At 37.6% G+C, this 288358-nt stretch overlaps 5 protein-coding genes across 13 annotated transcripts; 2 read left to right on the top strand and 3 right to left on the bottom strand.

Moving 5' to 3' along the window:
• The first annotated feature begins 49106 nt into the window (after positions 1–49106).
• CNGB3 (cyclic nucleotide gated channel subunit beta 3) lies at positions 49107–111416 on the top strand. Its single transcript, XM_010405009.4, has 18 exons — positions 49107–49264; positions 52843–52918; positions 61328–61439; positions 77050–77204; positions 78642–78833; positions 79391–79599; positions 81398–81448; positions 83418–83504; positions 85178–85242; positions 87775–87897; positions 95032–95173; positions 95931–96090; positions 96451–96548; positions 97595–97678; positions 99222–99340; positions 103742–103888; positions 106413–106593; positions 108276–111416. The coding sequence occupies exons 1-18, from the start codon at positions 49157–49159 to the stop codon at positions 108507–108509; spliced, it is 2343 nt and encodes a 780-aa protein (XP_010403311.2). The 5' UTR covers positions 49107–49156; the 3' UTR covers positions 108510–111416.
• Positions 111417–111552: 136 nt separating this feature from the next.
• CPNE3 (copine 3) lies at positions 111553–143309 on the bottom strand. Of its 5 annotated transcripts, XM_019289146.3 has the most exons (18): positions 143205–143299; positions 142931–143023; positions 140426–140476; positions 132520–132659; positions 131748–131927; positions 130548–130622; positions 130007–130078; positions 129128–129211; positions 127409–127498; positions 123956–124054; positions 122751–122837; positions 122110–122169; positions 120971–121104; positions 120478–120532; positions 120325–120376; positions 119545–119678; positions 117213–117449; positions 111553–115269 (listed from the first exon to the last, which is right to left on the bottom strand). In XM_019289146.3, exons 4-18 carry the CDS (start codon positions 132649–132651, stop codon positions 115159–115161), a joined length of 1602 nt encoding a protein of 533 aa, XP_019144691.2. In that variant the 5' UTR covers positions 132652–132659; positions 140426–140476; positions 142931–143023; positions 143205–143299; the 3' UTR covers positions 111553–115158. The 5 variants fall into 5 exon arrangements, with proteins under 5 accessions (XP_019144691.2, XP_010403313.2, XP_019144693.2 ...); XM_010405011.4 differs by lacking the exon at positions 142931–143023 and having other exon boundaries at positions 143205–143309; XM_019289148.3 differs by lacking the exon at positions 140426–140476.
• A 60-nt stretch (positions 143310–143369) lies between these two features.
• RMDN1 (regulator of microtubule dynamics 1) lies at positions 143370–157353 on the top strand. 2 transcript variants are annotated; one of them, XM_010405015.3, is made up of 10 exons: positions 143370–143636; positions 144274–144385; positions 147069–147156; positions 148106–148265; positions 148914–149003; positions 149653–149708; positions 151769–151856; positions 153207–153237; positions 154554–154687; positions 156751–156944. In XM_010405015.3, the coding sequence occupies exons 1-10, from the start codon at positions 143517–143519 to the stop codon at positions 156787–156789; spliced, it is 918 nt and encodes a 305-aa protein (XP_010403317.1). In that variant the 5' UTR covers positions 143370–143516; the 3' UTR covers positions 156790–156944. The 2 variants fall into 2 exon arrangements, with proteins under 2 accessions (XP_010403317.1, XP_010403319.1); XM_010405017.4 differs by lacking the exon at positions 156751–156944 and adding an exon at positions 157186–157353 and having other exon boundaries at positions 143478–143636.
• A 3559-nt stretch (positions 157354–160912) lies between these two features.
• WWP1 (WW domain containing E3 ubiquitin protein ligase 1) lies at positions 160913–220296 on the bottom strand. 4 transcript variants are annotated; one of them, XM_039571508.1, is made up of 24 exons: positions 220111–220282; positions 198275–198365; positions 194475–194613; positions 192111–192235; positions 189215–189352; positions 189052–189118; positions 186828–187009; positions 183947–184298; positions 181774–181869; positions 180979–181153; positions 177633–177687; positions 177454–177538; positions 177226–177354; positions 176242–176314; positions 176078–176149; positions 174991–175079; positions 172184–172343; positions 169369–169502; positions 169135–169275; positions 168071–168191; positions 166272–166376; positions 164668–164764; positions 164289–164361; positions 160913–163071 (listed from the first exon to the last, which is right to left on the bottom strand). In XM_039571508.1, exons 2-24 carry the CDS (start codon positions 198342–198344, stop codon positions 162972–162974), a joined length of 2778 nt encoding a protein of 925 aa, XP_039427442.1. In that variant the 5' UTR covers positions 198345–198365; positions 220111–220282; the 3' UTR covers positions 160913–162971. The 4 variants fall into 4 exon arrangements, with proteins under 4 accessions (XP_039427442.1, XP_039427439.1, XP_039427428.1 ...); XM_039571505.1 differs by lacking the exon at positions 160913–163071 and adding an exon at positions 163083–163609 and having other exon boundaries at positions 189052–189115; positions 220111–220296; XM_039571494.1 differs by lacking the exon at positions 160913–163071 and adding an exon at positions 163083–163609 and having other exon boundaries at positions 220111–220294.
• Positions 220297–239784: 19488 nt separating this feature from the next.
• ATP6V0D2 (ATPase H+ transporting V0 subunit d2) lies at positions 239785–261144 on the bottom strand. The gene is made up of 8 exons (XM_010405020.4): positions 260723–261144; positions 253775–253946; positions 251804–251982; positions 249035–249114; positions 247106–247183; positions 243693–243869; positions 242235–242312; positions 239785–241712 (listed from the first exon to the last, which is right to left on the bottom strand). Exons 1-8 carry the CDS (start codon positions 260850–260852, stop codon positions 241551–241553), a joined length of 1056 nt encoding a protein of 351 aa, XP_010403322.2. The 5' UTR covers positions 260853–261144; the 3' UTR covers positions 239785–241550.
• Between the last annotated feature and the right edge of the window lie 27214 nt (positions 261145–288358).

The raw sequence follows: 288358 nt of genomic DNA, 5'->3' as shown, positions 1-288358 counted from the left end.
AAAATGGTGTATGTCAGCTACAGATAGATAAGAAATTCATCAGAAGCAAAATCACAGCAAAAGAAAAATCCTCAATACTGCAAAAAACCATCTAAGTTATGACTATATTTATTTATCATTAATTATTGTATTTCTTTCAAGTGTTTCAGGTTGTTTACAAGCATTTTATTACCTCCTGAGAAGAATATCTTTAAAATAGGAATACTGGGGGAGCTTAAAAAATATTCGTTTATCTGGCAAGACAAAAATTAAACCTTGTATGCAATTCTTTGTATGCCAGACGAAGACTTGTCCCATAATACAAAAGTTATTACAGATTTGATTGCTTTCTATGCTTTCAGGTCAGAGAATAAGAATGAACAAAATTACTCTTGCTGTGAGTAATAAAAGTTTTGTAAGAATTATAATTTTTATATCTATATATTTATTTTAAATTTATATTTATGTTTATATATATATATGTGAGATTTTTATATAAAACTTTGGACAGATGACATGAATTTGGTATAATTCTTTCATGAGAAGACACTGGCAGCCAAGCGAGCAGTCCAGTTCCACATTGGGGTTTAATATTATCAGCACGTGAAGTAAATGGTCTAAACAGCATTAACTTGTTCCTCTTTTACTGGACAGAGTTTTTGTGACAAACAGGTTCCAGAATGACTTTTTTTAAGGAGCTTCCAAGAGAAGCTGTTGCTTTTACAACAATGAACAACACTGAAAGTGTGCAAGCAAGAAGCTGAGTTAGGGAATATGTGATCCTATCCCTGTATATCCTACAGGGATGGCTGGAAGAGCCTGGTGGATAAGAAGATTCAGACTATTTTTTTTTAATGGCTTACAAAACACATTATGCTAAACAAGATGACATTTTCTGAGACACCTAAAAATGCTGGAAAGCTGTCCCACTTTTCCTGCACTTGGAACATGTTCTTTTTTCATATAGAACCTGTCAGAACCTAGAGCTGGAACTAACTGAGAGATGGTCGATACATTTGAAATTAAATTCATGTTCCCTAACTTTGGAATATATAGCATTTTTGTACAGGCTAATTATATTCAACTTTTACAACTAGTTGAGAGAAACAGGTACTTACAAGCATGATTCACTGGACTCATCTAAGACATTTGTATTAACGATGCTTGATCTATTCATTAGAGGCCAATCTAGCCAATTAGTTCCACTAGGAATATCTCAGGTTGGTTGAGATGAATCCTGCATCCCCATCAAAACCACTGTGTGCATCTCATATTGTCTATATCCAAGTAAAGATATTCAAGGAAGTAGCAAAAAATAGGTGATGAGCAATATCAACAACTTTCTGATGAGTAGATACTTCTGAGATTACTCTTTTTGTCAATTAATTGTTGTAGTAATTAGACTGCTGGCAGATTAAAGAAAGGCAGTAATCATATAGTTTGAAAAGTCCCAGGAGGAACAAGTGAACCAAGGAGAATAGCCAGCTTTTTTTTTTAGCCAGTCTGTCTTAACAAACCAAAGCAGATTAATTTTCCATGTCTACTCTACCCAGTAGGTTATGAGATGAGGAATATGTGTTTTCTATTTCTCATCTTTACTCAGCAACAAGAAATTGGGCAAGAAAGGCAAGAGATTTGCATGTCTGAGTCAAACATTCTGGTCAAAGTAAAGGGAAAGAAGTAATTGCACAGGAAGTGGAAACTAGGACAAGGTGAAACAGAAAATGAGCCAGGCAAGAGATGCAAAGAATAGTAGAAAGGGCTTCTGCAGGTATGTTAACCAGAAAAGGAAGGTGAAAGAAGGTGTACCTCCACCTGATAAACAATGCTGGAAAACTGGTAACGATGGATGAGGAGTGGGCTGAGGGACTCAAAAATTTTTGATTCAGTCTTTAACAGTAGCCTCTCCTCCCACAGCCCTCAAGTGAATGGACAGCAGGATGGGGGCTGGGGGAGCAGAGTGCTTCCTACCGTAAGTAAAGATCAGATTCATGACCGCCTGAGGAACCTGGATGTACCCAAGTCTATGGGACTTGATGAAATGCATCATGTAATCCTGAGGGAATTGGCTTGCATAGTTGCCAAGCCACTCTCCATGATACTTGAAAAGTCATGGCATTCCCAGTGAAGTCCCAGGTGACTGAAAAAGGGGAAACATTGTATCCATCTTTAAAAAGGGCAGAAAATAAGATCTCAGGAGCTATCAACCTGTTTGCCTTATCTCTGTGGCTGGGAAGATGATGGAACAAATCCTCCTAGAAGCTATGCTAAGGCACATGGAGGACAGGGAGGTGATTTGAGACAGCCAGCACAGCTTCCCTAAGAGTGAGTCCTTCTATGACGGAGTGACTACATCAGTGGACAAGGGAAGGGTTACAGATGTCATTTATCTGGACTTCTGTAAGGACTTTAACATGGTCCCCACAACATCCGTCTCTGTAAACTGGAGACAGATGGATTTGATGAGGGGACTGTTAGGTGGATAAGGAAATGGTTGGACAGTTGCATCCAGAGGGTAGTGGTCAACAGCTCAAAGTCCAATGGACATCCATGGTGTCCCTCAGGTGTTCATACTGGGACCAGTGCTATTTATTATCTTCAAGTGCACCCTCATCAAATTTGCTGATGACACCAAGCTGAGTGATGCAGTTGAGACACCTGAAAGATGGGATGCCATCCAGAGGGACCTGGACAAGCTCAAGAAGTGGGCTCATGGGAATCTCATGAGTTTAACAAGACCAAGTACAAGGTGTGGCATCTGGGTCAGGGTAACTCTCATGTCATGATTTAGTATAATTTGGGTTTTTTGTTAGAGGTCTCCATTAGCCACGGAAGTGATTCTCTTGCAAAGAGGTGCTTGCAGCTTCCTCTATGACCTGACAGAACCTATCAACTGGCTTGTTTTAATACTGGCAACTTTTTAAGCCACTTAAGAAGCTTGACACGCTTCTGTGATCCACATTTAAGAATGAACAGAGCTCAGGAAAGCTCTCTTGCCTCCGGCTTTTGGACAGGTAGCGGGGGGTGGCCTTCAGGTGGCCCAGCGGGGCCGGGCCGGGCCTTGTTCGGCCCGGCTGGGTCGGCCGTGGCATGGCCCTGTTCCATCCGCGGCCCCCCCAGCCCTGCTCCGTGCAGGCAGCCCCCTGTGAGGCTGAAGATTCATCTGAAGCTGCCCCACTGCCCAGCAAAGATCATGTGACCAACAGCGATAAGCGATCTCCAGCTGCAAGGCCCACGTGAGATTAACCCTTTTAGTGCTGTAAATTTCTTCCAGAACAGATGAAGCCTGGAGACATCAATTCTCTTCCAAGTCAACGCCATAAAGACACCAAAGTCAGTGAAGAAGGAAGAGCTGAAACCCTGAGGGAGGAGAAAGAGGAGATGCTTTGAGCTTAGAAGTTGAAATTCTGTTGTAAAGCTATGGTGATGGACTATGATATATCAGAGTACCCATTGTAATTTCATGAAAGTATGGGGGGGTGGAGTGTTCAAACTGTAACTGTGAGCAGAAGTATCTGTGCTGAAATAAACAAATGACAGTAGCTGTAATTTGATGAGGACTCTTGCTCTCGGGGGAGGAGGAGGGCCTCTATTCCTGGAGATGAAGATGCTCCCAGAGATAGGTGAAGAGAACCTTTGCTTCTGAACAGTTCAACCTTAAAATGGTACCCCATTGGCTAAAGATTGAACCTTCGAAAGCAGTTGTGGGGAAAGCTGTAAGATGAGGGAAGGGACTTTCACATGAAAGCAGAGAACCAACCTGGTTGGCTGTCTTGCTGTGATACTGAAGCCATGAGAGAACTTCTTGTGGAGATGTCTCCATAGCATGAGCAAGAGAGACTCCTCTCCCTAAGTGAACTGAAAAAGGTTATTATAGAAGTGGTAAACTGATTGAAAATCTCAAGGGTTGTCTTTTTACGTTGTCAGTGGGAGAAGGGAGAAAGGTGGGGAGAGGAAAGTGTTCTGAAGGTTTAGTCTGATATTTTTCCTTTCTTGTAAGTCTGTTAACAAACTTCTTTATATTCTTTTAAGTTTTGTGCCGGCTTTGCTTTCTCCTAATTCTTATCTCACGGAAGCAAAATAAGGGCTAATAGATATTTTGACCCAAACCACTACGCCTCAGTATGTTGATATGTTGGGGATGAACAGATCGAGAGCAGCCCTGTCAAGAAGGATTGGGGGTGTTGGTGGAGGAAAGGCTGGACATGACCCAGCCATGTGCACTCACAGCCCAGAAAGCCAAATGTATCCAGGGCTGCATCCAAAGCAGTGCGGGCAGCAGGGTGAGGGAGGGGATCCTGCCCCTCTTCTCTGCTTTGTTGGGACCCAACCTGCAGTGCTGCATCCAGCTCTGGGGTACCCAACACAGAAAGGACATCAACCTGTTAGCAAATCCAGAGGGAGCCACCAAGTTGAACAGAGGGATGGAGCACCTCTCCTATGAGGAAAGACTGAGGCTGTTGGGCCTGGAGAAAAGAAGGCTTCAGGGTGACCTCACTGAGGCCTTCCAGTACCTGAAGGAAAGCTACAGGAAAGATGTGGCAAGACTATTTCTACAAGAGTATGTAGTGACAGGACAAGGGAAACAGTTTTAAACTAAAAAAGAGTAGGTTTAGATTAGACATCAGGAAGCAATTCTTTACTGTGAAAGTGGCGAGGCACTGCGAGAGGTTGACCAGAGAAGTTGTGGATGCCCTATCCTTGGAGGTGTTCAAAGACAGGCTGGATGAGTGATTTGAGCAAGCTGGTTTAGTGGAACGTGTCCCTGCCTGCAGCAGGAGGTTGGAACTAGATGATCTTTAAGGTCACTTCTAACCCAAACCATTCTATGGTTGTATGATTTTTTTTTTCCCGGCCTATTGACACACACCCCACCAAATTCGACAGAGCCTGGCAGTTATCTAAAAGAGCTAAAACTCTTAGTTACACAGCTAAAGTTCTAGATTCTGATCTGGGCATGACAGAAAACATAAGTTTCATCAAGTCTGCAAGTGGAAGTTTCTCACCCAACAACCCCTTTCTAGACTTGACACCACCAAGGCAGTGATCCCCCGGGTCAGACCTTTACATAGTCGTTTCTCATGGGTGCACTTGCTTAGTACCTTATAGCTCAAAGCTACTTCTCACCAGTGTCTTTCAGAATACAAAAATGAGATCTTAGAGGCAACATTGGGATAGAAGCTGTTTTATACCCCCTTGCTGAAGATAGGGGACTAACCTAAAAGAGAAATTTGAGATTTATATGGTCAGATAGAAGTAGGTCAGATAGTAGGAGCCTGATAGACTCTATACCTCTATAAAACTATCTTGGACTCCAGTTCATATTTGCTTTCTGCTCGTTAACTGAAAAATATAAACTCATCACATAATGTCTTGTAATCTGTATATTTCAATCAAATTCTTCAAAGTATAATCTTATTTCTTTATGAGAAGAAAAAGTATTATGAAACTACAGATTTTTTTATGAAGGTCTTTTAGATTATCTGCAGAAATTAACAGAGAAGTTCACTGCAAAACATAAATATGCACATTTTGAACATCCTGATGATATAAAACTCTCAAACTCCTATGTAGTTATAAGGAAATCAACCAATTACTTATCCTCTCTCCTATCTATAAACACTGAATTTTCTTCATTAAAAGCAAGCAAACATAATTGGAATGAAGATGTGTCAGGAGTTTTAAGCTAGAAATTAAGAAAAAGTTCTTCATGCAGAGGGTTTTTGGGCACTGGAGCAGGCTCCCCAGAGAAGTGGTCACAGCACCAAGCGTGACAAGAGTTCAAGAAGCATTTGGACAATGCTCTCAGGCACATGGTGTGATTCTTGGGGATGGTGCTGTTCAGGGCCGGGAGTCGGACTTCCATGATCCCGTGGGTCCCTTCCAGCTCCAGATGTTCTATGATTCTATGATGTTTAATCTGTATCAACCTTCACTTTAATTGACTATGGACACAAAATGATTACTGCTTAAATACATTACAATTTTGCTCATACAATTTTTTTAAAAGGGGTAATTTCTTAGGATTTCAAGTTCCAAGTTTTTATTGGAATAATTAGATCCAATTTGAAAGAGTTCCCTTCTCATAATGATACTCTGAGACAGCGACAAAAAATGAAAAGCAAAATTAGATCTTGACAAGATAGAAAACTTGACAAACAACTTTTCCTACAAAATGGAATTCACTTTTTAAAATTGGTTGCCACTCTGCTGTGCATGACAGTAGAGACCAAGAGGGCATTTATAAATTACGGAAAGCAGAGTGCCAGTAGACAGTGAATTTTTATAGAAGTGCTCAATTTGAAAGACAGATGAATTCATAATTAAGGATTCTTTTCCTGGGTTTATTCTGCAAAGATAGCTGTGGGATATAACACACAGGACTAGTTTTCAGTGGAGGGGTGAAGGTGTCTAAGCATCCTTTTAAGAGCAAAATTGAAGTGTTTAATGGCAAAAGACTTTAAATGTTTTATGCTCCCTTAGAAGCTTTTCCAACATTATGCATTCAAACAAATGCATGGACATTTTTCTATCAGAAAAAGTACTGAGGCATAAAGTCTCATTCAAGAGATTTCTGAAGGTGCTTTATTTAAAGTTTAATAGTTTAGCCCAAATAGAGAAGTTATTTAAAACACTGGGAAAAAAAAAAAAGCTGAGTTACATTTCAGTCTTACTACTTTGTAACAGAATGAACAGTCAAATGCCTTCATGTAGATGAAAGATATGTTAAAAAATACATTTCTTCGTGAAAAAGTTCTTTAATGAATATCATGTTTTTATGCATATGGTAGTCCTGTAGTTTAAGCATAATGACAAATACTTGGGGCACAAAATTTTATTTCACATCTCACAATTTTAGTTATTTCAACTTATAAATTATTCATTGTGAATATTTTACTGTTTTGCTAAGATGCTGGAATTTGCAAAGAATTTTTTTTCTTTATGAAACTTCCTATCACATACTCAATACCACCTTAAATAACTATATGTTTGTTTCCATTATTTTTCAAGGTATGCACAGACCTTGCCTCAGTATCTCCAAACTGATAATGAAACTACTCTCCATCACTGTTATGTTATTGTGGTTTTTAAGTCAGAGTACACAGTGATAATGTGGAAAAAAGAATTGAAACATATAGGGGTAAAAAGCTAGAGAATTTAAATTATCTAGATATGTAGTGAATGGAAATAAGAAATAATATATTATTGCTTGCACTGCATTCTGTGAAATGTTATTATCCTCTCAGAAAATCCTAGAAATTTCCACTGGAGCTGAGACTATGTGAGTTACTCACATAAACCAGGGTCAGACTTCCATTAAAGGGTGACTTTATTCAGTATTACTGACCTGGTGAAGAGCTGTGGAGGTGACAATTTTAAACACACGCGCACGCGTGCACACACACACATACGCTCTCTCTCTTTTTATTTTTCTCAGCTTTATAATATCTCACTTATGAAATGCAATGAGTCTTGACAACAAAAAATATATGTGTAAGAGGCTCACATCAAGCAGGGAAGCAGCACTAGTTTTGCAATTTAAGGTTAAAGGACAAGGCTAGATTCTCTACAATTCAGATCCTATATCTAATGGGATTTCATTTCAATATTTCCAGGACAGAAGTTGAAAAATAGTTTTGAAGCATCTCATTTCCTACAGAAGCACAACAAAAATGAAACAAAAATACCCTGAGTACCAAAGATCATTATTTGGCTGTCTCTAACCTTGTGCCTAGACAAATTTCCTTGAAAATTGGACTGGCACAAAGAGAATTCAAACACCCAACAGAGGGTATTTGGGATAAATTTTCTGCTTTTACCAACTAATATACTCCACTACTTTATATGAGATTCTCCTATTAAATTTCAGCTGTGACCAGCCAAAAAAAGAAATATAATGTGGGGCTTGTGCAATTACCTTGATTCAACACGTTTCTAAGCTTGGACATTTTTGTGGTCTCAAAGAATTCCTGTTCACTTATTGGTTTCCATCAGCAAGAATGAAATAACAATGAGGGCATTGTTGTGGGGTTTTTTTTCTTTCAGGTACCAAAAATACATTACCACAAATAAATATCTTAAAAGCACCATTCACAATTGGCTTTCAGCATGAAAGAGCACAACACACAAAACATGTTGGAACATTAGTCTGGTTTCATACAGTGCTTTTCAAATGCTGTGATAAGAGGTCTTTTCAAAACCGAAGACTGAATGATCGAAGCATATTGACTTGAAGGCAAGATCTGCCTTTTTTGTTATTCCATGTGTCATTACAAGCTTTAAACATTAGAACAAGATTTATATAAATGATGCACTCTGCAAGAACTGCCTTTATTCTAAGAAAAATATCAGAAGCCAGACAATATATCTAGGCAAGAAGCAGTCTAATTTAAAACCTGTCAGAAATAAAGAGCCCTCCTGGTGAGATACTCTGTGACAAGGTCTTAGATATGAGATCACATCCAAATCACAACTTCTGTATAGAAGTAACAGCTTCAACTCAACTGCTTTTATAGCCCCTTATTTATACCAGAATTGAATTATATCTACTAAAGAGCAAACTTTATCACTGTCAGTGGCTGAAGAAGCAAGTGCTGCTGGGTTGTACAGAGACTTAACCAAGACAGTAACCAGGGCAATTCACTTATAAAGTATTCACCTGGCAAACGCAGCAGAATACTGTAATCAAATTCAACAGGATTACACCAACAATTAGGACTAGAGAGTTAGATTCTCTGCTATGCTATACGCTGCAGATTTGTACATCTATAGAATGTCTACGTGGGGAATTTTAAACAAGATCTGAATGGTGGCATTTTATTTTGTGGTGTAAGGCATAAGAAGCGTATCACTTGTAGAAACTGTATTCTCTTTTTTACAGCCTTCTTGGATGATAAATCTGGTCTCCTGGTTGAATGTTTTGCATCACTGAGTCCAGCTCCCTGTTAACACAGGCACCTATCACTCTCTCACTGGTGTATGTAACACCATCTGCAAAGCATCTCGTCTCTTTGCTCCAGTGCTGTGACCAGAGACAGTTTTGGAACCTCTCTGCCATTGCAAATCCAAACTTGTTCATGGCCAGTCTACATCTTACATGAAGTAAGATAATATAAAAAAGCAAAGACCTTAATGAATACTATTATATTTAACAAATATTTATTATAAATGAAATTATTTTTTGAAATGAGTACACAAATTTCCAGGTTTCGTTCATTACATAACCCCCAAAGCATTTGAGATTCATTAATGGCTTTTATGAGTCCTTCTACTCTTTCATGTTGGTATCTTATCAAGTGGGTACCAGAGCCCAGAAGCTTCCTCTCCTATTCTGTTGCAGAACAGAAATATTTTTCCTTTGTCATGGAGAAAGGCAATCATTTCAATGATACACTAGAGAACACACGCTGAATCAGCAGCAAAGATAAAGTGAGCTCTCCAGTATTCCCAGCCACTCCTATTTGACTGTAAACTCTGGAAATCACCACCAGAGTACAAATTCCTCATAAACACTAACCTATGGGGATTACTAGGGTGCTGGAAAAGGACATCTTGTTCTTTCAAGATCTCCAGAAGTCTCTCACAAAATGAATTGTACATTTAATCATAAAACCTGTCCTTCCTCAGATTTCTCATCCATCCTCAGATTTCTCATCTCATTTTCTGCTGAACTCAGAAATGTTATGCAAATTATTTTTATAGGTGGCCAGTTTGGAACAGTTGCCTGAGACCTCAGAGGGGTCCTTACACAAACAATCCCTCAAAGTATAACTTCCTGTCCTTTAAAATAGAACAAAATCTATAAGTACAGGAAATCCAAAACCTCTTCACTTGTAAAGACAAAACAGAAGCCTTAATGACTTTATGTGCTTATTTCTTTTTGAGGAAGATAAAAGTTCTATATATTAAATGAAAGTGATTGAGATTCATGTCAACTTAATTCATACGCTTGGGCTGGTATGCATTCAAAGCCACTGACCTGTTTTAGGAGTTGAATTGGCCTGTAAATACACTTTTTTCTTTATTTTTATTTCCATCCGAAGGAGCTGATATGGTAATCTAAGACTTAGACATTTAGCTTTTAAATGCCTCAGCTCTAAGATGTGGCTCATGTCAAGATGCTGTCACTCAGTGGAAGCGCCTACAATGAAAGAATTCACTTATCCATTTACCTTCTTACCAGGTGCCTCTCTAAGGCTAAAAGTAACATTGCCTCAATTGTTGCACATTTGAAGCCAGACTATCAAAAGGCTTGAATATCAGAGAATTGAAGGCTTGTGAAAACAAACACTAAATCCAGTATTAAACTAGATTGATTTCTTTCTTCAGTTGATGCTGTGCATACTCAGGTGGGTCTGCAGACTTCTCAGTTCTACTGCCCCAGGCAAGGTCTGAGGATTTTAGTTCAGATGTTTCTCCCAAGTTTCATCAATATTCAAGTGACAAAAATCCATCTTAATCTTGGGCCTGAAATTCAAGTATCTGGAGACCACAGAATTCTGTGCTAAATTTTGCAGCAATCCCACGTTGTCATCACTGTCAATGTCAGACAATGCGGAAAACAAGACCCTACTGTCTTCAATATTGTGATTCCGTCCTCAAACTTGATAGCATTGGTACTGTCATTTAGTAATTTTAAGACACAGAATAAGCCATAAACCAGGATCATGGCACTGAAAAGTGGAGTCAAGGGAGACCACAGATCTTAACTAAGATCTCCGTCTTTCCTGTTCTAGACAAGAATGTCCCTGTATTTTCCCCACATCAATTACTGAATTTATTCCAGCAGAGCAAAGGAAAACAGACTAGTTTAACCCCACTGTAATCAGAGACCTCCTTTTTACTTTCTTTTTACCAAATTTCTAAGTCAATCCAGATCTCAGCATCCAAATCCAAGAAATTCCATAGATGTTGAGAAGGATCAAGCAACATGCCTAGCCATGTAATAGTCCCAGTGCACTTTGAATTAATTATAAACCCAGCAGGAACTCGTAAAGGATTGCACAGAACAGCAACAACAATTATTCTTAACTGTAGGCCCAGCTGGCTCCCAATCTTAAACCAGCATGAGTTTTGCTAATAACCATGGCAATATCAGAAAAATAAACACCTTTGCTTAACACAATCATTATTTACTTGCATCCACCCCACTGATGTAATTTAACTTGGACTCTTTATTCTATCTGCTTCCCCTCATGTCTCCCAACCAGGGTATCCAGGACATATGACAATAAAGTATATGCTGAATAACTGCATTGTTCCCACACTGCAGAAGATCCACCAGCTAGAGCTGGGAGCACTGAATTGAAAAGAAACACAGGAAAGTCTGTACAGGTCTCTCTTATTTAATTAGTTTACCTCACAGACTTGTGTACAATGTGAGGAATATCATCAGTGATAGTCCCATCAGCACCGGGGACTATGATTTGTGTCAGGAAAGATGATCTCATACAAGGTATCTAGAATTTAATTTTTATTAAATTAATAAAAAACACAGTTTGCCACTCATAACAGTAAAGTTTTCAAGGAATGGGAGAAAAAAAGAATACCAAAATCTGAGTGCAACTGAGTCAGATATGAAATTTTCATTTCTCCAGACTGTTAATTCAAGAGAGGGTGTAGACTGGCAATTGCAAGAAATTAAATGGAAAGTAAGTTGTGACATTCTGTCAAATTTCACCTGCAAGTGCAGCACACTGATAAAAATAAACTCAGTTCAACCCTTCTGTTTCCACAAAGCAGAAAAATAGAAGATTGAGGTTATTTTCTCAGTGCAATAAAAATGAATCTGTTTAATAGATTCAAACTGAAAAACGTTTTGCAATTCTAACTAGTGTATTAATCTCACTTCCTATATTCAGGAATGTAGAGTAACATTTTCAAAAGTGTCCAAGACTTTTTATTGGCCAGGCTTTAAATCCTCTTTAAAAGTTTGGGTTTCGATCAAATGAAATGTGCAGAACAGCCGTTCCCAACCATCACTGGTCCTTAAGTAACAATTCTGTGAATGCAGCATTTTTGTAGCAGCCCTGCACTGTGTCCATACAACTGTGTTCAATTTTAAGCTCTCAGTTGCCTCTAAATGCAAGCAATATCCGAGGATCATACACAGCATTTCCCCTCAATGTACAAACTGGATCTGAAACAACTTCAAGAGAAATAAATGAAGTTAGATATGTCAGTTTTACTAAAGGTATCTTAGACTATTAGAGCTTTGCTTTGTAGTATGTGTATTCATTGTTCAAACCCAGTCTTCCAAGGTGATACATGAAGATGGATTCTAATTTTTCCATGAAACTGCACCAATTTCTGTGAAGCTTTTTTTTTTTTTGTTATATGAGTAACACAGACTTACAGCTCTTTGCACCTCATTCTTTCTGAAGCAAAAACAGATAGGAAAGTACAATTTGTCTCTATATTTGTCTTTTATTTGTTCTAATATAACAACATTACTCTTAAGATTCATTGTACTACCTTTGTTTACATGCAAAAAAATATGTAATATAATGGAATTCTTTAAGATAAACACCAACATGCTTCTCTTCATACACTTCTTTAACTCACTCTTGATACTCCTTTGTGTTTTTTTCTTTAAAGTTTTGCAATGACATATTTCAATTTTTTTGTATAATTATTTGGCAGAATGCCATTGTAGTGACTTCTGCAATCTGTTCAAGATCTTTGGAAAGTATTATTAGTTCTGAAAAACAGGACTTTTTGTGACCCAGAGGAATGATATCTCTTGCTTGCTTAAAAGTAAAAAGATTTTTTTTGAGGAAAAAATTCTTTTATGTTGTTTCCCACTCAAAGGGGAAGCAGGACAAAGAGAAATGAGGTTTTTGAAGTTTCTGGCAGAAGGTGTACAATTTGCAGCCATTCCTGGTGAGATGCTAGTACACAAATCAATTCTTCTCAGATAATTTTTTACTCTCCTTTCTCTACCTGAGATTTCCTGGTGCAATCTTTCTGCTTTAAGTATAATGCTTTACTGGACAGAATATGGGTAGATGTCATTGCATGTATCTCACATGTATGCTCATATGCTTAGTAGAGGAAGAGGAATTGAGATGAGGGAGTGGATTAGTGCCTACTGCACCAGCTTTAAACTTCCAGTGTAGGCAACACCTTACCTGGCTTCAGCAATCACACCGTAGTGTGTAGGAGCTTTTACACAGCAGTAAGAGCCAGGCTGCTCTAAACTCTTGCAAGCTCTGAGAAGGTTTTGGGAAAACTGGGACTGAGACTGAGAAAACAAAACAATGAGCAACGCCTGAGCTTTATGAGCAAGCAGCAAACCCCTGAATGCAGAAGACAAGTTATTGGAAGTAGACTATCCAGCTAAAATGCCTAGAAGGACTTTGGTTTTGTGTGTAAGAATAAAATCTATTTTCATGTACTTTTAAAAAAATAAATAAATAAATAAAAACCCCCAAACAATGGATTAAAGTGGCTTATATCCAAAACCAGAGAGATCTGTCTTTCCTTTACAACACAATATCAGTGCTGCAGCTGACCCATATTCTTAAAGGATTATTAGATCAAATTTCAGATTTAAGTGACCTAAATCTCCATGGATGATGCAGACAGTCAGAACTGCACCACTGAACAAGGAACATATCCTGATGATGCTAAATTGATGTGAAATTAGTCTGGCAAATATTCACTGCTATTCCATTTCTTTCAGATAGTCCATTAAATGGCTTGTAAATAGCAACCCACCTATCTTCAGGAGGAAAATTGAGAATTCAAAAGTACATTAAAATACTCTAAAACAGAATTAAGATTGCCCATAAAATCTTGACAGTCTTCCCTGTGTATGGTGATAAGACCTCTTGATCCTCAGGACATCTGTCTCATTCATTCCTAAAAGGAGACTACTAATTGAGAGAGCAGATATACCATGTCTTGTTTTGCCATAACTGCAATTTTTTTCTAATAATTTTTAATTCGATAACTGTAAGGACTTAAAAAACCACAGTTGCCTGTCTCAAACACCGTTAAAACCACAGAAGAACTTTTCAGAATTGAGCAGCCGGGTGGCACTGGCTCCAGACAAGGGTTCTTTCTGAGGCAAATTGGGTGGAACAGCAACTGCTCATACTCATATCACTGGTATCACCCCAAGATATGGAACTGATGGCATCTGTGACCACCAAACAAACTCACTCCTGCCCCAAATATGCTTCCATGGATTGCTGGAACCTGGACTATAAATTAAGCCACCAGATGGGAACAGGAGATAAAATAAAGGTGGTACTATTGTCCAAACATGTTGTGGTTTAACCCCAGCCAGCAGCCAAGCCCCATGCAGCAGTTTGTGGGGAACTGTTTCCTGTGGGATGGACTCACACTGGAGAAGTTCATGGAGAACTATCTCCCGTGGAAGGGACCCCCCACTATAGCAGGGCAAGGACTCTTCCCCCTGAGTGTGATGAACTGACCATAAGCCCCATTCTCTGTGTCCCTGCGCTGCTGCTGGGGAGCAGGTAAAGTTGAGAAGGAAGGAGGGGTGAGGGAAAGGAGGGGTTTTTAAGGTCTTAGTTTACGTATCATCCTGCTCTGATTCTGCAACTAATAAACTGAATAAATGTCTGTAATTCCAGCCTGTTTTACCTGTGCTGGTATTTGGTGAGTAATCTCTCCCAGTCCTTATCTCAACTCATGAACTCTGTTACATTTTCTCTCCCCTTTCAGCTGTGGAGGGCAGTGAGAGAGTGGCTTTGCTGGATGCCAGGCACTCAGCCAGGGCCAACCCACTGCATGACTTTGGCATATGGTCTTGTTTGCACCTAAATTCAGGTAGAGCCATCTCTCAATAATCAGATCATAACACTAACCTTAAAATTCTTCTCTGAAGAGGATGATTAAATTCTTCTAGTCATCCCATGGTACTCTTCCCTCTAACTGGTGTCTGACAACTGATACTTTATTTCCTTAAACTTTCCCTGTCTGACAATGACCGAGGAAAATCTGCATTTTACAAATAGAGAAGCCAATGAGATATCCCAACCAAATCTCACCAATTCTGTACACTTGGTTTGAGGTCTTAAATACTTGACTCCTCTCCTAGGGGTTTCACTGACCACTTCCCCACACAGTGTGCAGGTCTCAGAGGGTGACAAGCGTCTGCTAACTACAATTCAAGGCCTTCAGTCAGGCCCCAGGAAAAAAAGTGTGAGAAATTTGGAGATCAAAATAAGACTTGCCTACTGCAAAAGGAGCTCCGTGAACCAGGCAGAATCAGCAGTCACTTCTTCAAGGTGAATATATATCATTTGGAAGAAGGCTTGGCTTGCAATGCCATCCTATTCCATACTTTGCTTATAACTGAGCTGGGGAAGCCACAAACTGCAGTGTCCTTCACAGACACTACAAACCTGAATCACGATAAAATTGGTCACAACCCAACACTGCACACCGAGCAATCTTAATCCTAACCTATTCTGATTCATAACTGTCTAGAACTATAGTTTCCAAATTTAAGAGTTCAAGCGTGAATGAACAAAAAAAAAAGAAAATGAACAGACAAATCTCACTGTGTGATACCACAACGCAGCCTTTTGGCACTGTTTTGGAGAGGCATAGGGCTTTCACAAAGTCCTGCATTAAAACACTGCTTGTTTCCAATCAGCCTAGTATATCATTCAGTATCTCTCAATGTACAGCAACCGCTTTTCTAAAATATATGTAGAGATGCTGTATATAAGTTTTTAATTGATATAGAATTGCCCAGTTGAGGAAATGTGAGCATTTTTAGTTGCTCTGAGCAGGCTTGGATTTAAGACTTTAAGGATTCATAGTCTAAAGAAACATGTCTCCCAAACTTTTATGGTCATTTCTGAGATCTATTTTGAGACAAGTCACAGAGAGAATCACTTGAAACTGTCTCACCACAGCCTCAAGTTACTCTCCTGGAATATCCCTCAAGTATTTTCTCCAAAGCTGGCCTCTAAGCCTCTGACCATTAGAATGCCTTTGAAGCGCCATTGCAGGAACTGTGGAGTCTCTTGCTGGTGTTACGCAGAAATCCATTAATTTGAGGAGCAGACCTTGAAAGCAACTCTGTAAAACTCCAGACAGCTGCTTTATTTTCTCCCAGTGCAGCTTTATCAGGCTTGCTTGTTGCTTATAGATTTTGCATGTTCTGTCCTGGTTTTAGGACTAGATGAAAGACCTTGGGACGATTAATGATTTCAGATGGTCCACAGAGATGCAGGCGTACTTTCTTTCACACAGTAGAGCAGTTGTCATTATAAACACTTCCCAGATCCCCTGCACAACACTGGATGACAGCTAAGTTGCACCCACACAGCCTTCTGCCTAAAGATGACAACACACAGTAGAGATGGTTAAATTTCTTTTCAGAATGTTCTTCATCAAGCTTTTACGGTAAGATCTCCTGAAAGCAGTGGTAGAAAGCTACTATATAGGCATGCAAAAGAGCAGATATTTTGTCCAGAAGTCAAATTAATATGAGTCACTGAGCCAAGAGTAACTCTGTACCAATAAATGGAATTCATTTTCTTTATGTATTGGTACATGGTGCTGGTTCGGTACCATGCAGGATTATATATACCATATAGTTTATGGATGGCTACTGCAAAACAGTATTTCTGTCCTGTTCATCATGGCATCCATTGATAAAAAACATGTCCCACACCAGACTAACAATTATCTGAAGAAGTGGCAATAAAAAATGAATTGATAAAATGTTATTTCTAATTCTTTTTGGGGAATCAAATCTGTCTCAAATCATGTTAATGTAAATTACTGTGGCAAATGTGACATCTCTGTCTGAGAGCATGTTAATGTAATTTACTATATTAAATATCACATCTCCGTCTGCTAAAGCAATCTGTTAAAATTCACTAAGATTATTATCTTCAAGAGGAAGAGGTTTTTAATTTTTCAGGTTGCTGTTTTTAAGTTCCTTCTGATGGAAATATCATCTACCATGTGATGCTGACTGACAGCATTTGATTAAATTAAAAATGGAGTATGTAAATTCCTAGCTCTTACCAGCTCAGTGTAAAACAGCATCTGGTGGAAAACTAAGGCCAGAATTTCAATAGCCCAAAACATTTAATTTCAGACAAGATTTCTTCAGAAGTGGTAGATAGACAACAGTACTACGAGAGTAACATGATAAATTTTATATTTGCCTAATTGCATCAACTTTTGACAAGTCTTTGCTTGCTATCAGAGACCGGATAAACTCCAAAGCAAAATATTCTACCTCAATAAGCTATGCAAAAATAAAGTAAATTAATGAAACAATGTAATGGATACGACTATTTCATTATTAGGGTTATGCAGAGTTTAAAACATAAGAATAAATCTTGCAGGCACTACTGCTGTGGAAATCAGTAAAAAAAAGTCTGAAATATGTCGAGGAATCACATATCTTTCCTAAGAGCTACCCAGTCTGTGCTGATTATGCCTAATCTATAATAATATGGAAAGAATGACGTTTTTACTACTAACTGAAAAGATTTCAAAGCCAAATCTAGGAGGACATCATGTAACTACACAAAATATTATGAGAGTCTATTAGAGAATTGAATACTCTATTAGAGTATTTTAGAGACAAGAGAATACTTACTTAAACACTGAAATTTTGTTGAAAACAAATTTCACTTCAGGTTTCTTTATTTTAGCAACTAACAGGTATCGCAGAAAACATCCAACGGTATGAATTAGAATAGCCCTTTTTGGAGAAAAATAGATAGGATGCAATAGCATTTCAATAGCTTTGATTAAAGTCCATTGCACTGATCAAAATAGCCAAGTATCCCACTTTTAGATGCTTTTCCACTGTTTGGCTCTGGATTTGGCCAGAATGGATAGGGAGCACAGAGGGGCTTGAAGACTGAAGTCAGAGACCACAGAGCTTTGCAGCTCTGGGGGTGGACAATAAAAATTCCAGGATCAGCAGGAAAAGAAACTAAGAGGTACCTACTAGAGGAATGGAAGGGTTGCTCAGATTCCCACTCCTCTTTCCCCTCAGAAGATGGCTTCCTTCCTGGTGGTGACAAAGCACTTCACAAAGTCAGCTTTCGAAGTGAGGCATCCAAAATACTTATACTCCCTGTTCCAGCCTCTAACTGTATCCGGCTGCTGGGCAGCTTCTTCAGTTTGGGGTATTGACACCTGCTGGCCGACATAAAAATAGCGAACTGTTTTCTCAGGAACACAGTCCTAGTGCTGGGTGCATATGGTTTCATGTTCTCTCTCTGCCATATGTTAGAAACTTTCTGATTCAAACTGGGTGCAAGTAAAAATCATAATTTTAAAACTATCTTTAAAAAATATCTGGCTTGGATTTTGTTTTACTACAAATGCCAAGACACCCTGAACAATGGAAACATTACCAAGTCTCTCCAAATTCTCCAGTATGATATAAATAACAAAATTATTCCTTAGTTTCCAATTTTCACAGATTCCAATAAATACAGAGAACCATGTACTCCAGATTTTGCTGGAAGATAATCTAAAATGAAAGAAAAGAAAAAGGTCCATATATTGAGTTTTAAATTTCTGCTTTTCCTATGCTTATGAAAACCTTCACCTCTTCAATTGTTTTATATTTATTTAGCTTTAGAATCTAAATGAAAGACAGCATCCTTTTAAACATTTACACAAGTTAAATATTTCCAGTGAAAGACTGGAGAGATTCATGAGGAAAAAACTACCAAGGGTCAGTAATTGCACAGGAATTACATTTGGCTAGATCTAAAAAAGTTTAGAATCTGAAGTATCATCAGGGGAAATATTGATGTTATTTCTGCTTTCACTCTTCATACAAGTTTTCCTGGGAATCCTCTTCTGGTTAATCTCAGTGGTAGGATATTGCCATTTTGGCAATAAATTGCCTTTTGGCATGGTCCCATATGAACATTCTTAACTACTGAAAAATGTCTATTAAAGAATACATGATAAATGCTATGACCAGTGTTCTACATCTTGCAAGTTTGCGTTTAAGGACAGATTGATTTGTATTCCACTATAATCCCACTGAAATCTGAAGCTCATGAGAATTTTCTCCTTAACTCTACATCAAATAATCTACCAGTAAGTGTTATTCCTAATTTTAAAAATAAAGCTTTACACTAGATATCCTACTATTGGTTAGTCACTCACTTCTGTTTTACAGACTGAATGTTAAATACTCAGAACAGTAACGCAAACACATCAAGGAACATTCTGTTCTCATCTTTAATGTACGTTAAATCCCTGTACAAACATCTTCATTTAAGAGATAGAAGAGTAAAATGGTTTTAATTAACTGTACAATAATCCTTAGAGCATTGACACTGACTTCATGATTTTCCTCAATTTTCTTCAACATTTCTAAATGTTTCTTTTTAACAAAAATTAAAAAAAAAAAGGAAATCTAAGAAGTTTTACCTTTGTTTCTCGTGATTTTTATTTTGGATAAACTATTGCATTTAGAAAGTATAAAAATTAATTAGCCATGTTCCTGAGGAAGACTGTAAGATGGTTGTCATCATATTTTCACTGCAGGCAAGATGGAACTACTCATTTTCACCATTTCAGCTCACTTTATCTCATCCAAACATTCTGAGCTACTGCAAACTGAAATGTCACGATGCATGACTGAAGGGACATTGCAGTGCAGTACATTTTTAATGCCAGCTTTTTTACATTTCAATTTATACAGAATTTTCTCCACCTTCTCTAGCATTAGCAGACCAGTTTCATACTCCCTTTCATGAAAAGAAAGAGGAGGGATTATAGCCATTGCTAGACAATGAGAGGCAGGAATTGAAACATTAATCAGAATGAGGTAAAAGAGGAGATGAAAGACAAAGAAAATTCCTTTGTAACCTTCAGAAGTGATAATAAAATGTTTAAATAATCAAACAATGTAAATCCCGACTGTGAACAAATAGAAGTGTCATGTTTCTCATGGTTAAAAACTCATAGTCTGAAACAGGACAGGAAAAGTAAAAATCAATAGTACCTATGGAATATTAATAAGGTGAGGGAGAGAAGAATCCTAAGAAGGAAAGAGCAGAGTGGTCAGGAGTGGTGCACTGGCTATCAGTAACCTGAACAATCAAAAACACTGTATTTTGGCAGACTTTTGTAGATGGAAGAAACATCCTTTCAGTATTCCACAGGGATTGAATAAGTTTCTTCATCATCATCTAGAAGATCTGCCCATGAAATGCTCCTAAAAATAAAGGAATAATGAAATGCTCCTAAAAATAAAGGAATAAATAAAGCCCAGAAATGAACCGATTCCTTGCAATACAAAACATTGTTTAGTAGCTTAGCAAAAATACAAACATGAAGGTGTGGTTGACTTTGTAAAATAAGCACAAAAATGGTATGTGATAAAAATGACTGCAAACCACTCTGACTGGAAAGATAAGTTGTAACGTATGAATGATTCTGATGTTCATGATGCTCTTCTCACTTGTCTTACTTTAATTTGCAAATCTTTTATTTACAAGGTTCAGAATATAGCTCTGTTTCACCCTCATCAATGGTGTCAGCTTCCAGGTCTTGCTGAAAACAACCAGAATTGTCAGAATGGAGCTAAGGGGAAGTAAATGCATAATCATGACATCTGGGGAGTTAGCTGAATTTTCAGTCTGGTGTTAGAAACTCTCTGAACAGCCAAATGCTCTTGGTTATCTTTCTCTGCTTCTTAGCTGTACTGTTCTTGCAAAAAAATGGAAAGGAATGTCATTTGGTTGTGTGTCATAGCTGAAACAATCCCAGATGACACTTGAATATTCATTGTTTAGAAGAAAAGAGTTCTGGTAACACTGTTGCTTTGCTAATATTTTTATCATCCCTGTTACCCCTAGTGAGACAAAGAAACAAGGAGTGAGCAGAAATGAGTTTAATACACTTACCTAATTCAAACTCAACATACCACTTGAAACATGGTAGTTTTCCACCTCAGTTTGCAGCATGTATTTCCACAACACTCTTTCACAATTGGAAAATAGTATTCCTTACATTATTCTTCATATTCCTAAGGATGAAAGAAAGCAGTCACATTGTTTGTAACTAAAAAATCCTCAACAAATTAAGTACTGAGTGAAAGTTTGCTGGTATGGAAGCAACTACGTGAAAAATGAAAACTACTAACATCATACCTTAGGAAAATTCTGAATACTTCAAGTTTTGCTAATATTTATGGTCCACACCTTTGATTTCCTATCTGCTGACAGATGTGCTCCCTCTTTCTGATGCAGGCTTGTTTGGGGTTGTCTTGGTTTGAAAGACAGGTGTCAGCCAAGGAAGGCAGGAGTCTCCCTTGGAATGGAAGAAAAAAAAAATTGCAACCCCCTTTCCTCCGAATTATTATAATTTTGAAATTAAGGGGCTTTCAGGCAAAGACATCAGGAATAACAGTTCTTTACTATTATATATGTGTATAACCAGTCAAACAAACAATAACTACGGCAGTAACAGCAAACAATCACAAACCCAGTGCCGGCCTTCTCGGCTGTCGGGCCCTTTCCCCTCGGGTGCAGTTCCGCTCGCAGCCGGCAGGGGCGCTGGCGGCTCCCGGTGAGCAGGGCAGGTGCGATGGTTCCCCCGCGGCTGCAGGGGGCGCTCCGGAGCGAGCTCGGGAGCACGCGGCACCGGTGCCCTGGGATCCCGGGAAGGGATGGGACAAAGGCTTCACAAACTGCTGGGCAGCCGATCCCGGTGTCCGGCCGGACCCTGGGGAACAGCAGGCTGGACCGGCAGGCTGGAACGGCAGGGACAAGCGCAAATCCCGGGTGGCAGATGAGATGTATCAAAATTCTGGATCTGTGGTGGAAAACCCCGGGAGGTCTCCGTGGGCAGGGCGTGCAGGGCTACAGAGTAGCGAAGGCTCAAAGCAACAGTGGGGTCTCGCGGATAGAAGGAAGGCAGCTGAAGAAGCAGCCTCTCTCTCTGTCTGAACACTGGGAACTGACTGCCCACAAACCCAAGTGAAAAAGAGTAGTCAGATGCACCCAACCCCTGTGATCTTTTGTTTTTCTTAAGCACCCAGTAATTTGTCCCCCTGGCAACATGTATGGGGAAAATTTCTTCAAGAGAAAAAGAAAGCAGGAGGATAACTAAAACCCCAACAGGGGTTCACAAACTAGGTATCCCAACCCTATAGAAATGTTAAGTTTCAACTGTTCCCATTAATTACATGGATGTAAGAGAAAAAGGTGCTGCCAACATGATATCCTAGCCCAGAACTTTCTTCTAGAGAGCAGAACACCTGAGCTTTCCAGGTATCAGAGGCTTGTCACCAGACAAGTAAGGCTAGGGTACTCCCACTGCCCCCAAAAGAATGATGCAGTTACCTAACTCTGTTATCACAAGTATATGGGGACTTTGATCAGTAGCTGCTTGGTTTAAAATGCAAAAAATGTCCTTAGGAGCAAAGACTGTGGAACGGCTGCAGCCCTTTCCCCATTATGCACCCTAACATTAATGCAAAGTCATGCTCCCTCATGCATGTCTTCTTATACTGCCCCTTGCATCTTGTGTTCCCAACTGCATAATGGTTCAGACTTACCAAAAGACGGGGACACCACCACTCTGCCTACCCTGTCTGTACTGGTGCTCTGCTGTAACACAGTAGATGTGCCTAGAACACACAGTACCAAGGAGTGCACAGATGTTAAACTGACTGCTTCGCTGGGTTCCAGCCAATCTCTTACATGCCAAGAGTAATATCACTTTGGTTTGCACTAAGGAGCCAGGGGTGATCCAGACAGTCCTGCCCAAATACATTTCCTCAAACTCAGGTAAGGCAGAATTTCAGCAAGCTCCAACTGTGTGACACAAGCTGTTGGCCTATTTAGGCACCTGGCCTTGGCATGTGCTTGTGAGTCTCAGCGTGTGCATCACAGTACTTAAATCTCTTTTTGTATCCAGAAATTCTGAAACATTAACCAATATCTACTTAGCTGTATCAGCAAGCTGATTTAAAAATATTAACTGTTTTGTCCCATAATAGACTCTGAAATATCTTGTTTCAGTGGTTCAGAATTTTACAACTTGGTTTTCATTACCCTTGGATTATAATTTTCATATCTTCTCTAATGTTAATAATTTGAAGAGGTATAAGACTGCCAGAAAGGAGAAAAGAAATAATGTATTTACAAATGCAATCATAGGACAGGTTATAAAACAAGAAGGATCCTTTGTTTAATTTGTATTTTGTGTTTGATTGCTTATCTCTCTGCATGTGGGCTTTGCGTTTTACCTTCCTGAATTTCCAGGAGAATTTTGTTAATATACACACTGACCTTTTGCAAGCAATGTAGGGAGAAAGGGAGAAACATTTAATCAGTTCAATATAAATTTCAATCACTTCAAAGGTTTCATACGAGCCACAAAATATATATTAAAATGAAGGTTGCTAGTCTATATTGGTGATGTGAGGTGCGATACAACAGCTATGTATAAGCCCAATTTCTAGAATGTGGGGTTATAAGCACTATTTCTCTTTTCCCTGATAAAGAGTACCACTTTAATGAAAAAGAAGCTTTTTCTACTAATTTGGAGTTTTTGCTTTTTGAAACATTTTGCATGTAGTAAGGGAGTGAAGAGGAAGCTGAAGTTTACTTCTGAGGTTTCGGAGGGTTAAGACAACTAATCTATTTTTCAAAACTGTATTAAGAGATTCCTGATGGCCTTTGCCTTGTGGCTCTTGGCTTTGAGAGGTTCATAGGAGGCAAAGTTCAGTATTCACAACATGGCTGCATGTACCCCCAGCTATGAGCCACCTAAAAATTGCACAAAATATGTGCGTGAAGATTTGGGATCATTTCTTCTATTACAAGGAAGTTTTACTTAGAATGGAACCTTACCTTTTTTGTGTTCTGACCTCACACAAAACCTTATATTTCTGGTTATGACATTTTAGTGTTTTTGAACTCTGGTTAAATTAAGTAGTTTAACCAGTAAACTTGATCTTTCTTTGCAAATAAAATAGGGAAGAATTATGATTATGTAAGTGTCTTGGATAAGTATTTCATACTTTTACACAGCTGGATCTAAATTTATTCCTCCCTCTGAACTCCCTGGATAAACAACATTTGGCTTCCTAGCAACCGCATTTGTCCTCAGTCAGCCAGAAAAATTATTGCAACTCAGTTTTAAAATAGTTTGATTTGAAATTATGAAAAATACCTGTGTTGCAGATGTACAATTTCTTATGCTGCAAAATTCTTGCACTATGCAGTAGAAACAGGCAGGAAGAGATGCTTTAGGTACCCTACTCTGTTAATTTCTCTCCTGGTCCTTACCTTCAGTGAGGGGAAGTTGCAAGCATATCCAGAAAAAAAAAGAAAGTAACATCCCTTGCCCTTTTTGCATAACAGAAACTTTAGGAGGGATACAGAGATGTGACAGCGAAATGAGCTTCAGCAGAGGCCAGCCAGATGGACAGTGGGCTGAAGTTCATGGCATGCAGAGTGAAGCTGAGAGCCAGGTTTATTCAGTTTTCCAGAGAAGGCGAATGGTGACCTAGCTGGAGATGCTACCTAACAAGGCAGTGGGGGGATGGAGTCAGAAATTGGTGGCGCACAACAATAAGGTGATGGGTGATATTAGGAAAGAGATCACAATGTAGGCGATCAGCCACAAGAACAGCTTACCCAGCTGATTAATATTCCTCCTTGAAGGTACTAAAAACTTGACTGGACAAGGTCATGAGCAAATGCCTTAGGCCATCCCTGATTTGAGCAGGGATTGGATGAAATAACCTAAAGAAGCCCCTTCATTATTCTATAATTCCAGCTTTTGAACATGCTACTCCTTCTGAAGCAGCTATGTTTCAACTACATGGATGTGCTAGATGATGCCTACTGTACAGAGCAGGTCCTTCACCCTGAACATTAGAGTCAGTTTGGGGTTCTGCAAGTGACTTCAGCAGAAGCAGACTCTAGATTCTGTTCCAAATATTTGCATTTATTCATTGATGCAAGTTTACGACTTCTGATGCTCATAAAGAAATTCTTGAAGTTGTTTACTAATGGTTCTACTTGATTTAAGACATATGCAAGAGCAAAGTAATCCAAATTCAAGTGACTTCAAACTGCCATTAATCTCTCTCCATGATGAAATAGTTTGTTTCACCTCAAAACTCATTTAATAGCTTTGCTTTTCTGTCCTGCATTTGCCTCCATCCCTACACTTCATTTTTTCCATGGTTTTTCTCTGACACTTCAAAGAAGGGAAATAGAGCAGGCAGTATAAATCAGATTAAGTTTTGCCTTGGTGCGTGCATTTTTTTTAAAAAAGGACTAGTACAGAATTTCATAGTTTCCATGGCTGCTACTATCCTACTGAGTTCAATACCCCAAGTGAACTCTTACAGAAACTCCGAGAAATAGTCAAACACAGGAGCCTGTGTACTTCTAAGTCTGGGTTTATAACATTTGATATTGCAATACTTGGGTTATGTGTTGCCATAGTCTTAGGCAGATATGCCACAAACCTCAATCAGATTTAAATTACCATTGGAAAGATGCACAGAATTTAGAATCTCAAGTTTCTATATCATTCTTTTACATCTTTTGGAAGTCCTTCACTCCACTGAGCTATAAAAAAGAGCAGATAATAATTTAGATTGTAATGACCCAAAAAGAGCTGAATTTCTCCCTACAAATATACACCATGGCAGAGAAGGAGAAGAAAAATATGTGCATCATGACCAGCACAGAAGCATTCCCCAGGCACATTGTCTGATGATCAGAAACAGTATCAGTTTAGAGGGAGTCAGCTGTTGTTGCAGCACCTATAAGTCAATGAAAATATGACCAATTGCTTTAGGAAGAGGAAAAAGTACTGTAGTTACACTGGTGGCATTGCACTCCTGTGTAAGGAACGTCCAATTTGTTTCAATAAATTTCCAAAGCAGTGGGTACATAGAGGTCATCCCTCTCCAGGGCAGGCTGCCACTCTGAGAGACTGAAAAAAATCTGTATTCTCCCTGTTTCTCAGTGTAAAATATGAACATATTAAGTCTGCTAGAATTTATAAAATCAAGCAATATTTCCTGCACATATTTGGACAGTGTAATTCAAAGTTAGCTTTTGTTTAAGCCTAGTATTATTTTCTATCTGAAGATGTTAGTAAATAAGGCATTTCTGCATGTGTTAATGACATTTTTAAGTGGCAGCTAATTTGTCTCTGGTTCATTGAATCATATTTGTTTGAAATTTGCATTTCATAATTTCACATTAGTTCCCTAAAAATGATACTTTAAGAATATCTTTGTAAACATCTTCTCACTACTGCTAAACATCATAATTTCTAGGCATTTATATGCAAACATCACAGGTGTAACCATGAGTAGAGTTCTGACTAGGCAATTAGTGTACTGTGGTCAAGGACAAAGATGTAGTGGAAACAAGATGGGATGGAACTTTTTGACACCAGGTGAACCAGTGTGCCTTATGGGTGCACATCCAGAGGAACATCCAAGGTAGAAGACTGTGGTTGTCTATGCATCCATGTTTCCTGCAGCAAAACCTGCTAAATCCACTGCTTGCAGTAACTTACCTAGCCTAATTCCACCACAGACATTCTGGATATTTCTACACTGCTGTGGACAGATCCCAGCTTACTAGGTTTTCTGCAGCTGGACCACATGCTTCTGGGGTAGTGTCATGGTTTAGGATAGTTTGGGTTTTTAGTTAAAGAGGGCTCCATCAGTCACAGAAGTGATTCTTTGCAAAGAGGTGCTTACAGCTTCCTCTAGACACAATAGAACCAATCAACTGGCTAGTTTGAATTTGGCCACTTTTTTAAGCCACTTAAGAAGCTTGACACGCTTCTGTGATCCACATTTAAGAACGAACAAACCCTGGGAATGCTCTCTTGCTTCCAGCTTTCGGACAGGTAACTGGGGGGGCCTGCAGGCGGCCCAGTGGGGCTGGGCTGGGCCCTGCTCGGCGCGGCCCGGCTGGGTCGGCCCCAGCGCAGCGTGGCTTGGCTGAGATCTCAGCTGGTTCTGCTCGCTGGACACCCAGCACAGCCCCCTCAGTGCGGGCCGGGCCAGCCAGGAGACAGCCACCCTGGAGCCGAGTGGCCCTGTTCCACCCACAGCCCTGCTCTGTGCGGGCCGGCCCCCCACAGCCCTGCTCCATGCAGGAGGCCCCGCGGCGCGGATCGGCCAGGCCGGCTGTCGCCCAGTGTGGCCGAAATTCATCTGAGGCTGCTGCCCGGCAAAGATGGTGTGACCAACAGCAATAAGCAAATTCCAGCTGCAAGGCCCGGGGGCGATTAACCCTTTTAGTGTTGTAAGTTTCCTCCAGAACAGATGAAGCCTGTTCTGAGACATCAATCCTCTCCCAAGCTGGAGGAAAAGGAAAGGTGAAGGCACGTGAAGAAAACACCATAAAGACACCAAAGTCAGTGAAGAAGGAAGAGCTGAAACCCTGAGGGAGGAGAAAGAGGAGATGCTTCAAACCTAGAAGCTGAAATTCTATTGTAAAGCTATGGTGATGGACTATGATACATCAGAGTACCTGTTGTAATTTCATGAAAGCATGGGGGGGTGGAGTGTTCAAACTGTACTTGTGAGCAAAAGCACCTGTGCTGAAACAAGCAAATGTTGAAGTAGCAGTGATTTGATGAGAAGCTTGAACAGAGAGATTAAAGTGATGAAGACCCTTGCTCCCAGGGAAGAAGACCTCTGTTCCTAGAGATGAAGATGCTCCCAGAGATAGGTGAAGAGAACCTTTGCTTCTGAACAGTTCAACCTTAAAATGGTACCCCATTAGCTCAAGATTGAACCTTCAAAAGCAGTTGTGGGGAAAGCTGTAAGATGAGGGAAGGGACTTTCACATGCAAGCAGAGAACCAACCCGGGAGGCTGTCTCGCCGTGATACTGAAGCCATGAGAGAACTGTTTCTTGTGAAGATGTCTCCATAGCATGAGCAAGAGAGACTCCTCTCCCTAAGTGAACTGAAAAAGATTATTATAGAGGCAGTACTGAAAATTTCAAGGGTTGTCTTTTTATGTTGTCAGTGGGAGAAGGGAGAAAGGTGGGGGGAAGAGAAGTGTTCTGAAGGTTTAGTCTGACTTTTTTTCCTTCTTTTAGGTCTGTTAACAAACTTCTTTATATTCTTTTAAGTTTTGTGCCTGCTTTGCTTTCCCCTAATTCTTATCTCACAGAAGGAAAATAAGTAAGTAATGGATATTTTGAACCAAACAACTACAGGTGGGAACTAGATAATCATTTTAAGGATGAAAGTATTACTTGTGTTTCTACTCACCCAAATCTATTCCTGCACTGTGAAAGGCTTAGGTAGAAGAGAGAACCTGACAGAAAATAGAATATAAAATACTTTTCTAGTGATAACTGAATTTTTAATGGTGACAAATTGGAAATATACAGAATTTTTCAGATGAGGAAGCAGAGCAATTACGTTATTCATACAACTCAAGGAATATTGAGAAACCCATCTGAAACCCTTAATGCTGAGGTACATGATTTAAATACAAGACTACTACTCTTCCCACATTAAAAAATGGTAATAACCATCTTTCAAACAGAGTTACTGGAGAGACCAAGGGAAAGCTGTCTCCAATCTTAGCAGGACTGAGTTTTTCCTGATCTTGCATTCTCTTTCACTAAAATAAGTGAGATAACTTTTTATGTCTATCTGCCATCCTTTGGATCTCAGTATGCAGGGCTGCGCATCTCACCTTTAAATTCTCTGAACACTAGAAACTAGAAACTAATAACTGCCTTTTATAAGTGTAATTTTCAGAATGTGACCAAGGTATTTATTCTATTGACTGCACTCTTTGAAGTGCATATAGAGATATCCTGCAGAGACTAAAGCAACTCTATATACTTCCCATGGGTAAAACTGCTGTCATCTTTCTCATATCCACTCACTGGCCTGATTACCCTTACAATGGAGCCAATTTTGCACTGGAACTATTCCACTATCTTCAAAGAAGGTTGCTTTAATTTAAATTTAATCTGAGAAGGAGTGTCAGGCTCCAAATATGATTTAATCCACAGAAAGTCATAAGAAAGTTAAAATGATTCTGTTTAAATCTTAAGCTATTTGATTCCATCTCTTTTAAAAGAAAAAAATCTTCTAGCACTGAAGAATCAAAGTCAAGAGATTTACCCATCATAATCATTTGAGTTACATAGGCAGTTTTCTCCACCCTATACTCCAATGTTTCTAAGTTCTTCCAGTTTTCTGCTTTTTTATTCTGCTTCAAGGGAAATGCAATTAGCACCGAACAAAATTTGTATTTTTCAGGCTTGAGGTCTCAAGCACAAAGCATTTTGAACACTCAGCAGAAATTCTCTAGAATTATAACAGTATTACAGAAGTTCATCAAGGCAGAACTAAAAAACAACTGGTGAGGATCATTCAAAATAAATTAATGAAACATGAACTATAGTACTGGGATGTACCTTATATTAGATGTATTCATTAGTCTTTCAGGGCTTCCTTCTCTCTTTCCAAAATGATGTGAATTTGTAAGTGGAATCAGTATGAATCTGACCATTGACGACACAGCACTTGCTCCAAAGCCCAAATTATTACAAAAAGATATTAGACACATGATGAAAGTCCTAAAAATATTTCTAAATAGAAAAATATCTATATTTTGGAGTGGGGGAAGAAAGGTGTGGCCATCGCTTGCCTCCCAAGCTATTTTCTAAGGAGAAATGGCAAACCTCAGTTATCACTGAGTGTGTGTAACACAGCACCTCTCCCAAGGAACAAAAAGATATATTTTCCTTTCATCCTCTAGATCCCAGATTTGTCCTGCCTCCTGCCCCACCACTTTGATGAAGCACAATCCACCATGTAGTGGGTCGATTCAGAGCTATGGACGTAACAACAACTATTCATAGATTTCTTGGCTAGCTGATTTCCCTTTGATCAGCTCACAGCCAACATCTTCCTGCAGCATCAGCAGTAACACAAATTCAGACCTCTCTCTAATATCCTGAGAGGGTTAGACCTTTCAGTTTTTGCCAGATTTGTCTAAACAGGCCAACATAAAAAAATGACTGTGGTGAAGTAAAAACAGGCAACATGTCCATATAAGCCTGATATTATTAAAAAGTTAGGCTAAAAGCATCATCACTTTGTTATTGCAATCAATGCTGTTCTGTTACACTTTGTCTGGTTTGTATTGGGTAGCTGAAAAACTGCAAAATTACAGAAATTCTGAATGAGTATACCCTGTTAATCCCAACAAGACTGTTTATCATCCCCTTGAAGTACTTTTGTCTTCTGATTCTGGGAAAACTTTTCATGGTGTTCTAACAGCTTAATGCAATGGTCCATGTAACTTAAAATTTAAATTAAAGCAGAACAATGGAAATGCTATGTTTGCAGTATTATTTGTTTGACCTGAGATTGCCTTGGGGTTTATTGTAAGTTTGGTGGCTGCAGAGTTCTGAAAGAAGCTTTTAGCAATTAGCTAATTTACTGTCTTTGGACATATCCTGAAAGGTAGAGATACTCAATTCATTTTTATTTCTTAGCTCAGACTTGGACTCTTTTATGCTTACACTGGCAAATACAAAATCGTTTATAAGCAGAATAAATAACAACTTTCCAAGAAAGTAGTGAGGCTCAAAAATGAAGGGACTAGAGCAGTTAGAAATAAGAGATTGCATGTAGGACTATTATTAATTTCACAGTGAGCAATAACTTCAGAAAAACAACCATTATTGTTCAGTGTTACAAAATAGAACAGTACACATGAAGAATTTTTACACCTGTGGAGATAGGAGCACTGAAAAACAGCTACTCTTACATAAAGTATTATCCAGCTTATCCATGATCATGTCTGATGGTCAGCTGGCACATATTTCCCACAGAAATAGCTTCCATCATCTCTTAATCAATTCGGTTCTATGGTTGAAGCTAATTTTCTTAAAATTCCATATCATAACTCAAGGAGATTAACCCATCTGAAAGAAAATAATAAATTGATCCTGACACAGTCTCTTTGCCATTCAAGTCTCTCTCCTATTCTTTTTGTGATTAAAAAAATCTACCCTCGATTAAATAGTATTTCCTGTCGGATTCTGCATGTGCTTTTTCAGGAAAAGTTCTGTTTTGTTGAAGCAACACATTCTTGTGTAAAAAGCCTTTCCTGTGGAAAATTCCCCACTAACTCTAATCCAATTCTTTTCCTCGAGGTCCCAACAAAATCCCTTCCTGCTGTGCTTTCACCATAATTTCAAACTGGCCATGCTGCTGTCCTAGAAGTCCTTAAATGGCTGCCCCAGAGGTATTTTGCCCATCTAAAAGCCAGACAAAGCTGAAGCTTTCACCCTCCCTGTATTAAAATGCCTGTTCTTGAAGGTGATGAGAGCAGCAGCTGCATGGCAGAAGTTTTAAAGCACTCAGAATTCTCAGATGTCTTTCGTGCCACCTTCTGCCCCACAGCACATGTACAACTGTGCAGAGCAGCACAAGGTCTCCCAGCAGCCGTCCCCTGCTCTCCCCAGCCCTGAGACTACAGAGCGGCACCAGTGGGGCTGATCAGACAAGGCACAGCTTGTTGCCATCTGTTCTCAGCTGCACTGGCTCTTCCAATCTAACTCAGCCATTCTATGGCACTGGGAGAAGTCACAGAGGTGAAGAATTCCTCCTCACCCCTGCTAGCTAAGCAGGCATTCTTAGAGCAGAAGCTGCTGCAAGGCAATGCTCTTAAAAGGTTTTTTTTTTCAGAGCCTTTTTTCCCTCCTACAGTGTTTCATTGCTGCTTAATTCTGATTTTGTGCTATCGCAAGCTCCAACAAGTTTGTGCTGCCCATATAAACTAGGAAGTCTACAAGCCCCTAGAGGTGCGCCAAAGATGGAAGATGACTAGGCTTGTCTCTTCAAATTTGTGGCATAGTTATAAGGAAGAGTTCTACAAAATATTTGTTCAATTTAATATCTTTTCATTGTTTCTTATTGAAAAAAATAGCCAAAAAAGTCTACTGTGAAACTGAATTGAGACATACCACCGTCCAAGTTCAACCAAAAAGCAAAGAAATTCAGCATAACAATTTGCTTAGCTGGGAGATGTAAACCACTGTTAAATATACTATTCAATATATATGGTATATGCAATACAATGCCATGTGCAAGCTTATTTATCTGACAGTGGCCTTAATGATAAATAAATGGACTTGACAAGGACAGACTTAAAGATGTGGCGCTTCATTCAAGCCACTCTTCTGTCTCAGGACAATGGATAAGAATTCATCCATTCCTAAATGGGTTCTTCTAGCAAGAACTCCTATTAACCTCTTGTGAACTTTTTTTAAACTAAAGAGTATTGAAAAAGTTCTAAACCAGTAAATGGTGAAAATGTGAAATAAATGTTGCAGAAACACAAATCCACTGGGAGTTGTTCTTTGAAATTTTTCACTTTGCAAGGATTTGAAGGCAAGGACTTTGTTTCCTTCACGACAGGTATAATTTGAGTGATCGGTTGCATGGTTGAAAATCAAATTTAGTATTTTTGAAATATGTTTTAAGACCCTCATATATTTGAGCCGACTTCTGTTTATAGCTCAGTAACTGCTCCACTATCTTGCATTCAAAAATGCAGCAATTTTTTCCTTCTGCTTATTGTCATTTTCTCTAGAAAACTATGTATCTTGTTTAATGATTTTCTTCTCAAAATATCTTTCAAGTAATTTAAAACTTTTTCTTTTGAATAAACAAACCTATATGAAGAAATACTATGAAAATTCTTATCCCAAGGGACTGCAAGACTTATGTTCCTATCCAAATACAAATTCTCATCACGGACACAGAACAGTCCTTGATTCATAAATCCTGTGGGATTATTGCAAAGCATTAAAAATATATACACACAGTCATACTTCTAGTCAGTAAAAACACTGAGAGAAGAAATTATACAGAACAGAGAAAGGACATGACTCCTGAGTTTATGGCTTCACAGAATGAAACAGAATCCACAGAGAAATGAAGTGTTTTATTTGCTTAATTTGTTTTTATTCCCAGGAAGACATTTACTGAACAATTAAACAAACTCCAAAACAGCATGAGAGCCCATTCACCATGACTCTAAACCACAGCAGAAATGGAGGGATGGTCTTTAAATTTAAGATATATTCCAGGATTAAGATGCCACTGTAAGCAAGTGAGAAGATGAAGAAATTTATACCTCTTTTTCTCACCAGCAGATTTTGTGGCATCTGGATCCATGATGACTCTGAGATCAAGTCTTGTTTACCTGTTTGTCCTAAAGTGCAGCCATGTATAATCATCATATTGTCTATAGAACTTTCTTTATAGAAAATTCTCCCTTCCCAATGTATAAATATCTTAGTATTTTTATCTTCAAAATTCTGTGGAAATTGCTCTCTCATCTTGGATTTTTTATACTGAACATCCAAATAGCCTCTTGGCTCTTCCAGTCTTTGCAGTCTCATTTTCAATAGCTTATTTAATTGCTACTTCTGTTCACCTTTTAATCATTCATACCATGTTCAACTCATGCATGGAACATAACATATTCTCTTCAACTAAGTTTCTGTTAAATTCACGTGAGAACACTTCTTAATGTTTCCACATATGCACATATTTCTTGAATTTATAAAAATGCCCTGCCTCTTTGACTACCTTTTATACTATTAACTCTTTTTAGCAGAGACCATGTTTAATTTGTCTATTCAGAAGCTGAATAAATATTTGTCCATCCTGTAAAATCACAATGTCCTTTATATATGTTGGATCATAAACTGAGCTCTGCAGTTTCTGATCACAAAGATTGCAAGTATTTTTGCATTTTCTGGTATATATTCGGCACATTTTTGTTAGGAGGTGTGGGTCTGTTAAGAGATATGGTGACTTTTGAATAGCTGGTCAAATGAGAAGATAAGTGACTTAGCAAGCTTGAATATTATGGGGATGTTTTAACTCATGTCACAGACAATCATATTTTATGAACTTAAGGCAGTCAGCCAATTGAGAGCCACATAACCAAAAGAGGCAGTCAGCTAAGATGGCATGGCACTGTCAGTTACCCTTCCTCCACTAAGCTGTCCTGACTTCTGCACCTGAAGAGGTAATAAGGACGTATGTCAGTTCCTAATAGGAGTAAGGAGAGAGAATCTCCCGGCAATAACCTCAACCCTTCCATATGTCCACAATGCAAGACCAGCAAACTCAATCATCTAATGTGCTCTCACCCTAATTCACAGCCTTGCTGTGACAACATGGAATAGATCCACCTCCTTGAAGCACTAAAATCCAATTTTAACAACTTTTCTGATAGATCATAATCCAACATTTCCCCCTGCCATTTTTATTGCATATATCCGGTAACCATGCCTGGTATTCAGGGTGTAATAATTCTTTAGATTAATCTAACATCCAAAGTTAGAAGCCATTTTAGGATTTTTTTCTGTCTACGTTAGGAAAGGAAGACCCAGGGGACTACAGGCTGGTCAGTCTCACCTCCATACCCAGCAAGTTTTTGGAGCAGACTGTGCTTGAAACTATGCTAAGGCACATGGGAAATAAGGATGTGACTGGAAACAGCCACCATGACTCCTCTACTGACAAATTTAGTGGCCTTCTATGATGAGGCTGTAAATTTTGGTGAATAAGGGAAAAGCAATAGATGTCATCCACCTGGACTTATGTAAAGAATTTGACACCGTCTCACATGATATCCTTTTCTCTAAACTGGAGAAATGTGAATTTACATTTGATGGATTGACCAGTTGGTGGATAAGGAACTGACTGGACAGTCACTTCCAAAGAGTTGTGGTCAACAGCTCAATGTCCAAGTAGAGATCAGTGATGAGTGGCTGTGTGAGTTGACAGAGGCGGGAAGCCAGAACAACCACAAAACCACAGATGAAATGTAAAGAGTACATTTATTTCCTTACCTCAGTAACCAGAGGATCCCTGAGCAACACCCAGGCAGAGACACACAAGAGGGAATGCAGGCACCACCCGGGTCAGTCCTTCCTAGCAAAAGGCAGGCCTGCTCTTTGCACCAGTTTATCTAGGGCCCATGCACGTGTAACTTGCCAGCATGCTGTGACCTTCCCTGTGTTTTTTTATGATCTCTGAGCTTTGATCTTCTTTCTCCCAGAATAGGGAGCTCATGCATGTCCATGAGGGTGCCTCCAAGTGTCTCAAAATGCCAACATTATCTCTACACAGAAATTCTACTTCTCAAAAACCAAACAGAGGATAAACAGCAGTAGGCATAAAATATGGGATTTCCCACACCCTTATTCTCCATGCCTTGGCATTCCCAGCTGCAAGGCCATTTAAACAAATCTACCATCCTCCTCACCATTATTGCACTTTTAACCCTTTCCCAAGACTGGCATTCCTCAGGGGCTGGTGCTGGGACCTACAACATCTTTGTTGGGGACATAGTCAGTGGGATTGAATACACTGACGCGGTGCACAAGTGGGGGGGGAGTTTGAAAGAGCCTCGCGTCCATCCTGATCGTGTCCCTGTCAGAGCAGCTCCAGGGGGTGCCACGCAAACGCACTCGGACGCACTCTGACACACTGTAGTTGGTGGATTCTCACAGCCACTCACACACACACAGAGCCAGACAGTTTCTGCAGCGTCGCCGGGGACAAAGAGGGGGGAGGGAACTTTTGTATGGAGTTCTGAGGGGTTTATTAGGGTCCCCACTCGAAAGGATCCAGGGAGAAAGAACCCAGAATACTGAGGGATCCGGGGTTTTATCCAGATTGGCACTGGTGGTGGGCATAACATCGGGAACCTATCATTTGGGGGCCAGGGGGTGGAGAGGACGTGGGGTGACAGGGCAGTGACCAGTGGGGAAGGCGAGGGGTAGAACAAGGGAATTGAGAGCCAGTGGGGTATCAAGGAAAGGAGAACTATCTAGAACATGGACTTAAAAAGAGTAAAAGGGGGTGGTCTTAGACCTCTGAGCCTGCCCACCAGTGGACCTCAATGGTTTTGGGGTCCTGAGGCTCCCGGGCCAATCCCGTAGTGGACTCAACCACTGCAACAGTACACCCTCAGCAAGTTTGTCAAAAACACCAAGTTGAGTGGTGAGGTTAAGCCCCCAAAGGAAGGGATGCATCCAGAGGACCTTGACAGGCTTGAGACGTGGGTGTGTGAGAATCCAATGAAATTCAACAAGGCCAAATGCAAGGTCTTACACCTGGGTTGGGGCAATCCCAATCACAAACACAGACTGGCTGAGGAATGGATTGAGATCACACTTGGACAAAAGGACTGGGAGATGTTGGTTGAATACAAGCTTGACATGCCTTGGCATCACATGCTTGAGCCCAGAAAGCCAGCTTTACCCTGCACCAAAAGAAATGTTACCAGCAGGATGTGGACTTGCTGCAGGAAGTCCAGATGAGGCCACGAAGATGGTCAGAGGGATGGAATACTGGAACAAGTTGACCAGAGATGCTGTGGACACTGCATCCTTGGAAGTGCTTAAGACCAGGTTGGAGGGGACTTTGAGCAAGCTGCCCTAGTGGAAGATGTTCCTGTCCATGGCATGGGATTGGAACTATATGATCATTAAGTTTCCTTCCAACCCAGGCCATTCTGTGGTTCTATGATTAACAGTCTGTCTTTTCCCAAACGAAGGTACAGGAAAAACACAGACACCTCACCCCAACCACCCCCAAGTTATACTTTGAATTACCTTTGCAAAGATAGCAAAATATTGAAGAGCAACTGTGGTCTTCCATTTTACAGAAAGGAAAAAGCATAAATAGATGGTGCAGGAGAACTCTACACTGCAGATTATGCTAAGAGTAGGACTTGGTGACTCAGTCCAGAAGACAGAAAAGATGTGCATCTTCCAAGGTGAGAAGGAAATAGAGAAGGACACTTTCATCCCTGAGTGCTACTGCAGTATTATGCCTTCTGTGCTATGACTTATTATGATTTATATGCATCACTGAACAAAATTTGTCCGTTAGAGAAGAAATCTCTATATTTACATTCTTATGGCTTTGCTACAAGACCTCTAAGACATCATGTTAGACACTCATCTGCATTGTGCAACTCAAGAATTTATTTGTCTTGGTTCCCTTCATAATGCTGTGAGAAGAAAGGCATAAATGATCATCATCTCCCTTCAGGAGGCCTACTGCTCCCCCTTCAGATAGTCGGGATGAATCTCAGTCTCTGCACTGCTTTAAGACAAAGCAAAGACAAGAGAACAATAAACATGTTACATTTAGATGACCATATAAAGTTTTTTAATAGAGTGGTTATTGTCAAATAAAATTATTTTCCACTTTTTCTTTTTTAAATTCATTGGACAGATGTGTGACAGAGAGTACATCAGCATAAATAGAGCAAATAAAATATAAAACAGGATTAAGAAATAATTAATAAAACAAAAAGAGTTGGCAAGAAAGTGGCAGATTATTTGGAGCCTGATATTTATCAAAGGCTAAAGCATAGTAGGTGGCTGAAGTTATTGTATTTTTCTATTAAGGAAGAACAGTTTCTTGGCAGATTCTGTAGGCAGTAAGCACCTCAAAGCCATTTTTAGCTTTGCATGCAATTAGGCTGCTGAATCTAATGGGAATGCATAAACTCCCCTGTGTAGCTCATCCTCTAGGATGTATTTATCTCATGTTTTTGTGTTACATAGCAGTACAGAAAAACCTGCTTGCTCCTATTAAAAAAACTTAAGAAGCATCTATATTAAAAAGTTTGCATATTCTGTATGAGCTACTTATTTCACTTAGGAACAGCAAAAGGTAGTTTTCAGTCTATAAAGACATTACATTATCTTAAGAAACAGGCTGCTTCTCCCTTGAGTCCAGGATCATACTTCCACACAGAAAATATCTGGGTTTTTTTTTACCTTTTTGTCTATCAAAACACATACAGCTGAGAGTATATGAAAAAAAGTACATTCTTGTCCAGCTGACAGTGGTGCAATTATCTGACAATTTTCCCATCATTTGTGCTTGAGGGCACCACTAAAGCAGGAGCAGTGCTGAAAGTAGAGAGTGGTTATTTGTCAAAAATAGCAGGACAAATCAGCAATTTCACTACAGGCTACACAGCTTTTCAGAACAACCTTGAGATGGGAGAGTGGAAACCTAAAATTTTGCTAATGCCTAAGGTGAAGTTTGGTTAATTTTCAGAAGACTACAATACATACCTATAAAATTTAATAAGGAAGTGATACCTTGATGACACAAGAGGTGCCTTCTCATATATTATCTACTAGAATAAATTAATACATGAAGAGTTTTGAGTAGTATCCAGCAGGAGAGTAGAGACTGCAGCAGGAAGCTCTAAATCTATAGCATTTGGTTGTAAATTCACCAAACTTGGCCCTTAAGCATTACAACTACAAAAGGTATTTCTGTGTGCCTTATACTGTAATAACCATTCAGTAATTATTGACCTAAAAGAGGGGTAAGCAATGAAACCTCTTTTCAGATCTAATGCTTAGCTCTTGTCAGAGAGTAGAGCACTCTAAATTACTGACATGAAAAGAATGCACTCAATCTTTTGCCAGGGCTGTAGCATTACCTTCAAATCTGCTCAATGTGTGTATTGTTCAATAGCAGAACTTTTCAACTCGTGATCTACAAACAAATTCTGCTCAATTATCAGAAAAAACATATGTGTCCATAAGACCATTGTCATCCCTTGCTTGGTCTAAATAATGTTCTTGTCCAAAAACCTAGCTGAAGAGCTCTGACTGTGGTTTGCTTTGTGCGTTAGTGGTGCAAGAAGCTCCACTTACTGTTAGAATTTGCCACTGCTCATGCTAATAGAGCACAAACTGAGATCCCAAAAAAACACAACCATCAGCTTGTACAGGCTGCTTTCTCTCTGAAAGATTTGACAGACCAAAAGTAAAAAGATTATAGAAGATTAATAAAAAATAAATTAGAGTGAGGAAGCAGATGAAGGAGACCTGCTGTAACAGCTGTTGTGATCTCTAGGTAGGGCACAGCATTGGAGCTCTGACAGGAGGAGCAGGTCTAGTGGTCTCAGAACAAAGTGATCCTGGATCTCAGGGTTCTCTGGCAATGGCACAGTACGAACCAAGATGAAGTACCCAAGGAAGAGCATAATGTTTAATAAGAGCAAGCTGAAGAGGGAAATCAGAAGATTTAAGAGACATTTTGCAAAATGCAAGTGAGAAAGGAAGGAATTCCAGATCATTATGCAAGTAAAAATCAATAACTCTATGGTTGATAGCAAGACTCGTAGATTTTCTGGGTTGAAATTAGGTTGGGGGTGAAAAGGGGGTAAATTTTGCTAACCTAGTGAAGAAACATGTTTCTCACAATATGAAGGGGTTGAGGATGCAAAAGACATGGGTAACTGGAGGTATGAGTAGATGCCATCCTCCGTGCTCTTCTTACACATGCTCATAGAAGGAAGTAGAAGAATGGGATTATCCTGGAGTTCATAGTTTCCAGTCCCCCTCTGTCAGTCAGGTGACCTTAAAAATACGTGGTCTTTGCTAAAGACCAAACAGAGATGTATAAATAAACAGCAAAGATAGAACTTTTCCAGGATTTCATCTGAAGGAAAAGTGACTACTGCTCTGCTGCTTTATAAATCTGGAAAAACTATAATTTTTAAGAGAAATATAAATCTTCTCTCGCCCTGATAAAATTTACTGCTCTTCATAAACTGCTTAATCATGAACTTACAAGTGCTTTTGATTAATGGCTGGGGAGAGAAAAAAGGTCATATTTTATCTGAATAAGAAATGGCAGTTTTGTAGCAGCGAGAGCCATAACCAAGCTAGATCTATAACAGAAAGGAAATGGCTTCTTTCCAGCTTGTACAGCACTGATTGAGCTTTTAAATACTAAATAAATCTATTTTCCCAAACTGCAAGAACTTTCATTTTTCCAAGAACAAGCTTAAACCTGATATCAAATACATTATCCAAGTCTAATGCAGGAGGGGGAAAAGAAGTGCTCTATTTTAACCATTCCTTTAAGTTCTTCAGGTGTTCTTTAAGGGAGTTTTTCCCTCCTTAAATAGAAGTACTAGTGACTTAGGAAAGTGAAATTTTTAGTGCATTTTACCACCAAACATGCTATATCACCTTTAGAATCTCTTCATCTAGGTTTCTGGCCAGCACACACTACTGCAGTCTAAGAATGTTCAAGTATAACTCCTAACACTTAAGACATAGTTTTTCAAAGACTTATGGACACGGTGAGCTAAAATTACAACATTTTGGTCTTTTAATTTATAATTTCTGTGAAGGAATTCACCTTTTTAAAGTTATCCAAATTTGCATATCTCAGGAAACCAGAATCAAAAGCATGACAGATGATAGCAAGTAGAAAAGTCACTAGCTCAAATAACTGTCTTTCACAACTGTGGTATGCCTACAAGAACCATCCCAGTGGTATGTGGGGACATGGAAGACAGACTGATCTTTCAAATGGCTGAAAACTTGCTTCAGCACATTGAGTTAAAAAAAGTTAAACTACCCTTCTCCTTAAAGTATGTGACAGCTCCATAGAGGTAACCTTAAAAGTAATGAAAGGGTCTTTTGTGGAGAGGTGGGAATATTGAGGTTAAAGAGATAATCAACTAAAATGAAAAGAAATCAGGTAAGTTTAAAAATATTATTGTGGCTAGCAGGCTCCAATGGATGTTGTAGGATTTTCTTGTCTGTAGGACAGAAACGTCACAGTTTGATGAATTATTTTTCATGAGGAGAGAATGTCTGAGTAACTACTTATCAATTTAAAATTTGTAAATAAAGAACACATTTTCATTCACATTGCCCCCCAAAAATATTAGGAAAATGGGAATATGAATTCTTCATAGCATTACCTAAATGTAAGTGAACCCCTTCCTGAAAATATAAAGTGGAGAGTTCAACCAAGACAATAAAGGACTTTTTTTTGCCATGAAATACCCTTCTTTTTAAATCTATCTCACTGCTTAACAGGAGTGACTCTAGCAACCCTAGCCTCTACTGCTTCTCTTGGAGCTGATTACATTTTACCAGAAGTATAATCAATGCTCTACTTGAGAAAGAGAGGTCCAGGAGAAACTAGAAGTGGAGCCTGTCTTGCTTATAGAGTCATTACTCTTCTGCATTTTATTACTGAATCAAATGAGTTACTAAATCAAGTCCATCATTACCACCAGACCTTCATGAATTGCAGGCCAGTCAGGTCATGACGGCTGTACAGTCAAGGTCTATTCAAAGAATTTTCCATTTGATTTCCACTCCTAGAAGTTTTATATATTTTATCCAGTAAGTGGAATGAAATTATTTGTATAAAATTTCCCATCTTTACAAGAGAAGCTATCACTATGCTCTGCCCTTTCCAAATGATGGAGGTGCAGGGCTTAGCACTTGCTCTGGGTCTCCTTGTAATTTTGTGTTAATCTTTGAGTTATAATAGATACAGCTATACTGATTCAACAGGAAATGTTGAGGATAGATCTTTTCATGTTTACTAAAGGTCAGCCTAGTACTGCAGAAGAGTGGGAACTGTGAATATGAATCCTTTTTTGTCAGAGGTCAGAACCAAAGACAGGTCCTGGATTTAAGCTTATGATAGAATTCACTAGATTATTGCATTAAAATATTCTCACTGCTCCCTTTCAAAAGAAGATGAAAAGAGAAAGCAGAAGCCAGTACAGCACTTGGAAGAGTTTAATTATGCTAGATACTATTTTTCTGAGCCAAGCTACTTACACAAAGAGTTAACGTTTGCCTAATGTGAATGTTTTCATAACGCATTATCTCATCAGAGGGAACTGCAGTGTTAAGTACCATTAATAATGAATTAAAAATAGTAAGAATTCCTACTCCTTCCACCAGAGGTTTCTCCATCCAAACAACTTATTTGTCAATCACGACAATTCTGAAAGTTGCAAAAAAGAGCTAGAATTGAAAAAAATAGATTGGTTTCAATCTGTGCATGGCAGGCAAAAGTCTCCTCAGACACTAATTACTTTTACAGAGAGAAAAGTACATGAAGTAAAAATGTAAAGGTTTGATGGACTGGCTGAAACTGGGGCAAGTCCCAGTTCAGTGCTTTATCAATTATATCAAGCTATCTCTATGTTTAAAGTGCTGGGTTTTTTCTCTGCTAAGGCACTGTTTCTACAGTACTCAGTTCTCAATTTGTTGCCGTGTTGTTGACTAGATGAGGTAGTTTGTGTTGATGGCATGCTTTAAATATTTATGTTAGCAGAAACATAAGGCTTAGCACCACTGCGGTGGGAATAGGATGCTCTGAGGGTACATAGAAAATATGATGGGTTCAGAGGAATACATTACACACTTCTGAGAGCTTTTCTTCTTTTGATAGCACAATGGATTTCAGCTTTCCAGAAGAGATGCAATTTATAACCAAATTTCTATTTCCATTTCCCTCACACAGAAGTGTTAACATATACAAGCATTAACATTGCTGGTATGAAAGATCCTAAATGTATAAACCTCTCTTCCTCCCCTCCCCACAGTGATCATTTTCTTGCAGGAGAGTACAGTGGCCACAGATGCTTTTCCTCCACACTTATTTCTGTTCTTCCCCACAGGTACCTGTCTTGCACCTCTGGGTCCTTTTTCATCTAAATTAAGCCATATCATCATCTCCACAGTCCCTCTTCAAGAGAGTATGTCAAGCTCTTATAACTAAAGTAATTGAGAAGTAAAGTAGTCTTAAGAAAAAAATAGGGGGACTGCGTCACTTAAGTTATCACATCTGCTTCTGTTTCTTAAACTTCTCGTTTTTATTAGAAAGGGAATCTTCAAAAGCCCACAAATATCGAACATGAAAATGCAATTCTATCCTGATCACCTTCAGATATTTTTTGGAGTAAGAAACTATTTCCTTCTCTCTTCCTCCCCACCCCCACTTTACTCCTATAAGAGAATAGAATTGAGGAATGTTGAGATGACATTGGTCAGAAACCAGGCACCAAGAATGAGATTATATATTGCAAATATTCTGAACAAAAGACACTTATTTCATCTGTTTGATTTGTTTGGTTGGTTGGTCGGCTGTGGGTTTTTTGCTTTTGAGTTGCAATTTTTTTTAAGAAAAAAGTCCTTTTTTTTATGGGGGCTCCTTTTCACCTCACATTAGATGGTTTTGAATTCCAAAATGAAGCATGTAGACTTAAAACTTATCAAAATTTGATATTCAGTTGTGGTTCAAGAATATCTGTTCTTCTCAATTACAATGAAATTTCCTTTTCCTGGTGCACTCATGTGTGAAAGACAAACTCACCTGATGTTTTCTTACAATTTTATTTAAGGGACTGAAATTATTTTCTACCACTTTATCATCCTTGTTATCCATGGTATTCTGCATAAGAGAAGCAATGATTAGTGGCTAAATAAGTAAATGATAACCAGCTAGTCTGGTGTGAAATCACATAAATATAGTCGCTAGAAAATAACCCTTGCATTTTTCTTTTGAGTATAAAAATACATGTAAAGCAGCGATTCTGAAACCAACATCACAATATCAAATTTTTTAACAAGAAATCGAGATTAAAGTTCTTTTATAAGGCTAGAAAACAAAGCAGCAGAACTACATATATTTTGGGAGTCTTGACATTTTACTGAAATTTTTGACAGCTTACTATTTTAGTGTGTGCTTGCATGGTTCAGAGATCTTACTGCTCCTACTAGCATTTGAAGGAAAATAATTTTACCAAAGTGACTTAATTTTCAAACTCTTGATGTAAATACCCTTCAGGCAGAAAAAACTACTTGTCCAGTAGTTTTCAGTAAAATTTTTTAAATTTGGTTCAAAGGCAGTCCACGCAGCTTCACACTGAAATGCAGGCCCCAGTCCAGGAGTCAGGCCTTTCAAAGGAAAGGTATTTTCCTCCTGGGGCTTCCTACTGAAGAAATTCAGAAAAGGAGCCATTGTCAACTTCTACTGTAAACAGGTGGAGTATGTGTTCACCAAAAAAATTCAACAGTACAGAAGGATGTTTGAGCTCATCTCACATTGTCATTGTTAAATACACAAGGGCTTGTTGTTAATTCTAAACCAATAACATCATGGCAGGGGCATGGTTTCAGCAGGAGTCAGTCTTCATTTCTGCCTTTGTTTGGGAAAAACACACCAGGCACTGTCTTCAGGAAGTATTTTTGTTTGTTTGGTGGTAAATACCCTTTTGTGAGTAAAACACTGTCTCTTTTGTACACTCTTTCATTAATATCGCTGTGGTTATTGCAATTTTTAAGCAAATTGTGATTCCATCTTCTAATCTCTCATAGTGTTTCCTCCACTAGTAGAAGGGGGGGGAAGGGGGGCAGTTTGAGTGGGTCTAATGTTCCCAATGGGTTTTAAACCAGCACAAGCATATTTTGAGAAGCTCTAGCACTTGAACTTCGTATTTTGAACTAGTTCAGTCTCCCTTGAAGTGCCTTACATTCAGAGGGTTTCTCCTGGGAAACATGAAGCAGACCACATACAGGCAATTTCCCATCTAAATGTTATGGCAGAGAATTTATTCCCTTTCACAGCAATCTATTCTTCTTCATGGAGACAAAAAATGGGAAAAGAAAGGGGACTATGATGTCAGCAGTATAAGGTTACTAAATGGCTGAATGTGGCATGAAAGCACTGGTTTTTATATTGTTTGTTTCTGACACAACAGTGACCCCTTACACATTCCAAACCAGTACTTCTTGCCCATGAAGGTACTTGAAAAAATCATAGCTTGCTGGTTTGAGATTATATGTTGCTCCTGGAGGGGCTGCAGGACACCTAATTCTTTCAGTGATATAGCTGAGAATCCTCCAAGTAGTTCTTGCAGTTACCATTCTGGAGAGTGTGTTCCTTTTTGGTCCTAGGTCCAGAGATTAATTTTGGATACTCATTTAAGTAAAAGAGGTACTTTTGAGCAGTACCTTAGCAGATAAAGCTTTCTCATGTGATGAGTCACATTTTAGGCAGTGGCAATGATGTTACTAAAGAAATTCTGCCCATAAGGATATGTAAGAAATAAATACCTATTAGTGGTGCTTTTTTTCTGCTCTGAGGGGAAAAAAAGATGCCAAAAAGACAGGAAAAAAAAAAATGAAAAAAAGCCAGACATGCTAAGGGAAATGTACCTTCTACTAATAGACAAGAACCTTTCTTCAGCTTTTATTATGCCTGCAGATGAATGTCATAACTAAACATAAGGAGGTTTGCATTTTTCTTCTGTCTTAAATCCCACTCCTTTGATTCATATGTCACTTTCAGCAAAAGAGGTCACTAGCAAAAAGCGGTATCAGCCATTATAATTTTGGCAGGCTGACAGTCAATTTGTCACCTCCTACAGCCCACACGTCATATTATAGCATGATTCTATGATCATATTCAAAGCTAGCCAGGATCTGGTGCAGACTCTAGAAAATGAGTCTTAAGGATATGGCTCCCAACTTAACTAAGCAATTTTATATAGAGGAATGTGAAAAGGAATAGGAAATAACAACATTCTGTCTTTTTCCAGCATATTGCCAAAGAAGTGTTCCGGTCTCTTTTTTGTGGTAAGCTGAATAATTCCTATGATTGGATTTTACAAATAAAACTGAATTTGAAAGGTAAGTCTGCATTCCTTGAAGGCCAAAACAATCAGATTATTGTGTATTTTCAGATTCCTTCAGACTATAAGACCTATTACTGCCTCAAACTTAGGATGCAGAGGATTTGTGCCAGCATATAAACTGCAACGTATGAAAAGTCTTATGAATCAGTGCAAAATTAGATATAGTAAAATGGTGGAGGAATCATTCTTTAAGTAATCTTTGCAATTTCTAGAGATACCTCACTGAATGCTAAAGTTATAATGCATACATCTGGCCATGACTGTAATAATAAGCCTAAGGAGATATATTTCCATTGAAAGCATGAATTAATTTTCTTCATTAAGGTAGAGTTAATTAGAAGATAGTATCACCTTCATTTAAAAAAGAAGACAATAAATAGATATGAAAAATCTGAGCTCCAAAACCATTTTTTTCCCAAGGAAAAAAAAAAAAAAAGTCTTTCAACAAAAAACCTCAGCATTAAGGATGACAGATAAATTACTGTTATAATTTTCATTAATCCACAAAAATATTGAAAATTGTCAAATCTTACACTGTGAAAAGGCAAAAATTATGAAAAGTGCTAGATTCAGCTTTTGACTGACTGCTATTACAGAGCTCTAAAGAAAGATGTACTACTCTTAGCTGTCAAGATCCTTGAATCTCAAATATAAACTGAAGAAAGATACCTATGAAAAACATCTGCATGCTATATTTTGCATCATGGGAATATCTGAACGGAAGTGAAACCCAGGCATTGATATTTTTAAAGCATTACACATGACTTAATGCAAAATAAAAATTCCAAGTGACATCTATTGATCTGTACATTCAAACAACTGGAGCAACTGACACTGCCTTTGGAGGAATGAAAAACAGTCCTTGGAATTCACTCTATGCCTATTAACTACACCGGGAGTTAAATCTGCACTCATGGTGCTTTCAAACATTTTATTACAAGTTCCAGTCAAAAAAAGACTAACAAAAACCAAACCACCTCCAAGAACAGTCCTGAAAAAGGGAATCTCTTCCTATTAACAACTCTCCTAATTATTCAGAAAAAGAAGTCATGCTTCCTTTTTTATATTCTTAAGTACTGCACTCTTTGAGATTAAAAATATCATCTTTTGAAGAAAAATCTTATCTAAAGATTGAAAAGCCAAAGCATATGTCACATTTTTTACTGGAAGACAAATATTTCCTTGAAGAAAAAAAAAAGGATAGGAGGTAAATCAGTAATAAATATAGGATATACTCCACCTGTACCTAAAGAATGTATGAGGCAGGCTTGAAATCCCTGTACCCTCTGGGGTTTACCATAAATACAGCACCTAGTAAGCCTTGGCCAAAGCCATTGTAGCTAAGAAGCTAACTGGACACAGGCTATCTTCTTTTCTGCTGCTCTCTTAATCTTACTTAACAGTGCATCATGGTATTCAATTCCCTGAAGTGCTTTTAGTGTGGTAAAAATACATAAATAGACATTGCACATAGAAGAGAAATGAAATATTGAAGCAGATTAATCACTTTACCAGGGTCAGGATGTGAACTTGTACCTCTGTTGGTATCAAAATACAAGTTTTGTTGTGATCTGCTTATTATTTACAAAATCAGGTCATATGAAGTGGTTTCAAACATTTTTTTTAATTAGTCACAGACTAAATAAATATCACATTCATTAACTGTGGATGTCCATAGTTATTAACATATTCCCAATGGTACTTCCTTTTAATGTCTGGTACATTCCTTTTGCATGCCTATTAATCATAAATTATATACCAACATAAACATTATATCTAAAAAAACCATTAAAACAGGTTGCTTCACATTTTTGAAAAGATGAATGGGCATAATTTTGCAGAAATTCTTAAGAGAGATACATATTTTCCTTTAATAAATGTTATATATTTTCATTGCAAATGGGTTTTATGCAGAACTTTACAATTTTTAATAAACCAGGAATAAAACTACCTGTTCTAAAAAATTTTAGTAATTAAGAATTTCTTTTTAGGAGAAAACAGTTGCTCTCAAAAAGGTTCAGTCTTCAAGTATGGTTTGTATGTGGCTATTGTTTAAAGCTTCCTGAATTGGTCAATTTAATCCAATAAAATTTCACATAGTAAAAGCTAAGTTGTTTTCTAAGATTCTCCTGTTATGAGAAGATGTAAAAATTCACATCCAGAAGAAAAAAGCTACCTATTGTCCAGACTTGCATAAATATGTAAAAATACTTTAGATATTAATTCATAATTTACCCATTCAAACTCTAATTTTAAAAACAGTGAGAAAGATTAGCAAGAATTGTATTGCTTTTAAAGTAAATCAGGTCATAGAAGCTAATAAAAGGGGAGGTTCTAAGCTCTTGCTGTATCTACCAACTATGAAATAATCATGCATATGGGGAGGTTCCCAGTTACAAAACTGAAGGCTGGCCAACTATTACAAGGTTTGCTTCATAAGTGTCACTGGAGGAAAAAAACTTGCAAACGAATAAAAATTTTTGTTTCATTCTTACAGTTACTTCTATGGTAGAATATGGATTAGAAACCATCCTTCCCAGAAAATAAACCCCAAGGAGGGACATTTTTAAAACATCGATGTAATTGCTAAATATGTAATTTAAGGAATAGCTCAGAGGAGTAGGTTTCTGTATTTCTTGATGCCTTAATGATCAGCATAAATCAATTGTAAGCTGTTAGCTCAAATTCAAAGCTCAAACTGAAGGCATAGACTGGTAGTACATAAAGTGAAATTAAGGATAAAAAGAGACAATTAAGTTGTAAAGATCCTTGCTAACAGAGGCTTACTTAACATGGCCTTAGAGATACTTGAAACTGAATTGACCTATAAACTAAACCATGCTTGATTTTACAGAGATTTATATAGGATGACCCAAAGCCTATAGAATCTCAATATCATGTCCCAGTTATAAACGATAAAAGCTTATATTTTACTAATTTATAGGATATTCGTTCACCTAACACTTATTCTCATCGAGACTGTAGCTAAGACAGCATAAAGTTGCCTGCAAATGCATTAGAAAATGAAAGATTAACTTTTTTCCATATTTTAAAATAAGAAGAATGAAATAAAACAGGGTATAATGTTGCAAAAACAAACCCCAAGAGAAGAGTTTTATTGTCATTCACTCAAAAAATAAGTTCAGGACTACAAAAAATTAAATGTTTTGAGATCTCTTGTCTGTATTGTTGATTATTTATTAATTAAACATTTTCATTTCCTGGTTAAACTGCGAATATGCTAACAACTTAAAACCTTATCTCTAAATATAAATTAAATGTTTAATATCCAATACATAGAAGATTACACACTAGTTTATTCTAAACAGAAAAGAGTCACTCTCCTCTGACTTTTTGCATGGAAAGTGGAACTGTATATGGTGTAACAGTCATGACTAAAAAAATCTTAAAAATAATTTAGTCTACAACATAAAAAATAAAGGTACTAATGACGACAAAAAAATGCCACTGAAACAGACTCTGCAAGGAATTTTTTTCAGGCACTAATCAGACCTAAACCTGATTAAGGGTCTAATTGGCTTGATTACTGATGGCAAGAAAACGTGTGCTATAAGCCTGTTCATGGTAAGAGTTACAGAGGCTTCAGGGGAGTTGAAGAGGCAAGATGTTTAGAAAACTAAAATCAGTATTTTCTAGACCAAAATTAGCACCTGAGATAGCAGATTGCAAGAATGAAGGTGCCCCTCCACCACCAAAGACATCAACAGGCCAGGTACAGCTTTTCTTGTCTATTATAGACTCGTTAATACTCTTTTTTTAGAAGGTATTTATGTAAGTAAATGCCAAAGGTTAGAATTTCAAATATACTTACTGAACATGGTATCAATCTTTATTTAGAAAAACGAAATAAATGTCTTTATTCTCTTCCACCCTACCATTTTTTCTTTTTGAAGAAAATATAATTTTCTCCTTTTGAAAGCTGCTTTCCAAATAGGGCTCACCTGAAATAGTATAGGCTTATGAGAGGTCATGATCAACATTGCAAATGGAGAATTAGAGATACAGATATTGCTGCTTTTCATATGACGATATATTTTTCTGCATCTTGTTTCCTTCTGGCAGGAAATTTCAGTGTGTCCTTTCTGAATATTAGAATGTCATGCAGTTATATATCAGCCTGCTTCCTGATAACCATTGGAAAGATGAAGTAATTAAGTAGCTTTTGAAAGAAATATTTTTTTCAGCTTGGTTTTAATAATGTAAATCCTCTTTGAAAAAAAAAATAAGTTCTATTAGTCTATATTTTTATTTAGTATTTCTTTGCTGTAAAGGTTAATTCATTATTTTCAATTTAATTAATAATAATAGAAAATAATGTAGCAAAAAGATAAGTACTCCTTCTCTTCTTGCCTTTGAATTTTTATCTTTTCCCAATAATTTCCCCAGAAAACGTTTTTGTTTTTTCCAGCTTCACATAATCAAAACTTTACAAGGCAAAATGGCAAAAATTTATGGTTTCACTAAATAATTAGGGAAATGAAAAAGTTTCTTTAGTATCAGTATGAGCTATTAATCATTCATGCTTATTGAAACAATCAAAACTCCTCCATTATAAAGTTAGTTTTAAGAAAAGGATTTCTTTTAACACATTCACAACAGTTGAGCATATACAAAAATTCTGACATAACTTCTGGGAGCTTTGATTTACATGTACAAGAGTTCTATTAATTTTACAGCTTTAAGTAAAATTGATAGAAGCAAAATGTTTGTAAGACAGAATCACTTCCTAGAACTGATGTTTTCTAAAGCTCATAGGTTTGTACAGCCTCAGGAGGTGTGGTTTAATCCAGCCCAACTACAATTCAGATTTGATTTATCACTGTTATAAATAAGATGAACAGGTATATTCATACTCTCTTTTTGTCATCCACAAAAAATGGCAAAAATGTCTATGTTTAATAACCTTCATATACTGCAGATCTACAAGCATTGTTCACGCTTCTTTTACGGTTCAGTTTTCTTGTGTCAATAACTGCTTTAAAAGAAGAAAACTGCTGCATATCAGCAGTTCTCTGCAGGCTGACATCTCACTTGGCAAATATTAATTTTCTCCATTTCGTTTCTTTTCTTCTTTGCCTCTGTTTCATGAGTTCTTTTACTCAGAGTTCGAATTAAAATACAGGAGACAGGGATTTTATCTTCGGACTTAGATGTTTACTGTATCTTATCTATAGTACAGCTGCACAGAGTGTGCCTCTAAGTTAACAATGTGGAAAATGGCCCTGAGTTCTAGCTTCCAAGGCCTTTTAAGGTCCAAATTACCCAATTATGGAACGCCAACTAATTTGTTTTTACTTATAATCCAATAACTAACTATTCATGATCCACACTGCTGGTTTTTTAAACCAATACCAAACCACCCAGATTTGTAAAGAGGAAGGAGAAAAGAAGAAGAACAAATCCACACCCAAAATCCCCCATATTGTTACTAAATCCCATACACCTAATTTTTCTACATCTCTACATACTCCACCCAGTGATATAACTTTTAATTACACAGCAACAATATCAGTGTTATTACACAATTTAGGAACCCTTTCCCAAGGCCTCAGGTCAAATGCGGTGTGCTTCTGAGGATCACTGTCTGTCAGCACTGAAAGGCTGAAATTCTCAGAACTCAGGGTTCCAACAAGCAAAGGGCTCTAGCTAAACAGATGTATTTAGATTTCACTGAAGACATGGATTACTCTTTTGGCGAGAATAATTTCATACATCAGTGCAACGCTCAGATCGTATCAACATCAGCCTCCACTCTTTAAAACACTGCTAAGATGGAGGCTGAATAGATCAGGGATTAAGACATTTCCTGCCTGCAAGGAGCTACCATCTAAAGAGTAAAGAAGAAAGTACATAATATCTGGTAACTGATTAATATACTAATTAATGCACTAATTTATGTATTTATGCTATTAGGAGGGAGCCTGAAACAAAGAAAACAATCTTTACAAGAAAACACCATGCAAGAACCTTGAGTATGCACAGACATTGATTGGAATTTTAATATACACATATATATATATAAAAATTATAATTTAGTTCTCTCTACCTATGTATATTAGAGCTTCAGTGCCTGGTTCTCTGAATAAAAACAGACAGGAAAACACAAAAATTTTCATAGAAAAAAACAAACCCCAACTTATTCTCAGAAACACAAACAAGAGGGAAGTCACTGACTTAGGAAAGGAAAAAAAGTGCAGGAAGACCTAAAAGCTCCTAATATCAAATAATTTTTCCTTATGCTGATACAACCTAACGCCTTTTCCTAATAATAAGCATGCTACACACCAGGAAAATTCATTCTGAGACAGCAAATACTCATGGGCTTGATTAACATGATGCTGGTACACAGTACTGCGAACACCTAGGACTCCCCATGCACACCTCACTCCTTCCTCCAAAGGCCACTCTGTTAAAGCTGACATGAACCAAGGTACAGGTACACAGGGACCTAAGTCAGTAAGTGTGGGAGGAAGTTAATTTTTTGCAGTGAAAGTTGATACCATCTCAGTGTTTTGTAGAGATAGAGATCTGTCATTGTGGTAAGGTAGCTCAAAATATACTGTAGATACGAAAATGCTGCTAGCAAGGATTTTCTTGCTATTTTCCAAGTCCGTGAGAGACTTTTCTCTCTCACAGAAGAGGTAGAAGAGTTATGTAAACAACCAAACCACCTGCAACCTTGAAAAGTCTTGTTTATGGTACAGTAGAAAAATATATTGACAATGGATGTTTTAGGATTTTAGCCAATCACCCCAAGGGGTGGCTGATCCTTGTCCAATTAGACTATGAAGAAAAAAGTCTATAAAAGAGTTTGTAAAATAATTAAATAAATCAATCTTGCTGCACAATTCCTGCCTGCTGGATCTTCTCTCCTCCTCCTCCCTATGGCTGTGGGACACAGTGATATACCCTAGGACCTAGGCCTGCAGTAATAATATATCAGGTGTGTTAGCCCAACAGAAGGCTCAGGCAGAAGCATGACTAGCTCAGAGACGCACATTAGCTTGTGAGAGGCTGCACTGAACAAGTCAGCTCTGCAAACAGGCAGCAGCAGAACGCTAAGCTAAGCAACTGTGTTTGCACAGAGGATGTGAAGATATCAATTTTTGATTTCAGCATCCATCACAAGTCTTTTTGCAAATCCATCTGGAAACACACAGAACACCCAGGAACAATGGTCACTGTGTGGCAACTTAATCAAATTCCTACAAAAATGTGCAGACATCAAAGCACCCTTATGTTTTGCAACAATTACCATCTACAGTTTCTAATCTTTTTTATTTTTTTAAGGATGAAAACAAAACAACAAATGAACCACAGAAAGAAGAGGCCAATAATAAAGCAGAGCCTGTACCAAAGCAGCAAGGTCAGTAATAAGCTATTTATGAGTTTTCAAAGATTATCTGGACACAATATATGTATACTGTATAGGATTTTAAATAAAACTGTTGTTCTTCCTGGTGCTCTGGCAGGAGCTCTTATTTTTCATTTGTGGAAGAAATAAGGATCTCTGAATTGTCATTGACCAATGTCATTGTCATCCAGACCAATGATTTGTTACAAGTGTAGGAGGAGTATCCAACAATAACAAAAGGAAAAAGCTTTCAAGCACACAGTCCCTTCATGAGCGTGCCCACTCTAATCAGCTAGTCTAGGAAACTCTATTTCCTTTTACTGCAATTTGACTCCTTAGAAATCTTAAAATAAAGGTATTTAGTAGCTTAAGAAAAAAAATGCAAATTTTTAATGTTTCTTTTAGCGATATTTCTCACATGTACCAGAAAAGACAGACTTAAAACTATCTGACATTCAAATATTTCAGTGAACAGTCATTCGAAACTTTAAAAGAAACCCCAAACAAGCAAAAAATTGAAGAAAAAAAAAACCAAAAAACCAAACCAAATTCCATTAAAAATATTTGCCATCACCATTCAGACGTTACTGAGGACTGGTACATGGGAACATGGAACTCAGGACAGTAAAACAAGGTAATTATTTGCCTAAGCAGCTGGTTTCTGAAAACAGAGGCAGCTACGCATGGCTATCCTGCCCCCCTCTTCCCCCACCTCCAGTAGCCAAGCCTGTTTTGCCTATACCAGAGCCTAAATGACTGCTTACACCAGCTACCAAAATAAAGGCTCAGGATGGGTGAAGCAACAACTGCTCCTGGGCCATATCCCCTCCTCCCTCCCTCACAGTACGAGTGGTGCAGCCTTTTCCTTTTCCATCCTCCAGTATTGGAGAAAATCAGAGTCCAGTTTTCCTGCCACCTCATGCTTTTTTCTTTAGGAGAGCAGTTCATGTTCATTACACTGAAGCAGCAAAGACAGGAATCTCCAGCTTTCTGTGATAAAGAATAACTAAGAAGAGCAGAGTGACTGGAAAAAGATTAAAAGAAAACTTTCATAATCCTTAATTGTGTTTGCGTAATCATAGCAAGTGTCACAATTTCTTTCCTCATATAATGAAACTTTAAACAAAGTCCATTTAATGCAATTATCTTGTTATATAGTGGCTGTAGCATGAAATCAAGGGAAAACAAAGTCTGGCATGAATCAACTGTAGCAACAATATAAAAAACCAAATTTGATGCTTGGCTTTTTAGAAACACTAAGTCACAGATGCTATCCCATCACAGAATGGAGTATCATTATAGAAATTCTTTTTGTTTCCATTAAAAGCTTAATCTAATTTTACAGATTAATATAACTCATTAAGATATATTTTGTGATATTAAACTACTTTTTTTTCCTTCTAAAATATAAGTGGTGGTATAGCAGCAGCTACACCATTAATTACTTCAGGAAATTATAATAACACAGCTAGGCTCCATGTTTTTTGGTGGCATTTTAAATCCAGAGTTGTTTGGAAGGTACTTCAAGTCTCATTTTCGAACAGCTGCAAGACACTGAGGGTATTAATGAATTAGATAGACAATGGCTATACAAGCCAGAGAATTTACACAGGGATCACACGTCAGGAGAAGCTTATGAATTTCACCCCCCCTGACTGTAAGTCCCTATCACCTGAGCCAAACAAGAAACTTCTTTATCTCAGGACAGAAAAGGGAGGCTGGTCTAAAGCAGTTCACAAGAAGGTCTAGATAAATCTCCTGAAAAATTTTGTGCACTTTGTGTCAGACCTAAAATCACGCGGTTATCTTCTGGAAGAAGAAAATGAGAATTTGTGTGGGTAAGCAGAGGACGAGAGACTAGAGAAAGCATTTTATGCTGTATGTACAAATTTGGAGAGAACTATTAAAAGCACAGCCAGCACTCAAACAACATCAGTTAAGGCAGATCAGCTAAACGGAGAATTTAAAATGTGTTAAAGTCTTCCCTAGGTGTCTCGTTACCTTCTCTGGTATAATCAAAATGAAATAGACCAGGAAAACCCTTAATCATAATATCAGTTTTCAGCTCCATAGTGCTGAATACAAATCAACAGACAGAGTAGAGCTTATCTTCACTCCCCTTCTTTTCACATGGCCAAAACCAGCCATTACCTTCTCCCTTCCTCCATGTACTTCACAAAGCAGCACAACGTTTCCAGCACACATGACAATCCAGCAGGAGGTACCATTGGAGCCTGTTTAATTAAAACTAGGCCACTTAGGTCAGTCAGCAACTCCTGGTACTTTTGGCTTCTTTGTTGGCTACTCATTGCCCTATCTCCACTTCCACAGTTGCCCCCTCTCTCACTAGCTTGCTTTGTGATTAATTCTCCATATAATTAATTCACTCCGTAATTAATTCTCTGTGCAGTCAGTTTGTTCCATAATGGATTAATTTTTTTAATCTATTCCCTGCATTTTTTTGTGTATTTAACAAAGTGTGATTCACCTAATTACAGGTTCTCCATGATATTGAATCCAATTGCTATAATTTCTTTGCATATTTATCACCGCCCGTAACTGACTGGCTATACAACTACTTCCCTTGTTTTACCCACTGCTGTTCAATAGCTCTGTTGGTGGTTACACTCTTTAGGACACATCCAGCCTCCACTTGCTAGCTGGTGACTGCATTATCATTCTCTGTTTTACAATTTCTTTCATCCTCCTGACAGATAATTCCAGTCTGACTCTTTCCAACTACATTTTAGTACTTCTCCAAAGTCTGTCCTCATCTTTACATTTTTCCCTTACTAGAAACTAGTCTGTTTCCAATATTCTGGGGTTTGATCTTCCTACTTCTATTAAATTAACAAGTGTCTCAAAGATGTTTTCCAGAATCACAGTCACATTTATTCAGATTTTACTAAAGTGCATATTGACACTGCTTTGTTCTTGGCAGGACTTGAGTGAGAAAGCTGAAGTAAAACTACCATAGGTATTTCTACACATGCTACAACTGCACCTCTAGACCATAAGGTAGACAGAACCTCACTTCTGGGAGATTACCAAGTTAATGTTCAATGGTATTTAGTATCTTCAGAGCCTAGATGCTTTGGAAAGAATCTCAAGTAAGCAGTGCAGCACCGCAGAGGAAGGGCTGCTCAAAAGGAACTTCAATCCACTCCAGACTCCCTCTTCTGCTAAGTTACTTGAGGAACAGCCACTTTTCCACTAAGAAAAAAAGTAAAAGCAGAAGCTGTTGATAGCTCCCCCTAGGCAGTAGGCTTTCATGTATTAGCCTACCTGTCACACCTTCCCTCTTTCACAGTAAGAGAGTTGGAACCCATACCTCTCACTTTCCTGTAGAGTTCCCCAGCTACCTGTGTAAAACCTAGACTAGAGTGGTGTGGGAGGAAGTTCTGTGGCCTTCCTAGCCTCTGGGCCATCATGCAGAAAAGAATGCAAAACCCTGTGGAATCCGAGAAGTTAGAACGCAACATGGAGCATGTAACTAACCTAAACATGGAGCATGGAATGAACCTAGAAGTTAATCAAAACATTAACCATGTAGGAAGAATGAAGGACTTTGATTTCAGTATGTATTTGTATTACAACATTGTTGAATCTTTTAAAAAGGGGAAAAAAAATCCTCCCAACAGGTATCTGGCCCTATTACAAATAAATAAGGCCCAGAGCCAAGATCCTCTCTTCTCAGAGGAGAGTCTTGATCACTAGCTGTTTTACAGAATATGGATGCTCTCTCTTCCTGGAAATAGAAATAAAGCAGATGTATTTATTGAGGGTAACAAAATCCTATGCTGTAAAATCTTGGCTTATTCTGGTTAATTAGGTACCAGCTAACTCTGCATGGACTACAACTGAGTTAAACCTTTGAGAAGGGTGATTTGAATTGAATGTGAAATTTTACAGTCCAAACCTCCCTTTGGCCTCTTATGAATTTGACTCTTAAGTTGCACTTAAGCAGCTTTACAAAACCTGTCCCTTAGCACCAGAAAATCTAGAGTTAAATAAGTGGTTTTTATTTCAAAAAATACAAATGCAGAATGTGATTTTATAAGCTGCAGCCCAATGAACTAAACCTGCCAATCCAAAGATACTTTGAAATAATCTTATTCCTTGTTGCCTTATCCTTTATGCTAGTCACTGGCACTCAGAAACAGGCAGCTGTTATTCCCATAAAATGTTTTCTTTAAAGATTACCAAGGACTTGAATACGTTTAATCAGCTTGCTTCCACTCCTGCTGATGTGAAATCTTTTAGTTCCTCTCAGATCTTCATTTTCCACATGAGTGACAGGTCTAAATGCTAAGAAAACAAACTCAACTTTTTCATACAACCTTTCTTTCCTTATGGAAAATAAATAATGCTTTTGTTAGCCACTGAAGTTGACAGTTGAGTTAAGATGGACCTACTTACTGATTGGTTTATTTCACCCCTGCTGATTTCTGGACGTTTTTCCCCTGCACGTAGCATTTGTTAAAAAAATGTTGCTTGTAAAGTCATAAAGATGTGCATTCTGTAATGTCAGAGCTGATGTCTTTTCTCTCCTTCATCCATAGGTTTCCTGTGGTTTTTTTTTCCTCTTGAGATCTCCATGACCCTATAGCCATTTTTAGATATTTTGGATGGCTCAAGAACATCTCTGGGGGGCAAGGACAATCAGGCAAATGACTAACTCTGTCAGAAGTATCACAGAGAGTTTGTGGACTGGTTCTCTTATTCCCATTTCATTGCTCCAAATGCAAAGTCACTCTTTACTCCAGCTATTCAAGAGAACCTGCTCTCTGTCACTTTGCAGGCAATACCACTTAAAAGCCAGTTTGAGACTTCTAACATATTTCAAAATGTTTAATACTTTGCAAAAAGAGGAAATGGCCCCAAAAAATCACTGATTTTAAGTGCTTAAAAGTATGTTTCTAAGGTATATATGTCCCTGCTAAAAAGAACAGATTACTCAAATATTAGTCACTGCCTCCTACTAGCAGACTCTACCCATGTCTTTATACAATGTTTCCTGTTTCAAACAATGCTATCTGCCTCAAGTGATTCCATGCACCATTAAAATTGCCACTGTTGTTTGTATATTACCTAAAATAGTTTTACCATGCGAGCATGTTGTAGTTTAACTCCAGCCAGCAACCAAGCCCCACACAGCCTCTCACTAACTCCCCAACCAGCAGAATCAGGGAGAGAATCAGAAGGGTAAAAGCTAGAAAACTTGTGGGTTGAGATATTTAATCAGTTTTTTAGGGAACGCAAAAGCCATGTACACAAGCAAAGCAGAACAAGGAATTAATTCACTTCCCACTGACAGCTGGTATTCAGCCATCTCCAGGAAAGCAGGGCTCCAATCATGTGCAACAGTTACTTGGGAAGATAAACACCATCACTCCAAACTTCCTTCCTAGTTCTTTCCCCCACTTTATACACTGAGCATGGTCAGTATAGAAAGTGTCATATGGCCTGGAATATCCCTTTGGTCAGTTAGGGTCAGCTGTTCCAGCTATCTTTCCCAGCTTTCCATGCATCCCGAGTCTTCCCACCAGCATGGCAGTATGAACAGCAGAAAAGACCTTGGCTCTGTGCAAGCCCTGCTCAGCAATAACAAAAACATCTCTATATTAACAGCCCTGTGTTCAGCACAAATCCAAACACAGCCCTAACACCAGGCACTGTGAAGAAAATTAACTCTACCCCAGCTGAAACCATCACAGAGCACAAACATCAAGCTACACTAAGTTTTCAAGCAACAATCAAATATATATATTCGATAGAAGAAAAATAAATTATTCCTTTATCTTTGTCTTTTTGTTTACCATGACTAATTCTCTTCTGTGTTCCTGCCAAGTAACAGGAAAACAGATAAAGATAGTTCAGGCCAATCAGATTTGCAGGATTTTTTTTCATTACTGGAGGAAAAAAAAAAAAAGAACATTAAATTTTCTTTAAATAAACATTGCCTACATTAATCCTGGTAATAAACATCAGAACTGAGTTAACATTTACAACTGTATTACATACATAGCAACTCAATTAACTATATTTAGTACGACACTATCATTGTGAAATCATATAGTAGTTTTAAGCATCAATGTATTTTAAAATGACTACATTTTTATAAAAGTCACTTAAAAGTTATCAGTAGAAGAAAGAATTTGACCATATATTTAATTAATATGAAATAGACATTATGCTTGGGTGTTCTGATGGAAATACTGCTTCAACCAAAGAAAAAGAAGATAAAAGTGAGCCAATGTTTTGTGAATCATCCTATAAAACAATACATTGTGGATTCAAAATTAAACAAGATCATGTCAGTTGATGATAAAGTTGAACTAAAACACGCTTTTGAACAGACAGAAGAAGCAGCCCAGGAAACTTTGCTTTTATATAGGTAAATGCTAGCCATGACAAGTTCTACTTTCACATATACCCAACCAGTACAGACAGGAGAGGAAGCATAGATGTGATACTGGTCATACTGCTAGTACAAGGCAATGGAGCTGGCTGGGAATTCTGGGAAAGAGATTCTTTCCTTCCTGAAATATAACAAAGAAAAAGCACTTTTTCTCTTCTATACTCAGACTGTTACTATCCAGCTGCTGACATTTATTCATATCTTGATATCTAAAAACTGATATTTTATTGTCATTTTGCTTTCCTTTTTAGGGGTGTTGTCATTTTTTGGTGTGAGTTTTTTTATTTTTTGCAATAAGGCAAATATATTTGTGATGATAATAAAATTTTAAAACCAGTGACTAGTGACTGAGAGGTCTATGTTTTATTAGTCCCTAGCAAAAAGTCCCTTCAGATTGTCTGACTGCTGCAGAGGCACACCTCCTGATGCTGAAAAACCAGTAGGGCTGGTGGTTTTCACAGTACAAAGTGCTTTTCTTCTGTCCCTGACCTGCTGCAGCTGCTTTCTCAGGCAGTCTCTTCCCTTGCTCTGAACAGCAGGTTGGCATCTTAGCACCTCGGTCTCTGTACTGACCTTTGGACGGAATAAGAAGAAGGAGCTGTCCTAGCCAGGCTGGAGAGGTGATAATTACCTTTTGCAAGTCCAGGGCTTTGGAGTTAAATCAATAACAGCAGAAATAGGACTGGGAAGTAGAAAAAATGATGAATTAGTGTAAAATTACCAACGTAATCTGCCCTTCTTTATGCTAATTTCTTACTATTAGTAATTACATTAGTAATTATAGTAGAAAATAACATCTTAACACCCTTCTGCTGGAAGAATCATGTTAGTGGCCAAGGAATACGATTTATCTGAGTAGATCCATGAGGTTTTAGAGTCTTTTGCTGACATGGTCTTTTGCCAGAAGAGAAGTTTGCAACACCTCTTTAGGCTAGCTCTATGACAGAGATTTTTGGATCCACCAACACTTTCATACCCTGGACTGAGAGCTTTAGTAGAATCAAAATGACTATTGCAAGAATGACAGCTCTTGTGTTGTGTTGTTTGTGTTTTGCTGTCTCCCAGCAATGACAAATCTGCCTGTAACAACAGCTTCATCTCTGGGAAAAGGTCTTCTAGGACTAATGCCTTCAGTTTTACGATAGTGGAATTGGTCCTACATGAGCAGGCTGAAACTAAAAAGAAATTTGCCAGCTCTTCCAATGTTATCTTTAGGCCCACAACATTCTGCTTTTTGAAAACCCATTATGCAAAGTGTCAGACTGATGAGGGTTATCAAATTATTTTTCAACATGAAAGTTTAAAACAAAGACATGCTACTAATTATAAGAAATCATCACTTAAGGCCATTTAAATGGCAAGAGACTATACCATTTGTTTCAAACTCTACAGATTTCCTGCTTAGATTCCTTTGAAAAAGTTACTAGTAACAGAAATGAAGAAATAGACTAGACAAAGTACAACATACCCACATCGTTAATGATATATTTCAATCATCATTTACTCAGCAATGAACAGGACTGTCATGGCAGCTGAAGCAACAACATCTTCAATGCAGTACAAACACTGAAGTATAAATAATTTTATTAGCGTTTCTATTCATAAGCAAATAAGCTACTCCTCATTTTTCTTCCTGTATTTCGCAAGGCACTTCTGGACAGATCTATCTATCTTCTACCATGCTGCATGACTTCTTGTCCCTTATAAATTCAGAAAAGCTCTGAATTGACCATTGTTGAGCTAGCTACTGATGAATCTAGTTAAAAACCACAAGTAAATTACATATTCTAAAAGGTGTAGTTATCATAAACATGTTGTGTACAGTTGGCACTGAAATAGATTTATGCAGGAAATTGTTCAAAGGTCAGGTCCCAGAAGCAGTGTCTTTTAGTGCATGTCCACTGAAGAAATAATGTCAGACAGAAGTATTATAGTAATTCTAAAAGTATTATAATAATTCTTTAAAAATTCATTTTCAAAAACTAAAACCTTTTTTCTAGGTACAGGATCAGCAAAAGCACCTGAGCCTTCAAAACCTGAAAATTCAGCTGAACTAGCTAAGACCCCTCAACCGGAAGAGCATCAACTCAAAGATGGGAAAGAAGATGCTAAGTGAGTAAATTCAATTAAAAAATTTGAAATTTCTACCTGACATCCTGAATTAGCATTTCTGTGGGCCATATATCAGTTCTTTAAAAGTCCCTCCTGTAAGGATCTGAAGAGCTTTATTTCAATTTCAAGGTAGCATATATATGAGGCATTCATTTATTACATGCTTTTGTTGGTTTGTTGTGTACAGCATCCTAAATCGCAGGAACGAGGAAAAGGATTTGCTCAACTGCAGTTATATGCTAATTTTAACAGTGCTGCTGCTCAATTATTACTATTTCTTAGAGAAGAAGAAAGTCCCAGAATGCTGCCCTAGAATGTTTGTCACATCATTCTGGCTTGAAACTTTTTACCCTGCACTTTTTTTTTTAAGTTATAGCATTAAATCAGCATTAGTCTCTATTACCGCAGGCCTGGTTCCTACGATATATCACCGTGTCCCGCAGCCATAGGGAGGAGGAGGAGGAGAAGATCCAGCAGGCAGGAATTGTGCAGCAAGATTGATTTATTTAATTATTTTACAAACTCTTTTATAGATTTTTTTCTTCATAGTCTAATTGGACAAAGGACCAGCCACCCCTTGGGGGTGATTGGCCAAAATCCTAAAACATCCATTATCAAAATATTTTCTACTACACCATAAACAAGACTTTCCAAGGTTGCAGGTGGCTTGGTTGTTTACATTCCCTGCTACCTCTTCTGTGAGAGAGAAAAGTCTCTCACGGACTTAGAAAATAACAAGAAGATCCTCACTAACAGCATTTTTGTACCTACAAGTCTCCACAATCAGAAGATTAGTACTATCTCTTTCTCAAAAGAGACAAATAAATGAAACAGTAATATTCCTTCAGGGGAAAATCTAGGGTCATTCAACCTTTGTAAAAAGCTGAGGTGACTGCTTTGCTAAAATAGAAATATACATGAAGTCTAGAAAACAATAAACTTGGAATAGTCCACAGTCATTTGAGAAGCAGAGATTCATAGATTCATGGAATCACAGAATTCTTTGGGTTGAAAGGGACCTTTAAAGGTCATTGAGTCCAACCCCTCTGCAGTGAGCAGGGACAGCTATAAGTGGATCAGGGTGCTCAAAGCCCCATCCCAGCTGACCTTGAATGTTTCCGGGGGTGGGGTATCCACCACCTCTCTGCGTAACAGGTGCCAGTGTTCCACCACTCACATTGTAAAAAATTTCTTCCTTATATCTAATCTACATCTGCCCTCTCTAAGTTTAAAACAGTTAAACCTTGTCATGTCACAACCCCTGCTAAAATGTTTGCCCCATCTTTCTTATAGGCCCCCCTTAAATACTAAAAGGCCACCAATAAGATCTCCCTGGAGCCATCTCTTCTCCAGGCTGAAAAACCTCAACTGTCTCAGCCTTTCCTCATAGGAAAGGTGCCCCAGCCTTCTGATCATATTTTTGGCTCTCCTTTAGGCCTGCGACAACAGGTCTATGACAGGCTGAGGACTTCAGAGCTGAATACAGTGCTCCATGTAGAGCAGAGAGGGATAGAATCACCTCCCTCTCCCTGCTGGCATTTCTTTTGATGCAGTCCAGGATACAGTTGGATTTTTTGGCTGCAAGTGCACATTGCTGAGTCATACCCAGCTTTCCATCCACCAGCACATCCAAGTCCTTCTCCCTAAGTCTGTTCTCTATCTCTTCATGTCCAGCCTGTATTAATACTGGGGGTTGCCCAGACCCAGGTGCAGGACCTCGTAGTTGACTTTGTTGAACTTCATGAGATTCCTGTATACCCAATTCTCAAATTTGTCCAGGTCCTCCCTTTGGATGGCAGCCTATCCTTCAGGCGTGTCAATCACACCACTCAACTTGGTGTCATCTGCAAACTTGTGGAGTGTGCACTTGTCACTGTCTCTGTCACTGTAGAAAATAAAGTTCTTCATAGAACAGCTCAGGTTGTTCCTCAGAAGGAATGAGGTCCAAATTCCTGCTGAAAATATTTAGAGGTTAGACCCAACTCCCAGGTTAGATCAAGGCACCCCAAACTTTTTTCAATATAATTGAGTCTATATAATCAAGAATGGAGTTTTCATGGTTTTTCTGGGCAATCTGGTCCACCCTTTGACCACCCTTACTACAAAAATTAAATAGAATTAATTTTTCCTTTGCTCTGAGTTGCTTCTTTTGCCTCTCATTCTCTTCCTGTGTGCCTCTGGTGCTCTTTCTAAATCAGAATGTGTAGTTAGCTTTCATTGCTCCAAGAACACACTGTGGATTCATGTTCAATTTGTTGTCCACCAGGACCTCCAGATCCTTTTATAAAAAGCTGTTATCTAGTCAGTCAGCTCCAAGTCTTTGCTCTCACATGGCCTATTGCCATGCATAATGAAGTTTCTGCCTTTTGAGATCACTTTGAGTGGAGAAAAACAGATACACTCAATACAGAACAGCGTAGAAACTCCTCCTGCTTGTCTTTGCCTTCTATTATTTTGATTATCCTAATAACACAAAGAAAAAGTCTTTCCCTGACATGGAGTTAATTTATAGAGATGATTATCTATTTCGTCCCCTTTACTAAGACAGACTTTGTGTCTGGAAATAATCAAGCAAAATGCTACTGCACATGCCTCTATAAAATAATAGATGCAATTAAAAATAACTCTGACTAGAAAGAATGGAAAAGTTATAAATAACTTAGTCACTTCAATGTGAAACAGTAGGTTAAAAATGAAAACCTAGATAAGAATCTCCCTTTTTTGTCATCATACAATATGTTACTCAATGCTTACAGTTCCACTGGTAAATCTTGTAACCATGGTTAACATAATTACTGTTGGCTTATGAAACAAAAGGGTATGTTGCTTATTAGTAGAAACAAAATCTGTCTGTTAAAAGGAAATTTAAAATATTTATGTTAAACATTGCTTCCTCAGAGGTGTTCTGACTCAGTGTCATGTGTGTATCCAGATATACCTAGTCAGTCTAATTTGAGCAACAGCTTCTAAAAATACAGTAAATATTTGGTAAATTTACAATCAAAACAATTACCCACTAAATTATGCAGTAGAGGCTGGAAGGTACAGGGCTGGTGTACCTTTCATGCACTGGCATGAAACTAAACTAACCAGATCTGTTGTATGACTCTCAGAGCTGGAGGGAGAATGATTTTTAAAATGTGCCTTTGAGAGAATTTAATTCGTTGCTTCTTAAGGTTCATGGAAGTCTATTTAGACACCATTCCTGATCAAGGTTACTGCCTTATTGAGTCTATGTGCTCAAATTTGCTCACTAGAATATTTTTAGGGAAATCAACAGCCTTCATCATGCGAGAAAAGCTGAGAATTGGAGTCAAATAGATACATGTGATCTACAAAAGAAGCAGCAAATAAAACATGCTCAAATCACTGTCTAGCACTGAGGCCAACTAGAACAATACAAAAATGCCTCCTGAAGAGTTTGCTTGTTGCTAATTTCTAGGTATTTCCATACCTGGGAGTTATTTGGGAAAATGTTAGTTTTACTAGTCAAAGCCATATCAAGGACTGTTAGGACAGTCAGGATAGTCAACTAAGAGTCCCATTTTCCAGGAGTTTTCTCTGCCATTGTTTAATCCATATTTGTATACTGCTCAAACAGAGATTAGTAATGGGTAATGTTGTCTCTTGGGCAACACCAAACTGTGTGGTGCAGTTGACACACTGGAGGGAATGGATGCCATCCAGAGGGACCTTGACAGGCTTCAGAGGTGGGCCTGCACAAACCTCATTAAGTTCAAAAACACCAAGTGCAATGTTCTGCACATGGGTCACAGTAATCACCAGTATCCATAGAGCCTGCGTGATGAACAGACTGAGAGCAGACCTGCAGGAAAGGTCTTGGAGGAATATTGGTGAATGAAAAATTAGCTGTGGGATGGCAATGTGTGCTCAGAACTCAGAGACCCAACTGTTTCCTGGGCTGCATCAAAAACAGTGTGGCCAGCAGGTTGAGGGAGGTGATTTATCCTCCTCTACTCCACTCTGCTGAGACTCCACCAGAAGTGCTTCATCCAGCTCTGGAGTCCTCAGTACAAAAAAGACATTGACTTGGTCTAGAGAGAGCCATAAAAATAATCAGAAAGGTGGAGCACCTCTCCTATGAGGAAAGGCTAAGAGAATTGTGATTGTTCTTGCAATACTACAAGGGGTAATGATTTTAAAGGGAGCAGATTTAGACTAGATATGAGGATGAAATTTTTTGTGATGAGAGTGGTGAGACACTGGTTTGTCAGAGAAGTTGTGGATGTCCCATTTGTGGAAGTGTTCAAGGCCAGGTTGGACATGGCTCTGAGCGACTTGATCTAGTGGACAATGTCCCTGCCCAAAGCAGATGGGATGGACTAAAGGTCTTTAAAGGTCTCTTGGAAACTGAACAATTCTGTGATTCTATGATATTGTTATGGAAATCAAGATTGGCAAAATAAAGGTAGAATTTCCTTAACTGGAATTTTTGACTCTGCCCAAAAATATTTCAGGTTGCAGCAAGGGCCCACTGAGAGAAGAGGGGATGGGAGCCAAGGATAACCTTAGCACAAGCAGTGCCCTTAACCAGCAAGGTTCAGCCTCACAGGGTCTGAACATAGCAAGCAGAGCAAGATCCTAGCAAAAGGCAAAGTGATGGACCAGGTTTAGAGTCCATCCAGGGAGTCCAGTCAGGAGCAAAAAAGACAGGGTCAGAGACAAGGTGGGAGACAAGGCTACAAAACAGGTCCAAAGTCTATGTAGGAGGCAGGACCAGAGAGAACTGGAGGTAGACACACCTAGACATAACTCAGGCAGTGACCAAGGCCTGACCTGAAGTGAACAACAAAGACCCATGGGCAATAGAGTGTGGGTGGAAGTCCTGTTGGAAGTCCCAGGGCAATTAATTTATATAGACTATTTTCTTATTCTAATTGTCTGTCAAGAGTCAAACTTTAACCAAAATTTATTTGATGTGCAAAAAGTCATCAGCATGCCTATTGACTCTGAATAATATACATAATGAAATAAAGTTTGTGGGTATATATTTTTTCACAAATCATATACATCCAGAGCACATAAACTTTCATGGAAATGTTAATAGAAAAGTTTTCGCCTTATCTGCTGTTACTAGGACATTTAATTTTTTAAAATGCACCTGTGCAGGCTCAGACACATAGAATAAGGAAGAGGGGAAAAGGCAGTTTTCCTGTTTGGAACAGCACATTTTTTTAATTTCCTCTAAAAGAGCAAATATTTTTTTTGCTTGCTAAGTGAATGACAACACTGAAAAAGACTGCATTTGCTCCTAAAAATTCCCATAGACATTGTTTGCCTGCAAAAAAATTTAAAAACAAAAATAAATAAATAAATATAGAAATGGGGGGGAGGGGGGAAAAAAAGGTCTTTCCCTCCCTCATTTTCTAAAATACTGCAGTACACAGTGATGGATGTTAATAAAGAGTAGAGACACACAGCACTGGTCTCAGCCATCTGAACACTACATCTGAAAGAAGAAACCCAGAAGAATGGATGATGTGCCAAGTGCTGAATTACAGCCTAGTGACTGAAAAATTTAATGTCTGCTTCCTAATGGCTTGGATAGAATTGCACACAAACTGGCTCTGTCTTCCAATATTTTTTTTTCTCTCCTCTATGTTTATTGATAATGTAACAGAAAAACAGGTAATTTTCATTAATAGCTATTTGCTGAGCAATAATAATCTCTGGAAGGGTGGGCTGAGACTACACTGTCTCCTCACAGCAAGAAATGAGGGAGCAGAAGAATGCTCAGCACCTCATTTGCACTCTAATAGAAGACAGGGGAGTCTTATTAACAAGAAACTAGCACAAAGCTTCAAGGTACAAAACAAAAAAGTTGCAGCAAGTCCTGGAAAAAGTAGAGTATGGAAGAAGGTAAACAAAGCATCTGAGAGCAAAGATCACAGAAAATGGAGGGACACAAAGAGCTTCTATGACCTCTCCTCTGTGTCTTAAAAGCCTTTAAGCCCTGTCGAATTTGTAAAAGCACTTCATCTTCCCAGATTACCAAAGAGATTACAATGTACTATTTATACTAAGGCAGTACACTGAAACCCCAGACAAAGATCATGAACCCCACTGCGCAAAATACTGCATAAAATAATAATCCATATTTGGAGGCTAAATATTCAAGACCACGTAAAGGAAGAAGAAATGCAGTAGGTAACTGGGACTTCCTATGCTTTTAGATTTTATCTCAAAATCTTACATATGCTCAGTTATGTTTAGAGAGGAACAAAACATTGCATCTGATATGCCACCTTCAGAATCTAGCTATTACAAACAAAATATGTTAATATAAAATGCACTAAAGAAATTTTAATAAAATATTAAAATTATACAAAAAACCCCAGCATTCCCACCCAGAAAGTGTACTCATCTGATTCTGCTTTTTCAAATGCAGAAACACAACTTTCAACATTTTCCAAAAAAAGGGAGCTCCAGTACTGCAAACTTCCATATGAGCATGGGTGGTTCAGGTAAACTGAACTTCATGCTTGTGGTTTGCCTTTCTCATATCCACATCCTATTACTTAATAGACTCTACCAGTCCTTCTATAAAGAAGACTTTTTTTTCCTCTTTAATTTGGCTAATAGCAAGAAAAGAAAACAAAACAAAGATTAAGAGGCAATTTGCTATGTGGTGCATAGCTAGGTTAATAAAGAGAACTCCTGCTGGTAGCATCTTCTTAGTGAGTAATGCACTTCATTTACCTCAGTAACCTCGACCAAGAAAATTACTGTGCTTATTACTGCTTGCCATCCACTAGTTACAACACATCAATTCACCAAGTAGATGCACCTTAGAGGAACCATGTCCTATCACAATAACAAAATCTCAGCACATTAGTGAGACAGACCCAGTATCAACCCTCTGCAGAGTGTCTAGAAATCCTTGATTGCTGTAGGAACACTGGGGATGTAAGAAAATGACACTCATGGCAATAAACTCCAATCAAATTTAGATGAAGTAAAACAAGGCCAGTGCTGGGCCTTATGAAAAATCCCAGATTAAACACAATTACATTTTATGGAGAGGCTAATACATTTCCTTAGTTGTTTCTAGCTATCACTAGAGTACTTGAAATTGTAAACAGATAGAATGCACCCAGTATGTTTTTTAAGCCTGACTGAAAAGACATTAATGTGTTAAAAAATAAAAATACTTTTCTTAGCACTTATATTCCTTCTACTTAGCCTTTTTTTTCAGAACTTGTCACTTCTAGTTCTCAGACTTGAGTTTCTGAAATCACTACATTGAGAACCCGCAAATTAAATAGAAAGGTGGTGGTGTGCTGCCTGTACCAAAATGGATTAAACTTGCTGTAATCTTTGCTGAGATGTATTTTCCTAGAGCCTTTAAATTCTATCCGATCTGCAGGATGCAGTTACCCTTGCTATTTAATGTCACTCACTCTGCATGGCAATCAAGTCGGTAGCCTGAAATTAAAAAGTAGTGGATTCAGAAGTTTTTCATTGAAGATTAAATGAAGCAAGGAAAGGATAGGAATGTCATTATACAAACTGAAATGCTGCTTTTTTTCCCCTTGTGTTATTTCAAATCATGTGCTCATAATATTCACATATATTCATTGCTAACTGTATCAATGGAAGAAATTGGGTTTTTTGAATATGTAACAAAGTAAGAGTATAGTTTGTCATACTTTGCCACTGATTGATTTCTTTAATTAGAAGCAATTTCTGTGCATTTTGTGTAAATCCTCCATTTACCTAATATTTTCCAGACTAAGAAGAAATTTTTGTTAAGGAAGAAATTATAATTTATTCAAAATGTTATCTCTGCTATTATATGTTGAGTAATTTTTGGGGGAAAAAAGCAAAGCAATGAGCATTGTGACAGGTACACTACTATATGTAATATAAAACATTTCTATTTAAATTGCATTTGTATTTAAATCACATTTGTACCAAACACTTGCAAATATATCAAGGCCTTTCTTGATAAATCTAAAAGACATATAAATCTAAGACATAATGCTTATTATCATTTAGTAAAAGTAAACTTATTATTACTCCATGACAAGTGTAAATATTCATGCCTATGTTTAACCTTGTCCAACATATTTTATTAAAACACCCTGTCTCCAGTTATTTACTCATTTTCCAAATCTTAGCAATTTAGGATGAAAACATCCCATGTTGTACAGCCCCAGAGAGGAACAGAGGAAACAGTGACAGGTGGAGATATGAGGATAAGAAGTCAAACACATCTGGCAGCCCAGTTTTGTTCAGTGCCCTGGGTAAATGATATTCAGGAGAAGAAATGTGATGGCCAGTGTCTGCAGGGAACATGCCTACTTTGTTGCATTTGGAAAGGAATGTGTCAGGGTCTTGCAGAACGGGAAATGATGGTCTTAAATAGCTGTAAATGGAAGTCATCTCAGAGGAATACGTTCTTTGTCTCCATGTTTCTTTGTGATCCTGGGAAAGGTACGTGTAGTGAGTTCCTACACAGGTTGCTGTATAACAGTTTACCCTAATGAAGGTAGATTTGTAACACCAAGACAATTTTATATAATTAGCCTAGGCAACAATGGCCATGGCATGAAGCTCAGTGTACAGTATAAGTCTGTCAGGGTTCCCTGTACTGGAGCAACTTTAGTTGCCACACAAGCTGAAACTATGCCATTACTTTTTCTCTTTCATTTCTAATTTTGCTAGTTTAAATATAGCTTCCTGAAGCTAATATCAGCAAAACAATTCTTATTTGGGAACACACACTGAAAATTATAGAATTAACTATAATTATTGGTAATTATTTGGTACAATTATTACCCTTGTACCAAATCTTTTTTTGTTTGAAAAAAAACCTGAAAAAAAAAAAAGTGAGAAAATTAAAATGTTCAAATGGCCAACAACTGAGATGAAAGAGAAGGGACAATACATTTTACCCCATGTTCAAAGTGCATAGGACAGATTGTACCAAAATAGATTTACATTGAGAAAAAAAATTGTAAAATGAAGCACATAAATAAATTCTTTGGGAAGATTATGGAATAGCCATGGCTAGACATATTTAAGAAAAGGCTAGATAAGAATCTGTCAGGTGTACCTCATCCTGCTTTGAACTGTGGGGACAGGATGTCTCAAACTTCTCTACAGCCTTATGGTTGTATGATTATTTTAGGGAGTCTATGAAAACAGATGAGAAATGAAAGCATCTATTGGAAATTAATTTCTTAAAATTTGAAACTTTTTTCCAGCCTTTTAAAGCATTCATAATGGGAAATTTTATGGCATTTTCATTTTAACTTATAATTCCCTGCATATTAAGAAAAACTGAAAGATAGAAAATAGGAAGAAGGGTTTGTGCTGTGCTCATGAATTCTGTACAGCACCAGATCCTACTCGGATTAAATTATTTTTTACATGGCCATAAATTATAGACTCATAAGTTATGAGTTTGCATTTAAATGTGTTTGAATGTAACAGACATTATGTGTACATTATAAGAAATATCTTTTTAAATTCCTGGTAAGCGGCAGATGCCCCAGACAGATTTAATTACTTACAGATAAGAAAGCCCCAATGACACAACAGCACCAGATAAGGAAATAAATGAGGATTACTTCCTTAGACTATACCTTTGTTCTAAAGCAATTAGTATTAGAAATTATGCTGTCCTTATTTTACACATTATAGTAAATAGCTAGTGCAATTAAAAAATTTTATATCACCAGTTACCTTAAGGAAAGGTGATTTTTTTCATAGCTAATTGATACTTTCAACATTCATACTTCTTTCTTTCTACTACTTTTATAGTTCCTACTGCAGAATTTTTAATTAAAATAAAATCTTATTCACATTTTAATCTGGTACCTCAGTGAGAGTTCCATGTGTTCAGCATTGAGACAGACTTCCCCTTAGAGAGTACTGTAAAGAAGATTAGAGGATTCACAGATTGTTGTGATTGAATAACTAGGAGGATTGTCAAAGTAGTTGCTGTGAAAAAAAATTGAGCTAAAAAGCAGGAATCTCTGCAGCCTAGATTATTAGATTTCAGTCTGCATTGCATCAAGAAGTTTGTTCTGAGTTCAATATGAGTAGATAAGTCTGAGAGATAGTGCCTTCCTTGAAAACTGTTACTTCCATATCTGTTTTGCTTTATGAATACAACGTGAGATCTGGGAAATGGATGATCTCTGCATTTTATTTCAAGAACAGTTGCATAGGGCCCAAACAAGCCAGATTTCTGCACAAAGATTCTGAACTAAGGGAAAGTCATGAATTCCAATGGAAAGATTTATTTATATGTTGTCTGCATAAAGCTCATAAATGCTTATGGCCCATTCTTGCTTATATATACCTAAAACCAAAACCAACCCAAATATTATGATATCACTATGGTTAAATTAATGAAAAAGGTAATAAAATATATAGTAAGGGAAAGGAAAATCAGTTTAAAATAAAATTGTGTTATCAAGAACAATCCTAAAATAAAATAAAAATAAAAATGTGTTTTGTTCTGTTTTATTGCAAAGAAAAGTTAATATAATGCCAGTATTTCAAAAATGCAGCAAATAGACAATCTTCTGTATCAGTAAAGATGGGTTTTTATTAGACACTTTCCCTTGCCAAGGGTGGTTCAGACTAGATATCAGAAAAAAAATATCACTGAAAGAGTGGTCAGGCATTGGAATAAATTGCTCAGGCACGCATCTGAATGTGGCACTTGGTTTAGGAATAATTATGACGGTGCTGGGTTGACTGTTGGACTAGATGATCTTGAAGTTCTCTTCCAAATTTGATGATTCTGTGATTACAGGAAAAGATGATGGGTCAGAGGAAGACACTAGTTTGAAGACCGTTAAGGAAAATTAAAATTTAATTAAGAGCTTTTTGAAATTTCATGGAATCTAATGTGTGAACAGCTTGTTCCAAGACCTTAAGATAATATATTTAACTTAGAAATTTACTTTCTTAACTCTTGAGCTCTTAAGATTTTTGGAAGAAGTAGACTAAGTAGGTGGTAAATATACAGGTTAAGTCACTTACCCACTTCCCAAACCTTTATATATTTCAAGTTTGTTTGCTGAAAAGGACTTCCTGTCATGATATATATATTCTTTTGCTTTGTTGGGAATCCCAGCCTACAACAGTTTTCACAATCTTAGCTAATATAATCTTGAAGTCTGTCACACTTGTTTCAACCTCTCCTCCCTCATAGTAAAAGGCTGCCTAGAATTCTGGTCATTAAAGGCTTGAACACTTTCTTCAGACGTTTAACTCATGCGAATTCACTGCACTTCTACTCACATCTATTCTTCTCACAATAATTTTTCTCAGATCAAATGCCTCTTTTCCCATCGTTCTCCATCAAAATTTGAACTGATAGACAATGATCTTATTATGTCTCAATCTGCTTTGTTGTGCTTTTCAAAGTCATGTTCCCAGTAGCCTTGGCCATTCTAAGAGACTTTCTAGAATCTCCTATGGGAATTCACCTTTTGAGTATAGCTGGTCAGAATAACTCTCTCATGGGCTTATATCCCAATACTGATCCTTACTTCCCTGGCAGTATGTCATATGCACCTACAGTTACATTCGCACCGGTGTTTTTCATAGCCAGATTATGTATGGCTCATAGGCATCTTCCCCTTGACTAAACACTTGGATATTTATCCTTTTGTCACCTGCAACTGATGATCCCAGCATTTACAGCATAAATTCTTACAAACTGATTTTAAGTATATATCTGCAGTATGGGACATTAGATTTGCCCTCATTTCTATTACTTGGACTAAATAATTCAAATTTTCCTGCATAGGAATCATTCCTACTTTTTAATCTTCCAAATCCAATGTCTTATTAAACATCATTAGTACACTGCTACATTTTGTACCAAAATCATGAAAGAGAATATTAAAGCTCACTCCTAAAACACCATCAGCATCCTGTGCAGGTAAAGGAGAATAGTCTCTCTTCACAGGCAATTCAGAGCAGAAACCTACTTCAGTCATTCTGAACCTCTCCTCAGGGAAGCCTTCTTTGGACAATAAAGACAGCATAATAAAAATAGTGAAAGTTAGCTTTTTGGAATACCTCTATTGCTGTACCAAGTGACTAACATGTTGGGTTTCTTCTATTACTAGTTTTCCTAGTAATTTAGGATGAGTGATCTTAGGCTTGGATCTCAGGGCTTCTATGGCATTACTCACACTGGGAGTGTCAGCAAAAACTGAGGATGTGTTTTTGAATCAGTACATTTCATGATGCCTGGAATGACATTCTTCTGTCTCATCGAAATCTTTCTCATCTATACCATCATGTTTTGCGTATTATCATATCCTTCTGAAATTTGTTTATCTGAATTAGAGATTCCTCATAATTTATTCAGAAAAGACAAATTATTTTTTTCAGGACACAGATTGTAAATGCAATCCTAAATCACAGTGTCAGAGCTCAATAAAAGCATTCAAAGCTCTATTGCAAGATCAAGAACTCTATTTCCATGTAATTAGCAGAAAGTTATCTTAAGTGCTGCAAAAAAAGAGGGTTATAACTGAAATCAGCAAAAAGTGTTATGGATATTTTCCAGGCAGCATAGATTTATGAAATACATTTTCTCAGGGGTCACCTGGTAGATAAAAGATGGAATCAAACTCAGGTATTTGGTGTTTATGGCCAGAAACAGGAAGGAATTAAACCCTAAATTGCAACTTAGAAAAGGGCAAACCTTCTGAAACAACTATTGTATTTTTTATCACTGTTTGTTTGTACTCTTAACACAGAAAACTTTCAAGCCACAGTACTTGACAGCTGTTGCATACATTAGTACACTCAACACAGTATTTCCATAGCCTATTTCAAGGTGACATTCTTTAAATATTCTATAGGTGTCTAAATCTTCTCTTGTGGCTTGGGGAGAATAAAGGCATTGCAATTTTATCACTAAACAAACAAGTTTAAATCTACAAGTTACAAAAATAAAATCTACAAATCAAAAATATCAGAAAACTATATTACTATTACACTTCTCATGTTACATATATTGTTATCGTTAAACAAAATATGTTTGAGGTAGTAACGAGACTGTGTGCATAGCACATGAGTTGCAGTCCAGATTTTCATTTCCTAGGCCACATGAAATTACTACTTGTGCAGGGAATCAACATTTCCACTCTGTACAGGACTACATTGAGAGTAAGAAATATAGACCTAGGCCTGTTGTAACATACCACACAAAGGTCAAAAAATAAATGGTTTAAAGAAAAAAAGACTTGAATAATAACAGCTTAGAACCAAATCGTAGCATAGCACCACATCATGCAAGAGGAGTCAAGTTTAATTAAAAGCGATTTTGTGAAGTTTAAATGGGCTTCATTAGCCCAGGCAATTTAAAGTGCACCTCCACACAAAGTACATATAAAATAAACATCCTCAAATTAGCAGTGTTCAACATGCAGCCTCTTCCATCCGTATTAACCAAACAAAATTTAAAGTAAGCATTTCATTACAAGAAAATAATGGAGTAGGAGGTAATGCAAGCCAAATGAGCAGTAGGCCAAGGAAAATCAATTTCTCATCAACTGTGGGGCAAATAACTTTAAACTAAGTCACACAGATTCTAATCAGTGCCAAATGGAAACATGGTTCCTGTGTGCTACATTGCACCAAATTCATGGTAGAGGAGACTTTAACTTTTGTTGGAAAGTCTGTGAAATAAGAGGAAAATCCCAAGCAATTTGTAGCTTATTCCTAGAAAGAAGATAGAAGGGGCCTTTGGCATGACACTTATGGTAAGTGGTATCTAACTATAAGATAGCTAACCACCTGACCAAATACAGCAACAGCAAAGACTAAGAGTTACTTTAAATTCTTTGCAGAAACTAATTGTGAGATGTTAGCTCAAAACAAGAAAGGATGTCATTACATAGCAGATAGCCTGGGCAAAGGGGCAATGTGACACAAAAGGAACTGTGATGAGATTACAAAATGTATCAGGACTGTTTTGATTAATCTCCTGTCTGGGGAGTTTTAAGAATTAGACAGTATACAAGACTTAAATTAGAGGAATGACAAGTATGTAATTCCAAGCTTTTGCTTCTTCTACTGCTTCTAACAGCATATCTCCATTTTATCCAATGGTTTTATTGCTGAAGGATTTTCGCATGCTTAAGTTATACTTCCTTGGGCATTGTGATTTGTGTTGGGTCTCCAGAAAACTGCTTCTCAAAAAGCTACACACATCCCACACTGACACACTCTTTTTTTAGTTACAGCTCCTTCTGTTAGAAATTTCAAAGTAGGTTTAGGTCTTGAGGAGACATGGTGTTTATTCAAAGATCATTTTGCAGTGGTTTTCATTTCTTCCCTACTGTCATACCACTTTCCCCTCTACTCACATTTGGGAAGATTTTCTCAAGAATCCAGACATTTCAAGCATATGTCACTCTTGGTCTGCTGCTGCTCTTGCTGTAGCCACATCCTTGTGGTATTTGGGACAGAGCTGAAAAACTGATAAGGAAGAAAGAACAATTCCCTGCTGTAGCCCCTATATCAGGCATAACTTTCAGGATTTCAGTACAGGGGTGGCAATTTTGACCAGTCCAGGAGGAGCCCTTGAGCTACCCTGTGGCTGTCACAGCTATTTCCAGCCATCTCTGACATCGGTGTGTCACATCAGCTGAGAAGTGTTGAGTTAAGGATATAGAAAATAATCCCATGTCCTGGTCTCTACATAGAGGAAGTCCAAATGTGTGCCCCAGCTGACAGCTGAGTGGCACTCAAAAACAACCCCAGTCTGCATAATCAGACAGTAGCAAGTAATCGAGGATGAAATTTCAGGTAAGAATAAGCACAGAAGAGCTGATCAAGAATCGCTTTCACCAAGATTTTCTATTTGACTGTCCAGCATGCATAAAACCTAATGAAAGCATTAGTTTCAATGCAGAGTATGAGTTTTCAGGTGTTTGAAAGTCAATAGTCCTCAGATTTGAAGAGAGGCTGTGAGTGCTGGAATATCAGCTTAGTGTTACTATGACCCTGAGCAAACTCTTAGCAGAAAAAAAGGAAACCTCAGCAAGAAGACCAGTGGTTTTTTTCCACTGAAAACAGATGCATTTTTTTTACCTCATGTTAGCCATAACAAACCATAAAAAACATAGATGAAATCAATTTTCCCAACATTAGAAATTATAAAGTAAGCATAAGTCTCTCCTCCCTATCTGCATTTCCTGTCATCATTAGGACACTACCGTATAACAACGAGCACATTTTTATACACAGATGTGAAGAGAATGCCTTGTAACTTAGTCAATACATCAGGCAAGCTCTAGGCCTTACACAGCCACAGTAGAACTTGGTGGAAATCAGTGGTGGGCAGCCATTAGTGCAGTAGGCTAAACAGGGTACCCTGACCTTCTCTGCTCGAAATAACACACAGACTGCTGCTGGCATGAGCAGAAGGTAAGAGGAGGTAACTTAGGTTTCCAATTAGCATGAATTAAGTGATATGAATATGCACTGTGCTCAGTAAAGATCCAATCTTAATGTGTGACTTCAGCTCAGAAATAGAATTACCACTGTTTCCTTCCATTCTTTTCCAGTACGTTAACCTTTTCTTCTCTTTTGTTTTAATTAGCGTACAGAACCCAAAACATCCAGGTTTACAAAGAAATGAGTTGGCTGATGCCCAGCTTCAAGTGATTGTCAAAAGATTGCGTGAAAGGGCAGATGTCTATAAGGAAAAGCTGAATGACCCAGTGATATCTTCACCTGAAGGAAGTCCTACAGCTTGTAAGTGATTCTAGAAATAGTTGTGCATTTGTTCAGCTTAAAACTGAAAATAATTTTGTGGCAACAGAAAATACTGTGATAATTATTTTGTAAGTATAGAATGTTTATCCACGGGAAAGGATCACTTTGTGCCCACAGAAGTCAATTTATCCCTATTTCTCTACAGTAAGCCGGAGTCCTTAGGTACAATGTCCCTTTGAATGACATCACTGAAGAATTTGGGGAAAAACCAGAGGCAGTATCTAGAATCATCCGTGTCAAGAAGTTGTCTGTATTTTGAAATAACCTCCAGATATGTTTATTCATGGAGATGAATTGGAAACATATAAAGAAACATATATATCTTATGAGTGGATGTTAGTCACTTTGCTATGAGACCTGCTGCGTAAATAAAGTAAATAAAATTTTAGCTTTGACAGAAATCTGGACACACTGAGGACTTTAAGTCCATGCTTTAAATAGAGCAGACTCATCTGACATTAATTAATCATTGACTTTTGACAAAATATGAAACATAAAACAAAAACCAGTGCTTTTCCTCTCCAGGGGAAAGTTTGACTTTCCCTTTCCACAAAGAATTGAGTGTGGTGATTTTATGTTCTGGCACTTTCTAAAAGCCGTTCATCACTTATGTGTTTTTTAAAAAGCTGTAAAAAATGGTGCCTCAAGAATAATAAACTATTCCAACTGATAAGCAAATTTCTTTTAAAAAATTATTTCTTTGCTCATCTACCACTTTTGTTCTCTTTGTAGAACTTATGACCTTTATTTCCTAACTTATTATAGATTCAGTTTGCCAGTTTACTGCTAAGACTGTGTATCCTAATCAGAGATAAAGCCACCAGAATTAATAGGACACATGTGCAAACAACAGTATCCAGCTCAAAGGCAGAACGGGGTTTGAAGGAGTGCTACAAGACTTTTATAAGCCTAGAAATGTACAAAACCATAGGCTTCCCACTAGTTTCACCTGCTGCATCTCACATATCAGGTATCAGGGGAGGGGAGAGGTCAGCCCATGGCACAGGTGTCTTTTCTTATCTCCACCCTCACTGCATTCATTCTTTGCAACAGTCATGTAAGGAGAAATGCTCAGTTGCATTAATGAATGCTGAATTATAAATTAGCAGTTTTCTTGTCAATCTTATAAAAGGCATAACTTACAGGCACTGTCCAGGGAAATTCAGCAATATAGAGATTGTACTGTGTAACATAAGTGCCCTGTTCATGATAGCAGATGCACATATTTATACCAGTGGTGATTTTATTCTTCAAGTGTTTTTCTATGTATTTAATATAATGAATTATAACTTTAGTCACTGCCCAGGGTTTGTAGAAGATATTTCAACATAATGAAGCTTTTGCTCATGTTAAAACAGGGTGTATTAATTGAGCCATTATTAAAATGTCAGTGTTTTTGGTAATCTATGTGTCTAGCACCAAAGAAGCCTCCAGCCCCACCAAAAGAAGAAAAAAAAGATGAAAAAAAAGAAGAAAAGAAAGAGGAGGCAGAAACAAAGCCAGAGGAGGATCATTACTGTGATATGCTGTGCTGTAAATTCAAGAAACCTCCACTGAAAAAATACATGGAGTATATGAAGCTACCAGATACAATTGACTCATACACAGGTAAATTAAAAGCTGTTTAATAGGCTGGGGTTAAGTCATATTGAAGTGGCCTGGTTTTGCACGGCACCTGTGAGCCACCATAAGATACACATTCCAGTTTGCAGCTCCCAGGGACACAGAGGTCCTGTCCTAAACAATATTTATTACAAACAGGGAGAAGTGACACCAGTTGTAAAGATGGTATGCACAAAGATGTTATGCAAACTGACCAGAATCACAACCCAAGTGTTCTGTTTCTTGACCTGGAATTTGTACCATTCATTAGAGACAAATAATTCTTTTGTCACATATAATATACACGAGCAGCATGCAAAACGGTCGTATAAGTTTCTTCAGATGCACTGAATTCTATTTGCTCTCATTTTTGCACAGTCCTTGTGTGACTCCTGTTTCCAAGCTGTATCACCTTAGCAGCATGTCCAGTTGCAAAAGGGAGAATGGTAGGTTGCTCTGGGTAGAAGCACTCCTAGAGACTGCAGCAGAATGAATGTGTCTAGAAGAATGACAATCGACTCCAAGTTCATGCCTCCCTCTACATCCAGTGTTTTTCCTTTCAGATCGCCGTTATGTGGCATGGCTCATGCTTGTGACAATCGCCTATAACTGGAATTGCTGGTTTATTCCCCTGCGCTACGTGTTCCCATATCAAACTCCCAGTAACACAATATACTGGTTTGTCATTGATGTAATGTGTGACATTTGCTACCTGTGTGACTTAATAATTTTCCAGCCCCGAGTGCGGTTTATCAGAGGGGGAGATATAATAGTAAGTATTGGAAGTGGGACTTCCACGGGCAGCAGTTGTGTGTTAGAGTATAGAAATTCATCCAATCTGACACTTCTTTTTTATCACTACGTCAAATCGATGTAACTTTTTTGTTTATCAAAGGATACATATATTCTTCTTCACTGACCTTCCATTCTACGCTGATGTTCCATTATCCTGTGCAGGAAGAAACATATCCATTACCTAAATCCTTAAAAATTGAAAAAAACAGATTTGAAAGTAACAGATGAGAGCAGCTGAAACAGGCATATAGCTCTAAACAGACTCGTCCCTGGAATCCGTGATTATATCATATGTATTCATGCATATATGCATCTGTTGGTATGCTTGTATGAAATTTCACCTTTCTATTTGCCTTGTGCCAGAATCATAGTTGAAGACAGGGCATTGTGAGATGGTGGTTTTATTTTTTTCCAAAATCAGAGCAAATCCCTGTAATTTTAGGATATTTTGAAAATAATTCATTTGAGATCATTTGTTTTGGGAAAATATGTATGTTCAATTTTGATTCTTGCTACTATTTTTGTGTTATCTTTTTATAGAAAAAATGCAAAATAAAATTTTAATCAGCTACCTGAAAGCTTGCCCTTACCCTACCAAAGGGTATCTAGAGCATTAACATTTCTTCAAAGTCTTCTCTGCTTTTGATTCTTTGACTTCTTACAGAAAAAAGGAACTTAATTCAGAAAAAAAAAAAGGTTTGATAACTTCAGCATGACATTACTGTGCCTAACAGACAGAAAATTCACAATTATATATCCTCAAATCTAATTTGGAACTAGCTTTAGTTCAGTGCTTTTACAAAAAATTTTATACATTGTACATACACAATATTACTGACACCTTTACAGACAAAACTGTGAAAATATCATTTCAATAGGTATTAAATGCAGAGCAGTGGAATGAGTTTTTCCACACCAAGACATTCAGCAACTGGATCTTGCCTAAATCCCACAAAACTCAGTTTTTATGAACAAAGTTAAAACTCTAAGATACGAAGCTCAGCTTGTATTTCCCTTGAAACTGTCTCTACAATTCACAGATTTTAGTGCACAGAAATCATCTGCTGCCTGATCTCCTGCATTTAGTTCAGTGTTTAAACTGATAATAGTGAAAGTTGGCATGGAAATATTATTAAGATCTTAAATCTATTTTTGAAGTTTCCCTGATATAAATACAGAAAGTATAATAGATAAATTTCTTTATATACTTGTGATTACCCTTTCTTATTATATTAGCATCAGTTCCCGTGAAGAACAATTTAAAAATAAAAAGCTAATCATTGGTAATGAATGCAGTGTTGATTATTATAATGCTAGTAATGCTAGCATGTTAATGCTAGCATTCAAAGAGCTAATTTTGTACAGCATCATTAAAAACATTCTTTTCATTTTTCTTTGAATCACTGCAGATAAAAGCATTTTTTTGCTGTGAAATTGAAGGGGGTTGGCTTGAGCACGAAGTGGTACAGATGTCTCAGGAGGGAAGTTTTGAGGAAAAAATGTAATGTGTTTTTCTAGACCAACATCCAGATGGGAAAAAATCAGACAAACCCCAGCCCTCATTTTTTCAAGCAGTTATAATAAAATCTGATCTAATGTAAGCTAGACTAATAAAAGTACTACTTCTCAGAAATATCTACAGATGTTTCTCCATTCATACTTTTAGACCATCATTAACTTAACTGTCATCACCCCTACTATTGTTGAGTAGCAGAGGGTCATCCTTGACATTCTGTTCCTGACTATGACTTTTTCTCCTTTCATTGTCACTGTAGTCAGACAAAGTGGAAACGAAGAAATTCTACCACAGCACTGTGAAGTTTCGGGTAAGTAGACCCTGTGTTACTGATATCAATGTGAAGTTCTGGCTGTAGGATTTCACAGGATTTTTTTTTCATTCACTGAAAATCACTGTTGGTTTAAGAATATCACCAGAAAGCATGGGCTCGTTGGCATATCAGTGCTCACCAGCTGAAGACTGCCATCTTCATAAACAGTGTTTAACTGGAAGACAGAATGTTTATAAATGCAATTCTAAATATTATTTTGGAATTATAATAAATTAATAAAATAGAATTTGATTAGTTTTTGTGAGGTCATCCCAGCGCACACTAAAGACAATAGCACCATTTGCCAGAGATTCATTAAACAAAATTAAAACTCTTGAAGAGACATGATAACTCTATTCCGTAGATTCTTATGAAGTACCTCATTGTACTTGTGCCTACATTGTACCTCACTGAACAGCTCATCACTCACAGGAGCAGTCAAAAATTCAAACTAAGAATTTTGATGCTCATGGCACTTTATAAAAACAAAGATGCATTTGATCTAGGAAAATTTTTCATGCTGCTCCTAAATGTTGGGGGTTTTTTTGCCAACAGAAGGTAGGTAGTTTATTGAATTCCTGATGCACATACAGCTCTGTGACACTAAACACACATCTCAGTTATCGCCCCCTCCTCTTCTCTACTTTTGCACCTGCCTTGTTCACAGTTAAATTTTTCTCAGTGACTGTGGTATCATTACTTAACTACTTGAGATTAAGCTATCCAAAAGTGCAGGATATACAGTCAAATGAGTTTGACAGAGTCAAACTTAAAGCAAGACACCTAAGTGGATTTGTATGGTTTTATTTCAAGCTCACACTTGCTGTATGTTTAGGGCTCTTGATTTCTGGAGAAACTAATGAGATTTGAGTGTTCTCACCACACGCAAGATATGGATATAATGTCGGAATTTGTCATATGATTAAGTACTAATTAACAGTTACTGATATTAATGCACTTTCGACTAAATTTTGCCTCCTCTTAGACGTGTCTGAGAGAGGGAGAGAGAGAGACCGTAAGAGGCTGTTTCTCCTCAATCAATTTTTTGGTTTGCTTTCAACACTCTTCAGGTATTAACTGTTTCTTACTTGCATGGAATAAAAGGTCAGTGCTGCAGGCTGGTTGCTGCCAACATGATTTACACCCCTCAGAGCAAAGGCATTTCTGATTACAGTGAGATGAAGCCCAGAGTTTGACATCCCTCTCTTCCTCCCAAGCAATAACAGCAACAAAGCAAGGTATCCCAGGATCTTTAGAAAGAAAAAGATAAATTTGCCACAGCTTTCCTTCTCTGTCTTTGGAAAGAACAAAGCATGAAGATAAGAAGAGTAATCACATAGCTGATGGACTGCAGGGAGATATTGAAAACCTTAGAGGTATGGGAAGAAGCAGCATCCAAATATGATGGAAGACAAAATCTATTTAGAAAACTCTCAAACCAACCAACCAACCAAATAAAATGCCCAGCCTAATTTATCATCCTATGATGAATCTGTTGTTTGGAACACATGCCTTCTGCAGGTTGCAAGCAAGAAATCTAATTCATTGTGCTCTCTCAAATTGCTTTAGGCAGCCTTCTTTTAAAAGCTGAAGACTTTTAAGAAGTGCTTATGCAGTGGCCTCCCCACCTGCACTCACCAGCCACATGCCAAACATTTTAGTCTGGTCAGAGCTACAACTGATAAAATGGGATGTATTAATAATCAAGTATATGAGATACTGTCAATAATCCACATGAAACAGATTAAAATCTCAGGCACAGGGGACTCAAAAGCAGGGCAGAGCCAAGCTGTTGGTGTTTTCAAAGAGATAATCTTGCCTGCCAATACTTAGGAAGCTACATGCTTAGCATGCTGACTCTTCAAATATTATTGCAGTCATGATTCAGTCTAAGCAGATTTTTGACAGCAAATAAATACATTATGAATACTATGAAGTTTAAATTGACCTCTCTACTCTTCAACAGCTTGATGTGCTATCAGTGTTTCCATTTGACATTTTATACTTCTTCTTTGGATTTAACCCAGCACTTCGAGTAAACAGGATGCTAAAGGTAAGATCTGTGTCAGTGATGGATGGCTAACCATGCACTGACGTTTTTGCAACACAACAGAAAGTTTTTTATAGTATTGACGAATATGAAACTTAGAAATTGTAAAATATCTTCAGGCTAAGGCACAACATAACTAAAAAAAAAAATGCAACTCATAGTCTAGCCAAATTAAGCATTTATTCTCTCATTTTTCTTCTGACTTTATTATTTCCCAATTTCAAAAAGTATTTTTTGATTAAAGCTGTTTTTTTCACATTATTTAAATTAGATTAATCTCAAATTACCTGCTTAGTTTTCAAAGATTTTAAAAAAAATCACCAGTTAATGCCAATGTATTTTCCCCTTCTGCTGCTTATGTCAGGTGTTTAAAAGCAAAGGAGGTAATTTTAAGGACAACATAAACTATAGACAGAATATCTATCAAGCACAAACCTACTTTTGTTATCGAGTCCAAGGACACTTGGAGTTGTGTAATGAAAGGTCTGAGAAGGGATTAGAGCAGTACCTAGCAGGCCATGCTAAATGCATTTCTCTGCACGCACAAACAACATGTTGAGAAATAAATGGTTTTCATTTAAAGTTGGGGGGAGACACAAGAACTCTGACAATAAAATGAGGGTGCTCCTCACTTTGGTATTCAATAAAACTTCAAAATTCCTTAAATCAGAACGAAAATTATATAAAAGAATGAAAAGTTAAATAGCACCTTGTATTAGGCAATCAGCTGTGTATTGAATAAAAACAAAGAAAAAAGATTCATGCAATCACTAAAGATCAACTGCAAATACTGAACAGGAAGAATTCGATACAGCTGCAGTTGATACCACAGAATATCCTCTAGTAGGTGGTTGTTGATACACATGATTGCTTGCTGGAGAATTACTGGAATTTCAGGAAGAGAAAAAATGCATGTAATTCTCTGTGATCGTGTTGCCCAAGCAATTATATCTGTTTGAATTATATATGAATTATATATGTTTGAGGAAGTAGGAGTTGTTCATCTGCAGTACTCTGAATAAAACAGCAAGGTTATTTCTGTAATCAGATTAAGGGGACATTCGACACCCAAAAAGACATTTAACTCAAATTTATCTTTGCTTTTCAGTTCACATTTTTGTTAAATGTTTGTCATGGTTTAGGAATAGTATTCTCCAGTTGAATTCTCCCACTAAAACCGTAGGCTATTCACCCTCCTCCCTCCAATTGGAGGCACAAAAGGCATAGAGCACCAGTTGAGATAAGAACAATTTACTGGAAACAGCAATGAGACAAGAAAATGAACACTAACAAGAACATTGCTAATGACAGAGGATATAAGAAAAGAAATTATTCACATGGAAAAACTCCCCAATAATAAACAATATCAGACAGCTCCCTCTGCCAGGTTTTCTCAACAGGAAGGAACACCTTTCTTCCCTGGAAGAGAGAGTCCCTTTATCCCACCCGAAGCAATGATCTGAGATATAGAACAACATCGACTCCTAGCCACGCCCCTCCCAGCTACTGAAAAAATTAACCCTGTCCTGGCCAGAACTAGGACAATGTTTATAGAAAGTTTGATTACTGAAAAATCCATTTTCAAAATGTGTATGTGAATTAATGCCAGTAGTACTATAAAAGAGATGTTTACTGAAAAATATTGATTGGATTACTTTTGTTTGTTTTCCATGCAGCATAACACATTCTTTGAGTTTAATGATCGTTTGGAAGCTATTATGGAAAAAGCATACATCTACAGGTATGTGCTGATAAAACTCAAGTGGCACGCAAAGCTTGGCATAGAATGCATTTCATATGATTTCATGAGTTGTCAGTTAAGCACTGGGTGGAATATGATACATCTTTAACTGTTCAATTTAAAGGGTTTTTTAAAACATCTGTTTTATGGTAATCGTTAATATAATATATATAAGGCTTCACTTACATATGAAATCTACCTCAGTTCAGCTGGCCTGGTTCAGGCAAAATATTCACCAAACTGAGGCTGCTGCCAAAATTTAACTGATCAGAAGTATCAGAAAGTAGTTTCTTTAGAGAAAGAGCTTAAGAATACTTTCTTCAGGTTGCTAATAGCAGTTCCAAATCCTCAGTAGCTGTTTATTTGTACTTAATAGGAGTTATGAACCTGAGCCTGTGTCAACATTTTTCTTCAAACATGTTCTCCCCATAAACCTGGCATATACAGAAACTTGATCCTTCACTGCACTGACTACAGTTGGAATGAGGATCAATTCAGCACAGTTCTCAAGTAGTGATTATAACCATAGTCTGCCGAACTGTCACCTTCTGCATTAACAGAAGGAATTTTGGATCCAACTCAAGGAGTCCATGGACACAGCTATGGCAAGTTTCATAGGCCCCTCAGCTGTCAGTGATGCTGATAAAACCCAATGAACCCATCTACTTTGTCATCATTATTGTCAACGTCATCAGGCCTAGTTTACCTTGTGTAATACCAACACCAACAGATCCTTTTCCCTGTCCCAGTTTTGGAGTATGTACTGTTCCTGTCTGTTGGTGCTGCAGAAATAAGTCAGCTACCCTGCAAAGCACTTCTGCCTTGTCAGAGAGCTTTTTAGTGTGATATGTGTTGAGAACCACAGCTGTGTGTTGCTGCTTGTGTCTTTGCTTCCTGGTCAAAGACCCACTCAGATTTATAATATTAAATCACTTTCAGAATGTAAACTGCAGAATCTAAATGTTACAAAGCGAATCTATTTTCTAATTCATAGTTCAGAAAACACTGACTCCCAGTTTTGCTCATTGACAAATGGAGAACAGAGGTAGTGAAGAAGAGCACAATCAGGAGCCAAAAGATCTAAAAAGCCCCAGTCTTTTTTCGCTAATTACTGCATTATATTTTAATGTGTCAATCTTTCTTTGGTCTGAGATTGGTATAGTCACACTTTGAGCAATAAGGCACCAATTAACTAGATAATATCAAACTAAGCTTCTACACAGCAACTTGATATACCTGGGGGGATTCTCTTCTCAAACTAAGTAGTTTGAGTTTGTAGGACTAGGGCTAGCAAGAGTTACTTACATCTTATCTTCTCATTGTGATAGATTCAACATATGTCTGGAGAAATATAACATAGCAAAGGTTTCTGGAATCTTCACTCAGACCTCAGGAGTCTTTCATGGATTCAAACTTGAACAGAAGACCTAGCATGGGCAATAGTGCAACATTACTAGATCACAACAGCTATCTGCTGTTCTCTACAGCTTGCAATCCTAAACAGAACTGTCCTGGAAGCATGCCAACTTTTAAACAGAGAAATAGTATTCGTTTGTGAGCATAAAAAAAGAAGAAGTGTACACTTAGGTAGTGTACGGCATGGAGAGGCCAAGGACAGCATGCAAAGGCTGAAGAAGCAGCAAAGGAGTGCTTAATGAAGCAACCACAGAGATATTATCTCCCATTAACTTTGTTTATAGGCCTGACTTAGTTAGATCTTATTAAATTTTCATAAAACCACTTATTCAGTTATTCTGCACTGCATACTGCCTTGAGTTCTAGCTGTAGCAGATAAACGCATTACCTACCAGCCTGTGTTTAGACAAGTCCTGTACTTTTCCTACTTATTTATTCCCTGCTTGTATGAGTATTTCAATAGAGATCTAAATCCAGGAGATATTTCTTTTGATCCCCAGGCACTGAACAGAGGATATACAATGAGATCATTATTGTATTAAACAGAAAGCTGTTTGGTGCTTAAGTAGTTCATCATTGATATTGTTCAAAGAACTGGCCATAAGCAAAAGAGCTGGGATTAGGAATGATATAACTCCTGCTGTAGAGACTAAATCATACTATGTAGAGGATCTACTGCAGGCTTTCTACTACAGGTCTTGTAAAGCAGTTCATTTCTGACCTCAGACATTTCTTGGCTTTGGTTCACAAGTTTACAGCCTATCTTGGACAGAGTTTGGGAAACACATTATTTTTTACCCTGTACCCTCATTAATATAGTTTCAAATTTCTGGAAATATTCATAGCCATTAAAAGAAGTGGACTATAAACTCCTCAGGGAACCATAATTTAAAAATTTCCCCATGTCAAATATTCTAGGAAAGATATTTATTTGACCTTGGGCAGATGTGAGAGATGGGTAACTGCCAACCATTTTTTTCATTGAATCAATACAGGTGGGGAACTACTTAAGTGGATGCTTAACATTAACATTATTAATCCAAAGAAGTAATGGGGTCTATATTAAAAAAAAGGAAAAATATAAGTTGTTTTACAGGAATCTGTTGACTTTTATAGGGTCATTCGAACAACTGGATACTTGCTGTTTATCTTGCACATTAATGCATGCGTGTATTATTGGGCTTCAGACTATGAAGGAATTGGCAGCACTAGATGGGTATATGATGGCGAAGGAAACATGTAAGTCCTTTTCTCTTGCAAGAGATTTTTGTTGATTTTGCCCCTTCCTGCTTCCCCATCCTTCTCCCATGCCACTGCTTGCAGGGTATGCCCTTACTTTATAAGTGCTTGGATAGCAAACTTTTAGCACCATGACTGCTGATTAGGAGTTTTCAATACTAACACATATTTGGAGGGCAGGTGCAGTGAATAATCAGTTCACCACTTTCAGCTTTTATAGGTTTATGAGTCAGTGCTAAGTACTAACTTAATTAAACATTTAGAAAGCAACAAAGGTCATAAATTAAACTTACTGATTGCATATGCACCTGGGAACTGTTAGAAGGATTGTATAGCAATCCCTCAAAGGAAGCACAGGGATAATTTGGGAGTTCTTTTGCTGCCACACAGCATTGTGTCGTTAAAGTGCAACATTTTAGTCCCTCTACACCACAGTGATTGGTCTGACAAAATTCCACCAGCTCTCTCTGATCTTTTGAGAAGATCATGCTTAAACATGTGGCAGAGTGTCTTCAGGGGAAACACTGGATATTGGCACAATTTTCCACAAGCTCCTTATGACAGCACTAGTTGGGTGCCAAGGAATATTTATGAAGGTGATAGAGGAAGTAAGAGAAAACAGCGCAGTCATAATATATTCTGTGCATAGTCTTATAAAGATATATCTAGCAGGTTCAGTTGTATGAACATTCATTTCTTTCAAAGGCTATAATATAGTTAAAGCCACAGAAGCTCAATTTGTTCTTTGATTACATTCCTTGCAAAACCACATATGGTATCCTACTGCTGTCATAAATCACCTAAACAACTTTTCACCTTTCTCTTGGAGATGTGCTCCTCTTGTTTGTAGTTTTGTCAGACTTACAAGTTTAGTGTCAAGTCACTGTCTTGAAAGACTAGAAAATAGCCTTTGAGAGCAAAACACACTTTGTGTAAAGCAGCACTGATTTTTAATAAGTAGGGTTGGCTCTTGAAAAAAATTACTTCTGAAGTTTTCAAACACCACTAAAATACTCAGCTTGAGTACTGCAGTCAGACCTGCAGGCAGGGTCATGGAGCTTAGTGGGACCACTTATGTAAGTGAAGTTATAGATGGGTATTTATCTGCAGGATCGAGGTTTGCAGAAATCTGACAAAATTCAGAAGCAATTTCCATTATATTTTTTGCCAATGTGATTCTTGGGAATACTTGCCTCATAATTAAAAAATAAGGTACATGAGAGTAAGAAACCTGAAAACTCTGAAAACAGAGAGTTTACTCAGTCTTCAAGCTTCTTCAGAACAGTCTAAAGAACAGGCAAGAAAGAATTACCTGTTTTTCACAGAGAAAAATATTTCACATTTTGCTCAGAGAAACAATCAGTAGAAATTATTTACTGGCTTTGCCACAGACAATGCAGTTGTGCCCTCACAATGGCCAGGTTTTCTAATATTTTGTGATACCTTTCCCATTAGGAGACAAAAAAAAATTCTCAAATTAGTCACACTGCAGTCACATGGAATTTAGAGCAGATTTGTTCTAGAAACAATGATAATAAAATGAGAATTCAAGTTCTGCATTAAACTGAGATTCTGAAATAAAATGCATATTTGGGTATATAAATATCCAAATACAAGAAAAGCATTGACCTGTTGGAGCAAGTCCAGAGGAGGCCGCTAAGTTAATCACAAGTCTGGAGCACCTCTCCTTTGAAGACAGGTTGGGAAAGTTGGGACTGTTCAGCCTAGAGAAGAGAAGGCACTGGGGAGACCTTGTAGCACCACCCAGTACCTAAAGGGGACCCTACATGAAGGCTGCACAGGGAATTTTTACAAGGGCGTGCAGAGATAGAACAAGGGGGAATGGCTTGAAACTGAAAGAGGACACATTTGAATTAGATATTAGGAAGAAGTTCCTACTATAAGGGTGGTAAGGCACTGAAATGTTGCCCAGAGAGGTTGTGGTCTCCCAATCCATGAAGGTGTTCAAGGCCAGGCTGGATGGGGCTCTGAGAAACCTGGTCTAGTGGAAGGTATCCCTCCCCATGGTAGGGAGGTTGGAACTGAATAATCTTTAAGGCCCTTTCCAACCCAAACCATTCAATGATTCAATGATATATCCATGTAAACCTCATTAAGCCATTAATCTACTTCATCTTGACAACTGGTTGGTGAATGTCTGACTTTATTCTTTTGCCTGTATCTAACTCATGCGGAAATATATAGTACCATGAACATGGAACCCCAAAGAATATTCCACAATGAGCTGCATTTCGTAAAGTATAGCTTTGTATCCCACTAACATCAAATGCTGACTGTATGGGATAGTCATTGCCTTAGAGAATTAGGCATGACATAAAATGTAATCATCAAATGTTTGAGGATTTTTTCACACAGAGAGGCATTGTGTGAGCATTAGTTATAACTGGAGATGCAATGTGAATTTAAACTTATCAGACAAGATACTTCTAGGTATATTCATTTATGTGGAAAGCAGATATAAGAACAATATGTCAGGAAAAGTGACTAGTACTGAAGCATACATTATGGCACAGCAGTGAACATATAATTTGCTTTCACAGAGCGTTCAGGGTTGACAGTATTTGAAGCAAAATATGCCAGTAGTCTCACAAAGAATGGGAACATATTCAGAAAGGTTAGGCAAACATAGCTACTTAGCTAACTTTAACAAAATGACAGCAAGCAGTTTGACAAGTAAATCAAAATTCTAGCCATCTCAGATTACACTGACCCACAGCAAACGATCTGGCACTGATTTAGTGGCATTAATGCTTTATGTAGAATCCCTGCTGTGTCCATAAAATATTGATAGTTATGGCCAAAACCAGTTCTTAAAAATGTCAACACTCCTAGGATTTTTTTTCCTTTTCCAGGCTAAAAATAATTAACAGACAACAGTTTCCATTATCAGTTGGATTACATACATGTTCCTGAGCAGGCACACTAGCTGATGAGCTAAATCTGTAAGTAACAGCTATATGCAACACTCAAACCACAAGCAAAATTATCAAAGTAGTGCTTCTGCAAATTTCTGCAAGCTCTATTCTATTCCAGGTCTTGTCCAGGAAGTGTTAGTGTCAGTGCAAGATTTGAGTTCTTTTGCACAGCAGCCTTCAGTCAAATCCCTTGACTTGAGGCGTAAAAGGCAGTCAATTTTCCCTCCCTGCGACACACCCAAATTAGCCACACACAATGTTTCCAGCATTAAAAGTGCACTCGTGAGCTCGAGTGGGCAAGACTGCAGTCTCTCCTAATGCAGAAGCACAGCACCACTAAGGCAAAACCAGAGTGTAGAGTCTGTGCAAGGACAGTAGCATATTGAAAAGGTCTCTTTAAATGGACAATTTCAACTATATGTGTTTATTTACAATCTAATTTAACTACCTAAGTAAAAGATCAGTCTCCCCAGTTCCTGAGGAAAATGGACAAATCCTTTTCAAGGGATTCAATGTAATGTCATTGTTCTGAATTGTCCCAAGGAAGTATATCTCTTTCATCCCCGTTCACAGAGAAACTGAAACTAGGGAGCTGAAATTCTCATGCAAACCCTCCAGGTCAGCAGTAAATTTAGGCAAAACAAATTGTTTCACTTTGCTCATGGTATACTTCTGCTGTTTGCAAGTCATCCACAAGCAGTCTGCAAAATTCTTTGGCAAATTTAAGACACCTATTTGCATCCCAGTTATGTTTTTCTGTAGCTTGCTGCCTTCCTGTTCTGAGGACAGACTTAGTGGATGTCTGGAAGTCCCAGAAAATGGTCACTGTACGTGTCTAGAGCAATTCCTCTCCTTTTCTATGCATTGCCCAATGCACAGTGAGACTGACAAATCTTGAAATGTGTCTCCTGGGTATCAGCTGTGCATTGCTCTTGCAATAGGTCTGATGTGGCAGTGTTTGCTATGCAAAGACAGTTTTGTGCCTCCAGACAAGCTGTGAATGCACAGCCCAACTCACGTGTCGGACTTTCAGACCTGCTACCCACAGCAATACTTTTTTAGGTAAAAATGTTATAATTTCCTCAGTGTGTCTGAGATCATCAGACCCGAAGGCACCTGATGAACACATCACTCTAGAAGAGGTATCAAGAAGGAATTCATTAGTTTATAAAGGCTGCTTCTTTACTCTGCTTAAACCCATCCTGGCTGTAGTCTGAGAGAAGTAAAAAATGAGACCCCTGAAACAATGTCTACCTGGGCTGAAATGATTATGTGAGTACCACCTTAAAAGCTGAGAGACACATGCACAAAGACTTGATACCTGCACTAAACAAAACCATGAAAGAAGTTTAGTGTATTCTGAAATGGACTTTTCTGAAAAAGATATTTCTATTGGCATAATATTACAAGGTATCTTATTTGTGGTGTTTCTGAATGTTTTCATACCTAGGTTTTCTTTTTAAGGGAAAATCTAGTAGTTTGACTGCATAAAGGATAAACATTCTCTCTATGATGCACAGAGGGAAAATCCCTTTCTTGTCTCATGACTGTTGTTTACTTCAACAGTAATTTTATAGCAGGCTGGTAAGCTGTATAGTGAACAGTGATGGTTTCCAGACACATGCTGGTAGGAAGCAGAGCTGCTAATACTGTTAAAATAGGAGTTTGTTTTTTCTGGCTTTCCTTAAACAAAATTTACAATCTCATTTCTCCCGTTCTTAGGGAAGAAAAAAGCTGCTCTGTACTTCAGCTGCGCAACTTCCATTTCAGATCAAAATAAAAATGCATAAATGGAGAAAACCTGTGCCTAAGAGATAGAGAATATCATGTGCCTCTGCCAATAGAAAGTTTCTTTTGAAGTAAAATTACAGAAGAACACAGTGTATTAACTACATCTTAAGAAAGGGGTAGGCAGATATAAAAAAAAATCTCACATTTTGGACATACAAAACTGCAAAGAAGAGTGTGACCCCTAAATTCCTCTGAGGAGCTGCTTTCATTCTTTGTAGACATTCCCAGAATAAAGATTATATTGTCTATCATGGTGGGGTTTGCAAACTTGGCATGCAGAGCCATTGTGGGTGAGGGAATTGCTTAATTACTTTTGTTTCCTAAAGTAACTAGCACAGAACTAATGTTAATTTCTTTACTCTTATATTACCCAATTATACATGTTTCAAGCACCACAGCATTCTCAGTTATGGCAAATCAATATAATATTAATATGCTTTACATGATAATTCCCCTCAGTCAAGCTAGAAGCATGATTTTATGCCTAAATATGTAATTCTTCCAAAACGGACCTGAGTCTTTTTCTTATTATTTGTTTATACTACAGAAGTCTAAGAAAAAGCTGCTACTTATGCATACTTTGCTGGAAACATGCACACGTGATTTTTTTTAATCCCAAAATATTGAAAATATTGAAAATATTGTTGTGGCATAATCCAGCAGTTCATTTTGCATCCCTAACAAGGAAAATGATAAGATGAAAAATATGCAATGCATTTTTTATTTGAGGACTCTGAATGAAAATGGCCAGTTCTGACTGTGAACATCTAAAACTAGAAAACTATGGTAAAATGGTCATTGTTAATGCATTTTATTAATCTGCAACCAAGAAAAAAGTGACTTTGTAATGAAAAGCAGAATCAATTGCTAAGTAAAGCCTTACATTTTAGGTGAAAAACTTGAAAATTCTTTCAAGTGATTTAAGAAAAAACAAGCCTCATTGGAATTGGTTGTTATTGTGATTTTATTTTCTCGCACTTGCACAAAACCAACCCTGTATTATTACATGAATGTCCCATTATAGGAGTTCACATCTTAAAAAGAGAGAAGTCTGAAAGTGGAGGCCATTAAATAAAATATACACCTAAAGTCTGCAAGCAGACCAGGTGGCCTCAGGTTCAGAGCAGGCATGTGAGACTTTCTATTTCAAAACAAACTTATCTCCAAAAGTATTTCTTCTCTGTCTTAGTGTTTGGGGAGGGTTGTTTGGTTTTTTTTAAATTATTATTTAAAACTCAATAAAATTCAACAAACATAAGGTATCATCATTGCTTCAGAAGCAGTAGTCACAGCTGATATAATAGAAAATCCCACTTTACAATTAAGGAAAATTAAGTTCCACTCCTAATCATCAGCAAAGCTGAAGTTTGATTGTACAGAAACTTAGGAAGTCACATTCTAATTAATAGCAGGCTTTAAAAAATATATCTAAAACAATTACTTGTTTGCTCAGAAAATAAGGAAATTATAGCATTCTCACAACAATAATTTGAACTAGTTATTCCCCACTGCAACGCTGCATTGTTGTGGTTCAATGTTCTAGAATGAAATTTAAACCAGGGGTTTAGAGATGCCAAGGCACTTTTTTAAAGCATTCTCTCCAGGTCATTTGTTGCTTTCATAAATTTGTGTTATCATACTAGTAGAAATACACAACTCGAAGGCAAAAGACTCTGTAGTAAAGAAGGCAAGAAAGAGTTTGTTAAGGTGACAGAAGGAGTTGTGGAGACTAGCAGCTAGGAGATGTTAATTGAGGAGTCAACCTTTCAGTGCTGAATTAGTGAGGTGGTTTAGAGAAGCTGGATTAACACACAGCTCGTGGAAATACATAACTTGTTGGACATAACCCAGGAGGTAGAGCCATTGAAGGGTGCTCAGAAGCAGACTGGGAAGAAGACCAACATGGTTAAAGGACATGGAAGAAATGGACACAAGAAGAACAATATTGCATTTTTCATTCCCACCATAAGGCTTCGCACTGGTGTCATCAAGTGAAAGCCATGAAAGGGGCCTTCAGGTGTTTGAGCATCCAGTATGCTGCTACAGAGAGACTCTGGGCAGTCTCTAACACTTTTACACTGCTTCTGACCATCTTCAGCAGGAGCATTCTAGCACTGTAATGTCCATCTTGGCAATTTTGTACACAAGTCTTCTGTAATGCTACGTAGAGTTACTAGAGAACAGTAAATTAGAGCTGCATTTCCCATACATTCTTATTTTGCTCTGAGAACATTCAGCTCAACCTGACCTATGTAACTATCATTTATAAATTCATAACTCTTCATAAAATGGTGAAAGTCTTTTGGACTGAAAAGCATCACTGAAAGGCCCAACTCAGGTAGGCATATGCTTAACTTCAAACACATAAGTAGCTACAGTCTAAGAAAAATGCTGTTTGTATCCACAGGTACCTGAGGTGTTACTACTGGGCAGTTCGTAGTTTAATCACCATCGGTGGCCTTCCAGAACCACAAACACTGTTTGAAATAGTTTTTCAACTGCTGAATTATTTCATGGGCGTCTTTGTCTTCTCCAGTTTAATTGGTCAGGTACATAAAATAATCAGTAACATTATATTCAAATTACTGTAATGTAGTGATAATATATTCAATTTAATGGAGTTTATTTCTGGGATAAAGTTTAGTTTCCATCCTCTATTTTAATGTCAAACATACTTAGTCTTCTGATAAATACACATGTTTAATCAGTTCCCTGTTTTTAGCTCTTTTGTACACAATTTGATTTAAAGCCAATGAACATTAACTCACTTTCTAAAAACTGAATTACATTTGAGTTGAAATGTTAAATGAAGTTCCTGCACTAAAAACTTAAGGGTCACCTTTTAGCTCTCAGAGCTTAGGACTGATCTCTTAACTATTTAAACAGTGGCACAATTTTAGTCCTAGTGGTGTCAGATGATGTTATTACAGAAATTCAGCCCAGTTTGCTTCAATTCTGACTTGCATTGCATGCCAAATGCAGAATAGCTTTACTATGGATTTTTAAGAAAAGTATTATCTATAATTTTCATCCATGTCTAGAAATATAAGACATAAGAATAAGCTAAAACCCAGAAATTACTCCTCTAAAATCATAACATTACACTTTCCAAGACAATCAGATTAAATCTGTAATGTTTCTGAAAAACCAGATGAAGTACAAAACATTCAAAACATGCAGCCAAATGCATAATTAATCAATGATTTTGCAAAAAGTATTATATTATTTTTATATGTTGCTGACAAGATTTTAAAATCAAGACTATTTTTTACGGAAATGTGTAGTGACAACAGTTGATGCTTGCAGATGAGAGACGTCATTGGAGCAGCAACAGCAGGGCAGAACTACTTTCGTTCCTGTGTGGACAACACTGTCTCCTATATGAACACTTATTCTATTCCCAAAATGGTGCAAAATCGTGTTCGAACTTGGTATGAATACACATGGGACTCTCAAGGAATGCTGGGTGAGGATTTCCAATTCCAGTTACTTAGCATGTCTGAGTGAGGGAGATTGTATAGATACAGATATTGGGTGAAATTCACATTTCTCCTTTTCTGAGTTGCATGTGGGAAGTGAGAGGAGGGTGCTCAACTTACTTTGGAAAAGAACGGAACTACAAAGCAATACGATTCTTATTACTTCACAAATTCTATTCATTAATACAATGTTTTGGTAATAATTTTAGACAAGATATATTAAGCATCTTAGTAAAAGCATATTAGCTGCTTCCTCACTTGAACTCATAAATGTTAGAATAACTCCATTAAGTTATTTTTGCTCATTTTTGTGGACATTCCTTTGTCTTTTTTTTTCTTTTTTTCAGATGAATCAGAATTACTGGAGCAGATGCCAGTCAAAATGCACTTGGCCATCGCAATTGATGTGAACTTTGCCATTGTCAATAAAGTGGACCTATTCAAGGCAAGTAGTTTTAGAGGAGAATGCAGAAATATGTGGTATTCCGTACAGAAACCTTGTCTTGTGCATCTTGCAACACTTAAGTACATGTTTGTTAGCATACAAGGCAAAATAAGTCTAAGAAATGTCTCAGTGAATGGAGACATCAGAACAAACCCAAGCGCCTGCATTTGGATTTCTTTTGAGTTAAGACAGTGATCTTTAAAGAAAGAAAATGAGACTAAGGCAAATTCCTGTTACAACAACATACTGTAGTTGATGGTATGGTCAGACTGTGAGTGAGTTCAGAGTATAACTAATCTCAAGAGTCAGACAGAGAATAAGCTAATTTTTAATGCAGTCCACCTTGCTGTAGCCATCCAGGTGTGCCTGAGAGATCACCCATGCTGTGTTCTGGCAGTGTAACATTGCTGTACAGAAAGCTGCTTCAAAGTCAATTTTTGTGCAAAGGAGCTTTTTCTCTACTTATCATGGTAGTTTGGCAGAGCTACAATTTAAATGTGTACTTAAAATTGTATTTCTGGCACAAAAGCAAGGAGACCCTGAGTTTTTAGAAGTACACACAGCAAATTTTCTTGTTTCACATTTGCAAGAAATCACATGTTGTATCTGTATAAACATTACATGGCTGTACAGTTTTTCCATACTTGCTGAAGGAATGGAGTTCATAGATTCATATCAACATTTGACATGATCTGCTTTTTTCCCCCGGATCAGTTAAAAAAAAAAAAAAAAATCCCATAAAATTCCCATAAAAGACACATAAAGCTCTGAACATAACACTAACTGAGCTTCCTCTGAAAATCTGGACATACAGAAACTCACTTTGTAAAAAAATGAAAATATGTTCAACCCATAGAGAACCTTATAAGTACTTGAAATAACAACTCTTTCAGTCTTTTCTCAGCTCTAATAGCTGATCTTTATGATCTTTTGAGTTTGCATTCCACTTATGGAATCCCTGGGTCATTCCTATATTGTTGGCTTTTGAGGCACTAATAGTCACTTTTAATACTGAATTAGCAGAGTGATCAACTCTATTTTAACAGGGCTGTGATACGCAGATGATACATGACATGCTGATAAGGTTGAAATCCATTGTGTATTTACCTGGTGACTTTGTCTGCAAAAAGGTGAGCATTCTTGTCTTGTTCAAATAAGAATTATACTATGTATTTTAGAAAAAGAGTTCAAATACCGGTCAACAATGTCCTTTAAATAAAATTAATCCTGACTGAATTAGAAAGCGTAAAATTAATTAAGCTACTCTGTGTAGTAACAACAAATGTGCTCTCAAATTTCAACCTAGAGCAAGACAATATGGATTTTATTACTTACATTACTAAACATGAAATTATAGTAATATGGGAAAGCATTTAATGTAAATAGGGCTTATCTAATGATACCTCATGAAATTTTAATATTTAAAATGGATCAAACTTACTGTTTCTATACTTCTATGCATACAAACCCAGCCTACAGATCTCAGTCTATGAGGCTTTGCCAGTGCTTCATTTGTGTACTCAGACACTCTTAAGTAGAATTATCTAAGAATGTAGAAAATATACTGCATCCCATAAAGCTCCTTCCAGCAGGATCTGCTCTACTTTCACTCATAGCTCAGAGCCATCTCCAGGTTTCCAGCTGAATGATGTCACACTGTCTCTTAGCAAAGACGCCTACCTTGTCTCAGCATTTTGGCTTAAACCTGACCAGACAGGTAGTTCACAGGCAAATAGCTCAGCTTCTGACCAGTTGGCCCAAGTGCCTTTTCAGAAAGCATGTAAACATAGGGCAAAGTAAGATGCAATTAAGACTTGGGGGGATGAATAGTAATCCGTACTATCACTGTTCTGGCAAGTGACCCACAGGTCCCGCTACATCCAGAAGTGACCATCAGAACTCCTGAAGTTGTCTTTAGCAGTTCTGGTCCAACATGTTCACTAAGGTCCTGTTCCCTCCAAGAGTTAAGCATACAATCCTCCTCCAGAATGCTGGGTTAGTTCCACTGACTCCGCTGTGTAGAAGTCAAACATTTGTGAATACACTGAAGGATGAAGTGTGTCCCTTCAAAGACCAATCCTAGGATTACTGTTGGCTAAGAAGGGTGGAAGAGTAGTTTGGTGTGTTTGCTTATACAATGCACAGCATAAAAGGATCTTAGACTAGATGGGGCTCTGACACAGCAGAGAGAATAAAGGACAGCAACAGATTCAATGTCTTGGTACTGCAGTCTGATGCAAACGGTTCTTACCAAAGATGGATTATGAGAAATTGACGTATCAACTTATTACAGCTTGATTCAGAGCTAAAAGGCCTCTCACTTGTATAAATCTACTGTGTGAACAACAACCATAGCAATCTTATTAATGCTGCAACATGTAGTAGGGAATGTTGGAGCCACATTCCTCTTGGATGTATTTTGGTCTCACCCTACTTCACCAAGGAGATGCTGCATGCAAGCTTGGAGGACCAAGTGAAGAGATAGGAAGTGCAAGTCCCTACATTTTCAGTCCTGGCTTTGTTGCTGCTTCTTTTTCACTTTTAAAACTAAATTGCTGCTTTGCCTCATAATAGCAGTACACCCTCTGTTCACAAGAGAATAGAGAGATATTTAAAGAAGAACAACAAAAAACACTGCTAAAACATGGGTTCTTTATGTGTTTGTATGCCCAGGGAGAGATTGGCAGAGAGATGTACATCATCAAACAGGGTGAAGTTCAAGTCCTTGGAGGCCCTGATGGTACCAAAGTCCTGGTTACACTAAGAGCAGGAGCTGTATTTGGGGAGATCAGGTAGGTCCATCACCATTTTTAATACTTTTTTTAGAACTTGTCAAATAATCAGTGGTTGTTTAACTTCTCTGTGGTAAGCATGACAGCTATCAACAAAGAGGACACTGAGGAAGGAGATGCAGGTAAGTGAAGGAAAATATAAGTGAAGCATCAGTGATTAACAGGGTAAGATCTGAGCCCAGTGTTTTGATCGACGTACACAGGGATATACAGACAAATTTCTTCTTTGGCATTTTAAAGATTTAACACATCTCCCTGTTATGCTGTCTGCAATACAGGAGGACCAAATGCATTTTATTGTCTTGTAATAAGAAGAGGTGCCCTTAAACAGCAGCTGGCAAAGATGAAAATTAATTTCCAACAAAATAGATACAAAAATCTAAAATAGCAACAAAAAATCGTTCATTTAGGAGCTGAAGTAGGGATTAAATTACTGAAAATCAGACATCCCAATTTGAAAAATTATTCCTTTAAGAGCATACAAAAAAAGAAAAATCTGGATAGATCAGATTTTTTTGTCTGAATTTATCTGGATGAGAATTTTTTTCTGGTGGCTACAAATGGTTTTTATATTCTGCATGTACTTTCTATGCAAAATTCATTAACTCTTATGTGCTATGTTCCCCAATTAGCCAATTAAGTGCTAGTATTTAGGCACTGCACCCCCCTGCTGAGGTTGACCCAAGGAAAAGTAATAAAATAAATGTGCTGCTGGATCTAATAAACTGGATCCTTGGTTTATTCCAGTTAACTTCCTGTTATTGTTAATCCTCTTGCTGGTAGCTTTAATCTGGCTTTTGAAAAGCAGTAATCAGCTCTGTGCCAGGTTTACATTTGTCTTCTAGTTGTGTCTACCTTTGTAGTAGGGGGAACATTCCTGTTTATCCAATGATATGTGTACAGAACTTGTGGACCTCAAGTGGAAAACATCTGATAAATCTCACAGTTGCAGAACTTGTTCATTAAGTGGGAAAGAAATTATATCAGCTCTTTGAGAGAAGGTTATTTGGAAGGTATTTATCCGTGTGACAATATAATACATGAGTGAAGCATCCAAACAAAAGGCTGTACTGTAACTTATGCAGAAAGACTGAGAATGAACTCATCAATAAGGGCTGAATAATGAAAAGACAGAAGAAAAAGCTAAAGCAGCCCCCATATGTAACATATACATGTTTTTTCAATTATTTATTAGCCTGGTATTTGAAGTGAGAACTTTGTATTTTAAACTGAGAAATGTTAACTGCTGGTTTTAAAACAAGGAAGAGATTTTTACACTTTTGATCTAACACAGGTGAGCGCTTGTTTCCACGTGAGAACCATGCAATGACCTTTAAAGATTCATTTCCCAGTACGTCCTTCTTTACATATTTGCCAATATGGGCAGCAAAGCCCTCAGCAATGCTATAATGCTACACTTCTAGTCTTGTTTTATTCATGACTGACCTACTGCAGCAGCAAACCCATTCAGACACAAGAAATTTGCATATAAAATGTCAGGCAGTGGATAAACTCGAGGAGAAAAACCACAGCAACTGGCAGACATGATGCACTAAGTGTATCAGTAGAGGTATGCTCTTCCTTGTGGCAAGGTGCTAGAAAATAATGAGCTTGTATTGCACCTTTTTTTATAAATTTTGTCAAGGTCTTCTGAATACAGAATACCACAAGAAAATGGAAAAAATATTCTTTAATGGATTACATACGACTTCTTTTAGGACATCCAAGTTTTCCTCTCACTCCATAACAGTTATAACCTGATGTCAGGCTGATTGCCTTCTGATTTCCAATTCAAGATTTGTTTAGAGAAATACGTCAGCCTCCTTCTGAGTGGTTTAGGTACATGATTTATAAGATGCTGCTATTTAATCTCACTCTGTTCAAAATGCATGTAAATGATGCTTAGAAGTCTCCAGGGCAAAGGAATTAAAGAAAATAAAAACTGTTTATTTCCAAAAAATGCCCTGAATTATACTTTCAGCAAGAAAGCCAATGCAAGAGAAATGATCAAGCATGTCCCTTGCCAATTTCATCCTTGAAAATTATCACAGAAAGGGATTAAGTAATAGGAGTTCCAATTAACATTTTACCCCCACTGCAACTTTCCTGTATAGATAATATCAGTTTGGAGAAGTAAAATAATTTCAGAATCAGAAGCAAACAGATTGTTGCCTTAATGAGAGCCTGTCAGCACAGACAATTCTGAATAAGAGAAAATCAATTATAACAACATTTCACTAGCCCAGAGAAAGTTACACTTGAAGCCAGATGTCCTCATTCATCCATTTACTGGTATTTCACCAGAGCTATTTCCTATCAGAAAATGTTACTTCTGGAAAAACTAAAACATTTCTCCATTTTATGTAAAATTTTGACAGGAAGATCTCTAAATATTTGATCTCAGCTTCAGCTTTCAGCTCTTTTGTAATTTTAAATTTTATATAAAAATCCAAACTACAGGGACTATTTAGTTTTGTGAACGATGACATTTTCCATTACTTTGGCCCAGGATTTCCCTCAAAGTGGCAGCTGCTGCTTTTCAGTGGGCTCTGCCCTTTGGAGTTTGACATCCTTCTCAGAAGCAAGACCCAGACTTATTTCCCTTTCCTGACTTACCAGTTCTCCTCACATGCCCATGGGTGCCCAGCTGAGGCATCATAACCCTGCATGTTCAGCTGATTACAAAAGCCATTCCCCAATTTCAGTTAACAGCAGCTTCCTACAGAGATCTATAAAAACAATAGATAAGCTGAGCCATCACTCTGACAACTTTATAGCTTGAAATTTAATTTGCTAGCATAAGAATTCTAAGGTTATCAACTTGTACTAATATTGCATCATTTCAGGCTCACAACTGGAGTAAAAAATGTTAGGTAAAGAAAGCAAATTTTTTGATTAATATAGATGTTACACTAACACTGCAAAGCAAATGTATCTGTTTTAAAAAATTTGGTCATATAACTCTTCACACACTAACCAAACCAGATTGAATGCTGAAGTACGTAAGTCCTCCGTCAAAGATAATTCTGTTTGAGCAAAGACTGCTTTACTTGTAAAATTCACCTCACATTATCACCATAATGAAAAACCTGATCTCTTTAGTCCTCATCTACCTTGATAAAAAGAGCTTTCTGTTAGGAAAGACTAAAAATGATTGTTCAATGGCTTCTTGAGAAATGATTCAGCAGAGCTCAAAAGGTGTTTGCAATTTTCTTTAGCAGCTTTTCCTACTGTGCAAAGAGTTTTATTCTGTCTGAGGAATTGTACAGAATTGTAAAAAGAAGATGATAAACTGCATTTTCAGCTTCAGTTCATGTATTGATTGCTGTCTTGAGTTGCAGAAAAACACTCTGTGAGCATGTAAAAATAGCCTTGCACACACAGTTGCAGAGGTTTCCTACTATCCTTTATAAATTAAATAGAGTATCTATATGATTCAATAGTTGGAAATATGTTCTAAAAATATCTTTAATATTGAAACAAATATTTATATATCCTTGATTATTACTTCAGATAGGTATCAGTTCCTGTTTACTGGGGCCCAGAACATCTTTTATTAATAACTTTCAAATTCAGATAATACTAAATGTTCTCCAAAAATATTCATTCATTGGGAAATCTTTAAAGGACAAATTTTAGGGTAGATCTTGAATACAGTGATAGAGCAATTTTAGTACTAAGAGTAAAATGCAAATTCTCTTACTTATCAGCACAGCTGAGAAGTGAAGTCTCTTCAATTGCTTAGTGCAAGATGAACAATTTATTTTTATTTGTACATCTATTTTTTTTTTTTTAGATATCCTCCCTCTGGCCAACTGCTGCTGGCTAAACAGATCTAATGCCTTACGTTCAAAACAAAATAGCCTTCTTTTTCTGGCAGACACATTTGTAACTGTCAGTCTGGAAGACCTTCCTAAGATGTATCATTTAACTTGCCAACATTCAAATGTGAGATATGGTATGTGAGAAAACTGAAAACTAGAGCCCCACAGAAGTTTTTCACTCAGGAAAATGAAAATCCTTGGGGGAGAATCATTCATTCTCTGTAAATAATGCTGCTCTACTACTGATGCAAATAACTTTCAGCAGTAAAATTGAGGAAATGCCAAGTTCACATGAGGACTAAAACAAGTGCAGCCCGAGCTGTGGGTATCTCTTAGCAGAAATGTCCCTCCGTAGCAAAACTTTTCGCAGTCCTTAGCATCTGCCTGACCAACAGTGACAATTTGCCTTCCTGAGACGGGATTTCTAATCCCATCCGCACAGGGCCTTTACAGAACACTGGATAGAATAGCCAGCTCCATAAGTGAGCTTTACAGTGACTTTAATGGAGAACCACCAGCAAAGAGATTCCTCACTAGGGCAAGTAACACTGACTGATGAGGTTTATTTTCATTCCAGCCTATTAGCTGCAGGTGGAGGAAATCGAAGGACTGCCAACGTGGTGGCTCATGGTTTTGCCAACCTTTTCATTCTGGACAAGAAAACACTCAATGAAATCTTGGTGAACTATCCTGACTCAGAAAAACTTCTCATGAAGAAAGCAAAGTATGTCCTAATAACAGTTTTTAAATCATATCATTTAGCAGTAGGATGGACAGTTGTGACTTCTAGATGATTTGCATTCGTTTCTTGGAAAAGTAACAGTTGTAAACACATTTGGTGTTAGAGGTCAGATTTGCCTGGTAGTTTCTAGCAGAAAACATGGTCTCGGAAAGAATCCCAAAGGCTGTGGAAATGTGGTAAGTAGAATGAAATCCTGAAGGTAGTTGCCTTCTGCATTGTATTTAAGGTAACAAAAAAAATAGGAGATAAGTATACATATCAGGACTCCTTACATTGTCAAGAAAGAAACTGCAGGACAGATGTCAGTTAAGGAATAGGTTTTCAAAGATGCAACAAAACACTGGCAATTAATTCTACAGAGATATGCTTCAATGCATCACAGACTTGAATGCATTTCCAAAACCTTAAGCAGCAGTTAGGAATGTATTTAAAGTAAGGCCTGACAAGATGGAACTATACAGATTTGATACCTGTGCATTTTGTTCAAAAGCATTCCAAAATGGGATTTCAAACCAAGAGTGCTTCCCACCTTCCTATGGCTGTAGCTTTCTAGGATCACCATTTTCACAGCTTTGAACAGGCAAAGTATTGTCAGATTTTGTCATAAAAATTATGACACAATGAGTACCTTGCTACCTTGTAAAAGGTCCAAATACTTGAAACAGTTTTTCATTATTCGTATGCTTCAGCACTCCTGTTGTTCTCAGCTGTTGCCTGGAATGGCTATCAAAGGTTGGAAGGTTGGTCCCAGACTTGAAATTCCCCCCAGAGAAGACTAAACACAGCACGGGAGAGCCGTTTTGTTTTTCAGAAGTGCTAGCAAATGGCTGCATTCATCATGTTGTAACAGCCCTGGTAGTCAAACAACAGTATCTTGAGAATCATGATGCCCCTGAGGAACAAGGAACCCAGACACAGAATGGGCTGACTGCTCAATTTTCAAAACCAGCATTAATAGGTAGAAAAGGGGAACAAATCCACTGACCAGTGATCCCAGCATGTATCATTCCTGACTTTTCTCCAGCTTTTATCTAAACAGTAGTATGACCATCATTCTTTGTTATTTCTGTCTCTGTCCCACACTGCCTCTTCTGCTTTCTTGTCCCCCCTAGGCATATTCTGCCCGTTCATTAAATTCTGTTTCCTCCAGACAGCCTTTCTCAACCAAGGAGCTTAATCATCCACTTTTTGTATCTGCACTCTCATTTGAGCTCAAAGACCTCTCTAGGTATCAGCCTAAAACGAGGACATCCTGTTTAAAGATATGGAGTACCTGCCCTGTGCATGAGGACATGGATTTTGCTCACCTGTCTAGGCATCCACAAATTCTGCCAAAACTAGGCACCAAGAGGAAATTTGTGCACTGTTTTCATCAAGACTGTGGTTATGTTTGGTTTTGGAATGAAGTAACCAGTTGTTCTGCCCTGGAAGGTTTACAATAGAGTTCTCTACGGTCATCTGACACCCTTAAAGAGCTCCTTGAAATAAACTGAAAGCATTATTCAAGCAAGAAATTTGTTCTATCATTACCTGGCCAAATTATTGGCCCTGTATTATTATGTAAAAACCCTGTATGGTTTTTACATAATAATGCAAGATGCTGAAGTGCTCTTTTAAAATTTATGACAACAAAATTAAAAAAAAAAAAGTAAAGCCTTCACTTCTGAAATTCCCAAAGTACAAGATACTAGAGAAAATTACAGTACTGTGGGATTACTGTATTTCAGACTGCGAGTACAGTCCTTGCTCATAAAGACCCTTAAGTCAAGGCTTTTGCAAGGATAGAAAAGTGGCCTTGAAAACTGTGCAGTAACCTAATAGAAACTGAAAGCATGGGAACCCTCTGCTTTTCACTGGTCCATCTATCTCAGATCTTCCATCTAATCTTTACCCTTGCTATTCATTCTCACTTCTTGTCATTATGGCTGCAAATCAGTACAGCTACAGAACTGTGTGAAAATGTAGTCTGCCACAAGATTGGCAGTAGTCTTTATATCGTCAGGGTGTCTTCTTCTACTGAAGAGGTCCAAAAATAAGCACCACTGTCTAACCTGACCTATGAGAGATGAGCCATGCTAGAAGTTAGTTTGGTAAAGTATTTCCTACACAAGTGTCAACTGGACTCCCAGTAGAGCACTAAATGCTCTCTGAATTTGCATCCAGAAGGCCAGATAAGAGACTGCCACCTCAGGTATGGGGCACCCATCCCCCTCCACACCTCTTCTTTCCTTGCAAAACTCTTTCATCTGTTTTGTGACACCTTAATTTGAGCCAGACCTTGTATTCCAGGATACAGGTAAGCAACTCCAAATTTGAACAGTTGCCTCCAACTTTACCAGAGCCTAGGGCAAAACCTTTAGTGTTTCCAATTTTGCTCTTGTCACTGGACCTGGGAACCAAAAAAGCCCCACTGGATTATCATGCATAAATGTGACATTTCAGCTTTGAGGGAACTTTGCTCATTTTCACAGCACTGCTATGTGTTCTTATTCCCTTCTGCCTCCAGGGTGCTGCTGAAGCAGAAGGGGAAACCTCCTCCAGGACCACCAGTGCAACAACCACGGGGCTTGGCCAGTCTCTTTGGGCAGAAACAGGAAACTCCAAAATTGTTTAAAGCAATGCTTGGAGGAAGAGGAAAAGAGGGCTTTGCTAAGCTGCTGCAGCTGAAGAGACAACAAGAAACTCAGGTAAAGACACAGAAAACAGAGTAGAATCTACTGAGAGGGTTTGGGCAAACAGAGTAGATGAAGATTTAGCCTTGCTGCAATCAACAGCAAAACCTCCCAGTAGCTGAAATATAATCACTTTTCCTAATCTCTGTAAACACTAATTCTAAAATTTGGCTCAATCTTTCTGAACCTGGACTTTATGCAGACCAGAGAAAACAAAAGCAAGGGGAAAAAAGCAAGCAAACAAAAAAACCTCTAAGAAAGTAAGGATAAATGGATTTTACAAAGTCCTCAAGGGCATCTGATCTTCTAATTTTATGTAAACAACAGTAAATACAGAAATACCCAAACACAGTAATCTGATCCAGCTCACTCGGGCACATGGTGAACTTTCCAATTCAGTGTCAGATCTCTGGTTGTTAAAAATCCTGAAGACAAAATATAAAGTGTACCCCACACAGCTAAAACTGATTAATATCTCATACTTCTGAGAAAGCTGCTGTTTTAACTGATGAAAAATAATTCCCACATTATACTCTGCTCTGAGAAATGTTAATGTTCATAAGAATCTGCTCACTTCTAAATATTTACCTAAAGGTGGCAGAATTCTTTTCTTTATAGCTGAAATAGCTGTGGTTATATTTAAGTTTAATAAAGAGCTTTGCACTTTGCTTCCACAAATGACTACAACACTACGATTGGAGCAGAAATACTGCTCAATTCAGAGTGTATTTGTGAACTTAATAGCAAACAGGTTTGGCCAAGCAATTGGGGCAGTCAAGTATGTCAAGATTTACATGACACTCTTTCTTTCTCCACTAGTGTAAGCACATAAAGGAAGGCAAGACCTAAGGAAGGGTTCTGTGCCCCATCCCTCTATAGAGGGATGTGCTTCTTAGTAATATAGAGGTATGACAGCTGGTGAGGGGTCAGTAGCTCTGACCGAGGAAGAGGTGACCGGTCCGGAGAGATGGTCCCGTGGAGGATCGTCTTCCCTTCCCTCAGCTGCCAGCTAGGAGGGCCCGTGCAGAAGCTGTCAGCTCTTTAGTGATTGTCAGCTCGTGATTCCAGCTCAGCTCTGCAGGGCAGCCTCCAGGCCAGACCAGGCAGAGAGACGAGAGGCCCGTGTAGCTGTTCTGCACGGGGCAGCTTTATCGGTCCATACTCCGGCGAAGGGGAGCCAGGGATGAGCATCTCTCTGCCCTTGCAGGGGCAGGGGGTTAGCTTTATAGGGATACAGGGGGTGGGTGTCAGAGGGTAGAGGCCAATGGGTTACAGAGGATCTGCATAGGGTCTCCCAGAGGATTCTGGGTCTGTCTTCTCGCCATAACTGCAGAGTAGCTGCCTTCCCAGGGGGGTCCTGCTGGGAGGTTTAGGCACTCTCCTTATCTCAACAGATGTCCCTCCAGGGCGGGGCTGGGAATACCCCACATAGAGGGATGTGCTTCATCCCTCTATATTAGTAAGAAGCAGACACTATGAATATCCACAAGCATTTCCTAGGTTTTATACTGATATTCTGATTCTGAAATTGCATTTTTCATTTAGAAACCAATTTTCAGCATCTGAATAGAAATTTACATGTGTTGTATGCCATTAATACAGTTGCCATGCTGTGCCTTTCCATGGCATGTACAGAACAGAACTACTTCCTGAATTTCTTCTGCAGTATTGGAAAACATTAAACTTCTTGTTTCTAGGAAACTCAAACTGAAACAGAGACCAAGCCTAAAGAAGAGGAGAAGAAGCCTGTGGAGCCCCCAGTCTCCTCTGCACCCCCTGCTCAAAAGGAAAAGCCAAATGCAGATGCTAAACCTGCAGTTATACAGAGAGCAACCAGTAAGGAGTCTCTGATCATTAGTATGACACCATCCCCCAGAGCAGGAGAAGGAGAGATCCTTAAAGTTGAAATTAAAGAGAAAGAAAATAAATAGATGGTGCTTTGGGGCGTGGCCCCATCTATTGTCTTGCTACATTCAGAGGGCTGGCTGGACTTTGCTTTTGGGTACATAAGATAAAAGTAGAGGCTACTCATGAGAAAAATCTACTCCAGCTCCTCTTCTTGCCCTCCTCTCCTGGCACAACTGCACAAATTATTTATATTCTTAACCTTGACATCAAAGAGAGAACTTTTGGTGTATTAGAAATTAAAACTCAGATTGTATTCCACAACCACTTGTTTCTTGGTTTAACCATGCTCTCCCTTTTCTCTTACTCTGTCTTGTTCCTACTACTCCTCCTCCCTCTCCTCATTATCCTTGCTTTTTCTTACTGTTGTTCCTGTTGCTCAGTTTGCTCTTTTGTATGTATTCTTTTCTGTTTTCTCCTTTACCTTCCCATAGTTATCCTTTTCCTTGCTACTGCCCTACTGTTGCTAAGGTTCCCTATGCTCCTCTCTATCCTCCTCTCTCCTCCCCTTATACTTCTAATCAGTGACCTGGGTTTGTGGCTAGCGTGGCTCAGAGCGGACAGCAGGTGGTGTGTTTTGGGATGTTTAACCTTGGGACAGAGAGCAACATAACAAAACCATTGTCAAAAAATAAATCACAAAATCCGCAAGAGGGAAGCAGATTGCAGAATTATTACCAGCCCTCTGAATGCATAAACATCTGCTCCAGCTGTCTTTGACTCTGGCAAATTAACATGGGAAAGACTTAGGTAGCTGACCCTCCAGAGGTGACCTGTAACTTTGGGCTGCTGGTTTACTTGCTTGATCTCGTTAAGGGTTTGGGCATGCTCTCTGAAAAGTAAGCACTTGATATGGCTGTCCGAAAAATCTTGGTATCTAAACCAGTCACTTCAAAAATAAAAGCTATTTTATAAAAAGCAGGATTTACCCTTTCTGGCTCTGTGTTGCAAAGTTTCAACCAATGCTCACCTACATCATAGACTTTGACTAATGGTGCAAAGAGAAACCTGTGTCTTCTCTGTCTTAGCTACATCACACTTGTGAACTACAGTAAATCCTTTATGAGTGCCACAGCTGTGGGATACAGCCTCCCATCCAGGAGCTCCCACACTGCCAACCTTGTGCATCTACTCATCAGTCTCAGATGCAGTATTACACAAAAGCTTGAAGCTGTGTTTTAAGCTTAACTCCCAACTACTTTCTTTTCTTCCACGGGTTTGCATACCCTCTCTCTCCCAATCCCCTTTCTGACCCCACTGGATGAACAGTTTTGTTAATTAAAAACATTATGCAGAGGCCAAGCCAAGAAGTGGCAAGGGCAGGCTTCACAGCTCCTTGGCTGACCAGCCAACCAAAGAAGGCACCAGGCCAAAATTAAACACTCACTTTGCAAGCTATATATGACCTTGCAGGCTATGCATTCTGTAGCCCTGTGCTTTAAAGCCTTTCAACTTCTGCAATCACAGGCAAAGCTGGAAGTTTGCCCAAGGAAAAGCCGGATGACTGAATTCCATATGTTGCATATTCCACAATCCTCTGACCTGACCAAAACCCTAATCTCTATCAAAAGAAAGTTCTGCTGCATTAGCAGTGAGGTGAAGGTTCAACTGCTTTGTGGAGAGAACCATCTTTATTTGTATGCTACTTGTTATTTGATATGTAAGAAAAAAGGACATCACAATAGAGGGAGAAAATTTTAAATTGTTTCATAAAGAATTATTCATCTATTGCACATTCAGGACTTTCTCAATGAAATCTCAAGATCAGAAGTACTGCAGAACTGCTTCATGAATGAGGCCTCCTATGAATAATAATAATCGATTAATTAATTACAATATATAGTTTCACATCTTTTTTTTTTTTTTTTGAGAGGGGGTTGTCAAAGCATTATGGAAGAAGGAAAATATTCCCTATATTTTAACATTTTTATATGAACAAGTAAAGCTCATTCTCATTGAAAAGAACTGATTCCCTTCTGCCTACACAGATGCTACCAGGTAATTTCGAACATTTTCCCTGTGGGCATATTTAAGTTCGTCAATCACACACTGACATAAATTACAAAGTAAAGGCTGAGACTGCAGCAGCAAGTGCTTCACTGCAGTGACAGAGCTTCCCAGGAATTGCTGCTTTGCTACAGCTCACAGCATCCCAGGATTGCAGAGAAGTCTGACAGTTCTGTCTGCAAGATTACTAAGTTATGCACAGCTCTTGAGTTCCTTAGACCCAAAACAAAATAGGGGAAGCATCAGTGCAGAAGAAAGTGGGCACACATAAAGAACATCCATCTGGTTTTCTCTGACATCCAACTTTTCTATTGTTGGGGTATTTTCCTCTTCCCACAATTCCTCCATTCTTAGGGTTGGCAGGCACAAGAAGGCTCCACGAATCAAAGTTGCAACTATTTGTAAGGTTTTCACCAGAAGGAACGGTGCAATGAAGGTCAAGATGTAAGATGTAATAAATTCTTTCAGGAACTAATTCTACCCTATAGATTCCTGACTGGTGAAGAAGCAGAATGAATTACTATGGTGCACTTAGAAGATGCAGTTCCCAGTATCAAAGCTGTCTCAGGCTCTGTGTGGCATCACATTCCACTGCCACACTGTCTCCTGTCTCTCTTAATGTCGCAGTTGAGTCCCTCAGACTTGACTACACTTGAATGTAAAGAAACTGAAGGAGGGAGTAGGATAATGTATTTGAAAACTACAAATAACCACATCTCTATGCCTCTCTAACTAAAATGTAGACTTCGTCTGGGAAAAAAGTATTGGAAAACCTGATAATAATTGTATGAAATAGTATGCATGAGAGAACTCTAATGTGGTACAGAGCATGAAACAGTCAGAGTTAAAATTGTCCAGCTTCAGAATATCTTCCTGCTCCAAGCCAGTATAAGATGCTTTATGAAGAATAAACTGAAGAGTCATAACCACTAAGTGGAAAGGCATTTTTTTTCTCCCTTTTGTATTTGTTATAAATTCGTGGCATACTCACCATAGGAATCACAAAAGCAGCATTTAGCATGACACACAACATGCTGAATACAAAAGCACCACAGAACAGCATACTGAAATGATCATTTTAATGCACAGGCATTGTAAATCAGTTAACATCATCAGAACTGAAATACATATAAAAGTACAAAATTCTGGTTACAGGTGAGCTCTCTGCTGTACACGTATATATTATGACCAATACATGGCAAAAAGCATTTGATGACCAAGACTGCCATACATCACTTTAATCACAAGGTGGTGCCAGTGACCTACAAGCACATTCACTTTACAAAACCTGGACAGTATTTTGCTTTGTCACCCTCAAGCTCTTAATGCATTTTTTACACGTAAAAATAAACAAAAGAAAAATGGCAAAACAACATAGTAACCCCCCTTCCCCTTAAATCACAATCTGCTGCATTTCTTCACTCAGAATATCACTTCAGCCTACCCTGGAAGTTTTCAACAGGCATTAGCTGTACACCTCTAAGTCATACCAGTTCTTGCCACAGTCCTGTCTGAAACACTTAATTTACAAACAAAAGGGCACATTGAGAACTAGGTGTCTTTGCTATTATGCTATTTAACTCCTTAAGCTTAAGGAACATGGAAGCAATTCTCTAATAAGAGATGATGAAGTCTCTACTGTAGAAACTCAGAATTTATGTATAGAATACAGACAACAGGTTTTCTTTTATGTGCAGCAGATACTTAGTATAGTAATACATACTAACACATTTAAATGCACTTCCATGGCAACTTAAAACAGAATTGGTAACAACTCAGGTGCAGCATTATATTTTTGGCAGACAGCTCAGAGGAACTTCAGTAGAATCCTGTACTCCTATCAGTAGTACTCATCCACCTCAATTAATGTAGACAAAGCATTAAAACTGCATCCAGTCCTCTCTGTACATGGAGCAGGTAGCTGTGAAACAGCTTTCTCATACACTCTCAATTTGCAGCAGTGTGATTTAGGTTTGTTATAGTAACTTCCTTATCTCAATATTTTGGGTTACTTATCTGATATGACACTTCATTGCAATTTATACATAAAGTAGTAACAGATTTTCACTACTCCGATAAAAAGATGATTACAGATTTTTTTACATAAATACATGAATTACATTTAAAAAAAGAAAGAACTTGGCTTAATATGAATCAAACTCTCTTCCTTAGTATTCCACTACTTGATAGTATTTAGGATGTCCTTCCACCAAGGAAAATGGAGTACATGGATAATATATCCATTCATGATTGATTAATAAATGTCAATTGTCTACAAAGCATTTGATATGTCTTGTGTAAGATAATCTCAATACAAATATCTTTCATCCATCAACATTAATGTGAATTCAGACTTTTGACAGGATTATAAATGTTAAAAAGAAAAACCAAACCAAAACCACACTAAGCAGCTCCAGCAACTAAAAGTCAAATATACTATGACCTGGTGAAATCTTGCGTGTCCAAATGTGCTAAATTTAGCATTAGCCAATTCTGTTCTTACATACTACAGCCAGACCATCCACATGAGATGCTGGATGTCTAACTCTAAACCACTTCAAACGTGAAACTGTAAAATTAATGTTCAAGATTGGCATTTCAGAAATGATAAATGTGACCTTTCCATCCACTTATGTGACACACAGTGGCAGGATCAGAAGAGATCCTCAGCAAGCAGTATGCAACTGGGGGACATGAAACCTTTATCCGTCCACTAAGCAAAGACAACATGATTTATGCTTGGTATAAAAGGTGAAGGGAAAACTCAACCCAAGTAAATAAAACAGAAATTGTTTGCCCTAGAGAAATGCAGTATGATTACAGGATTAGGGCTTGAGAGACTTGACTTTCTTATGCCTTCCTAAAAGGAGAGAAAGAGGGTGTCAGAGACTGAAATATTATAGCTTATGACTTAAACATTTTCTTGAAGGACTTTTAAAACTGTATTAGAAAAGCTTCGAAGAAGACTACCACATCCTGAATGTGTGGGGGCTCTGAGAGGCCCTGGACCCCTTGCTGATGAAGATAAGAAAAAGTAACAACTCAGAGCTGGGGACATTCACAAAGCACAGGCTTAACACCTCAGGAGTGGGGATCATGGCCCCAGGGCTTTCAGCTGCCAGGCTCACACAAACTCTCCCACCAAAGGGTGGGAGAGAGGCTTTGGGTGTGTGGTGAAAATCCCTCTGGTCCAAGGCGGGTAACACCCACCCTCTGCTGTGCAGAGGAGCCCAGCTGAGGGGCCCCTTCACCCGGGAGAAGCTGCATCCACATGAAGGACAGAGGGGGTGTCATGGCCCATCAAAGACCCCCAAAGGGGTCCCCAGACCCTGCACCAGAGATGATGCAACATATCCTCAGTGTTGCAAGGGACGATGTCAAACTGGGCCCCTGCAAGGGAGGCACGTGGGCGTTCCCACCTGCCCGAAGTGTCTATTAATCCATAGGATTCTATACTGCTCAGCGTGTGATGGCGTGGCCATGGCGACAGGGGACCCTCACCACCAAGAAGACCAGAGGGAGGGGAGCAATGAGACATCGTTGGGACCCTCAGATGGGTGATATGATTCCATCTAACCCCTGTCGCCTCTCCCTGCCTCCCTCACCCCTCACACACACTTCTTTCTCTATTTCTTTCTTTTTCTTTCTCTCTGCCTCTTATACTATTAAATAGAATATATCCATTTTATGGCACCAACAAACCTCATTTGGCTTTAATCTCATTTTTGGGTATATTTTGAACCTTCAAAGTTCTTTCGAGTTTATACACAGAGACTTAATTTTCTTTAATCTTCTGGGTTTTAACTGGATCACAAAAGAGGGAATATTGGGTTTTTTGCAGGCACTTTTCACTAGTGGGCTCATGGAAAAGCAGCATGATTCAAAATATGACAAAAGTAAATACAGGTAGCACTTTGAAGATCTGCTTTTACCTCAAAATATGTAGTCGTAAATCAGACAAAACTTTTTAACTGAAAAGTGAATTCCTACTGCACAAAAAGCCCTTTAAAGATCAGTAGTCATGACTGTTTTGGCGGGAGGGGAGGAGAAACCCCAAAACAAAAACCCTACCAAAATAAAATCTGGAATTTCCATTTTCCAGTACACTGCACATTGGAACACATCTTACAGGCCTTACAGTAGTAGCCTCAAAGGCCAGTAGTATTCTTCTGAGATGACAGCAGTTTACCTTGATTCACCCTAGTTATTTCCATACTACCTTAAGAGAAGGCATACTATAAAAGAATATATATTTTAATGACTTCTTTGGTTTATGTTCACACAACCCTGAATCCCAGGCATTGCCCAAAGGCACTGAAGTGGCAAACAAGAAGCAGGTGTGCAAGAGGGCCTTCACACTCTGTGGCACTTGTCCGAATATGAAACACCTGTGTCAAAATTTTGTTATGGTGACTTAATAGAAATTTTTTTCCACTCTTCAAAATGAAATGCATCCATACAAGCACTGTCTCTCAAATCAACATCAAATCTAAACACCATTACAATTTTGGCCCTTAAAAGGCAAACTTGGCAAAGTGATTTGTAGGCAAAAGCTAAGACATTACAATAAAGAGGCATGTGTACATGTATACAGAAGTATATCGAGAACCAAAGTCTGTAAATACAGCAAGTAAAGCAAGCACAAAGTCTCTCCTCTGCTCAGCCCAATCATTTTGCAGCAGGATTCTTAGGAGGTTGAAGTTTGTAGGTGCTGAAGTAGTTCACCACTTGCTGAGGGACTTCTGCCAGGACACACTGAGCCAGAGCTTCTTTGGGAGACTTATAAAAAAAGAACACAAAGCTTTAGCTTTCACCACTGCTAACAAAGATTCTAAGGCAAGTAATAAGCACCTCCTCTGGAAGGCCAACTTAAAGTCTGACATTTTACAGAGGACTTTACACAGTGCCCTTGTGTGACATGACAGATGGAAGCTTCCCTGTCAGCTTTACCTTCTCCCCCTGTCACCACCAATCAGATGGCTGTCTTGTGCCACAGAAGTAACAGGAGCTGAGCGCTCAAAAGGCTGCCATGTCTGAAGACATCTTTTGTCATATGAAATGCACAGTGCAGGTATCAGACTTCAGCCATGTAAACATACTTCCACTGTCTGCTTAAGATGGCCCTTCAGGGACTTGTCTAAATCATCTGCAATCTTTTGCACCAAGTATCATCCACAATAACTGTATTTCTATGGAGCAGCTCCTCTGGAGATACTGTTTTTACTGGAAGACTAAGTATCCATAAGAAAAAAACATCTCTTTTTCTAGAAACTGAAAGCATTTGAATATGTAATATTATACTGAATATTGACCCTAGTTAATCTACATCCAAGTGCATTACTTGATAAGCATATTGTGTATTGGTTTTGCTCTCGCTTTCTCATTTCAGTTTGCCTGAGTTACTCTAAGATTAAACAAAGAATGTGTATCAAAAGTAAAAATATAAAAGCAAAATAAAGAAGTCATAAGGAGTATTATTAACTCCTTGTCCTGGGTTGCAGTGTATTCTATTACCAGCCTCAGGAGCTGTTGAAATCAGGTGGGGCAGTGTTTCCTTGCCTCCTCCCCCCAGACTATCTTCTGTTAATGGCCCATCATTGTTCTGCTGCATGACTCAGAGATAACTCCCTCTGGACTATCTTCTGTTAATGAGCCTAATCAACACTTGGCCTCATGACTCATTACCCCATTGTGAGATGCTCCACCCAGAGGGAGGAACCAAGCATCCCATCGTGGATATAATCTGAGATTCTGAGCACCAGAGAGAACCCTTTCCACTGGATTTCCAAGGGACAGGAGCTACACAGCCTGCACTGGACCTTCTGAGGAAGAGCAGACCCTTTTTCTACAGGATCACCGCTTCAGAGGACTGCAGCCACCATTCTACCAGACTGCTACCACCACCCTGCCTAACAGGGACTCAGGTTGTATCTTGACTCTGTCAGTTTGAACCAGCGTTTTCTTTTAGTTTTTTTTCCTTTTCTTTAATTTCCCCATTAAATTGTTATTCTGACTTGATGCCTCCCACTGGTTTGTTTTCAAACTAGTACGCAAGTTACTACTAAGACATGAAAATTAGAATATATTAGGATGGAAATAAAAATACTGATTTTATCTCACCCATCCTGAGGAAATTTTGGTGATTTTTATTTAAGTCAACTTTTTCCAACAATATGATGCTTAAAAGTTGACTTATATTAGCCTACACATACTTTATTGGGTTTTATAGAAATTAAAAAATATCAGTACTTCATTCTTTCACCACCTTTTTTTTTTTTATATTGACTTTTATGAAAATGAAAACTACCACCACTACTATGGGCACACAGAGCTTCTACTGATTATGACTTGGCCTTGAATTTTAATACTACACTAAATTGTGAGACTAAACCACACACACAAATGGGCACCCACAATAAAAAGAAAAATTACCATAAGAACAAAACCATAGTAAGTTCTTCCTCACAAATGCAAAACACATCCATTTGTCTAATCAAGTCTGAGAGAGTTCTACAAAGGTCATACAGCTGCAGCAACTAGTCAGAAAGGCAGTGCTGGAACCAGAAACTGAGGGGTTTTTGGGTTTATTTAGCATTTGATAAAGATTTGTCTCAGAGCTCATACTGGGCACACCACAAAAGCTTAGGACTAGATGTAGGACATCCTAGCAAGCCCAGCATACTTCTAAAATACTTATTAAGCGTATCAGTAAGATTACTTACATTTTGGAACTTCCTGAATGGCACAAACTGGACAATGTCTCTGACAGCTGGTTCTCCTGACGAGGACCTAAGAACTCCATCATCACCATCAAGAAACTCCATAGCACCAAAGTCTGCTCCTCCAACACCAACAATGATGATGGACATGGGCAGTTTTGAAGCATTAACTATGGCAGTTCGAGTTTGATCAAGGTCTGTTATCACACCATCCGTTATGATCAGAAGTATAAAGTATTGCTGTCAAATCAATAAACACAGTGTTATGACAAAGAAGTAACACATTTAGGCATGTACACTTAGAAAAACCCACATACAGACTACGTAGTGTTGTCACTTTAGCATGTTCAATGTGCTCACTGAATTTTACAATCAAACATCTGATTTCCAGTCAGGCTTCACCTGTACAGTCTGAAGAAGCTCATAAGGACAACATAATTTTTTAAAAGAAGTCATCGTTACATAGCCACCATCCAAAAACCCAACGGTATGACCCTTCTTTCTCTCCAAAATCCCCAGACAAACCAACAGTTAACCTATTTTCCCATTATTTGTTCTGGGATAGAAGGCAGTTTATTGAGGTTTTGGAAAGATAACACCTTTGAAACTTGTATATGTTTCCTTTCTGGTCTATCAATACCATTCTGAAACACTTCCCTTTACTTCATTCATTGTATCCCAAAAAATCCTAAATCACACCTTTTAGTGTTGAAAAACACAGCCATTTTCAAATTCCTTTAATCACATTTTCTAGCTACTTCATGAAATTAATTATCAATGTGTCTGAGATTACTTTGTAGTACATCAGTAATTTAATTAAGTACCACCTGAGTTGCTTCCACTATTCTGTTGGGGCTTCTAGAAGTTGGCATCTTAGCTTCTGTTCTGGATTGGAGCACCAAAAATGAACTAGAAGTACAAAATCTGAAGATTATCAAATGCTTTCTGAATTTCTAGTCTTCCCTCACTTGGTTCATTGCAGACAATTACTGAACAGCACAAATTCAAGTCCCAAAGATACTCTCAGTATTCTTAGAAGTTTCTCTTCAGTACTTTCCTTCCCAATGGCCTTTATCTGCCTCCAAATAATTGTTCTTCCCTTATCCTGTCTGTTTAGGTATCACTTTTTCTCCCTGCTTTCTGCTAGTCCATTCCCCAACTCCAGCAAGAACATCTATAAAGCAGTTATGACCACAGAAAGCTATAAGTAACAGCAGCAGGATGGCACATCACATTGGATTTATTTCTCTCTTCTCATACTTGCTCCATATTGGAAAAAAAACCACATCAGAATCAAAGGCGAATCCAAAATGACTATGATGTGTATTAAATGCCAAGGTAGCAAATTGTCTTCAATACATCCTTTCAGGCAGGAAAAATAAATCTCTTGCTAGGCATACTACATGCTCAGAAATAAAAGTTAAAAAAAACCCAAACAAACCAAACCAAAACTGACGAGAGGTTTGCTACTTTTATTAAGATATAAACACACATATATTATATATATATGCATATATATATATATGTGTATGACAGCTACTAGGCTAATGCAAGACTACCAAGGCAAAACCTTTCCAGCCTCGTGGCATATAAAAATCCATAGCTTTTTTTCAAATTGGTTTCCACAGACAATTTTCCATGTAAAAATAGCTGATTATTGTCTGATTTTACATGACATCAAATACACCGGTATTTGCTGTCATCAATGATTTAGGATTTTCTGAACTTCCATGCATTATTATCTACATGACTGAATACTCAAGACTTGGTTTTCAGACTTTCTATTTTTAATATGGTCAACAACTCACGTATACAATTTTAATATGGAGAAAGGCACAGCCCATACAGCACCTAAACCTTTATAGCACAGCTAAGTATCTGTTTTGGTACCTAGATGTCAGGAGCTATACCATCTACTTCTTCACTATCTTAGTTAATCCTCTCTTGCAGCTCTCTGATGTGAAACTAAGTCCAGTTGATTTTTTTTCCTCAGCTGAGGTTAAACCACTCTCTTAGATATAAAGGCTTAAATTAGACTTTAATATCTGTATAGTACTGCAAGAGCTTTGAACAGAAGATACCATAAAGGTATTCTGTATTTTTAAGATTCTATTTCAAATCTGAAGAGTTTATTTAGTTAATTGATGAGAGGACTGTTATGTACAATGGAAAAAAAAATTAGTTTTTATCGTAAGGGTAACAAACACCTTTTCACAAGGTAAAGGGCCAACTGTCAAATGAATACACTTATAAATTTAAAAGAGAAAAGAAGTATTTAGAAACTAGAAGGAAAATAAAAAGGTAAGAAAAACACACAATACCATAAAGAACTTACAGATGCTGTTTGCTGTTGAGTAGCTGCAGCAGCAAATCTTGCCACGTGATTTATAATTGGAGAAAAATTTGTTGGTCCATATAACCTCACTTGAGGAAGACAGGCTCGATATGCATCAACAATGCCTTGGATCCCTAGAGAAGAGAAACAAATCTTTCTTTTTTTTCATATTCGAATTAGGATATTTTGAAGTACTTGATTTTTCTAAAGCTGTATAAATCATTACTTGAAGTGATGATGCCAAAACTTAAAACTAACCATGGTGGAAAAAAAATATATTCACGAGCAATGGAGGCTTTCAGCTTGACCAATGCTTAAGGCACATGCATAACATGACTGGCTTTGTGTGAACAGAAAGGCCAAATACTGTATGCTCAAGGGTGTGAAATTGAATTACAGCACTTCTCTTCACCTGGCAGCTTGTGGTGGTTGGTAGTGTGATCAGAGAGGCCACACTGAACAGGCATTAGCAGCACAACACTCAAACCAGACAACTCCACACCAGCAGCAAAGTAGAATAAAGTGGCTTGACAGCACAAGAGAACTGTTCCCAGCCCTGTGCCCTGGTTGTTTAAACCACTTCTTTCACAAATCATTACAGAAGACAGATGCCATGCTATTTCTCATAAGTAAGAAATTGGTTATCAAATTGTTTCCTGCTACAGGACTGAAACTAATTATTTAATTAGAACAACATGCTTCGTTCACTTTTCAAGTGTCTTTATGCCTCCACCTTAGGCATTTTACTCTCTAAGTCTGATGTTACTTTCTCAGACTTACCATTACAGAATGGGTTTGATGGGTTAAAATTTATTGGGAACTCATGAGACACCTGTGAAGACACAGAAGACATAGTCAGGACTGTATATACAATCTCCTCCTGAAGTAAGTGCTTTCAGCTGTCCTAGGTAGTGCATTTACACGTTCCATTACCTGAAAGGAAGGAGGAATTTGTGCACCAAATCCAAAAGCTGGAAACATCTTATCTCTAAAAAAGCAATTTTAAAGAAAACAAAGTCAGTGGCTTCCATTAAAAGTTGCCCTAGTTCCATAAGTTTAGTTATCAGTGCTGCTTTTCATTATTAAAAATGCAATTTAAGAGGCACAATTAAATGGAACTTCCCCACTGCAAATGTTTCTAGGACCAAAACTAGTCTTTAACACCAAACTGGCAAGAATGCAAGCAGTTAGTTAATGAATGCTGCTCTTTTCATCACATATGAAAAGCCCTGCTTGTCTGAAGTAAACACAAGCTTATACTTGCAATTTTATGATGGTACAGTGATTATTATTTTTTAGTTCTATAGCTTAGCTCAGAAATTTCATTCCAGTACATCTGCAGGCATCTTCAACACTGGTTTAAAAAACTACCACAAATGTCTATACATACCTAAAAAAATGATCCAAATAAAAATCTAACACTTACGTATCGTAATCCTGAATGACCATCCCGACAGACCAAATGGCTGTTAAGTATTCATTAACTCCATTAGGGCTGAGGTAATGCAGAGAGTCTGGAGAGCGAGGGTCTCCATTGGAGCCTGTAAAATCTATCCCCACCTGTCAAATGCAGTATTTATATCTGATTGGTCTTAAAAGTTAAATTATGCTTCTTATCTCTGGCAAAGCCAAAGTGAAAATCATGAAAGAGTAGTAAAAAGGACATCTACAAATCTAACAGGCACAGTACTTGGATGCAGGTTTCTTGGAATATTAACATTCTTAAAACAATGCCACTACAAAACCCTCAAAAGCTCTGCATCTCTCCAGAAGGGTTGAAATTACTTTCATCTGAATCACAGAATGGTTTGGCTTGGAAGAGGCCTTAAGGATCACCTAGTTCCAAACCCCCTGCCATGGGCAGGGACAGTTTTTACAAGACCAGGTTGCCCAAAGCCCCATCCAACTTGGCCTTGAACACTTCCAGAGATGGGGCATCTATAGCTTCTCTGGGCATCCTGTCAGGTTTTCACTGTGTTTACTTTCAGTTACTATTCACAGCAGCTCTTCAAAAGCTGGTAAATGAATTTCATTCTCTATCTTGCCACACACACCTTTCTTCTCAGAAGTTCAACTAGTCAGGCTCCGCAGAAGCCTAGAGAGTTCTTTCTCTGACTTCAACAGGTCTTTGCTTTTGTGATGAAGCATATTACTAAGATGAAGATATCTTACTGTTATTTGTGTTGCACTTGGTTCACAAATTACATAACTTAAGAGTCCTCATCCATATGATGACCTCTGCATGTTGCTTTCAAAGAACTGTAAATTTCTCCTTGGTCTCCATCCACACAACTTAGCTAGTTCCTAATGAACATAACCAGAGGTTCAGAACTTTTTGCCTAGATGACTAGGCAAAAACTATTTTTTTTTTTAAACAGACTATTTTTTTTTAAACAGACTAGAAGCACTCTGGCAAAATACCTTCCTGCTCCATTCTGCAGAACAAAAATGAAGTCAACAACAACAAAAAAATACAATAATCAAATAAAGCAGACAGCCAATCAATTCTATACTTCAATTTGTTCCAAAACTCAAAAGGTACTTCATACAAATGATTTAACTTACTGTGAAATTCAGCTGACACCCACCCATGATGTAATCAAGGAATGTGCATTCTACAATGATCTAAAAATAGGAAGATAGAAATTTTGTTTTATTCGATGGGAAAAAAACCCAGCTAGTATTATTGTAGCAACTTCTGAGGTTCCAGATTTGTTATCTTTACCAATGAAAAGCACTAGTTTTGCCCTACAGCTATCCCACCCATCCACTGCAATGAGGATATTTGCAACATGTGCCACCATACACTCAGTGCATCAGAATTGGGCCTTTAACAAAACTCCAGACAGACACCAAAGCAGCTCCCACAGGACTTTCATTTTATAAAATAACACATTATGACAGATTTACACAATTTTACTTTGACATAAAACGGTGAGTTGGGAAATGCAGTGGTTCAGGAATGACTTTACAAACTGGTAAGCAACCTTTCTGTTCAAGAGAAAGTGAAGGCATGGGAGGACAGATATGTGATCCAGCTCTCAATTTGTCTCCTTACATGAATCAGAGTCCCTTAAATATTTACTGCGTCTGGAACTTACAGACATTTTAAAGTTTCTTACAGTTTGAAGATGGAAGATATACGAAATGAGAGTTGTTATGCCTTAACACTTAAAAACAGAATCATACCAGAATATATTACTGACCTCACAATGCTTAACGCTCACAATGCCAGAGTTTTTATAGCTCTTTTTCTTCTGTCTCTTCTTTTCATTGATGCACTCAAATTCAACCTGCATGAATGCAAACAAATCCAACAAAAATGCTATAATATCATTTATGCAACAAGTTTAATATTTCAAAACTGATACTTTGGGCTTATATTAAAAATGCAGTTCATTTCATAATCCTGCAAAATTAAACCCCGTCTGCCCAATATCAGCAAGAAAAAAACACATTCCCAAGACAGAAATCCTCTCTTGCCCAAAAGGTTACAAATACATTTGTTTTGGCAACTGTATTTGAAACAAACAAATAAATTCTCTACCATTCTCCCTCTGAGGATTTTGCTAACAACTTTCTTTTTGGTAAAGACATGGCAATTCAAAAAAAGCATCAGTGTTTCCAGCAGCTGTGGCTGGAATTATTATTATTTTTATTATTTAGTAAAAATACAACACACAAAGTATTAGAAAAGTACAAGCCTGCACTTGTATACAGACCTTGTATACAGTACTTTTAATGCAGAAATAGTTCTGCAGGTTTTACAGAAATAAAAGAAAATATGGCAAAACATTTTGATAGCACACATATCCATAAAAAAAATACTTTTGTTACATTTGCTATGCCAACTTTTGTCTCCTACAGGTAAACCATGCCTATTAAAAGGTTTGGAAATTGTTATAGTTCATAAGATCAGGAAGGGTAATATCACTTTAGAGAAAAGCCACCTTAAGTAACACACCTTAAGTAACATTTGTGCATTGGCAAAAATACCGAATTTTCTCATACTCACTAAAGTACATATAATAGTTAATAAGTGCCACATTTTAAAATAAAGGATTAAGTAATACTTGAAAAAAATATTACAAGTTTTGGTCTTTTAACTGTGGTTAAAGTCATGCTGAATTCTGTCTTTTGACAATCTAATTTTTTTTTATTTGCTTATTTTTATGATTAGTGAAATTTTTTTGCGCTGATGCTTGGGCATTTAGACACATAATAAAAATTGTAACCAAGACATTAATCCCAGGAAAACAGACGTACAATGTAAATGCTGATTCAGCCTCAACTACAGTAGCATTAAGGTGCAGCCTAATAGAACTTAGGTCAGGTGACCTAAGTTTTGATCCCATATGAGTAAAACAGCTTATTAAGAACACACAGGCAGCTTAGACTATGTAACACTTACAGGTGATGACCGAGATGCTTCCTTCAGTTTTGACATTGTGGTTTGAAAACTTCCTATGAGATCGTGAGACCCATCGCTATCGTAGTCATAGCACTCAACCTAAAATGCAGCATTACTTAGTGTTAGTAACAGAAACGGCCCCAAAAAACAATAAACACTGCAATGGCAAACCTGAACATCCCAAACATTCCTGTAGCTTTTATATTACAGAGTTTTTCTCACATTAAGTCTTAGAACTGCACAGGGTTGCACTTAAACAGATTAAGATTGGGTAGAAGCCAATACACTCAGTTTCGAATCTAATCTTCCACTCAAGTGAAGGAGAGATGAGAATACTAAGTAGTGCCAGGTCTTAAATGAGCAAGTAACATCAGTTATATTGAACTATGTTTTGAGAGTGATGGGGTGTTGGGAAGAGTAGGAAAACAATGTAGGGTTTTTTACATGAATCATGAATCTGAGCATCCAGCTAAAAATTTAGTAAATCAGTTATGTAAGCAATCACAAGAGTTTTAGCAACATTTTTATATTACTTCATTAATCCCCAAAATTACATAGAATTTATAAGCGTATGAAGGTTCAGCCCTAAAGCTAGAAAAAATATTTGAATTTCTGGTTTTTAAGATTAGCAAATTTAAACAGTGGATCTGTTAAATTATGATCCACACTTCATGGACCTGAATGTCAACTAAAATTTTTTTTCATATAGTGAGAGTTTAATGGCTAGCTTTATTATTGAATCAATGCACCCTTTTAACAGCCCAATCCACCAAAGAAGGCAGGAGTGAAAAACACTTATTTTTTTTCTGTTTGAAAATGTGACCCAGCTGCCTTTCTATATAAAAAGCTAGTTATTTATCTATAAAAGCTTATATTAATTCCATCCACTTCTGATATTTTATTTCAGTTCAGCAATACAGACATGCTAGCTAACTTAATCAAATCACAGAAAAATACACTAAAATAATTTATTAATTATGATGATAAATAGCAACAATAATAAATCAAGAGTCAAGTAGGTATCCCACATTACTTGGAATCAAAATGCAAACTTCCAAGAAAAATTTTCAGAATATGTATGGCTTAAACTGAACAGCTATTTGCATGTCCATCTTTCAAGTCTGAAAATATTGTACCTTATATTCAAGAACCAATTTAGCTGATTACTTGAGCATTTCAGTTAGAAATAAAAAAGTAAAACAAACAACTTCAACATACACTTGAACTTCTGAACGAAATTAGGTTTCTGAAAACAAACAGCAATGTTGAAGTACAAAACATGGTGTGTAGATTGGGAGTTCTACTGCACAAAACATGCCTTTATCTTGCAGTTTGCACTACTACACATTTTGAATTCACTAATAAAAAAATGCATGCACATGCACTGAACAGCACCTTACATCATGCAAGCAGCCGAAGAACCAACAAGCTAATTAATGTTCATGGCAGATGCTATGTAAATTCTTCTGAATGCCATAAATTATGCAAATCAAATACTCAGCCAAGTGCTTCAGTAGCTGAAATTTTAAAACTGAAGATATTTCCAGACCCAATAGTTCTGATACCTGTTAGCACAGTTAGTAGATTTTCAATATATATAAATATAATAATATTATATATATAATATATTATATAATAAAGATTTTCTTTATTTCAAAGACATCAAAATTTGTCTTGCTTGACATGTTTGACCCATTTAAGCCAATTTTTAATATTTATTCCAGATGAGAGAGAAGCATTTCCTTTTTTTCCTTATATGCCCTCCTGGACAGGCAATAGCAGTAGGGAACAATGTGATTTAACCTATTTTTCCCAGCAGAACTAGGCATGCCTGCTCCAGATGAAAGGCTCACATTTTCAACACAGAAAAACTTCACTGACTGCAAACACACTCACATGGAACATAACCATGAATCCAGAAGATAAAGGATCAACTTGGTTTGTGCACTGCTGCGCATACACAAACTAAGTCATTAAAGAGGTGAAAAGCCACTCATAGAAAAATCACTGGTTTTACTTACTATGAGAAACAGCCCATTACACATGCAACTGTGTGCATATAAAAGTGTTAAAGGCATTGTTTAATCCTTCAATAACATTACATAATACAATTCTGTCTACATCTTAATGTTTGAAGTGATAGGTCCTGCATTTCTAAGTTAAGGCATAATCTGCCTGTCTGCAAGTCCATAACTATTCCAAGTAAAGTCTATTTCCTCTGGATATAAACCTACACTTCTGAAGTAAGATTCCAAAGAACAGACTTTATTAAAATGATGATAGATCTGAGAATAACTCCTCATAGATACATTTAGACCAATGGTCTATAGCTTCAGTATGGCTGTTTACTGAAAATGATAAATTTATTTATAGTATATGGAGATATAAGAGCTGTCACAGCTGGTTTGGGCAAAAGGGAAGCAGAAAAGAACAAGATTGAAAAAACAGAAGCAGTAAGGGAAGGAGGTTCTGGGCTTGTAAAGTTGCTCATTAGTCTCCTCTATAAATATGTATTTAAATACATCCAGGTGTTTGTAATCCCCAGATCCCTGTGGCTGTTAAGCATTTTCCAGGACTGCCTCAAGTCATATGACTAATACCCATCACATGCAAATCATGCTCTAAGTTTTCCTTCCCAGAGGAAGAATATCAAATATAGTGGTTTCTTGCATTTGGGTTTTTGGGTTTCTTTTTCAAATGCTAAAGTATCAGGTTTCTAACATGATCATAATAGCTTATAAATGGCATTTTGATTGGCTGTTTAGCTTCAATTCCACCCCTAAAGGGAATTCCTGAAGAGAAACATTCAGAAGTTAAACACAATTTATTCAAGTAAAATTTGGAAAATAAAAAACATTAAAGCCCTGGTAGAACTACCACTTCACAGACTTGGTAAACTTTCTGACAGAAAATTCAGTTTTATACAAAGAGAACTGCTATTCACAAGTTGTATCTGACCCACATCTGTTAGCTAGTACATTAAGTGTAATTTATTTTATCAGGCAGTATATTAAAAATTTCATCAATGTTAGCTGTTGCACCAGTAACAAAGTAATACAAGATCCATTACATAGAACAAAGCATATTCTAGCCTTTAACATGCATCTTTCACTATACAGTATCTTTAACACCACCAGTATTGGCTGATGCCATGCTAGAACTGTACAATCAAAATAAGAAACTCCACTGGACATTTCAAAGATACTTGTGTTCACCTGGTTTCCCAGACTTTCAAAGACCAACTTCTACCACACAATGCAGCACAAATGTACAGTGTTTTCCCTTTTTCCCCTAAAACATGCATGGGTATCTGTGCCTTTCAATTAAGAAACCTACTACTTTCAATTAAATTTGAAACCAAAAAAATGCAGTACCTAGAATAACACTTCTTCCCCTTATTACATATTTTAATTTTTAATGCATTAATTTATACACACATTTAATATACATTACCTTGATTGACTTATCCATGTCACTGTAACACAGAGAATTGAGAGAGATTTTAAAAGGCCTCCAGGCAGGATTCAGGTTATTTTTAATAACCTGTTGAAAAAAACAAAAAAAAAAGGCAGAACACCATTGTTCACAAGGGTGGAAAGCAGTCATCATAATGGATCATACCTTCATGCCATGGTTTTTGTATGCAAAACAAAAGTTGACTAATGCTGCTGTCAATGCACTCCAAATCTTAATATATATGGGATAGAAACAAACTACTCTCAACATGCAATACCATTGCTCAAAAAGAGATGGTCTCTTTCAGCTCCATATTTTGCTAGACTTCACTGTCACGTACTATATCCTCCAGCTAGTGCACTGCAAAAAATTAAATTTATCATTACATAAATAAGATACTGGTTGCTTTCTTTTAATAACCACACATATATACATACACACACATATTAAGGCATGAGTTACCAAGAACGTATGGAAAAATAATACATTGGAATTTCTAAATACATCAGTGCTCTGGAGATTACAATTCACTCCCACTTATTATTTATTCTGAAATGTCATTTATGGAAATATGCCCTCAAGAAATTCACAGTGTAGTAAAGTAAAAACAGTGCATGAGGATAAAAGGCCTCTCAAGCTGAACACTAAGTTTTATTTACAAATAATACTGAAGGATCTTCAAAATTTGTCAACTGTTAAGTATCCATAAATATACCTGATAAACCAAATAATAATCTTACAAAAATACAAGAAACTACACATAACATGCACTACTTAATTAATAACACCTAACAATAGTAATACTTCCAGCACTGTAGGAGTGTTGAGAAAGAAATCTCTCTTGAAAATGAAATCAATAAAAACAGTAGTTAGTAACAAAAAGACTTTTTTTAAACCTGTAACATAAAGAACTAATCCATTAGACATTTCTAGGCTGAAACAACAAATTCTGGATTTATTACTGAAGTTAATGACTGAAATCATCATAGAAAAAATACACCTTAAGCAGAAGAACCACCTCATGAGGGAAGCTATTTTTGTAAGTCTGACAAAAACGATTTATAGTTCTTCAATATCCATACTTCAAAATTAATAGAGTCACCACTTTCAATGGGCACAGCACCTCAGCTGTGACTGGGCCCTGAGCTGCCACTACAGTGAGACATTTTGAAACTACTCTTAGCCTGGTACTTGCTGTCACAAGGCCCCTACACCTCCTCCTGGGCGAAAGGCTGCTGCTGCTCAAGCACGTATTCCCTCACTCTGCATTCTCCTTGGCTTGCCCTTGCTATGCAGGCATCCAGCACCATTACTTTCACTAGTAAAGGGTACAGCCAGGTGACACATTCCTGAGAACAGCAGAGTCAGGAATGCCCAAGTCCTACCCTAGCAGGGGGTAGAACTGAGACAAATGTCCCTGTGTGAGTACGCAATTCTTTTTCAAAACATTTGTTTTCTCCCAGATTGCTGGAAGTTAAAAAAAAAACAAAAAGTGTTTTCCTTCCAAACAGAATGCCATAAATCAAAATCAGTGTAAGGAGAATAAGGTAGATTTCCCAGAAAAATCAGTGGAAGAGATGATGCAACGTCTAACTAGTCTGCATGTCAGCTCCCAGGCCGGTCAATTCTTTTGGTAAGGCACTGTATCTCTCATGCTGTGACACACTGGAAATTAAATAACCTTAACCAATTTGTTGTTAACTGAAAATATCCTACCTCTGTTCTGTGAACCATCACCCAGTTTCCATCTCCAGTCTGTTTGTGGAACTCCAGATAAGGATCTGACTTTCCAAAAAAATCCTGTATTTAAATAACATGCAATTATCTCAGAACAGCCTGTAGCTTGCATACCATTAAATTCTAGTTAACACACACACTTAGAGTAACAAAAAGTAAATTCAGGGAATAAAAGCTTTAGATGATGAAATGCAAGTCTGATTATACCACCATCTGTAAAAGAGAAAAAGAATGTGGGGAATGTCCTTGAATTTAGGATAAAAACGTCCACATATCAAATACCTGACAGTTCAAGCAAGAAAGTACTTATACCAATAAGTACTATAATGGATAGACAGGAAACTAAGGATTTAATCCAGTTCAAAAAAAGGATCATTAAATCAAAGGGTAAAAATAAAAACATTTTTTTATTATTTTTCTAAATTTGTTTTTAAAAGTCTGTCTATAGCCAGCCCTATATTTAAAATAACAAATTTATAAACACCAAGTACAGTCTTTGCCATTTATTTCAAAGAGGTAATGGGCAGCCACTTATACAGCCATTCCAACCAATGGATATACCAAAACTCCCTTATATTTATGAATAAATGTAAGGATTTACAGTAAAATGGGAGCATGTTGCTCACAGACTACCCCTGAAATGCATTTATCTTACTTAGAAATACATTACAATTCATTTCAAAACAGTCCATGAAGTTACTCTGTAGCAATCTTAATTCAATTTCTTTTCTAGTGTAAGTAAAACCTAAATGGATTTTACTTTTTAAGCAAAAATGAGAATGAATACTCAAATGTTTCCTGCTTTGACAAGACTCTGATTTTACTACTTTATCAAAGAAACAGCAATCATTTAAATACCTTATTGTCCAGTTTCCTTGCTTCTAATTCCAATACAACAACCCTGTTATCTTTTACTTCTTCTGCTGTAATCTAAGTAGGCAAACAAAATACTTAGTTTTATTCAAGAACTACACAGTTATCTCATATTCACAGCATTCCTATGACAGGTCCACTAAAAAACCCCCATGTTTTCTTGTAAATGAAGCATTAAAAAATGGGGGGGGGGGGGGGGGGTGAGGGGTGAGGGGAGAGAGGGACAATTTGATTTGACATTGGGATTGCATTCCATCTATTTACCATAAATGATGGCACTGACAAAGATATGCCCCAGACAGTAGCCCACTGGATGCCCTAATGATGTATGCAATGGGACTTACAATACAGAAGGTGGGCTGCTAGTGGATGACAGAGATGTATTAGTGGAGAAAAAAAAAATGCTTTACAGTGCTTTTTACGGCACTATAGAATAGACTCACTGCATTCAAGCCACTAACTAAAATTAAAACCCAGAAACAATTAAGGATGAACTCTGAAGATATTTATTTCTTAACTGTCTTACCGTAATGCTTCCTCTCCCAGCAGGTTTGCCATTTTTAAGTACTAATGGTTTTGTTAGAGTCCTGCTAGAAACGATCTGCCAAGACAAAATTTGAGTATCAAGCATTACTAACACAAATTAATAGATTTTCAAAGGAATTAAACAAGTTAGTGAGGTATTTAATTTTAGGAATTTTTCCTTTATTGTAAAGATGACAGCATTACATTTCCTTCCCATAATCTTCTACAAATAAATAGGTAATACTTGATACACTTCAAAATTTTGAAAATACATATGCAGATGAACACATGCAGAGCTTCAGGAGTAATAAGAAATAAAATATCTTCTAGTAACATAATACACATACATGGGCAAAGGTAATACCTTGGGTTCCAACTACAAATTGTTAAGTTTCCCATACATACCTTTGAAATGCCTGCAAGGCATATTTCATAAATGCATTCAGCAAACAGATTTATAAACACAATGTCTGCCACTCAAAAAAAAATCAGCCTTCCCCTGCACAGTATCCAGCTGATTTTATTTTACCCTATTCAGGAAATGCTTCCTCAGAAGTGTGTCCATTCTACAGGTCCTTCTTTACTTTAAAAACGAATGATTAATTTTTAATTGACACTGAACTTCAGTTTACAATGCCCCTAACATTATAATGCACTTAAAATAAAAATACTTAGGATACAGGGCAGGAAAAATCCCAAATGACTTTGAAGGATCTATTCAAAAGAACAAGTTAAAAAGAAGCTGCACAATTATGATAGCATCAAGAGCAGAATATGACTGGGAAATAGAAGTAAACCTACAGCTGGAAGAACTAGGATCACTGCTTGCATTGAGTGGAAAGCAGATTACAAGGATAACATGGCCCTTGTGAACGCTCATATTTTGTTCAACACTGATTCTCTTTTTTGGGAGTATAAAAATAGGAAATTGAGTATTAGAATAAATAAACAGCAATTACTACAACTTTGTGCTCATTGACAATCCACAATCCAACCTAGGGCACATTTCAGGGCATCATCTCAAGACCTTCTGCAAATAAAATGTATATACACTGAACTGAGGCTTGAAAAAACAAATGAAGGGAATCCTATTCAACTTAAGACTACTCCAACTACACAAGAACATAGTGATAAATTTAAGGTAGAAGTGGCTAATGATTTTCAGTAACTTAATTCTAAGGGAAATCATCTGCATACTTACCTGTCCCAGTGTACATTCTAATTCTCCTAAGAAGTCATCATCATTCAGATTGTAGGTTTTGTTATCAATATCATATATTCCAAACTTAAGTTTCTGAACAAGCTCAAAATAATAATCAATTAAGAATTTCTTGGAAAACTTTGGGTTCAAGGAATTCTTAACTCTTTCTGTGCGATCAACCTGAAATTAGAAAGATACCATTTTATCCAATATTTCAGAAACTAAACTTGCAAGCAAATCAAATACTGTATTATTAAATACATTCAAAAGTTCTTAAAGTACAAAGCAGTATCTTTCTACAAACCTTTCATCAAAGATAAATTACATTACAAAGTATTATATATACACATTATATTGCAAAACCCACAGCTCTAAGTTAGGGATACCTGACCTATTTTTCATCACTCTCTCTAAGGTGGGACCTATTTCTGCACAGGGAAGACCAACATAAAATCCTATATTGTCAAAACCAGGATGAGACCCTAGTTTTGGAGTACTGTATTTATAAAAGCACATTTAAGCACTTAGAAGGTGTTGGTCCACACATGGCTGGGGAACAGTGCTAAAAATTAGACAGTTGTTTCTATTTAATGGCAAATGATTATTAATGTGCTGCCCATGTAACTGTTAGAGACATAATCTAATAAAAAGTATTCAGAAGTGCTGGTATAAAATTAAAATATTTTAATGAAATCATATGCTGTAGTGTTTTAAAATGTCCAAGAATTCAGAACATGTTTTTCACAGATTTGTGAGAAGCATCAGGCTGTACCTCATACCACTGCTGACCACTTGTGTTCTGGAGAAGCACACACAGAGGGTCTGACTTGGAACCAACATCTTTATCCAAGAGATTGGTGCAGGCAATAGTCAGCTCCACCTTTGTCACACACTGTGCCGCCATCTGTCACACTAGAAAGCAGCAACAGAAATCATCATTAAAATGGACTAAAAAGCAAACAATAGGATTGTCACAATGCATTAACTCTCTAACTGGACACTAGAAGTGTGAGCTTGTCAGAAGTGGTGATTTGAGGTTTAAAATGCAAATTTTACACTTTATGATGTACCAACATTACAGCATTATTACTGTCACACTCTTTATACCGTACAGGTATAAAAATTAATTTCAAAATCTGCACTTAAAAAACAAGATCAGGTTTCTTAGAATGCTTGTGGAACCAAATGAAAAATGGGATATACCTCAAACAATTATATTATTGCTAACAATAAAACTTCACAAGCTCTAAATGAAATCCAAAAGTGCACATGAATGCCAGTATCTTATATTGTAGATATTATTAATAATTCCATGACTTAGGAAAAATCTTATTATATACTCCTCTACCAAAATTTTGTAACAAAATGCTGAAACCATAAGCAGGGCAGAATTGGAAAAGGAGTTTAAGCAGGTAACAGGTGATCTTGCCTTAGTAAATCTACAAAAACAACTACAAATTTTAACAATAAGGATAAACACTTTGAAGTCAAGTCAGGGGAACTGTTCTTTCTGGAGATTCATTTAAAATAAAGGAATAACTGAACACATTCTTACATTTTTCTCTTTAAGTACCTCAATCATTCTCCACTGGAACTAAGACCAGCAGATATTACAAACCCACAGAAACAACTCGACTATCAGTTATGAATCCCACACTGGTATAACATGCATTTGCAAGCCCAAGAAGGTCTGAGCACCAGATTTTATATATGTATACATATATATATACAAAAAGAAAACCTCCATAATTATACACCAAGGATAGAATTGATCATTTCCAACAACTCTTGGGGAAGTAAACCTCTACAGTACAATTGTCCTTGACTTAGAGACTAAAACTTCCAAATCCTTCCACAAGCAGCCTACCCTGGAAGCTCCCATGCCTCTTTAGTTTCAGGTTTGCCTTCTCTCCAGTAAATTCACAGTCTAGACCAGGTATCCATCTGGATTAATTTATCTTAAAAGAGCATGAGACATCAAACAGACCAAGGCAGAAGGAAAGGTATCTCCTTCTATCTAGTCAGCTCACTTGCAACATATGCATGCAATGTATTTGAATATAAAGCTATACTTAACCCAACTCAGCTTTCTTCCTTTTACTATATTCTTAAGACTTTTCATGAAAATGAATGATTTTTTAGAGGCAAAAAGGGAAAGGAACATGGAAAAGACAGAGAACAAACAGAAAGTAGGAGAAAGAAAACATTGTGGAGTCTAAGGGAATACTCCTGAGGCTTCTTGTACACCTCTTAAAAGCACTCTGCCCCTTTTTTCCTGGGTCTCTTTTTATACTAGTATTTTCCATTCCCTATTGCTTTCCTGGCTGCCAGACTGAGCTCATTAACAGTCAGTGCCTTTCCCATGGAATCCAGAGCAGACCAGTACATAACTCCTTAATGACAGTTTCCAGAAAAACAACTTGATGCTGACAAAATGATGCTCTAACTCCCACTGATGTTGCAACAGCAAATAGAAAGGGTTTTCATGAAACTCAACAGAATTTAAACTTGAACTGAGAAGCATTTTCAAACCAGTCAAAATTTTCTTGCTTTGAGTTCCGTAAACTCCTCCTTACTAAGAGTCCTTGAAAACACTCATAGCCACATTTCTTTTGTTAAGGTAGTATTTCCAAAATCCCTGGTAGACGGATAGCATCCAGTCAACCTAAAAAATAGGGTCAGCTTTTTCCCCTTTTTGTCTGTGTGTGTACTCACACCTATTGTACATCTCAAGTACTTTCCCACATGAACACATCAATTCTGTTACTTCCTCCCCTCGTCCATGTCACCAACTTTCCTACTATGCATCTAATGTGGGAAAAGAGCAGATTAAGTGTATTGGTTTTGCACGGCCTGGTTTTTGGTAGCAGTGGGGGGGGGGCGTGTGGGGGGGACACAGAGGTGGCTTCTGTGAGAAGTTGCTGGAAACTTCCAGCAGAACCAATTTCTGATGGCTGAACATGGACATGCTGCTGGCCCAATTAGAGAAATTGGTAACGCCTCTGTGATGACACATTTAAGAAGAAAATCAAAACAGCGGCTGTGCAGTTTTTTCCAGGGGTGGCAATGCCCCGCGGCCGCCGCCATCTCAGCGCAGCCTGTGGCAAGCCTTGCCTGCCTGGCGCCCTTAGCCCGTCGCGCCGTGGGCACAAGGGCAGAGGCAGCGGTGGCAGCTTCTCCTTCCCGGCACCTCGCATGAAGAGAGGTGGTAAACAGTGCCAGTGCCACGGCAGCCCGTGCTGCCCACACAGTGGCGGCGGGGCCATGTGACCAACAGTGGAAAGATGGCGAGCAACTCCCTGACACGGAACCTAGACGAAATCAACTTCTCGGTGCTGTGGGATACTGCAAAAATCTTTGATTTAGTGGAACTTTTTGGCAATGGTACCTACATGCAGCAGTTTTTCTTCTAGATAGAGAAGAAGAGGAAATGAGGAGATGTAAGAGAGAATAACATGGCGGCACCAAGGTCAGTGGAGAAGGTGGGGGAGGAAGTGCTCCAAGCGTCGGAGCCAAAATTCCTCTGCAAGCCGTGGTGAGTACCATGGTGAAACAAACTGTCCCCCAGTAATTCATAAAGTCCATGGGGGATGCAGAGATCCACTAGCAGCGCGTGGGAAAAGTGCTCACACTGGAGCAGGTGGATGCCAGAAGAAGCTGTGATCCAGTGGAAGACCTGAATAGACAGAGAAGAGAAAGAGAAAGAAAGAAAGAAAGAGAGCCCTTGCTTCAAACTAGAGCAGCCTATCCTTAAAAGACTACACTCCGTGGACGAGTGACCCACACCATAGAAATTTTGGGAAGACTGTTTTGCCCGTGGGAAGGACTCATGGCGTAACAGAAGAAAGACGCCTACTCCTCTCCCTGAAGGAACTGAAAAAGATCTTCAGTAGCAAACTGACCAAAACCCTCCACGCCCTATCTCCCTGTGCTGGTGGTGGGAAAGAGGGAGGGGCTGGGGGAGGGGGGGGGGAAGGTTATTTTAAAGGCTTATTTTACTTCTCATTATCTTCCTCTGACTCTATGAATAATAAATTTACTTTATACCTTTAAATTTGAACCTGTTTTGCCCTTAGAGTGTTTTCTCCCAGTCCTCATCTCAACTCACGAGCCCTTTGGTAATTTTTTTTTTTTTCTGAGCGAACAGCCTTCGTGGGTGCCTGGCATTTGACCAGTGTCAAATCATGACATTAAGCAAAAGAGGTGCTGTGCAAAAAGCATCCTTTAGCATAGAGAAGGGAAGAATAAAAAGGCTGATACTCTTCCCTGAAATGCAAATACTCATTTGAGATGCAACAACTGTTCCATATTAGATAAAAGACAACTTGTAACAAGAACATGCATTTATTTAAGTGGAGGATACCCAAAATCCAGACAAAGAGCAAACCTTCACAAATCACAAGATGGTCCTTTAATATTTACCATTTCCAGTTTTGAAAAATCCAAGATGAAAAATAATGCAAGGCATCTTCCTCAGAAGTTTTGAGACTATTAGGAATCTATATTTGTTTAATAGGTTAAAGATGTCTGTAACAGTAATGCATTTCAAGAAAAAATGTTGCTATTTTGCTTAAAAAAATGTTTCTCCATAAGACTGATATCTTTTATCACGAAAAGTTATAAACAACCTGATTTTCAGTAACATTATAAATGTTCAAAGTTAGTAAAACACTTATTAGAAAGAAAAAGTTGTCTCATTAATCCAAAGAAATATTTAAGGTAGTGAAACTTTGTAAATAAAGAAGAGATACTTCTCTTACAACACTGCACACCATACAGAATTTACAGAGGGCGTACATGCTTCACCTGTGTCAAGTCAGGCTCCAGGAGTCTTTCAAACAGCACTATCTGCTGGAGCTCTGCTCATGCTGCACAAATCCTCATCATGCCAAATGCATGAAAGCAAGAATTACTCCAGCGTCACTCAATTCTCCTCACTTCTAAAAGCCCGTGTTAGCTGAAAAGTTCCAAAGGTTTGAGAGGTGGATGGTAGGGTTTCTAAAGATGATAAACATCTTCAAGGATCAGTCACTGCCAGGTAAGCAAGCAATCTCTTCTTGAGGACTTGATGCAATACAGAGTCTGGCAAATTGCCATCTCTCCAGGATGGCAAAAACAAACCATGGCTGCACTAGTGCATTACCTGTTGAAATACCATTCTACAACACATCTAGTAGGCAAACCAAATGTAAAATATTCTAGATAGATGACCGGATTACTTGAACATTTGGAATTCTGGAATAACTTTACATGGACAGATTATATTGTTTGGGCTGTGGTAGGATGAGCCTCGACTGCCAGTAAGTTACGACACACAAGAGATTTAGTTATTTAATTAGTTAGTGTTATTAAAGTAGCTGTGCTCCACATTGGTCAAATTTAATTAAAACCCTTGTTTTTCTCAAGCTATGAACTGTTTGCCCTCCATGTAGCATACACCATAAAGGGAGGCAAAGCACACCAGAATGTGTGCAGGTGACAGCTCGGTTGTCTTTTTTCTTGAAATAGCTTTTATGATTGCAGGGGCATATCAGGCTCAAAAAAAAAAAAAATCTGGACAGGAAAAGACTGAAAATTACTGTATATAATGTGCATCTGAACTGCAGTGATATACAGTCACAAGGGATCCTCTGCCATGTCTAGGCTGCTCAAGAGCATGATTAGGTCAACTAAGAATACGACAAGTCTTTCTGCTTGAGCTGTAAGTATCAAAGCAAAAATCTAAGTCAAGGACTAGTCCTGCTTTCCAGTTTTATAGATCAGAATGTTCTTTGAACTCCAGTGATGATTCTAGTGAAGATAAGTGGTACACATCGAACAACTGAGTCATTGTCTGTTTTTCAACAGAAACTGCAAACATGGCATTCTACCTGGAAAGGGACAGATCTATTATCAGAATGATCTAAAAGCGCAGTGGGGAACTGCTAGACTGTAGCAATCCTCTCCGTGCTGCAATGTCAGTTGGCTTGCCCAGATAACCTTGCAGAGCTGTATTACAATGATATATTCTCATTTACAGGTGCATCCAGTCTGACAAGCAGAAGTACCTAATTAGAAGACAAAAAGACTAATAAAGTGGGTTTGGCATCACTGTCTTTAGTCACAAGTCTCAAACCTGTTCTGATAGAAATTATTTACTGTCATAGAACATTTCCTAGCTCCTGTAAACTCCTAACGGTAATAGACCAAAAATCCATAATTTTTATATATCTCAGGGCCCAAATGAACACAGGAAGGCCATGAGAAACTTGCAAATAAAATCTACTCCTGATCAGCTAATCTTCTTGCTACACTTAAGCATTTTATGTCAACTGTGTGCCAGACTGAAAAAGCCAGAAAATGCCATGTCTGCTGCAAGAAGCTGACAATGAAATTATGACAAATGGATGCTTCTTCTCACTGATAGGGCTGGTAGCAACACAATTGCTAGGGATCTTGGGCTACATGCATATAAATATATATTTTTTAAAATCTCATGGTAACCCTTCAGTTCTTGAGGAAACAGACCACCTCACAGGAAAAAGACATTTTATACAAGGTTACAAAAGCTAAGATTGTTCCACAACCTAATTTCATCACTGCATTTTAAAAAACAAACAAACAAACCAGCTTCTCTAAAAATTCTACCTCTAAATCTGAATTCTGGCTCCTCTTTTCAGTTTGTTTACAGGCAACACAGCTGGAAAAATTGTCCAGCTGATGTGCTGACAAGGTAAGTACCAGAAGCAGCTTGAGTTGTTCTGTATTTGAAGAATCACACAAAACCTTGAGAGTAAGCTTTATCTTCTAATAGTACGGATACAGCTATCGCTTCTTCAGTGACAGCTGTACCTACCTTGGAGGTTAGGAAGGCTCTGCAGAGGGGTCAGGCTGGATCAATGGGCCAAGGCCAGTCGTATGAGGTTCACTAAGGCCAAGTACCACGTCCTGCACTTGGGTCACAATAACCACATGCCACACTACAGGCTTGGGAAAGACTGGCTGAAAATCTGCCCAGCAGAAAAGGATTTGGAAGTGCTGGTCAACAGTGGCTGAATGTGAGCCAGCGTGTGTGTCCAGGTGGCCAGGAAGCCCAAAGGTACCCAGGCTTGTAGCAAGACAAGAGTGGCCAGCAGGACAAGGGCAGTGATCGTCCCACTGTACTTGGCACCAGTGAGGCCACACGTTGAATCCTGTGTCCACTTCTGGCCCCTCAGTTCAGGAAGGACATTGAGGTGCTGGAGTATGTCCAGAGAAGGGCAGCAGAGCTGGTGAAGAGTCTAAAGAATAAGTCATATGACAAATGGCTGAGGAAGCTGGGGGTGTTTAGCCTGGAGAAAAGGAGGATCAGGGACGACCTTATTGCTCTGTACCCTGAAAGGAGGGTATAGCCAGATGGGGGTTGGCCTCCGCCCAAAGCAACAAGTTACAGGAAAAGAGGACATAACCTCAGGCTGTGCCAAAGGAGGTTCAGGTTGGACATCAGGCAGAATTTCTTCATGGAAAGTATTGATAAGCATTGGAATGGAGTGCCCAGTGAGGTGGTGGAGTTGCCACCCCCAGAGATGTTCAAGAAACAACTCATTGTGGCACTTAGTGCTATGGTCTAGTTCACAAGACGGTGATAGGTTAAAGGTTGGACTTGATGATCTTGGAGGTCTTTTCCAACCTAAATGACTCCATGATTCTCATATTCACTATTTTGTATGCAGGAAGGAATAAGAGCATTCTGAATTAAACAAGTAAGATTATGCTGATAAAACCCTAATGACCGTACCACTCATTTTACTGAGGGTTATGCCAATCAAAAATAAAAGCTAATATTTAAGAAATCTGAGGTATATGGGTACATGAGAACAGAAGCATAGATTTCTGCATGGGAAATGAATCATCTACTTACACAAGCTTTATGATACTCTATTGAATTGGTAGGACACTGGTATAACAAGTCAGGCTTGTTTCCGTGTATAGAAATCCATCACTAAGTTACGTTGACAAAGAACATGTTCGGAATTCTACTTAAAAAAAAAACAAAACCAACTGCAAAGAAAATATTAATTTGACTTCTAGGATACCTGCTCACAGAATTACTTCAAAACAGTTATTTCTAAACATCCTTCTGCTGATTTTTTTTTTTAATCCTGTATACATGTGTTTGCCCTTTAAGCACATCTTTAATCCTTGGTTCTTCCCAGCACCTTCCTCACACAAAAGTATTTTAGGTGATGTTTCAATTCAAGTGAGCTAAACTATAAAAGGTAATACTGTGCCTTCAACAAGAAAATTAAGAAGTACAGATCTCCTGAGTTCAAAATTCAATTATTTTAAGCACAGAGCAGCAAACCAGAGGAACATGTGTTTCTTGCATGTATGTTAATAGGCTTTATCAGAGTATCTTTATACCAATTATTTCATGGAAAACAACCTATTAACTATGCAATCTGAATAGTATCTTAAATTGTGTATTCTTCATTGCAATTTCTCTGTGTAGAGTCACTGACTGACTGACTACATAATTAACATTACCCACAAGAAAGAAAAACTTCTTTCTCACTAAAATTTGCAGTACTTTACTGCAGAAACAAGATGCAGGTGAACACATGCTTTAGACTAATCCTTTTTACAGTTTGTTTCAAGGGATGTTGCGACACTTCACCATTACAACTACTAGTTCCTAAAAATGAGTTAGAGTAACTTACCACAGAGCTCTGCCTGTGGGCCAAAGGCCAAACCTTCAACCAACAGTAGCACTAAAACGTGAAATGAAAGAAAATTAAAACCAAGAATTGTTATTACCATAGATCAATCAAAGCAAGAGGTTTGAAGGCATATGGTTTGAGGAACTACAGTTCCTCTTAAAATAAATAACCTGTCCAACAGTTTTATGTATCCATGACAGCAGCACTGTAAAGATTACTCAAGAGATACTCAGAGCTTTTGTTAGACAATAATATATACTAAATATTATAAAAGTCCAGCAAGAAAAGTCCTTTAAGATTTTAAGAACAGAGACCCGATTACTGGATTTGTCCTATTCATTAAATTCTTTTTTTTCAATAAGGTAACAGTGGATTAGAGTAAGTAGATCAAAATCAGTGGCTCCCAATGTTATTTATGCTCTAGCAAACCTGTGCATCCTTACACAGCTAAAGGATGCCTAAGAAAAGTCCATGAAATCAGTATCCCGCAATGGTCCAGCACATCTCAGTATAAGCAATAACAACACCTTGAAACCAACAATCACAAAACTGCCCTTCACTATAGCCCAGAGGTATTTCAAACCTTTCTATATGCAAACCAAGAGCTCTCCAGTCAGCAGCCCTTCACTTCTGTATCACAACAGCTACTTGAACTCAGCGTTCCCTGTGCCTTGGAGGCATCATTCATGCTCTGCATATCCACAGGCAGTGGCTCTGAACACAAGCACACAGCAGTCATGCTAATTCCTGAAACCATCAGATAATTGCACATATGCTAATCACCTGCCACGAGGAATTTATAACAACCCTTCTGGATAGGGGAAGTACCAGAAGCAAACTGCCGAAACTAGAACTAATTCAGCTTCCTCCTAACTGTGCCTTTGATAAAGCACTGAGTGAACATGCACTTGATCCATCTACGAGATGAAATGGATCTACAGGATAGTCTTCCTTCAACCACAGAACAAAGTATGAAGCAAGTGATCCAAATCACTAAAGACTATTCCTTAAACAGAAGCTTGGATCCAGCAACCAAGCCCCAAAATTCCTCTATTCATAAATCCTTCAAACACTTAATAATGCCCTTTCAAAATGTCTGAGCAACAGCATCTCACCTAAAACAATATTAAAGATAAACCAAAGAAATCAAACAGAATCACAGAGTCGATGGAAAAGACCTTTAAGGTTATAAAAAAACACACTGCAATTCTACTTCCTGTCTACTTGCTTGCACAAGCCACACCACACCTTCAAATGTCATGCTAGGAGGGGCCAGTATTAATCTTTACCTAACTGATCTAAGAACAGAAGTAATTTTCTTGGGTTTAATAGGAGCTAATATCTACAAATACTACGTTGATCATACGTTACTTATGTTGGAAGAGCATTCTGACTTTCACAGGAAATAAAGAGGAAGGAATAGAAGGTAGCTTACTCCTTAACTTTGTCCCTGAAGGTATTTCCTTTAGGAAACCATGTAATGACAGCATTTGTTCCTAAATCAAATTAAGGTAAAAAAAAAATTAAACTCCATCCCAGGTATGTGTAGAGTTGAGATTTCAGTTGTATTACTTCTAACACTATGGCTTCCCTTTAGCATTCAATTCTGGAGAAACATTCAGCATCAAAGAAGGCTGTACAAACACTGTGGTACCCATTCTGCTACTTTGGAATTCTGGCAGATGACATTTAACAACACCTTAGTTATTCAGCCTACCAGAAATAGATTTATGCTTTTGATAGCTGAACTGAAATTAGTCTAACAGTCACCTATAATGAACCAGTATAGATTAATTGTAAGATATTTAGCACAAACATACTTGTTGCAAAACTGCATTCTTCCTAACACCAGAACAGATAAACAAAAAGACCTCTGTCTCCTTCTCCTTGAACATCTTTCCTGCCTCTTTTTCTTCTAATGCTTGTTGGTGTTCTGCACGCACTTTGAAACATCTTACCTCTGTGATTCTACATATATGAAGTTAAAATTTAAAGCTCCAACTGAAAATAAGACTAGCTGGGATTAAGCTTGACTATATTTACTTTTACTAAACAAACTTCCTGCACCACCACAGAAGTATCTTTAACTCGAACCTTCAGGGACATAACCCCCCAGGAAAATAAATGTGTTGGAGGCAGGACAATACATATTACTTTGAGGATACTTAATGTACTTTGAAAACAGGAGTATGTAAACGAAAGTGAAGAGGTTTCACATTTTAAAACTTTTCCCTAGTGGAAGAGTAAGTTATGACAACATGAACTTTATCTAAGGTTTGTCTTGCATATATTATGCAACTACAGTGAAGAATGAAAACAACCACCCACTCAACCAGCAGCTCAGAAAGAACAGCATGTGGTTTTCAGGAACGATGCTGACTCTCGACAGCCTCCTCTGTCAGCGGTGAGAGTGCTTTTCAGAGTGGCGTTTACACCGCCACACAGATCGGCACTGCGGACTCAAACCTTCAGGCCTACAGCTCTAACTCCACCGAGTTCCACTACCTGCGGGACGGCGGATGGGGCAGCGATTCCTCGATCCCCGCAGCAGCAGCCGGCAGCGCGCTCCGTGTCCCGGCGCAGGAAGTGGAGCCGCACCTGCGGGGACGTTTCACACGAGGAACGGCTGGGACAGCAGGCGCCCGCAGCCCTGCCCTGCAGCCCCAGCCCCGCACGGCTCCCGCTGGACGAGGCGGAGGAGCCGAGAGCGCAGCCCCCGCGGGACACGGCGCACGGCCGCAGGAGCGGCCCCTGCTGCGCGGCCAGACCTCACCCTCACCTGCAGCGCGGAGCCAGCGGACCCTCCGGACCCCCGACCCGCGGCGGCCACACCCGCGCGGCCGGACACGCTCCGCCCCGGGGCGCAGGCGCAGAGCCCCCGTGTGTCTTCCCCCCTCCCCGGCCCGCTAGGTTAGGCGGTCACTCGGGCCCGGCGTGGCTCGGGGCCCGGCTGCGTAATGTCCGGCTCTCGGTACGGCGGGCTGCCCGGCCGAGCGGATGGCCCTTGCCCTTGTGTGCCCCCGAGCCCGGGCAGGGCCGCGGGGCGGAGCGGCTGCTCCGGAGGCGGGGGGCGGTGCTGGCGGCGGTGGCGATGGCGGTGTTTGTGGCGGCGCTGGCGCGGCTCTTCCGCCGTGGCTCCGCCGGCCTGGGGACGGCGCTCCGGCGAGAGGCGATGGGCGGCCCCTGCGGCCGGGGCCGGCTGGGGACCGAGGTAGCTGGGGTGCTGCTCGGTGCGGGGCAGCGCGGCCGGTTCGGGACTTCTTGGAATGCGCTGCCCAGGGAGGTTGGGGAATCACCGACCTTGGAGGTGTTGAAGGGAAGACTGGACGTGGCATTTAGTGCCATGCTCTGTTTGACGTGGTGGGGTTCGGTTGTAGGTTGAACGGGGTATCTCAGAGGCCTTTTCCAACCTAGTTCGCTCTGATTCCCACGGGGTGTGGCCGCCGCTCGCCCCCGCGGGGCCGCTCCGCCGGCATGAGGGAGGCGGGTGGAGGCTCCGGCATCGCGGGGCGTAGCGAAGGACTGCTTTGGTTGTGCGAAAACAGCCCTGGGCTCGCTTGAGCAATACGGGTTTGATTTTTGCTTCTAAACTTGTGTTTGCTCCGTATTTACGGTTTATATTCAGTCTAGTGCTGTGTTCGTGTTTTCGGGTGTAATCGTGCGCTTCTGTTGAATGTTCTTCAAATGTACTCGCTTGAAGTGGCGTTTTGTCTTACGGGGTTTTTTTAATATTTTAAAGTCTTCTCTTTGCTCAAAATCTGAAATATAACCAGTGATACAGACAAGAAAAACCTTTTTTATCTCGGAGTGATAATGTTCATTAATACCTGTCTTATGATCCTACACAGGTGCTTAGAAAAGGCCTTCAGAGGGGGGTTGTCCTTTCAACAGGGTCCTTTTTGGTTTATGAAGCTCATAAGCTGATTTCTGGCTTCGCTGAGGTTCATGCGAGCTTCAAAGGTAATATTTTCAAATTTTGAAATATGTTGGTTATTCTGATGTGAGACTTACAACTTTTAGTGCCAGAATTATAGCGGGAAATGGTGTAATGCTTTTGATTTTTTCCATTAAGACTGCATGCAGTATCATTTCATGACGAGATGCTTTTGAATTGGGTATGAGTAGTCTGGTAGCACTTCAACAAGTGATTATTTCAGGTGTCATGGAAAGCACATCTAGTCACTCATCCTGTCAGGGATAGAACACATGCACAAGGTGGATGATAACTGATTTGCTGTCCAATCTTTAAGTAACTCTTATTGAAAAGATATGGGTCTGTTAGGAATGCAGACCAAAACTTAATCTATTTCTAGAAGTTTTAACTATTTCATGTTTTCAGTATGAGCACTGTGATTCTTGTTTAATCTAGTTGAGCAACACCAAGATAGCGCTTCATACAAAACTGAGAAATGTCTTCTATTTCTCTAACAGTAAAAAGGGGGAAGCAAAGCCTTGCTTCACTTACCGGAGAACAATTGAACAAATGGTAAAATGTCTTTTCACATCCTTTCAATAAGGATAGTCTCACTGCAGGAAGGACAGTAACAATATCTTAAAAGGGAATGTTGTTGCAGACTTAGAACTTGTCTGTCTACATAAGGATTTTCAGAGTCAGCCTGACTGAATGGAGAATGAGCATAAACTGGATGTGCGCTCACTGCATAGTTGAGGTAGTAGCCAGGTCAGGTAACCTGTTTCTCTGTGTCTCAAAAAGAGGAACATCTTAGATGTTTATGCAGATAGAAATAAAAATTTAGACAATAAATTTTTGAATGGATAAGGAGCTGTTTCATGTGCTACAGCAGAAGGAGCATCAGTGAGTAGATTTGAAATAGCTACTCAGTACACAAATAAGAAATAATAATAATGATGAATAAAGAATTCATCATTTGTCATGAGGAATATAAATAACACCACTTAGTTGCCTTTGGTCTTTTCAGTGCTCCCACATGAATCTGACATTTACATTGCCAAGAAAAGCAATGCTAATGGGCCTTCTATACAAGATGTAATAAGTATGGTGAAAATAAGGGTAAAATAGAAATACCTGAAAAATAAAGTAATAAAAGCATAATTTGCATAAAACAGCTTATGGGAGATGCATTCAGAAGTTTTGAGTTCTGATCATTTAGTCATTAGATACATTAGTAGTGTTCAGGTCAGCAAGCAAACATAATAGTTCAGTGAAGATTATACTGAAGATGTACCACAAAGCTCATTTTGGACACTAAAATCCAGAGTCCACATAGATTGTTATCTTATCTTTGAAAGGGTTGAAAGAAGACATTTAGAGACAGCAAGGTTAAAAATTATCCAGAATGCACTGATTTATATTCTAGGATCTTTTTGAAATGAAGAGGAGGCTTTTGTGTTCAGTAGCCTTCAATGTTTTGCTTCTTTTGTAAAGAAAATGTGCTGCCTTTAAATGTGGCTACCATATTTAGTAGGTAACTTGAAAAAGGAAACCTTATAAACATGATTAATTTTTTTGAAAGGGGTTAGAGCTTACGTTTGACTTCTAAGTTTGATCATGGACCCAGGCATAATACCAAAGAGACAATAAGCATAGGTAGAAGGTCCGTAAAAAATTAGACAAGGTTTTTGACATAAAAGGTAATTTTTTAATGCTTTAATGTTGGAAGAAGAGTAAACTCGAAGTTTGTTCTTCTCCTGTACAGTTACATACATCAACAAAATTACCTATCTGCTTCCCTTTGGGTATTTTTCCATCTAATTCCATCTTTTCTCATGCTATAATCTTCTATAGTGTGGTGTTTGATAATTCTCTTTCCTATATGCTGTTCCAAGTACTATATTAATTTATGTATTATTATATTCATCCAGTTGTGGAAATTATATTCCCCCACCACTGTTGTGTTTCAGAGTATTTTCTAGAATAAGAAAGTCTCGTAAAAATAATGCTACTTAGTTCATAAATTGATACTCTAGAAAGCCAGTTGTGATTTTCAAAATTATTTTTGCTTTTAGTATCTTGAACACATGGGAGTTTCAGTAGGTGAATTGCATTTTTTGGGCTTGTATTTGGGAAAATCCTAAGGACTTCAGTGTGAAAACCTTTAAGCAATGTTTTGTTTTGGCTTGTGAGTAAATAATGGGACCCACTCAAACTGCAGTAATATTCTGGCAAAACTGTGGCGCCATATTGAGAATGAAGAATATTTTTAAAAGTTGGGGTTTTTTTCATTGCTATTGTAAGATTTAAATTCTCTACATATACTAATGGAGGGGTTTTGTTGCTCTCAACTCTACTTTATTTGCCCTCCTGGTCCATTTTCCATACTTTATTTTTCTTTTCTGCCGTTTTCACATAAGTTAAAAAGTAACTTATTTGTAGTAGTCTGATGCACTGAGAAAGACACCCTGGACTGTTAAATCTGTTCAGCATCCAAAGCTGTGTTGCTGAAAGCTGTTGTAGTTTCACTAGAGAGGCACTGATTGTCATCCTCGTTGTGCATTGTATGTCTTGCTTACTCAGTCCTGCTGTAAGTTGTTTGCAATGATGGCCTAAAAATGAGCTACATCATTTTCAGCTAGGTTGTCCTGATCTAAAATGTTTTGGTGGTAATGTCCTAATTAACTATAATTTGTTCTTCTGTCTCCACAATTTTAATTCCTTCCTAAGTGGAAGATGTGATAGAACAAGCAGACTACCTGTATGGGAGTGGAGAAACTGAGAAGCTGTATCGGTTGCTGGTTCAGCATAAAAATAGGTACTTCACTGCCTTGTGACACTACTGTGGCTTCTTTTCTGTGCTCTTCTGTATCAATTTTTCAACTAATAGTCTCACTGTGGAATGCTGGAGAACCTATTTTTCACCCTTATGGAGTAGGAAAGAAGGACTTGTGATCTTTTTCCTCCTAATGGAAAAATGAATGAAGGAAGAGCTGGTAGTTGTAGAAAGTGAGGGTTAACCCTCAAGTTTTTCAGTCCTGCTTGTTTGTTTTGTTACTCTAAAAATCCCTTAAAATATACTGCAAAAATCCTGAAAGACTTTAAAGTCTCTATTAAATTAGTAAGCCAAAACTAAAATGGTAGTTACCTAAAGTATAATGAAGTGTAAGCAGTGTTACATAACAATATGTTACCAAAATAAAACTTAAGATCCTTTAGCTTTGACTATAACCTGCCATACACCATTTGATATGGTGATATAAATAAATACATAAATACACAGATTTATGTGCTGGTGGTATGGCTCATCTGTTTTTTTTCAGTGTTTTTCTAGGAAGGATTTAATAATTTAAGTACAATTAGAGGAAAAAAAGATGCATAATGTTTTAAGTATTCCAAGTAGACATCAATACAAATCAGCAGAGTGCATCTAGCTAAGAACAGAGTAGCCCTCCTTTTCCTTCTGGTGTTTTGAGTGGTACCATTGGGGTTTCTAAATCTGTGGGGGTTTTTTGAGAAAACAAAGATCTTTCCTGCAGATGTGTTTGCTTTGCAGACCAGAATGGCAGAGCAAAGGTATTGTCAGACAGTCTGTAATGGTGGGCTTTCGTTTGCTGTTTGGTACCTTGGGGTTGTACATAGCATAGCATGACAGATGATTCACTATTGTCTTACCACCCACTTGAGATATACTTTGAAAGACTCCTTTAAGACCTTTGCTTTGTTTCCAATTGCTTTAAAACATCAATGTTTCTGTTCCTAATTAGTGATGATGCAGAGTTGTTATGGCGGCTGGCACGGTCGTCACGGGATCTGGCTCAGCTTGGTAGTACTTCTGCAGAGGAGAAGAGACAACTGACATATGACTCCCTTGAGTATGCAAAAAAGGCACTTGAAATAAATGAATCAAATTTTGCAGCACACAAGGTGAGCCGTGCAAAATAACTGAAATCTTGTCTGTTGATTTCTGCTTATAGAAAACAGAACAAATGTCATTGTGCTGTTTTAGCAAACTTCAGCATAATTTATCTTTTCAGTTGAGAATGAGTGAGACTTCTAGTTCTTCCTAATGTTTTTGGAAGATCTGAGTTCAGACTTTTCCAGGGGAACTTCCTCTAGGGAAACAGAAACTGATGCAGTGTGTGCAGGACCATGGAAAGAGGTGACTGATCAGGGTGATTACAGCTGATGTAATTAGCTCCTCCTGCCCTGATGTAGGCTTAAAAATGTTGTACATCTCACATTCAGCATGCGGTTCCTGGGCTTTGTAGAGTTTCACTGGAAATATTTCAGGCCTTGGCTTCATTCTGCCCTTTTTTTTTTTTTGTGCTGCTTTACTCACAGGCAAAGAGGTAGCAAAATGTTGCCTTGGCATCTTGGATCAGAAGAGGATGTTTATTCCCTTACACATGAAAACCAGCAGCTTGCTCTGATATTGATTCAGTTGTTCACAATAAATACCTACTGCTTGTTGTCATCTGTGGTGGTGGCAGCTGTTCTGGTTGCAAGCTTTTTAAAATGTACTATTAATATAGTGCTCTGTTAAATGTTTTGGTTTTGTTTTTTGAATTACAGTGGTATGGAATTTGCCTCAGTGATGTTGGAGACTACGAAGGAATCAAGACTAAAATTGGAAATGCTATTGTCATCAAAGAGCATTTCCAGGTAATGCAGCTTTTTGCATATGACAAGATTAATGTGTCCAATATGTAGATTGTGTGACAGCTGCTAACTGAGTTTTGGTGAAAAACCAAAAGTGTACTTCTGTTCAGACTTCCTAGTTCACTTTGTTCTTTGGGTTACTGTGACATATGCTCCAGAAATGCCCCAGAATCAAGGAGTACAAACTCTCTCCTGCAGTAAACTACGTTGCTTTAGAAGGGAGTCTTGAAATAGCTGAAGTGCTTTAGACACCTCTTAGGGCTAGATCAAATGTAACTGATATTGAGAAATGGCTGTGTGGCTGTCCTTTTAACTGTGGATTATGTAACAGTAAAGGACAAATACTGGAGAAGATCATGGACTACTAATTTTATATCACCAGAGATTATATCAAAATCTGAACATGCCAAGTCTCAAATGCAACTTTTAGTAACCTACTAAAGAGAAGTGCTTAGACATCTGTCAGTGTCATCAGATTTTTGGAGCTGAGCTGCTTTAGTTGTACACTGAATAAATAGTGTATTGCCTTGAAATTCTACACACTATCAGTCTGGTTTAATTAACAGTAGGATAACAAGTTTTAAATATATTTTAATCCACGTATTAGAACAACTTCTTCACATGTTGTGTTGCTTTTTTCTCCCCTCACCAGAGAGCCATTGAACTGAATCCAAAAGATGCTACAACAATTCATCTTATAGGGATTTGGTAAGATGTATTTTCAAACTAAAGTTAGCACATGGCAAAGAAAAGTGCAACAGTTTAAGATACCTTGCATGAATTGCAGAACTACTTGGAATAATTTAGAATGTGCTTGTAATTGATACAAGCATGAAAACATATTGAACAGATATAAGACATCATGCCTTGAAACAGTCTAGCTGTTAATTCTTATGCAGTTCAAAAAGATGAAAAATAATTGTTCATTTAATTTATTTGTATGGAACTATTAAAAATTCATTTTGCAGTCGTTAAGTTAGCTACATAGAATCCAAAGTGGGCATCAGTGATAGTGAGTAGTGCTCATTTTTTCTGGAGTACGTGAATCGAGTCAAAACTCAACACTGAATTTACCTTGAATTTCAGTGACAGCTGCAGCTTATTACAATCTGTGATAAACTATCAAAAGTGAGATGTATTCCGAAAATATTTCTGTTATTATCTGTCATGATACAGTATTTTAAAAGTTATGTTAAATAAAGGGAGCTTATATATTATGTATTAAACAAAAATTGTGGAAATTTAATTTACTTCTCAGTGAAAATAGTACTAAGAATTACTGTTACATAGCAGGCAAATGGACTGGAAATAGAACTTTCCATACTAACCAGGGTATTCTGTGTAAGTGGTGTGATGGAAAGCAATATAGTTTATGTGTTAGTGAGAGGCTCCAGACAGCACTTTTGGTTATTTGCTTGAAAAAGACCAAAGGTGTTACATTGTTTTACAGGAGATTTCTATTGTAAGATTGAGAGGTTGAAAAGAAAGAAAGGCAATGTATTTTCACCTTAAAAATATATTAAAAACCACAGTCAATTTCTCTGTCATTTTTTTTGACTCCTGAGTATCGGAGAAAATGACAATCTACTGCTCCAGAGGTTTTTACTAGTTTAGAAACTTTTTTTTTGGCATCCACCATTCATTTCCACATGATGTAAGAATTGCTATAGACCAGATTTCTAAGCATAAGTATATGCTCCCAACTGACTAAGCCTCAGGGTCCATTTTGAGATAGGAAGCTTGTTCTGAAAAGTACTTAAGACATTGTTCCTAAAGAAAATTAGAAAAGATGATCAGAAATGTGCAATTAATACTGCTTTTGGCTCTAAAATATTCCCATGTTGTATATTTAAATGTACTCATTGCTGAATTCCAGAGCCATCTTGATCTAAAACTGGCATTTAGTATCAGCCAGTTCTTGAGATTTTTCTCCTTTCTCTTTCTTATCTGTCCTGGACTGAATCTCTTTTTGATTAGGCACATCTAATGACACAATTTCAACTCAGACTGTGTATTCCATGTCTCGCCCCCCTCTCCTCCAAACATTTACAGTTACTAATTTTTCACCTCCTCTAGAATGCTCTATTTTACACAGTGAGTAATAATTGTAATCTCATCATGGGAGGCTACTAAAGTGAATAGCATTGTTTAATGTTTACACCCACGATGTTCTGTGCACTTGAAATGCTTCAATAAAGCTGTTTAATCCTTCCAGCACCAATAAGATAGGTGACTGACTGATTGATTACCTGTGTTATTTAGTAGATAGAAAAACAGCATAGCATGGCTTAGCCTAGAACACAGTGGTTTGATTCTTGAATTTATTTTCATTCTTATAGATCAGAGTCTCAGGAATGTACTGCAGATCTACTTTGTATTAATAATTGAGAAAAGCAAAGTAGTGTTGAGGTAAGGCAATGACATTACTCGGTTGTGCTGTTTTTGCAAATACATTAGAACAAAACACACATAAATCATTCAAGCTCAAAATCTGTCTCATGCTTAGTAATTGTCCCAGTTTTAGCTAATGTAGTTAGTTCCCAGTAAAACACACACCAAAACTTCTTTAGTAGCAGCTTCAGACATCTTGTTACTTTCTTGTACAGATGCGAGAACGTGCTTATAGAACTTGCAGTGTGTCTGCAGTTTTGACTCTTGGAATCAACAATTATGACATCCAGTTTTTATGTCCAACAACAATTATGAGACTGTTGCTCGAAAACAAGAGAAATGTGAATTTTAGATACAAACATGTCTTTTTGCTTCAGGTGTTACTCCTTTGCTGAGATGCCATGGTACCAAAGAAAAATAGCTGCGACGCTGTTTGCCACACCACCAACCTCCACATTTCAAGAGGTACAGTATGAAAATGTTTCGCAGATTATTATTCCTCCCAGAAAGCTAATGATAGACTTTTTACTTATTTTCCTGACAAAGCTGGCCTCTGCTTATGGAATAAGCATAGAGTTGTGAGTTTACAACTGTCAGTAATAAACTGAGAATATAACAGGACAGTAAAGGATATCTAAAAACATAAAAACCTTCCATTTTCTTCAGCTTTATTATGATGATGATTTCTATTATTTATAAATTGCTACAAAGAAAAAAAAACCCAACCAAAGAAACAATTAGCACACACAGAACAGTGAAAATTATTTCATGTAGTTTGTGCAATAGAAAATAATAAGCTATAAGCTATATGTAACTTAGTTTGTATTTACTGTCATGCTCTGTTCCAGATAACTGTCTGTACTAGTCCAGTGCTGATGATTTATACAGTGGTGTTATGCCATGTACTTATTTGCTAGCTCTAATATAATTTGTCTCCTTATATTAAATGCAAAAAGCAACAGCTTGCTTTGTTACTTAAGATGAAAAAATACCTTTTCATTCTCTGGCCACATACGGTGTGGAGTTTTTTCAGTTGAAAGTAGTTTTCTTCATCTTTTCTATGAAGATTTCTGCTGTTGTACACCCTAAAACATGCTATCCAGATGTTTATCTTTTAAAATAGTGTGTCTAAACCAGTGTTTATCTAAAGCAGTGTGGATCTTATTTAAACACCCGTACATATATAGAAACTTGACAATACAATTGGTAATAGAAAAGTTTGCTGCAGCTGTTTTAATCTTTGTTTGTTTAGAGCAACCAATAACTGTTTTGTTCTCTTAAAGTGCGGGGGCAGGAGTCACTAGAAAGTAATTGTAGAAGACTGCTTGCTGTTACACAGAAGGCAATTTAAGAGCTGATTGAAAAAGAAAGAAAACTTTTTAATGGAATGTCAAGCTTGTAAGTTTTGCTGAAAAAACACTGTCAGAAGAATACAGAGTGTCAGCCAGGATTTCAAATACTACCACAATCATGCCAGTCCCAGCATTCAGTTCTGTAGCACTTAAAAGTCGTTGAAGAAGTAAACTTGTACTGCTAAGACTTCTGCAGTTTCAGTACAAAATCTGTTTTGTAGATATGTCCGCACTTTCAAGTTCTGTGAGAGCTTTTTCCCTCCAACTAATACCATTAGGAAAAGGTAGGGATGGACTGAAATTTCATATATGCTGGATGGGAAACTAGTTGAAAATGTGTGGATATCATAGATCCACACATTTTCATAGGAACTCCTTCTTCAGGTATGTCCATAAGGCTGTAATTTGACTATTGTGTTGAGTTTATTCTCCACTTTAATGAGCACAACTTTGTCTTTTACAGGCTCTTCGTTACTTCCACATGGCAGAAGAAGGTAATACTTGTGACTTGTTTTGACTGAAAAATATGTTAGGATTGATGACTTTTCAGTAAAACTCTAGCTGTCAATATCACCTTAATTACTGTAGCCACCAAACCCAAAACAGTAGCATATGATCAGCTGATAAACGTGGTGGGCCAGTCAGCACACTGCGCTGTTACATTGGAACATTTTATCAGAGATACTTAAAAATATGTTACACACTTTAAAAAGTATGTTACACACCTAGTATACACCACTTACAGTGTAACATGAAGGTTTTTTTCAGAGTAAGTATTAAAGTGAAATTTGTACCTTCCTGAGAATAAAGTACTCTTTCCCAAGGAATTCAACTGGAGTGCAGGGGGGCAGAAGAAATTAAAAAAGGGAATTCTGTGTTACTTTTTCAGAATTTTCTTAGAGTTCAAAAGTTCTCTGTTTTCTAAATAGAAAATAGAAAAAGCAGAATTTTTATTATTTCAGAAGGTATTATGATCAAGAGTGCCAACCTGACAGTTAAACTGTCCACATGATATAAAATAAAAAATGAACATGTTATTTCTCCAGGAGTGAAGCCATAAGCAAAACTGACTAGCTGAAAGATAAAGGAAGACAAGGGAAGACGGTGTTCTATGAAAGATTTGTACATAGTTAAATCAGTGAAGTTCAAAGGAAAAGCTCATAGTGTGTCTTCCCTTGGGTGTCAAGTAATGCAGCTGTGAACTGGAACAGTGAACTTAATCTCAAAATTTGCCTCCAAAACACCTCCATATGTTTTGAAACCTTACCTTAAATCCAGCAGCAGGGAGAGCCTTTGCTATAAGTATGAACAGTAGACAAGACTACTCTTTAATAATGAATGATGCTTTATAAAAGCAAGCTTTAAATCTTTCCTTAAAAAATGTTTTGTGTAGATACAAATAGTTTTGTTTTCTTCTGTGCAGCAAAAACTAAGCTGGTATCTGCATGTGCTAGGAAATGTGCCCTATTTTCCCTTGCCTTTACCCGCTAAGCTGGTTGCATTGCGTGTTGTATGTGCTAGGTCCAGAGAATCCAAAACCTGCAAAGCAAAGCTGTTATGCCTTAAGCTCACTGCTTTGCTCTTTGTGAGGAATCTAGTGTTATTTATTACATTAATTAACAAGCTGCTAGTTAGTATAATTGCTTATGAGACCAAAATCTAGCAAGTGAAAGTTTTACATTGGCTTCCTTCTGATCCAAAGCCAAACTACTCTGTTTTCTGAAACAAGTACCAAAGTATAGTATATAGTATCAAAGTATAGTATGCTGCTAATTCTCATCTAAAGATTTTCATACCTGTCTCTATGCAGCTGATCCAAATTTCTACAGCAAAAATTTGCTCTTTTTGGGGAAAACATACTTGAAGTTAAACAATAAGAAGATGGCTCTTCTGTGGTTAAGCAAAGCAAAGGAGTATCCTGCACAGACAGAGGAGGACAAACAGGTAGGAAGTTAAGAATTGTAGTAGTACAATCATATATTGTACCCAACATGTATGACATCATGGCAGTGGAATGTTTTGTAAAATTAACTCAGAGGAAATTATAGTTTAGCACCTATAATTCAGAATCACATCAACACCAAAAAATTCTAGTATGTTACCAGCCACCTCTGAAAACAGTGGTTGGAAATAATTTTGTTTTAGTCATAGTAGAAAACTGTTATCCTTTCTTCTTCATGGTAGTTTCATATTGCTAACAACAATCCAGCCTTAGCTGTGTTGCTGAAGTTCAGGCAGGCACCTGCACTAGCCGGTTTCTATGTGAACACAGATTGACCTTTCATATGCCTGAAATGGGTAAGGTAGGAATCACAGTTTGGAATAGCTAACAATCATGTGAACACAAGGAAGAAAAGACCACAGATGTACCAAACCTTAACATTGCAGTCCTTCCTAGGCCCCTAGGGAGAGATTCAGACAATCTGAATAAAACAAATTAAGGAAATGTGTCTTGGACAGCAAATCTAGCAAATGCTAGATGACATGAGTCACTTAATTACCCTTTGAAACTGCACAGAAGGATTCTGGTTTGGAGGGTAGGCATCTGCTTCCTACATAAACATTTCTAAGTACTTCCAGGAGAGGTAATCCATTAGGTTTGTTCATACCTGGTAATGCATTCAGTATAAACCAAAGCAGGTGAAGTTACCTTTCATAAACAATCCTGTTAACATCAGGAGTAACAAAGCCTCATTTCCAATTCATTTTTCTTATGGTTGATAGACTTCTATTTCATTTAGCAGTAAGCTGCAGTTGAGATGCACATTCTGAATGTCCATACAACACTCTGAATGTCCTAATCGTAAGAAATACTTTTGGTAGGATTTTGCATTTCACACCTCAGAAAAAACACTACTGAGGTAGTGTTTCAGAATCCCTCTGGAGATGCTCTAGTCAGCCTCAAACTGTTTCTTCCAAAAGTGAGTTCCTTTAGTAACATCTTTCAGTGGAAATATGAGTGTTACATTCCTCCAGTGCCTTGCAAAATGTTTAGCAATTTAATAGCCTAAAGGAGTAGTGGTCTCAGGTGTGTGTGAAATTGGTCAGTTCTTCTGACAGTTACTGGTAGCTGGAGGCACACTTGAAACCAGTGATCCCAAAAACTTGTCTTTCTTTAGGAACCATACAAAAAGTACAGTGAGAAGTGAATTCTGTGCAGTAGCCAAGTTGTTAAACCACTGATCTGCTTCAGCTACTTGTGGCCTCCCAGTACATCTACTTCCTAGTATCTTAGAGGGGTGCAGAGCTGCTGAACTGAGAAAGGTGGTATTCTGCCCGTTCTCTGGGTGAATGTGTACAATGCAAAATTCATTGGGAGTTAGACTTGATAGTCCACTATGAAGGAAACTGGCCTGTGCAAAGACATTTGAATTCTTGTCTCAGCATAACTAGGTTTTCTGAACATTTACCGCAGATACTCAGAGGTATCTGGCCTACACTGTGTGCATGGCTTGCTGTGTCAATACCAGAAGTTTGTTGGGCTGGAGGTTTTTATGTGGTTTGAGGAGGCAGGAGAGGGTGTTGAGAATTTTTTGCTGTTTTGTATGGTTTGTTGTTGAGGGGTGTTTAATATGAATGTTAGAGATCATATTAAAATTTTGTTAGGTTTTAACCAGAAACCTTAGGCAAACAGAGCCTCAGAAATGGTCTTGCACTTCTTAGTTGCTATCCAGTGTGTTGAAAATCCTAGGTTGGTTGGGTATGGTCAGAGGTGGGACAGCTTCCTGCATGCTGGTATTGGACTGTAGCAAATCAAGAGCTAGTATCTGTATTCAACAGAAATAAACTTCATTTATATAGTAAATGAATTACACTGAAGGCACTTAAGTGTTTTATTCCTATTCATGTTTCAAGTATTGAGCATCTTGAACTACAGAAGAAAAATGACTACTCCTAGGAGTGTTCTGAATTTACACAACTGCAGTGAAACATTTGGGTGCTTGTGAGGAAAGTTTTGCTAGAAGAGCCTGTAACTGGCACTGTTATGTTACATTTATTTCTTTCAGGTACAGAAAGAAGCTTTGGAGCTGCTTAATTCTATATAAGAAGAAACAAGATAATGGGAATTCAGTGCTTCAGGTTTGAGCAGCATAGGAAAAGCCCCAAATACTACTTTGGTTTATTGAAGCTGTTAATCAAAGTATAGCCCAGACCTTCTATCTCCCTCTAATTTCTATTAAACTCTGAACTGGAAGATCTGTTTCGTTATGTGATCCTGTTTGTTGATTTACACGGGAAGGAAGGGGGCTTCATTCACAAGCAGGGTCTATAGTTAGACAGAAGAGGCTGGGAGAGTGATTGCATGGATTTTTAATTAAGTTTTTTACACTTCTAAACTACAAGTTATTTATGAGGAATAACAAGAAACATGACTAGCATGAGTTTAAAGAAAGGAGGGACAAGGTCATGACATAATTATAATCCTGAATTTTTTTCTACAGTGTTTTCCTGTGAGGTTCAATGGCCTTCAAGAGTAATAGATGCTCCTACAGATTTATCATTAGGGCTGCACATATTAATTTCAATACTCTTAAATGTTGGGGTCTCCTCCCCTGCCATGGAGCCCTGGGAGATGGGCCCTGGGGGGGAGACACGGGGTCTCCCTGCCCCTGGTCAGTCTCATTTCCCATTGGTTGTTTTGTGTTCCCCTGTGTGGCCAAGGACCCTCAGGTCCCGTGACTGCAGAGTTCCTGAGCTGAGCCCCGGCCATGCGGCTGGAGAAATAAACATCTCTGAAACATCTACCACGAATCTGTCCATATATACTTCGTTTCCACGGGACTCCTGGTTTGAAATATGCTTGTTGCAGTAATCCCCACTGCAACAAACTGGTGGAGGAATGCGGGCAGGACACCGATCCCTGAGGAAGATTTGTGAGTAAAATAACCACTCTAGACCTCTCTCTTCTCATCTTGGTTTGGATATTCTCTCTGGACTATGGAAGAATTGTGGGAAATGGGGCTCTCTGAGCCACAGAAAAAAATGTATCTAGAAGTAAAAGGAATCCTTGAACAACAAAACAAAAAAGTAGTGCAACCGGGAGATCTAGAACATTTCTTCATCTGGCTTTTCAAAAGGTTCTCCGATATTTCTCGAGACTTACTTTTTGATATTGAACCTCCTGTATCTTGTGAGGGGTGTTTCTGGGACGAGATATGGGATAAAGTATGGGATCAAAGAGAAGCTTTCCGTGCATACCTTATAATCAGTGAAGCTCTTGAGGAGCATTTGTACAGTCCCATTACCCCTAAAGCAGAAGATCATACTTATCCCATGGCCAAGAACGCGTGGCCGCCATCCCGGGAGCACATGACTGCAGCCGTGCCGGCGGAGGTGCCTGTGCTGGATGCGCCCGGCCCCCTCGGGAGCGCGCGCCTTATCGCGGACCCCATCCCTGTCTCGGGGTCCCCGGCCACGCAGCCGCGAGTGAGGGAGCGATGCCGCAGGCGCCGCGGTGCCGTGGGCCACGAGCAGCCAGGAACTGGGCATCGGCGTGGCAGCCCGCTCTGAGCACACGGCTCGGAGAGCCCTGCGGAGGGAGAAGCGGCGGTTTCCACAGCGACACGAGAAGCCGCGCAGCACTGAGCCGGAACGGGGCCGCACCCAAAGCAGCGTGGAGTTGGCGGAGCGGAACCGCTCACAGGCCACGGGGCCAGCAGCGATGGCAACGCGGGGCCGCGCAGAGCCCAGACACGCACCGGAGCAGCGCCGCTCAGAGCGCGGAGCAGCCGCAACGCGGGGGCCCGGCCGAGACGTCGGAGTCGGCGAGGCGGCGGCCACGCGGGACCAGCAGCCACGACAAACACGCAAGCACGTGATAGGAGAAGTTGTAGCCACGAAAGTCACAGGAACTGTGAAATGGTACAATGTAAAAAACAACTACGGATTTATAACACGAGATGATACAGGGGGAGGTCTATTCATCCATAGAACTGCCATTAAAAGGAATAACCCTAAAAATTACCTGCAAAGTGTAGGAGATGGGGAAGTTGTACAGTTTGATATAGTGCAAGGAAAGAAGGGTTTACAAGCAGCAAATGTTACTGGGCCTGGGGGTATTCCCGTCAAAGGCAGCCGTTATGCACAAAATTATAAACAATATCCATCCCAGCAATTTCCCTACTCACAGCCTACTTTTCCCTTTTACCCTGTACCTAATATGAACCCCTTCCTAAGTTTACCCCATCCCCAGTTTATTCCTAATCCGTTTTTCACCCCATGGCTTCCCTATACAATTCCCTTTCCCTACAATTCCTCTCCGATGCCGAGGGGGGGATGAAAAGGGGGAGGGAAGAAATTAAACTCTGTCCTGCCTCAGTTTCCCCACAAAGCATGCCCGGAGAGTCCTGTCTCCCTTTTGTCAGCCCTAAAATGTTCCACAGAATCTGTTTGGACATTTAAAGACTCAGGAGGGTGGCTTGTTTTGTCTTGAAACTGTTCTTGTTATCCAGTCATTTTCATTCTCCTTTTATTAAAATGAAACGGGTGAGGTGTTGGGGTCTCCTCCCCTGCCATGTGGCCCTGGGAGAGGGGCCCTGGGGGGGAGACACGGGGTCTCCCTGCCCCTGGTCAGTCTCATTTCCCATTGGTTGGTTTGTGTTCCCCTGTGTGGCCAAGGACCCTCGGGTCCCGTGACTGCAGAGTTCCTGAGCTGAGCCCCGGCCATGCGGCTGGAGAAATAAACATCTCTGAAACATCTACCACGAATCTGTCCATATATACTTCGTTTCCACGGGGCTCCTGGTTTGAAACATGCTTGTTGCAGTAATCCCCGCTGTAACACTTAAATGCTAAGTGTTTGACTTTGCAAAAAGTGTTGCGGTTTAAAATAAAAAACGAAGGAAAAAAAACAGTAGGGAACATCTAAGAAAATCCCTTTATGGGTGATATCAGCATGTGCAGTGAGAAGCTTTCTGAGGATTTAGTGGCTGTAAATGTTTTCTGGGCACACACCGTTTACCCTAGACTGTGACCACAGGATGAATACACACTCCCAGTACATCAGAAAGGAACTACTGTGTGGAAGCGTATGGACTTCTGTTTGTAGACATAAAACTTTCTTCTTGGTCTTTCTACTATGTTGGCAGGAATTTTCACCAGAAACACGAAGTAACCTAAGTTAGGTGTCCAGCCAAACAATATATTCCAATTACCCAAGGGAAGAAGAGGACCAGATAATGAAGAAATGGTAGACAATCAATTACATGTGGTATCGTCAGTACAACAGTCTAGAAAAAAATCGATTAGAAATACCTAATGGTTGCTTTACTAGGAAAGGGTATTGCAATCTATAGGAGGAAGATGAAGAAGAGCATAAATTGCTTAGACTAACAAACCAAGCCTGAGCTAAGTCAGTAGTAAAAAATCATGGTTGAGAGAGAATCTGGGGCTTGAATTAAAGCCTGATGTCACAAAAGTACAGTTAAAACAGGGTTTTCTCAACTACCATAAAGTTATTATTTTTCTATTAGTAAAGCTTCAGAATGAAGTCCTCTATGTCACAGTGTCTCAGGATGGATGATACAGTGTTTGAGAATTTTCTGCATTCATGTTCTACAGAAACATCTGCCATACAGAGAGTTTCTTCTGTTAGCTTTGTGACAGAGGCACCTTTACTTAGGTGCCTTGTGCGGCAGCAGAAAAAGGAAGAATATCCACGTACTGAGTAACAACTGTGGAGTGTGTAGTGAAAAGCATCTGAGTTGCAGGAAGAAAGGAACCAACAAAACCCATGAACTACACACCAGCTCCTTCAAGTAGTATTACCTCACTGGTTCCCTGGTCAGACTTCCAGCCATTGCTGCCTTCCCTCTTTTTGCTGTTTTACTCACTCCCCCCAAATATAGGTGAAATATGCAGAATTCAAATGAGAAAAGAAAAAATTACAACATAGTCTTACTGAAATTCCCAGAAAATTCAATTACAGTACATACATGCACACAGGTATATTAATTTTGCTTTTTTTTCTTCCGTAGCCAGGAGGTTTCAGTTAGTCCAATTCACAGACTTAGTCTGTGACCAATTCATAGTCAAATTCATGTTAGTCATACACATGTACAGAAAGCTACTGGGTTTGGTTTTTTCTTGCTTACTAATCCTTATCCCCAGGAAAAACTAGTGCAATTATGAGACAGCTAAAGTTACCAAAACAATGAAACAACTACATTCTTGTGATGTGCTGTCTTTTTTATTTTGTTCAGTTACTCACAGATTCACAAAATTCAGCAGTTGGTAGTGGGTCACCAAGTCATTCATTAGTGCAAATTCATTAACTGTGACATTTAGCCCTCCTTGTCTTTTAGGCAAGTGACACACACTCCTGGTGCCTGGCCTTTGACCTTCTTGGTTTGTTTTCTTAAACTTCCTCCATTCTAATCAGCAAAAGTGATAATTTAAGTGGATTTGCACTTCAAACGAATTCAGTGCTATATAAAAATGGTTTTGCAGAAGATATTTGGTGATGTATGAAAAACCCTCAAAGTGGTGGAAATTTTTGAAGCTCTTACAGAAGAGTTCATGTAAGACAGGAGTCTGTTGGGCCCGCTGCACCACTGCTGTGACCAGAGCTCTGTACAGGTACAGCTCCAGTGTAAGCTGTGCATATTGAATACAAAGCCTCGAGACAATCCCATATGTAGAAAAATAAATTTCTGGCAGAATTCAGCTGCTGTATTGGAAAGATACATGAACAGATACAGCTATTTTTTCCACATGTACACTTTTAACAGTGCAATATGATATGTTAACACAAGTGTGTTGAATTGTATTCTAAAATCATTTTAATGTGTGTACAAAATTCTGTGTAATTTAAATGTAATGGAATTTACAGATAATATTTAAAGCATATTACAAATGGTGATTTAAAACATTTTTACGCTAAAATAAGGAAGCACAGTTTGCTAAAAGTAGCATTTAATATAATTCACATGAATAAGGTGTTAAATTTTAGTACTTTTTTAAACACATCTTTGCAGTTCAGCAAATACATGCCAATAAAATGCCAATAGAACTTAATTTTAAAATGCTTTTATATTATTGTGCACTTAGGACAAACCTGACCTACATAGAAGGATGACAGGTTTTAGATGTACTTCATTCAAGTACATCTAAATTGCTGTTATGAACTTTAGAGAAATGAGAGTATTTAATACTAAATATTTTTATCTGTGCAAAGCTTAAGTAACTTTCATTTTATTTGAGTTTACTAGATCCAGTATCTGAAACTGAACATGAACACAGAAAGCAGCAAAATTCACATTAACTTTTGTATACCCTTATAGCTCAGTTTACATTAATATAACTCTACAACGTTATAAAAAGGACATGATGGATTGAAAAGGGAAACCAAATAAAACAAAACAAAACAAAAAGCCTGCAAGACACCAGACCAAGAAGATAAAGGGTAGTATTTTCTCTTTTATTATTTTTTCTTTGAAGATTACCTAACATCCTCATGGTAATAACCCAAGGTACTATGTAAACAAATTTCAATGCTGCTCAAATGAATTAAAATACTCTGTTCAGCTCCTGCAGTAAGTCAGAACAGTGGCACCAATTCCTTTCAACATTAAATCACATTCATCTCATTGTACATGACTCTTGTGCAAGTAGTAAAGGCTTTATTCATGACCTTGGCTACATCAGTAAGGAGGGATATATCAGCTATTTATGTATTTAAAAAAATTAAACTGACAGAAAACAGATTCTGTCATCTCAAATACCAGCAGCATCTTTCTACATATTTAGGATACGTTTGGCCTAAGCCTTTAACACCTTTTAGAACAGCCATGCAGTAAAACAAACTTGGAGATGTTTCTTAAGAGAACACTGAGCAGTTTAAACATTTTTCTGAATGATAAAGCCAAGATAAAGCAAATCCAGGCCCTTTCAAATGGCTGCAACTTTTCATACACTTAAAGCTCTATAAAACTAGAGCTCATTAGTATATATATTTATATTTTTTTTATATATATATTTTAAATAAGTCTCTTGTCTGCTTTCAAAATTTATGGAGGGGTTTTTCTGGTCTTTTGAAAGGGCAATAAATAAAAGTAGAAAAGGCTGAACTGTTTTGCATATATTTGTGGAAGAACGGAGAACAATTAAACTTTTAGAGTTCCAGAAAGATCACTGTACAGAACAAAAAGCTTATATACAATTAAGTGTGCAATTTTAGTTGGCTGGGCCTTTTATTATGCAAGAGATCCTTTTTGACTAGAAGCCACTTCTACTCTTGTCCAAATCCCTCAGTTTCTTCAATGGCAAAGAGCAACTTCTCTTTTAGTTGTTCATAGCTTTTATATGGTGGCAAATCCAAACGATTAAAACTGAGCAAAAAGAAAACAGAATTTTGTTAAGTTTATCTAAATCCCATGTAAAACTCTACAGAACTCCACTGTTATAGTAGAAGTTATAAATGTTCTGATCTAACAATTAGAAAAAAAGAAATAAAAATCAGCACTATCTCACTGCCTTGACATTTCTACAAGAAGTAAAAACAAATTTTCAGAGGAATATTTTAAGAAACAAAAGACTGTTACCAGATAAAAAACCAGAATCATTAAAGACTGAAGACAGCCCAAGATACAGGGAACTATAATACTTAGAAAAAATATCATATAAAAACATGATACTTACAATAATAATTACTATTTCTTATAATAGTAATACTTAGAAAAGGAAATTTTCAGCATGAAGTTTAATATAGTCCCAGTTTGATGCATCTCCAAATTTCAACAACAGCATGAAAATCAACTTTTCTCCTTCCTACACATGCTTGGATATAGGTGGGTGTTTTTTCCTCCAAACTTTGCCCTTAAAGGCTTCTGCCAAAACATTTCATTCCACGTCTTCCCCAAAATTATCCTAGACAAGACATGTGTAACTCTTGCAAACATCACTTAAACAAAAATCCAGTGGAGAAAATGTAAAATGGAGGATAACCTTTAAGTAGTTTAAAAGCATGATGAATATTATTGTCACATGGTGCCAAAGGAAAGTGTGTCCATCCTGCACAGTTATATAAAAAACTGATCTGTGTACCTGTTGCACCAGTTCAGTATGCACAGGAATGCCAAGCCAATAATGGCCCATCTGAAGCTGGTGGGAAATAATATCAGCATTCTTGGCTAAGCATCCTTGTTTTGAGCGTTTGCTGTGATTTCTTCTCATGACTATACATTTTATCTTTTATAAGGTTACTGCATAATAACTGTATCTAATAACTGTATGTACCTACTACTAACATGACTTGTTCAGTTATTTAATATTCTCTAAAATAATTAGGAAAACACCCCTGAGTTCTACACACGGATGTTCTCATACTTTTGATAGATCTGGCACTGACAAACTGTTCAGCACAGTAGCAAAATTTAAGAAGAGGGTAACTAGAAAAGTTTTCAGTACTGTCATAACAGGGCAATCAAACAAAGCTGAAGATGGAGATAGAGAATTGATTCAAATTAGATTTCATTTAATTTGGCTAATGCAAGCCTGGAAGAGATAAACCACTAAAAGTACAGAAAGTTTACATGTAACAACTCACCAAGTGTGACTTCTTGGTAACCAGGTTTCCTTGCCAACTTTTTCAATGCAGAATTTCTGAGGACCATTACTTCCTAGAAAAGAAGATTTTGAAAAGGGTAATCTGTTCCCTTTAAGTAGCATACATGATATATACGTCACATAAGACACAACTCAGACACAGCAGACAGAATTCATCAGTTATATGAACATGCTTCTCACAGAAACAAGCTAATTTCCAAATAGTTTATAAATGTATTCATGGGATTTATGATATCAAAAGCCCTTCTAGATACAAGGTGATGAACATGAATTTCCTCTTACCTGTACGCTTGCAGCACGGTTCATTTGCAAATGACACAGTGACAATATAAGAACTGTTTTGGTCACCTTTTACTTACCCATAAGTTCAGCAAATCCACCCAGAGGTAATCTGCAAGTGCCAGTGACAAACTGCAGAAGTCGCATGCGAACCTCGTTGTCTGTTTCTTTTACAAACTAGGCACAGAAATTCAAATTACTTAATAAAAAGTTTTAACACAGCTGGACAAAAACAAAAACCCCATGAGGTGGTTGGAAAAGTCTAATTCCATTTAAAAATACACCACCTTGGTACCAGCTTGCATTTCTTGACTTTAGCAAAATTGGGTGGAGGGAGAACAGTGATTTCAGATTATATGCACTGTCATCCATTACAGTGTGAAGGCACAGCAAATAAGAAGAATCCTTACTATTTTATTCTACACTAAAATATAAATCATGCCAATGCTTTTTATAAAGACTACTGCCATTGTTATTAAACACAGCACTAGTCTAGCCACAGACTCAGGGTATTTCAAGACTAAATATTCCTGGTATGTGGAAGTCTCAGTGAGAGAAAACCCATCCATAACAGCTGCATCACTTTGTCAGGAAATTCACTGGGAAAGGAAGAGGAAGAAAAGAGAGCAGAGATGGAGAACATCTCAGTAAGACAGGGGGCATTAATATACCTAGAATTTTGACTCAGAAAAACTTGCATATAAATCTTGATACTTAAACTTCTTTAGATTCTTTCAGTACCAAGCATCTTAAAAAGATATATCATCAGATCTTACAATATAAATAGGAAATAATTGATTTGCATCACTTTCCCAGAGAAACTTAGTCAAAAGCATCTCTAAAATGGTGATTTTTCGTAAGATAGGAAGACCCTAGGTCTGACTTCTCTTCAGGAAAATTCATAGAAGCTGTGAGCCTGAATAGTATTTGAGGATTTTTCCTTAGCCAACTTCATTAAAATGTGAGTGAAGATTATTCAGTGCTAGACCAGAGCAGTTAAAATGACAATAATCAAAAGTACTATGTGCCATTTTTAGATCACAGAATCATAGAATGGTTTGGGTTGAAAGGGACTTTAAAGATCATCTGGTTTCAGCCCTCTGCCATGGCAGGAATACTTTCCACTAGACCAGGTTGCTCGAGCTCCATGCAGCCTGGCCTGGAACACCTCCAGGGATGGGGCATCCACAACTTCTCTGGACAATCTGTTCCAGTGCTTCACCACCCTCACAGCAAACAGTGCCTCACACCCTCATCCTCTTTCTGAACCCATTTCTCCTTGTCCTGTCACTACATGCTCTTGTAAAACGTCCCTCTCTATCTTGTAGGCTCCCTTCAGGTACTGGAAATTGAAGATGTACAGGTGTACTACATACATAAACATTAAGAAGGCAAATGACTGCTCAGAATAAAAAAAAAAACCTCATTGAACAATCAGTAAGGACAATATACAGAAGAAAATATTCGTTAGCCAGCATCCAAATGTAATGTGTGTATCTATCTGCCATTTCTCACCCTAAAGTATGCTCCCTAAAGACCAGTAATCCTCCTTTCCTTCTCTGAAAAGAAAAAGGAAAGGAAGCTGTAAGAACCTTCATTTGGATGGCCCTCCACTCCACATGTCATTTGTGCTCCAGAACAAAACAAAACCTGAAGAAGTCAGAACTGTAACTGATTAACATACCTGCCAGAACCATATGATCTGCTTGCTATTCCTTGTGTAATGACGATAAACAGTGTTCCTCTGCCAGTCTGCTAAATCAACTTCTTGCATACCACAGAGCATAACCTAGAAAAGAAAACAATTTCTTCACATTAAACACATAAATTAAGAGTATTTTCTATTTTGTATGAGATATAGTAAAAAAAAATGGAAGTTTTTGCTCCAAAAAAAGGACTGGTAATTTCTTCATTTTACTACACAATTAGATTTTTCTTTTTCCAAAGTTTACAGAGCTACTCCAAAATTGTGTACGTATTTAAGTGGTCTGAAAGACTGAATACCAGAAACTTGGTATCCTCCAACTAATAGCTCAATAATAAAAGATACTACCTTTCCCATAAGAGAAATTTTTATATTAAAAAGGAGATTACCCTCTCCATTAAACTTTTGCCTCATATTCCAAAATGATAATGATTATATTGCTGCTGCTACTACTAATAAAAATAAAACATACTGCAAAGTGTAAGTCTGAGAAGTATTCATTACAAGAGGCAATGAAAGCCTAAAGTTCTAAAGGCAAAGCCTTCTACAAAACTGAAAACTGAATAAGATCGAGCAAAGCCTTTTCTTAGAAAAAACCCTCCCATTTTACTTAAGAAGGTTTCAGAAAGCTGCTCATATACAGGGAACCTTGGCAAGTCACACAGAAATAAATGAGCACAGCACTACAGAGCCTGTTGTCCCTACTCCAAGTCACAACCCCAAGATTGAACACAGGGCAGGCTGATTGTTAAGTAAACATGGAGCATGCAAGCAATCCCTGTTACCAGCCTTTGGGTTACATACTGAGGATCTGCAAAGTTCAATTTCAAACCTTGTTGGTTGCTCCAGCTTTCTGTCTTTAAATGTAAGAACCCTAGAACCTTAGACTGTCAATGTGATACCAAGCAATCGCTATACACTACACTCAACTTCTTTGTCATCTGTTACATGTCTACCCATCTACCAGAGAAGGAAAAGTCTGTGACTCAGAGATCCATAAGTGATCTGATACACTTTCACAGATAACTTTCAAAAAAACATTTTAATGCTGAACTGTGGGGTATGCCCAGCCTGGAGGGATTGCATAGCCTCCCAGCAAGATCCCCTTGGAAAAGGCGGCCTTTCTCAGTGAGGGTGAGAGAAAACAGAACCATGATCCTCTGGGAGACCCTATGTAGATCCTTTGTAACCCACTGGCTTTTACCCTCTCACACCCACCCTTGCATCCCTATAAGAACTACCCCTATTCCCCCTTAGAGATCAGAGAGCTCATCCCTGGCCTCCCCTTCGCGGGGAGCGGGTCAAATAAAGCTGCCCCATGCAGAACCGCCAAAGGAGCCTCTCGTCTCTCTCCTCCTGGTCCAGCCTGGGGTTTGCCTTGCAGGACAAGAGCTGAAGTCACTCTCACTGAAATCCCTAAAGAGCTGACAGCCTGCTGGGACAGGCACCCCTCTGCGGAGGCAGCCCGGTGGCTGAGGGATCCCTGCAGACCTCTGGGGGACTGTCCCTTGCAGGACGCTCTCTCTGGTCAGTCACGGCTTCCTGGATCTGAGCCACAGACCCCATCCCAGCCGCAATGCTGAACATCACAAAACGCTGATTCAAAATACTGATTCAATTTTATCATGATTTAATCCCACTGCTCCTAATAAATTCTCCATGTTCTAGAAGCTATCAAATGGAGGACGCACAGACGAGATTCAAGCTGACATATCCATTTAATCTCTCCATATGTATAATCCTTGCAAAAGGTAAAAATGTTGAATAGAAAACCTCACCTCCAGTTCCTTTTCATCAAAATAATGTAGCCATTGTAGAGGAACTACTTCATTAAAACCATCAAGAAAAGCTTTGGTTTGTTCTCTAACTCCCCGAGAAAATCGCCACTCTGCCATTAGCCTGGGGTAGAACAAAACCAAACGTGAATTAAACATCAATTGTGCATTCAACATGAAGAAGTTCAAACACATAGAATTGTGTGTGTGTTCCCATCAGGTAAGAATCCCTCAAGTTTTACTTCTTACACTGTTCAATTCTATTAACTATAAGGAACCTACTATACTCTATTATCCCAAATCTTCAAACTCAGGTAATAGTAAAGTAGCAAGATGTAACTTAGATTACCATTCCAGTTAAAAATAAATATTATTATTAACTTTAATTTATCTATATACTATAGAATATATATATACTATATATATATGTATCTATATACTATATTTCTCTCAGAAACTGAAGACCACTAATTTAAGTGGAAACTTTATTTGTAGCACTGGATATACACTGCATGACAGAAAAGGGTCTGTGTACATCTGCTTTTGAGATCACCAAATAGATCAGAAATAGAGGTTCAGAAAAAGAAGGGCAGTGATAAAATTAGGAAATAAGTAGAAAACAGCAGCAGAAAGAGTTTAAAAACAACAGTTGAAGTCACAGCATGTTACACAGCATTCTGAATTTCCGTTTCCACATTTAGAGCCAAGTTCTGAACAATTTTAGAATCTTCTGTTAAACAGATATCTTCTCTCTACCTGGATTTGTTACCTGAAGTTACTGAAAATAGGCTTGCTTATTTCAGTTTCACCTGTTCTCTCACTGTACATGTACAAGAGCACGACAGGTCATCTCCTCACATGGTCTCCTTCTGTACCAAGTGATTGTGTATCAAGATAGCAACATGTACCAAGATACCATTTCAGTAACAGCCACAAGAATTACATAGTATCATGGGAAGAAAAAAAAAAACAAAACAAAACCAAACCAACAAAAACCACTGTGCCAAAAAAGACTAGAGCAACAGGAGAAACATGGAACACTTTTTTCAGCATTTACACCTTCCTACCCAATATATTCTTCTTTGTTCTCCTCAGTTACCAAGATATTTGAACCTCCTGATTTCAGTTCATGTGAGGTTACTTTTCCTAAGAGCTCCATATCCACACAGAAGTACATTTCCAAGTTACACTCCTCAATGTTATTATCCCTGGATGGCAAGAAAAAAATATTGTAATGAATTCTATATAAACAAAAAATCCATAAAATATCAAAGACACACACAAAAAAATTAACTACAAACCTTATCCAAATTAGGGAATTGTAGAATTCAGTATCAATAGATTCTAAGTCCTTAATAGTAAGCTTTTTGCTCAGCATTCGTTTGTAGAAAGGCAGAGAAAAACCAGTGTCAATAAATTTCCCATGAAACAATGCCTGTTGAACAGAAAAATATGTTCAGTTTTTATTGAACTACTGACTTATTGAAGTGTTTCTGGACTCAAAGTCTTTTTTTTTTTCCTTTCTCCTTCAAATAATAAAAAGCACCCAATAGCAGTACCAGCTTTTTAAAACTGTATTTATAAAGAACAAAACATTAAATTAAATGGGAAGCAAAAAAAAAGACAAAACTTATCCAAGCATATGTTATTACGATTTAGAAATTCTTTGATTAAAAAAAAAAACTTCTCATAAAAGGACTTCATCCTTTCTTCACCTTCATTATGTGAATAGGCATAATTGTGTTATTTTATCCTACTTGATCATAATATTTGATCCTACTTGATCATAATATTTGATCCTACTTGAGTACTACTGCCATTTTTTACTACATACATACATCCAACAACATCATCCATTACAGAATGCTACTGCAGCTTGTAAGAAAGAGCTTTGGGAATCACATTTTTTTATAGGTGAGTAACAGAACTGAGGAATTGAGTTCTCCACGAAACTGAAAAAAAAAACCAAACCCAAAACATGGTCACACTTGTCTCACCATACTGATTTCTAGAATTAGAAACCTGCTTTCTAGTACTGAAGCATAGCATTACACACACACAGACACACACACACAGTGTTAACCTCTACACTGAGTCAGTGCATCTGAGAGCTCACAGAGCACAACCATAACCCTGAAACCCTTTTTTCCCCTCAGCTTTATCAAGTACACTTTCTTCACTAAAATAGCTCTTTAAAGAAATCATCCTAAACATAGGCCATGTGTGGCATTCATTGCTTCTCTTTCGTCACATCTGAAATTCTGTGAGCAGAACAGCCAATTAACAGCCCATTTCCTCTAGGCTCCATTTTTTTTCCCCACCTAATTTCCCCCTTTTAGGCTTAGCATGCATTTTCTTCTGCTTAAGGAGAGCCTAAAGAGGTTCTCTTAGAGGCCTTTATTTATTTGTTTGCTTATACATTTATTTACTTTTAAGCTAGTCTACTCTTCTCATGGGAAGGTGACCTGATAGAAATTCAATGTCAAGTGCAGCATTTGGGCATGTGATTTTCTGCTTTTGCAAGATTAAGTTCTTAAAATCACCTTATTTAATATGTATGGTAATCTTAGAGCAAAATATAAAAGCTGCCTCAGCCAACTTCATTTAACAGGTTTTTATTACGAAGTAAGATGCACATTCTTTATGTTTAATCCTGTTTCAGTTGAAAACATTTGTGGTTACTTCAGTACTTAAAACTAAAAAACCCACTACTATTTTAGAACTGTGAGAACAGTAACTGCAACTGCATTTCCCAGTTACATTATTACCTGAGCTATCTTAAGCCACTAGAGGATATCCCAGGAAGCACTGCAGAAAATACCATCCAGTATAAACCATGAATACACTCAAACCTTGCACATCAGGCACTGTTACACAGGTCTCTCTCGCCCCACTTGGAGAATTTAAAATAGAAACACATATATACTTCAGGAAATAAAAGTCTGTCTTTTAATTACATTAATTACTTTAATTAAGCTTTTTACTTTGATCTGTACTGTTATGAAATAGCTTTCCTAAAGTTAACATTTCTTACACACAAGATCAAAAAACACCAACTAAAAGAAACAATGGCTCTAGCACGTAACTGGCTTTATCATGCCTTCCTTCTAAGTGGCATTGTAACTTGCTGAGGACTCTAAAATAAAGAAAAAACTTGGCAGCCTACTGAAAGTGTTAACACAATGAGATAAATTTTCATGACAGCATAAAAACTGTGAATTCAGCCATAAAACACTTGAAATCAGAGATGTTATCATCATAACTGAATAATTTCTCAAGAAGAATCTATAAGAAAAGCAGAACTAAGAAACCACCCAAACCTAATTTATTTTAAGTCTGAAAGTATTTTTTCATTTATGTTACACTTGGCTTGTATTTATTCTAATTTCATACACAAAGCCTGAACAACATAAGGCAATAGTCGCTTCAATATGAACTCTTTTTGGTTTCACTGTTCACCATGTTCAGGGGTGTTGCTGAGGACTACCTGTAGACATGATGATTATGTGGAAAAATGACAGTATCACTACATGGAAGGAAAGAAATGTGACAGAACAGGAGTCACTACAGAAGACCAACTCAGCGATACCAGAAGAAATGATACAACATGCCTGATCAGCTTGTAGTTAAAGAGAAATCTGATGGCAGAGAATCAGCTCCCTGACAGCTTTTGGTCTCTGCAGTATCTGACTTTGGTATCCAAGCATGTACATTTAAATTAAGGCTCAGTGTACTCTGCAAAACATTCTAACTCATTTTTTCAAATACACTAAGGTATACCAAGTCCAACTGAGGAGCTGTTTTCACAAAATATGTCACATTTTTCAGAGCATCAGTATTCAGACACTCAATCAAACAGCAATTTGCATGAAGTACACACATCCAATTGATGAAAATAAAATATTATATCGAATGTCATATAAACTTTCATTACTCTCCCAGGAAACATGAGTGTGGAAGAGACTTAACTCTCAGGGAATTGGCTCAATAAACTTATATGCCTTAATCTTCCATTTCTATGAGATTAATATAACCTTTAATAACTGTACAAACAAATACTGTTCAGGAGTAAATGTATAGCTACAGCAAATATAAAACCTTAAAAATCTAACCTACCATGGCAATAAAGCGCCCAATGAAACAGAAATATGAAAGATGGTCAGGATTGATTGTTGATGCTGGATTTATCTGCAGGCAATAGTTGCTCTTGCCAGCATATTCAAATAGGCAGTACATAGGGTTCAGTACTTCATGGGAAAGCAAGAAAAACCATTCTCTAAGGAAAAAAAACATGTATACACATAAAAAAACATCAAATACAGATGTTTATCACCATTCCCCTTAGGTAACTAGCAAAATGGTCAAAATATATGCAAACTTTGAAAAATAATATAAACAGTGTTGTATTAGAATCACAGAATAATATATGGCATTATACACTTCTTAAATATAGAAAATTAATTATCAAACCAAATAATGTTAGAAAGTCATAGTTTCCAAAGTTTAGAAATTATAGTTAAGATTTTCACCTTGAATGCACCCTCACAGCACAGGTTTTAGCTGCCTCTCAGTAACAGTTTTTTTTTACGCAGTCCTTGCCTCAACTAGTACACAGCATTTACCCTCCTCATGCCTACTTTACTGTCTACAACTCACATCTTTACTCAAAAAAAATCACAGATTATTCCATGCTTATTATAAACAACTTAGATAAAACGAAACAAAGAAATTGAAACCTTAGCACACCTTATTTGCTTTTCCAGTCTGACAGAAAAACACACACTGAGTTACTGTAGTTTAACAAATTACCATGTATTGGTTAAGCCTACACGACGTGACAGTGTAAAAGTATCTTTTTGCTGAGGTTAAATGAATACATGTTTTTCACCACTTCAATTGTTTTCAACTCAAGTGATCTGAAATAATACCAGAATCTGGTATTTCAGTGTTCAGATAGGTGATTTTTATAATATTCATTGCTTTACAGTATTTGCAGAGACCTCAGAGCAGTCATACACACTCAGGAGCTCCTGTATCAGGCACTAAATGTTTGGTACTAAATAACCAGGCTTAGTGACATAAAAAAGCTAAAAGTCTGTCCCATAATAACTTCAGGGACTGAATTCCATTCTTACTGCCTTTCAGCTGTCACATTTAAGAGGCATCTTTTCTATCCCTCTGTATTTACTCAAGATCATGGAATAGAAATGAGGTTTGCTAGTATGTTTCTCCTACCAGTGCTGCAAAACTCAAGTCATGGATCATGATTCACAATGATACACTTCCAACCCAAAGGCCAAGTAGGAAGAGTAAACAGAGAAAGGCAGCCAGGATCCAATAACCCTAACAGAGTTCCACATATCTTCCAATAAGCACAAGAATGTTGTACAGCATTCTAGGCAAGTTTCATAGTGACACAATTACATTAACTACATAGAAGCATCAGATTTAATAGGCATTTAAATTAAAACAAAGTCAGATAACACGGGAGGAATTAACTAAATCAGTCATTAACAAGAAGTTGTGGGAGCAATGCATTTTTCACATCAGCAGCTAAAACTTGCCACAGGACATAATGTCAGATCGGTCCTGCTACATGCAAGGTAAAAATCTGAAGGGAACACTGAATTTAGTCTGCTGAGAGACAACTGATCTATATTTGTATTAATGCAGTATTTCATTAGTCAGTACATGAACATTTATTTAGTGTCACTTAATTCTCAGCTCAAGTTACAGTGAGATCCTGGCTGGTTCTCAGGGTCACATACAAAATCTTGGGCAAGACTTAAGTAACTATGAAACTATGAAATTACACTACTTATGTATTATTTATTTATTTATTTATTTATTCTACTACTTTCTATGATTAACACACTGCAGTTAAATTATTTTAATATCTTTTCTATGGAATACTCCCATTTCTATGGAAAAGGTTATGTGAACTGTCCTGGTTCCCATCTTACGCCTACAGCCCTCACAATAGGGACACCAAACAAACAAAATCCATGCAAAGCAAAAATTGAATTCCTCCCTGCAATCACTCCCCAAAAGCCTATGTGATACTGTAATCAGAAGCAAAACACCACATACCCAAAGAAGCTCAACCTTCAGAGGCAAGCTTCCTTACTTATAAATAGTACACATTTTCACTGAATTCCATTTTAACACAGGAAGTTACATAAAACCAGAACAGAACCAAAACAGAACATTTTTACATTAAAAAAAAACCCGAAACAAAACCAAAACAACATGACAAGAAAAATTCTATCACCTATAACCTCTTCCAGTTCCCTGGATCTACAGCAGTACTGAAATTTTTATCCTAGCAGTAACATTTCATTCAAGTAACAGGCAGCAGTAGTCAGTGGTTGTATTATCTGTGGTCAAGAAATGAAATTTTGTCTGTGTTTTTCTTGTTATCAGGTTTTTCCCCTCCGACTTCCAGTTCAGATTCTAGAAAAACTCATACTCCAGCTGTTTCACATTCCAGTGGAGCTGACATGATCTGTTTGCTGTTCCTTCATGCCTGCACTACTCTCCTTTGGTTTTTTTCCTTTCTGTTCTTATCAGCCCCAATCTGCTGTTTGCTTGCCATTTTTCCAAATAAGCAGAACACTTTATTTTCCCATAGTCCCCACTTCTAGGAAAACTGAGCTTTCTGATAGAAAGGTTCTGAAATAACTCAGTCTAGAGCAATTAATTTCATTCTAATTTAAACATCACTCTTTGTCAAAGAACTGAACAACTGAGACCATAGTTTTACCAAGGTGAAGTTACAACCTGTAAAAATAGCCAGTGCTGCCAGTTCCACCTCCTTAATACATTTAGGGGGACTAAGAAGGTACCTAGGGTCAGACTGCAAGAGAAATCAAGGCTAGAGTGCTATTAAAAAAATAAAAACTATTTAAGCAAATTTCTTTTACCTTGCCAAGCCACCATAATCCAATCCTTCTTCTCCTCTAAATATAACGTATAATCTTCTCCTCAAATCATAGGGTTTTAATGCCATAATCTGTTAAAAAAATAAATTAGTAAGTTATAAATTATGCATTGTCACTACATCACTCATTCAAATTTAATTTAATGCTGATACAGAAATGATATATATGTCAAATGTTGCACAAATTTGAAAAGCAAGTAGACCATCTCATGGAACATGCAATCAATGAACTACACACAAAAATACCAACTTGGATTTAAAATCCTTGAGCAGCAGACTGCTAGCAAGTGGAAGGAACACCTGGAAAGTATTGCTGTATGGGTACCCTGTTCTTACAGTCTTCCTAAGGCAGGCATTATTAATGGAAAACAGGCAAAAAGGCACTTCATCTGATATATATGATTTTTGGGTTTAGGGAAATCACTTAAAGAAATAATTTAATCCAGAATAAATTCAATATACTTTCATTTATAATATACTTTTTACTTATAGAGAATCCCTGCCAAGAGGTCTTGATGTGGTGACAGCAGCAAGAATTTTCATCATACACTGGCTGCAGATTCTAAGAGCTCAAGGACTGTAAGCTTCAATTACACAGATTTAATCTTTGAAGGATGAAGCAGGACGCCAGTTTTAACTGGAGAAAACAACATATTGTAATGTATCTAAGCACACACAGGAATCAGAAAAGCAAATCCAATGTGGCTGTTGCCACAGTAGGTTAAGCTATGGAACTCTACCACAGGAGGCTGTAGATGCAAAAAGTTCACCATAGGAACACAGACAAGCTCACAGAAGAGAAAAAATCCCTTGAGGATTATTAAAATACTCAGAAACTACTTGAAGCTCAAGAAGCATTTCAACTGTAAACAGCTGGAAAATGAAAGATCATATGATAAAAGTATTATATACAATACTTCTGTTCTTACAGTCCTCCCTAAGAAACCCCACTAGCTAATACCAGGGGAAGACTACTGTGCCTGAAGGACCCTTAGTCTGAACTGGCTTTGGCCATTTTTGTTCTTCTGCTTTGACTTCATAAACAAACACAATCATTTTTGCAGGCTTACTTGCTGGAAGGAATCCTCAAACAAAGTCTGTCTGGATACATTGATTTTCACATGACTTGGCAGTGCATTGGACTGTAATCATAAGGCAGTAACATTAAAAGGCAGCACATACATACGTAAAAACTCAAATCATTTCAATAAGTAAATGATTACTAAATCAGTACCTGACACAAGTAACGGAAATGAGCAAGTTTCCACCTAAAGCTACGCTCATAAGCAATCTGTGGCCCTTTATTTCTGTAAGGAAACATATTTGAGATACATTAAGCATGCAGACATCAAATAATACTTTCAATGCTAAACAACAGCATGAAGATTTCAAAAATACACAAAAATTGTTATTGTAAGATAGGATCAAATGCAGCTGGTGGCTTGGAACGCCAGTCTTCCTTTCCACCATCCCTCACCCTGGTTTTTTTGCAAGTCAATTTACCAAACTTGATAGAAAGATGAAAGATGAAGAGGATATCAAATCCCTATGAAACCTGTAAAAAGTACAAGTCACATAAAGGAGAGACATTTAATTTATCATCTTCACTGAGAGAAAGACTGCTAAGTTAGGCTTTATAAATTTAGCTTCTTCTGGAACTATGCAGGACTTCCTAGTGCAACACTCTACACGCTCATTGAATGAAAAGCCATCACCACGTTGTCAGAAGTAAACCCTACCCCATATAAAAGACATTAAGAAAGCTACTATAGGTTGGGTCAATACTTCTAAACAAAATATTCAAAAGAAGATTTGCATGTAAACTTTTTCAGAAGTATTTAGTAGTACTTTGTTTAGACATTACTGTTGCTAGAGTGTGTATCATTATAAGCAATACTCAGAATGATCATTTTCTGTTTCTTAAAAAATATAACTATTAGTTACATTAGTTCATTATTCAGGTTTACCTCACTTCCCCTCTCTATTAATAAAATTATTACAATCTTGGTATTTCAATCAGAGCAGTACAGCAAAGTGTGACGTAGATAAAGTAACAATTAAAATTTAAAAATATATTAAATTTGTATTACAAAAACTTGTTTATAACTTAGGGTGCAATTCCAGCTAAAACTGTAGATCATTTTACAGTATGAGAAAAGTTCACTATTAAACTATAACAAGGTAAAACATTCAAAAATATATTTAATTTCTCACTTACACAGAAGATTTCCCAGTACGAGGATCATTGAAGGTCGTGGTTCTTGTATTATGATCAACAAAGTATCTGACACCTTCTCTGGTATATCTGATTTCCCAGCCCTCTGGGAGAGGGTCCTCATTTTGTAAACTGCAAAAGAAATTGCAGGCAGTGCTTTTTCTCCCATATCATGATATAAAATAATTAAGCAAGACCTTTTGTATCTGCACAGTCATTATACACACCTACCCTTGAGTTCGAGGGTCTTCCCACTGTGTTGTCTTTGTGTTATGATTTACAAAATACACCCTATCATTTGAATCCACTCTCCTTTCTACGGGAAAAAAAGAAAAAAATCCACTATACAACAACTGCATTCCAAATTTCTGTAACAGCCACCTCCTGAAATCCACAGCTAATTAACTTACCCCAGCCTGGTGGTAAAGGCCCAAGTGGATCATTTTCTGCTGACAACATCGAAGCCTATTTAAAAACAAGAGGACTTCCAGTTAGGCCAAATATTATTCATACTTTTTTCTCAGTGTGTTTTAAGATTACCACTAGTCCTGAAGACTATTCATTCTGCAAGAAAAAAACCCATCATGCCATTTTTAATCTGGTTTTGCAAAGAAACTTAGATTATATGATAATAAAATATGCTTTGCACACTTGTTTCCAACCCAATATACCCTCCCTCTCCCTTCCTACAGCAAACTTGAGTAGTGGTACAAAGTGTTCATTCAAGTTTTGAGGAAGCATGTATCAGCAGATAAGCACCAAGTTCTTGTTTATCATAATAAACATTTCCACGCACAGTGACTACTGCCAGCACAGGGGGTTTTACTTCCTCAATACATGATAACTTCCCTGGATGTTTGGCTATTTTCAAATTCTGTAATTTTTTTTTTTTTAATGCAGCTGCATTCATATGTGGATGGGCAAAATTATACCAACATACAGTAATGCTAAAAGGGGAAAAAAAAGGGATTATGTTATTATGTAAATGCAAGCTAAGCTCATAATATACTGTAACCTTGCAGAAGTCCCCAAGTAGCTCCCAAAAATACAAAGCATGGAGAAAAATAAAAACAAAAGGCAGAAATCCCACAGACTATAGGATCCATGCTCTAATTTATAACTAAAAGCATCCACCCCTAAAATTTGTGGACACTAACTTTTAGTGTGTGTGGGTGCAGAATGGAATTTTGATATAGGGGAACCAAGCTGTGTCCAAGCTATGTTTTCCAAAGAGTGTCTTAGGAACTAATACTGCTTTAAATGGCATTTGCAATACACAAATGTCAAATGAACTTAGGAGTTTACAGCAGCAAATTCAGGCAAAAACAAACCTATGATATTTTTTATCTGAAGGAGAAATAGATCAAGGACCAGAAGGAAATGCACTAGTTACACTCAAAATTGAGCTGCGTAGTTGTTCCAGCCACCAGCTACTACACGAGAACAGAGAATTATAGTTATTTCAGCAGCAAATGCAGTAAGTCTTTTCTACTTTAGGAGACTACACAATCACAGTGACCCTCTAACCAAAGACTTCCCTGTGGTGAGTGTAAAAAAAGAATAGTGCACAAAAGCAAAATGCTGTCTGCCGGAGAACTGAATGGTGGCACAATTCAGATACTTCCAACCTTCTTAATGGGTCCGAGGATTTGTGTGTGGCTGCTGGCCACACAGAGCTGTATATTTAACAGAACACACTGAAAGACCAGGCAGATTCATTTCCAAAATGACTATGATAAATTAATCCAGGTAAAATTAATTAAAACAACTATACCCCATCTACTTTTCTTTCTTTACATAGATAAGCTTTGACCACAAAAGATAATTGAAACTTTCTCTAACCAAAAGTATTCATCTACTTTTTCCCAAAAAATAAAATACAATCTCACTCAAACTGCTATATAGGCAGAGTCCTGGTACATCACCAGAGCATGAAAAGGTAGCTATAGTTTGACCTTAACTATTCTAGAAGAAAAGTATACAAAAGCACACTGCAGTGAAAACAAAACACTCTTTCTTCAATATAATTTCAATTTTTCCCCCTCAATAAACTGTGAATTCTACCTGTGCAACAGATATAATACTTAGAATTCTAAAGAGATGCAAACAGTCAAGTTTTCTTTTCCTTCAAGTATATTCTGTCTCACTAACAAATCCTCATTTAATGATTCTAAGGTCAGATGAGACATTTTAAGAAATGGGTCTGTGGTTTTCAGTAAGGGTTATCATTTAATGAAGGAAGTAATATAATTTTAAAAATACATTGTTCCTTGAAGAATAAATCTAGCTCAAAAGAAAGTCTTGGCATCAGAAAAGAGAGTTTTCTCAGATGTTTTATGCAACTGATCAAAGAAGTACACAAGTACACAAAGTCAGTCAACAAAAGGTTTTGGCTCAACATGCTTCAGCTGTGATTCTTGGATTTGCATTAGAAGTTACCAGTGTGTATAAGTACCTGAAGGAGGGTGCAAAAAGGATGGAGCCAGGCTGTTTTCACTAGTTCACAGAGGCAAAACCAGAGGCAATGGGCACACACTGAAACACAGGGGGGCTCCCTCTAAACACTGGGAAACACTTTTTACTAGGAGGGTGACCAAGCACTGGCACAGGTTTCCCAGAGGAGTTGTGGAGTCTCCATCCTTGATCTACAAGACATCAGTCCTGGATGGCTGGCTGTAGGTGGCCTTCCCTGAGGAGGGACACCGGACCAAATAACCTTCAGAGGTCCCTTCCAGCCTTGGCCATTCTACTTTTCTCTAACTGCATAAAACAAATTAAATTTGATGTACAGCTCTGGGAGTTCAAAAATTAGTGGTGATGCATGTTTCTTCTATTGCTAGTGACAAGATACAATGTCTAATTCAATAATGAGAGGTTAAGAACTTTTAAGTAATGCTGCAGCATCCTTTACTTCAGAGGGGTGTGTGAATAAAGTCCATCAAATTCAAATTAGGTCTGCACATGCAGAGTCCTATTCCAATGAAGCTGTTTGAGACTTGTACTTCAATGGTTTCTTCTTTACAACACTCCAGTTTTGCTATAGATGTTACAAAGTCTCTGGGATCAGATAATTTTAAGAAGCCAAGCACAATTCTTAAAGAGTTTAGAGTGACACTGTTTAGAGTGACAGCGACACACAGGCACCATTGATGCACAGGCAACATTGTTGTTAACACTGAAGAAACAACTATCCTATTTAACCAGTCACAGATGTGAAAATCTGACTCAAGAAATACCCTCTTTGAAGCTACTCAAATTTTCTTCAGGCAGAGGTAAGCAACTATCTGAGAGAAACGGAAAACCACGTAGGAAATTCCAGAGCTGAACCAGATGTATAACCTTCCAAGTAAGCTCAAAGTAAAAGAATTGCCACTTATATTAGTGAAGGACTCCTAATCAGTTAAACAGTTTTGAAGACTATTTAAAGTTCAAAATGTCCCCTAACAGTGTTTACATTCCTTTTCATTTTAAGGGACTGTTTTAGTTTTACCCCTTCCCACTGGCATTAAAAGTCTTACAAAAAATGCAGTACACAAAGCTCCAGTTGGGGAACAAACTCAGAAACTCAGAAGGGAGTACCTTCTGCCTCCAAGGATGATTTTTAACTTTTTTCAGAATAATCAGAATCCAAATTCCTGATGCAAAACATCTTCTAACATATATGATTGAATAGTTGTAAAATCACTTTTTCTAAAGTTAAAAAACAAAAAGTATACCTATACCTCTGTACTGATTTCTAAATTTTGTACACTTTACCGAATAGAGGTATCGTTGGTTGAATTGTTGCATAGCTCCCTGCAGTTGATTCCGTTGAGATTGCCATTGCTCAAAGTTCCTCACTGACTCCATTGTTGGTCGCTGCCACGTTGTTGTTCTGGTGTTGTGGTCCACATAGTAAACTCTCCCACGATCATCAACTCTTCTTTCCCAGCTTTCAAAAAACACAAATGTTAACAGCTAATTCTTTCAGTAGTATTACTAACCAATTTTCTCTTTATGCTAAATTCCTAGGTGGTACTTGAATGAACTACTGGAGTCACAGGCATGATTTTAATTTCTGAAGGACACAAAAGCACCCCAACTTAATTGGTAGAAGAACGACCGCAATGAGCAAACACAGACTTCTAGCAATTGCCTGCTCAGCTCTCTGTCACCTCATTTTTAATTTTGTAAACTCCTGTAACTGCAAGTAATGTTGGCAGATTTCACAGAGAACACTTTGCTGGGAAATCTGAGGCTTAGAACCAGTGCACTACACTCAGTGGTGCCACCTAAAGAAAGGCAATCAAATATGCATTATTTCATGCTTAAGTTTTAAAGGAAGAACAAAATACCTTAGTAGCTGTACTTGAACAAGTGATCAAAACTAGTGACATCTCCAGTATCAACATTCCCAGAAAAATAGCTGCAATTAATATAATTAAATGAAGGCTAGAATTTCTTAATATATGATATAGAATACAGTTTTGATGAGCTGCTGTTTGTTTCCAGCAACAAACAAACAAAAATATAGTACATTTATCATATTTAATTCAAAAAAGTCTACATTACCCAGGAGGTAAGGGCTGTGGTCTTTCCCATGTTGTGGTTCGTGTGTTGTGATCAACATAATAGGTTCTACCATGAGGATCCTTTCTTTGCTCCCACCTTTAAGACAAAGAGACTTGCACATAAGTCAAGGTGAAAATACTTCTTAGGGACTTCCCACTAAGACAAAAAAGTACCTTGGCATTGCATGAAAATACCGTGGTCCAAAACCCATTCTAGGACAGGAAAGAAAATTCACACCAGAATACAGATCAGTTACTTCCTATTGAACTCATACCACCAAAAAGACTTCTTTAAAGGACTTGGCACATAATGAGCATACATCAATAGTCACAAGCATTTACCTATTATATTTAAGCTGAGAACAAAGTCAATTAATTATGTGCTCAATGCTTGGACACTAAAACAACCTCACTCTGAAAGTGCTTAGAGATGCATTCTTTGGATTTCCAAGTTCATGCCTCTCAAAAAATGAGAGTGTTTACATTTTGAAGCTCTGTTCCCTGTATCCAACAAACAGTACCTTTCAGAGTGAACCTTAAGTGTGTGCTATCAGATGGCTTTCCTGTGTTTCTATTTCCTATCCTGGTAAATGCTGTATCTGATATCCTGGGGATTACTTCTTTTTGCAAAACAACCTTACATTGAAAATGGAGCTAGGACCAAACATTATCAACAGCTGAAGTTTCATGACGCTGAGAACTACTATAACGCAATAAAAGTACTTATAAATGGAGGGGAAACCAGGATAAACATTAGGTGAAAAGCTGAAGTGCTTGTCTGCAGTTGATACATATTTGTTTTTCGTACATAAATACTTAATTAGCTCCTAAAAATGTAGACAGAACACCTGGCCTGCTACTCATAGGATTGGATGTGCATTTCCTCACTATTGCAGAGCATTGTATAAAACTACAAAAGTTTTTCTGCAATTCAAGAGGTTATATGTTATGATTTCAATAAGAGAAGAAAGGAGCAGCAGCATTTTACAGAGTTCCTAGGTCTCAACATAATGGAGACTCAATTGGCAGGGGAGAGATAAGAGGGGGGAAGGGAGAGGAAGGAGGGGGGGTGGGGAACCACCAAATAGAAACCCCGCAGAAACATGATCAGGGAATGATGAAGAAATGCAGTTGGCCATAGTGTGCACTATGCCTGGAACTCATGACCCTGTCCTCAGTGGGAAAGCATGTAATTAATTTAAAAAAGAATGTGTGAGAGAATTCTCACCTATAAGGACAGAGCAACTGAAAATTAAATACTAAGTAACTCTTCCACAATTTATATAAAATACTTCTATCTTTTTAAATGTTTGTTTTCATGTTTATCTAACGGCAGAAACTCAACTGACGTGTCACTAATAACTTACTGAACCTTCTTCACAGGGGGCAGGTATAAGACAAGCTCTCTGAAAGATCAGCTACAGTGACAAAAGGTATATACACTTTGGGTTAAGAAACAGTTTCTGTGACCAGAAAATGCTAAAATAGTTAATATTTACAATATTATGGAAATGTCAGCATTTCTAATTTGAACTGAAGGTATCTTTTCACCCCAACATGAAAGCATGTATAAAAAATGTTAAGATCTATCTTATGTACATTTGAGCACGTACTGTATTTTCCTTTAATGTCTAAGCAGATTTTTAATTTTGTATTTAAGACTACTAAAGCAGTTTCTAACAATCTAGTAAAATTAAAATATTCTAGCTATTCTTAGCATATACATACGTACACATCAAATCTTATTTTTAACTATAACATTACTAAATTCATTCTTACGCAGCAAGCACATCCAAGCATTTATAATACTAATAATTTTCACTTCTCTGTGCTTTGGTCCTTACTACCTTCTCATAGCTTAAGAAACAAAGAAGTTACAAATTACAGCCCAAGTAAGTTTGAAAATATCAAATGGAAAGTCTTCACATCCATAATGCCCAAAAGTTTGTCTGTTAAGATCACAATACCATCTCAGCAAATCAGTTATCAGTTGTTACTTTCTGGGACAAGAGTAGCCAGTTATAGCAGCAGTACAAATCCCATTTTAGATCAAACAAGCCCATCTCAGTCAGTTGACCTGCATTTGACAATCCCTGTATAGAATTAAGTTTCTGCTTCTTTATATGCACATTTAGATGACACAAAATGATAGCATCAAAAGCAAAACAACATACCCTGGTGGCAAAGGTTCTGTACTGGCACTACCAGGCTGCTGTCTTACAGGTTCTGCAGATGCACTTGGCGTGGAGGAGGATTCCCTTGGCTTTGCTGCATCTGCTGCTATACTGTTTCGAGCATTAGGCTGAGCACAGTCTGTTGCAGCTGCAGGTTCTAGTCCAGCAGACACACCAGGTAATGCAGAAGCGTGGCTTTCAGAACAACTAGTTGCTTCTGTTGCTGACTGAGGTTCTGCTGTATCATTAGTGCAATCTGCTGAAGACACAGGAGCTTCGACTGAACCCATCGGAGCCTCAGAGACAGAAGAATTACCAGCTTCAGGTGCAGGGGCAGATGACTCGCCATTAACTGAGAAATGGAAAAAAAAGAGATTACTCTGTGAGACTCGGAAAGCTAAGAGGCATTTCTTACAGGTAATTTCTTTCCTTTTTCAGAGCTGAGGTACAGAACCCTACAATTAACTCTACACCTGTATGTGACTTGGAAAAAAGATCCCCCGCTAAAGGAGGGATTAAAATATAAAAACTATTATTGGCTAACACAACTTACATAGATCAAGGAATGAAGAAAATTACTTCAGAATCACAAAGTAAATCAATTCTATCTTTTAAAGAAAATATAAATGTCATCAAACTCAAGCAAGCACAGTCTCGTAAAAAGTTTAAAGCAGGCATGGATTTAGCAGGCAAAGGGTGCTAAGAAGGCTTTATTAGTCCCAAGCCCACTTGGCCAACAATACACCAATCATCTGCTGTGCTAAACAGAACAGTATCTCAGCAGGACAAGATCTTGTCTTAGGCAAGACAAGACATCAGGTACAGCAGTCTGGAGGACACCCATTAAAAGTCAAGGCCCTATAAAAAGTAGTGCAACATCACTCAGCACTTTCATTTTCTGCACCACTAATCAACATCATACAGTGACAATTCTATTTATACTTAGCAGCTTGTACCTGTTTTAGAGTTGGAACAATTTTCTACAGGACTAAGGATACACAACATAGGCTTCAAGCAATTTTCTTACCTTACAGCATATTATCACTTTATCATGCTAAGGGATGAAACCAATACAATTTTATACTCTTAACTCTTAACCTTAGTCATACACATTTGCAAAATTTAACCCTACACTAGTGCCTATAAAATGTTGCTTCATTATTTTAAAGGGGTCACTTGTTTAATTCTGTCATCAGGAATGAACTTAAATTAGCAAGTCAGTTTCTTTAAGGAATTATCACTGCACCATATGAATTTTCTTGATATGCATAATGATAAGCATGACTTTACAGGCAACAGATTTTTAAGTTTTGTAAAGGCACTACTGTTTCAACACAACTTTTCCAGGGTAACACATCACTGCTTCCAGATGGCACAAAAGAAATTAACTACATTAAGACATATCAAGATTTTATATTGTTTCAGCATGACATGAAAACTACCAACAATTTGATCAAGTTCCTCAAATTTCTCCTTAAAGCAGCAACAACTTAACTTACACAGGAAAAAAGCCAACTGAAATTTCAACTTCCATTAAAAAAATTCAACTTACTCACATGAAAGACTGAATAAGATTACATAATAAAGTTAGAAGCAAAATATTGAACAAATCATCTGCTCTATTAATAAGTTCATCTCCAAAGAGACCTATAAAACATTACAACAGATGATTACTTCACCTGTTATGCCTAAAACAGCAATTATGGCAACATCACATAAAATTACAATCCTACTAAGCACAACAGTGGGAAAGAAAAAGTGTCATCAAAAAATGCCGGAGACCTGTTTTATGCCTTGCCAGTAAAAACATCTTCACCAACTGGTAGAGTACTTGACTACTGCTATATCAATGCCTCAGTGCAAGCTCAGTGATGATTTCATCAATATTACCATTTGAACAAATCAATTATTTTTCAATTCCTCTATCATAACACAGATTTCAAATGGATCTCTCTGCTGTTGAAGAAAAAGGGAGCAATGTCTTAATAATATATATGCCCTCTAGCCTTGAGCTGAAAAGAGAGGGGAATCAAAGTTCTCCAAATAGAGAAAAGATTCAGAGGCAGACTAATTTAATTATTACCTTTTAAAGTTCATAATTGTTTCTGTTATCTTCCAACCATACCAACATTTTCCACTCTATTACAGAGAGTTTGACAATCTCTGTTCTACTATTTAGTAATAACTTGCCTATTTCTATTTACAGTTGTCTTTTCTCTCTGCCATCACTGTAATCTCTCTCAAACAGCTGAGAAGAGACAAAGTGCTTAGAAAGCACAGACATTATTAGATGCCAGAGGAACAAAAATCAAAAACCACTTTCTTCTCACTAGTTTCACTGTACAAAAAGTGAACTGTAGTCAGAATCAATGTTTTTGTGTTTAAGAGGAAAATGAAATTCAGTATCTGCCACTACCTGTTTTTAAATAGAATTTTTGAAAAAATTGAAGGCATGGAGAGTCTGCAACACATCTCGACTCAGAGCACAGCAGTTCCCTGTCTAAATCAGATTTATGTAATGTCAGGAAAAACTTAACCACAGTTACTCAAATTAATTGTGAAAGAAATCTGATTTTTCCTCCAGACAATCAGGAATACAGTTTCATCATCTGGGACAGAAAAATCAAAGATTTTGGACACTTTAATCTTTCTTCATCAGAGAAAAGAACTGATGATAAAGTGCGAAACTCAGTATATTTAAGAATGGGTCTACTGCAGAAAAATTTACTAGGACACACAAGATTATAAATTCAAGCCTAGAAACATCCTTTCAGTATTTCTGAAATCCAACAAAGACTGTATAGAAAAAGTAGCTCAACTTCAGATACAATTAGATAAAAAAGGCTTATGGAACACGTTCCCATAACTCTCCCATTCTTACCAGTGCTGTTGACAGGCTGAGCTTCAAGTGGTTTTGGTACTGGGGTATTTTTGGGTCTGGCTGCAACATGATTAGGAGATGGTGAGCTGTCTCCATTCACAGCTTCTACACAGAATGTATTCTGTATCACAGAGTTGGAAGGTACTTGATTGTCTATCCCATTAGAAATGTCACAAGGAGATCTTGGTAAAAATAAAAGATGATTTTCGGTTACTACAAGCAACATGTTAAACAGTTATGCAACTAAACTAAATCCTACACTAAACCATGCTATAGAAACAAATAAAGAAATGGTGGTAAATTAACAACTGTTTATAGCACGGTGTTTGCAGCCTAGATAATTGTCTTGGTCTCGCACTTGACTGTTAAGAAAAAGGCAAGAATCGGTTTTGAGGATTTCAGATACTTAAAACAGGTAAGAGTTTCTATTTTCACTTCCTCTTTACTTTTAATGACACATTAGAATTGAATTGAACAGACTGATACACCTGCCGCATCTTCCGAAACGGCCTTAGGGACCCTGCCAAAGTGCAGCTATGAGCAGGAAAGCTTTTTCTCTCATTAAGCAAGAGGAAGAACTGGTTTTGTTAGTCACATCATTAAAAATACTCGTAACATAAGAGAGCAACAAAATTCTCTCTTAGTAAAAGGAAAATAAGATGAGCTTCTCTATGCACAGGCAGGATGGGACATTGTGAGGACAAATACACAGAGGCAGCTCTGTGTTTACAAGGCCACACAGAAATAAATGCAGTTTAAGGGCTTGTGAATGGAAAGTTTTGTTCAGTTACAGTGGTACACTGGTTTTTTACTTAAATCTCTTTCAGAATGCTTAAAGCCATCTACCAGAGACACATATTTTGATAATTACACTCAATGCCAACTCCTTATCTTCTCAAGGAGTAGAGGCTAAATAGTGAAGTTAAACAGATGACAAAAATGTGAGGTTAGAAGTCCAACTCTGTGGAGTAAGAAAGGAAGAAGCAGCATTTCCATCCTACCTTATCCAACTCCAAAGGAGCGGTATAAACAGAATTAAGGTATTATCCCTTTTCAACTCTGGACTACAAACTCAATTTGCCTCCGAAAGACATGCAGAGAAGCTACCTTAAAACTGTTCTTCATCTCTTAATTTTAAAACTGTAAATCATAATTGCTGGATAGTTGTGTGGAAAACTGCAGTAAATTAAAATATCAGTATCAAGAGCAGGATCCCAGTAAGAGACATTATCTACAGCAACAACAGCTGAATGAAAACGAATTATTGTTACTACTGTTTCAAAATGATATGCAGATGTGTTTCAAACCACTTTTAGCAGTCCCAAACCTTTCTAAGGAAAAAAAAGCAGAAGCAACTTTTTATTCTCACTCCCTCATCTTGAGCACCCATCAGGGAAGAGAGACAAACACCCATATATTCAAAAAAAGAATCAAGTCAAGCATACAAGGACAAATGTGTCCCTGTCACTCAAATGCCTAGCAACTGGATTTTTTTTCACTCCAGTGAGTGTCAATAACTTAAACAGAAATGGGTTCACACAAGGTAACTGAGCAGACCAATAACATTAAATTGATCTGAATTGACCCATTTGTCTTACTAGTGATGAGGGGGCAAAAAATCTATTCCTACTTCTCTCCAGCCAGTCCTTGAGCAGGCATAATGGTTGAGAACCCAAGAACGAAGCTCTAAATTGGTCCCAATGTCTTTTTCTTGCCACTTCAGGAGGAAACAGGCCTTGGCCTCAGTGTTACAAATACTACTTGTGAAACTCAATACAAGTCTCTTAAGTTCCTTATCACGACCTTAAGAAGGCTGAGGAGGAAGTAATTCAGGCTTTCTTTTCCTTTTCCTTCTGTTCAGGTGCTGCATTGCGAAAAGCTGGTAGACATTAATAGAAATGGTTCTTAAGCAGAAAAAGGCAATAAATGGAATGAGTAAGTAAAAATACACTGAGCCACTGCTCCTCTAATTTCTGCTGCAGCACTTAATAGATTTCCAATCAGCTGAACTAAATTATGTAATTGTCAAACAAATAATGTTTCTAAAACCTGTGGCAACATAATTTAGACCTCAGAAACTGAAATCTCTCACCTTCAAAACCATTAAAATAAATTTTAAAAAAACAGAAAAAAACCACACCAAAACACAAACAACCCAAACATTTCAACTGATAAATTTTCTAATATACCTCATATGGCATAAAACACAAAAATGAATTCCAACCTGGATGAACTTCTTGCTGAAGCATCTCTGCTTTCATGTACAGCCCCGCCATTTTGCTGAACTTCTACTGAACAGTAAGAAACAAATTCAACAGAAATATTCTATTATATCTGTTTGAAATCTTAATCCAAATGTTATCATTGTCTTAATTATTTTAACTTACTGGTTGCTGATGAACTGAGATTTGTAAGAGATTCTTGTTCAACAACCAAACCATCTAGCACAACTGTCAGTTCACCTGTTTGCACCATGCCACTCTTGTTTTCCAAAGAGAGTTTCAACTGTTCTTTTACCTTCTCCACTAAAAATGGAGTTGGGGTGGGTAGGGGAAGAGAAGGAAAGAAGGGGTAAAGGAGAGATTAAATTCTAAATAATATTAAAAGAGACCTTCAGCACACAAATGTGATATATGCATTTAGTTCTACAAAACTGAACATGCGAGATACTCAAATCAATGCAGAAATCACTATGGAGCTGTGTATATTTACACGTGCTGTGGGTAAATGCACACTTTGTTTTAAAAATGAACTGTCTGCGTACATAGTATACTCTATAGGTATGCTAAAGAATCCATGCGGATTCAGTACTTTGTTGTTAATGATTTCCCAGGTCTGTCATTTCCCTTAAGCCCTTTGGAAATTACACACTACTTACATAACATGTGATGGCTTAAAAGTCAAACAACTTCTGAACCACACATCCAAATATCATCAGTCACTAGGAACCTCATTTTACAACCAAGGCTTATATTCATTTCCCATAGCACCTTCCAAAACTAATTCTAAAAGACCACGGAAAAAAATATCTCTTTGAGGACGAAGTAAATGCAAAGACTGCATAGAGTCACTCCTCCCTCAATTTTAAAACTATTTTTAGTAAACCCTTACTAGCATTTTCATAGATTGCAGCTCCAAGGATTAAACAGTAAGAGAGGATGCCTCAGGTAACCGAAAGTTAAATCAGAAACTATTTTCACTGAAAGAAAATTTGAGATAACTGATGGTGCAGTAAAAGTATTCAATCTGACTGACAAGCAGTACACGCATTTGTAGAGAGACATACATAATCCAGAGGTAAAATATGCTGGGGATGCTACATAATTCTCTCTAAATCAACTACTACCAGTACAACAGTTAAAGCTACATGTCATAAATCCAAACACAGTCAGCTAAGAGTTCACATTCATCTGGTTAAAATGCTTAAGACCTTTTAGTGTTTGTGTTCTCAGATTAAAAGATTAGTTTTTTAAGATATGCCATCATATTTCCCTCCATATGATAGCATCCCAAGTTAAATTTAAACTGGGCACTTCTATGCATTAAACTAGCATTTCCATTTTTTCTTCATTCTTAACATGCATCATAAGTGAAAAATAAACACGAAAACAGGGGAGGCTACCATAATCTATTGCCAGATACACCCAAGCTATTACTCGAAAGAGCAGGTTTGACAGCGTAGCTGGGCAGCAGTTCCCAGCAGAAACACGCTGCTGTACTACAATGCATTTTAAAGGACTTTAAATCTCTGGAGCAAGCACAAAGCTCCTAAATCTACAGGATTACTGATTTAGCAATCTGCATTTTGCAAAAGAGTACTACCTCAAAGAAGAGAAAAGAAGAAACTAGCCTACCACAGAATTGTTTAATTAGCACATTCATAATTTTTGTAAAGGGTGGTTGGTTTAACTTCTGCTATTTTAACAGGTTATCTTCCTAAACCAGATCAACTGTTGGCTGTAGTTCAACTGAGCTGGCAAGAAAACAAAAAATTGTGGGCAGCAATTTAATACTGGTGGTGTTTCGCAGAAAAAGTAAACTCATTAATTCTAAAGTTTCTGCATTTAGAGGACTTCCCATTCCATATTCATCAGCAAAGAGCCTTTCAAGTGCTGCATTTTACAATAGGTATCAATAACTAAATGCATGAAGGATACCAATCAGATTATTCTACCACTGAATTCTTAGATAATCCAGTAAGTGTCAAACTAGTGATTTGCCCAAATAAGAAACATTGCACATAAATTATTTTTGGTGCAATGTACAGCAAACTCAGTCAACCATTCCCTGAATGAATTTGTCAAGTTGTTAGGTCCTACCTCCCCTGGATCTAATAAAATATTAACTATTTTGTTAGAAATAGCTAAAATAATAATTACTTTTTGGGGGCTAACATTATTATAACACAGTTTCTTCTGATACAATTTTCTTATTTAAGAAGAAAATTTTCTGCTTAACTATGAAATTTACTGCTGAATTATTATAACACTGGTGAAGAAGCGCCACTTAATTTTGGATTCTGTTCCACTTCTCTGTAAGACTCAGAAAAATTTAGCTTTTTTTTTTTTTTTTTTGGCTCTCTTTTCCCCACCACACCCATCTAAACAGACACCTCAGGTTTGTGTATGTAACTTGCGAGAGAGGTTAAGATTGGTTTAGCTGGAATTCTATTGCCACTCTGGAATGGAATTTAAAGTGTGGATTCACCATCTTGTTGTACTAAAGAAAAACAATTTGTAAAGCAAATTAGATATATCCTATTAAAAATATTTAATACTAGAAGTTACTTAGAACAAACAATCTCTAATGTACTAAAAGGAAGATCACAATTGTTTCATTAATCAGTGTTTTCTATTGCTCTCTGGGCAGCTAAATTATGAGGGACAAATATCCAGCCTTTCTATTAGTGACTCCAGAGAAGGAAAACATGAAAAATTACATGGCTTTTCTGAAAGTTTAACTTTTTTTTTTTGGTTACCAAATCTAAAACAGATCTTCTACCAAATTAGTTACCAGCTTGCTACAAAACATTGTATTTAATCACTTCTGCTTTTACTTAATTTTCAGCAACTCATACTCTACTGTTTGTTTCAAATGTATTATATCCCATTGTGACATTTAAATTGTTCTCAATAGCACAGACATCTCTAGAAGAGAAAAGTAAAGACATTAACTAAAAGCCAGTTGTAATTACATGCATAGTTAGTAGCTGGTTGCCAGTTTGATACACAGATTAGTAATAATAATTCTACTTTATTCAAAATATCTTTCATGACAACTTACATTTTCTATTGTGTACTTCCAAAGCTTGTTTCAAGTCTACAGTGGCTCTTCCTAATAACGCATCTGCTTTTAAAGTGTGATGGCTCCACACTCTAAATTCCAGCGTAGTCTGTGGAGTCACATTCCTGCATATAAAATACATTTAAAAAAAATATATATACAGATTTTAAAGAATTTGTTCTTGTTATTAGGAGTACTTGAACTTCATTCACCTTCTTGTATTTCTTGATACTATTTCTTGAAGTGAAATTCTGTATTGCAAGAGGAAATTTTTAACTAAGAGCTGTGAACACTATGATATTTACACTTAGGATCAAACTTAAAGTGAATTACTATGATAGCATAAGGAATTTGAGAACTATCAGAATAACCCACACTAAGCTCAAATCTCAGTTATATAAAACATATCTTTATTTATGAAAGGCATATTTCCCCTATTCCTCCAGAGTTCTACCTAAAAGCTTACATTACTAAATATGGAGAAAAAGGTGGGAAGTATGCTTGCCTGTCGCTAAAAAAGAAAAATACTAAATATTTTTTAAAAAGGAAAAAGCAATGAAGCATCTATTTGCAAGCAGGAAGAACCCACTTAAGAGGTGTCAGCTTGCCATGAAAGTGTCGATAAACTTTTTTTTGTGAATCCACAAATATATATATAACCATAAGGCATACTCTCAGAAAACAGAGGGGAAAAATCCAATGATGAAGCTAAAGTAAAAACTGGAAGCAAGCAGAAAGGTAAAGGACCCACTTGCAGTAATATTATGACAAGCTTTGGCATTGACCTCTCCCTTGCTAAAGCTATGCTAGGTCCTGGAGAATAAGTTTTGTAGTACAGGGTCTAGTACTGCAAGGGTGCTCTTGACTGTGAAAAATGGGAGTAGAAATACTTTACTGCAAAAAGTCAAAGACTACATATCCATCGGTATTGACCTAATATATATAGAAAGTTATGTCAGCAATAATGAAAATAATAATAAAAACAACCCCCCCCTCCCAACAACAGGACTAGAGCTCTACAGTCACTTGAACATGTTGGACAAGGTGGACCATTTTTGCTGAAACACAAGCAAATATATTTTTGTATTTTGAATAGGCTGCCTTTTAAGGGAGGTCTTAGTAGAAGAGCAACAAAGTAAAGGAAAAAATCCCCAATACCTACACACACAAAATATATTGCTGCCCCATGGAAGTGAGGGGAATTTGGTAAGCCAGAGAGTTCACCTAATGTCAAATACCATTCCAATAGCCAGAGGAAGAGGGGACCAGAATATCTTAAACATATTTATAAGGGTAAGACCCTAAGTTAGCAATACTCATTACAAAATGAGTCTGCCTTTACTATGCATTGCAAATTGTCCCATTTCTATCAGATCATCAAATCCTGCCAAATCAAACCCACCTCCTCAACAGAAACTCGAGTCTCTATGAATATACCGATAGCTCTGTACTTGTTCTAGTTCTTGATCCTGGAAATCATCCTCAGGTCCAAGACTATGTTATTCTCTTCTGCAACATTGCAAAGGGCTAATAAGTTCACTAAACCTGAAATACCAAGAAATGAGGCACAGGAATACTCTACTTGCTTCAGACCAGGTCTGGAGTAAGTGCGTGCTCCCAAGCAGAGTTTCCCAAAGATGTACCACTCCCCACTCTCCAGCACTGTTAGTTACTGGAATCTAGCATGGTTCCAGCTACTACCAAACCCAGCTATTGCACACAGACACATCAGATGCCGTGAAATGTACTGGCCCAGGCTCAATGCCACTTGATAGGAGCTATGCTGTTTCCAGACCCAAGCCTAAACCAATACAATCTTGCTTGTGAATAAAGCATTCTAACCAAGTGTTCTTGCCAGTTCTTCATGAAGTCCTATTCAGGTATATCTACACCCCTAGCACAGTTAAGCCAAACTAAACTACAAGAAGATTAAAATGGTCAAATATCAGGGTAAGTTGCAGGGTCACTTTGCAGTTTTTGTGTGCACATCCCTTCACTGGGAAATTCAAAGGAAGAAGTGACCTTCCTCATAACTATTACTTATCCAGCTGAGACTTTTTAAAGTTGAGAATTACATGGTTACAATTAGTAACTTTCTAGGAAGGTGTGCTAAAAACAGTGCTAACAAATACCAAGACTATACCATGTACAGCCATGGTATGCAAGTAATACACTCAGTAGGAAAAAAATATTCTCAAAATATTGTAAGGATTCAGAAAAAAATCATTTGAGATAAATACCAACTTATGTCTGCATTTAGACATCAACAGCCAGAGCAAACTATGTAGGCAGCCAAGCTTACTAAATATTTGCCTGCCATGTCTGTCTAATAAATAGTATCAAACAACCAAAAAATCTACTTACACTGTCAGCTGCTCATCCCATTTGGGATTTGAAGAACTACTTGATTTTGCTGTTTTCTTAATTTCTCCATCTGCAGTTAATTCCGTGTAGAAAGTTGTTCCAAACCAATTCTTTTTCCGTTTCAGTTTGGCACTAGAAACTAATAAAATACATTGCTTTATCTATAACAGCACACTGTTGCTGAAAAACAGAAAACGTACTGCCTACACACTGTATGAAATAGATTGCATGGCAATGTTTTTCCTTCTCTACTTCTGCTGAACAGAAAGAAGTCAATGCAAAAATGGTAGCTTTTATTTTCAAAAGCTACTTTGTCAGATAGTTGAAACCAAGCATCACATACTCTTCCCCACATACTGGCAGGACTGGTTTTAGAGACAGCACAATTATTTTAGGGATAAGCACTGGAAATAACGTAGGTTATCTTCTCATTGTTCTTCCTATTCTTCCCTAATTGAAAAATGCCCTAAGTATGATACATCTTATGATGCATCTGAGAGATTATCAAGCCTTATTTTTTTAGTTATATATTGTTATGAAAGTCGATGCAGTTCACACCTATTTCAAAATGTCCCTGTATAGCAAAGCCTATATACAGAGCTTCATTTCTTTCCCTGTATTACTGTATGGTTGAATTGTGGTTTTACACATCCGTTTGTCAAAATTAAGAAACCTGATCTTAGATCTCCCCTATTTTAAACAGCTTTGCAGATGAACTCAAAGGTTTCAGGTAAATATTCAAAAATTAAGAAACACCACATGACCAAAGAAGCTATTTTTCACCTCCAAATCACTGGTGAGTTCCTCTGTGCTCCTGAACGTAAGTCTGTTCACCCTCTTCCATGCCCAGCTGAGGAAATCCAACAGCAGCCTAACTGCCAAGATTTTAAATTCTATTTCAGGCAGATAGTGTCTTGAAAAGACCACAGGAATGGACTCTCAGCTATACTTACCTGCTGGCTATGCCTTCTCTCTTGCTTCAGTGTGATCTTGCTCCCTCCACTTGCAAACTAAAACAAGGCTGAGTGTTTTCAGCCATTTGGAAATAATTCTTCCCTGTTCCTTTCCATAAAGTACCTTTATGGTACTTGCTAACTCAATGTTTAAGTTTGCTAAACTGAAAGGGAGAGATGTTTCTGGATTTCAGTATTCTGAGACATATACATCAGTTATTTAAAAGTTAGTGGGATGCAAGCATCCAAGATTCTAAAGGTAGTAGCCATGGACTTTTACTTAGATTCAAACAAAAGGTGCAAAATTAACTCCCTCATACTTGGAAAGCCTAGTCTTAGTAATGCTTCATGGGTCATAAAAGGGTACTACAGCCCAGAAAATGATGAAAGCTTGAATGTAGAAAACTAAAACTGTAATTCCACGAGTCACATTTTTTCATCTGAAATCATTATACATTTTTAAGCTTTGACAACCTCTACTTCTTCCACATTTTTCCTCCACAATTTGCTTTCCAAAGGAAAATACAAGATTTATTAAAACACAGGTATTAGTAATGATATTCGAGCTTCCTTTTAATTTCCCCTCTTGTATCTCATTATGTTTTAAGTTAGTAAATTTTGAGTGCCCAAACATAAAAGGAGACCATTGTCATCTTTTGGTTAGGACATCTTCTAAAAAAAACTGTGAGTAAGTAATAATACCAGCAACCCTTCCAAAACAAGATCTCACCAAAAGTATTTGAACAAATACTGATGGCAAAGCACGCCTGCAACATGCTGCATCTGTCCAAACTCAAACAAGTCACCACTCCGTATGAATTCCTTGTCTGCAAAATGAGTCTATGAGACTTGCTGCCTTTATAAAAGTGCTTTTTAAGTGTAGTTCTTGAAATATAAGTCTAGCTTCTACAGCAGCATAAACAAAACTGTGCATAAATATGAAGTGTAGGTCAAGCAATACTACAGTCCCACACTCCTCTGTGTCCCACTACTTTCCCTGTACTGGCACTGGCATTCCTGTGATTTTGCAATAAAAACTGGTTAGAGAAATAAACCTTCAGAAAACTAATCCTAAACTTTGTAAAGACCTCTTCCCATTTGAGCCCTGACCCAGATTTCTTGGAGTCAAAAGAAGTCCCAGTACCAGAATACAAGACTATTTACATAAGGAGCAGCTTAGCACAGGATACAAAATTACCACTTCTGTATACACAGATCTGAAGTTAAGGGTAATTTGTGCACGTCAGTTTACAATTGTATATTTACATTCAGTCTAAAGGTGGCTCCATCTCTGCTGTCAGCTGTTGCCAGATTTGATGATTCATCACATTATTGAGTAATGTGCTCCTTACATAAGATTTATCAGTTTTAAGATTCATCTCTTATTTAATTTCATAACATATCCATTTGGGGCACTCTTCAAAATTACATTTTTTTCTCAGATAACCTGGCCATCTTTGGATCATCCAACAAGACTCATCTTTCTTTGGATGCAGCCTTTATTAAGACATGGTGTCTTACTCATGTTTTTTCCAAATTTTTTTCAGGATAGCCTTAATATATTCTTGGCCATGCATTCGTTTTTATTTCAGTGTTCCCAGATTTCTCAAAATCCCTGGAAAGTTCAAGTGAGTTATCAATGGTAAAATAATACTTGTACACATAAGTATTTACGATAGATGTATTTATGCACTGTATTTTGTATACATATGTATGTATAAATACATATACTGTGTGCTGGTAACATTTTCACTTTTAACTGCTGTAACACTGTCACAATTAGCTATCAAACTTGTTTACCTAGATGCATTTTGCTTATCTTCAGACTACAAGGAAGTCTCAGTTCTGCTCTGCCATCCCACAGAGAGACTAGCTAAGACTGACATCAATTGTCACATCTTTGACCAGTTCTTGTCCATCAGTAGCAAAATGCATAACCTACTTGGCCTGTTCAACATCTACTGAAAAAGCATCCCCAGCACAATCAGAAATTTCCAGGCCTGTTTGTAGCCTACTGTGTTTCCCTTCCGTGGATACCAGGATGGCTGAATTCTGCCTCGAACTATGAGAACTAGCAGAGCAAAAGGAAAAAAAAGTAGTCACAAGAGACAACATAGTAAATTTCAACTCGATAGAAGGAAAAACAATCACAGTGACGTGGTTTATCACAAGGAAAGCTGGTAGTCTATAGCCTTTGAGATACTGAAAATTCAACTGGACAATACCATGAGCAACCTGATCCAACTTCAAAGGTAGCCTTGCCTTCATCAGAAGAGTGAACAGGGAACCACCAAAGGTCCCTTCCAACCTAAATTATTCTATATGCCTGTTTAATCCAACCTGCGGCCCTAAGAATATTATACTCAACAAGTATTTACCTGATATGTAGTGAAAGAACTTAATCTTTTGAAGGGCTAGCAAATTTTGTGATCCCCTCCAGTTCTCCACCTTCACTACAACATTGTACTAATTTTCTGCTTGGGGTTCACTACAACCACCAATCTTTTTCCTAGAATTTCACTAATATGTGTTCCCTCTTCAGAACACGTGTCATAACCATTTGTTCCCTAGCAAATTTTCTTTCAATTGTCTGTACTGTTGCACAGAAGATCTTTTTTTTTTTTTATTTTGAAGATATATTAAACCCTGTCATGCAACTCACCGTATAATCTCTAATTAGCTTCAAATCATCTACATGCATTATAGTCACATTATTAACTGTAACATTCATACCAGTAATTAAAATATTAACTACACTAGTTAAGTTTTACACTCACTTCCAGGATTGCTTTTGTACAAAACACATGTTTTCCTGTAAAAACCACTATGATACAAATCACCACTTGCCTGTTACTTGCATCTGTAATCTTCCATTACGGTTGTTACTTGTATCAGATCTTGGTGAGGCTGTGGCCATGTCAGAGGTTTAGGCTTCAGCCTAAAAAAAGCAAACAGGTAGCTTATTAAAAAGTACTTATCTCTGCATGTTAGCAACAGCTATTAAATAAAATGTTCAACTAATCAAAAGTTACCATATATTATTTAGGTGAGGCAGAACATATTATTTCATAACAGCAGTTATAAAAAGCAATCACTTTGGAAATTTGTCCCATCTTACGCCTCTAAGGATGCCAAGACACTTCAGTTACACACATATTTATGTAGTTTAGAACAACTGTGTAAGGCAAGAATAGAAACTCAGCTGTGATGTATCAATAATTCTCTCTCTAGAAGACATACTCATGGTCTCATTTCAGATAAGCTGAGCACCAACAACTTCAAATGAACAAAACATGTGAAGTATTTACATGCTTGAAAATCATGCTGCCACCAGAACAATACACTCAAGCAGTACCAAAAGCGATTCAGACAAACACTTGCATTCTATCCCTAAATTTGCCACCAGCTTTCTGCCCCACTGTTGTCCACCCACAAATCACTTCCCTCATCTATTGAGGCCATACGCACTTTACAAGGACCACCCCACCTTACCACTCAGCAACTAAAACTGTGTGTGTCAGATCCCAGCTGGGGCATCCCAGCACTTAGACTTGCAGACAGCATCACTCCTGTCCTCCTGAATTACTACACTGGAAACATATCTAGAAGTAAAATATTCTATCAGACAACTACTTTTCATGAGGAAAGAATATATACCTGAATATATATATTCCCTCACACCTCGATGAACTTCCACATGTTTCTGTGAACACAACTGGTTTCAATAACAATATGGGAAAAGCTGTCACCAAACGTTTTTGATCATGCACCTCTACAAGTAAAAAAATTTTGAGTGCATATCCCAAATATGTGTATATTTATTTATAAATTATATATATGGACCACCGTACTAATACATTCTGTATATATTACAACATATAAAACCAGAAATTAAAAAGGATAAGATGAAGATGGAATAAACAGTATTTTTAAAGAATTTTTAATGATAAAAAGCTCTTTTGCTCTTACTAATTTTTTTTTTGGTTTTTGTGAGAGTCATGTGACTGAATATGCTGCAGCATTTTTTAATATGTTGGCTTAACACTTTGTAATACAGTGATTTGAAGGTGTAGTTTTAAATTCAGTTTATTGGCTGTCATAGATGGAAAACACAATTTACAAAGACATGTACATCCAAAATCAAAGTGCATCACTGGCTACACTTTCTAAATCATGACACTCATTTTGCCTCTCCATCCACTAATTACACAAAGTTTTTTCTTGAAATTTGGCCAGTAAATTTCCATCTTCCCTGATATCAATCACTTGTTATTAAAAGGTAATGGATGGTGTTGCATCTTCATACTTTTAACAAATTTTCAGATTCTGAAACTCTTAATTGGGAGGACTTTAAAGCAGATGGGAAAATTCTGCTTCCAAGTCTAATTGTACAAATATGGGAGGTTTTACAGATGACACACATCTTTTCTGGTAACAAAAATCACACAACGAAACATTTCAAAACATCCATTTTCAAGATGGTCTCTCCCTAGCATCAGTTTATTAAAAAGCAGTAGGATTCTTGCTTGGTAAAGTACCATCTTCACCTTCAAGGGAAGGTGTCTTACGTGTCTTAACTTTTTTGAAAATAACTGATAGTCAGCATACTGCTGACTGTTATCACCAAACAGGTCAGGAAATTCCTAACACTTGTCTTTTTGTGAGATAGAACATGTAATTAATGTTCAAGTTTTACAACTCTTCTAAGCACTTTGCTGTGATAACTAGCAAACCTCTGCACAGTACAAAAGATCTTCCTGGTCACACCCGGTGTCATTACAGATTATTTTAAATACTATTTAAAGGTTTTGTTTTCATACAATGAACCACAATGATGACATCCTGCAGCACTTTGTGCACTTACGGCTCCAACTTCCTTGTTGCTTGCCTGTGGACCAGGCAGTGAATGAATTCTGCATGTGGTGCTCACCTTGTAACCTTAGCCCAGAACCTTTTTTACTTTGGTCAATCAGCCACTCCATCTGTGGTTACTTTTGTACAGTTTTTTCCATTTAAAAAACCTGCTGTTATTAAAGAAGATACTGCTTAGAATTTATGGTTAAGAATGTCTCCGGTCCGATACATCTTTCCCTAGTGAATTTCATTATGGACACAGATCTAGCAATTACTGTAAGTCGAGCCACACCACAAACACCTATACTTTCATCCAACTGTCTGTACAGCAAGCCACTGTGTAATTTTGTCTAATATTTGTCTCTTCAGAACTTTGGCAATGTTTTCCAGACATCTTCCAACAGTATCTGCTGACAAAAGAATGTTTCAGTCTGTCACCAAATTGGTTTTATTTCAGACATTTTTACTACTGCAGGAAGATGAAGTGCTTCCTCAACAGCATCTGTGTCTTCTGCTGAGAAATCTCAAAAGAGGCTTCTAATGATTTATCACTAAGTTCAGTGAAATCATGTAAAGTCTTGGATTAAGTATAGCATGACTTTAACATTGCAGAAAAAAACTGTAGATGTTTGCCTTCATGTTCAGGGTGCTTAGTTTTTAAATGCCTTGCTAACTGTGATGGCTTCATACTATCATTAGCTGATACCTCAAGAAACAATGTTCATCATTTCCAGTAGTGGATGTATATCCGTATTTGAAATACCCTTCTTGATAAAGCAAATTGTTTTGGCTGACTTCTTGTCAGATCTAATTGCCAATGGTTTTATCTCATAATACATCCAACCAAGAGCTCATGCTAGGAGTAGAAGGAGCATCAGCTCCGCCATGTTCTTATTATCCACATTATTAATATTATCTTCAATCCATGGTCTCTTTGCAGGAATTTTTTTAAGCTACTTCCCCATTTTGTGAGGGTTTGTTTAGTAAAAACTAAATATTATAATCCACAAATCCTCCTAACTGGGCACAAGTAAACTGCATCCATTACAATACATTGGAAGTGAATGAACAAATGAAGGTGACCCCATCATACAGCGGATCCGTCTTCAGGACACCTCACGAACCAAATGTGACACAGGACCATCCCACAAACAGACCTACAGAGGATGCCAGTGTCAATATGTATACTAAATAAAGCTTAATTCCTGTCTTATTTTTCAGGTAAAATGTAAGTCCTAGATTTTCTTCCTACATTTCACTGGATGGTCTTCTACACCTAAGTTTGGAGGCCACTGATATGGAAAATGTCATAAAAGCAACACATTCAAACAACTCTGAGGCAAATAAATTCAAATTCTTCACAAGAAACCAAGATCTGCAATCTAGTTCTACGCACCCACTAAAAAACTAGTTTAGGCATACGTTTTTAATCGACAAATTATGATTGTTTCTTTCCTCTAACTGTTTAACCTGCATAGATCTAAAACACTAGGGGCATCTTGGTTTTTATTTGGTCAGTTGGATGGGTTTTGTACTTTTTTTAACTTTACATCAAGGATGCACAAAGCAAAATAAATGCAAAAAATAAATAAATAAATAAATAAATAAATAGTGTCAGAGTCCTCAGGTAGACAGTTCAATGTGTAACCTCCTCAGACTTCAGGTGTTGATTTATCTGCAAGCAATACCACCTACCCAAACCTGAGTTTCTGCCTCTGGCATTTGGCAAACATGTTTGCCAATCTTCTGATAACAGGGAAGCGAGAATTCACTACACTTAGCTTTGCATCTTTCCTCTTGAAGGAAAAAATGACCATGATGCCTGGGAGAAACTGCAGTGTGAGGGAGATCTCAACAGCTGATGGAGATGAAACAAAGTTAGCTTGGGGCTGGCTGAGGGGCTGTATGTAACTACATGACTGCAACTCACAACAACAGTCCCCCGATATTCTGTTCTGCCCCTGTTGAATTAATATCCTTCTGTAATAAGAATCTATTTTATATTTTTGGCAATATGGTACACTTAGGCCCATTCACACAGCAATGATTACAGTTCCACGTTTTCAGTATGTTGTAAATGAAATACTGACATTCATGTCAAACACTATTTAGAAAAACAAAGTAAAATATATGGAAGTTCAAAAAACAAAATTTAAACCATTACAAATAAACATAGGTCTTTATCAATGATACATAAAGTTTTGTGTCATAGTTTATATTGAAAAGGGCTTTACTGAACAGATCAAATTAGTTGAACTGACTGATTCTGTTTTCATCGTGTTCCAAAGATTCTAACGCTGCAGCCCACCCATTCTTGCTTAACTGATTAGAAATCAAGAACTGTATTACAAATTAAGGAGAAAGGAAACATTAAATTTATTTAAGGCTTCAGTCATCAGTTATTTTCATCACTAACTATCCAAACTCAGCCACTGACATTTTTAAATTAGCAGGTTATTGCCTAATCAGCTCAGATGTAGGTTGGCTCTTCTGGGAGACAGCCTGCTGACATGACGATGTTTGTCATTTTCATTCAAGATCCAAAAAGCTACTCTAATGTTAATATTTAAAAAAAACCCCAGAATTTCAACTAAACATGTTGTCTGATCTGAAGGAATGCATGGGATGGCAATTAGACCAAGAGAAATGAAAACATTCATTTTGAGGACTGAGTAGTTTTCACATCCAGAGTAATGACAAAAGCAAAATACCTGTACTTTCTTGATCTAATTTGCAAAAAAGTCTCCATGAGAAACAGATGGTGAAGAAACCCTGAAAGATAAGGATTTTTCTAACTCAACAATTTTAAAAGTTGTATTTCAAATAATGCAAGCCCTTACCACTAATGGACAAGGGAACACTAGGGGCACTAATTACTGTTTTCCTGCATCATGGACAAACTTTTTTTTCCTCATCCCAAAATCCCTTGGTTTTGTTTCTCAAAATAAACACCCAGTTTGGCTCCTGAATATATTGATTAAGGGTTAAAATCTTTGAGGTTGTCTTTACATAATCTTAAAAAGAGGATTACATACATCAATGTAAGAGTCACAATTCTTGCAGTTATAATCTTCCTGAAAATCAGGGGATTAATTCTGACAGGGTTACAGTCACCACACATTCCCAAATACGAACTTGCTACACCTCTTTATTCAAGCTCTAGGTTAAACTTCATTGGTCTAGAGTATGTGAAGCTTTACTTTCAGAACTGTTTCATCAACGCATACAAATACCACCCCCAGCCTCAAAATTCCTGGACAACAAAAATTCACAGAGACACTCTGGAGAGCCCCATGAAGACCATCGTGATCACAACATTTTTGTCTAAACCATCCTCATCCTACATAACTGTCACATCACCTGGAAGAGTACAATCTCATTATTAACTCCTACAGCTGATATTTCAATACTACTTCAGTTGTATATATTATTTTGGGTAACTACACATTGATTAGGACAAAATAAGATCCAAGAAAAACCATGGAATGGACAATCTAGTAGTGTATTAAAAAAATTAAAGGTTCATTTTCTAATTCATGTGAATAAACAGTTCCATGGAATTCAGTCTTGTTAACTATATTTATAAAATTTACACTTCTGTGAACAATGTTCTCTAAATCTCAAAATGCTATTAAAACATCAGAAATAAAAGGGAACTACAACAGTGAATACTTCATTTATTTATTTTTCAGTAATTAGTAGAACAATTACATATTCATAGAATTTAAGCAGGTACATTTTAAATTGCATTACTCATCTGGTAATGAGTGCACCTGGTGCAGGTATTTCTTGTGAAGCTGAAACTTAAAAAGTATCACTGGAGCAGCAAACACATGTTTATAAATTTCCTGATGCTGTGAACCAGTAATTGAGGAGGTATTGCATGAAGAACCAAGGCACTCAAAAGCAAAAGAGTACACCCACCAAGAGAGAAAACCATTTTCTAACTCGTATGATACCACAAGACTCAAGTTAGGAATAAAACAAACAAAAAAAAGTACCAGAATAGTATGGTCTAATTACCCATGATATCATTTCATAACATATGGAAAATCCCATCAAAGAAAACAGTTAATTTTTTTCTCGTTTTTTTTTCTTGTACTTTAGTTCATTAATGTAAAAAGGTCAATTAATACTAAAGGCTGGAAAGGTGAAGAGTGATTTCAGAAGGCTGTAGGGGTCAGAATCCCTGTACTGTAGCTGTTCTGATATTCTGAGTGTGAGGTATGGGAAGGAAAGATTCTCGGGAAACTCTGCCCATGGTGGAGTATGCAGTACAGGGTGACAAAGCAACCCTGTGAGAGCATCTTTCAGGAAAAGACAGTTGTTCCACTATGTTGGGGAGCATAGGAAATCATCCACACTTCTAGTCCTGCCTCCAGGCCATCGTCTTCCACCAAAGAAACAAGGCTGGGGTGGGGGGAAGGGAGTTATGACACTGATGAAAATCAGCAAGTATAGGGTGGGAAGCAAGATTTTAATGTAAAAATAAGAAAAAAAAAAAAAAAAAAAAGAGGAAAAAATGGCTTTTCTTATGTCAGATCCAAGTAAGTTTCTTAATCGATTTCCTTCTATTAAGACTTTCAAAATCCAGAATTTTTATTCAACACAATTCTGATTGGAAAGTCCATTTCACTATTTATCAACAATAAAAATGGTGATGATTTTGTCACAGCTAATTGAACATATGTCTAATTAACTGGGGCTTTTTGGAAAAACCCAAAACCGTATTCCTTCCAGAGAGAACCAGTAACTCTATTTTAAAAAATGAATGGTTTCTCCCTTTGCCATTGGGAAACTTTCAGCTCAATAATTCAAAATGCACAAACAGAAACCAGGTCTGAAACAGAACTGGAGAAATATCTGTAGACTCAAAAATGCATTGGCCCTTCTTAAAATGAGCAGCATAGTAGAGTCATTTTTACAATTCCTCTTGCCCGCTGCAAAAAACCAAAAACTAACAAAAACTAACAAAAAAAAAATCTAAGACTTGGCATTCCCTAAATGGATAGCTTTAATCATCAAAAGCTAAATTACAGTAATATTTACACATAGGGAAACAGAGAACTTAAAGGTTTATTTCTTTGAGTGCTACAAACCCTACTACAAACCACTTGCCACTTTAAAAAGCAATGGAAAGACTTACCAGTAAGACATGACTTCCACAAACACCAGCACGGCCTTCTAAGAACCACTGAACTTTTTGCTTCATGTTGAAGACAAAACTAATTTGTCCTTCACAGAAATTTCATCTCTCCTGCTCCATTTCAGATGTCCTCTTCCTCTTTAAGATTTACTATTACAGGCCAAGTCGGAATGGCCAGAATTTCATTCTCTTTTCTGAACAAATATATGGTAACCAGGAATATACAGTGAAGCCCAATACAAATTTTGGTTTAGGTGCAATGGACTAGGGATACAGAAAAGACATCATGTAAGCCAAGGTACTAGCTTTAATTAACCGGCAATTAATTGGTGTATAGGGCAAGGGCAGGGGAAGAGAAAACAACCCTACTCCTGTGAATATTAGCTTCCAGTAAAAAGCTATATTCATGGACATCTTACATACTCAATGAAAATATTTTCTGGTTTGATTATTTTCAACAGAATGACAGAATTTAAACTACTCATAAAGCTGGCAAAATGGTACCTTGACATGCTTCAGCCACTTAGAAAAACTCTGTCACATATGCACTCTGTTACAGTCACTCTTAAGGAACCAAACTGTTTAAACATAAGAACAAACTTTAAGAAAAGGAAAATATTGTCTAGCTATACTATTGTTTTAATTATTTCACATTACACATCTTTCAAGCTGGCAAGGACTTTAAAAAGGGTTATATATAGCTATAAATGAACATATTGTAACAGTTAAGCTGGCAATAAGTTCCACTCAAAATTACTAAAAGTTGCAAAAACATTGAAGAGATTTTTTTTTTTTAATGTCAAATAAAAGCATTGACATTCTTTAGTTAATTGAAATTAAGTAAATTAATTCAACAAGAACTATGGAGTAATGAAGCACTATTAAGCAGTAGGTGGGGTTTTTTGTCTCTCTTACACATATACTGAAAGAAATGGTTCAGTGGCAAAGCCCAGTAAGTAGGGCTTCAATGTGTGACTCCTGCTAGACACATGCAAAAAAACCAAAGTCCAAGTTATACACACAGCTCTAACCTTTGATTTCTAATCTGGATGCCTTACACTGAAAGTCTTGAATTCTTTCAATTTAATTTAATAGGTCTGTTCCTATGACACTGAAATGTGGGATTTTTTTTCACAGATTAAACCAAGTTCCATGTCTTCTGGTATTCTGGCTTTTGCCTCAAGCAGCCAATTCCCAAATACATTTTTTTATCTGTATGAATTCAAATACTTCTTGGCTTTTAAACCCCTTATTTTTTGTTGTTTTCACCTTTACTACTTTTAAATTTCAGTCCTACGAATATTTTTCTCTTTGTATTTTATACCTATGTATTTTAAAATTTTTCTGGGAGATATTTTAATTATTCAACACACAACTACACATGAAAGCCCTATGTTGCAAAATAAAAAAATATTTAAGAATGGAACAAAGTAGCATACATGCTTACCATCAGGTTATGTCTTAAAATTATGCATAAAACTAAAGAACCTGAAACATTACAAATCCTAACTTCTGGGATAGTATGCTCAACGAAGGAAAGACTATTAACTTTTAGAATTCCCGTGAAAACAATTTAAGTCCTATGCTCAAACTGAAGTCAAAAGATGGAACAAAATGTATTCAGAATCCTAAACCATACAATAAGTTTACTAATTAGCCAGTAAATTTGTAAGATGCAGTGAGTAGTACTGAACAGTTTCCTCACCCAGGAAGTACCATTTGTAAAAGTATTATAAATAGTACCTTAAGTCATTGTTTAATAGCTTAGAAAATATTAGAAATGGAAATCAGTTTTTCACTGATCATTTAAAATAATGCTAAGAGCACTGATTTTACTTCTCATCACACAATGGAAACACATGATGACAGTACTTCTAGGACAGGACTGTAGTAAAGACCATCATTTGTTGAGCAACAAATTATTTTCTGTGGTACTACTGTTAAACTTGAGTCAGACAAATACTGATAGACTGAAATGTAGGTCTCTACCTTAAAAAAAAATCTAGGATAGTTTATAAAAATCCAAAGTTAACAACTTGAAACTATTTAACAGAATAGTTAGCTACTTATCAAGACCGTAAGATTCCTTCAGATCCCTTTAGAACTTACTTCTTACTAATAGTTTCTCCAATTCCTTAGGTATTGATGAGTTTAAAATATGTCTGTTAAAAAAAATAACTATTCCATCAGGCACATAAATATTACCTACGCAAACAGATCTGGAAAACCTGAAATGACAGTAATATGTACTGTTCAAAACATTTGTAACTGTAGGGCATATTCTATGCTAACAGTGAATATTGGAAACTTTTTTTTTTAAGTCAAAGCAGAGATGCTCCAGTGCCTTAATCATCTTGATGGCCCTTAATTAAACTCTCTCCAGCACATCCATGTCTCCCTTGTACTGAGGAGCCCAGTACTGGGCACAGCACTCCAGGTGCGACCTCATCACCAGTGCTGAGCAAAAGGGAAGGATCAACTCCCTCAACCTGATGGAGATTCTTTGTCTAATGCAGCCCAGGAACCAGTCACCATCTTTGCCCCCATGGCATATTGCTGCATCATTTTCAACATCATGTCCACCAGGACCCCCAGATCATTTTCTGTCAGCAGAATGTTTTTCTTCTCCTTTTAAAACTCAAAAGTACTACAAAAATCATCTTCAACTGACAATATCCCTCACTCCTTTATCTAAGAACAACTTACAAGTATTCCCCAAAAGAATGAGAATTACTTGAGGCTGAGAGGACTGAAAAAGGACCCAAATTTGTTAATTAGTACTCCAACAAAACAAAGGAGAAGAAAGCTATGAGAATATCCTCGTATTTTCTGTTTTCATCAACATACTTTTGGGAGTGAATTTTCAGACCAGCCTAAACAGTCAGGAGCATTTAATTGCTCATCTTTTTGCCAAGCCCACAGTACATACTGGTGGGTACAGATATAGTAGTGGCTTCCTCAGGATCTGCTTTCACACAAGTAGAATTTCAGCTTCAGCACTCTCCTCCTCCAAGGTTTATGAGCCCTTGCCAATAAGACAAGGCATTTGTTCTCCCTGACAGTAAACCAACAGCTTCTCCAGAGATACTTCAATGTCCCTGATACATCGTAAATATTTTGTTACTAAGTTCCAAGTTGCCAACCCTACAGCAGATCAACAGAGACCTGAACTGGAAAGCAAACTGTAACTCTTCCTAAAACACAGGACATCCTGAGATGGAAGAGACCCGCAAGGATCATCTCATCCAACTCCTGACTCCACATAGTGCAACATAAACAATGTATCTAAGAGCACTGTCTGAACACTTTCTGAACACGATGGATTGGTCAAGTTCCCAGGCTATGATATCACTGGTGTTTGTAAGACTTGGTGGAATGAGTCCCATGGCTGGAGCACTGGGATTGAAAGCCACAGGCTGTTCAGGAGCAATAGGCAGAGCAGGTAAGGTGAAGGAATTGCACTGTATGTGAGGAAGGGTTTGACTGCACAGCCCTTACAGTTAGTGATGATGTGATTGTGAGCCCCTGAGAGAGGATGAGGGGGAGGGGAAAAAAAGGAGTTGTTGCAGTGGGTGTCTACTCCTGATACTCCAGCCAGGATATAATCATTGATGAATTACTCTATAAGCAATTTAGGGGAAATCCCTGAATTTGTAGCCCTTGTTCTTATGAAAGATTTCAATTAATATCAACCAGGAGCACCATACCACTGTGATGAGGAAGTCTTGGAAATTCTTGAAGTCTGCAGGAGATAACTTCTTGTCACACGTACTCAGTGAGCCAACTAGAAAAGATGCCCTCCCCAACTTGCTATTTGTGATAAAGGACTCGTGGGGGATGTGATGGTAGGTTGCTGTCTTGGCTGGTGTGATCATGAAATGATCCTGTTTAATTTTACATCTTTCTAGGATAAGGCCACCAACCTTGTGGATCAAGGGAAGGTGGCAGATATAGTTCTGGATTTTAGCAAGGCTTTTGATACTATTCCTCACAACATCCTTCTGGAGAAGTTGTCCAACTGTGGGATAAGCAGGCTCATGGTAAGCTCAGTGAAGTACTGTCTGAAGGGCAGAGCTCAAAGGGTTGTACCAAATGAGACTACATCTGACTGGTGACCTGTCCCAGTGGTGCTCCTCAAGGCTCAGTTCCAGGGCCCATCCTGTTCAATATTTTTACCACTGATCTGGATACTGGAGTTGAATGCTGCAGTAGCAAGTCTGCTGATTGGAAACTGGGGAGGGAGTCAGTGATCACCTTTCCAGGGTATTCAGTGACAGGACATGTAGGAATGGTTCAACATTGAGTCAGGGGAAGTTCAGACCTGACATTAGAAAGTACTTCTTCACTGAGAAGGGGGTCAAACACTGTATCAGGTTTCTTAGAGAGGTGGTCTATGCCCCAGGCCTGTCAGTGTTTAAGAGACATTCAGACAATGCCCTTAACAACATAGTTTACCTTGCTGTCAGCCCTGAACTGCTCAGGCAGGTGGACTAGATCATCATTGTAGGTCCCTGACAATTGAAATGTTGTACTCTCTTTTATTCTTGAAGACTGACAGCTTGGGGCCATGACCACTTCCCTGGGGAGCTTGTTACAGTGCTTGACCCAACTTTTGAGATCCTTTCCAACATACACCGTTCCATGATTCAGTGGAGAACTTCTTCTTATTAACCAACCTGGACTTTCCCAAAACAGTTTTAAGCAATTCCCTATCACTGGACACCAGAAGATGAGCACCTCCTTATCTGGTCCCCATCATATGGAAGTTGTAGACAGCAATGACGTCACCTCTCCATTTCATCTTCTCTAAGCTGAACAAATGTAGTATCCTGAGCTGCTCCTCCTAAGCCATGTTCTCTACTCCTCCTTTGGACAAATTCTAACATTCACACCGGGTCTGATATAAATACTACTGTATTTAATTTTCTTAAGCCAAGCTATATGCATTTTCCACCCCTCCACCTCAGAAACCAAATCATCTACTCCTGTTGATATGGAGAGCAAGCTATACACAAAAAATATCTTCTGCATTTTTTCAAGCACATTCACTGACTCTTGTTACAAATGCTGCAGAATTGATCTGTGCATTATCCATAACATATTACCAGCCTCATATTAGGGTATAAGAAAAAACATAGTACCATTACAGAAGTTTATAAAAAACTATATTTCCGAGTGTTATGCAAGAGGCCCAGACAAATGACTATGATTCCACTGCACACATCTGCCTGTTCTGTTCTGCCTTATACTTGGACCTTTTTAGCCTTGTTTTCCCAAGCAAAAATCACATGCATGACTCATACTGTCTACCTGCCTCTTCCCCCTCTTCCTTTCATCTCCATCCCTCTAAGTGAATCTGTTCACCACCAGATTCAGTTAAAATAAACTGAGAAGTAATATCCCCTAAAACACTAAGTTCCCATCAGTTCCACAAAGTTCAGTAGCATAGAAGAGGAAAGGACACAATTTCATGTGCTTGCTAAGCAAAGGGCTGCAGTATGAGCTCAAGTTTGCTACACTGCCTGACTCAAAAGCTACACCAACACCACAGAAAGCTCTGAATCAGCCTGAGCTGCAGCAGTGCATAGTGCCTTTTCTACTACAAGTAAGAAAGGTCTAGAACAGCACATGAAGCAACGAATTGTAAGAAAAGTCTGTATGGAGCCTAGTCCCACTGCTACAGAGCAACTTACAGCAAAATATTTACAGTACACGTTGCTTGCGAATCTTAATCACAGTAATCACAATAATGCTTCTACATTCACAGTCCTACCACAATGTCAAATAATGAAAAATATCACAATGCCTCCTCTGTGTATTACAGATAAAAACACACACACAGTGAAACAAACAGAGTAAACAACTTCCAGGTTTCTTGAACAGAACAACGGTAAAGGCCAACACACACATCAAGAAATCAGGGAAGAATATTTTCTCCTTAATGCTAATATTTAGCTGAATAGTTCTCATATCTGCTAGAACATGTAATATGCTAGCCACACAAGTCTTTCTGGGTTGTCCTCTGTTATGGATAACCCTAACACTTATTGTTCATCAGACTAGCATCGAGAGCAATGTAAAGCAATATATTAAGATAGATTGTTAGAATACGGGCAGATTTTAGTGTACCTACACTGCAAACAGGAAACTTCACCCTAGTTACATACAGGCACCTCCATATTAAACTATATAGGTAATCAATTTTAACAACACGGAAAATGGAGAAGCGTGAGCTTCCAAACAGGCAGAGAGCCTGAGCACATACCAGGAGTGCCCAGATAGCATATAAAATCCACTTGCAGGCATTCATGCCTGTCAGCACCACCTTATTAGTTACAATAGCTTTGACTGGTGTAAACACATCTCTACTGCAGCCACAGCAAAATTAGCAAACGAGCAACAACTTTAAAGATGTTAACCAAGAGTGCTGCTGTTACTGTTACATCCCCCCCACTTTGTTTTTAAGGGGTATCAAAAAAGGTGACTAAAGAATACCAGTAATGGGAAATACATTAACACTGCCCCACAAAATAGTTTGCCAGCCTCCCCATTGTTTTGGTAAGTCATAAAAACGATTCAAAGAGGGGAAGAGAAGCCTGCTCAGTGTTATGAGAAAGAGGCAGAAAGGGTTTTGCACAATTTTTGTCAGTAAGACATTTGATGTGATCCACCTCTCACCAGCAACTTTATCTCAAAAAATAGCTCAAAGAGGTATAAGTAGAATTCACTGCATGTTCTCACTCTCTTTTCTCTGAATATTTGATTTTTTAAAAGTGCTATGCAAGGCTCTTTCCAGCTGTCAATCTCAGCAGTGTTAAAACACGTCTGTCCTACTTCCAGTCACAGACTGCACTAATCTTACCTACTGCTACCTGGGAGCATTCAGCCCATTCATTGTCACTTACTTTTTCAAAAACAGCCCTTCAGTCTCTACAGTGCTAGAGAATTCAACCTGATCCTAACTAAGGCTCCAAGGTGATGAATAATTCTCACTTCTTAAAACAAAGAGTTTCCTGTTTCTGCTAATTATTTTCCAATCAAATTTTAATCTGAGTTAATCTGATTCCAAAATTTAACTACAAAAAAAATCACAAGTCGAGAACACAAAAACTAATAAAACACGAGTCTTACCGGAAGGGCCCAAAGCTTGACTTCTCAAGGGCCACAATAACACATTGCATATTAAGTTTAACACAGCATTATAAAAGCAACAGTGAAAGAAAACACACTCTCACAAATGCCAGTATCCTTTTTAGTGAAAATCTAAAGACTAAGTTATAAAACTTAAAATGATTAACAGCTTATTCTTGAGAGCAACACTGCCTTGAAATCAGGTGGCTACGTAAAGCTCACAAAAAAGACCATCCAGCTTCCCACTGAAGGATGTGAAAGTTATTCCCTAATTCAGGCTGATTTTCAAGGGACTTGCAAGGGTAGATATTAGAGGAAAGACAAGCAAGAGAAAAGCGTCTCCAGCATCCTTTACCCACACAACATACACCTGCATGATATGGTCAACACACAGGCCTTCAGCCTGAAGAATATTAAAAACCCTTAGTCATTCTCAAATTCTTCTTCCATATGAATCTCTCCTCCACTTGCTGTCCTTTTTTGTACCTTCTCCAGTTATACTGTCCAGCTTTTAAGACAGGGCAGAACATGGAAAAGTTGAAAAAATACACAAAGCATTCACTCAAGCTAGGAATGCTGTGTGCACATAAACAGTGGCATGATGACATTGTCTGTTTTATTCTTTAGTCTATTCCTACATCAACCTTTGAAACCACCAGTTTTTAAGCTGTGTAGCATCAATAAACATCTGGGAAAATGTTCTTAGTTCCCCTCTGTTATCAGGGAGGGATTGAAACACTAAATGTCCAACTATGAAGGAAAGTAAACCCAAAGTGAATGTCTCTGCTAATACAGATTTATTTAATCAATTTTGATTTCTTATGGCCTTTAAAGCTTTGCAACTGAAGCAAGCAGCATAACAGATTTATACAAAAGAGACAAGAACAGCAACCAACTCTGAAAGGAAGCTGTCCCTGACAGTTCTAGTCAAAAAAACCACAAAACCAAAACATAAACAAACTATCACCAAGAAAGGCTACAGTGGGCAGTCCAGACTAACTTGCCCTTAGAAAGTATTTTAAAATGCATTTAGTTTATGCACTAAAATACAGTGCATAAGATCTGTATGATCTTTTTTATTAAAATCCCTATTTCTTAGCAATGGATTTTGTCCTTGTCTGTATGACAATTTATTCCTTATTTTGAATCACACATCAGTCAATCTCTACTGAATTGTGTAAGAATTACTTCTTCATATACTACCCTCCTCAACTTTTCAAAGTGTGCTCTAACATCTCCTTGTTTAGTTGTATGACACAGGCTTAAAAGCATAGGCTGGAATTAATATTTATTAGATTTAATATTTAAGGTTCTGTGGGCCTCTGCTAGAGGCCTCTCTTCACTTTTTTTTTTAATGCTAAAAAGTAACAACATTTTTCATTTTATTAGCACAGAAGCTGCACTACTCTGATAGTTTTCTCCTCAATCAGTTATTTTTTCCTGATGAAAGACCGAATACAAACAAGAAAGAAACCCAACAGTCCATTTCTAAAAGAGCCAAAGCTAGGAGATTCCCAAAACCATTTACCATAGAATAGTAACAAATATGCTTATGTAAGTAATATAAAAATAGCATGTAAGCTCATATATGTTATATTCTGAATACATTCCAACACTGAGTTTTTTACTCCATTCCTGATGGGACATTTTCATACAACAATTCTTAACTATGTTTGGTACTTGTTAACAAATACTTCATTACACCTCATTTTGAGGAATAGCTGCAGCTGCTCTTTCCAACACACATTAGGTCTCCAACGTTAACACAAAAAATGTACCTATCACCAAATATTACACTAGCCACTGTTATTTCCATCCGAAGGTTCAACTTTCATTACTCAATAAATAATTCTACTACCTAAATATTTTGCCAGTTCATTAGCAGGAGACAGTTTATCATGTTATGAACTAAGATTCCAACTAGTTTTCTTTCCCATAGCTATTCCCTTGACAATGCAGTTTAACTCGCCATCCCATGAAAACATTTTGTCAGCAATCTATTACAAGACATTCAGCCAGGGATTTATTTTATTTTGGAATGACACACAGCTATCAGTCTTCCACCACATTTTCAACACTGACTGAATTTTTCCTGTCCTTGTAACTGGCATCTTGAAGTCAAAATACATCTTTTTTTTCTTTTTTTTTTTTTTTAAGCCCAAAATCTTTTCAGCTACTAAGTAAGAAGAGTGATCATTTTTTAAAAAGATAACACTGTACGAAGATAGCTGGAAGTGGAAAATAAATTGTGCCAAGAATGGAGGAAAAAAAGGAACTGAAATTTAAGAAGAAGCAGCTTCCACACTTCTAACCTGAGGGGAAAAGGGAAGTTTGCCAATCCTATTACTCTTCATCTTCTATTGAGCTTTCCTCTTACATTTTATTTTGCTTTTTAATTGTTATGTTTACAAATATAATTTTATGTCATCATAGATGCTAGGAAATGCAAGAGAGTATAGTGTATGTAATTTAGTACGCTAGTTAGTAAAAACAAGGCTAGCTTTCAAGACTAAGGTATCTGTTCAGCAGTTTTAGTTCATCCTTACAAACAAACAACAAAAAAAATCTTTCCGAATTTCTCAAGAACTAACAGAGCACTGTGTTTCAAAACTGGATGTGTTATTTTTTCAGTTCTGATGCCAAAGCATATTGTGCAATTTTACAGATCATCAACTTTATCTTTCCTGTTTACTTTACCCCATTCTAAAACTACAAATCATTTGATTTGATTTATACTGAGAAATTGCTGGCTACCTTGAAATGCACATACAGTCCAAAGTTCTCTCATATTTTCCACCCACCTATAGGAGGAACAGATAAAATGGTTTTAGTTGCCGCCTTTTTTAAAGGATTCTTCTGCTAATCTCCGGCTCCATTTAGAGCTTACAGCAAAAGATCTGGGTTAAAAACCCAGTAATGAGAAATGTGTGCAGAGTATCCTGTTTACTGCTGTCTATGGTCAGAAGCACAGATGAGAGCTCTCCTCTGCCCACTTCAGGCTGCAAGGTGAAGATACTTAAATGCATAAACCAGAATTATTTTGCTGCTTATCTTTAGAATCTGACTTCCTCTCCTCATCAGTTTTTAAATTGCTTTCTTCTATCTCCAAAACAATTTCCTGCAAAATAAGTCTAAAATCCTAATGGAATAAAAGTAGATGGGAGCAATTCTGTGCTGTTTGAACTACTTGAGTGGTCAGTTACTAACAGGTATTTGCATTGTCAATGTCATTTACACATAAGACAAATCAAGAGATTGTCCTACTGTGTAACAGATAATTTTATTTGAAAAAAAAAGTCTTCATGTTTTGAACTGGTTACATTTAAGTATACTCAGACGCTAGCCATTTAAACCAGAACATAAGCATATCTAACATATTCCAACGAGAAGAAAAACGGTGATTAATAAAAAGCCAGGAACGTAGTCTGCTTTGTTAGATGCTTCACTCCAATTTTATTGATGACTTTATTTTAGTCAAAAGCCTTTATAAAGTAACACAACCAGCTCAGTAAATCTCAGTTGGTTCTTCAAAATCAGTAGAATTTGTAAGTTAAATCCAAAGCTATATTCTCTTTTAACAGGATTTTAAAAGTGATTTTTTTTTTACAGTACTGAATCATCAAACTGTACATTAGATTAACAGTTTACACAATCCTCAACACTGACTGAGGGGAGAGGAATTAAAATATAATTGTTTCTTTGCCATACGTAGGCTGCTATAGCAGTACAGTCATGTAAACCTGCAATGATTAATTGCTTCTTATTATATGTGCAATAATTAGAAAGACCTATATGTAACAGAAACCTAAAGGTTTTCCTGACACTTTCCCTGCAATGCTAAGAAATTAAAAAAAAAAACAAAAAACCAACAAAAAACTAGCACATTCTTCTGTAAATAATTCTGACATCTATAACCACTCTGACAGCTGATTGCTTCCCTGGAATCTCCAGTGTTTCTCTGTAAAGCAACACTACACTTGCAAAACAGAGCTAAACTTAAATACGCTTCTGGTTAAACTAGCAGGTCCTCAAACACAGCAAACACATGCCCCAAGCAGCAGTAATTAGAGCTTTTCACTTACAAAGAGCAATTAAAAACAAAAACTCTCTCTTACTCTCTCTTAAAAGTACCATAGCAAATTTTAGCAAAAACTATGCCATGTCAGTGTTCTACAGGGGAGGGGGGAGGGCAGGGAAAGAGGGTGCACCACTCTAAGACTTGTTCTTTTTTACATGCCTTTGGAATGCCTCTTCTGGACATTCCCAACACCTGCTGATAAGAAGAGGAGATTTCTCTTTCCAGCCATATTATTTTTCAAGAAAACAGAGGTGAGATCTCCAATATTTCCAGTGGCCACTTTATGTAACCACAGGAGAATGCCAGGATACTACAGTAAATCTGAACAAACACCTACACAAAAAGGGGCCTACTGTTGCAATGGCAACAAACTTTGAAAGAAGGGCCTGAATGTAACCAGCTCCTACTGTCTGCACTGGGACACCTAAGAATATAGAAGAGTGTCACTATGCATTGCATAACACAGAATTCAAAGGAAGAGTTCAGCAGTTCTGATTTACAAGTTTCACAAGGACAGCAAATATAACAGGGTTTTTGCCTAATACGACACTACCATAGAAACTGGGGAATCCAGCCCCAGTTTACATACTTTCATGCAGGCACACTGGAGCAGCTTTTCTGATTTTGACTCACTATGCAACTGATTTTCTGGCAGAGAAAACAAAAAAAATCAGGAAAGTTTTTCTTTTTTTTTTTTTAAATTCAGGTGAATGTTACACTGTGCAGAAGCAGGCAAGTGCAGTACTAAGGTCACTTAAAAGATAAAACACTTTTGTCAGTAGCTTCACTCCTTCTTTTCAGTCTTTACAAAGAGTCTTAACAACACAGCTAAAAGTAACTTACAAGAATCAGTTAAAGACAGCTTGCAGCAAGCACTTATTTTTGTTTATCACTCCATCCATTACCTCACCTAGCCTTTACACTTCATTATCTCAATTTCAAAATGAACTTGGGGTTTTTTGCGGGGGGGGGATTTAGGTTGTACGGGTTTTTTAAGCTAACAATGAGCGTTTGCTTTAAGTGCATAAAGAGTAGCCATTTCCAATTAATAGACATGGCTTAGGTCATGATGTTTTGACTATGGCACCTTAGTTTTCAAGTCTAACGTTTTAATGGTATAGGAAGCACGAAGAAACTGAATGCGATACCAACTCCCTGTGGTAAATCCTTACTCCTGATTCTTCCTGTCCAAAACCCAGCAGGAATCTTGGTCCCCACATACATTCTTTCATGAGAAACAACAGGGAAGTGGGTAGAAATTCCAACTTATCAAAATTTCCAACTTCATACTAAAAGATAAAAAGGAAAATGAAAAGCAGTAAAACTAGCAAATATTTCTCCTTCTTCCAAGGCTTCCACAGACTCAGGAAAAGGGGTTGGCTCTGAACTCCATCAGTATTCCTGTGATTTAAGAAGCACTTGTAGGCAAGTGATTATTTCAACTTTATTGAAAGCCCTTTAATAAAAACATGCTGACTAACTTACAGTGGTTTTTTCACTGATGTTTAGCAAAAAATGTAAACTATTTTACAAACAAAAATAATCCGTATTCTTTTGGTAACTAAGTGTCCCATACCAAGAGAATAAATCAGTCCCAAAGCTCTCATGCTTCCAAGTATAATTGTGTATTTAAGAGAATTATTCTACAGTATCATTGGGGAAAGTCTACAGCTAGTACTAAGTTGCTCAAGCTAGAAGTACTTACAGGACGAGCCCTTTAAAATACAGTTCACAATACACACTGAAGAGGTGACAAAGGGATTCTAAACCCACAAGTTTACAAGCAGCATCAACCAAAAGTATTTCTAGGTGCCCCACTTGAAAGCATCTTTGTCATGAATCCAAGTAAACTGTGCTTTTGTGGCGGCAAAGTTTTTCTCAAAAGGATGGAAAACCTTCAGATTTTTTCTCTATGCAGATTTCTTTAATCTTCATCAGTATTAAAATCGACCAGAAATAGTAATTCAGTTTATACCTTGACCAACACGGCCTCAGATAAGGCAGCATGGAAAATTTTTAAAAAATAAACAACCACTCCAAGTTAGTAAAGCATTATCACAGCCAACAACAGTCCCTTTGTTTCTATACTGCAAAGAGATTGAACCAGAATACCAATTTTAAGAGAAGACTCTTATTACTACGAAGACTGTACTGTCTTTCATGCGTATGACCCAGCTACCTGCAGTCAGTGATTGCAACCCCTAGTAAGTCAGCATTACTTAACTTGCATAACCTGAGGTTTTTTCACTGCACAACATCCTGATGACTTTTTATGTGACACAGCTGCCCTGTGAAAACGCAACTGAAATATGAACACCTCTTATTACAGTTTCACCCAAACATCGAAGAGCTCCTATTAAAATGATTAGATGGTGTTAAGTCCTTTTCTCTCTTTGATGTACAGTTTAAACATTTATAGATCTGGAAGCAGAGCTAGATCATCCTAGTTAAACTGGGATGAGAGTTGGTATCGTTCCAAAAATAAGACAACGACAAATAAAATCAAGTAAATAAACACACTGAGTTGTAACATTTTACAACAACATAAACAAAAATAAACGACACAAACAGGTCTTTTGAGGTCTTCAGTTCAAGAAGTGTTTCAGTGTTTGGCTCAGCCAAACACCCATCGCAGAGACCCCGAGATACGAGCAGACACCTACAACCTGAGCGGTGACCGGAACCACCCCGCCGTGCCCCCTGCCCGTGAGCCCAGGCAGCGTGAGGGGCGACAGTAGCGCACCGGAGAGGGGACACGGCTCCTCACCTCCTCCCTCCCCGCCTTCCCCACCAAAGGAAGGTGAACTTAAACGTAACAATATCCTTCTCCTCTGCTTTCACCCCGCACATAAGCAAGCCAGGGCCGGCCGTGGAGCTGCCTCACTGACTCCTGGTCACTAAAGCCTCTCGCAATCCACTCAGCGTTGACACAGGTCGCGACTCAGCCCTCAGTCACCCTCGCAAAGGCCGTAGACAGGAATAAACAAGGTTATTCGCCTGACACCGGACACCGGCGACGCTCCCCCCCTCTCCCCCCGCCCCATAGCGACACAGGCTCACCACAGCCCCGACCCTCCCGACCCTCGCCAGGCGCGGGCCCAGAGGCCCTCAGCCCTGTCCAGACGCGAGCCAGAGTGGGAGACGGCAGGGAAACACAGCAATTCCCCGAGCACCATGTGGGGCACCGGGAGGGGAGAAGCAACAGCAGCCGCCCCCCACCAGGAGAGCCCAAGGGGTGCGACGAGTCGAAGTGCCGGAAAGACCGAGACCTCACTACAGCTCCCTTCGCCATTTTAGCCCCCACGCCCATTCCCCTCCTCCCCGCCCCTCGGTGACAGGGGCAGACTGCACCCATCCACCGCCCACCCCCCTGGCTGCCCACGGCCAAGCGAGGAGCGAGGACGGCAGCCGTGTTTCTGCCGGGCCAGACCGCAAACCGAAGCGGCTGCGGCACAGTCTGTTTTGTGCCCTTACCGTGGCTCGCAGCCTCACAACTGCTGCCGCCTCCTTCTCCTTCCTCCCACCTTTCTCTTCTTCTTCGCTTCCTCGCCGCCGCGGCGGCTCCTCACCCCTCCGCGCCGCGCTCCGCCGCCGCCGCCGCGCAGAATGATGCCATCTCACAGCGGCATCAGCGGCTCCCGCACAACAGCCCTCCTCCCGCCGCCGCCCCTCCCGGTACTGCTCCCGCTGCTGCCGCCGGGCGCCCCCGACGGCCGAGCCAGCCTCGTGCGCGCCCCGGGCACGGGCAGCGGGAACTTGTGGAGCTGGAGCCGGAGCCGCTGGAGCCGCCGCCGCCGCCGCCGCCGGGGCGGGAGGGCCCAGTCGGGACCGAGCAGTGCGCAGCGGCGGTGGGAGGGAAGAGGCGAGCCTGAACCGAGGCTCTTCAAAGGGGACAGGGCTTATTCCTAGCGCCTGCCCCGGGCTGAACCAAGTCGGGCGCCGCGGCGGGGAGAAGGGCCGAGAGCACGGAATCGACCTCGGGGAAGGCGGGGTCGGGCTGCAGACCCGGAGCGCCGTCCGCGGGACAGAGCCTGCTGGGGCAGGACAAGGAGGGCTCCTGCGAGTCGCTGTCCCCCAACAAGGCTCCTCCGCGGCGTCGAGAGCCAGCACACCCCGGTGCGGTGAGAGCGATAAAGGCGGGGGGTGTCTCCTCCACCCTCCACCCGCCTCCCGCCCTCCCTCCCTGGCCGCGCAGGCAGGGCGGGCTCCTGCGCCTTGCCGGCAGCCTCCGTCGCCGCCGTGATAGAAGCTCCTGCCCGCGATCCCCTCGACTGCTCCCCGTCCTCCGCCGCCGGACCTCTTCTCCCTCTCTGAGTAACGCAGCCTTTGCCGTTCTCGGGCGGACGGATGTAGGCGGGGGAGAGGCAGCTCCGCACAGAGCTGCCCCGCTGCCCCGCTGCAGGGGCGAGACACCGCCCGCCCCGGCGGGACCTCCGGGGGCACCTCCGACAGCCCCGGCATGGGCACGGGGTCAGCTTTCCCCTGGCAGGAACCATAGGCCTTCCCTGCGGATTTACAAGCCCAAAAGTAGTTATATGCACAAATATGTGAGGCTGACGTTGTGCTTTACATTGAAGACTAATGAAGCTTTGTCTTCGTACCGTACAGCATAACCCTGTGGAGGCAGTGATAGCATGAACTTTCGGGCACAAACAAGGCCTTTGAGTGGTTGTCCCAGAAAGTCCAGCATTACTGTTAATTGAAAGGAACAAAAGCTTACAGTGTGAGACCCTGAAGCAACGTCTGGTATTTCATTATTCTTAAAAAACAACATGGGGGCCAGCAATCAGATTTGGGCATGTAAATTCCTTCAGGAAATAAAAGGAATGCTCTCAAAAGTAATACTTTCCAACCTATTCATTCTTCCTAGAAAATCTGTAGGAAAACAAACTTTCCAAACAGTGTTTGGAAAGGAAACTGTATTTACAGTTCAGCTTTAAAAGTATCTTAGAGTATTCTAGAAGAAAAAATACTGGTGTTCTCCTGACTGGTAATACTAGTACAAGTGACTGAAAACTGTGATGGGTTGAGCTTTTGCACACAGCATACGTAACAGAATATGTGAGTTCTACACTCACATAATCTGGCGTGGGCAGTAAAACTAGCTGTTTGCAGTAAGCAACCTAATTAATCCATCTGATTTACAGAATTCAGCATATACTATTTTCTCTACAACAACTAAAGCTAACATTTAAAGAAAACCAGAGTCCCTCTTTAGTTCTGAGATTGTCCAAAATTAGGTATTTGCTTACTACAAGGAACTACTTTTATAATATTTTGGTAGCACTTCCAGCACTTTGGTAGCTGGTACTCAGCTCCATCTCACTTTCCTGGCTGTTTGTTTTTCTGGTGTAAAGCAATTTAATTGAAATGGATGTAGCATTATATCCCCAGCTGCAAAGGGTGGGTGAAGATGTAAATGGCAATATTCTATCTCTGGTTTTTGCATAAGATACTAATTTCTCTTCTGTAAAGCTTTGCTTGTTACTTATATCAGTAATCTGATACTTCATTGAAAGTATGAGCATTATTTCTTAGTATACGTGTAAAATTTCTAAGTACTTTGTTCTTGCCTTATGAAGTATGAAAAGTGTGTAGTTACCTAAAACAGTACTCTGTACATGAATTATGGGCTTCTCTGGCTTGCCTCTTCCCTGTTTCTAAACAAATTTTGCCATACATTTGTCTCACTCTGGGGAACAGTAACATTCCAAGTATTCTTCTGTCTTAAAAGACATTTGATACACTAATGAATGCAAAATGTCACAAGTTTGTTAATGCCACAAGTTTGGTTTTAAATGTCTTATAAAACCTCAAGATTTTTTAATATTTCTGACCACTTTTAGAGCAGTAGGTAATGGAAACATAGAATTATATGGTTTAGAATTATTATTATATTATATTGGTTTAGAATGGTTTAGATTGAAAAGGACCTTCAAGTTCATCCACTTCCCAACTCTCCCTGCCGTGAGGGACACCTTCCACTAGACCAGGTTTTACCCAGAGCCCCATCCAACCTGGTCTTGAGCACTTCAAGGGATGGGGCATCCACAGCTTCTCTGGACAACCCATTCCAATGTCTCACCACCCTCACAGTAAAGAATTTCTTTCTAATATCTAATCTAAACCGTCCTTCAGCTTAAAGCCATTCCCTATTGTCCTATGTCTACATCTACATGTTAAAAAGTCCCTCTCTGTTTTTTTCGTAGGCCCTTTTAGGTACTGGAAGGTGCTATAAGGTCTCCCAAGAGCCTTCTGTTCTCCAGGCTGAACAATGCCAATGCTCTCAGCCTGTCTGCATAGAAGAGCCCCGTCACTCTCCAGTCCCCTGGTGGTATTAAATACTTAACAATTAAAAGCCATACATTGAAAACTTGCTGAAAACATTTAAGTTATGCTTAGAAATTACTGAGAAAGTGCAAATACAGTTGTGTTCATTTTGCAGATAAACACCTTTGTTTGTTTTCTTCTGGATTTTTGGCCAGAAAAGATTACAGACTCTTATCATACAGTGCTGAAGGCTAGCAGGAATTCCTGCAGGTCTGATGTCCTTGTTGCCTAAGAGCTTTGCTCTTTATAGGGTGAAATAAAGAGTGTTTATTAACCCCTTAGTTATCCCTTTAGAAAGCGAACCTCAGGTAAGGTCTGATAAGCCACTAAACTTACCAAAACAAATCAACCAAAGTTGGAATTTTGCAAAAGGGTCTGCATGAAGATTTTTTTTTTTTTACTGAGTATAAGAGTACTTTCTATACACAACATTCCTGAGGTAGTAATTTATGATACTAGTGGAAGGTTTTAACAGCATCTCCTTTTGTGTGTTTCTGACATTTTTTTCCTTTTTTCTTTCCAAAGTAAGGAGAGTTTTGGTGAACTTCGGTTCAGAATAGATATCTATAAAACAGACTCCCCCAGAATATACTGGGTTTATCCTCAGATTTTAATAGATCTTTTCTGGCATGCTTGAACAATGTACATTTGATAAGCATGGATTTTAGAATAGGCTATTGCAATATCTAGGTTTTAATGGAGTAGAGTGTATCCACTGGCTGGAATTGTATCTTACCTTTTCAGTAAATGTTTCTCTGTTGTAGCTGCACACACAGGAGTGGCAGTGAGCTCTGCTAGCCTTTAATTGAAAAGTTTGAGTGACGGTACTTTTGTTTAATTTATAATTCTACAGAACGCTTGTAGACCTCAATAGGAAGTAAACCAGTACAATTGCAAATTAATGGCTTTTGTACCCCATAAAATTACTGTACAATACCATCTATTTGCATTTCTGTTTGTCTTTATTTCTCTTACATCTTACAAAAGCCTTATGTTAAACTAAAAACCTCAAGGTTTATGCTACAGAATAGTTTACGAATTTCTGTACAAAAGTGGAAGTGAAGTGTAATAATTCAACTTCCTTAACAGTAATGCATTAGTAAAAGATGAGGCTGAAACCAAGTCTTTCTGCCGTTAATAGACTCCAATGCAAGCTGATTTTGCCTGAGCAAAGGTATGCAAAACTAATCTGTGTGGTTTCTGTTTGAAAAGAGCAAAGTTTTATAGCACAAGTCTTAAATGCAAGTGGTTAGGTTGATTGTTTATTCAGCCCTAATATTTCAAATGTGAAAAAAAAAAAAAAAATAATAATGATAAAACAGTATCTAGTGAGAGTAGAGGGAAATTTTTTTTTTACATGGAGATTTATTATTACAAAACTCATGCAGAGTAAGAAAAATTTTGAACAAGTTTCTTTGGACCATATTCAAAAAAGCATTTAGGCACCTGAATTGTAGATTAGATAAAACTTAAATTTTGCCTCAAGAGCACAAGCCACAAAACCCTGTAGAAGTAGTCACCCAAGTCTGCAAGTGGATGTACTCAGTGTCCATAGGCATTGGCAACAGGCACCTGATGTCTTCATTGCAGTAAAAGAATTACTGCTTGGCTTATGCCTGGTTTGTTTGGGGTCCAGGTGTTGGGTAATATGTCACCTAAGATCCATGGAAGGGTGAATCAGGGAAGCATGATTGAAGGTGTATCCAGTACAGAAAAAATCTGAAATCAATACAAAATACAGAAGTTACAGCAAGGACAGAAACAGGGAGAAACGTGGTAGCAGTGATCACCAGGCATTACAGTGTCATGATTGGAGAACTCAGGACCTAAAAAACCTGTTTTCTGTGCCTTCCTAAACTCAAACCAATCTTTCTTTTCAAGACAGACTGTGGCCAATTAGTGCTGTCTGATTTGGGACCAGGATTATCCTTCCTGTGCCTGTGCTCTATAGAGCTTTACAGAGGCACACTCAAGTGCAGCAGAGTAATGCCGGACAACTCAGCAGCTAGGGAACATAAGCTAGAACAGCTGGGAAGTTTTAGTTTCTGGTCCTGCTTCCCAACAGTGTTCAGACATTTTAATCAATGGCTTTTCAATGCACAACATTGGCTCCTGTTCCAGGACAATAAACACTCCCTGTAACAACTGAATGTCTTCACTTTTGGCATTCGGTCAGAGTCTTCTCATATTTCTCTCTCAGATTCCACACTTCTTATGTTCTGAAAGCAGAATGAGTATAGTTATGTGTATATTTGACTTCTATACATGCTTGTTTGTAAAATTATACCTTAAACATATATTGTCCTTACAAAATATCTTATTTATGTGGTAAGTAACGGATAAATGTTTGTCCCTATGTTGTTATGTGGGGTTTTTGAGGTTACACTTAGAGTACAGCCCTACTTTAGTCACTTTTTACTGTGTATAATTAAAAGTCTCTAGTTTCACAATGGTTAGGGAACTTGGATACTGTACCATCCAGTTATTTACTCCTATTTGTTTATTTCCTTCCATCTGTCAGAGGTATGCATATGTTGCTTCTCATTTAAGGTGTGAGATATGGATTCTACTATTATGTGTGCAATATTTGGCCCAATCATGTTCCAGTTTTTGCACATGTAGTAGTGTAAATAATACATGACAGTAATCACCTTGGGTACAATTAATTTAACTTGATTCCTCACAAAAATTTGGTGTCTGATTGCATTACAATGAGTAGGTTTTTAAAGCAGTATGGTGGAGAAATTGAAATATGAAAAATTGCAAAGACTTGACTTCAGTTAGTATAAATCAATAAAATTGCCTGCCTCTGGATGTTGACAATATTAGTTTCTTTGTCTACAAATTTGGGATTATGAGGAGATTCTTCTTCCTACACCTTTTTCCAAGACCAAAAATTGTTGATTCAAAAGTTTTAAATTTGTAAGGAATGAATGAATTACAGAGGGGTTAAAACTCATTGATTTTCATCTAAAGATGTATTTTTTTATGTACAAACATCTTCCAAAATGGTTCTGTCTTTCATGAATACACTTATTTCAATACCTTGACATTGTCAACTTTTCAGATCTGTTAATCATCATTTAGACATTAGTGAATCAGCAATTTATTGCTTTTTTCCTGTAAGTCTAGAGGTTTGTGTGCCAAATCCAAGAAAACTAAGAAAACAACTTGTCAAAGTGCTGTTGTTTCTGTGCTATCTCTTAGCAGCATGGAGTGTGAGAGTTATTTTGTGGGGGGAAAAAAAGTACAAACCAGTACATCTCATCTCCTATTGTAATGAGACTGTGTTGTAATTTCCTTTAAGTGTGGTTCTCCAAGGCCTTCTCTAAAATCAGAAACCTCAGATTTTATGTCAACATATAATGTATTTAAAAGACTGCTAAAATATAATTATCTTTTAATCAAGTACTGTTTTCCCACGAACAATAGCATGGAATATATTAATGTAAATTCACTTCTGTCTTGAAATTGTAGCAGATAAATGTTGAGCCACTGTTGGAAGTCTCTTGTTGAGTACTGGGTTAGTTTTTTGAAGCATGCCTGCCCTCCTTGCTTGGAAGCAGGGCTGAGGTTGAGCACAAATACTGAGTAAGCTGAGTGTGGCTTAGGTGACTGAGATGAGTATAGAGACAGGTAAAGGAGAATAAGGGGCTCCAGTTCCAGCAGAAGTGGTAAATCACAGAAGAGTGTGGGAGCATAGCAGCTCACTTTGGGGTGGAGAAAGAAATAGAATAGGGTTGTTTAGAAGGCATGAGGTGTGGGAGGACATTTAAATAAGGGAAGGGAAATAGTTTGGTTTATTCTGTTCATATTCTAGTGACAATATTTTGTACTTTTTCTCACCAATAAAAGGGCAATGAGTTTTGGAAAAAAAAATCAAAGTATGGCAAGTTATTTTATCCTCACTTCCCATGGAAGGAAGACGCATTTTTACCAAGTCTGCAACTACTCTTAAATCTCCATAATAACTTTTTTGAGTTCACAGGCCAACTTCAAACATGTCTAGCAAATCTGATAAATTCTTTTTCCTTGAGAAAATAGATGGCAGAGTATAGTAGAAAGCTTCTGTAAATGTTCCCTGGAAGGGCTGCAGACAAAGGAAAAGCTACATAATTAAATTGCACACTATTAACCACTGGAGAATGGGGAGCAGGGAAAGAGTAAACAATAAACCAGCCAGCCCTTATAAATGCCTACCATAGGAGAAGGCTTCAGTTGGAGTTTGCATTCTTAGGCACCAAAGTCAATCAACCATGAAAAACAAATCTTTAAGAGACCAAGCTTCATTAGTTCCAGTGCTCACTGAGTGATGTGATTTAATTGCAGCACTACCTAAAGCAATGCTATGCAGCCCATAGTCTGTGGGTAATTGATGGTCAATAAAAATCAAGAGAGAGCTCAAAAAGCAAGTCAAAACCAGACATTCCTGCACAGCCACATTCTCCCATACATATAAGCAGATTGGAAGAGGAGAATAAAAATTAGGCTAAATTTTTTACTTTTATTTTTATTTGTCTCTAAAAGAAGGTCATTGTGAATACTTTGGCACAGTAAGCACAGGATGGCTTTTGAATTTGTTTTGCTTCCAGAGGTTAAGTGCTCCTTCAGTTGAAAAGGTTGAGAAATGTAGTGGTCTAGAGACCATGGTCAGAGAATCAGGTTTTGGTTGTTGTAAGAAACCCTATGTCCTTTTTCCTTTATTTCCCTGTTTAGCTTGCATAACTGAAAATGATCAGGTGAATGTAATTTGTGTTTGTCCTTTGTCAAAGCATGGCCTAAGTGAACCAGAGTCAGCCATCAGTTTGGCTGCAAATTGTTTTTGTCTTTTGTTGAACCTTCTCTGAGCATTAATCAGAAAAACTAAGAAATTGAAATGTTAAAATTTGTATTTTCTGAGACTTAACCATATATTTCTCTTAACATTACAGTGGTTCATACAGTGTTCATGCTTGTTTAAGAGCTGAGAGCTCTTCCTTCCTTTAATACAGATTATGTGCTTATTGCATTTCTGTGCAGAACTCTTGCCATGACTTTCTTTTATTCCAAGGAAAAACAAAGATCTTGAATCTCAGCTTTCTCCTGACCTGCAGCTCTGATCTTTCTTGGGTTCTTACCTGCAGGCCTTTTTTTTCTCAAGTGCTAGTACTTCGTTTGTCTCTGAAAATCCCCTCTTCTTTTCCTCAAGTCCTAGAACTGTTTTTGTCTCTGAAAATCCTCCCTTCTTTTTCTCAACTGGACATATGAATTAGACCACAGAATTGTATGTATACTAGTAATAAAATAGACATAAATCCATGCATGTGTTTTAATCACTTGAGAAAGTCCTTTTTTTGCGAAGTATTTATGGTACAGTACTGTTGGTTTCTTTATGAATAATCCCAATGTTTAATGTAGTTAAATGCATTTCAATTTTAAGACAATGCACCTCCTTGGTAGAACATGGGAATCTTGGTGAACTGTTCCTTCCATGACTGTTTAAACTGGTAATAGGAATAAACTAGGAAATGTTTAACTTTGCTGATTTTGATTTTCTTGCTCTTATCTGTTCTAATGCAGCTACGACACATTGTCCCCAGATCGTTATTAAAATTTCACTAGCAATTTGTGCATGTTGTGTATTTTAAAATGAGATATAAAATTTATACTTATGTAAATGTAATTTGCTATTTAAAATCTTTTAGGCAGAGATTGGAGTAGTACTATTTTTAAATTGCTGTTTTTAAAACTTCATTTTTCTTATGACAGGAATGTTTTAACCAATTAAATATTAATACAGAACATCTCAATGTTTACTGTAGAAATCAGTGTACTGCTGCTCTTTAAAAGCCTTTAAAAATGCACTGCACTTTTTCTTCTACATCCTGCATATTCACCTTAACACGTAAAATTTTTAGCACAAATCTGATGGAATGACAAAAGACATGTTTGAAACAGAGCTGCTTTTGTGCTCTCTTTTGTCTTCTGCCTTCAATTGGATGACATCTGTTGCTTTGGTGGGCCAGTTTGTGACATGGTCACTAAAACATTGACAATATCACAAGTAATGCAACTAAGTCTGTATTTCCTGCTCAGCTGTTTGAGGCATAGCAGAGGGAAATGAGCTTCATGAGTAAAAGCCCATGAATTTTAGTTTAGAAAACATAGGGTTTTCCACAGATATCTCTCTGTCTGATGTAAGACCTTGAAGAAGAGGCTTAGTTCTGAATTTCCAACTGCAGAGATTCTTACAGGCAAAGGTATGTGGAAGATGAATGTGGAAGATATGATCAGATAGATCAGTTGTGTTTTTAAAGGGGGAGTCCTATCTTGCACATCTCTGTGTGTGAACTGTAGGAATCTCCTTTGGCTTTCTACCAAGTACTGAGTGAATTACAGAACTGACGTGAGATAATTTGCACAAATCATCTCCTTTATGAATATGGCCTCAGGGATGGTTCCTGTTTTCAGAAGATAGTACTACCAATCAGTTTTCTTACTTTCAGTGGATTGTAAGTGAGAGAAAAATGAAAGCAAGGTTGAAAGGAGAAAGGTGATGGAAGATGGATTTTTTGGAATAACAGAAATCAGAATATTAATGTATTATAAATTCTTATCATTATAACCATTATCATTATCATTGTTATTCCTGTTGACGACTCTAGCTGTTCCTGAGTGAGAAGCAATATGTAACATACAACAATGAAATATACACCAGGATAGTTCTTTTTCAGGTGTGTTATTTTTCCTCTCTAGAATTTAAAGAAAATACTGCTTTGGTATTCATGAAGGAATGATTAACTTGATGGAGTAGTATTTACATGGAATTTGTTAAATTTAAAAACAGTTTTGCCTACAAAAAACAAAATATTGTTACCCCAAAAAGGTGACTCATTTTCATCCCTGTTTCAAAAAAAATTACTAGGAAAAAAGGTATATTGACTGATGTAGTTCTTTTCACATGGCTGATTACTCTATGGAAGTCAGTGCAACAATAAAAAATTATTTTTCAGCAATATCCAGTAAAGTTTTTGGATACTTACTTTAGGTAAAATAAAATTTTATTTGAAAGTGCTAAAACATTTTAACTTGCTCTGAATATCTAAAATAATATAAAAATGTCAGTTAGCAAGTTCCCTAATGATAAAGATTTTATTATGAATTTAATTAAAAACTACATTTGGGAGGAGAGAGTTAACTTGCCTTTCTCAAATATGAGTATTTTATTTTCTCCCCTCTTTCCCAAGATGTAGCACATTAACTTTGTTAGGGAGCATGCTAGTCTTGCCATATTGAGCAAAGTCACAGACCAATTCTGTTGATTTTTCTTGTTATATAAGTTTATTTTCTTATTTATTTTATGAAAGAAAATGCAAAGAAAGTTAGTTAACAAAAGTTAATAAAAGTGCATTTCAATGAAATGGGAGGGATAAAATATTAATGTAGTAACGAAGTGAGAACTCATATGATTTTGAATATGTAATTTTTTAATGGTAAGTCATCTTGAATCTGAGTGATTTTATACACTCCTGAAGGTTTGAGATCAGTCATTATTTGAAAGATAAATGGTAAAAAAAGCAGAAGAAAGTGTATATATTTCTGCATAAATAAGATCCCTTCTGAGGCAGAGATAATTCAGAGTTATTCTGAAATTGTTCACTCATACCAAACAACTGTTTGGGCTTTCTGCAAAGATATGGAAATCTATCCTTGTTCCATTGCATTATCCTCTGGGTAGCAATTCGGTTGGATTTCTTTCCTAAAATGTTATGCATAAGAGTGATCCACATATTTAGCCTTTGCTGTTTCCAAGGTATTGCTTTTATTTTTCAGTAGCTGTGCCTGCTGCACTGACACTGGCCAAACAGCAAGCACAAGACTTGGACAACAGCTAAGATGCTGTAATTGCATTTTCAGTCAACCTGAATTACATTCTAATGAGGATGAGAAGGCATTTTTTTTCAAAAAGCAAAGCTTGAACATACAGGTCTAGTGTAAATTATATATATAAATATATATGCATATATATATATGTGGATTCTGAAGTTTCACTTTCATTTTTAATATACTGAAATACTTGCAAACAAATAATTGATAACAAAACTGTATTGCAGCCAATGTGGTTTTTTGTTTGTTTGGTTTTTTTTTAATTGCAACAAGCATAACTGGCAAAGCTGGACAGGCTTCAATAGAAGACTCAAGTCAAATGATCTTTGTGAAGGAGCTTAATTTTTTAATAATTATAAAGTGGAGTTGATTCTTTGTCCCATGATGGTCAGTTATTGAAATCTCTTCTGGCCTTTAACATTGTCAGTATTTTGATTATGGAAGGGATGTTTTCCTGTACTGGTGGCCTGAAATGTCTGCTTGAGTTTAAAACATTGTTTCTCTGTGTGGTTTAATGCAAAATCTGCCATATAAAATTCTAAAATTGCTGCTGCTGTTTTTCTCTCATAATTAAAAAATCAAAGCAAAATGAAACAAACCACCAACTTCTGAAAATTACTGTTAGGAGTCTGTAGTACAAGTGTAAAGTGGATCAGGCATAGTCACTGTGTAGGGAGTTTTTCCACTGAGTTCAGTCAGTGAGGAAAAGAACTGACTAAGACCTGGCCAGTAAACTGACTGGTTGTAGTTTCTCTGATGTACGTAATCCACTTGATGGCATGAAATGTTGACAATTCTATGAAGACTTCTATAAGCAATTATCAAGATGTGCAGCAATAGTGTCTTGGGTTCTTTTTTAATTATGCTTCTGACACAAAATTAGTTTATTCCTTTCTTTTTTCATTCTATGCTTTTGCCAGAGTGCTTTTTCTCACTAATGTAGTTCCCTCTGACAAGGTAGTACAATTCCTGAGCTTCTAGCTTTCAAAAGCCAGCAAGGCTTTCAAAAGCCAGAGAGATTAATTAAGTTTAACTACTTCAAGTATTATACCTTCCTTGAATTGCATACTTTTCTAAGTTTACTTTTACCCAGTGGTCTCTTTGAGACAGAAAGGGCACAAATTACAATAAATTGAATTTTTCATTGCTTTTCCACTTACAGCTTGGAAGCAAGTCATTAATTAATATTTCATGTGGCTTGCAGCCTGAGAGAAAGTGGGGACACATTATTGTATTAGTGTGGCAAAAAGCAACCCCAACTGTAGTTGTTCTTATTGATAATGATAACTCATGTCTTTGTGTAGGCCATGAATATCTGAATATCTTATTCAGAGGAGGAGGTAAACAGTCTTTTCTATTGCTTTGAGAGGACAAAAAAGTGTTTTCGGTTTTTGCTTCACAACTTAAGTTTCATCTTGACAAAAGATTTTATTTGCCATAGAACAAGGTATTTTCCAGCTTAGCAGTAACTTGTTGATGTCTTGCCTTGTTTCTGAGATACAATCCCTTCACTGTTGAGTATTTTCTTATCTTAAGAATAGAAGACCATGCCTGACTGTGCAGGGCAAGAGTGCAACTGTATCATGCACCATGAATGTAAATAGATGTACATGACCATTTCAAACTGTCAAAACTTGGATTGATCCTATTAACCAGGATGGATCCTATTAACAGGGAACTGACAGATTATTTTTTTTAAAGTTTGGTAGAAGTTATCTTAGGATTCATAAACTCCTGTGTTAGAGATAGAGAATCATTGGTCTGAGTGTGAGCATCGTTTTTCTTAGCCAAGGACAAACTGCACCCAAACACATTTGGACAAAATATGACTCAGTCTTCACTACTCCTTATCTTGCAAAAATCATCCTATTGCTGATAGTATTACCCTTGTATATGGTAGCAGATTCCTCCTGAAAAACAGCTTTTTTTCACTCAAATTCAGACATAATTTAATTTACTTCAGACAGTAATTTTCTTCAAGCAATATTTCCATAAAGTTAGACTTTATAACTTTAGAACTGGTGTCACAGTATAATTAGATTAGGTAATTTTAATTTTTCAGGTTTATGGCAGATTTTGGTATTGGTCTATATATTTCTGAATTTCTAATTCTGTAGAGACAGATTGTCTAACTGTTTTTCTTTCAGTGGAATTAGATCATTGTCCCCATTCTGGATGCTGTGGGATTTTGCCAGAATATGTCAGTTTTTGTTTTTTCTGTGACTTCAAATACTGTCTGAGTAATGATCTGACCTTGTTTATCAGCATCCTTGAGTAGGTGCTAGAACTCTTTTGGGAGAATTAAATTTCCAAAAGGTTTTATTTATTTTTTCTTCTGCTTATTTGTGTACATTGTAAGTGCACAAACTGGAATGTTTTGAGAGAGTTTTTAATAATCATCGTTCTCATTAATGTGCCTGGTGCTGTGCCCAAAACTAATCTTAATTGGTGCACTTCAGAAGATGTGTACTAATTGGAAAGAGTCCAGAGCAAACAAACAGATTGTATCAGACATCTAGAAAATGTCATCTACAAGGAGAGACTGAGCTTGTTTAGGTAGTTGAGCACAACGAAAGAGAAAACAGAGTCTGTTCAGGATAGTTATCTTTGATGATAATTTGACCTACTCTTAGTGGGTGGGGGGGAGGGAGGGAGGTTGGACTATGCATTATTGGTAAGACTTGTTGGGAAATAAGTCTTTTAAAAAGAACCTTATGATGGAAATGCTGAGATAAGGCTTGATAAATGCATGCTCAGTTCTTGTCTCTTCCCAAGTGGCCTTGGGAAATCTCTCTGTTCTTTGATCTGCCAGCACTAATGTGTTAATATTTTTCCACTCTGTTTTGTTTATAGGGCTTAAACCAAATAGGACTTTGGCACTGAAAATATAACTCTGTCATGCTTGGAGCATTTGAATTTAAAATTATTCCAAACAAGCCTCATTCAGCCTCTGACTCTTCAAAATATCCAAACTCACCTGTCATTGAAAATTTTCCAATTGGCTTGCAGGATTTCTGCCTGTCTTTTGCCTAGTATTGTCTCAGTGCGAACAACTTAGTCACCAAGTTGCTTAAACTCGCTTAGAAGCAGGAACTGGTGCAATGTCAAGTTGTTTCCTGTCATGCAGAGTCACTGTGTACATTTGCAAAAAGCCTAGAGACCTAAACTCTGTTGGTTTCAGGGCTCACTTTCATCTGGCTTCCAATGTCTCAGGTTTGCAACTTCATGCCTTTAAGTTGTGCTGGTTAGGACCTTTCATTGAGCTTGGGTTGTTCATCAGACAGCCAAAACTATTCCAGCTCTTTTGCTGTTGGCTATAGATAAGTAAGTGGTTCTGGCAGCACAGACCAATCCCAAGATCTCCCTGCTGAGGGATTTAATTGATAAGTTAATGTAGTTGTTGGCACGTACACCTAGGAGCAGCCTCCTGCTCCAGAGCTGGATAGCCCACTTATGTTCCTGAGAAGTATAGCTGTGCTCTGAGCTTAGCTTTTGCTGTTGATCAGAGATATATGTCTCTTCGTTCAGTTGAGTGCAGGACACGTTTTGATTTGCTTAAGCTGTCCAGACAGCACCTATTAATGTGTTGGCACCCTGTGAAGTGGCCATGTACCTGACAGTCTTTGGCTCTTCGTGTGCTCTGATAGTGGGTGAAGGGACTCTTATCTTGATTATGGCCTATAGGCATTGTGATAGAAATTAAAACATAGCCACATACTTACTTAGCTATTTTGTAGGTGAAATAGAAGAGTAGAATATATTTGAAAGCATCTACACTCCAATTGCTATCACTTCCTTTGAATACAAGTGAGTGTTGTTTGGTAAATAGGTTTAGTCTGCAGCATTTCAGAGGCTCATTGTTCCTGAGAAACTGGATTATAGCTTTTACTCACTACAAACTCAAAGCTAAGTAGAAGAAAAAATGTTGCAAATAGTTACATGCTTTTGTTAAGTCCTTCTGAAAGAAGGCAGAGATCTGTGTCGACTTTGTCCTCTATCATTCTGCTCAAATGGTACATTCCCCATATTATCAATCTCAACATTTGAACAAAAGCAGCAGCCGGCTAAAACTAGTCTAACCATGATTAAGGTAATGCTGATTAAGATTGTACGTGCATCAATCCTGTACCTCTGTGGTTCCCATCATTTCCAGAGTGTACAGCCATAGTTACAACTAATTGTAGTAAACTCTTCATCGTTAGGGGTTTTGCTTAAAAATACTTTGGGATATTAAACCAGATCTGTGTATTTCACATTGAAAATGAGGCAGCTGCATTGTTCTGAGCTGCCATTAAAAAAGCAGTCTGTTATTTTTCATAAAATGGCAATTCAGTGTCTGTACTGCCACAGAAACATAGACCGCCAGGTGATGTGTGCTGTGTAAGTCTCCTGCAGGAGCAAATGACGTCTGATTCCATTCATTGGGTGATAAATTTAAGAACAAAATGGAATTTCTCATAGCAGTGATTTGCTTTTGGAGTCGAAAGCCCTGGGGAATTCTAAAGGGACTTCTGAGATTAATCTTGTATGCAGTCCTTAAGAAGGTAGCAGACCTATAAGTATTCCACACCTAAAAATGCTTATGCCATCCATAAAGTAGTTCCAGTGAATATGAAATAAAGCAACTTGCATCCTAAGCAATACTTATATGAAAGAACTTTCTAGTTTCTTGATTTCCTGTTCATTATCTGTTTTCCCGCTAGGTCTCAAATCTACAAGAGAGTTCAGGGTTGTAGAGTTCAGAATATGTGAACTCACTGTAGAGTTTTTTAATAAATGGCTACGATCTGGTTTAGTAACGTTTTTTTTGTTAGTTCCAAGAAATATGGCTCTGCCCACTTCAAAAATAAGACTGGACATCTAGATGGAATGTTTGTTCAAGGTCTGGCCCACACTTCTTGAAGCCTTGTGCAATGAAACACTTGATTTGCAAGACACTTAGATAAAATACCATGAAGGGCACATGGGATTAGAATGAGTAGGACTGGTTGGAAAGGCTGGCATTATGATTTGTGAGTTAATACTTTTGGCAAGGGTTTGTTTTCATGCAAGACTTGGCTTGTGCTTTGGTAAGGGTAAAATCCTGAGAGATGAAATTACAAACGATATCATTTGTCATGATTCAATAGCAAGGACTGATCTAAAAACCATAAAAGAAAAAAGTTACATGGCTATGATGGCATTCAGAGTGACAGCCTTGCTGCTATGGTGGAGGTTGTAAACTGTTACTGCTGGCTTTAAGAGAAAAATATTAAAGCTCACACCTTTAAATGACAGACTCTTTGCTTTGGAATGACAGAAATAAGACTTTGATATGGAAGTCGTGACATTATTTTAGGCAGTCACTTTTAGTAGCACTTTAAAAGCAGTGATTTCCCTGGTTCAGTGGCTTTCCCTGTTTGCTTTCTGCATGTTTGAGGAAAACGAGGAGTGTACATGCAGCTGGATCCCATATACTAAATGTTTAATTGGTCAGGTGGTCAAACCTCTGGATCTGAACTGAAGTGCACCCATTCAGAAGCTCTCTATTGTAGACCATGGACACCAGAGAGGGAAGTGGTGATAATAATGTTGGCAAAATTTTCAGCTCTTGTCTCCTGCCAATGAGAAGTCATCAACATGAGTTCATCTAAGGGTTCTAAGAAAATGCCATCTTTTTCAGTCAGCTGCTCTGTGTGCTGTGACCTGTGCTGGGCACAGTGACCATGCTGGTTACTACCTGGCACAATATTTGTCTGAGCATCCTGGCTGCTGCAGGACACTGGGCAGCACACTGCCACGCTGAGCAGTTTGAAGGACACATTCAGGTTTTTCACATAAACCTTGTGAATACAGCTCACACACAGTCATTTACTCACCCAGAGGCTCTAACCCTTCTCCCACTGAAGTCAGTTGAAGCATTGTCATTTATTCCCATAGGAGCAGATTAGTGGATGATTACCTATAGTAGCTTTTGCTGTATGTAGTTATATGCTTTTGTTAAGTCCTTTGCTATTCTTTTGAGATACAGAACAATTGTATATATATGTTTTACAACGTATTATTTAGAGCAATTTGAAACTTGTTTGTGGTTTTCATACATCCATGAAAGTCCGAATATTTGCTATTAATTAACTTCATCTGTTTTATTTTAGCTTCTTTGTCTTCTGCACATTCCTAACAGTGTTAGTACTCCCTCTTCATGTAACAGATAATAGGTAAAATGCTCTGGTATTGGTTTTTTAACAGTTATGTTGGTTTGTTGGTTCCATCCTGTCTTTTGGTAAAAAAAAAAAAAAAAAAAAAATATATATATATATATATACACTTAGTGAAGCCATTTCTGTCAAAGGTCTGGTTGAGAGGGAAGATTTTAAAAAGCATGATTTCAGCCTTTTGAATTTTTAAAATTTCCCTATTAAGGGCAGAGAATATGTGACTTCCTTGTTTTTGTTTCTTGGTTTCTCCAGATAAGGGACAGCTTTTGTCCTCAAACTCTACCATTCTCAAGCTTGTTCTATGTAGTATGAAGAAAACGGTTTAAATCAGTTTAGTTGAAAATGCAAAAAGAATTTCCTTTGCTTTATTTGACTTCAATGAATTTATTAAAACTCTTTCAAATTATTTAATTTTTCTTTACATTTTCACTGGTAAAAAAAGCTGTTGTGAAGGAACAACTATGAAATTGTTCTAGATTGATTTACTCAATGGTTGCTCTCTCAATTTCCAGCAGGTTTGTGAGTCAGTAGAAAATTCTGTAGTTGACACATATGTGTCTGTGTATGTGTGTGGGTACATGCATGGTTATATAGCAAAGCAGAAGATTCAGAAAGCAAAGAGACACAAAGGAAAAAGAGTATATACATTTTCAATATAATATTAGTTACATAAGAATGCGTACTTTTTCTGGATTGGAAAAAAAAATAAGGCCATTATCTTATTAAGGACCTTGCAAGTGCTACCTGTTCCTTTTCAGTTGGTCTGATTTGCTGTTACATGTAACAAGTATGAAGTTAGAACAAGTAATTAACTTCCATAGAATACATTTTTCTTAAAAAATGCTTAAAAGAATTGTGGAATATGGATTCTAAATAGCCAAATATTTCTCACAGTGTGTCATCAATATAAAAATTTTTCCTTTGAGAGCTTTGTCTTATTTTTGAATCCCATTTTTTATTCTTTCTTTGTCATTTGGGAGACATTCCAATATATTGAATGATTTTCTGTTTGTTTGAGAAGACGTTTTGTGTCATGTAAACTGTTTTAACTGCCTGGTAGATATTTATTGCCATTTATCACTTCTTTTTTTCAGTGATTTATTTTACATTATTTCTCCCAATTCCTCAGTAAATCAATCTAGTTGTCTAGCACATCAATGGATTTTGTCTTATTTCTTGTTTAAACTATTATGGTAATATTCATCCTAACAGCTTTATAAATTTGGTGCAAATCCAAACACTGGCCAGCTATCTCTACATTCATATACTTTGGATCTGCTGTTTTGCTGTTGAGTTGTTGAAAAGTTATATGTGCTCTAACTTAGGGATACTTAGTAACACCAGAAAGCAACATATTGTCATGCATGAAAGAAAGTAAAGTTGTACAATATTAGCTTCTCTAACATTCATAAATGGGTAGCGTAAGCCAAGTGTGACACTGGATTGGTTTTGGTGTTTTCTGAAAGTCATGCTGGAATTGACCAAACCAGAATGAGAGAGTTTAGTATTGTCAAGCTGACTGTGAGTCCAGAGAGAGTTTTATGATCATATGCTGATATAATTCTTTCTATAAATCTTCGGTTCCTAACAAACACACCTAATGCAGTAATTCATGCAGAAAGGAGGGATTGGGCATGGGAAGTGCTTTGAACACTGCAGCCCAGTCCATCCAAAATTGTGTGCTGCCCAGCAGTTTTTAGCAGATGGCAAGCACATCAAGCCTGAGTTACAGCTCAGGCAAAGATGGGAAAGAAAGATTCACAGCTCTCAAAGCTCACCAGAAACTCTTTCCTGGTCCTGCTCTCCATCTCTCATTAAAGATGCAGCCCAAGGGACGTAGTCAACATAATCATACTGAACAAATTTCTCTGGATAGGCTTAGCCATTAAAGAGTGTGAACACAAGTTCCTATTGTTTGAGAGGTAAAAGGAAGAAGATGAAAAGTGGTTGCTTCCTGTTCCCCTATGTTATAGGTTGACATTACCATTAAGAAGTTAATGATGACCTTGGTAGTGATTCTGTGATCTGAACTTCCACTATAAGATCTTGTTAGAGATGATACATGGCCTTTATATATATTTATATAATTTATATAATTTTTATATATATGTGTTCTGATGGGTCCCTTCCAACTCAGTAAATTCTATGATTCTATTTTATATACAGATTTATAGATCTATAGATTTATATTTATATTTACAGCAGCATGAAGACTATTTTACTAACAAGGGAGTAATGTAAATTATAATATTTCTAGAAAAAGATAGGTTTTGAGGACTTAAAAGTTTAAAGTCCTAGCTTGCTTGTCCTTGAATTGAATATAATTGAGATCTATAACATCCCGTCCTCATTTAGCAACTATCTAGACATTTGTTTTGAAAAAAGCATCAATCAAAACTGATGCTGTCCTTTCCATAGTCTAAAGACCAGTTATGCTGACAACACAGTCATGAAAGCTTCAATTCCTGCTCACTTCTTTCTGAGCTAACAGTATCCAGACTGCAGCAACAGCAGCTGCGTATCTTCTCTGGCACAGAATGATTTAGGGTGGAGAGCAGATTCTTTCCCCTCCAAATCACTTCAGAAAATTCTTGGCAGAAAGTCAGCTCATTTGTTTTGTTCGAGTAGGGAGGCCTGATTTATCAGTACAGAAAAAGTATTCATGCACTGTGCTGAATTGTATTAATTAAGTTTCTGTGTCCCAGACCAGTTGACTTTGTTATTCTTCTGCTCCCAACATTTTTTAATGCAATTATACAATTTCATGTAATTTTAATGCAAATAAAGAAAAATCTACAAATCTACAAATTTAGGGCAATGTTTTCTATTGCTTTCTCCATTGCAGTTTGTGAAATAGTTTGTGATACAATTTGTGATATAGGAAAGCATTGATCACAGGTTAGACTGAAAAATACAGATTAAGAAATCCAAGTTAATAAAAGTTTCAAGGAGGAAACTACACATGCCAAAATGAAGCTGCAATCCACAAATCTTCAGTTTCTATTTTTTGTTTCTTTTTATTTTATTCTGAATTGCTTGGTCTGCTAAAGATACATCTATATCTTATATATGAGTTGTATTCTTTGCTTATACACTTATAAATTTTTAGTCAATTTTTCTAAATTCCTCCCAAATTATTTCTAAACTAAATTGTGAAAGTATTTTTAAAGTAATAATATAAGGTTGTCTGGTTTTCACAATAAAGCAAAATACTAAAATCTTCTCAATTCTGCATTAAATGAGTATAGCATGTTCTGGGATATGGCCCTTGGGTGTTATTTGCAGTTCAAGAAGTGTGGTTTTATAAAAAAACCACAAAGTTTCTTACTTTTTATGTATGAATGCATGTGCACATTTCCATATTATAGAGAGAGCTGTATTATATCTCTGTTTTTAAAACCATGATGCCTGAATATTTTCCACAATTCTGAGGTGTTGACATCAGATATATTTTATTTTTTTGTCTACTCAGCAGGAAATGGATTGTATTTCTGTATCATATTTACTGGAGGAACACTCAGCTAAACAGTGAGATTTGCTGTTGTGCAGCCTGACACTGAGAAGTCATGCAGAAAATAAAGGTATGGCCAGTTTGAACGATAAAAGGGCAAATTCTTGGAATAGAGTAGGAAGGCAAAATGTTGATAAGGCTTTCAAAATCCTTCCTTTTTCTTCAGCAGAATTAATCTTGTCCTGCTACAATCTGGCTTCAACTGTTCCCTCTATTTTTAGTTACTGATCCTAGCCAGGTCCTCAAATAGCTCAGAGCTGGTGTTGTTTGTGTCTGATGTATAACTGATACAGACTTGGTTGGCATTTTCATTCATGTTTCATAATCATCCCTAGTATGTACATAAAGACAATTCTTTGGTGTGCTGGGAGGGGGCATTTGTATTGCTGTGGGCTAGATCAGGCCCCCATTGTTTGACACCTCATTCGACCATAGAGGAAGAAAAAACATTTTAGTGACGCTGAAGTTACTTATTTACATTTAGTTGCAGAGAGGAGTCACAGTTAAGTTCAGGAAGCTCCCCCTTCAGATTTGTTAAGGGAAATCTCAGAATTTCCCTTTTATTTGTGTATTAAGTCCTTCATACAATCTGTATGCCGTGAGAAAGACCCTGTGAGATAGAAGTAGTGGTTTAATTGGCCCTTTGAAAAAAACATTAATTAAAAAAAAAGCCATTAAAGAGCTTTTCAAATGTCATTGATACAAATCGTGCTTCCACAAAAGAGAAAAAAAATATATGTAAGACCTTGCAGGAGGTTTTTATTGATCAATTAAATTAAAATAGGCACAGTGGGGAACAAATCTACCAACAAAACTGGGAGTAAATACATTAGTGTTTCCTTATGAAGTACCCGTATCTCTAATTGCATTACTTTTTTTCCTATACTGATGTATGTAAGGAGGCTCATTAATACAATTAAAAATATCTGATAAGAGTTAATTTTTGAAATAAGATTTTTCTTCTTTTCTATGAAATGATGCATCTTTTCAAGCATTATAGATTCTCAGATTTAGAAAATTGGAATGTAGTTGTTAATTTTGGTTCTGTGTCTCTGAGAAATGCATTCAGCAATCCATACAATATTCCTGCATTCTTGTTCCTTTAACTTCACATAGGCATAAAATACTCCAAAGTGAAACTGGTTGTTGAATGCAAGCACATTCAGCTTTACCTGTAGAAAAGATGAAACGAATGTTATGATAAAATATCAAGGAAGGCGAATGGGATTTTTATATGGTAGCTTTTATGATCAAGATTTCTTGGAGCTTTGCAACCATGACTATATTTAGCAGTCTCTTGGGTATCAATGTAATTGAAATGTCATCTGTGGATTAATTTTGGTAATAGACTACAGCAATATTGCAGGAAATAAAGGACAGTGGTGAAATACCTTCTCTAGTAGACTACTCAAAAGAAATTTCATTAAGTGGTGTTCATGAGATGGCTTTTGGATAGGCTATCAGGATTGACAGTTCTATAAAGAGTCATCAGAAGAATGTTATAGGATTAATTTTACTTTAAAAGGTAAATCCTTCTATTTTGATTCAGCCAAATGTTGACAGCCATAGAAAATCCATGTTCTTGAATACAAAGCAGTACAGTAGAACCAAAAGCCTGGTACCTCATTCTTGTTTTAATTATTATTCCATGGGAGTAACATTCATTTTTATATTTTAAGGTTAGAAGATTTTACCTCATGTTCAAAAAATGCATCTTCCAGTGTCTTTTCTCCAGTGCCACCCCCTACACCTTCAAACACAGCCTTGTATTCCTAAAAGCATAGACAACCACTCCATGTAAATAAGGTGCATTTGCATTCTGTGCAGCACAGACACGTTACATTACTTTGTAAATGAATCTACGTTAAGTAATCTGTCTGTATAGAAGATCTCATGTATAGATTACAATTCTACATAAATCAAAAGTTAAAAGCATACAGTCAGCAAAAGAAAGAAAAATCACATTTTTTCTTGTATTTCTTATCATCATTTCCAACAATTTAAAGTAATTTACTGAAGGCACTAAAAGACACTTATTGTAGAATGACACGTGACCTTTCACTCCTTTGGACAGAGAGCACTGAACTTCTTGTACAAATAGTATCCATCAGAGCCAGAGCTCTAAATGGAGCCAAAACACTGAACTCTGATCCTCACATGGCTGCTCCTTTTATTTCCAGTAGTCAGCTGGATTTGCTTTACCTGCATTAATATTGTACTCAAAACCCTTATTCTGATTTTTCATCCTGGAATATCCTGTGCGGATATATTTGACTTGATTTCTTAGGTGTTACGTTTCTGTGTAATTTCCTTCTCTGTGTGTTTGGTTTGTTTTTCCCTTAAAGCAGGAGTGTAGTATAGGTCTACTGCAATGGTTCCCAAATTCATCTAAATAACCCACCATCTCATGAATAGTCTTGCTCCATACCCCATTGACATGGTAACTCATGATTAAAATGTTCTGTTTACGTACAGCTCCAGCTTTGTGAGGGTTTTTTGTGGTGAAAGCAATAGACCAGACAACATTTTGTTTTGTGTGCCTACTTAGAGATAACTTAAATATTACAGATAGACAGAGTACAACAGTTAATTCATAGATCAAGTGTTGCAGATTAACTAATCTTTAATAACAGCACTGTTTGCATCAATCTTAACATTTTCATCTACTTCTTTGAATCAATTAGTGATTTAGAGAAAACTTTTCAGAAGGGAATTTTTTGGTATACTGGCAATAAATCAGGTTTGCACTAATCTGTGACATGAATTGTTTGGTCAGCTCAGTTAAAAATGATGTATGGCTATGCTCCAAAATCTTGGAGGCAGCAGCAATGAAGTAAAACTCAGTTTGGGGAGGGTTAATGGAGTAGGAAGATTTTTATTTACTAGGATGTGATTTGGTCTTACTTTAGCATCCTCATAAGAGGAACTTTGTACTGTACTAATGTAATAATGTCTTATCTTAATCTTATGTCTTCATATCAAAGGTCTTTGATCCCATACACATTTTTATGGGAACTTTAGTACCTCTGATGATTTTTTCCTCTCTCAAAAATTCTTTAACTTACTTGTTTACTCTTCAAAATTTTGGTGATGTCAGGAGATGTTAAATATTTGTATTTTGGTTTTTTGTTTTAATAAATTAGTTTACGTACTGCATAGTATTCTGCAACACACTTCACTTGCTCGTAGTCATCTGCATTGGCCAACAGGTGTAAGCCTTCTGGATAAAGTTTTCCACAGGTTGGATACAGCTTCTCTCGGTCATCTTTACTCAGTTCAGTGCCAAATGAATTAATGGTGATGATAAAGGCTCGTCTGTCTGCCTCAAACTTAGCATACAAAACAAAGAGGTGTTATTAGACATCTCATTCTAAATTAGGGTGGGCATATTTTGGGGTTTTTTAGTAAGTCAAACTATGGAAATTTAATTTAAAAAAAAGCCGACTTGAGAGCACTGGAAACATACCTTGTTTTGAAATTGTAAATTCTTCTTTGCAACTATGCCTTAAATTTTAACTAGAAAATCAAGCAAGGTTTTGCAACCACAGCTTTTATTCTGTGATTTTTGTACTAAAAATATCATTTCTGCTGCTTCCTCATTTCCCCGCTTAGTTACCCAGATGCTGACAACAAAAAAATCCTCACACCCTCACGTGTAAGATTATGAAATAATAATCTTATAAATAATGATAATGAAGGAAAGGAACAAGAATCAATAGTACTGCTCTGGGGTAGCTCAAAGTGCTGTTGATAGTAAAGGTTGAATGAAAATCCTAAACAAAATAATTTCTCAATGCACATCTTTAAAATGATATTTCAATAAGGAGGAGGGGGCCGTTTACTTTCCAAGTTAAAGTTTTAAGTGTTTCAAATAACAGTTACTTTTTAATACATAGAATCAAAGGCTATATTTCTTTTGTCAGGTTTAGATGCCTGTAATATCTAAAGTATTTTCACTGCAGCAGCAGACTGAAAGGCAATCCAATGTCTAGATCTCAGGTTCTTATTTTGTGCAAGGCAAAATTTCACTTACCATTCTTACAGTATGAATTAAAAATGCAATAGTAAATAAAAGTAATCTTTTCTTCTGTCTTGAGATCTAAATTGATTATGGTTTTAATTCTTTCCTTTATTACTTTCTTTCATGTTTTAGAACAGCAGAGGCCTTGCTATTTGCAGGGATTATGCAGGAGAAATCTTCCAAGTGAAGTATATACAGTATATGCACATTTTAGGCAGCTTACAAAATTTCTTGTGCTGTGAATATTTGAGCTATTTTAAGCAGAGAGGTACTCTTTTCAGTTGAATAATAAGGCTGCATTTGCAACACAAATCTGCCACTTTAGCCATTAAACACATATTCACATCTACGCCTGTGTACTGGAACACACAATAACAGGAACCCACCACCCGCTGGCACCGACTTCGAAGTAAGGAAAAGGAGTAAACAATAAAGAAGTAATGAGAAGAAAATAAGTGTGCTTGAAAAGATTTCTAGCTAATGAGTAACAGGGCCAAATTTCACTTCCCTTATTAATAAAAATAGGCATATTAGACCTACTGAAACCACTTTAGAAGGACAAATGCTTTCTTTTTTTAACTTCTTAAAGTCATGTAGAATCTAGCTGTTAGATGTGTCATATTTTGTTGGTAAAAAACATGTTAGAGGCAACAGCAACTAATGGTAGCAGATGGGGGTTCTGCTTCTGGTGGCTTCCAGTCTGAGAGAATTTGCAGGATCGTTCCCATCCAGGCAGACCTCTCAATTCATCAAATTACTGGCACATGAGGTTCTCTGTAGAGAGTAAGGCCATGAGGCAGTTACTTGGTGACTTACTCCATCTCGTTGCTGCAGGCAGAGGTCAAGTCAGAGGATGACCATTTCCTAAGTGCATAAGTTTCCATGTGGGAGACTGCTAGTTCAGAATTTAGCATGGGGCCATGGTAACAGACACAGCTCTATCTGCAGTGCAGTGCAGTCCTGCAGTTTCTTGCCAGATTCAGGGCTAAACATGCAGCATGTGTTGTCCATGGAGGAAGAGAGATCGTCAGTATTCTTAATATGGAAGTTTGGCACCATGTGCAGTGGTCAAGGAGTTGGGGAGCTAAATACCTCAGCCTCATTCTGATAGGGTCAGGTTGGTAGTCTTACATATAAGATTACAAAATAAATAGCGAGTATTCTTTTGAATAATTAAACTTTGGGGTTTTTTTTTAAATCCAACCGTTAGCAGTCTGCTCTATGTGTCTCTTCAGATTAACAAAATGCTATAGAAAAAAATATTCTATAGAAAAGTTTATCCTCCTGGCTGATTGACATTAGATAGGAATTTTAAAGAATTTTATGATAGGCTAAATTTTTACCACTGATATAAACGGAGTTTTAAAACATGCTTAAACTAATGTTAGTAAGTAATCTGCTCTCAGCATGAATTTCTATTTAAAAATGAACTTTCTGAAAAGTCTGAATCAACTGTGGAAAATGCCTTTATGTCTGCCAACCAATCTTTTGATTTTTATTTTTAAGAAAAGTCAAAATACTTAATTTCTATTCAATTTAACTTGATTAGAAGTTTTTTTTTTAGATCATAAATTGAAACATTGTGACCTGCTTAATTAAAATAGGAAATTGTAATCCTTTTTAGGACACTGTTTTGTAAAATGTAATTCAGACCCATTCTTCCTTCAGGGATAAGCTCCCAGGGTTATTATCTCTCTTCTAAATGCAAACTTTCAGTGTGGTGTCATCAAACCTCAGTGAATTTTTTTTGGTTTCCAGGGAGTAAAATTGCTTATCCAGAAAAAAGACTCCTGGAAGCAAATGGGTGGTCTGGCTCTCAACCTCTGCAAAGAATTGTGTTAGATCATGTGAGGAAAAAAAAAAGGGGGGGACCTGAATGCTGAGAATTCAAGTTTAGAAATTTCTGCATCTTTTATTAGAATAACAGAGACAAAAATATCATGTATGTTTTGGGAGGAGGACATTAGGAACTTTGTATGTCAAGGAAAAAATAAATATTAAACTTTTCTGAGTCGAGACAAAAATATAATGCAGAATGTTGGACTGTTTTTATATGACACTAATTCCAAAGGTCACTCAACCCTAACCTCAACCACTAATTTTAATAGGAGAGTAAACAAACATAATATTGCCATGAAGCTTGAAGATTATTGATTAGTAAATAGGCAGTAATGCCAGGCTTTAGCTGTCCCAAAATCAATAATCAACATTTTTGGGTTTTCTACATAATGGCGAGAAATGCTAAAGGGCAACAGTTTGAGATTAGCAAACTATTTACTCTGTTCTGCTCTCTGTTACAGAAAAATATTAACTGAGACTGGCTCCTCCCTAGTAATGGTCTAGCTGCTTCTCTAGTCAAAAGGCAAAAGTCATCCTTGAATACACTATTCATTACATCTTAGAAAAACAGGTATTTTTAGAGGAGAAGCAAACATTTGACAGATTGCTTTGCAAATGGAGAGAGATTCAACAGGAAAAGCAAAGTGAGATAATTATGACAACATTGTGGAGTTCTTTAATGTATAAAGACTGAATGTTTCTTACCTCAAGAATAGGTCTCATTATTTCTGCTGTAGTACCACCTTGTTTTTCACAAAACTTATAAAATGCCTCAAGGTAAGACTACATGAAAGAAGAGAAATATTTTAAATGCTGCTTAAGACCTGGACTAGGATTGCACAAAGCCATGAACCTCATTTTTAAATACTTCCATTAACTTTGATAATTCCACCTATGAATTTAAATTTAGGTATGTGCTTAATTACTTAGTTCAAATGGAAGTTGAAATATTCAACTGCAAATGTCTGATTACTACAATTTGAGTTCAAATATTTTCAAAAATTGTAATAGGACAAATATTATGTTTTACTTGTGCTCTAAAGAAGGAACCTTTTGAGCTCCACTGAGCTTCCACTGCATAATAAGCAGATGGCTGGAGGAAACTCTTCATTTATAGTGTGTGGAGGAGGGGATTTGGGCATATGCCACGGCTGTTGGGCCAGCAGTATGAGGATACACAAACTAATCCCTGCTGCTCTACCTAAACCCTGGATTAGGACAGAACAGCAGACAAAGCTTCTGTAATACTGGTCTGCAGAGCCCTCTGGTCTGTTAAGGATTCTGGCATCTGCACCCGTTTGAAAATACCTGTGCAGGAAGAACACTAAATATCTCAGAGATGCTGCTCCCCCTGACTCTCCATCCCCCAAAATAGTGTTTTAGGGAATATTTATGTTGAAATGCATTTGCTGCAACTTCACACAATCTTGTTAGGAGCTGTCACTAATTACACAATTAAGTGAATTTTAAGTAGACATCTCAAGGGGGATCTACTTCATAGAATTATGCATTAGGTTCTGTACAGTGCTATCTGATAATGGAGCAGAAACAATTGATCACATTGACAGCTGAAGCAAAGGAGAAATTTTATATTAATAATTTAATAGTGTTTGCAGAATGGTCCCCCTAATAGATGAGCAAAAAGGAAAAAAAATAGATTTAAGAAGTGTTAATATATGATCATCCACACAGGATATAAGAATCAAATACGTATGTTACCAAATTGGAAGAAGTATCTACTATAGTGGTACTGTAAAAGAATTATAATACATGAAGAAATTAAAATACTTGGGTATAATTGATGTTGTATTGAATGAAAGAATTAGTAAAAGTTTTAAGAATTAAAAATTGGCATGGGAATTTATAAATATAATTTATAAGACAAACAGAGGAGTTTTTTCTTTCCCCCTAGTGCAATCAGATCACTGTAAAAATACTTCCTGCAGTCTGGGGTGTCCACTGTGAAAGAAAGACAATAAAGATTTTGGGGATAATGTGCCAGGAGGAGCTGTTAATGGATTGGAGTATGTATAGCCTTTAAAGAGACCATCATAAGAGTAGAGATCTGTTTGTTAATATTTGTAAAGAAGATGCAAGGCACATGTTAGATGCATATCCTTGCAGCATTGTGCTGTAACAATGCTAAAATTATTTAGAAATGAAGAAAATTATACAAAATCCTTAAGTAAAAATTATGTTAGCTAGACTCAGAACGATTAGACCCTTTCAAATCACATCTTCCTTATATACATAAAGATAAATGTTAGCCAAAAGCCTGTCTAGACTCACTTAGGACCTAAGAGTTCTGTGGCATTTGGTGGATAACTGAGTTATTCATAAACAAATCTGGATCTGGATATTAGCCTGACATCTAGAGCATTTTCATGAATGAGATATTAAATAAGAATTTGGATGCAGACCTAAAATTTGAAAACTCCCCAAAGAGTGGAGTAGAAATGAAAGCAGCTGGGTTTCATTCCTGGACTTGAAATCAACCAGATGACCTCAGACAGCTTGCTTTACCTCACCATACTTCTGTTTCCCCATCCATAAAACAGGGTTAATGATACTGACCTGCTTTGCTGAGACACTTTGATAAACCCCAAATATTATCATTATGTTGCAAAAACTTGCCTTGTACAGTTTGTTGCGCATTATTTCAATGTTCATTTCATCCAGGTCATTTTCAGACAGGCAGTCTTGAAAGAAAGCAGCTGAAAGTAGAGTTTATAATATAGCAGTATAAATCTGCATGCTGGTAATATGCATCTCCTGTCTATTGCTCACCAGTGTGTGAACAAGGATCCGAGGGTTCTGTTGTACAAGAGAGGGTGATATAACAGAGAGGAAGAAAAATCCACTTGATTTCCCTTATCCTCCTATCCCCTCCTTTTTAATGAGACTCTGCAGTGGGGGGAATCAATCAGTGCTGTAGCCAGAGTCCATATCTCCAGAGAAAATCAGATAGGAATGCTAATGAAAACCCTAATCTTCTCTGAAGTGTATCGTTTGGTTATTATGGCGATTTTCTAGTGAGTGAAAAATAATTTTTGTCTGAAATCGTGCAGGTATTCTGCAATTGTTAAGGAGAACCCTCTTTCCTATTTTCCCTTTTCTTCTTTGCATATATATTGTGGGAAAGGCAACAGGTTGCAGCTGATAAAGGGCACATGCTTTGACCTTGGCCATCTGTGCTTACGGGTCCTCTGCAGAGCTGACTAAAGAGCAAGCTTTTGAGCAGGGAGGCAGTGGATGAGTTTCACTTGTGCAGCTGGACCATTTAAAAATATGATATTCATAATAACGTGTGCCTCTCGCTGTTCCTGAGCTATCCCAGTGGGGCAGAGCAGTACTATATGACAGAGTGTTGTCTCAAGCAGTGGCAATGGAAGACAGTATTTACAGAGAGGATGTGAGTCTGGCCATGTTTTGCGGTCTCATCCCTTCCTACTCTTCCAGCATCCAGATTTTAAATGAAGACTATCACAAAGTGTAGCTCTGAGAGTTCCCTTCAATTTCTCCTTATAGATCTATTGCCCATAAATTTGTCCCATGACTTTAAAAAACTGATACAGCTCTCTTCTTTTACAAAATAGTTTAGCAAAAAAAATTCCAGAAATTTACTACCAGCTATGTGAAAACAGTGGTTTAGTTTACCTTTTAAAATTAGTTTTCTGCTGGGATTTGGTCTTCTGAAGGATTTAGTAGGTTCATAACTCACTGTGAACAAACCACTGCCCTCAGGACTCTGTAAACCATGTCCATATCTCTCATTGGCTTTGTCCACTCTGAACTGCATTCTGGACTTTTTAGCCTGTCTACACATGGCAGCACTGTTCATTTTAGCTGTCCTGCTCTGTCCCTTCTCTGATTTCACTGTACAGTTGTGCTAGTGCCCAGGCACTGGTGGGAGTGTGCTGCTCTGTGAGGGAAAGCCAGGAGTGTGCCATGCTGAGCACAGCCAGCTCCAGCTGGGACCCACCACAGGGCACAGCCAAGCCCCTCAGTGGAGCAGATGTATCTGAAGAGGGCCTACCTGAAAACCAGATTGGGACTTTTTACCGGGGCATGTAATGATCGGACAAGGGATAATGGCTTTAAACTGAGAGAGGATAAGTTTAGATTAGATATTAGGAAGAAATTCTTTACCGTGAAAATGCTAAGACACTAGAACAGGTTGCCCAGGGAAGCTCTGGATGCCCCATCCCTGGAATTGTCCAAGGCCCTGTTGGATGGGGCTCTGAGCAACCTGGTCTAGTGGAAGGTGTCCTTGCCCATGGCAGGAGGGTTGGAACTAGATGATCTTTCAGCTCACTTCTTACCCAAACTATTCTATGATTTTATGGCTCTAAACTCCCCCTGCTCCTTGTGACACACAATCCCTCTCCAGAGGGATGCAGTGTTACCTGTGGGGATAACAGGGGGCAGAGAAGAGGAGCCTGGCATGAAGGAGCGGCAAAGGCTGGAGGAAAGGTATTTTCCCCAAGTGTCTAAATGTTTCATTATTTTCTGCTTGTTTCCTTATATCTGGATCAGTAATTAATTATGTCATACATTAATCAGTAATAAATCAAGTTAATTTCCCCCCAAATTTAGTCTGGTTTGCCTGCAACAGTACTTTGTGGGTGATCTCAACCCACAATCTCTTTTTTCTACCTTTTTTCTCACCCTCATTGTGCTGAGAGTAAGGAGTGAGCAAGTGGCTGGGTGGGAAATTTTTTCTGTCTGGGGCCAACCTACCACACCTCCTAGTGAAGCAGAACCCAAAACCTCTCACAGTACTAAAGATGAGAGCACTTAATGGTTTAATATACATTCAAATCCATCCAGTTCCATCTTATTCTCAGTGCCCTTCACAGCCTATTAGGTTTTGCTTGTGTTGGCTGCTGCACCACATTGAGCAGAGTTTAATCTTAATTTCATAATGTGACATTCCCAAACTTTACCCTGTTTTACTTTTAGATTTAGTTCTTCAAAACAGGACTTTTATTTATATTTGAACCATGCCCAAATTTCAAGAGGGAATCTAGGTTCTACCATGACATCTAGTATGTATTAGTAGCTTTCTGCTTGATCCTTAGTGAAGACATATTTTTTAATAAAGATGTAGGTGTTGAAATAAAAATCTAGATGCTTTAAATCAGTGACTACTTTGGATATAAAAGATATACATTATAGTTCTTGAGTAGCATGTTTTCTCTGTGTCTAGCACCCAAGGTGGATATAGAAGCTGTTAATATATGTTAATAGAATGTGTCCTGAACACCATTTTGGAAGTGCTTGATCCACAGTTCAAGTTTTGTGTTACCAAAATACAGCATATCCAGTGGGAAACATGCTGCACTTAGTCATACAGCATTAGTAGTTTTGAGAAGAAGATAAGAAATAATTTAGTGTTTTTACCTAATGGTGTGTCAACCAAAATTGCATTGAAGAGCTCAGTGGGATTTGAGGCAATGCTGACTGCTTCCATTTGCTCAAAGCTTCCCAATGGATGGCACTTGGGAACAAGTTCAGCTATGGGTCGTTCATGTAATGTGCCAGTTATTAAAAGAATTACATTGTCAATCATATAGCTGTATCTGTATTGGAAAGAAAACGTAAAAATAAATATTTTTATAATCAACTTTCAGTTGAAAAAATACAACCCCCAAATTTTTGAAAATTAACCATAATACCAAAGTATTATCAGAATGTATGTTCATTCTATATCAATAATTCATTAAATATCAACAGAAGCTTTTAAATAGCAAGTGGATAACACAGAATTAGTTTTAAACCATATGACGGATTCTGAAAATGGACACTTTAAAAGAAGGTGGTGCTGACATATGACTATAATAAGCATAACAGCTGAGAGATGTAGATTCACTACAATAAGTGACAATGAGTGGTATCCAAAGCTGAGCTAGCAACTTTTCTAGTTTGGGATTTTCTTATTTCATATATACCATCTGGACAGAGAAGTACATGGGAATCTCGGCGCTAAAACTGCAGAGTTCATGCAGATGGTCCAACCTCGGGGTTTTCTTCTCACTCAGCTTTAAACAACCTCCCATGAGGGAACTAAGAACAGGCTCTTATAGATTTCTTTATTACTAAAAGTTTTGCTTCATACTAGTTCACTGTCAAAGAGGCTGATAAGAGTTTTACCAGTGACTTGGAAATGGGAACACTATTCCCTTGAATGCCAGTCTTCAGCTTGCATTTTTGACTAAGAACAAGCTAGAAACATACAGGGATTAATATGTTCTCACCCAGCATTTGTGAAGAGGGGTGGAGGATCTGGTGGAATGTAGTTCAATGATTTGTGTGAAATATGTTTCATTAGTGTATCCATTATTTAGAAAAACAACAGTGTGCAAAGGTTGTGCATACATATGTGTACATTCACGTCAATGAGTGTGAGAAAAGAGCTGCCATAACTTTCATGTTTTCATTTTTATTTCCTGAAACAAAATGTAAACATTGTATGAATACAGGTCCTATTAATATATTAACCTAAATAAAAGTGGTCAGCTACATATGACCAGAAAAAAAAAATATATACTTTCTTTTTTACTGTTATAATAAAAATACTCCTTGAAAGTTAGTTGAACAGTTAATTGTTCTTGTTAAAATATATTAAAAGGATAAGATCAAGGGGAGTAAATAGTTAGATAAAATATCCTGCTGGTATTTTGCTAATCCATGTTGTTATACTGCTATAAAGCAAATTCCTGTTCTTGAAGTTGTCTAAACCATTGATTTGCAAGTTTCATCTATTTGTGATGGTATTGAGATCAGAGCTTTCTCTTCATCTGGCATCAAACAGCAGCTGAACTTTCAAAGAAAGCTACTTGGATCTAAATATCTTGCAATATGCCACAGAAAGTTCTCCTAGTTTTTATTTATTTGGTTCAAATAATATAAAAAGTATGGTAGGTGTAGGATGTGTTGTCTTTCCCCCTTTAAAAAAAGGTCTACAACCTGCCACATGCCTAGGAATTAAATCACTTCTGTGTACATCATGAAACTGTTAATCTTGCATGAGTCACACTCCCCCCCCCAAAATGTCAGTTTTTCAAGTTCTCTGACTTAAATAGTGTTTAAAGATTTTAACCATTTTTCTCAATCTCTACCACTTCTTCTGTCACTGTTCACATAAAAGAATCTGCTTCTGCTCTTTAAAATAATTAGTGGCAAAGACAACAGGTCTTCATATACACATACAGTTTCAGAACTTATATTAGCAAATAAAGTATGCAAATGTAGCAGTATCAAAGTAATTTTTCTGGTTTTAAAACTTAATAGAATTTCCAATATGTTGCATTGGCATTATTTTAACTGCTTTTTTTACCTCTGTGTGGTAAGCTATGTAGTAATATTACTTACGTGACAAAATTCAGAAAAGTGGCAAGTGGTTCAAAAGCATGGTTTCTAAAGTAATGAAATTCTGTGAGTAGTTTTGCTTTCAGTTTATCATCAATGGTGGAAATAGTGAGAGGGCCAGTTTCATTAGCCAAGAAGTTGCCATAGTCTGTAGTCTGTAGATGTAACTTCAGATCTGGAATTAAATTCAGGAAAGATCATGAGAATAGACTGTCATATTGTCTGCAAACCGAATTTTAAAAAAAGTTAATTTCTAATATATTTTTCTATTAAGCAACTGATCATACTCTGTTGAAAAGTTTTTGCGTAGATCTAATATAGTATAAATGCAAAATTTATGCAAATTTGTACTGCCTTCTGCCAGTAAGATTTACTGCATGCTGTAGGAAAGAACAAATAATTTATGCCATTTTCAGAGTGTTACTTACTACTGTCTCTAGTGCCTTCCCCATCAGGTTTGTTCAATGTTTCAATTTCACTGATTTGCACCATTATAACATATCAGTTGTTTTGTCTGCTGCACTCCCATGGACTCTTTTCATCAATAGGAATCATCCTTTAACTTTTTTAAGACCTTATATATTTCTATGAAATATTTAAATCTCAGGTAGGATTATAATCTTCTGTTATCAGGCTGTCTGAAGAGAGCACATATTGCCTGGCACACATTCTGGACTCCAAATGGATTCTGTAGTGGAGCACTTGAAAGGGTAGAGTTATATTCTCCTAACATTTCTGGTTTGGCTTTCTCTGATTTATGGCTGCTACTAGCAAATCCTTAGAAGCTGTTCCAGAAACTTGGGTCATTGTGACATTTTCTGTTTGAGCTCTCAACCCTGGTGACTGGGGAAAATGAGTTGTTTAGACCACAAAGTTAAATGAAACTTTCATGGTATCAAAGAATTCATATGATAAATTTTCTCATTTTTTAGCATGAGACAAAAGCAAGCATTTGAGTCAGTTCAAACTGCTGTTCAAAGCAGTTTAACGTTTTCTTTTAGAAAAGCTCATGCTGCAATGCATAATTATGTTCAAATGCTGTATTAAAACTGTTGTAAATTATAGATTGGGATACTCTTATATCATTTGGGCATTCATAATAATTAGATTTCTATATGAAATATGAAGTGAGGGTTAGGGAAAAGAACAGCAACGCTCCCACTGACGGAAATAAGGGTGTACCTGTAAGGAAGTAAATTTGCAGTCAGCAAGGTAAGAATTTTCAGTACAGTTGCTACTTTTGCCTATTTCTCAATGTGTATCCTTACTTAATATGCAATAAGGTTGCCTACACTGGGAATTAAAGCAAAATAACTAGTATACTGTGAATTCGGACTCCTACGTTTAGCACTGTAGCTTACTGAGATAAGCTTCATAATCTTCTATGCAAGTTGGCTGCCACTCAAGGTTGCTCATGGTCCTGTCCAAACTGGTCATGAATATTTCTAATCTCTCTGGGCAACCTCTTACAGTGTTTCACCACTCTTCTTTTAAAAGATTTCTTTCTTGTATTTAGTCTGAATCTATTCTCTTGTAGTTTAAAACCATTACTATTTGTCCTATCGCTACAGGCCCTATTAAAAAGTTTGTCTCTATCTTTCTTGTAAGCCCCCCTCAGGTACAGAAAGTTGGCAATAAAGTCTTCCCAGAGCTTTCTCCAGGCTCAACAGTCCCAACTCTCTCATCTTTTCTTCATAGGAGAGATGCTCCAGCCTTCTGATCATCTTTGTGGCCCTACTCTGGACTTGCTCCAACAGGTCCATGTCCTTCCTGAGCTGGGGACCCCAGAGCTGGACACAGTACTCCAGGTGGGGTCTCATGAGGGCAGAGTAGAGGGGGAAAACCATTTCCCTCCCTTGCTTTAGATACAGCCCAGGATATGGTTGGTTTTCTGGGCTGTGAGCACACACTGTCAACTCATGTCTGACTTTTCACCCAAGAGTAGCAGATATCCAAGTCATTTTCCACAGGTCTGCTCTCAATTCCTTCATGCCCCAACCTGTATTGATACCAGAGATTTCCCAACCCAGGTGCAAGACCTTACACTTGGCCTTGTTGAACCTCATGAGATTCCCGTGGGCTCACTTCTCCAGCTTTGCAGGGTCCCTCTAAATGACATCCCATCCCTCAGTTGTGTCAACTGCACCACTCAGCTTGGTGTCACCTGCAAACTTGTTGATGGTGCACTTGATCCCACTGCCTGTGTCGCTGATGAACATACTAAACAGTACTGGTCCCAATAAAGACCCTCATCACTGAGCTCTGTCTGGACTTTGAAGCATTGCCCACTACTCTGGATGCAACCACTCAGCCAGTTCCTTATCCACCAAATATAGTCTGTTCATCACATCCATATCAAATCACATAACACACTTAGAAAAAGTCATAGTTTCAGTACATACTTCCATATAGGAAGTAGAGAAAGAGAATACAAATACAAAAAAAAGAAACACAATAGAAGAAAGAGGGAAAGGTAAGCAAGATTAAGACATAAATAAATGCAGAATTATACCCAGAAATTAGTCTAATTATGTAAAACCAAGTTTTTAAAACATCACTAATATTTTGATTTCACACCTACATTTCCTGTGAAAACTGTTCATTCTTACTTTTCTCCTTTTTGTTGCAAAGAGTGTAAAAATACTTGGCATATGGTGAGATTAGATAATACTACTTTATTAGATGCAGAGCTGAATTCCAACTTTCCTCAATTCCTTTTCAGATGAACCCCAGATATCTACCTTTAGTCACATTCTGTAAATGCCTTTCAAACACAGTAGTCTTCAGGGGTTAACTACCTAAAGGAGACTGTAGCACCCAAATATCAGCCCAATTATTCACCATTCTGAAGTGTTCTTAACATCATAAGATGAACAGAAATAAAAACCTGCTGATCTAGAGTAGTTTCAGAAGACTTTGTTATTCTTCCTCAGTTCTCCGACTGATTGAGTGGCATCATAAACCATGCCTTAATATAAGGCATGAAAAATATTATCTGTAAGACATTAAATATCCTTACCCATCTCCCAAAAGCTAAGGAAGAAATGTTAAACCCAGGAATGTTGGGTTTATAACCCTGTCAGTTACACAGCCTGCTTTATAGATGTATTTCTTTAACTGAATTAATAAATGTCAGCATGCATACTGTATGTATAAAAAATATTCAACCCTACCTCATGGTCTTGGCCAAAATAATCATCCGCAAGATCCAATACCATATAATATCAATCAGGAATGTCATAATCAGAGTTCACATCAAGACAGAGTTCAGTGCAGCTCAGAGACTGATCTGGTGGTCCTAAATTACAGTCCTTTCATTGCTGCTGGTATAAATACAGCCTGGGAACTATCGCAGTCAGACCCTTGCACTAGTGACGTGACTTGGTGACTCAGCAGGAGTAGATGGCTGAGCATCACAGGTGCCTCAGACATTCCTGTTCACCAAAACTTTTTATTGATTGTAGCTGCCCCTTTTTTCAGGGTCTCTTGGAGACCTACACAAGACTCTGGACTTTGTCCTAAAGATCCCTAGGAAAGAAAATCCTGTATTTCAGCTGTCATCCATCCATTTTATTTGTCATCTGTCTGCATTGTGTATTTCCTCATAAAATTACATGCAGGAAAACAACTTACAGGAAAAGTATTACCTTAAATAATGAGTTTACTCACAATTGAACGACAAAGAAACACAATTAACTAAAGTATGACTAAAATGAGTTAATGCACAGAGGGAGAGTAAGATGAATGCAGTTAAAATGGAAATGATCCTTATCAGAAAGAAGGAAAGAGTATTGTGAGAATTTGAACAAAGTGTTAACCTGTTTTTTGGCATCAAGTTCATGGTAACTTATCTGACTCCTGACTTTGATAGCCAAATAACCAACTAGCCACAGTTTTCACTCAGTTAACATTGTTATTTCAGCCACCATGTGCTGGCAGGCCCTGGCTCTGGCAAGCTAAGTAAACTTATTTCAGTGATTTTGTTGGGAGCAGAGTTGTGATGCTTGTCCTTCTGTGACCTAGCCTCCTTTCTACAGAGCAGAAGTCTTTCTATCACACAAAAAGCAAGAGAAGAACAAAGCACTGCATTTAAACACCTCCACACCCCCACAACCCCACATTCTACTTCAAAAACTGTCAGCAAGGTTGCTCTGGGAACATCATTCCCTTGAAATAGATGATCCTATAGGGCCAAACTAGAAAAATGCAGCCCATGAGGTAGCTGCATGGGAATCACAGTAGTTCAACCAAGCCCAAAAGGATTTCTAAATGAAGCTGAAAACTTCTTCTCCAGTCTGTATGGCCCTGAATTGAGAGGACACAGCGGTATCATTAGTCTGTTAGAAGTCTTCTTTCTTCTTTCCGTCTTGCTTTTACGCTTGCTCTGTGATTATCAAGCAGATGTAAAGCACTAATCTACAGCTCTTCTTGTGGTTCTTCAGTGCTGACATTATGGTTTCCTCTCTAGAGATACCAAAACCACTTTGAAATTAAAAGATCTTTTTTGTTTCTATTTATGGGTTACTTCGAGCGGTTTTGATTTTTGTTTTCTACTTGTTTGTTTTAGCATATTTATAGTGTTTTTAACTTAGGCCATTTTTTGTGGTGTGGTGCTAAGCCACAGAATGCAGAATAGGGTAAATTTATTACCTTTTAATGTGAAGACATGATGGCACTACTGAACAAACATTATAGTACTACAGCACAAATACACTTGCTGAATATTTCAAATTGAAACAAAAGACAATGTATGAAATTTACTTTAGAGGTAGGGGTCTGTGGGTTTGGTGCACTGTACACTCATGGCGCAGGTTCAGTATTACAGCGTCCTACATGTGCAGAGAGATAAGTGAGTTAACATCATGTAGAAACCCAATATGTCTCATATTTTCATTATAAAGAATACATTTGGTAGGTAAATGGTGGGAATCTGTTAGCTGTCTATAATAAGTAGAAAAATGTTACAATGGTGGAAGAGATGTAGCTGAATAGCAAAAAAGGGGAAGTGATAGTGGGTAGTAGAGATGTGCTTGTAGGAGGGATGATGAAGGCTGCTGCTTCTATTGATGAAATAATTTGCATCCCAAAATTGAATGAACACCGGAAAAAAAAAGTTTCAAAAATAAAACTAATTGTTCTTCCTATTGTAAATTTTAATTTGAAGTGGTTTTTATCTCTCTATTATTACCTGATCATCTGCTGCATGCTCTTAAAAATATTGAAGGTTTATATATCTCAGAAATATTTGAAAACTACTTCATGGTGTTAAATAACTTTCTTGTAGCATGACTTATAATTTAGAGTTTTTTCACTATTCTAAACTTAACATGAGCAAGTATTTTTTTGTGAAGGGTGCAAATAATCCTTTTGGCTTGTATGTTTTTAACTCTGTATACTTTCTTCTTATTCAGAGTAACTGGGATTTTTTTTCCTTCATGGAGCTTTGGATGACATCATTTATTGAGCTCATCTGCAGGGAGAAGTGAAGTGACAACAAAGTTTAATTATTCTACCATTCTGTCCTTTGTGTCTTTTATAGGTATTTGAAGCTGTTACCTTTTTCTGAAGTCTGTATACTAATGCAGCAGGACTTTTTCACTTCACAATTAAATACAACATCAAGAGTTTCTGTAGACTCTTTAAGTTACATAGATCACAACTGCTGGAACAAATAGGATAAAGAAACTGTAGATTTTGTCCAGCTGACATAAGGGATAGATTTCAGTTCTCAGAGTGATTGTATACATATGTTCTGTGTGTCTAAACTGCCACTGTATTAAATGGAGAGCTAATACAGCTCTCCAGGTTATCAGCAGAAGTAGACACATGCAATTGGTCAGTAGAACAGCGTCTAGATTTCATTGACTGCATTGATAATCTCTTCTTTGACTGTAAGAGGAACTTTATGCTGTGGACTGGTAAATATCTACCTGCATTTCTTTAAATGTAGTTGTTTTAATCTGAGAGTTGAATGGCAAGCAATCTTCCCAGACTTATGTTATTATTTATATTAATAGTTTAGACAGCCTCAAAACTGTTGGATATGAGAATGATCATTCTTCACTTTTTCTTACCCCAAACCAATTACTGCATGCACAAATCAACCAAAGCTTAAAATAGAGTGAGCTTATTCATTCTCCTTCTTCTTTTTCCAAATTGATTTAATAGACTGCACATTATAGAAATTGAGTGTACAATCATAGCTTTCATTTTGCAGTCAGGGAAATGAATTTATGTTCCTTTAGAAAGGTGATTACTTTCTGTTGCATTTTTTTCCTGCCAAGTGTCTAAAGGTACGTCATATGATTCTTTGGTACAAGTCTGTCTTCATCAGGCTGTGACCAGTCTTGGCCACAGAAAGCTGTTTTGGAAACTACTGTGTGCTCTCTTTATTACTGTGTCAAAGTCACCTTGAAAAGAGCTTTTCTTTTTTTTTTCTACTTCCCTAAGTTTTATCTTTGTGGAGTCTAGTCTTCTGTTCCTGGTAAGATGAATATCCACTATTGCCCTAAAACTCATGAAGTAACCAATTGCTAAAATTATGTATTTTATAGAGAAACTCAGAGCCAAATGGTAAGCTTTTAATAAGATTTTGGAAACTTTTTGTACAGCTGAAATGGTATGAAACTTCCACACCTGAACTGTTCTATAGCATTGTTAAAATCTGGGAGAAGGTTGCCAGTCTCCGTAAGAACTCTATGGATGAGATTTCTAAAGCTTATGAGTAAACCAAAAGTCCCATCCTCTCTATTGCTTTGCAAATCACAGCCTGCATGCAAATCACAGTCTATGGAAAACTATTAACTTAAATATGAGCAAGATTCTTCAAAGGACATGTAGGTTATCTCTGGGTTTAAGATAAGCTCTCAATACTTCAGTCTTTTACCTTCCCTTCTTCAAATGCCTAAGCAACAATGTTTCTTCCTAAATAAAATAAACCAGCAGACTTACCTTCTAGTGTCTCACACTGTGCTAGATTGACATAGTCCGCACTTGTCAAGATCCCAGCTTTGAACCCTCGGACCAGACCCTCCAAGTAGCCATGGTCCACATTGAAGTAAAACTCTGAGTATCCTGGCATGGAGAAAAAGATATTGGATCACTCTTCTGGGTTCTTGATGGCACTGAATATCTGCCACCAACTTTTTTTCTCCTCTTTGGAAGGAGTGACAAATAGTCACGGAATTCCTGCCAGCCTATGATTGTGTTTTACCAACTGGTTTCTTCCTGTTTCTTGCTCCTACTGTAGTTCCAGTACAGTTGATGCTTACACAACAGCCAGCCAGTAAATCCAACTCCCTCCTGTCAAAGCCAGAAAATGAACCTATTATTGTTGAAAGAGAAGCCAAAAAGGAAGTACAGGATTTAACCCCTGCTTGCAAGGATGCTCTGCACTGCTTGGAGAATGAGAAAACACATTAACAGCTTGATAAAACTTTCACATTTCTTAACTGTATTATAAACAGGAAGTTATCTGAGAATGCCTATAGAGAAACTATTTCTGCAGTAAAACAGTGGGTTGTGGCAGAACATAGCCTATTCAAGGAGCTTAGGTGGTTTGGTAGTGTCTCTGTATTACCTTCTTTTTTTTAATGTTTTTGCTTGCTGGAAATGTTTTGCTGCTCATCTCTATCACTAAATATGAATAGGAATTATAAGAGCTTTCTAATAATTACTGTGAACATTAGACAATGTGCAAAGGTGAAAGGTTTTTGAATGGTTTGACTTTCATTGTCCTTGAAAGCCAGTATTCAAAACTTGCCTCCACACCATAGTCTGTCCCAGTGTGCCACTCATACCTAGACACACACACTCGTTTTTGAGAGCTTTGAACATGTTTGGTGTATTGTGTTGGCTGAAGACATGTACCATGCCTTCTCTACTGACCCTTGTGATGAAATGTGGCTGCAGCAAGAGTTGTGAGTTGGCAGCCAGTGGGACATGGCTGTGACTATGAGACCTTCTCCCCTGTCCTGGGAGGGGAGAAACTGATGAGACCTTGGTACTCACCAGATGATTCCTGTCTATACCACGCTGCTCCTGGCATGGCAAGGCTTTGAATGCCACACAATGAGACACAGGATGCCAGCATGTTTGCTGACAAAACAGCCACCCCCTACCTCCTCTGGGGAGGTCACTAGCTGGCTGGTTTCTTGGCTGACTGGCCAGGAGCCTTCAATGGGCAAGAAGTGGCCACAAGCCACTGGGCAGCTTTGCTGAGCCAGGGGATTGATACAACTGCACCTTGAGGGTCAAATTAAAGTTGTCTCAGGCTAGATATTACCCCACCTGTAACCCACAGTGGGGGAAATAATGACAGCATTGAGACATTTTGAAAAATCATATGCTCAGATATGCAAACTCTATTTAGTTGGGAGTTCAATGGGGCCAAGAGTATTGAAGTTTGCTACTTGTACACTGGATTTACAGTTAAGTCAATCAGTTCTTAACACTGCAGAGTAAACCCAGCTAAAGAAGAATGAGACAAACTAGGCCTATTAGACAATAGAAACAAAACATTTCCCTCCCCCACACAAACAATTTGGTTTTGTCTCCCAAGTCTCCATGCCAGCAGTACTCAGAACCTCCCAAGGCAAGAAGGTTTCAGTAGAATTTTGTTGATGATGTTTCAAAAGTCAGAGCGATTTCTCCGGATACATGACCGCCATCAGTGCTTCCTTACTGACACGTGAAGATAACCACATTTTAACTTAAACCTGCCTTTTTGTTGTTGTCATCATCTTTGTTCCAGTGTGTTTTGCTCAAAAGCCTCTGTTTTTCACCTTTTCAAAGAAAAAAAAATGGGGGAGAGGCAATAATAATTGCTGTGTACACTAAGAGCAGCGTGTAGGTTTAACCTACAGATCTCCAAAGTGAGTGTTGCATAAACAAGTAATGTCTCACAGCAGCTGAGTTCAGGCCGCCCCCAGCTGCAATCACAGCAGAATATGGCACATGTCCAGCTGGGGGCAGTCCAAGGTTGTGCTGCCGATGAGCTTCCAAAGCTTCAGACAGCAGAGCCAGTGCAGAAGTGGCTTTGCAATAGATCCTAAATTTAGTAAGGCCATGTGAACACTGCCTGGCAGGTGTAAATACCACCACTGGTGATCCTCCAGTGGGAAAGTATTATCCACAGAGCCATAAATATTGATGAGACCATCACTTGAAGTATAATCACTCAGCAAAGATGTTTAATTAAATCAGTGTAGTTTTGAATGGTTTCATGAAACTGGAAAATCAGGATAAAGTCTTGAGTGATTTTATCTACTGAGGGATAAAGTGTCAGATAATTTGATCCAGATTGATAGGCTGCATTTGGCAGCATCAGAAAATTCTCTGATCTCTGATTTTTGTTGAAAGAAAAGTTGTGGAAAAGAGACAGCTTTAGCAACAATTTAAACATGATGCATATAGTTAGCTAATGCACTAAAATTTTATGTAAAAATATATATATTCAATATCTACTGTTGCAATCTATCAATAAAATGCTATTTGTTATGAGTGTCTAGTACTATATGGTTTCTTTCACACTTGTAGTGGGCACAGTTTTATTAAATATTATGTGGTTACATATTAATGAACTTATTTGTATAGAGCTGTGAATTTGCTTTAACAAATTACCGTGTGAGAAAATACGATACTCTCACCTGTTAAGTTTGTGGAGTGCAAAGGTTGAGATATTTTTAAAAGGATCTTTTAGCAGTGAGCTAAACAAATATTGATAGTGTGGGTGGGAGGAGGAGTTATTTCAGGTTAAGCAGCGTTAACAACACAAAACTCTTCAGATCTAAGCACAGAATTTAACCTTTGATGCGGCAAGTTTTCAAGACTGAACCAAAACGCATAATCACTTAACCACAAGAGGTCACCATAACACTGCTCTAAGCCACCTTACTCCATTTTTTTCACCTCCACTGAGAGAAACTTGGAAAGAAACATGAAAAAAAAGGTGTCATTTTTTGAATTTGTTTTCAGCTAATCTAAAATTAACGATAAATCCGACATATCGTGATTATTCACTCAGAAGTGACAAACAAAATCCTTCCATGTTACCAATGTTTTGGCTATATCCACAGATTTTTCTCAGAACTTCCTCTATTTTTTTTCTTTTTTTAACACAGTTGACAGCTCTTAGCCACGAGGTTAATACTGAAGAACAAATGACAAAGAATCAGCAGAAGAGTGAGTAAATGGTGTTATATCATTGGAATGTTGGCTAAATCACATGAATTCAAGGTTACTCTTTTTTTCATTAGAAGTATGTAAAAGTGCTATTTTTTTCATCTTAGAATCTCATTTAGAAGTCTATATCAGCCTTAGGCAGTCAGATCTCTGGTTAAATTTTGCTTTATCTTATGCAGAAACAAAATTCACTCAAGTCTTGCCTATGCAGTTGTTTACAAGACAATTAGCATTATGAGTGACAGATTCACTCTTACCAGTGTACAATGCTGCTTCAATGTATAGGTGAAACAGATTTCTTCACTGGTGTGTATATTGACTCTTTTTGTTTGGCTGTGGGAGATTTTTTAACCTAATTTCCTATCCTGTCAGTGTTCCTCCCTTCCTTGTAAATCAGAAGTGGTTTTAAAAACATAACCTGTTTTTCCAGGTGTTGCACTCCACTCCCCTCCCCCCCCAAAAAAAAAGGATAATTCTTTCAGATTGGTTAAGTAAAAAGTATAAGATGTGCACTAATCAGATTAAAACTATTTTAATTTTCAAACACCAATTAATAGTAAATAAACAGATTTAGTTACTTTTGGAATGCAGTGTTTCTAGTGGGGGTTTTTTGTTGCATATCTTTGTGCTGGTACTGAAAGGCAATTACAGCAAAACTCTGTAACCTTTGTAAATTCTGTAATGTTCTGGTGTAAATTTCTGAATGGGTGTGACCCATTCCTAAAAATCTTTCCAAAATGTGATCTGTTGAAATACCTTATTTTCTGAAATAAGAATAACAGGACAATTCTGACTGCAATACGTTAACCTGAGATTCAGCCTTTCTGAGGTGCTGAGTACCTGCAACTTTTGTAAAATGAATATCACAAACAACTGGATACTGACTGCATGGACCCTTGCACTCCATGGAGCTACAAGTATGCTGGCATGGGTAGCAGAAGTGTAGCTCAACCACAGAGAACACAATTACATTTATCCCAGTTTCTGAACTTTCTTCAACTGCTCTCAGCCATGAAGAAACAGTCCAAATGCAGTTATATCTGTGACTGCTTAAAAGTTAAAATGTATTAAATAAATAAAATATCTTGTATTTTCATAAAATATGTGAATATTGAGAATGATAGACTATACCTGTATAGACACAATTCAGCTACTATGCTTTGTAGCTATTTTTAAATAATGAAAATGATGCATTCCCAAGCAGATCATCTTGATAGCTGAGCCCTCTTGTGCCAAAAAAGTGCTGTACCCAGTTGACACACCCAGTGTTAACCTGCACCCTGGCCAATTTACTCTGTCTTTGCTGAGAGAATTCACAGCAAATATGCACCCCTAACTTTCCTATCACCTGATTAACTTTTGATTGAATTTACATAAAATACATCTTTTACAACTGCTCCTTGTTAGAAGTGTTATTTTGATATTGGATTCACAAATATCACTCACTGATGTTATGAAATATCAAAGAACTTCCTTTTCCCCCCTCCCTTGCTTTCAAAAGATAATCTAGCAGCTTTTTAGGTCAGAAAGCCTTTTGGTTTTTTTGGTCTTTGTTCAAGGAATTACACGCCAGTGTAATAAAAAGGTCTTTATCAGAGACTTAGAGTGGTAAGTCTGTGGAGAGAAGCCAGGAGAAAATAATTTTCGGTAGATGTAAACCTAGAGAAAAGCAGATTTGAGCAAACTAACACAGCTCTGGAATGCTTTCAGAAGTGAAGCTGGAAATTTACAAAGTTTATATGCTCCCTTACAAAATTGGGAAACTTTGGTCTGAATAATTTGTAGTTTTGGACACAGATATTCACATGAAGTCAGCAACCTCCAGCTCAGACTCATCTTCTGGCTAATTCTACTGAGGATGGCAAGATTTAGATCTTGTTTACCTTAAGTCTTTCTCTGCACAGTGTCAGTACCTTTTTTCAGTTATCTTAATTTTCCATTTTCTTCTTGAGAAGATTTCATGCAGAATTCTTCATGGATCAGTTTATTATTCATTAACTATCACAAAATTCACAATTAGTAGGTAACATCTTTAGATTTCAGGGATCCTGAAGGTTTTATCCTTGACACAACCTGGAAACAAGATAAGGATGATAAAACTTTGAGATAAAAAGTACAGACAAGTCAACATGAAGTGCAAGTGGTCCATTAATTCTCCACATTTACAGCTCTCTGAGGACCACAGCTTGAATTGTTTCCTCATCATTTTACTGACTTTGAACACAGATGCAAATTTTGACAGCTTTTTTCTCTGATAGATCAATTGGCAATTAATATATATCTTTTTCACCACCAACCTTATGTACTTCATAAAACAGCCAGAAGATATACACGACATCAAAATGCAACATTCTGTTAACATAACACTAACATGATTATAGATTCTATCTCCTATATCCCATTCCTGGTAATCTTCAATACAGTTTCATTTTCCACTTCTAACTTCTATCTCAAAAGGTTATGAATAAAGTCTTAAAACTGGAATGTACTGCAAAATCAGAACTCCATTTCAACAGGGAGATACATAGAATTTAAATCGAGGATTAATATATTTTATTTGGCCCCATGAATTGGATAGGTTCAAAAAATAAGACGGTCAGCTCCAAACTTAAGCCTGTTGTGTTACAGATTTTTCACTAGGTGGAGCAATAGTATCTTTGTTGACGTGCTATTCCTACTGTGAACTCCTGTGCCCGGAACTTGGAGTATGCAAGGATATTCTGAACTAAATCTATATATATATTGTAAATGGGGCATTTAATTTGGGAATATATTTTTCTTCAATTTGAATGGTTTTTTTTTAATTTCTGACAAGCGTTTTTCTACTCTGATACATCTTAAGAATTATTAAAATGTATAATTATTAATTTTACTTCTTTTTTTTAGCCTCAGATTCATGAACGTTTTATAGCTGATGGAAAAAGTAACACAGAAAACAATCCAGATAACAATTTGGTACTTCTGGTAGTTGATGTTTGTTTGTTTAATGCATGCAGTAAGAAAGAAAACCAAATTCTGGCTCATAAGTTACATAAATATTTAGCTAATTAAAATTCTCCAAAATGTCATTTTACATGAATGCACGTTTTTGCAACTGATTCTTTATATTTTATGTTAAAATCTCTTTTCAAGGTATATAGCTTTCAAATATAATGATACATTAAGAAATAAATTAAGAAGTCTTTCAATCACATTCTAGCTTCTTAAGATTATTAATTTAAGAAATGTTAGTGGTAAGGTTTAGAATTTTTCAAGACATGACATTTTTGTTAGTGACCCTTGTCTTGATATCTACATGAGTAATGATTCTTTATCAAAAGATGAATTAATCTTTTCTATAGGATCATGTTTTCAGAAGAAAGATTATAGTATTTTACAAAAAAACTTCAAGGTGATAGCTTTTAAATTTTTATTCGATTATATCTATTTTATATTTTGATGCATACATTTTAGTTCATGGCTTGATTTACTCCTGCTTTGTTATACCAGTTCTTTGGCTTCAGGCCAAGAATGTAATACCTGAACATGTGTTATGCTGGTGGTTTATGAAATGGTTGTTAGAAATGGCCACAATTAATTTATGAAATTAAAACAATATATCAGATATTGATTCACACTGAGGAAGAAATAAAGTCTGATAACACATTCATTTATGTTATTTCCTCCACATATAACAGCATCAAAATAGTGCTTAATTATATAAAATGATTAGAAAATAAATAACCATCAGATGCAGTAAAGACAGCTTATGACTGCTGCTGGCAAGGCTGATAAAATAAAGCCTAATTTTAGAAAGAAAATACACAGAAATTATTTTCTTTTACATTTTAAGAAATGCCTTTCTAACTTTTTAAGCTCTTTTGTTGATATATTGCTCTCTCTATGACACCCTGGGACCTCATTCATAAATTAACCTCAGTCGTTAGTAAAATGACAGAGTTGGTTTTAAACATTAATTGTGAATTTTGAGATTTGGATATAGGATTCTTTGAGCCCCTTTTAAATTTCTGGTTAAACAAACCCACACACCAGCACTGCATCACCATGGGTGATTGAGCTGCCAGAGCACACCATCATAAGGACTTAAACACAAGAAGAAGTGATATTCAGGATAATATTCAGGAATTCAAGTACTTAAAGTATTCAGGTATTCAAGTACTATTCAGTTAGATAAAATTGTTAATATCACATTTTTCCACAAACCCAAATGAACACCCGAATTGTGCGAAAGGTTATTTCAGAGCAGTGTTTTCATTTTTATCTTTTCTGCTAAAGAATAATATATTTTGGTCAAAAAATAGAAAAAAAATTAATTGTAGTAGTAATGTAAGTGCACTAAATATCCTGACACGTCCTCCTTTACTGCAAAATAGATGCTAATGGCAGGATTTGATCATCCATATGTAGATGGAACCATGGGACAGATGGGTTAGACAGTACAACAATTTTTTACCCCGTTACTTGGGCAGTAGGATCTGATTTAACATGAACAAGTACAAACTTGGATTTCTGTGCCTCTAATGCTAGGAATATCAAATGCCAAACATCATATGCAATGTCCAGAAGTTTTGCATCTCTGACTCTCCTAATCTCAGACCTGTTGGCCTGAAACAAGTTTCAGACAATGCATAAGAAAACCTGGTAACTTTTCACAGCCTTATAGACAGGGTGAATGACAGCAAACAGATCAGAGTTTTGTCTGACTTCAAGTAGAGAAACCTGGAAACTTAAAAGTATTGTTGCTTTCTTAAAATCATAATCTTATTTAATTGAATAAATTAGCTGATGTTGGTGCAACAGTAGTCTGTAATAAATATGTATGAAAGTAAAGGATCTGTTCCTCACTATGAATAACTAGCACATTTCTGCCTCATATAAAAGCTGATTCCCCAACCCCAGACTTTAAACTTTATAACAAAATATGATGATTTTATGCAAGAACTCATAAAAGACAGACAAAGATCTTGTTTGAAAATAACACTGTGAAATGCCTGGTTAATTCTCTAATATCCATGTGCTATATATATTATCTTGACCAAATTACATTTGCAGTTCTTTGCCTTTGATTTTATGAACAAAACCAAAATACATCGAAGGTTTAAGTACTGTATGGTACTGTACACACAGTATTTTCACTAGAGTCAGTACATGTGTGAACAGATGATTAGATATGGAAAGAATTCCAAATACAGAGAAAATAATTTACCAGAAAAAAAGATTGGTTGACCTTCTCACAGCAAAAATTGCTTGAGCTTATACTTCTCTACAACTTCTGCAACTGCAATTTCAGATAATTCTGCTGATTCCAAATGAGTCATATAAAGTGCATAAATATGAAACAAGTGTAACCAAAAGGTGCTGTTGAATTTAAAACTAAATTCATAGAAAATATGAAATTATTCGTCAGAATTTGCTAAGTGGTATATTAGTTTGGTCCATGAATTTTGTTACAAGATTTTTGATTTAAGGAATTTAGTTTGACTATTCCCCAGGTAATTTTGAAGTAATATTCACAACATAATACTTCTCAATGACTCAAAAATAGTCAAGATTACAAAACAAGCTACAATGCCAGAAATTACAATAATTAGTTTTTGAATTAACTGTCATTATTGCTTTGTTTTGTAAAAAATGTTGATGTTTTCTTTTTCTTCTTCTGCAAAGTATATAAATCTTCTTAAGTACATATTTCTTCAGTACTTTTCTTCCCAGTTCAAGTTCTATGTCAGACTTCTGTTGGCCAACTTCCTTCTAAATCATAATACTATGATTAATTCCTGCAAAGATTCTGTAGAGCTGTCTTTCTGTTCCTGCAATGGTTATATCACAACTGAGCAAGTTTATATTGTTTACATTTTTAAAGATTCTTAAATAAGAGGGAATTTGTCCCACTTTGTCCAGCTTGTGTATTGTCTGCCCACAGCTGCCAAAGACATTAGTCCTCCTCATTTTTAAGCAGGTTTCCATGAACATAACTATACAGATTGACTTCCCTGCCAGGACATTGATTTCTTAACTCAGATTCAGTTTGAAATAACTAACATTAGTAATATCTCAGAAGGCAGGTTGACAAAACATCCATAACTATAAAAATATTTCTTTGTGATTGCACTAAAATTCTGGGTAGATTTTGCTGCACAGCTTAGGTTTTTAGCTTGGATTCATCTGCTGGCAGACTCTTGAAAAACTAAGTTTTTCTCCTACAAGTTTTTATGGGCCACAGCTCTCATGAAATGCACTACTGAATTGTGCAGGGCAGCATGATATTAGATAGATAAAACAACATCTTTTCATAAAGAGAGTTTTAGCATAACTATATTTTAAATAAGTTATTTCATAATTTCATAATTTTGCCTTGAAATTAAAACAAAGAACTTATTTGCATTAAAGATACAAAAAAAGTATTTTGAGGAATCCCTCTGAAATCAGTGGGTTAGTGCATTGTATGTTACCTGTCAATTATTTGAACCTGATTAGTTACACATTAAAATAGCGAATTTGTTGAACATATTTTTTTTATTTATTAAACAATATAAAATTGAGCTGTAGAATGGTAAGTTGAGTATTTAAAACTGAAAATTGAAAGGGTCTTATAAGAATTTTGGGGACAGGAACACATTCCTTTATGATGTGTTCTTCAGAAAAAGAAAATACGGACTAAGCAGCTATTTCAGATGCCCTAATGAAGCGCAGAGAACCAAAAATTTGGGGTAGATGAACTGGATAATCCATTAAATACTTTAAAATTCTAATCTATATATAAACTAAATTTTCCAAAATGATTATTAGTTTTTCCATTTCACAAAATGAGTTTATCTGTAGGTATTGAGAGACATAAATGCTAAATATCTTTGAAACTCGGATGCATGGAGGACGCTTCCCAGGCTAAAGGAGTCTCATGTCACTGACTCTCAAATGACATTGGTGAATCTGGTGTCCTGATTTCCACTTTTGTCTGGAAAATGTACCTCAGGGTGACTCAGATGTAATGACCCTAAGTTAGTGGCCTTTTTCTGGAAGTTCTTGTATATGGTTTTATGGTTACATCTGCCTTACCCACCAAATCAAAATACAAATTACTGAGTAAAACACAGAAAAACTGTATTAAGTTGTCAGCATTTCATATCACTGAAGTTAGTGCTAGTAGTCTTGCCAGAAGTGCCACTAAGGCTAAACATCAAAAAATGAGATGAGAAGAAATGTTAATTGTCATATGAATGCTGTGTGTTTGAGAATCAGCTGAATCATTTCCTGAAAAGAGAATTCCTGTTACAACAGCAGCACAGTCATTGTACAGAAGTCAAGCACAGCCACCATGAACTAACACCTGTATGTAAACACACACAAAAATAACACACTTACAATACTTCTGTAGAGGGAATCTGTGCAAGCCCTGCAGGAGTAGCTCAGAAGTAAGAATGATTAATTTCTAGAGTCCTTGTTCTGTTCTTATTCTTCTAGCTCTGGAGTTACTGTCACATTCTCCCCCTTTCTGTTAAGCGGTAGAAAAATGTTGCACTCAGTTAGCAAAAATACCAGCAATTTTCCCATGTAAAATCTTTAGCTGTTATTATAAAAGAAGTTCTGGGGTTTTTTTCTTTTTAAGATTTTGGTTTTTATGGGAAAGTTAATTTTCCAAAGGGGATAAGTACAGTTTAGCTGGGCAGAATTGTGTAGAATTAAAGAAAAGATAAATCTAAACTCAGGTATACCCAACCCTGAGTGTCATCTGCAAATCAGCATATCTACTTGTTTGCCTTTTAGCATACTGATTATCAGGTCAACATTTTCTTTGGGCAGAGTATGGTTTATGTATATGCTTTTTCAGTAGCTAAAATTGGGGTGAAATGGCCTTCTTTTTAAATGAAATGTATTCAGATCTTAAAACTGGTGATTTTGTGCTGTGCTCTGATTACCACAGGAATATGTGAAAAATTGAGAGTTCTCTTTTATGCCCTTTTGTTATATAGGAGTGCTTTTAGAGTCCAATTTGTCCAATTAATGCTGGGTTTCCACAGTTGTGGTGTTCTAGTTTTTGTTTGAGGGTTTTTTTGGTGGCTTTTTTTTTGTGTGTGGGGGGGGTAGTTGGTTTTATTGGGTTTTGTTTGGTTTTAATTAGCACAAAATAAAGCACTCATATCTTTTAGAATTACAGCTTTTAAAGGATGGCCTACATATTTACATATCCAGACAGGGAAAGAGAGCAAGTTTAATTGATATCTGACTTCTAAGAGTTAAAGAAGTGGCTTTAGTGAATGAAACTCTGACTCTGGTTGTGCCATTTGTTTCCTTGTTGATTCTCCCCTTTTCTGATGTTCTGTATGTTTGACTTTTATGCTGATCAGTTTCTTAGACCAAAATTATGTTTAATTACTAAGGCAGAGACCTGAGGCTTAATTCCACCATGTAAACTTCATCCAGTTGCACCATGGGTAAATCATGCTGAATTAACAGAAAACATTCCAAAACATTCTAGCTTGAACAGTGTCAGAAAAAATATTTGAAATAAATGCAAAGTACAAAATGGACTAATTTATAATATTTCACTTTTTCATAACTCTATGGAATATTTACAAGGTATTCAGAAATTTTAAGACAGAGTATCAAATAAATCTATGCCTTCTTAACATTCCTTGCACACAACATTCCTTCCTCTAAGATGCAAAGAATCACCTTTGATTAAATCATTATATTTATAATGTTAGTTTATAGTTATAAAATTATTTGAAATTTACTTTCCATTTTTAGTTTAGTTAAGTCCTATTTGATAAAGTACCTCCATTTTACTCTGGAAAACACACCACCACATACCTGCATCCTCACAAAACTGCCTTCTGTAATGGCACAGCAGAGCAGAAGGAAACCTGGAAAGATCATCTGGAACCTTTCCTGTCTGTTGTACACTTGAGACTTCTTGTGATTTGTGACTTCTGACTTAAACTTGTCTGCTTTATTCCTAAAAATTTTATAAGCAGTTTGCTGTTGTGTTTCATGGTTCATAGTGGAACTGTCCATAGAAACTTTGTCTTAATAAATAATATGAATTCTGCTCTTGCAATTTGAATTTATTGCTTCTCTATCTTATTTGGTACAGAAATGCAGAATAAATATAACTATTAGTAAGATTTAATTATTTATATTTTATTGTAATTTTTTTTAAAATTTCTTATCATTCCTTTTGCTCTTCTTTGGTTTCTTTCCAGTTGCTTCATATTTCATATTTTCATATTTCCCTTGCAGTGCAACAGAACTTAGGTAAATGTTTTGCCTGTTCAGATCCCTCTGCAGAGCCTCCCCCAGCCTCCAGCAGATCAACATTCCCATCCAACTAAATGTCAACTGCAAACTGGCTGAGGGGACACTGGATCTCCTCATCCCCTCATCCAGATCATCGATAAAGATCTTAAACAGGACTGGCCCCAGCACCGAGCCCAGGGGAGCACCACTTGTGACGGGGCACCAACTGGATTTAAATCAATTCACCATAACTCCTTGGGCTCATGATATCTGCATGGATAAGCTGAGCCCAGCAATATGAGGTCAACACAGCTAAGTGCTGGGTCCAGCCCTTGGGTCACAACAAGTCCATGCAGCATCACAAGCTGGGGAAAAAGTGACTGAAAAGCTGTGTGATGGGAAAGGACCTGGGGGTGCTTTCCACAGCCAGCTGGACATGAGCCAGGGTATGCCCAGGTGGCCAAGAAGGCCAATGGCATCCTGGGCAGTATCAGCAATAGTGTGGCCAGCAGTGTCAGGGCAGTGACTGTCCCTATGTACTCGGCACTGGTGAGTCCAAACCTCAAATCCTGTGTTCAGTTTTTGGCCTCTCGCTACAGAAATGATATTGAGGTGCTGGAGTGGGTCCAGAGAAAGGCACCAAAGCTGGTGAAAGGTCTGGAGCTCAAGTCTGATGAGTGGCTGAGGAAGCTGAGGGTGTTTAGCCTGGGGAAAAGAAGGCTTGAAGGGATCTTATCACTCTTTACAACCACCTGAAAGGAGGTTGTAGCAAGGTGGGGTCAGTCTCTTCTCCCAAACAAGTGACAGGAGAGGAAATGGTCTGAAGCTGCACCATGGAAGGTTTAGATTGAATATTAGGAAAAATTTCTTCACCAAAGGATTGTGAAACACCAGAACAGGCTGCCTAGGGAAGTGATGGAGCCACTGTCCCTGGAAGTATTTAAAAGACTTGTAGGCATTTAGGGACATGGTTCTGAATTTTATAAATTATAACTTTCTGATGAGACAGTATTTATGGTGCTTTTATACAGTCTTGTTGTCTTAAGACATTTATTGTCCTAAGTCTTTGGAGAATATTCAGGTTGCAAAAATTGAACTTTACCCAGTTACAATATTCATAAGATACATTAATATTATCTCTGCTTCTCCGTTCCAGAGCTGTGCTACGGTTCATGTGGGCTTAAGCTTAGTTACCAAGTACCTCCAGTAGAGCACAAGCAGTGAGGGCTCCAGCTGCACCAAAACTCCATGTCATCAAAACTGCTTTGCTTTTAATACTTTATCTAAATATTTGTTCATCCTCCTTGCATTGTGTTGTGCATATGCTCTAATGTCAGGTTTCAAGACAAGTAAGAAGACATCCAACAGCAGGACATGACCCCACAACTGACTCTGCAAAATTTTTACTTGATTTGGACATTAGGAACTTTTTAGTTTATTCAATTGTAATCAGAGGTGAAAAGCACATAGATATCTCTACTAGCATTTATGTGATGGTGCATTCACGGTGTGATTATTCTTTTCAGTAATGACTATATTATCATTTACACTAAATTATACCTATTTAAAGTAAATTTCAATGAGCATCTTAAGTCTTCTTTTCTGCCTTCTAAATATTGATTGTTTTTTGGGATATCTATTTTCTGTCATTTAGACATGAGAATGACAAAAGTTTTAGTTTGCTGTATCAGTGAAATAAATCCTGGTTTAGGCTGCTTACATCATAAATCAAAAGAAGAAATTATTTTTTATTAAAATTGATAATAAATCAAAATTAAATCAAAATCTATATGCCTTGCTTCAGATTACAAGTTACAGACTAACAGTCTGATGCTGTTCTCTGTGGACAGGAGGCATTACAAATGTATTCCATACTCAGATCCTGGCGCTGCTGTAGGACTAGGGAGAACATAGATCTCATTCAGTCACAATGTTCCTGGAGAGATAAAAATAATTCTCTGAAATGTTATCTTTCCCAGATTCTTGAATTCATTCCCAGAACCTGTATAGACTGTATTTCTGATTAATTCAAATGTATTTCAAATTAGCTTCTTTCCTTAACTATCTCCATGTAATTATGGTCCTAATCATTGTCCACACTCAATCATGTATTACAGTGTAAGTTCATTAAAAATAAATAACTTTATTGCTTTAATTTATTGTAGTTACCAAACATGTTGATTCAAGACATAGATGCTTAGGTATAACCCTTTTGATCCGAAGTAAAGCTTTTCTAGTGAAGAATCTCTTTCCATATTCTTCTTATGGAAATCCTGTGGCTTGCTGTGACTTGTCTTCAGTACTGTCTTTCCAGGTTAACTTGGCACATAAACTTGGCTTCATTAAGTCAAGCAAAAGAAAATTTTATTATTTCTTGCTGTCAAACTTAAGGTTTAATGACAGAGATGGGAAAATATTAGGGTATTTTGCCCATACGTTTATACTTAGCCCTTAAATGACAAATTTTGTTTTCAAAACTAGTAAATTAACTTTAGGTATTTATTTCTCACAGTGCTCTAGTAAAGTGAGTAACTGTTAGCAACCTTTTTTTACAATGAGATAGGAAGCTAAAAGAGCTTGATGAGGTCACATGGGAATAATTATCATGTTTGCTGTATATGTAATTCTTCCCACCTGTAACCAATTACCTATTTAACCACCATCACTCAAGATATGCATTAGCAGCATGAGAAATTTCTATTAAACAGTAAATTTTGAAAACATCTGAAAAACATGAGGGTTGCAGTATTCTAATGTTTCTGGCTCTAACTGACTGTTTCAGGCAGATGCGTCTGGGTTAATAATGCTTTCTACTGAAATTTCACCTCTTTGCTTTATAGCAGCTGTAGGGAAACCAAAACCAGACTCTTCTCAGAGGTGCACAACAAAAAATAAGAGACAATGCTACAAATTACAAGAGAAATTTTGTCTAGCTATAAGGAGGGAAAAAAAAAAAAGCCAAAAATTTAAAAGTGTAACAAAAATCACTGCAAATGGGACCTTGACTGCAGCTGCCCAGCTCTGGCTATGTTAGTACAGTAGGATCTGGAAAACAAAGAAGTACAGATGAACCTTCTTATGTAACTGCTGCTTAGTATCACACTTTCTGTAACATTTGGTGGCAGGAGACCAGAGGGTGGAGAGTCCCTGGGGACAATTAGTAATTAGTCTTAACTAAGCAGAAAGTCAAAAAGATTTGCCTGGGGCTATGTGATTAGCAAGGCCATTGACAGCTTACGTTTGCAATCTAAGTTAGAAAGCAATAAATAATTAAGACAGTGGTCCCTAGTGGGTGGGTAGCGGGAAATAACTTGAAAGGATGTCCCAACATGGCAAAGGCAGAGCCTGCAGTGGAACAGTTATGGGCAAGCTACCAGCCAGGACCCTGACACTGAGTGGACAGTGATTGCCTGTTCCCCCTCATTCATGATGCAGGTCTGTGCTGGCCAGCCCAGAGGAATTGGGACCTGATTTGTGAGTGTGTGATGAATGTGTGTGGCACAACAGATGTCCTGGAACAGAAACCATTGGTCACATGCTCCATCCATCCTGTTAATAGTAACTTCAGAAATATATGTTTTTGTGTTTATCCCACCAAATTGCCGTGGAACACTATCCTTGGAGATCTTAAAAACTCAACATCTTCATCTAATGTTAGAATTGGTTCTGCTTTAAGCAAGGTTTCAGAATAGATTGTCTCCAGGACTGTCTTCAAACCTAAAGAATTCTGTGACATCATGATTACAACTTACTGCTAAAACTTCAAGAAACAATCATAGGGTCTTATTTATTAAATTACTTGGTTTTATTTGTTATACAATTTACAAATGTCAAAATCCTATGATATACAAGTAAATGATGACTATGTATTGTCACATTCTGTCATATCCTATGATGTACATGGCTAAAAGTATTTTAAAAATTGCTAGTTTCTCTAAGTGTTGAAATGTGATTCAGTGAGGAAGATAATGAAATACTAAAATTCCTATAATTTATATTAAATCATTCTAACCTTCAACAGAATATTTTTTGAACAGCCTTGGTTTCAGGCTAGTAGATAAATAAAAATAAAAAAAATGCCAGTAAATGGCCAAATTCCTCTCCCAGACTAGTATGTCAATTAGTGCAATTAAAAGCAGGATCAGAGAGCAGTGTTTGGAGAGTGCTTTTCAAGAGAATGGAGTACTGTTATTATTTTCCCATAATATATTTGCCTTTCATAAAGTCTAAAGATCTGCTGCCTTAAATGAATAAGGTTACTTATACAGCAACCTCTCTTAAGTCTCTTCTTCTTTAATGTCTGATCATCCACTCTGGGCTCTTTCACATTGGATGGAAGTGAGGGTACACATACTATGCAGGGCACGGAGGGTGGACCCTGCACATCTTGTATGTGTCAGACAGCTGCACATCCACTTCCAGCAGAATCAGGTATGTTCTCTGTGTGTCAGACCTAGTGCTTATAAACAAGTGACAGACGCTCAGTGAGTCCAGAGAAATCTGAGCCTGGGATGCGGAGTCATCACAGGCCTATGGCTGCTCATCTAAGATTCTCAGCAAGTTTGTAGCACCATCAGAGAAACTGCTTCCAATCTGTAGTGTCTGGCTCTCCCAATAGACAAAGTCCTCTTTTTGTTATGCTTCAACAAAATTTTCAGATACAACAAAAAAGGAACCATCTGAAGAAAACTGGTTGCACATCCCTAATCTGTTTTTTTCAGATTCTGGGAGTGAATAAAGGTTCAGTGTTTGTATCCTGAAATGAAAACTCAAATCCAACATTGATCTTGGGACACACTGACCAAATGAGTGCTGGTCCAGGCACCATCGTATTATCTGTACCAGAGCCTGACATGGAGCTTGGATGAAGGCCTGTGCATCCCTAACACAGCCTTTGAAGTTCTTTATGAATGAATCTTTCTGAATCTTTTTATACAAATTTCAACTTGGTTGGTGGATCATCTAGAGTAACTTCTCCAGTAGAAGGAGCTCTAAAGAAATGATGAAATGCAGCAGTTATGCCGTTATGTTTTGTTCTTTGTTTTTCCTTCAGCTAAACTTGCTACCATGCTCCTCACTTTGCTTTAGAACACAAGTAGTCCTCTTTGTCTTATTTATATGCAATAGTGAGCCAAAAGACAGTACATACCTAGCAAGGAAAAAGAACTAGAGAAGGAAAAACAGGTGATTTCTGATCTTTTTTGGTTATGGCTGATCAGAAGATAAAGCAAGACATACAAACTAAAATGGGAGTAATATGGATGATACAATTTTATTGTTAGGCCAACCTCTGTCTGTGTGAGGAGATCAGGAAGCTCTGGAATGTGCTGTCCAGAAACTTGCCTGAACGACAATAAAAAAGGATGTGGAATATCACCTCTGCAGGTCAGGATTTAAACCAACAATGATCTTATGTTCTTTTAGTATCCTGGTTTCCTAGGTCCCAAGAGGCTATGAATGACCTGGGACATTTTTTAGTAACTGTTTGCCATATTGCACCTCCTGCAGTGACATTATGGTGCAAAAAAGAAAAAAAAGTCGTATGTCTGAAGTAATAATATTTCTAAAGAGCCTATGAACCACTTACAAGATAAACATAATACCTTTAATGGAACCATGACAAGGGAAAGGATTCCAAATTCCAATGCTTACTTCATCTCTAAGAGAAAGAGCTTCAGAGGCATGCATTTTAGAAGGAAATGCTGACTGTCAGCATTTTGAAGTGTAACTGACGAAGTGACACTTTGAAGTGTCTTACTTTCAGATGTTTATCTTAATTTCGACCTTTCAATCACTTAATATTGTTTTTAATATATTTTGTTCACATTCCTATGGGCTTTTAAGGGTACTTTTTAATGGCACAGTTATTTTACTAAAAATGCTAGCTTCCCACACTACCCTCCCCTACAGTCTAGGTTACAATAGGATTGTGTTTTGCAGTACAGATTCTTTTAAGGTAGCTTTTCTAAAATCCCAGAAGAGAAATTTGTTTCCACCACCATTCAGCTAAGAGAATATGGATAACTAGGGGAAGTGACTGGTTTGGAAACAAGACTTACCTTAGACCCTGTGCCCATTAATACTTAGCAAATCAAAATGTCACGTAGCTGGCGAAAGTTGTCAAGTAAACAGCCTGAGTCAATATTAAGTCTATTTTAAAAGTCTCTATTGTGGGGTTAGCTGTTTTACAGCAAAATTACCAATTTCTAGTCCCAATTATGCCCAAGTACTGACAACACTGCTGCCTGTGAGATAAAAGTGTCTTGTTATTAGAAGATCTATTCACTGTGAATGATTTAATTTTCTGCCCCTGAAATCATCTTAAATTAAGTCGTTCATAAGAAAGTGACTGCAGACAGAGGGTTATTATTTGGACAAGCCTCTATGAATGAAAATTCAATAGCCAGCCTCTCATTTGTCTGCTTAAAGATGTTGTTATATTTTAGGTTCACTTCATTTTGAAAAGTTTGATGGTAACAGAGAAAGACAGTCTTCACTGGAGCCTGTCTGGTGTAGGGATGTCCAATGTCCATCTCCCTCATCTAGCCCAACAGAGAAAAAGGTTAAATTCCACTGAACAATGGCAATATTGAGCTTCCATGCAGAGACATTTTAAATAGGGCCTTCACAAAATTTTAATGAAAGTGCCTCATGCCTGACCGGTGTTCAACTGCTTTTCAACACCTTCACCAATATATATCTGATTTTGGTTCCTACATGTTCCTTTTCTATTGCGTCAAGGAAGCATTTAGGATGGGAATAGTTGGTTCTGCAGAGGCAAATGATGAACTCAGCTTTTCCGAAATGGACATCTGTGGAAGCAGAAAGGGCGCTTTCAAAGAAAGTTTTCTAGGTTGTGTGTGGAGAAGTAGTAGCAGCAAACTTTTATCTGCTGGTGAAAACCATTGTTCTGCAAAGGGTTACTTTTGGGAAAATAAAGTTGAGACTGGAGCTGTGCAGGCACTAGATCTGCAGCCACATGTCAGCTTATCAGGAAACCTGAATTTTGTTCATTTTGTTATATAAAGAAACCATGCAAAGTTTTGAGTTACTCTTAGAGCTCGAAGCTGATAGCTGAAGACTAATTCTTCCCAGATCAGCTGTGTGTGTGCTTGGTCTACTTGTGATGAAACACCATTTTTCTGCTAAAGGAGAAGAAGAAAAGATACCAAGTGCTTCTCTAACACTTGCCACAGAGCACTTTCAAATGCCATTTACTATAGAGCATTAAGAAATGAAGAAATTATAACCCACATTTCGTATCTTATACAAAAAATATAGTTTGGAAAGCCTGGATGAAATTAATATTTATGACATAAACTAGATGGCAACGTATATTTAGGCAGAAGACATACATGTATAACAGCAATAACCTTTGGCTTTTTTAACACACTTGACCAGTTACACATAATAGAAATTATTAATAATAACACTTCAATGTCTAGACATCTTCAAACAACAGGCTTCTTTTTCTAAGCTTCCAGAATTCTGCAAAAGGTTAGATAGCTGCCTGAGTCAGAACAGTAGGAAATCAGTCCTGACATTGTATAGTTTGCTGCTGAAAACAGAAGAAGGGGTCAATGTCATTGACAATTTGTCATCAGTTTGAGTTTGTGTTAAAACCTATGGCACTGAATTTTTTTTTACAAATAATTCAAGTAATTCAAAATATTCTGCCCAAGAAACAATGCTCTTCCTGTGTATTGCTGTTAGCAGATTTATGTTGTCTGGTATGAGGATGTGGATGTACCTTTTGCATGTTAAAGAATGCATGGCTTTGTTTTTTCCATATCTGAGATAGTCAATATACATCTACTTAACAGCAATGTTATATTTCCTACGACTTCTTTTAAGCAGCATTTTGAAACTTTCAGGATTCTCTTTCTATTCATCTATTTCTAGTAAACATTACTGAGACATCATCTGTTTGTTGGGGTTTTTTTCATTGAACAGAAGCTTACAAACAAGTCATATATTGTTTAAAACAGAAAACAAGAACATTCATTCTTAGCGTGACATCAGTTTAGGAAGTTTCATCAAATTTCCTTCATTCATCTGCACTGGCACTCCCAAGCAGATCCTAAGTGGGTGTGTACGTGCTTCTCATCACACAGTGCGATGCAGTCGCAGTATCTGGGTCTCCGGGACATGTGACCCCAGCGAGCCCTGTACGGGTCACTTGCTATTTAATTTCTGTTTCACTAATAATCATAAAGAATGCCATAGGCACTTTTAACAGGCAGCAGCAAAACAGGGGCTTTTGAAGCATCTCTCTCAAATCTGAATGAAAATGTCTGATAAATGAATTTAGCTATCTCAAATCTTGGCTTGGGTTTCCTGTGTTTTCCTAGTGGCATTCCTCCATGCTTCCAATAACATGGCAATTTCTATAGAGTGCGTTTGTGTGTGCAGGCAGACAGCTCCTGATGACTCTTCTCTTTTGTCCCTGCAACACAAAGAGGGATGTATTACTCCACCGAATACAAAGGACTAATTCTACTAAATCAGCTTGTGTGCTCATTAGTGGACATAGCAGTTTGCAAAATTTAATCAACAAAGATTTGTAATCACCTTTAATAAATATTAGCAATTCTTAGTTTTCTTTATTATAATCCATTTTACATCTGTCTAACTGCTACAAATGCAGTTTGTAGAATAGGTGGTTTATCACCCCCATGTGAAGGACACAGTGATAGCTCTTTTGAGTAACTTTTCAATATAATTTCCTTGCATTCGGGTGCATAAATTTTGTTATCAAAATTCAGTAGCCTTCTTTTTACAAGAACAATACATGTTCTTGTAAACAAGACATGAACATTTTTTGATACATTATCCTCATTTAAGAATAATAATGCTAATATTAACAGCTGACATTATAAAAGTGTGAAGAGAAAGCAGACATGACAATAAAATAGCTACAACATCTCTAGTTGAACTCACTAATTGGTAAACTATTTAGGATTGGTGGTACACTGATTCCAGTTACTGCCTGGTGTACAAACTAAATTTTATAAGAGAGCTCTTCTATCAAAAGTGAGATAAAACTACTAAATATGTTGCTGAGCAGAACACCAGCCATCCCAGCTCTGTAAAAAACAAAGTACTTCAGATATTTTGAATATTTGAAAAAAAATCCAGATTTCAAGTTTTTAAAACTTCACCTGAGAAATGGTGCATTAGATAAACAAGGCAGAATATCACCTTGGGATGGAGAAAAATCCAAAGCATAAATGCATTTGCAGTGCATTTTTAAATTAAACATTTTTAAGTTTGTGAGTTGCAAAGTCCTCAGGGAGAGTTATCACACGGCACTCTACATCCCACTTTGGAAACAAACTGGTTTCTTGAATCAGAACTGGAGCTTCTAAGTAAGTTTTAGAGGAAGCCCAGACACATTGCAGAATACAAGCTCCTCACCAAGATGTTTGCCAGATTTCCCTGTTTACAGCATGAGTGCAACACCACAGATTTTGCAGATGTGAATTTTTAATATATTCTGTTATCTGTCAGTCTTTTTTATAATTTAATCCTCCACGTTAATTAGTATTTCCTAAAATATTTTCCATTAAGATGGTTGTATGTTGTTGCTTGCCTGATCATGCAGTTCCAAGTAAAAATAAATCACTGTCATTAGAGCAAGGCCCCCAGTGTAGGCAATAGGTTTAGTAATGGTACAATGGGTTCAATGTTACAATTTATGCCTCAAAGCAGAGGGCACATATGTGCAGAATCACTGAAGCTTGCACCTGGACACTGTCAGTTCCCAAATGTACATGAAAATCAAAATCCATATCCAAATCATTCTGATAAAAATAATTTTATCAAAGTTCTTTTACCTCCTACATCATGTTTACACTTACTGTGATAAAAGCCCTTATTTTATGGAGTAGGCTTTAGGTCACACTGATGTTACTGCAACAAAATAACTTGGCATAATCCCAGCTCCAGTTTCTTGCTGCTGATTATTTCTCGTATTGCTATGAACATAGTAGGCTATAGTTTTCCATCATGGAAACATTACTGCAACTTCCAGATTTTCTTCAGCAAATACTTTGTGTTTAAGTTTGTATAAGAGTTGAAGACCTTCTCTGTGGCCCTTCCTTGACAGGAAACATTATTTTGCTGTAGACATATATTTTTACCATAAGGATTTTCAGTGTGTTCATAATATTTTTATTGATTTATTAATTAATTGTTATTCAGTAATTATTTTCTTTCCTTTTAGAATATTGTATGTTCATGCAGGTTCAGCATTTGATTTAGTGTCCTTTCCACGGTTAAACAAATCAACTAAACATGAACTAAAAGTGAAATAAAATAAGGGTACTGCTGAAAATACTTTCAAACCTCAGTTACAATGTTTGAACATTTTTATCGTTCAAATTTGAGTGACTGGATTAACTGACAGAACTGACAAGAGTATGAGTGAGCAGCCAAAGAGTATCTTTTAAGCCTAAACTCATTTAAATTTCTCCTGTTCAGATGCGATCTGACTAAGGATTTCCAAAGTGTCTGTGGGGCTTGGATCAGTGGTTTTGTTTGATATTAGTAATTCTGGATCCTTGGGTAAATCTGTTTCTCTCCCCTTTCAGGACTAGAAACTCTGATCATATTCAGGTACAAAACCAGCACCAAGATTTGCTGCTGTGGGAAGGGCAGCATGAAGATCCTGGGGAGTACCTAAAACCCAAATTCATTTAGTGAATCTAAAGCATAAAATATATGGGGAAGGAAGAAAAATACTGAGAATTTGCCTGAACGTCTCCTCCTACAGAAGTCCAACCAGATGCTTGTGCTTAGTGCGAAATCGTGGAGTGTGCAGTGCCACTTCTCTTTTTTAGCTATTGGAATTTTTATGCGTTTAAATAAAACGCATTCCAAGGCTTGCTAACATATCTGCTACAAACAAATTTTATTCTTTAAGGATACATCTTCCAGTTCTGACTTCACACTGTTAAGCAAAAGAGCACTTAGAAGGGATCCAGTAATGTGAGAAGAGGTGGGAATGTAAGTTTATCCTGTAGTTTTATGTTTCACTGCATTAAAAAAAAAGGTGAGCAAGTAATTGAAGTATTTTAGCATGTAGGACTAATATTTTAGTGTGTCATTTCCAATAATTGCAATGTACTTAATAAAGTAGCAAATTGAACATGAACTTCCTGTGAAAGTTGTTTTACACACGTAATATGGAGCCCTTATAATGCAAATAAGAACACATATTCCATGTTCCTATCTATTCAACAGAAAAAGAAAAAACCTTCAACTGTCACAAGAATGTACAATATGTCATATTAAACACTTTAAATTTCACAATAACATACATTTACACAGTTTTCTCATTCATAGGTAATAATGCAGTCAGTTACCAGAAAAAATTAAACTTTTTAGAAAGGGAAAAAATATTTTAAAATGTACACTTATTAAGATCAGGACTCCCTCAGAATTTTGGAAGAATTCACAGAGAGTTGAAAGGGGAATATATCAGATTTTAACTTTCTTTGGAGAAAAGAACATGGGGAATCAAGTGTGAGGAAGAGTATGATTTTTTTAATATAATATTGTGATTGTTTTCATATACCATATGAGTTACTATCCTTTCATCTGTACAATTTGTTGAAAAATTATGCCCAAATCATGAGTGCTACATCATGAATGGAAAATTAATGAAAATTCAATTCGCTGGAGTCCCAAGTCTTGTTGATCCATCCCTGGAAATGTTCACGACCAGGCTGAAAACCTGGTCTAGGGGAAAATGTCCCTGCCATGGTGTGTGGAGGGTGGAACTATGTGATCTCTTAGGTCCCTTCCAACCCAAACCATTCTGTGACTCTTTTGCTTTAGGAGGAAGATCCTGCAGAGGGGTGAGCATGCACAAATGCCCCTGGATGCTGCACCACTTCTACTGTCAGTGCTGCTACCACAGGTGGCTGGAAAGGCAGCCAGCCTGTGTCTCTTTGTAAGGAGCCAGACTGAGAGGACCTGGGAGGACCTCACAGGGCAAAGCTGCTTGTGCCTGGAAGGGATTGCAGGCAAGGGAAGACACAGGCTCCCGTGGGCATGATTGCCACTCTGCATTTTTGCTCGTATTTCAAACTTAAATAGAATGCTTTTGTTTTGACTGAATGGTAGTGAAAAGGGGTAGAAAGATAACTAAATTACAAGCATTTGATACTATTTTTTAAATTGTGGGCATTCTGCAGAATAGCTTGTGTCCAGATAATTTTTTGTTCAAAGGAAATAATCGGAACCAAATTTTTAACTCAGAGCTCTGTCTTTAATCAGTAGCACACAGTCTCAGGCACAGTGTGAGCTTTTATCACAATGAAGACAAAATGAAGTCATAAAAATCTTGGAGAAAAAATTCTTGAGCATCATTCATGATGGCAGTAGGTGGGATGAACCAAGTTGCAGAATATGGTGCTCAGAAGTTCTGCCCACGTTGGGCAACAACTGCAGTGGTGGCACTGGTGACAAATTTTTTTGGTTTTTTTTTTTTGTTGTTGTTGTTTTTTTAGTGTTGGTCTTGTGATTTTTATAATGTTCATTTTCTTCACCACTGCAAAAAAAAGACATAATTCTGATGGAACACTTCTGTAGTACTATGCCTGTGCCATATTAAAAGAATAATATGTTGCGTGTACATTCTGGTTGTTATATCTTAGTCATGAGTTCCTGGACAAGTACAAGAGGAAATCAGAATGCCCAGTGGAGTATCTAACAAGGTGCTCAGAAACTCGGGTTCTGCATTTGCTGCTGAAACAGGGGTTGTTCAGACCAGTCACAATAGCCTGTCGTGCTGTGAAATTCTCTCACACTGTATTTGTATTTTGAATCAATAGCTGCCCTGTAGCTGAGGTTACTGTGACGCACCACCAAAGCCTGTGGAGAAGCAGAAACTCATGGGTGAGGCTGGTTAGAAACTTAATAGATTTGTGGTGCATCACCTACTGTGGGCTATAATCAACATGATATATGTGTCTATAAATGAAAATAAGAATGAAAATGTGAGGTGTAAGATTCAGGCATGGATAGGAAAGGATAGGACCAATTGCATTGCTAGATTTGATTTTGGTTTTCCTTCAGAATTATCTTTTTTTTCTACTCATATTTTTACCCTGACATTCTCTTCATCTTCTGCTCTTGGTCCTTTCTTCCTAGGAGACTCACAAAGTTACCTGAGGCTTTGCTGCTGTCAGTGTGCCGTTGCTGAACCTCTCAGGATATTGTGCCTTTGTTAGCAACAGAAACAAGAGTCTGTGTTCAGATTAACAGCTCCTTCTTGCTACCGCCATGATGTTGCACAACTTGTTTGATTGCCAGAGTTCCAGGGGGGACCCCTGAGCAGTCCTCTTGCTCTTCCAGTCTTGGGACCATGAGAGCCAGCTGCAATATTTTTGTTCCAAAAAGTTACCTACCACAAATTCTTGAAAACTTTGTATTTATGTTCCTGCTTCTCAGGAGGTAGAGCTGGAGTTTTTAGTGTGACCATTGAAACATGTTTTCAACAGGTCTCATTTTATATTGAACATGGACTCAATAAATTCTATATTCCATGCTGGGATGTTCAAAATAATCCTTAGTAACTTTTCAATGTGACATTTCAATTCAGTACTTATATCTTTCAGAAAGCAGAAGCAGATTTCTCTGGGGGTAGGGTGTTACATGTTGGAAGAGTTTGGAAGAGATTTTTTTTATACTTATGGAACATGTGGTACAAAACCATTCAGCAGCTTTTCAGAAATATGAAGATAATTTTTCTCCTTTTTCATTAGAGTTGTTGGAAGAACATCTCATTCACTGTGAGATTACTTCCACAGTAATTTCATACTAATTTTTCCCAATCATTGATGTTCTCTTTCACCTACCATGTTTTTTTACTGAAATTTTTACCTGTTTTTTTGCCTGAGGATACAGATGGACGAATCATGCAAAAAGATAATTCTTAATTGTTTATCCCAATAGTGTATGAGGCAGACAGCAGGAATATCTAAAATTTTTGTCTCTTTGAGCATGACTGTCACACAAACTGTTCTAAAGAATGTCTTTAATACCAGCTGTAGGTGTTAAAAATGATCAGCCTTTGGCCAGATAAGTCTCTGACTTTGAAATCTAATCTTCAGCTACAGTAATTTCTTTTTTGGCTTTTAAAAGATGGCAAGGTATAACACTAGAGACTTTAATCTGGTTTTTATTTCTCAATTTTTTCAGCTGTTGAAAAGCAATGGGATTCTGCATCATGTGGGGAATACTGTTGGGTGGGGTGGGTTTTTTGGGGGTTTTTTTGGTTTTTGTTTTTTTTGTGTGAGGGGTGTTTTTTTAAATTTAACATCTTCACTTTTTCAAAATGTCAAGAAGTCAGACATGTGGATGAGAAGTATGTATCGTTATCTGAAGCCAGGTGAACAAAGTAAAATCCCTAATCCTTCCAAAAGGCTATGTAGGATTCAAGCAGCTGTAACATCTTTGAGATACTAGGAAAAAAACCTGACGGAGGGTGGTATGTTTGACCATGGGAAGGGAATGACAGTGTCATTAGCTCACCTGTTAATGACATTGTTTTAGAAATGCTTATTTGTAATTGTCCTGAGTTTTCAAAACTATGGTCTATGTTCTGTGTACCTTTGTTGGTCTACAGCATTTGAAGACACATATTGAAATAGACCAGATATTTTTGTTCCTTTGAATAAAGGGAGTATGTAGCCTTTCGAAGATTGATTTTGGTCTTGCACAAGCTAGGCCTGGAAACTGGCTGAAGGGCAGTCATTAAGTACACTGTTGTCTAAGATCTAATAATATATTTTTGTTCCTGTCTGCTGTGACGCAGTTGTTCCCAGCCCTAGAGTTGTGTGATTCCAGAACAACTCACTGTGGCACTGTGGAAAGTGCAGTGAGTATTGTTTCCCTCAGCAGCGAGGAATGGCATTTGTAAACAAAGATAGATTTTTTTAAAAAGTCTCATTCTCCTTCATATTTCATTAACTTCCTTCCAATCTCTCCCAGTCAGCATTGTCAGTGATCTCATTCTCAATTCCAAATTGTGAAATGGGTTAACAATAACAACAATACTGGAGTGTATATCCAAATACCTTTGGTTTTTTTCATATAACTATCTGATTTGTAGTTTCATTTGTTGTCCATTTATGAATTTCAACAAAATAATCACTATTT

This window comes from Corvus cornix, chromosome 2 (genome assembly GCF_000738735.6).
Source record: "Corvus cornix cornix isolate S_Up_H32 chromosome 2, ASM73873v5, whole genome shotgun sequence".
NCBI classification, from domain to species: domain Eukaryota; kingdom Metazoa; phylum Chordata; class Aves; order Passeriformes; family Corvidae; genus Corvus; species Corvus cornix.
This window is presented reverse-complemented; position numbering and strand designations above follow the sequence as displayed.

Coding starts and splice junctions, on each gene's coding strand:
- WWP1 (XM_039571494.1), bottom strand. CDS start 198,344: ATGGCCACAGCCTCACCAAGATCTGATACAAGTAACAACCGTAATGGA. Junction 176,315..177,225: donor CGTACTGGGAAATCTTCTGT/GTAAGTGAGAAA, acceptor GTTTCCTTACAG/AAATAAAGGGCCACAGATTG. Junction 176,150..176,241: donor ATTTCCGTTACTTGTGTCAG/GTACTGATTTAG, acceptor TTATGATTACAG/TCCAATGCACTGCCAAGTCA.
- CNGB3 (XM_010405009.4), top strand. CDS start 49,157: ATGTTTAGAAAACTAAAATCAGTATTTTCTAGACCAAAATTAGCACCT. Junction 79,600..81,397: donor TCAGAGGGGGAGATATAATA/GTAAGTATTGGA, acceptor TTGTCACTGTAG/TCAGACAAAGTGGAAACGAA. Junction 81,449..83,417: donor ACAGCACTGTGAAGTTTCGG/GTAAGTAGACCC, acceptor ACTCTTCAACAG/CTTGATGTGCTATCAGTGTT.
- ATP6V0D2 (XM_010405020.4), bottom strand. CDS start 260,852: ATGCCAGGATACTCAGAGTTTTACTTCAATGTGGACCATGGCTACTTG. Junction 253,947..260,722: donor ACAGTGTGAGACACTAGAAG/GTAAGTCTGCTG, acceptor ATTTAATTCCAG/ATCTGAAGTTACATCTACAG. Junction 251,983..253,774: donor ACTTTTCTGAATTTTGTCAC/GTAAGTAATATT, acceptor TTTCCAATACAG/ATACAGCTATATGATTGACA.
- RMDN1 (XM_010405015.3), top strand. CDS start 143,517: ATGGCGGTGTTTGTGGCGGCGCTGGCGCGGCTCTTCCGCCGTGGCTCC. Junction 143,637..144,273: donor GGGGCCGGCTGGGGACCGAG/GTAGCTGGGGTG, acceptor GATCCTACACAG/GTGCTTAGAAAAGGCCTTCA. Junction 154,688..156,750: donor AGACAGAGGAGGACAAACAG/GTAGGAAGTTAA, acceptor TATTTCTTTCAG/GTACAGAAAGAAGCTTTGGA.
- CPNE3 (XM_010405011.4), bottom strand. CDS start 132,651: ATGGCGGCACAGTGTGTGACAAAGGTGGAGCTGACTATTGCCTGCACC. Junction 127,499..129,127: donor TGATGGTTCACAGAACAGAG/GTAGGATATTTT, acceptor TTTTTTCAACAG/GTTATTAAAAATAACCTGAA. Junction 122,838..123,955: donor AAGCATCTCGGTCATCACCT/GTAAGTGTTACA, acceptor GCATTCATGCAG/GTTGAATTTGAGTGCATCAA.